Raw genomic sequence first — 283,808 nt, 5'->3', positions numbered from 1 at the left:
ACATGGTACAATCTCAAAAATACCATGTAAAGTGAAAAAGGCAAGGTGAAGATAAAAATTTTAAGAGATAAAAATCTGAAATAAAAACTTACATTCCATAGAAATAAAAAATTCTTTCTGGTAAATGCAGATTAGCAAGTACTATATTTCTTTTATCTGACATATAAACTTTTCCACGATTCCATTGAGTCTTTCAGGCTCCAGCAGTTTATTTGCCAATTCCTGCTCCACAGCCATTAGGGCCAAGCCACTAAGTTTCTCTTCTCCCGTGGTATGACATAAATATGTTTTAAGACGAGGCAGTACAGAGTATGAGTTTTCAACACTTGCTGAGGAAACCGGCCAAGACAAAGCAGTATATAATAGCTTTGATATGCAAGGAATATTATTATGAAGACCATGCTGAATAAACAAATGGCCGATACTGATGAAGTTGATATGATCATTATCTACGACAAAGTTGAGCTTTGCATATTGCCGATAAAATCTAAGTTCTGGGATGATGTCTGCATCAAATTTATAAAATTCTTGGACACGTCTGGCTGTTGCTTCATTTAATGGTTCATTCCACTTAAGTAACAGTTCTGAAATTTGCTTCACTTTGCAATAATCAAATTCTGAAAAACACAGTTTTAAATTCTGCAATATAGTATCTAATCCTTGGTAATAAATATTAATTTTATATTGTTCTTCTGTTGAGGTAGGAAAAAACACACTGTCTGAATTGCCAAGATCTATTGTTTTCTGAATTTTTCTTCTTTTATGAAAAGAAGGTCTTTCAACTTCAAAACCTTTAGAGGTTATTTTTTGACATATTTCTTCTGCTCCATCCCAGATAGTTTTGAAACAGACATCATTTCTTTCAGATGATAGACACTCCAAAATTGCTTCTATTTTTGAAGACAAAGAAAAAATGTTTATGGTTTCACTTTGAAGCTCCTTGGAAATAATTCCTGTAACACTTAATACTCGATAAAGAAACTTCAAACAAAAGATAAATTCAAATTTGGAAACCAGTGTCAACAAATCACTCAATTCATCAGCCAAACTTGTGTTAGAGGCATGGCTTGATACAACTTCCAATGTTTCGATAATCTCTGGAAGACCCTCAATCACAGATAGTAATGTATGATCATGGACTGTCCAACATGATTGTGATATATGTTTCTTGCAAGTTTTGTTTTGACTTAGTTTATAAATCTTTTCAAAGTCTGCAGACATTTCCCCAGACATATGAATGGTGTTGAACAACGAACCAAGAGTATTTAGAGCACTTCGGAGTTCTTTTACTTCTTTACAAAACCTAATTACTGCTAAATCCAAAAAATGGGCATAACAATGTACATATAAAGCCCTTGGCTCTTCCTTCTTGAATTCTGCTGCACTTTCATTGAATATTATCCTCAAATTACTGGCACTATCATAGGCCTGGCCTCGTATTTTATTCAAATCAATTCCAATTTGCTGCAGGTAAGTTGTGATAGACCTGTGTAAACTGGTCCCAGTCCTCTCTTCAACATCAATGAAACCCAAGAACCTTTCCTTAATTAAGATAGCCTTTGATGTTTTTTGTGGGTATCTTATACAAATTGAAAGCTGTTCTTTAGTGGCACTATAAGTTGCCTCATCACATATTAATGAAAAAGCTGAGGAGACATTGATCTCACTCACAATATCATGCAACATTTCAGTCTTTATTATTTCAATAATATCATTTTGTATCTGTGTACTATTATAGAAGTCAACTTGTGAACTCAGAAGTCTAAATATTTCTTCTCCTTTATCTTTTGCTCTAATTTCTAACAGTTCTAAAAAATGGCCTTTATTTGCAGATGAAATAGACTGGTCGTTTCCTCTTAAGGGTAAACACTGCTTTCCAAGAAATAAAATATTTTCAATTATAAGCTTTAGGTACTTTTTATTTCCTTCGATCTGTTTTGAATGAATAGGTAAATTGTCATTGACAGTGTCATTACAAAACTGGTATTCCCTCCAAAACTGCAATGACTTCAAATGCATTTTACTTTTTTCATGCTTTCTGAAATTTTTCAGAGTTCTTTTCCAATTAGAAATTCCTTGGGTTGCAAATGACTGTCCTCCATAGCTGTATTTTTTTTGGCAGAACAACTGGCATGAGTAACAGAATGTCGCATCTTTTTTAACATTGGTTTCTAGCTTCTGAAAATTTGAACACTGAAATTTTTTAAAACTTTTTGATTTACCTTTAACTTTCTGTACTTTAGATGTAAATTTTGGGTGATAGAGTCTATCACATATTTTCATAGATTTCTTATTGCTTGTAGCATCTTGGTTTGACAGTTGGTCTTTTTGTACTTCTATACCGGAGCCAACTGTATGCTGACTGAGTACTGATGAAGATGGCGAAAGGCTTGAGTGTTCCACACTACTGTTAGCAACACCATTACTTGACTCGCTGGGTGAACTCTTAGAAACCTTTAGGAGAAAGTGAGAAAACCATATTTGTTTTAACAGTTTCCAAATAATTAAAGTATCAAATGCACCTATTCTAATAATAAAAGTCACTGGGTGAGTTATAGTATGAGCTCCAGTGGGGGAAACATTAACAATTTATAATTTATCTATTTGCAATTAGATTCAACATTAACTGCTCAAGGGTCTTTTGGTATGTAATTATAATAAAAATACTAGAATACTTTTTATTGCTCAGGTGAGTAGAATTGCTTAATAAATATTAAGAAAAATAAGAACTCAAAGGAAAAAACTATGGCTAGTAATACTTCTGTTTAAATATTCTTATTAATAACAATGTCAAACTTGACATTTGAGAAACTGAACATAAATACCAAAAGGTGTTTATTGCTGTATTTTTTGAGCTCTAGGATCAAAATAGGAATAATATGCTGAGATACACACACACATTTAAAAAAGAAAAGCTTAAGAGCAAAAAAAAAAAAAAAATCTTACATCTGATAGGCCATTTCCTCTTTCTGAAGAAACTGTACCTGTTAAAGCATAAATTCAAGATCTTATATTATAATCTATTAAATAGCATCATAAAAGCATCATAAACTATAATTGGTTCTTTCATATCAGGCAACACAAAGAACATTTAGAATATAGATTGATCAATTATGGCAAAACAGTATATATGTCAAATGTCACATCAATTTTTACCTTGTAAGACATCAGAGTTCATGATGGGTGGGTCAGCAGGAGTATCTGCCAATGACACTATATTGCTAATAACTGGAGTTGTATCTTTCTTTGGAGAAATTTGCTTCTCTGGAGAAAGGTGTTCCATTGAAGTATCATGCACCATGGAATTATTTACTAATAAAAAGATTTCTTATAAATAAGGCAGAATCAATCAGAAAGCACTATTTAATAACAAGTGTTTTCAATGAACAATGCAAACTGTCTAATAACTTTAGGTATTGCTGGGTACTGGAGTGATTTTTTTAGGGCTTAGGTAAAGCCAGCTTCTTGAGTTTAACATCAGTAATAAGATTAAACCAATAATTTACATTTCCTATCATGTTGTATCTTTTACCTTTGCATACAATTTCTCAGCCTTTATACTAATCGCCTGAAATTTCAAGCAAATATCTGTGAAATGACCATGAAGAACAGAAAAGAGACTCCTATATAATCTGCTAACAGGCATCACTTCTAATTCTTTCAAGAATCACAAACCTCAGCACAAATGAAACTGGGTTGTTTAAGCTTGTTTTGTAGAGATTTCTATGAGCCAGTTTGCAAGATGTACAAGCCCCAAGGGCATCATGTACTGTACTGCACTTTGTATGTAAATAGCATCACTGGTCCTATAGGTGGATCTTTGAGGGAATGTATAGTTGTCCCTGGATTATCTGCTTTTCTATTAGTGAACTTCAAATTATTTCCGACCGGCTCTACTTTATGTGAAAATTGTAAAGCCTTGTTTTTTACAAAGCAGGACTAAGTACAAGATGCTATTCTAATACAACAATCTTTACAAACATTAAATGTCTGGTGGTGAAGCAGCCTGCCTTTTATACAAAAATACTGGAAATCATTTCTTTGCAACAAGTTTTTAATGGTTTTGACTTTTATTCTAAGTGGGAAATGAATCAAGGTTATGCATTAAAGGAGGCAGTAATATGCTTCAGGAGCTAACTAAACCTCTGATTACTAAGCCAGTATTACCTGTAGAAGATTCCAACTTGGCTTTACTGTAAGCAGAGAAACAATTAACAGAGCAGAAAAGCTCTGTCTTCCCCAAGTCATTAGTGATCTCAATCATTTCATCTGAGGGCTTCAATGATTTGCAAAGCCCAGACGTAAGTGTTCTGGCTGGTTTCTGCTAGAGAGTAAAATAATATATTGCAGATATATGACAAATTATTAACATAGTATCATAAAAATATACCCAATACCATTGCTCTACAACTAATGAGAGGGAAGCCACATTTTTACTTTTTTTTTTTTTTTAAATATGGAACGCTTCACAAATTTGCATGTCATCCTTGACACATGTGCAGGGGCCATGCTAATCTCTGTATCGTTCCAATTTTAGTATATGTGCTGCCGAAGGGAGCACCATTTTTACTTTCTTAAAAACCAGAAAAGGCACCATGAGTTACAAAGATTAAAATGCAGGAAATTGACCACTCCATTAGGTAACTATAGTATTTGTTGGATATATAATAGCAATTATAACACACATGCAAGCAACGAAGAAAGTGGTCATAAAATATGTTCACCACCCCAGGCAATCAAAGCCAATTTTACAAATGAAGAAAAGATTTATAACTGTAGGTTGTTCCTCAATGCCCAATTGGACATCAGCTCAGGAAAGCCTTTTGTTGGTGCTGAGGAGGGGCTAGAAAAGCGCTTAACATACTTTACAAGATGATGAGGGAGTCACTTTTTCTAGACCACCTTACATGGGAAAAACTGCAGGCACACTGAAAGGAAGCATACAAGCAGCAAGAGATACAGATGACAGTGTGTTCAATAAGCAGTGAGTGCACAAAAGAAAAGGATAAACTGTGAGGTTCTTCACCTAGTCTTTCTAGTGAAGAGGAACCATCATTCCTGGACTTAAGAAGTTAACCATGATGGCTTTTGGGGGCATAATGTACAAAGACAAATGAAAATAGTTTATACAAATTTTCTTTTTCTGTGAAAGAACAGGATATTAGCAAAGAAACGAGGAAACAAAAAGAGTATAATTTTGAAAATTTGTTATTTTTATCCTTTATTAGTATGAATTTTTTAAAAAAGATTTTATTTATTTATTTTTAGAGAGGGGAAGGGAGGGAAAAAGAGAGGGAGAGAAACATCAATGTGTGGCTGCCTCTCACGTGGCCCCCACTGGGGACCTGGCCCACAATCGGCATGTGCCCTGACTGGGAATTGAACTAGTGACCCTTTGGTTTGCAGCCCACGCTCAATCCACTGAGCCACACCAGCCAGGGATATTAGTATGAATTTTTATATTTTGAGAAACCACTAACAGTTCACCAGTATCTAACATTAACCAACAACAGTGGTATACTTTAAAATTATTTAGTCACATGGGAAAGCTAATACTTAATATACTCTATAAGAAGATGTAGCCAAGATCATTACATTTCAACCAAACAATCGCTTTTTAAAAAGCCACCTCACTTTTAGTTTCAGAGTTGAACATTTTCTAATTCTTGATCATAGCTCTCTAACAATTTGGGTTTTCTCCATTATCACTAACACTCAATATCTTAAATGCTGTGCATAGTATTAGGTGATGCTTTTTAAAAAATAATTTTGGAAAATTTTTGATTTTAGAGAGAGAAACATCAATTTGTTGTTCCACTTATTGATGCATTCATTGGCTGATTGTTTTATGTGACTTGACCAGGGATCTTATCCATAACCTTGGCATATTGGACGATGCTCTAACCAACTGAGCTAACTTGCCAGAACCTAGGTGTTTTTTGTTTTTTAAAAAATCCTCACTGCAGTATATGTTTATTGATTTATTTTTTGAGAGAGAGGAAATGGGTGGGAGAGAGAGAGAAACACCGATTGGTTGTCTCCCACAACATTTTGGTGAACAGGATGATGCTCCAATGAACCAAGTCCCCGGCCAGGGCTACCTAAGTGGTACTTTTTAACATATCTACCGAAATCAGCCCTGCCTCATCACACAGGCTGAATAAGTACTCAATACAAGTCCTTAAAAACAGAACAAGGCCTATTTAATGAATGTGAGGAATAAAGGAAAACCAGGAATGGCATTTCTTGCCTTTGGAAGAAGGCTTCCATGCCCTCCATTCTCCCATTTCTGGTCCCAAGACATGATACTCTCTGGTGTGGGCAGTTGCCATAAAAAAGATGTGGTTCACAAATGACTTATGTGAACTGTGGTTGGTTAAAACTCCCATCTTCAGTTGCTTGTTTTTAAGAAAGAACTTACAGGGATAGAGTTGCATCTCAAAGCATCATCTAAACAAGCAAGATACTGGGACAGTCCCACCTCATGAAAGGGGCTCAGACCACTGTGTTCATCTCAGTCCACCAAAGCAGGGCCAGCTTCTCTGCTCAGGATCACCCACCCAAGGCTCTCCTGTCAACAGATTATTTCTCATTGGTGTATTTCCTCCCTATGACTAATTCAGAAAAAATATGACATTCTTGATTTACCTAAACCTTGCTTAGGTATAAAGTGATAAATGGAATTAAAAACAAAAACGCTTTTGTGGCTGAGTCTTATCAGTAGACTACTGTTATTTTTGCTATATTTGTTGTTTATAGACAAGTTTCCATCTGCTTGTCTTTCTTCAAGGTAAAATGATCACCCTGAGATTCTTGAGGAAAATCTCCACATAGCACCTATCATGAATTACTATACTAGAAGGAACTATCAGGAGTCTTTTATTTCATCTCCTCCACCATCTTACCAACTAAAACTGTTGCCGATAGTATTAAAATCTATATCCCAACATTTTCCTAAAGTGAAACCATTCACAAACCAATTAATGGAAGGAACTCAATCTTCAATTTTTCATCTGAGTCCTATGCAGTCAATTTCAAATAGAGTGGTCCTCACTTTAGGCAACATTTCTTTATTCCTACCTGCTTACATGCCGAAATACTTTTTGAACTATTTAAGTAATGGAACTGTCCTTCCATCTGAAGTATATGGAACAGATCAGAGCTAGTGTAACAGTAAGTCCCACAGTTCTCACAACAGTTCATGATGAGGTTGTTAACGGAGTGAAACTTTGAGAAACAGGCATTACTGCAAAGAGTCTGTTTCACATTCTGGTATTTTACTTCATACTGAATCTAGGATAAAAAAATAAAAAAAGATTCAGTGAAAATTCTGGTATTTAAGCAGATCAGAGTCCCTAAAAGATAAAAAAAAAAATGCAACTTACGAGAGTAGTCTTCTGACACATGCTGCATTTAGTTGAAATGCTGTCGGTGTAGAGCGTAACGGAGAGTTTTCTTAGACAAGACTGGCTGCAAAAATTTTTGCTAGAGGTAGTATCTTCCAGCTGGACACTGATCACATCCTTTAGATTTAAGATGTCTCTAGCAAAAATAAATAACAAGGGCACCATTAACGTTTTACCAGGATTAAAGTTTCTCTTCATAAGCTAAAAATCACTCCCTCAAACAACCCTCTCCCCTGTTTCTTTCACCTGAAAAACTGTGAAATAGTAATAACATTAGCCTTGAAATAAGAAAGCCTGAATTTGGTATCCAGTTCTTTTACTTATGTCATTTATACTCCCTAAATGTTAATTTACTCATCTGTGAGGTAGGAATTATAAAACACATCTGATAGTACAGCTCTAAGGATTACCTAACCTGCATTAGTTGGTGCTAGTGATAATAATATGATGACAACTCACATATTCATACCCGACGAACTTTGAAATCTACAGGACAGAAGATTTCAAAGTGTGGTCTGCAAATCCCTGGGATCCCCCAGATACTTTCAGGGAATCCACAAGATCAAAACTATTTCACATTAAGATATTTTTTACTTTTTCACTGTACATTTTAATTCATGACCCAAAAGCAATAGTGGGTCCCTGTAATTCAATGTCTAGGGTTCTAAAAAAGTACATGTACATGCATGTTCGTAACAGCACTATTCACTACAGTTAGATTAAAAACAGCCCAAATGTTCATCAATGAATGAAAAGATGAACAAACTGGAGTGTATTCACACATTGGAATATTATTTAGCTATAAAAAATGAACAAAGTACTGATACACATGCTACAACATAGATGAACCTGAAAAACATGCTAAAGGAAAGAATCTAGGCACTTAAAAGATCACATGCAGGATTCCAAATATCCAGAACAGGTAAATCCACAGATAAAACACAGGTTGGTGGTTGCCAGGGGCTATGGGGAAAGGAGAGGGAAATGGGGAGAAACTACTTAATAAAGCACTTTAATTTGGTTGACAAATGTTTTGTAACTAGAGAGAGGGGGTACTTGTACAACACTATCGGTGTACTAAATCCTACTGAAATGGCCTTTTGTCATGTGAATTTCACCTCAGTAAGTTGGGAGGAAATTAAAAAAAAAAGCAATGGTGGGTAAAACTGCCAGAGCCTTAGCACAAACCAAGGCAGTGGCACAGCCGTGCTAGGACTAGTGTTATCACTGCCGAGCTTTCGCTGTAAAAATTATTCATTTATGAACTTGATCCTAGAATATATCACATCTTTTAAATACCCTGTGTGATGAAATGGGATATAGGCATAAAGTGTTATCCCTGTGCACCCAAGGATGATGGCTGTCTCAAGGAAAACCACATGTGGCAATGTTAAGAGTTACAACCTAAGTTAGCTACTTTTTCCATGAAACCCATTTTTACTTGAAAGAACAACTATTAGACAAACTATTATCAAGAAGTGTATACCTGGCAGATATTTTCTCAACAATGAATAAAGACTGTTACTTCAAAAAAAACCCCCAAAACCTGGCAGTATTCATTGCCAATGATAAAATTTGAGCTTTCACTGAAAATAAGAATTTTGGAAAACATATCTGCCACCTCCAGCTTTCTTGTTCCCTATCACTGAAGGCTTTCCTGATGAGATTAGTGATTTAAAAAAAAAAAAATTAAAAAAAAATATTGCATAATGAAATACATCAACATTTGGAATATCTACATAATACAGTGACCCAATATTTTCTGATGATATAGCAAAAATCATTTATGGGTAAAAAGAACCAAAGTACAAATAGAGGGTCCAGCAGAAGTAAGGCCTGTTTGAATGTGTTTGGTAGGGTAATAATATGGGTGTAATAATTTAGAGTTTTAATTTGAACATTTCACCTAAAATGCCATATGGTGTGCTTGAGTGTGATATTGTTAATAGAATTACATGCTTATGATTTTGTAATAAAAGATTTTTGTAATAAGAGTGGCGTTAGTCGTGCCGGACCCTATAGACCAATGTATTTTAGTTAACAGTACAAAAAATTCATTGCTATGGTTTCAGATTATGCATTACAACTAACACTTGTTTTCTGATGTTGCATCAAAAAAGCATCCACAATTATCTGAAAGCCTAGTAGAGGGGACTTCCCTTTTTTAATTATAGTTTAAGGCCAGATTTTTAGACTTCAGCCAAAATGGTATTTTACAACACACTGCATACAGAAGCAGATATGAAAACCTAGCCAGTTTTGTAAAACTGATAAAAACAATGGTCACTGAATTATTCTTAGAGTTTCTCTTCTCAATAAATTTTTTAAAAATGTGACTAATTTTCATAAAAATATGTCAATATGCATGCACTGAGTTTATTTTAAAGAATTAAACAGTTTTAAAATTTCTTGGTTTTAATTTCTAATACAATATATATTGGTAGATACATCCTGTCTAAAACTAAAACTCTTTGGGTCTTCATAATTTTCAAGTGTGTAAAGGGATCTGGAGACCAGAAAATCTGGGAACTGCCACTACATAAATACCAACATACCTCACCAGCTAGAACCTCCAGAATATCAGTATTTCAGGATAAAAATTTTTCAGATGAAATGCCCCTAAAATCAACACTATTTTCACACTTCAATACTTACAAAGTTTTAGTGTACTATGTATGATTTTTCTACCCTCTTCAACAGATGGTACCAAAAATAACAGGTTCATTTCATTATCACATCATCAGTTATTTTACTGGTTTAAAATATAGCTCTAAATGCAGTTTGAGTTGTACTATCCTTGTACTTCATGAGATAAAATTCTAGGATTCACTGTGTGCCGGGCAGTGTTTAGGCCTTGGGGATATAAAGATGACTATAATCCAGTCCTAATGTTAAGAAGTTCATCTTCTGAAATGGATAGTGTGGGAAGTATAAGGGGACTAAATGGTAATAGAAAAAAAAAAATTCTTTAAATTTTTTTAAATAAATAAAGTAATTGTTGCTAGGGGAAAAAAATAAACTGGGTAGTGTCAATTTTTAGATGAATGCTTTGGAAGTTATGAACACAATGAAAACACAGTATGGAGCAATTAATCTGGAGGGTTGTAGGAAAGTAAGAGAGGAAGGAATGATGTGAGAATAGCCCAAGAGATAAAGATATCTGAGGCAGGCTTTTAAGACACAAAATTAACCTGATGGGAAAGGAGGCAGAAGAAACTGCATTGATAGAAGTATGGAACTCTGGAAATGCTTACTGGTTTATGCTGCTAATAGTATATTAGATTGCTGACTTTAATCTAAGGCCTTATAAATAAAAACTCGAAAAGTAAATTCTGGCCCTGGCTAGTGTGGATGTTTGTTGGAGCATCATCCTGTAGACTGAAGCTTTGTGGGTTCGATTCCTGGCCAGGGCACATATCCAGGTTGCGAGTTCAAGCCCTGGCTGGCATGCATATAAGACGGCAATTGTTTCTTTCTCACACTGATATTTCTCTCTCCTCTCTTTCTCTCTCTCTCCTCCCCTAGTCCCTCCTTTCCTCTCTCTCTGGAAGTAATGAAAAACAAACTGTCCTCAGGTGGGGATTAAAAAGAAGTGAATTTTGTTACAAGTGACTAAAATTAGCTTAAACAAACTGAGCATAGGTCTGAACAGCTTTCCTATAAGTAAGTGTTATCAGCATTAGTGCAGGGGGTTATTTCAAACTTTATTGATTGCTCTCCAGATCTCTAACTGGTTCCAACTGGGACACTAAAGGGCAGAAATGACACTTCTTACATACATGGTTCTCAAAAAAAAGCCTTATCTTTCTAACATGATTTAAAATGTCATTTTCAAAGCTATTTTTCACCTCGTTCATGAATATAAGAATTTGATAAACTCAATATAGATTTTAAATCATTGCTACAAAACCTCAACAGTAACAATAATTAGCTAAAATCTTGAGAACTATATATTAATACAAGAGGTTAATGAATGTGGAATAAAAAAAGAGGTTTTGAAAATGGCATAGGATCCTCCAAACAATGGATGGCCTCTCCTAGCCTAGGCACTACTACCACCTATAAAATAGTATTTTATATCAAAAAATTTTATTCCAAAGGAAGCAGAGCTTGTTTCATATTTTTGCTCACACTCAATTCCTTTGCGCTAGAAAACAACTTATACCCTAAATCCTTCTTGCTTCATCTTTTTCAATTTGTTTGGGAAATCTGCTAAAGATGTATAATGGGTAAACTGCAAACATAGCAACATGATACCTTGACTTCTCAGGGCCTCTGTTTCCTCAAAATCAAAAGAAAATATTTGGACTGGTTGCTCTCCAGGGTCCCTTCCAGTTTTGTGATTCTGTAGAAGAAAGCAGGCTAAAAAGAGTGCCATACAGCCCATAGCAAAAAAGAAAAAAGACAAAGTATAGTATTAAAGGGTTGAAAAGGACAAGAGAAAGGTAAGTAAAGTTCCAGGGAGTAAGACTTGAAGCAATGGATAAGACCTGAAGCAGCAGCCAAATGAGGAACTGAAGCAACCATTAAAGAGTTTGTGAGTTTGTTAAGATAAAAATAGTGATAACTAACATTTATGAGTTCTTACGATATGCCAGTACTGTGCTGATCACGAAGTATATTATTTAATACTCATAATTCTTATATACATTTAACAAAACAGATGGGACTACTAACAAAGAAGTTCTTGATACTTTTGAAACTTCAGCATGTACAGCAGTCCCCCCTTATGTAAGGTTTTGCTTCCCACGGTTTCATTCATTACCCAGGGTCAGTGCATCATCACAAGTATGAGTACAGTGCAATAAGATATTTTGAGACATTTTTCATGAATTCATTATGAAATTACTACTATTTTCTTTCTCTGCATCTAAAATGACTTACGTATGTAAAAAAAATGAAACAACCAAGACCACAATAGCTCACAGAAATCTTGAAAGAATTATATCCACCCATCTATGTTTACCTATGACTATTCAATTTCTCAAAGTAATTAAATAACTTCATTTACCATTGCAAAAGAAACAATTTTTATACCCTGGAAGATCCAAAATAACTGTTGTATGATTCTTTTAGTAGGTCGCTCCATACACAGTTAAGTGATAAAATGGGTATACACTAATCCCATTGAAAAAACAGGAAAATAAGTTTTGGAGTAGAAGAGAAATAGAACTTATATTTTAAATTCTGCACATCTCTCAATGAACAACAAACTATTTCTAAAGAATTAGAGGAACTGAAAGTAGCAGCAGCTTCTTTTCCCTAAACCAAGGTGATACGTCTTCAGAGTAAGGATGAAAATGTAGAAAACTACAGCCAAGACGCTGCTCAAGATCTAGGTGGGAAAGTATGAAAGGAGGCATAATTTAGAATTATATACTTTGAGCAGTTTGCACAAGTTCTCTTGGGGAGAGCTGGTGAACTGGCAGATGAAATGTATTCAGTGATGCACAGTGTGGAGCAGAAAAGCTGAGTGGACCCTTTTCTTTGATAAGCAGTCTGTCCCTTCTGGAGAACTTTCTTACAACCAGAACAGGAAACCTGAACAGCTGTGGTTGAAACTGAAGGAAGCATTTTGTTCATGCCAGATGATGCCAGAGGAGGCCTAGTGTCTGTAGTCGACTGTGAAGCTATAAAAACAAAACAAGAAGAAAAAGAATCAGTATTTACATAAAATTAAGTATGCATTCTTTCATTTTATTTTAGAGGTTACTTTTGGACTTAAAAGTCAATACAATGCACTATTTAAGGGCATTCTAAAAAAATAGAATAAATTGGCTATCACAATGGTCAAAATAAATGTAATCAACTTAAGTAATTCTATTACCACTGTCTGAAAATGTTGTGTTTATTTTCTGTTCATTCTCCTTAGTTTGAGACTGTTGGGCTTGACAATACTCCTAAAAAAATAATAAAAAAATGATAATAAATACAATCTGTTTTAAACAACCACTTATTTGATTGAAAATGATAAATTATGCTTAAGTCTATTCAGTGAATTGTATAACAATTGAACCATAGTACATAGGTAAGCACTCCCCTTCTGGTGACATTTGGCTGATAATACCAATCAATTACCTCATTGTTTTCTATGTATCTAAATGTGACTTCAGCTACTTGCCTTTATAAAGGCGTTGAACACAAAAATTGTTAGATTGGGCTGAATGAGTTTTACAAGGGAGGATTTTTTTTCACAGCAGCAGGCAATCTATCTGAACTTGATTTATGTTTTTGAATGTGTATGGATTGAAAACGTAACAGATACTTCCTAGATGGACAACATTCTGCACTGTCACAAGTCAAGGGGAGTTAGATCCTTACTGGATACTGATTTACTTTAGGGTATTTCTAAGGAGGACACTAGAAATAAATTAAAACTGAATTTATTTTTTGATTCATTGAAAATTACAGCTAAATCATATGCAAATATTCCACAGAAATTTGGTCCTACTTAAAGAATACTCATACCTTGAATCAATTAAACCTTTATAGTTTTAGCATGCAATGTCTGAAAAAGTTTAAAAATAAAAATATGAAACTGATTTGGATTAAAAAATTATAAAGGAAGTAATTCTAAAATGTAAAATTTATTTATTCTACAACTTAATAGAGGCAGTAGCATAAAAACAAATTATTGCCCTGGCTGGTGTGGCTCAGTGGACTGTAAAACAGCCTGAGAACCAAGAAGTTGCTGGTTCAGGGCACATGCCTAGGTTGTAGGCCAGGGCCCCAGCTCGGGGCCTGTGAGAGGCAACCAATTGATGTTTCTCTCTCTCTGTCTCCCTCCCTTCCCATCTCTCTAAAAAATAAGTAAAATCTGGCCCTGGCTGGTGTGGCTCAGTGGTTGAATGCCAGCCTGCAAATCAAGAGGTCGCTGGTTCCATTCCCAGTCTCGGGCACATGCGTGGGTACAGGCCAGGTCCCTGGTAGGGGACACGCAAGAGGCAACCACACATTGATGTTTCTCTCTCTCTCCTTCTCCCTCCCTTCCCCTCTCTAAAAAAATAAAATAAAATCTTTAATAAATAAATAAAATACAATCTTAAAAAAAAACAATTAGTTATTGGTAGTATTGGAGAAGAGGGAGAAAGAAATGGAGGAAGAAAAACATTGATTTGTTGTTCTACTTATTTATGTATTCACTGGTTGATTCTTGTATGGGTCCCGACCAAGAATCAAACCTGTAACCTTAGTATAATGGGATGATGCCAGGGCCAAGGACAGAATCTTAAAGCAAGAGAAAAGTAATTAGTTACCTACAAGGAAGCTCCCTTAAGATTGTCAGCTGATTTCTCAACAGAAACTTTGCAGGCCAGAAAGAACTGGCAAGAAATATTCAAAGTGATGAAAAAGCAAGGACCTCTATCCAGCAAAGATATCACTTAGAATCAAAAGTCAGATTAAGAGTTTCCCAGACAAGAAAAAGCTAAAGGAATTCATCACCACCAAACCAGTATTATATGACATGTTAAAGGGTCTTCTTTAAGAAAAAGATAAAAACTATAAACAATAAAAATGGCAATAAATACATATCTATCAAAAATTGAATCTAAAAAACAAAATAAACAAGTAGAATAGAAATAGATTCATAGATACAGAGAGCATTTTGACAGTTGCCAGATGGAAGGGGGACTGGGGTGATGGGTGAAAAAGGTGAAGGGATTAAGAAGTACAATTGGTAATGAACAAAATAAACTAATGAGCAAAATAGAATAAGAGGCATACAGACCAACAGCTGTCAGAGGGGAGGACAAAGGGGGGTACATAATGAAAGAAGGTGAAGGGATTAGCCAAAGGATATATATGCATGACCCACTGACATGGGCAACATGGGGCTGAGGGAGGGGGGGACTGGGTAGAGGAGGGCAAAGGGGGAAAAAAGTGGGAAAACTGTGATAGTGTAAGCAAAATATAGTTAAAAAGAAGAATAAGAAGTACAATTGGTTGTTCAGAATAGTCATGGGGATGTAAAGTACAGCACAGGGGATATAGTCAATAATATTCTAATAACTATGTATGTTGTCAGAGGGGTGTGAGATTTACTGAGATGATCACTTAGTAAGTTATGTAATGTCTAATCACTGGGATGTAGACCTGAAAGTAATATAATAATGTATGTCAACTGTAATTAAAAAACAAAAATGATTTAAAAAAAAAAAGGAAAACAAAACCAAAAATGTGTTAACCTTAGCTAGGCCCATGATATCCTAGGCAATCCTTTTATCCATCCAAATACCCAATTCCAAACAGCTTATTTTTCTCTCAAATCACATTCTTCCATATACTTGGTTTTGGCACTGAACACCACTATACCTTGTATTATTTGATCAACTGCTTTGGTATTTAAGTTTTTAACAGGATTAAAAGCTTTCAACCAATAAACCATCATCTAAATACCGGTAACTAAAACTTATAATTCAATGATGCTGTAGAAAAAGGACAAGGTACCTGAGCATTGTCAGGTTCTGTCTTAATTCTGTCTGGCCGCAGCAACTGCGGTGCTGCTGCCTTGTCACATTCAGCCTCTGATGCTGAGTCTTTCATTTGAGTATTTGATGTAAAGGACTTCTCCAGTTCCAAACTAATGGTTTTCTTCTTGAGGAACAGTTTTCAGATACCTAAAATAAAATATAAATTGAAGACAAGTTCTGATTTTAAAATTAGTTCTCTTAAATACAGTAATTTTCTGCAAGTGTAGTAGGCAGTTAGCTAGGCATGAGCAGAGCAGGAAGTATGGGCCAGGTACAGAGGGTCTCCAGGGTGGAGAGCCCCAGGTGCCTAGCAATGGGCAAAACGACAAGCCCTGCATGACCACTCCCTTAAGCATTAATCCCAGGAGATGACATCTAGGACTCAGCTGCGTTTCAGCTCCAGTCCCAGAAAAGCAGCAAAAGCAGGCAGAGTGACACCATGCCTGACATCAAGACCAGCTGCAAGACTACTGACCCACTCCTTTAGTGCTGATAAATCAGTGCAGACCACGGCTCTGAGGATACACACAGGAAAGCTGATGAATACTGTATTACGTTCCTCCCAGGAGACCTCAGGTAAAAGCCCTCAGGAGGAAGGACCCAGCACTAACTAGGCTCTCTCCACTGAGCACACCAGAGCCTTTCTCCACCCCACTTCCTTTCCCAGGGGCTGGCAGCTGACTCTCTGTCTTTCAAATCAATAAATATTTTCTTTTTGAAAAAAAGGGATTTTTGCCTTGGCTGGTGTGGCTCAGTGGACTGAATGCCAGCCTGTGAACCCAAAGGTTGCCAGTTGGATTCCCAGTCAGGGCACATGCCTGGGTTGCGGGCCAGGTCCCCACTTGGGGGCACATGAGAGGCAACTACACATAGATGTTTCTCTTCCTCTTTTTCTCCCTGCCTTTCCCTCTGTCTAAAATTAAAAATTTTTTGAAAAATTTTAAAAAGAGGGTTTTATGGAAAGTAACTTCACAAGGTGATCTGATAATAGATTCCTAACTGGGCAGATCATGGTAGGTAGTCACACCCCAACCTACAACTGTTTATCTTTGTCTTAAGGAAGCCCTGTTCATTGTCTGTGTGCATCTAGTTTAACATACATTTGAAATGCGCCTATTTACTTATTAAAGATTATTTTTTTTAGAGATAGGGGAAGGGAGGGAGCAAGAAACATCTATGTGTAACAGAAACATCGGTGGGCTGTTGCCTCTCACACCCCCCAAACAGGGGACCTGGCCCACAACCCAGGCATGTGCCCTGACTAGGAATCAAAGCGGTGGTGACCTTTTGGTTTGTGGGTTGATGCCTAACCCGAGCTGGACCAGTCAGGGCTGAAATGCCCCCTTTTAGGCTCCTCTTCCTAAAATGTAACCACTCTCAAGACAGCTAATGATCTTAGCTATCCTTTAATCCAACCCCAGCTTTGCTTTCTCTGACCTTCATGTAATCTTTCTTGCATCCCCTCCTTGATTTCAAATGTATAAAAAGAAACTTCAAAACGGTTACTCTCTAGAGCATTTGATTTTTTTTTTTTTTTTTAAATCCTCACCCAAGGACATGCTCACTGATTTTAGAGGGAGGGGAAGGGAGAAAGAGAGAGGAGAGAAACATGGCTGCCTCCTTCAGGCACCCTGACTGGGATGAAACCTGCAACCCAGGCATATGCTCTAACCAGGAATTGAACCTGCAACCTTTCGGTTCATGGATGGTGCGCCAAACAACTGAGCCACACTGGCCAGGCCTCTCCAGAGCATTTGAGATCTTGTACCTCAACACATGCCATCAGTTTGGCTCATATAATACCTTACAAAAGTTCTCTATAGGTTTGGACACTTCTTGACACCCAGGGCTCTTCTCACTTGCTCTATGGGTACAACCTTGAATTCAACTAACACCTGTGGGCTAGTTTCCCCATACATCCCTGAACTCCAGCTAGTAAATACCTCCATTAGATTTTTCACAAGTTCATCAAATTTAAGAAATTAAAAATCATACTTTTATATTATCCCCATTGACCTGCTTTAGATATGATTCCTTTCTTGGTAAATGGACTATCATATATACCTAACTTCCCAAACCAGAAATCTAGGGGTAGGCCTAAATTCCCAAAGTCTCCACATTTTATCACCAAATTGGATCAAATTACCTTCTAAATATGTTTTGAATCTACTTTCCCATCACACCTCATGCCTGTGAAACACCCCTCCTAGATCAATGGATTCCTATTTGGTAAATAGCTAAAATCCAAACTCACATTCAGGGGTAGAAAATAATTCCATTTTGTAACATTTTAGGAACTTCAAGAGAAACTTTTGATTGCCCAGCCCCACACCTCTGCTTCAAGGACAGAATGGTCCCTTGCATTTTTTCCTTCATTGAGATCTACTTTCCACTTTTCTAGTAGCTGCTAACTCTGATTCTAAATCCTTTATAACTCTTTCCCTTCCTTCCACCCTTACTTGGCTTCAGAGTACAAGTCTGGATTCCCCTTTCTTGATCACCCCCAAGACAAACATACTCTTTTCTGAACAGGCTTTACATTTACAATTCATGATGATGGAGGGCAGGGGCTAACTAAAACAGATATGGATAGTCTTACAGGAGTAATTCCAGGTCTATGGCTTTATTCTGAGTCAGTACAAGAAAAACCTAAGGAATTTTTCCATTGTATTTTATTTTTGAGGTTGGGACTCAACCACTTACCCTACACCCTGATCTTTAATTCAGTTTCTACTCAAAGCTCCTATCCCAAGGTAGAAAATTAAAGTAAGATCTGGCTATGAAGTGCAATAAAAGCTCCTATGGCCACTGCCCAGCCTGCTTGAGAATTACACATAACCAGCAAAGCAAATGGCTTGGAAATTAATTACTAGATTGTCATTAAGTAGATTCCATTCACCTAAAAGTAAATATGCTATGCAAGTCTACACATCAATTAAAAATAAAGCATTAATAGAAAAACGTATTCACTTGAAAAAAAAATAAATAAAGCATTAGTGAGTTTTGGCAACTTGGAATCCCTTCAAATGTGGCAGTCATCTCACAAATAGGTCAATAATGGAGAGCACCCGAAAATGTAATTAATGAATATAAAATATATTCCTGAGGCATGGTAAAGTGTAATAAAACATTTCTTTAGCTATTAGGAAACGCAAAAAACATGTATGAATAACAAATCCATGACTTCCTTTTCCAGATGCACTGTAAAGTCAGTCCTAGGGATCTTTAGACAAAAGAGGGATAAATAAAAAAAGGGGGATATGTCATGGAGAAGAAAACAAAATTCACATTAATTTTTAAAGTTAAACATGAGGCCTCAAAGAAATTACAAGCTATTAGGAGTTACTTCCAGACACAAACAGACCTCCAGAGGGAATGTATACACTCCTGGAAAATTAGCACAGTATTGCTTATGTAAACCTGATGCTTCAAACTGCTTTACCTTAATCTTTTAATTCCTCCCCACTACACTTGTGCTCACACTGTTCTCCTACCTGCAAAGTCATTTTTGCCTATTCAAATCCTACTCAGTGGTTAAACCAACTCAGCTACAGATTTTATCAGATTGATAAAACTGATAAATTTAGGATTAACAGAGTAGCCTGGCACGCTAAACCTTCTCACTGAAAACAGTTATGTAATAGGCTTTACCCTTGAGGACACTTTTCAGGACAGAGTAGAGGAAAAAGCCCAAACTGAAAACAACAGCATAATGAGCTAAGGAGACAGGAGTTCTGGGTTGCCAAAGCAGTTGGAACTCCAGAGGCACAATCTGGGAGGTGAGGGAACCAGAGAAAGCCTCCAGGTTTGCATACAAATATCCCCCTCCTCCACTAATTAGCTGATTCCTAAACTGCATTTCTACTAATCCGAAAGACCTAGCAGAAAATAGCAGCTGGGAGGCTAAAGAGCTGAGAAGAGATTATAGTAGTTTTGCAGAGCTAAAAACAGAGTTGAATTAAGCCTAGTAAAGGGACCTTGGTAGAGACCTGGACTTTCAGTTGAGACACCAGGGGGCCATGCCCTAAGGAATGCCTCTTCCCCCAATAACAAATAGAAAAAAGAAAAAAAGCTACTAGAATTTAGCAGGATCATGTTAATACAATGTCAATGTATACAAGGTTTAAAAATTTTATCAGTTCTCTTCACCATTGTACCAGAGGTTCTATACAGGCCAATAATGCAAGGAAAAAAAAAAGATATAAATCTTGAAAAGGAATAAATAGCCCTGGCTAGTGTGGCTCAGTGGATTGAGTGCCAGCCAGCCTGCAAACCAAAGGATCGCTGTTGGATTCTTGGTCAGGGCACATGCCTGGGTTGCGGGCTGGGTCCCCAGCTGGGGGAGCGTGAGAGGCAACCACACACTGATGTCTCTCTCCCTGTTTCTCCCTCCCTTCCCATCTCTCTAAAAATAAATAAAATCTTTAAAAAAAATAACTATTTTCTATAGCACCATAAAATAATACAGGAATAAATCTAATCAAATACAGGAATAAACCTAATTAAATATGTCAAGACCTCTACACTAAAAACAAAATAATGCTGAGAGAAATTAAGGAAGATCTAAATAAATGGAGAGCGACAGCATGCTCATTGACTGACTGAATCTTATTAGTCCACTTTCCCTAAATTGAACTAATTACACATCCAAATACTAGCAGGAGATTTTTGTGGGACTTTCAAGATGCTACAGTATACAGAATGTATATAGAACCCAGAATAGCCAAGACGACCTCAAAAAAGAAAAAAGTTGAGTACTTACTATAAAGCTACAATAATTAAGGTACTGTCCTCTATGGACACAAGCAAAAATAAAATGACCAATGAGAGTCTTAGAAGCAGGTATGCCCCAACCTCTTATTTCTTTGCATTACAGCTACTTCTTTCTATGTCACACCTTGCAAAAATTTGTTTTATTCAGTTGAGTTATGCAAGCTCTTTTATTGGCTTGACAGGAAGGTCAGAGGCAGAAGACTAAATGGTCTTCAAATTATACTAAAATGTCCATGCTTAGTTTTGTAGGCAACAAGGGTCGCTATGAAGTGCCTCGGTACTGGGTTTAGGATGTCTCAACACTTGTAATGCTCTGGCTAGCACAGTATAAAAGTTGCAATAGTGTAAGTGCTAAGCGTATACAGGTACAAATCAGAAATGAGGAAAGAGAAGATGGTCAAAGAAGTCTTCTAGAAAGTGAATTTCAGTTAGGTTACAGAGCGGGTTTCTGTGAAGCAATAATGGGGGATATTCCAGGTTTAGGGGAGGCATGTGCAAAAGCACAAGTATATAGGAACTATAAGGAGGGGAGTTAGTGTTGGAGATAAAAATGCAAAAGTGGTAGTGGAAGGAAATGAAGTTGGAGAAGCAGATAGGTCATCAGGAAGGACTCTGGACAACAAAAATTTTGAAATTAATCTTGTAAATAGCTTTTGAGGTTCAGCAAACATTTCATTTATATCTCGTTTTTAAATAAAAATTTGCTTTAACAACACTAATAAAATCATAAGTACACTTAATATGTTATATACCAAATGTTAAGTATTTTTGAGGATATCCAAAGCATTAATTTGCGTAGATTAACAGAGATCTTCACGAGATAGATTTTCCTGCCATTTGGGTAAATATAGTTCAATTCCCTGTAGCTATGTCAGTGATGAGGAAGGCCACAGCTTTGCACAACCCCTTTGCACACAGAAAACCCTAGAAGCAAATCCACTATTTTAGCAAGGACATCTAATCCTCTAATGCTCTTGCCTCAACCTAGGAGTTAAATGGGCAGTGTTGTAATTTAGTTCTTGTTATCAATTTTAAGGGCTTCTTGTCTTGTAAATTTGCGATGAGGAATACAAGAAATCGTCAGATGTTATTGGTGATCCAACTCTTAAGAGAAAATTCTCCATTTATCTACTTTCCAGCTTTTGTTTTAATTGAAAAGTATGCCAATATTGCCTCCTGAGAAAGCTGAAAAAATTTTCGTTTGTAAACACTGGTCCATTGTAAACCAAGATACTCTCAATCCTGTACAATAAAGCAAAATACTGAAATAAAGTGATAAAGATTGCACCTGTATCTAATTCCATTTTAAGTCCGAATTCATCAAGAGTCAAACTTTCAATTACTTGGGTTTTTTTTTTTTTTTTAGTTGAGATCCCGTGTACAATTTAATTGACAAAAGGAATCCCAGGTTTTGAGGGTTGAAAAAAATCATTACTGAATGAAGCCACAAGTGTTATCACATAAACGTTTGAGAAACGGAAACCGCGGAGACTAAAGATTGAAAGCCCAGTTAGGACGCACAAGCCGTAGGAGGCGAGAAACGCTGGAAGTGGGGGGCAAGGAGGCCCTGACCCCGGATTAGGATAAAGGAGACTACAAACACAAACCGGGGCCCCGACCCCCGAATTCCCGACCCCCCTAACGGCTGAACCCGCCCGCGCGGCAGCGCCTCTAGAAACGCTGTCCTACGTGCCGCTCTCTCCTCCCTTCCACAAGCGAAACTCTCTGCCCAGCCCTAAGCCAGAAATAAGAACAAAACCAGAACCACGCACTAAGGCCTAGTAACTACTCTCCGGCATGCTTACCACGCGAGGTTTCTCGCAGGAACTTCGACGGGACGGCGAGGCTGCGCAGGCCCAGCCCCTTTCCCGCAGTGCTCTGCGGCCGAGCATGCGCAGCGCAGGCGGCCGCCGGGGCTCTGACTCCCTACGCTGGGAAAGGGCTACTTTGGGAAAAGAACAGAGGCGGGTGAGGGGGCGGGGAGTTAGGGCCTCCGGGGATCTTAACCGTCGAAGAGGTACCTAGATGGCAACCAGATTTGGACCCTTAGAGGCTGAGGCGTTGATTCAGACCTCAGGCAGGGCAGTTAGATTTCGTGGGTTCGAGAGTTGGCTCTGTTGGCAACTTATGTAAATCCCAGTCTCTTCATCCCTGAAATTGGGATAATTATAGTGCCTACTCATAAGCTTGTGAAGTGAAGTGCCAGGTACACAGTACATTCCCAGTAAAAGGAATTGTTCTCAGAGAGAGAGAGGGGGTTCAGGCTTCTTCCATTGTGGGGTGCTCTTAGTATTTTAAAAATTAAAATAATCCCAAACTGGTAAAAATTATGGTAGATTTTAAATGCTATTTAAGTATAGGGTCAAATAAATGTGCTATTAAGTCATAATAGGACTAAGATATATCAAGTTGAAGGATGAACTGATTGCAATCCTGTCTTTGACCCTACTAGAGATGCGATGAAAAGTCTAAATGTGAGGCCCATGTCAACGTGATGTCCACGCCAAAAGGACCGTCTGACCCTTACTGCTATGGTCCCTGAATATCCTCTGCAGTTAATTAAGCTCAAATTCAGACGCTTTGGTGATGTTGAATACATTTAGTCCTCAATTATCGTCAATGGGTTATGCAACTTTCCACGAAGTGAAGTATGATGAACTCAACTTTACCTTAGGCTAATTGTACAAGTGTTAAGTTGCTAAGGCCTGCCATCCGCTTTATAATGAAACAGTATTTAAGGACCCGTTGTACTGGACTGGTAACCGAGGTTAACTTCAACAGTTATCCTTACCTTCATAATGTGGTATGTAGACATTAGCCATACCATTTATTATCTGTTCTCTATTCCCTTTGTTCCCTTTTCTTGCTTCTTTTGGCTAATTTGAACACCTTTTAGTATTCCATTTCAATTTATCTATTGTGTTTCTGACCATTTCTCTTTGTATATTGTTTTTAGTGGTTGCTCTAGGGATTACAATAAACATAAGTAACTTTTCATAGTCCACCTAGAATCAATATTTGACCACTTCAAGTTCAATTTTTACTCCCATGTAAGTCCATTTATCTTCTACCTTTTATGTTATAGTTGTCATATGTATTCAAATTGTAAACCCCATCAAACAGTGTTATAATTTTTGTTGTCAACTATCAAATATTTTAAAAAGAACTCAGGAGGAGAGGAATAGTCTATGTTTACCCAGATATTTACCATTTCCGTCCTTCCCATATCATTTGCCGTCTATCTGATGAACTTCCTTTAGCAATTCTTTTAGAGCAAGTCTGTTGGCCACAAATTATTTTCATTTTCCTCCTCTAACAATGTTTTTATTTTACTTCCATTCCTATGGAAGGATATTTTCACTGGATATAGAAGTGTATTTCCTGGTGGTTTGGGGGTGGGGGGAAATCTCAGCAAGGTGCTAACTCCATCAAATGGCCATCACTGACCTAATTACAAGACCTGGGAGAAGGAGTACTCAGATTCCATTTAGTTATATAATGACAGTTTTGACACCTCCCCTCCTTGACCCAGCCATTTGTGATGTCCAACTCTTGAACTTCCAAATTATGTGAGCCGATAGATTCTCTAAATACTTCAAAGTATTTAGCCTACTTTGACTTGGTTTTCTGTCATTTGCAGCCAATAGTCCTGTCTAGTAAAGGTAGCTCCTCACACAAAAATACATATATATTTTCATTCATAGGTTAATGAAGTTGTCTCACTAAGCAAGACAAAGAGGTAAGCCTATGAAATGTGCAGGCTCCTGCTTCTAATAAATGAGTGGTCTCACAAGTTAAAAATATCTATGAGAGACAAGCCCTAGCTTTTGTGTAACAACTTCAGGAGAACCAGAGTGGTGGGTTCACATGGTTGCTTCTGGTAACAGGACTGGGGGGCGGGAGTCGGGGGTCGGGAACACTATTAAGAAAGATTAAATCCTGGTCTCAGTTATCTAGTTTTGGATACATTAATTTGTATTGTTTGCTATGTACTTTCCCCACCTTGCATCCTTGAATCAGGACCTTGGGTAGGAACAAAATCTTGGAAGTCAAGAGCTGGTCTTAAGTTCTGTAAAAATCAATCTAATTGAAAAAATTATGCAAGTATTCGAGAGAGTGCATATTCGTGTGTGTATGTGCTGTTTGAGGAGACAGGGAAGTGCCTTAGAGAAGACCAAGGAAGAAAAGATTTCAGAAGCTTAGGAAGATGTTGACGGTCTATTTACAGTTGTGTGATTTGCGGGACCTGCACCACATGTTCTTTGGTAGCACTGGGAGGAAAGGGCTTGACCCTGAGTGTAAGAAGTTGTGTCCTTGATTTCTGAGTGTCCAGGCATTTGCCTGCCCTCTCGCCACATCCTGGATGCCTGCCCCTCCCGCCGTGCGCCTCTCCTCTCCTGGCTGAAGAGCAAGAAGTGGGGACCCTGTTCCGACGCAAGCTGATGGCTCTCCACTACCTGCTGCCTTCAACTGCAAAGGCAGTATCTCACAGATGTTAACTGTCCTTTCAGGATTCAAGATGGACAAGAAGCAATTGACTGGCTTCTTGGTTTAGATGTTAGACTTGATTATGGAGATACCGCTGAAAAAATACAAGGACTCAGTATCTGATAATCAAAAAAAAAAAAAAAATGCTGACAGTGCAGCTGAAAATGCAGAGGCACTGATCAATTTGGATGTAAATCCTCATTTTAAGGCTGGTGTAATGGCTCTGGTTAACCTTCAGATACAGCGTCATGATGATTACCTGGTAATGTGCATTTGGTCCAGGAGTGCCTCACACAGGATATCTTGTTGTAAAACAGATATGTGACAGGAGGAAGTTGATTAGAGTTGAGGCCATTACTTAAAGTTATTTATGGGCTCTTTCTGTAAGCACTAGGGACTCCCTGGTAAAACAGATAGTGACCAGAGGTAGACAATTAACCAAAGGTGTTTTATGGGCTTTTCTATAGGGAACTGTCCCACACGTGGGAAATGTAGCCCAGTCCCCACTCGGAAAATCCAGTGGGGTGCGAGGTCTGCCACATAGGACCCATGCCCACGGACAGGTTCTCCCATGGGGAATCGGACCTCCATTGTACCTAGGCTGCTATGAGACTTGTTTTTGCTAAAATCCCTCATCCTGAATTGAGGCAGCAAATGTTTACTGCGTATCTTTAACTTCCTAAAGTCTGTGCTAAACCTCCCAAGTATGGAGGTAACCAGTTCAACCACTTTTCCCCTTGATCTGTAACATCCTTCTCTTTGAAGTAATTATCAACATTCTTTCCTTTGTTATCTGTAAAAGGTAATCACCTACCGTGAACCTGTGCATAGTAAATGAGGATGATGTTATGTACCCAGACAAGCAATAAAAGCCTGTCCAGGCAGGGGTCGGGCTTTCTCTGGCCCTCTCACATTCTCTCACTCAGAGAGTGGCCATGCCATCCCTTTTTCTCCACAGGATTTCTGTAGTCTGTGTGAATTTGTCCATTGCTGCCACAACACACGGATCCCATGGGCCGGGATCTGCATCACTTTTCCTTTGGGCACTGTGGACCCTCTCTTTTTCCCTCTCCTAGACCTAGGGATGAATACGTAATTTCAAAGGCTTTCTTTCCCAGATAGTGGAAACAATACATAGAATTTCAAGGTGTTAGTATGGTGTTTCTTGCGATGTTGGAACACCTGGCAGTATTACTGGACCAGGCTCAGGACTGCTGAGTTAGTGGGTGAGACATGTCTCCCTCCTCTTCCCTGCCTTGGTTCACTATCCTACCTAACAAGTATATCAGCTATCTCCCACGTAGTATAACGTTGATTGTTCTCAAATGATGTCTTGATTTGATTGGTACCAACTTCAACTGGCCTACCCAACTGTGGAGTATTGTCCAGCAAGAAATCTCCAGTTCAAAACTCCGCAAACTACTTTTGACATGTTCAATCAGTCACAGCACCTTCTCTATACATTGCAGAAATATTTTCTTGCATTTCAGTTGCATTTTTACCTTTTGAAATAATAAAGCATAATATGCCAAAAATGTTGTGTATTTCATCTTTACTATTTACATGGCTACACAAAAATTCACCAATTTTGATACTTTAAAAATGCATGCTGACATGACAGCTTTCACAATACAATCTAACAAACTTGTTGCAAATGAAATTAAAGACAACCAAGTGCTATCAGAGCCATCTTATGGAAAAAACCCAATGAACTTTTTGGCCAACCCAACAGGGGCAACCTTAGAAAACATATTTTAAGGTCATGACCTTGTAGTGCTGTTTTCTATTTTACCATGTTATGTTACTGAATCATACTTTTCTTAGACTATATGGTTCTACTGACCACTAACATTTTCCCATACATTGACAAATACTATCTTGTTCTATGAATTATTTGCTTTTCTGAGAGTGAGGGAGGCCCTTAGGACTCGGAGAGAGCTACTGCCCTCATTAGAAATCTCTGGACACCTCTCTGTATTTTTAGTTCTTGCATCCAAATCATAAACTATTAAAGCTAAAAAAAAAGCCCTTAAAGACTTCCTTGTTTAACCCACACAGATTGCAGATAGACTGGACACTTGTCATTTTTTGGCATCCAAGTCTCCCTGGTTTCTCAGCACCCTGATCCCCCTTTGAGGGAAATTCTTCCTTGTGAGGGCATTCCTCTGCTTACCTCCTACTGCCTCCTCTCACAATGGAAGTAAAGAAGGATAGATTCTTCCTGCATTTTCTTTCTGATATAGCCAGTAGGTTAGCATGCAACCTAAACTTGGCCAAGCAGGTGACCATTCTCAGAACTTTACATCTTGTTCAAGTGATGTTGCGACACAGACTGTCAAATGTTCACTAAAGCCCATTTTCTTATTTTCCAGGGCATACAGATTGACATTTTCCTTCTAGTTAGATGCAGCCATGCGACTTGGGTTCTGGACAATGCAGTGTCGATAAAATGAAGCCTAACATCTAGGCCTGATTTGTACAAACCTCTCACTTGTGATCTTTTCCCTCTTGTCCCACTACTAGCTGATTGGAGAGGACTCCACGGACATAGAAGAGGACAGAGACACAAGATGTAAGGAGTCTGGGTCCCTGAAACACTGCCTGAAGGAGAGCTGCCCAGGAAGGTCACAAGACCAGGAGCACCCATGATGGACGGAAATAAACTTTCATTGTGTGCCTCTGTGATTTGGGAGGTTATTCTGGCACTTAGCTGATGCAGACTGAAAGACAGAATGTTGGCACACGTTTATTTTAGCCACAGCAGTGACGTGGATCAAGCTATTCTGGCTGACAGATCTTGGGAGGTTCCTGGCTCTGCTCCTTATGAAAACCGTTTCTTTTAGTTCTCATCATTCTGCAAACCACCAATATCCTTACCACATATTTTCCCTTTTTTGGCTTAAAATAGCCAGACCTGGTTTCTGTTGCTTATAATCAAGAACCTAGACTCCTTCATCAGTTAAGAAATCGTGGCTTTAAGTGGTAAGTGATTTACCCTAGGGCACAACTCATAAGTTGCAGATCTGGGATTACCACCTCGACTTGTATCTCCTGATTCTAGCGTTCCTCCCACTAAATTATTGGGGGTTAAGGGGCTCCAATAATAACACTCTTCTTCCCCACTAACTTATAAACCAATTGAGAAATAAGACTCAAGAAAAGGTAAATAAATATATATCACCTTTGTTACTGGAAAAGGCCAGGTTGGAGGCTATAATTTCCCCTCATGGCAAGGCCTGCTGCTGTGGGACTTAAAGCAGAGAAGAACCAAAAAACCCTCCACCAAACCTCAAAAACCCAACTGGTGTTCCCTGTTAACAACTTGCTTCCAAGTAGAAACAAAAGAGAAAGAGGCTTAGACTGCACAGTTTCTCCTTTCTAACTCTTCACTGGGAGAAGCCACTACCTGGACTGAGGAAGAATGAGAGGGTGGACAGAAGTCAGTACTATAATGCTAATGCCAGACCCTTTCCATAAAAAATGGGAAATAGCATATATGTATCTTATCTATACATATACTTAGTTATTGCATCTGAATCATAAATTATTAAGGCTGGAAAAGCCTTTGGAGATTCTTTCTTGTTTAATACATACAGATTACAGATATACTGGGCATTTGTCATTTTGGCTGTTATTTAATATTTTACTTCTGATAATACATTATTATGTAAAACATTGAAACAAAGTCCTCTAATATTCTATCCATCAAAGATAAGTTTTGTTAATATAGTTTGTATCTTTCCTTAGGGACGAGGCTGAAGTTGAGAGTTGTGGTATTTAAAAATGAATTTGAGCCCCGGCTGGTGTGGTTCAGTGGTTTGAGTGCTGGCCTGCAAACTAAAGGGTCACTGGTTCGATTCCCAGTCAGGGCACATGCCTGGGTTGAAGGCTAGGTCCCCAATGGGGAGCACATGAGAGGCAACCACGCATTGACGTTTGTCTCCCTCCCTTTCTCCTTCCCTTCCCCTCTGTATAAAAATAAATAAAAATAAAATCTTAAAAAATAATAAAATAAATGAATTTGAAGCACCCAACACTGTTGTAGAGCCTGGCACAGTAGGAACTCATTTGCTTCATTCCTTTTTTCCTCCTTAGTGGCCTAGAACCTTGTCTAGTTTGAGAATCGATGACCAGTGTTGAGCTGGGCTGATGTGACCACAGAGTACTGACAGATGTGTATGCCTGCTTGGAATGTCAGTGTTAGAAGCCCAAGTCCATAGCAGGGGTCCATGAGGCAAGAGCTGTTCAGCCAGATCAGGCCCATCGCCTTTCTTTTTTTCCTCCATGGCCTTCCCTACTCTCTGGTCCAGGGGTCTGGACCCCACTAGAGCTAGAGGTCAGGACTGCCTCCTGGGCTAGCACACTGTTCTGTAAGCTCTCTTTGTGAGCTGGGACAAGGATTTCCAGCATTAGGGCCTGTCCCTTCCTCTGGGACTCTCCCACAGGGGAGTCAAGAATAGGTTTGGGCCCCTGAGGTAGTTGCCTGACTGCTGGGTTTAATGTGGTGGCACTTTCAGCTTTGCCAGTAACTCTGCCTGACCCTGCCCTGGCCTCAGGGATTTGTAAGCCTATTTTCTTCTCTGGATTTCTGGGTTTAGCAGAAGAGCCCAGAGCTAAGGACACAGCAAGAGAACATGTTGGGAGAGGATGTAGCACTGACTGCAGAGCTCCCTCTGCTTGACTTTGCCCTCTGATTTAGCTCAGGTGTCTTCCTACCTCCAGGAATCCTTTCCTGAAAGCCACCTCCCTTCCCCAGGCCAAGTTAATCACTCCCTCTTCTATTCTGGTTGATAATTTTTCCATGTCTGCCTTCTGTCTAAGTCATGAACTTTAAAAGCCAAAATTTACCTCATCCATCTGTGTGTCTCTACTGCCCAGTACTGGCTCTGGCTAAACAGTATTTGACAACTTTAGGTACAATGACTGATAAAACCCCAGAGCTGAATTACATACGTGAGGGTGAAGGCAGAAGAGGGAAAGAAGAGGAATACCTTTCTGTGGCTTGGCTTGTGATCAGAACCTTCCTGATGGCAGAAATGCCCACTGTGAAAGGAGCTGCCAGTGAGCTGCCAATTCCTTTTCTTTTTTCTTTTTTTTTTTGCATGCAAAATTTATTTTTACATATCAGATATGAAGCTGATTATATAAGCACTTACAACAATGTATGACCCATTCTCAATTATTTTTCCTTAGATCACATTTGAATTTAATATGTTATACATGCATTGCATTACTAACCAAATTCTAGAAGGCTGAAAATGTCTTCAGAAAAGATAATTTGTTGCTGATTAACATTTGTTAAGAAATGTATCTGCCTTGAAATAAAACAGGATTGCTGAAATAGTCTGACTTTTCTCCAGCCTGTGGTTTTGGAGGCAGCTTGTCTTTTAAAAGAGTTTTTTTATTTATTGATTTTTAAAGAGGGAGAGAGAAACATCAATTTGTTGTTCCACTTATTTATGCATTCATTGGTTCTTTTTTTTTTACATTTTCACCTGAGGATATGTATATTGATTTTAGAGAGAGAGAAAGGATGGTGGGGAGAGAGAGAGAGAGACTTTGATAGCTTGCCTATGTACCCTGACCAGAGACAGAACCCGCAACCTAGGTATGTACCCTGACTGGTAATCGAACTTGCAACCTTGGTGTATTGGGACGCCTCTCTAACCAACTGAGCTACTTGGCAGGGCAACTCCTTGTCTTGAAAGGTGCATAGAGAGAGACTGGAGAGGTGCATAAAGAGAAACGTCTTCTGGAATGTTGCACCAGGAACTCAAGCACTTCACAAGCCTCACATCATGTAACCATCAAAGTGCCTTTCAAGTCTAAAGTCTAAGATTGTGGGAAGGCATGAGGCTGGTCCCAGAGAGACACAGCATGCAGAAAGCCACCTATCTGTCTTATCATGGTCAAGGTTGCCTGAAACTACTGAGGATAATGTCACAGCCTAATTAATCCTCAACGCCTTATATCCCATACTTGTACATGCACACCCAATATTCACAGTAATTTAAATCACAGACAACTTACAGAAATGCCCGCCTATATATACACGTTGCTATGAATGTTTATCTTCATATATTCTTTGCAGATAAACATGTTCAAACCTAAATGCATCATTAAATAAAACTCACTGGCCCACATTTATACACACTGCTTCACCCTAATTAAAACTTCTTCCATTGCCCCCAGGCCCAGGTTAGCTATGGACTTCCTTGCTCTAGGGACTGGCCAGGCAGTCCTGAGAGGGGGAGAGGTAGAGAAGGCCTGGCCTGCTTTTGAGGGACAGATTAATCTACCAATCTGGAGAAATGAAATAATTAAATTCATAATCACTCCCCAAGTCATCCAGTCCAATATAGCCAAGGTAGGGAGGGGACTCTGAAGCCCAGAGCAATAATCTAGAGGTAGGGGTGATGGTGCTTAGGCAGGGAAGCACAGACAGACCCCTCTAGACCATGGAGGAACACTGATAGGTAGGTGGGCAGGCAGGTAAACAGACAAAGGGACAGACAGACATGCCTTTCCAGTACTACAGACTTTCTCTTTCCAAATAGAATTGGAATAGCTTTGGAAAGAGTCACCCCCTATCCACTAACACAGGGTGAGAAGAGGATCTGGGATCCTCCCACCCTCCCTGCTGCTCCCCCATGGAGTGTCCTGGGAGCTATGTGGGTGGCGAACAAGACTCACAAACTGCCTGCAACCTTGGCTTTCTTCAGCCATAGGATGAACCTTGGCCTCCTGGTATCCCCACCGCTTCCCACTCATGACAGGCCCATTTCCTGGCATGGGGCAGAATGGCAGGAGATGAGCCCTTCATACATGTTCTCTTGCTTCCCTCAAAAAGCAAAATAGTGAAAAATATTTGGGAGTAGAACTGACAGGACTAAATTGTGATTTAAAATGTGGACAACAGTGTGGTGATTGCTGGGGGTAGGGGGCGTAAGGGGACTAAATGGTAATGGAAAAAAAATACAATAAAGATTTAAAAAATATATATCCTTTTCCTAAAACTTAAACTGGCATTAGAGGAATAAAAACGGATACATACAAAGGGCAAAAAGAATGGGAAAGGAAATATTAAAGAACGGAAGAGTTTAGAAGCTTATGGAAGAGCGGTAACTTACATAGGGAGGAAAGTACTGTGTACATGCAGGGGTGAGGTATCCCTAGAATGAAGTCAATCCACTCCACAGGACTCCAGAGGGCTCAGAGTGTAGAAGCACCAGTCATCTCCGACGGTGTGTGGTGGCATAAGAATTGGTAGAAACTCTTAACTTAGAACACAGTTAGATCTCCCAGAGCTCTCCCCGTCATATACTACAGCCAGCCAACTACTCACATGTTCCCCTGCTCCTCCCCTACCTAATACACCTGATGATACAGAGACATCATGACTCCAATGGACATGCCTGTTCAAAAAGGGAAAGAACAGAAAGTACTGATCCATAGCAATTCACCACCTGGGCACCTGTTGTCAGATTCTCAAACTCTATGGACAGAGATGTTCTTTGTTTTCTTCTCGGAATGATTTCATAATCTCCCCACCCCCTTTTTTGGAAGCTTTTGCTTCTCCCCTCTGGGCTCATGACTTTGCCCCCCCTGAGAAACTTTTCTTTTCCATAAGAAATGGTTCATATTTGCAATTGAGTAGCTCTTCCAGCTTCTCTCTGGCCACAGAAAGTTGGGGACCCAGAGATCGTTTTAATTTCAAGCTGTTATTACTCCTTATGGGCCAAAATTTTGATTTTGCCAAAATATTTCCCCGAAAAGCTTTGTAGGTACTTTATGAATCTTACTGGGATTTACTCCATGCCCCCCAAATCACACATACTTCTTTCTGAGACACAGCTCTCTCCACTTTGGGTGTCAGATTGCTATGGGACAATTCCCTTATGTTTCTTAGAAACCCCTTTGTATAGACTAGAAGGTCTATGAGGCACTGTTTAACTCCTAATGTGGTCTTACAGCTGCACTCAAGTTGATCTTAACTTCAAGGCCAATGCCCTAGCTTTAATCTTTCTTCTGAGGCCATTTCTTCTTATCTATCTATCTATCTATCTATCTATCTATCTATCTATCATCTATTTTAGAGAGAGGAGAAGGGAGGGAGAAAGAGAAGGAAAGTGTGAGAGCGAAACATTGTTCAGTTGTTCCTCGCATGCGCCCTGACCTGCGATGCCCAACCAACTGAGCCACACGGGTCAGAGCCCATCTCTTATTTTTAAATAGGCGATATTTTCCTAGCAGGACAAATTGTCCTGGACCCTTTATATGTTCTCTAACTTCTGCTTGAAAATGAAACAGTTCCTTCTTTAGCTTATTTCTCTTTTGCAATACCTTATCATAGGTGTTTAAAATAAATCAATAAGCACTTTGAATATTCTTCCTGGAAACCTCCCAAGCCAGGTCCACAAGTTCATCAAGCACATTTTCTTTCTTCCAAGTTAGCACAGGAGGCAGTGCTGCCACACATTTTGCCACTACACAACACCCATTCTCCAGCCTCCAACAATTCCTCACGGTTCTTCCATTCTCTGCCAGTAGTCTCCTGGCTCTGCCTGCTGCCTAACCTCAAAGCCAATGTCACATTTTTAAAGCTTTAGTTATGGCAGTACTCCACTTCTAGATATCAATTCTGTAAGTTATCTATTGCGAAGTAACAAAGCACCCCAAAATTACTGGCTTAAAACAAGAACCATTTGTTAATTTATTAATTTTTCTACCATTTGGGCTTAGTTGGGCAGTTGTGCTGATCTTGCGTGGGCCCGCTCACGAGGCTGCAGTCATCTAACAACCTGGTGGATCTCAGCATGTTCCACTTGCGTGTATGGGCCCTTGGCTGGTGCTAGCCATGGGGCTGCTCTCTGTCTGTGATTGTACATTGCTCAGTCATTTAACCCATCTAACCCATCTAATGTGACACGGTCGTGGGAATGTTTCAAGAAAATAAAAGCAGAACCTGCGGGGACTATTGAGAACTATGCTTGGGAATTCACATGATATCACATCTGTCACATTATATTCGTCAAAATAATTCAAAGGCCAATCCAAAAACAATGGGTGGGAAATAGAATCTCCCTCTTTGCGGGTGGAGTTGCAAACAATGTATCATATGTAATCCCCCACAGGTAACTGCAAAAATTCTAAAGCAAATACAGGGGTGGGAAAACAGGTTTACAGTTGTGACTACCCAAAACAGAGTTTATTCTTACATTATTATTTATTTATTATTGTATTATTTATTATTACTAACCTACTTTTGCCTACCCCTGTATAAAAATGATTTTATTTTGAAAGCAATATAGTATAAAGAAGATACAGATACCCAACATCACCATTTCCATTTAACCCGTTACTAGAGGTTTAAGGCAATGTAATAGATTAAAAAAATGAAATAAAAGTTACATCCTTGAGAAGAAATAAATTTGTCATTATTCTCTATATAGTTGGAAACTTAGAAAATTTTAAAATGTGGGGTCTGGCACAAATAATGCCCCTTTTTATTACAAAATCATAAGCATGCAATTCTGTAATATAACAATATCACACTCAAGCACACCATATGACATTTTAGGTGAAATGTTCAAATTAAAACTATAAATCATTATACCCATATTATTACCCTACCAACCACACTCAAGTGGGCCTTACTTCTGCTGGACCCTGTATATGGATAAAAATATACATATATATGGATAAACTATTAGTATTAACAAGTGAAGTTAGCAAGAGTGCCAGCTTCGAGACCAACATACAAAGGTTAATTGTAATTCTATATTTATAATGAAAATTATTTAAAATATTAAATCTTACCATGTAAATTACCATAAAATATCAAAGATCTAGAATAAATATAAAAAAGATGTGAGATCCCTACATTTAAAAACTATAAAACATTAAGAGGAATTACAGACACCTAAATAAAGAGATATACCATTTCATGGATCGAAAGATTCAATCGTATATAATGCTATCTTAGTTTCCTAGGCCCGCTATAACAAGGTGCTACAAACAGAAATTTATTGTCTTACAGTTCTGGAGGCTAGAAGTACCAAATCAAGGTATCAGTGGAGCCTTGGTCTCTCTGAAACCTCTATGCAAGAATCCTTCCTTGCTTCTTTTAGTTTCTGATGTTTATCACCAATTCCTGGAATTCCTTGGCTTGCAGCTTCCACCTCTGCCTCAGTTGTCTCCTGGTGTTCTCCCACCAAGTGTTTCTACATCTCCTTTTTTTTATAAAGACTAGTCATATTGGGTTAAGGGCCAACCTGTATGATCTCACCCTAACTAATTACATCTGCAACAAAGTACTTCCAAATAAAGTCACATTCTGAGAATTAGGACTTCAACATATATTTTTGGAGGACATAATTCAATACAATGAATAACAAATGCCAATTCTCCAAAACACATATACAGCTTTAGTGCATTACTAAACAAAATCCTAGCTGTTTCTAAAGTTTATACGGAAAATTTTGTTGCATATGGCAAGCTGACTCTAAAATTTATACGAATATGCAAAGCACCAAGAAAAGCCAAGGCAAACTTGAAGAACATATTGGGACTTCTTATAAAGCTGTTATATAAATTAAGACAGTGTGATATTTCCACAAAGAGAGACAAAAAGAATAGATTACACAGTCGTGAAACAAACCCATACCTTCATAGACAACTTATATATGCAAAGGTGACAATACAGAGCATTAGGGAAAGGACAGACTTTTCAAAAATAGCATTTAGCCCTAGCTGGTGTGACTCAGTGGATTGAGTGCAGGCCCAAGAACCAAAGGGCTGCCAGTTCAATTCCCAGTCAGGGCACATACCTCGGTTGTGGGCCAGGACCCCAGTGGGGAGGCATATGAGAGGCAACCACACATTGACATTTCTCTCCCTCTCTTTCTCCCTCCCTTCCCCTCTCTCTGAAAATACATAAATAAAATCTTTTTAAAAATAGCGTTTAATCAGTTTAATTCACATGACAAAAATGAAATTTGACTTACCTCACACCTTACACAAATCCCAACTTTAGGTGGATTGTAGATCTAAATAAGACAATTAATAGTTCCAGAAATTGATAAGGACCTTTGGTAGGAAGATATTTCTTAACAGAATACAAGAACCACTGAGCATAAAGGTCTTTTATGTTCATCAAAAGGCACTAATAATACAGTGGAAAGGCTGCCCACTGAATGGGAGAAGATAATTGTAATACATATGTATATTCAACAAAGGACTCATATCCAGAATACATTATCTGTAAGAAAATGGTTGACAATCCTATACAAAAATGGGTAAGAGACTTGAATAGGCACTTCCTAAAAGAGGATATCCAGAGACTCAAAAATATGAAAATGGACTCAACTATTTGTAACCTGGGAAATCCAAATTAAGACCACTATACCCACATCAGAATGGTTAAAATTAAAGATATGTATGGTAGTAATTATCTTTAGTTTTAGGATGTGGGGCAACTGGAATTCTCATACATGGCCGGTGGAGTGCAAACTGAAACCACTATTCTCTAAAACTGTTTGATATTATCCAGTTAAGTTTGACAAATACATAACAAGAAACTTCACTGCTAGGTATAAACTTAGTATATACGCATGTGTGCTACAAAATACAGGAATACGCACAGCAGCATTATTCCAAAAATTGGAAACAAGTCAAACGTCCACCCATAGCAGCTGGTTAAATTGTAGCATACTTACAAAGTGGAATACTACATGGGAGTCAAAAATGAATCAACAACAGCCTCACAAATCATAGCTGTATCTCCAAAAAAACATTGAATGAAAAAATACCAAATCTTGACTTTGAACAATTTGATTAATCTCTTCACTTACACCTCGCAGATAAAAATTTGTACCTCTTGGGACTTTGGTGAGGACTAAGTGGTATGATGCGTCTTAAGTGCTTAGTAAGCTTTTGGCTTAATAAATATTAGCTATTACTTATTATTATGTTCTTTCTGGAAATGAGCATTAAAGAACATTGCAGAGCACTTATTGCGCCATCTAACGTCCCTAATATTCTCCCCCAAATCCTTTCCTCTGCCTTTTCACAATTTGGTCTTGGTTTCTTTAAGAAGTCAACCATAATTAAGGAAAGACGAATGCTGGGAAGAACCTCTCAGCTCACGACCAGAGCATGACGGGAAAGGGGGGGCGGAGCCTAAGGCAGCGCATGCGCGGTTGTTTGGGTGTTGCGCGTGATGGATCACGCGGAAAAATCCCGATAAAAGAAGATAATTCTGTTTTTAAGAACTGGGCGCGAGTTCTTGGGTCCTATTACTTCTTTTACAGCCGATACTGCCCGGCAGTACTGAGGCGACCAGAAGGTAAGCGCGTCCTGTGGCGGCGGGAGGCGCTGTGCGGGGCGGAGTCACACCACGTGATGGGGCGGGAACCGGCCGGGGGCGGTGCTGGACGGACTGCGCGGCTGAGGCGGTGCGGATTTCGCTACAGGCTATGACTGGCGTTTGCGGGTTGCCTCCTCTCTAACTGATGCATCGCTGCAGTGTTTATACTCGGTGACGCGCGTGGGAATTATTGGTGGGGCCAAGAGTTTCCGAGCGCATACGGCGCTCGAAGAAGAGATGAGCGCTCGTAGATTGTTACTACTGTGGCAGGTGGACCGAAGTTCCCATCTCGTATTCCTCACAGGCTTTTAAAACAATTGCACATTCCCAGCCTGGCTTGCCTACCTAAAGACAACTTAGCGGAGCTACCTTGTTGCGTCAGGTTTCCTCCGTCCCGTTTAGTATGTTTACTATTATAGGAAGGAAAGCTGCTGAATGGCAAATAGAATTTCTTGTTTACAGGTAGGCGAAGATGAATCAGAGCTCAGAGGGACTCATCCCTGGGTATGGCTCCCGTGGAGACCGTGAAAAGTGCAGGTGGTCCCCTTCTGAAAGGAGTACCTATTGTTCACCTATGATGGCATCTTAGGCTAAGAAATGGGGCCCTTATGGAGGCCTCCAGTAAAGGCCGAATGAGAGGTGGGGTGGGGAAGCTCAATGTGCTCCACTTTTGAGAAATAAAAAGCTGAGGTGGTCTCCAAGTACTAATTGTCTTGGAGTGAAAAACCATTTCTGATTCATTTTCTCTAAGGGCTGCTAACTTCCCCCCATGCCTTGGTCTGCAGGTCTCATTCCCTCTGTAACTTTCAAAATGTGAAAGACCAGAGTACTTGTCTATAAAGACATTATTAGGGAAGTGGGAGCTAATGCTAGAAAACAAGTTTTCTTATGTGAAGGTGGCTGCTAAAGGAGCGGAAAGCAGGAAGAAAGAATAGAGTTAGTCATGGCCCCAGAAAAGCTTTTTTTCAAATGCTCAACCTTAAAGCCTTCTGCTCAACACACATCTTTTAATATAGATAAACACTAAAAAAGAGAATAAACACGAGTACCAATCCTTTATGTTGTGTTTTAGGAGCCCAGCTATCCATTACCAAGAAGAAATCTATTAGTTTAGACTGGGGAATTCCTTTACTAAAAAGTTAGAATGAAAGAACCTTTGGATGGTGAGTGTGGCGAAGCAATGGCACCACAGCAGGGCCTTCTGGAGAAAATTAAAGAAGAACCTGACAATGCTCACGTAAGAATTTCATTTTACTTAAAATGTTTTATTCCTTCTTTTGTATCGGGTGAACTGAAATGTTTAGTTAGGTAATTTCTAGCTTGTAAGTTAAAACAACCCAAACTGATTATTTTTTCTTATTAGATGAGTAAGTCGTTTTTCTGCTCTTTGGATGAAAAAAATCTTGGTAACTATATGATATTTCATAAAAAGATCTTAGTAATTATATGATATTTCATTTTGTAAAAAGAAAGTATGTGTTATCATTGTTCCATGCTTGGTACCTTTTTTTTTAAATTCTCTTATATCTGACAGGAGTTTCCCTTTATTCTCTTAAGTATTGTGGTGTACTCCGTGCCAGGGGATCCAGGAAGTGACCAAAGTCACCTTGGTCCCTTCCCTCATAGAGCATACAGGTTAGTAGGGCAGATGGACATTACACAGGTAATTGGTCAAATAATATATGATTATAAACTATGACAAGTGCTCTGGAAGCAAAGTATAAAATGGGGAATCTGACCTAGTTTTGGTTGGGGACAGAGGCTGACTAGGAAAGGCCCGTGAGGGGAGGATTTGTGAGCAGCATTATGAAGAATGAATAGACTCGGCAAAGGCAAGGGAAGTGTACAGGTAGCAACCTGCGTGGAGGAAAGCCCTGAGTGGAGGGGTGCGTGGCTCTTTTGAAGAACTACAAGACCAGTGGGCCTGGAACAGAAAGGTGTGAAATGGTGAAGATGATGGTGATGACAGTTACAACAACAGTACTAATAGATGGCAGTAATATATCCATACGTAATATGTATTATATTTTGATGACATACTAACTTATTAATACTTATATGTGCTTAGATTGTATTAGCCACCATTCTCACAACCATGTCATTCCCATTTTACAGATGAAGAAACCAAAGCACAAAGAGGTCAAGCAGTTTAATCATAGATCACAGGTCATAAATGGAAAGACTGGATTCAAATCCAGGTAGTCAGATTTCAGAGCCTATGCTATCTTGCTTCTGGAATGAGGCTCTGCAGGTAATGTGAGGCCAGATTACACAGGATCTTATGAACCTTGTTATGAATTTCAGTCTTTTTCCCGAGAGCGATGGGAAGCCATTGTAGGGTTTTAAGTGGGAGAGTAAGTTAAACATGTTTGGGAACCTGGCTACCCTGTAGGGGACCCAGATTGAAAATTTATGGAGGTCGATGTGGAGAGATTAGTTAATTAGTTGTTTCGGCAAAAAAATTATTTATTTTTTCTTTTTGGACAGTTTTAGTTTACACTCTGTAGTTACTAATTTTATTTCATAAACAAGGCTGTATTACAAATATGAATAATAATATAAATAAAATAATAAATAATAATAATTTTATTTTTCATTCCATCTCAAAGCCAGTATTTTTCCAGGACAGGAATGCAAATTAGATTTTATCTCACTCTTCAACTTCACACTTGCCTAGAATGCTGTGCCGAGAAGAGGTCTGAGGAGCATCTACAGGAATGTGGGGTGGGGGATGATGGCATCTATGACACTTATTTTTCTCCATATGGTAGATTCTTCCTCCTTTTCTGTCAAAGTAACCATTTGTCAGGTTTTGTGGATTCTACTTTTAAAATATTTTTGACTTTGTCTCTTTCTTTTCCTTCCTATTTCATTATTTTCATTTGGACTTTTATAATAATTTCCTAGTTCATCCTTTTTTCCTTCAGTCACAGTCCTCATCAAAACACTGTGTAGTGATGACAGTGTAATCTATAGATCTGATGACATTAGTCTCTTTAAAGCCCTGTCTCCTCATGTATGATAAAGCATAAACTGTTTTCCGAAAGATTTCACTTATTTATTTTTTAGGGAGGGGAAGGGAAAGAGAAAGAGAAGGAGAGAAACATCAGTGTGTGGTTGCCTCTTGTGCGCCCCCTACTGGAGACCTGGCCCACAACACAGGCATGTGCCCTGACTGGGAATCAAACCGGGGACCCTTTGCTTCACAGACCAGTATTCAATCCACTGAGCCACACTAGCCAGGGCTGATAAAGCATAAAATTTTTAGTGTGATATCCAAACTATCCATGTTTAGGCCTTTGTTTCCCTCTTCAGTGTCATCACTCATCCTTCCCACTTTTCTAATCTATGCTCCTGCAGACTATTAGCATTTCACTCAAAAATACATTTTGTTGAGTTTTGTTTCCTTGCCTTTGCACTTGCTGTTTATTCTGCCTGTGCTATCCTAAACTAGATAGCCTGGCAAAAATTTTCTCCTCTTTTAAGATAGAGTCTCATTGTCACTCAGAGGTGAAATTAATTATTCTTTTTTTTTTCTATTGCATAGTGGGTTATATAATATCTATTTTATAGATAAGGAAATTGAAACTAAGAAAGATTAAATAACTTGTTTGAACCAAAATCACATCTACTTCTGTCTGCTGTCAGAACCCTTAGTGTCCTGTTGTGTTATGTTTGCTGTGCTGGTCCTTGAGTGTATAGATGTGGAAAAACAATTATGATCCCTATCTATGGTGGACATGGTCCTTCCACTCTAGTGTGTATGTGCAAGGGAAAAGGAAGGGTGTTAGACATTAAAGAGATTATCACCCAAATTGATATGAAATGATGTATTATCACAGGTGCTAGGAGTAAAAGGGAGATGTGAGACTTCAACAGAGGAACTTAATTTAAATTGGGGGTCAGGGTTTGAATTTATTATAGTAAATATGCTTTGTTGTATTGGTACATCTATGGGGGAGATAGCATGGGTTTTGGAACATAGATAGTTGTGTTTGATTCCCATCTGTGCACTTACTATCTTTCTGACCTTGCCCAAATTGCTGAACATCTCTAAGCTTCACTTTCCTCATCTGTAAAGAAGGTATCATATAGTTCCTACCATATAGGCAATAGATCATTAGGTACCAGAATGTGTATTATGGGAGGTGGTAAATTAATGCAGTGGTTCCTAGTTTTTGGCATATAATAGTTCAAAGGAATTTCAAAAGTAACTTTGGGACCTGCTGTATCAGTCATTTATTTTTGCTTTGTTTAGGTAGATTAAAAAATACAACTACCAGCCCTGGCCAGGTAGCTCAGTTGGTTAGAGTGCCCTACCAGTACTCTGATTCCATCCCACATACAAGAGACAACCAGTGAATGCATAGATGTGTGGAGCAATGAATTGATGTTCTCCCCCTTCATCCTTACTCCCCTCTTTTTGTCCCTCTTCCCGTTCCTCTCTCTCTCTCCAAATCAATAAAATAAAAGTTAAAAAAATACAACTACCATATTTTATCACCATTATTTCAGAAAATTCATACTATTTTTAGAAAGCTTTTTATTTTGAAATTTTTAACGCTATTTTGACATTCCCCCCAAAATAATTAGGATGGTTGTGATCTTGGAATACAGTTTTTTACAAGATAGGTATATGTATTTTAAAAATTTTGTTTCATGGTTATATTTTATTTTAAAGAATTTTAAAGAATATGTTATGGGTAAATCTGATTTGGACTGTGACGAGTTTATGTGTAATGAGCAGATTGCATTGAAACTCTTGTGTTTTTTCTGCTGTTAACAGATATGACAGCTTGTAAGTCTCTTGGCTAAAATTATTAATTTTACAAACTATAAATTATTCAGATTGAATTTAATTTATTTTTCCCTTATAAACACAGCCTTAAAAAGGGTAGTAGTGTTCAGCATCGAAAAGCTGTGTGTTACTCATATATGAAGATTACATTTCCCAAGTAGATATAACCATAATAAAAGATTTTCCAATTCTGAAAGATCCTTTCTGTAAAGATTAAATCTATTCTAATAACTTGTAAAATTTTGACTTGAGGTACTCATGAAGGTGATTACAATTAGAATGTAGAAGAGATGAATATGACAATTATTTTTTGCCTGAATTTCTAGTTTACTCAGATACTAACACTGTATTCATTTCTCTCTCTCTGTCTTTTTTCATTCAAGGAGTATGGACATGCCCCAAAGCCAAAAACTCAAGAAAGTGAACTGAAAATTAGTGCTGTGTTCTCAGTCAGTGACAGTCCTCTTGGTAAGAAATAGAACTGCAAAAGTTAATTTCGATGAATATTTGTTATATTCTGACCAGTAGAATTTAGGGAAGGCACCTCTTTGTGTAAATTTTTTCTTCCTATAGATAAAGCAGTGCTTTTCAAACTGGGTAGCTGGTCTTGACCAGCATTTTAAAAGTGGAACAAAATAAGATTATATCAGAGTGTGATGTGTGCAGTAAGGAAACATTATTTCATGAAACTTCTGTTTTAGGTATTAAGTTATATTCACACACGCACACACGTATGTACGTAAATGTTTCCTGGGTTATAATGTGAAATGTAGTTTTTACTATGGGTCTTGGTTTAAAAGTTTGAAATCCCCTGGAGTGCTTATTGCCTCATTCATGTTGGATTTTAAGATTGATGGAATTGTCTTAAAAATAGAGAATGTATATGTGTGTGTTGATATTAAAACTTTTTTTTTTTAATAGCCCAACAGTTGACCCCAGGCTTCCAGTTTCCTCTTGCATCACCTGGACCAAGTAGATTGCTTTCTTCAGTTCCAGCCATAGCTTTGCAGATTGTTTGTTTTGGTTGTAAGACAATGCTTTATAAAGGGCAAACTGCGTATCATAAGACAGGATCTTCTCAGCTCTTTTGCTCCATGCAGTGCATCACCAGATATTCTTCACCTGTCTGCCTACCATCTCCTCCCAAGAAAACCTGCATAAACTGCTCGAAGTATAAAATTCTTAATTACATCCCGTTTTTACTTTTTTAGTGTGTATATAATTCAGTTCAAATATGCTATTGCTACTTTAAATCTCTTTAGCATATTTCTATGGGAATAGCTTTTTAGCAAATTGAGGAGTTTGCAGATTCTAAAGTTTTGTAATATTAAATAAATGACTTGGTGTTAAAAGTATTGCTTAAACCGGTTTTCCTTATCTCTTTCAGTTTAAATTTTACAGTGGAAAGAAATAAATGATTTGTGGACATTGTAGGACCACTCATACATATGTTTTTAATCATAGACAACAACCATTAAAAATTATTTATCTTTAATGTTATTGAAGCATAGAATAAAATAATGCCACTCATAATAAAATAGTATATGAAAATTATTTAATTCTTAAGAAGGTAAAAACTAAATGGCCACAGATACAATGTGTGTATTTCTAAAAAGTCCTTGTGAGCTTCTCTTGGGGAATCATTGTTGGTTTAAATAATGTATAGACTCAGAAGGAGAAAGAAATAGCAGCAAAGTCACATAAACTTCCTTTTCTATGCTAGTACCTTTGCAGAATTTGGCATGTTTTGCCTATTCCTGTGGAAATATAATTCTAGGAATACAGTGTGTTGTCACTAGTCACTAATTCAGAGCAAGAAAAGTTAAGAGCTTGGTTTCAGATCTTGGCTCTATTACTTATTATCTGTATACCTTTGTGCTAGATATTTTATTTTTCTAAGCCTCAGTTTCTTCATCAGCAGATAGTATCTACTTCCTCAGATTTTAATGAGACAGTGTTAGTACAGGACCTAGCACATAGCAAATGGTTAGTAAGTGGGATCTTACTATTTTTAATAATAAAATTAATATTGTTGTGTATACTTACCGTAATTTATAAACCCCTGTTTTGTCTTTGGAGATACAGGACAGTTTCTTTATCTGTTTGGTGTGATGGCCTTAGATATATAAAAGTAGGTCCTATAAAAATGGAAATCTCCAATTGAAAGTAAAGAGGAATTTTAAAATATTTTACTTAGATATTCAAATTTTGTTCTAAAATGCCCTTTTAAAACCTTAGTTTAACTCTTCTGTGTCATTCTCATGAAGCTGACTTGGAAGAGTAAATTTAGTTTTCTGTTTCTAGATAGTCTCTTTCAACATGTCAAATATCAAATGAAAACAAATTAAAATTTAGAGGACATAACACAGTTTATACATCCAAATGTATATCTCTCTCTTTAACAATGTCATTTGTGTCAGGGACATTTTACCTGCACTTATTCAAAAACCTTTTAAATCTCTTGATTGGGCATTACCTTCACAGCCTATGAAACATTCCTTTAGACTAAGTTATGTGAAACATCTGTCTTTTTAGCATGGGTTTGATTTTTGCAAAATTTCCAAAGTTATTTGATGCCTTATCAGCTGACTATCATAGTTCAGCTGAATTATGCTGGTAAACATGCTATTTGGCTATAAAATTAAGAAATTCTTAGAGCTCTTATAAATTAAAAGAGAAACTAGAAAAAAATTTGAGCCATGTTGTTGGAAGATGTATGGTTTTTGTTAGATAAATATTATGGTGTAACATTCATTTGGATGCATAAGGTTTAGAATGCATTTATATTTATGTGCCCAGATTTTCATTAAAGACATTCTCATTGGTTTACTTTTATATACATTATGACACTGACAGATTCCCATCATTAAATAAAATTCTTTATTGCTCTGTTTTTAGAGAAAAATCACTTTTCAAAGTTAGTAAATGTATTATAAGCATATCCACTTGGTTTCTATGATTCACTGTTGCATTTTTAAGGGTAGGTGAGTTTTAGAAAATTAAAGTACTTTATTATTGTTGCTGTTCTTTCATAGTTCATGGTATAGTTCTGTATATTAAAGGTACAGGATGTGAAGCAGAATCGTGAGATGATTAATTCCATAGACTGTAGAATCTGACTGCTGGGATTTGTATTCTGACTTCACTGTTTACCAGCTGTGTGACTTTGACCTTTCTGATTTGGTCTCCTCATCTATAAAATGGCAATTATAATAATACCTCATAGAGTTCTTCTGACAATTAAATTGGATAATTTGAGTAAAGGGAACAATGTCTGGCCCATAGTAATTAGTACAGATTATTGTAATATATAATACTATTGCCATTAATTTTTGTTATTTTGTGGCCTGCACTAGTGTTTCTAATGATTGACTGTTTTCTTCAGTTTTTATACTTGTTAGAAGAGTAGCAATACTTAGCCTCCATTTTTACTGTCGGTGCTGATTGCAACAATGAACTCAACTCTAGGTTTCTCACAGAACAACTCAGTTATTTGTGTTCTTTTGTCTTATTTTTGATTCTGTCCTCTGATACCACACCTTAGTAGTCTTTTGCCATCTGTTTCTTTGCTGTCTTCAGTTATAGCTAAGTTTTATATATCATGTTAATATTTTTATACTACTCTTTGGTAGTTCACTGTTTCCCAAATCTTACATTTCAATTTATTAAAAAAAATTGTATTTCTTGTGTCATCCATATTTTTACTCCTGGCAGCCAGTGGCTAGTAGGAGGACAAGTGTTTCCTGGTCTGGAGTTGGGGGACGGCCACTCATTCTGTCAGCTCCGCGACTGAAATCTGGTTGGAGCTGTAAGCTTCACTGTTTTTGTCATGGGATTCTAGCTGGATATATTTTAAAAATAATTCTTTTTTCTACATCTATAAATTGGTCATTATAAACTCCATTTTGTACATGAGGAAACTGAGATAGTAATTGCCTCTCTCATTGCCACTCAGCTGATAAGTAACAGAACTAATCATTAAACCCAGGTCTCCAGATGCCCTATGTGGGGTCATCCATTTTCTACTACACAATAGCTGTCCTTCGTAAATGTAGTTATTTTAGCTCACAAAGAGGAAGAGATTATAGTTATGAGGAACACATTTCATTTTGCCTTTGTTATTTATTTTTAGAGACATTTTAAATCCAAAGATTGTGATCGCAACCGGATTTGAAAATTCCTCTCCTAGCAAAGATTTCTGCAGCCAGTCATGCCTTTCTTCTTATGAGCTAAAGAATAAACCTGTTGTCACCATATATACCAATAGCATTTCCACAAAGTGCAGTATGTGTCAGAAGAATGCTGACGTAAGTCACAATTTACCTTTACTGGGATCCTGCTCAAAGACCAGAGATTTTTAACTGGCTCTGCTTATTTTGTATGTGTATATGTTTTGATTTCCTAGATTCGATTTGAAGTGAAGTATCAAAATGTGGTACACGGTCTTTGTAGTGATGCCTGTTTTTCAAAATTTCATTCTGCCAACAACCTCACCATGAACTGTTGTGAGAACTGCGGGAGCTACTGCTATAGCAGCTCTGGTCCTTGCCAGTCCCAGAAGGTTTTTACCTCAACAAGCATCACGGCGTACAAGCAGGTATGAGGATCAGCCTCTTGCATGTGGCCAGGCCCACACCTTCAGAGGTGGCTATGCAGGGTGGAACGCACAAAGAAAAAGAGTGAGCTCTTCCCATCATTTGATGCCGTATGAGTTGATTGTGGCAGTGAGATGATATATGTGAACGAGGTCGTTTTTAGGGTTTCTTTCATGGCCGGGAATTTACACATGTAATTTCATGATTTGCTGTGTATGAGTCTGAAATCTGTTGTGACAGGTAGATAATAAAGAAACCCTCATATTACTGTAAATAAACTATGACTGAAAGTCACAAAATGATAAAATCGAATCTAAAGCATATCTTTTCCTTTTAGAAAATACATTTTTTAATGTGTTTTGGAATGAATTATAACTATTTTGGCAACAGTGGCTTATTAGAATACTTTATAGCTAATCTGTTACTTATTAAAATGAATAATGGATTCATTTGGTTACTGGGTCTATCAATTTGTGTCGATTTAATTATTGTTAAATGGTTTGGGGCCTTTAAAAAGTACATATTTAGTGGGGTGGAGGGATGGGGAGAAAATGCAGACAATTGTAACTGAATAAAAATAAATAAATAAATTTTAAAAAAAGTACATGTTTAAAAAAAGATGTAAGTTATAATTAAAATTTTTTTTAGTTAGCAAGTAGTTTGATTTATATTTAATTCCTCTGAGCAGTTGGTGATAGACATTCATCTTTGAAAAGTATTACTTTTCTAAGAGTTGCAACTTTTGGCAGTCTGTTTCCTACTGTCACAGAATCCACTTTTATATATATGATCCAAAAATCAGTTTCATTCCTAATTTTCTTATTGATATTGTACTCTAGCAACTGTAATCTATAAATGATGTTCTTCTTTTACCAGGAAGATTATGTAATGAAACTTCACAATCTGTATATTCTCGCCATTTACTTCACCATGTAATTTCTTACTGAGAGGCCTTATATTGTGTCAGCAACAATATTACTGTAGTGGTTGGGAGCCTGGGCTTTGGAGTCAGATGAAATAAGTTTAGTCTCTTACCTTTCTGTTTATTTGTTAATCTAATCTAATTAAAGATAATTTAAACTTTTTGTTAATTTTTAAAAGTATCTTACTGTGTTTAAAGAATTCTGTGATACAGCGCATATAAATTGCTTAACATAGGTCCTGGCTCATGGTAAGCACTCAATAAGTAATAATATTGGCAATTTATATAAATAGTAGCCATTATTATTATTGTTTCTTAAAACATGAGGAAACTTATGAGCAATTTTTATTTTAGAACTCAGCTTGTAAACAAGCAGTTCTGCAAGATGACCTAATATATGTTAAATATGATTTCTGTCTCCTCCTCCTGGAGGGTCTTACTAGTTAAGTGACCTTAAAGGTGGTAGACTCCTAGATTGATGTCCAAGTCTGCACTGAGATGGCCCTTTGGTTCATGGATTACCTGGTCTTCTCTGATCATTTGCAATGAGAAAAGTATGAGTATCTAATTCACTACTTTTAATGTGTTTTGTTGTTGCTAGTATATCTGAGTAGTTACTGATTTTCTTCCATTTACATTTTATTATTGTACGAAAGAACTTACTTTTCCCACATTCCAACTTTCAGAAAAGTCTATACTTGGTGTGGCCTCACTGTCATGCTCAAATGTTTCAACCAAAGGCAGTGGTTGTAGGTAGCTTTTCTTTTTGCTTTACTTGAACAAGATGTATATATGTACTGTATGCTTAGGCATGTGAATGTTATTTTATTTTCTTAACAGAATTCAGCCCGGATGCCTCCGTATGCCTTGGGAAAATCATTGAGGCCCTCAGCTGAAATGATCGAGACTACGAATGACTCAGGCAAAACTGAACTTTTCTGTTCTATTAATTGCTTATCTGCTTACAGAGTCAAGACAGTTATTTCTTCAGGTAATGTTTAAATTTGATACATTTATAGATTTAATAACTGTTGAAGTAGAATGTAATGGCTTTTCTTTCATTTTGTTGTAAAATAATTTATATGGTTAAATAAAGACACAAGATTGTTTTACTTTCAGAAAACTGATTTTTAAGTGAAAATAGTTTTTCACAGATTTCCCTGGTTGAGATTTTTTTTTTTAAGTTTCATATATGAAAAGAAAAAAAAACACATAAGTTTCAAGTTAGTTTTTGTGTAAATGGGATTTAATTGAGGAAGTTGTAGTTAACTTTACAGGATATTATAAAGTTCCTTGATTTTTGTTTTGGATATTATTATTTGTGTTTTTATTCTAACACATTTTTGGATTATTTGCCCATCTGTGTAACTTATTCATTGGTTTCTATTTTTGGTTACCAAGGTGTCCAGGTTTCGTGTCATAGTTGTAAAACCTCAGCAATCCCTCAGTATCACTTAGCTATGTCCAATGGAACTATATACAGCTTCTGCAGCTCCAGTTGTGTTGTGGCTTTCCAGGTATGGTCTAAGGTATTTTACTCCTGCAGTTCTCTTAGGCATTGGTCTGTGGCAAAATGTTCGCTGCTGAAGGTCCATACTTATAAAAGATTAAATTTAAGTTAGAAAAAATTCTGTTCAACTGTGGAAGCTAGGATATGGTTTGGATACGAGGTATGGTGATGTGTTCATGTGTGCCTTCCTCTCATCCTGGGCTAGACACATAATGCCTCCTGGCACGGAATTGTAAGCCTTCACTTGTCACATTTTCTCCTCACTCTCAGAGAAAGTGGAGTTTAGTGATCCTCCAGGGTGGGATGATGTCTGATGCAGTGTCCCTGGTAGGGAGAAAGACACTGCTGGTGGCCACTGTGCTCTTCGTAGCCATTAGAGGCTGGTTGTGATGGGGGTGTAGGTGGAGGGGTATCTTGGGGGAAAGGAGAGACCTGGTCTAATTTATTCGGGTCATATGTACTAGAGGTCTTTGTCTGGAAAGCCTACATTTCTCAGTCCTTCTCTTCTGGAAGTATGCCATTTAAACTCTTTCTGTGTACTACTTCATACATTTTAAAGAAATGTCTCATGGGAGTTAACTTATTAAAATGAGAAAGTGAAAATTACCAAATTCCATTATTTCTCAATTGTTAAAAATCTTTGCCTGATTTGTGTCCATTTAGAATGTATTTAACAAGCCAAAAGGAACAAACTCTTCAGCAGCGGCCCTGTCTCAGGGCCAAGTGAGCCCACTCTCCCGGTCAACAGCGTCAGTGGGAGGAGGTAACACATGTGGAGTTTCCCCCAGCCCCATCACTGGCTCTGCCGCAGCCGGTCTCCAGCCTCTTGCTGCACACTCCCAGCAAGTTGCTTCAACCCATGCAGTTGTTAAACTCAAGTGTCAGCATTGTAACCATCTGTTTGCCACAAAACCAGAGCTGCTTTTCTACAAGGTAAAGAGAGATCATGAAAGGGATTGAATAAAATCTTATCCAATAAAAGCATTTTTGTCTTTTCATCTTCGACAATCACTTAATTTGATTTGAAATGAGAAGGAAAAGGATTTCTTAAAGATAAAGCAACTGTTTAATTAGGTCTTAATTCTTTCTCTGCAGGGTAAAATGTTTCTGTTTTGTGGCAAGACTTGCTCTGATGACTACAAAAAGAAAAATAAAGTTATAGCAATGTGTGACTACTGTAAACTACAGAAAATTATAAAGGAAACAGTACGATTCTCAGGGGTTGATAAGCCATTCTGTAGTGAAGGTAAAGAAAAAAGTATAGTTTTATTCATAGGGCATGTGGTTGTTATGAAATAGTCATTATGAGGTGGGCTATTAATCCACAATTAATTTTCAAGATATTTTTGTTTTATGAAGTATAATTTGAAGCTTTTGAGTATATTTAATTCAGTTTAAAGTTTATCTTTTTAAATGTTACAATAATCTCAATAAAGAAAAACTTTTGAAATATTAGATTGATGATATTAGTATAGAGCAGGGGTTCCCAGCCCCTGGGATCCATGGCTCTTAGGAACTGGGCCACACAGCACAAGGTAAGATTTTATGTAATGTGATTAAATCACTCTGAAACTATCCTCCTCACCCCAGTCCTTGGAAAAATTGTCTTCCATGAAACCAGTCCCTGGTGCCAAAAAGTTTGGGAACCCCTGGTATAAAGTACAAAAAATCTCTTCATAAGTAGAGCTATGACTTCAGAGATCTTTTTCTTCTTCCACCTGTTTGTGAAGAAAGTACTTAAGCAGTTACGGCTTCTTGGCTTAAGAAACTTGCATACTGCGTGTGTTTCTGAATATAGATGGCCTAATATTTAGAATATATGTAAAAGGTGATATGAGTTTATTTTGTGAATATAGAGACTATTCTTTAACCTAGAGGCAAATAATTGTGTCCAGTATTTAGGAATTAACTTAAAGTTGGCATCTAAGACTGTAGAGTCTTACTTTACCTCCTTCAAGTTAATGTAAATTTGCTGTTTCTTCTTTTCATCCTTTCTGGTTCTTAGTTTGCAAATACCTCTCTGCTCGTGACTTCGGAGAACTGTGGGGAAACTACTGTAGGATGTGCAGTTACTGTTCACAGACGTCCCCTAATTTGATAGAAAACCGACTGGAGGGCAAGTTAGAAGAGTTTTGTTGTGAAGATTGCATGTCCAAATATACAGTTCTGTTTTATCAGGTAAATATACCTTCTGGCTTTCTGAAGTTTGTAAAAGTTATTTTCTGTTTGAAGTGTGTTCAGATTATGTGAATAAAATTTTGTGTATAGAATTGGATAAAATAAACTATGGATTCCTGAAGCAAGATTCAATTGATTATAAACTTGAACTCTTTGGGCTAAAGAATAAAGAATTTCTGGAGTCTTTGTTGTTATTCAAGGGTATGTTCCTTTTAAATTTTGCTTTCTTATAAGGAGTTTTTTCAAGTTAGAACTTTACATAGTTAAGTTGCCTTAAGACTGTCATACAGAAGGTTACTCTGAGGAATTTGAAGTCAGACCTTGTTCTTATTTCATAGGTCAAATGACTATGACTGGCCTCCTTTTTTAAAAAAATTACTTTTTTGAAAGGCTAACAATGAAAGCTATAGTTAATTGAACCACTAAAACCTATCCAGTGCTTCATAAGTGCTTAATCCCCACCAGAATCCCAAGAAGTAGGAATATTATTGCCAGTTTATAAATAAAGAAAAAGAGTAATTAACATGTCCTTCAAGAAGCTGGCGGATGAAACTAGACAGCACCTATAGCACTCCAGCAAAGCCATCTGTTTACTTGTCTCCTTAACCCCCAAGATAAAATCTTGAGGAGAGGTATGTCATTTTCATAGTTCTATCAAATATGACCACGACCTATCTTAGTGCTCAAGATACCGCATTAGATATTTGTTGAATGAATCAAAGTCTTTATGACTCCAAAGCCCATATTCTTCCTACTGCAATATGCTGTCTCTTAATCTTTTGAAGACAGAACCTAGTTTCAGATTTCTTCACTGGTAATTTTAGAAAACAGGAGATCAACTTTTACATTTTCTCCGTTGAGGTTATCTATATGAAACAATTAAAAATATATGTATATATATTTTCTTTTTTTAAAAGTGTATTTAATTGATTATGCTATTACAATTGTCTCAATTTTTCCCCCTTTGCTCCCCCTCTGCCCGGATCCCCCCTTCCCTCCAATGATCCCCCCTTAGTTCATGTCCATGGGTTGCACATGTAAGTTCTTTGGCTTCTTCATTGCCTTAGACTGTTTTTAACCTGCCCCTGTCTATTTTGTACCTACCCAATCATGCTTCTTATCCCCTGTACCTTTTCCCCCTTCCTCCTCATTCTGTTCCTCTTCTAGTTGTTTGTTTTTGTTTTTTAGGTTCAGTTGTGAGTTTGTTGTCATTTTAATGTTTGTAGGGTTTTTTTTTTTAAGATTTTATTTATTTGTTTTTAGAGAGAGGGGAAGGGAGAGAGAAAGAGTGGGAGAGAAACATCAGTTTGTGGTTGCCTCTTGCACGTCCCCAGCTGGGGACATGGCCCACAACCCAGGCATGTGTCCTGACTGGGAATCAAACCAGTGACCCTTTGGTTTGCAGGCCAGCACTCGATTCACTGAGCCACACCAGCCAGGGCTAATGTTCATAGTTTTGATCTTCTTTTTCCTAAGTAAGTGCCTTTAACATTTCATATAATAAAGGCTTGGTGATGATGAACTCCTTTAGCTTTACCTTGTGTGGGAAACACTTTATTTGCCCTTCAATTCTAAATAATAGCTTTGCTGGATAGAGTAATCTTGGTTGTAGGTCCTTACTTTTCATCACTTTGTATAGTTCTCACCATTTCCTTCTTGCCTGCAAAATTTCTTTTGAGAAATCAGCTGACAGTTTTATGGGAACTCCTTTGTAGGTAACTGTCTTCCTTTCTTTTGCTGCTTTTAAGATTCTCTGTCTTTAACCTTTGACATTTTAATTATCATGTGTCTTATTGTAGATCTCTTTGGGTCCAACTTGTTTGGGATTTTCTGTGCTTCCTGGACTTGTATGTCTATTTCCTTTGACAAATTAGGGAAGTTTTCTTTCACTATTTTTTCAAATAAGTTTTAAATATCTTGCACTTCCTCCTCTCCTGGCATCCCTATGATTTGGATATTGACCCTTTTGGAGATGTCCCAGAGTCTTCTTAAATTCATTGTTTTTTAAAATTCTTGTTTCTTCATTTTGTTCTGGTTGAATGTTCATTTCTTATGTTCCAAATCACTAATTTGAATCCTGGCTTCTTTCCCTTCCCTGTTGGTATCCTGTGGATTTTTCTTGATTTCTCTTAGTAGAGCCTTTATTTCTTCCCTTATGCTTTTGCTGAATTCAATGAGATCTTTGAGCATCCTGACCACTAATGTTTTGAGCTCTGCATCTGATAGGTTGTCTATCTCCTCATAGCTTAGTTCTTTTTCTGGGGGTTCTGTTCTCTTCCTTCATTTGGGCCATATTTATTTGTATCCTGATTTTGGCAGCCCCCCTGTGTCTGTGTGCTAGGTAGAGCCACTTTGATTCCCTTTCAGCGCACTTGTTCACTTGTATAGGGCAGAGCCTTGGGTATTCACCAGGGCAGGGCAACCATGGCTCTGTGTGTGTGGGGGGGGAGGGGTTGAAGAGGGGACAGTGCTACTGCAGGCTAACTTCTGGGGGCTTGCCTGGCCCTCACCCATGTGCCCAGTCACTTCACCCACTTCCCATATGCAATTGGTACCCCTCCAGCTGCTGTCCTGGTTGTGGTTCCTAGGGTGGGTGGGTTTGTGTATGTACCAGCAGTTTCTTCTGTTGCCCTAACCCCCACTGGGTTTATAGCCAGAAGTTATGCATCTTTATATTTCCCAGCACTGGAGCCCTGTTCTGCTCAGTCTGGCCTGGGGCAGAGCTCGCTGCTCATAAGATGTCTCCCTGATTTTTATCCACCACGTGTGAACGTGGGGCTCCCTGTCCTGCCAGCCACTGCCTTGCTGCCTCTCCGCCTCTCCTTCTCTGTCCCCAGCTGCCTGCCGCCACACCAAGTCCTCATTGCCTCAACTCTCCGTCTCTGCCCCTCCTACCCATCTGGATGAATATAGCCTCTTTAAATCCTTGGTTGCCTGACTTCCGTACAGTTCTGGGTGATTTTCTGGCCATTCTGGGTGTTTTTGTTTCTAAGTTAGTCGTAATCCTTACAGTTGTGTAATGAGGCAAGGCATGTCTACCTATGCCTCCATCATGACTGGGACCAAAAATACGTATTTTTAACTACAATATATATTTTTTATATTTTAATTGCAGTTTACATTTAATATTATTTTGTATCAGTTTCAGATGGATGGCATAGTCATTAGGCAATCATATGTTTTATAAAGTGTTCTCCTGATATTTCAAGTACCTACCTGGCACTGTGCAGAGTTATTACAGTATTATTGACTGTATTCCCTGTGCTGTACATTACATCTCCGTGACTGTTTTGTACTTCTTAATCATTGTGCCTTTTTCACCCAGTCCCCTAAAACCTTTCCCCTCTGGCTATCAGTCTGTTCTCTCTATATATGTGTCTGTTTCAATTTTGTTCATGTATTCTGTTCTTTAGATTCCATATGTAAGTGAAATCATATGATATTTGTCTTTCTCTGACTGAGTTATTTCACTTAACATAATATTCTCTAGGTCCATCCATGTTGTTGCAAATGGTACAGTTTCATTCTTTCTTTATGGCTGAGTAATATTCCATTGTATATATCTTACACAGCTTTTTTATCCACTCATCTGTTGATGGGTGTTTGGATTGCTTCCATAGCTTGGCTACTGTAAATAATGCCATAATGAATATAGGGGTGCATATATTTTTTCAAATTAGTATTTTGTGTTTCTTCAGGTAAATGCCCAGAAGTGGAATCACTGTGTTATAAGGCAGTTCCATTTATAATTTTCTGAGGAACTTCTATACTGTTTCCCATTTGCATTCCCACCAATAGTGCACAAGGGTTCCCTTTTCTCCATATCCTCACCAACACTTGAATGTTTTATTGATGATAGCTATTCTGACAGGTATGAGGTGATATCTTACTGATGGTTAGTGACATTGAGTATCTTTTCACATGTCTATTGTCCATCTGTATGTCCTCTTTGGAGAAGTGTCTACTCAGGTTCTTTGCCTACTTTTAAATTGGATTGTTTGCTTTTCTGGTGTTGAGTTCTTTATAAATTTTGGATATTAACCTCTTATTGGATGTATCATTGGTAGAAGTCTTATATGATCTCAACTGACTCATAATGTTATCTTTTTATTATTTTATTGTTTTAAGCCTATCCTCTCTTACATTTCTTTCTCAGATGGCCAAGTGTGATGCTTGTAAACGGCAGGGTAAGCTAAATGAGTCCATAAAATGGCGAGGAAACATCAAACATTTTTGTAATCTATTTTGTGTTTTGGAGTTTTGTCATCAGCAAACTACAAATGACCCTGATTCACAAAGTAAAGGTAAAATTAAACTTGGGTAATGGGATCTTTATGTCAGTGCTAGGATACAATATCAGCATACACAGTTGTAAATAATATAATAAAAACAAAATTTCACTGGATTCAAATAGCCTGAATGTCTTTAAATTTTCCTGTAAGAATCCTTGAAGATTGTCCTTGAGGGAAAATTAATCCTGATGCTTTTTGCTATGATAATCAAACACCAAGAATAATAAATGTAGAAGCACTAATTTTATAGGAAAATTAGATTTGATTGCTTTTGATTGACTTTATCTGTATATAAATAACCACGCTAGGGATAGATGCTATTCAGTTAATAAACTAAAAATAAAAATAGAAAATTAGGGCAGGCAAAGGGAAAGGATTTAAGTGTGTTAATATAGTTTCTGTGACTGGTAAGATTTGATCCAGAGCTTGTTTGTAGCCAAGGAAAAAAGAACAACACATTAATTATATCAGAAAATAAAGTAGACCAGTTCTTCATGGGTAGCAGTGTTTTTCTTGGCTAAGAATAAAATAATTTTGCAAGTAGGACAGCTAATGTGGTCAAAATATCCATATGAATAGATAGATAGATGGCATGTTTTTAAAGTAGTTCCCTGAAGTAGGACTTCTCTGAGTTAGATTAAAAACATTTGACATTATGTTCTCTGATCAGAGCCTGGAGTGCTGCTCAATTGACAGAGTCCATGTTCTTTGGCTCCTTATAGTCTGGCTCTTCTTTGCTTTTGCAGTCTTATTAATCATCATCCAGATATGCCTTCTAGCTAATCTTGTTTGTTATCATCCATTCCCTGAGATTAGTCAGGTAGGCGGTAGAATTTTCATTCTGTGATGTAGGTTAACAAAACTGGTGTTCTTATGTGGATGGACCAAAACTTATTTACACCTATGTCACCAACTTATTTATAAAAATTGTCATGTTAAATTTTTATTTGAAGCAACGTAGGTGTAGAAGTTTTAATATTCATGAATGGGAAAGCCCAGCTAACCCTGAAGGCAATACCTTATATTTTTACCTGTTAAATATCATATGAAGTTTATAATTTTAGAGAACCAGCCTCTCTTTTAAGTCCTAATGAACACTAATCTGACCAGTATCACCCAATCCAACATTATACAGAGTTAGATATTTGCAGTACGTCTTGAAAATTTAGTTGTTATATGGTTTTTCTGTGTGTGTGTGAGACCCTTTTGTTTATACTAGGTCTTACCTTTTTATTTTAAACAGTGACTATTTCTAAGGCACCAACTGCTTCAATGGAGCTCCCTTCTGCCAAGACAAATACAACACCGGTTATAACCTGTGTGGTGTCATTAGCAAAAGTATCTCCTGCCCAGTCCACAGGGAACACTAACAGTCGTTTAAAAGGTATGAGTTGGCATGAAGGCATTTGTTTAGACTGTGGAAATGAGGGTTGTCTAGTGTGTGTAGCTGTTATTGTAGCTGTTAGTGTTCACTTTTATTTACACTTATATGAGGAAACATGCTCCTCTGTCCTGGAGGGAAGTGGGTAGCAAGCTGGCTGGAATGGATAGGGAAGGAAGTGGCATGTATGGTTTATTTTTTTAACAACTCAAATAACTTTAATACAGCTGACTTTACCACCGGAGATTCTAATACAGTAGGAGGGGATTGCAGTTCAGGAATCCTTACCTTTGCCAAGAACTCCTGGTGATACTGAGGCTGAGTATTTTTGGACCATGTTTGAGAAGTTTTGGACTAGGCTCTAGATCACCTTAGTGAGAGGAAAGTAACTTCTTGCTTCTTGCTTTCAGTATATTCTGTGGATAATAATGTATGTTTTAATTTTTAACAGATGCAGTTACTACAGACGCAGCAAAGGTCATCAAAGATGTAAGTTTTATTGTTAATATTTGCCTGATAATGCCACTTTATTTTCATTTTGGATAGCCTTCTAATATATATCTGAGTACATTTCTATTTACAGCTTAGTCTTTAAAAAAGTGGAGTAATATATTATGCATTAATTTTTGTTTTCAAATCTTAACATTACATTATTAATAAGAATGCATTCCTGATTTATTATTTGTGTCTGGTGCCTTAATTTCTTTAAACACTTGTTAATTCCATCTGGTTACATATTTTTCTCTTTTACTACTTTCAAGTAATTTTCTCTTAGACTAGAAAGTCTCTTGAGAAAGTTCAGTGTAGTGTCATCGTATGCATCTTTGAATTATGCCAGGCTGAAAATAGTGCAAAGTAAAAAGATTTAAACCCCCACTTTATGTCTCAAATTTGAAATATTATAAAGCTCCCCCAAACTAGAAAAAAATTGAGGAAATGCATAATTTCAAATCTGGCAGGCTAAAAGGGTTACAAACTATGTCATTATTGTCTTATGTCAGCATCACTTAGCGGGAAAACAAAATTCCCGTCATTCTTTATCAATATCACATGCACCTAATGTCCTAGATCTTAGGTTAATGTGTTTTGGTGACTGTGGGCTGCTCTCTTAACATTGCTCTTGATATAATTCAAAATTATTTTTTATTACAAATAACTGTCATTCAGATTCATTAAATGGTGGTGCTAGTGTTAAAAAGTGTGTCCAGAATTTAATAAATTTGGAACAGAAGTTAAATATGATAAAACTCTGAAGATTGATTGCCAGACTACTGCTGCGATATCTTATCCTGTTAATTTAGGAGAGTGCATCCTGAAGAATATTAGAGATAATGTTCATAAAAACCAAAGCATCAGTAAAGCAGGTACACCCTTTAGTTCACAAAATGATTTTATAACAAGGCAAGGATAATGGAATAAATGGATAAAATCCTGGCAACATGGCTATAAGATCAGTGTTGACATAATGTAGTCCTAAGGTCAAGCTATCATCTATGCTAAGGCATGAAGTAGTTTTTTAAAGATACTATTTATTTATTTTTAGAGAGAGGGGGAATGAGGGAGTGAGGGAGAGAAACATCACTGTGCAAGAGAAACATCAATTGGTTGCCTCTCGCATGCCCCCTTATGGCGACCTGGCCTGCAACCCAGGTATGTGTCCTGACTGGAATTGAACTGGTGACCTTCACGTTTTCAGGACGATGCCCAATCTACTGAGCCACACCAGTCAGGGCATGAAGTATTTTTGATGATTTGAAAGGAGCTGGCAAGTGAAACAAAAAGGTTTACTACAAGTCATAGCTGGTTTTCTTTTTTTATTTTATTAAAAATATTTTATTGTTTATGCTATTACAGTTGTCCCAATTTTTCCCTCTTTACCCTTCTCCACCCAGCCTGCCCTGGTTTTCCAATTTTAAAGCCCACCAAGGTAAGATATAAACATGAGCAGGCAAGCTATACCTGCTAACTCCAAAGCTATCAAAACATTCTAACTTTACCATAAATTAAAGAGGCTTTAACTTGGAAGATAACCCCTGCTAATAAAGAGTGTGAAACTGGTAAAGAAAGTGGTAAGTTTGTACAAGGTTGTTGAAATGGATGTTGAAATTTTGCTTGGTTGGATCCCCATGAATTAATAAAGGAAGCCTTGCTAGAATTAGAAAAATAAATGTCCCTCGGAGTCAGATCTCTGATGGTGGCTGCAGGATTGGGGTGGTTGGCAAGTGGGCAATTGGGGCTGTGGTGGTAAAGGGATGGAAAAGATGGACCTCCTGGCAGGGCTGTGGGAGCAGGAAGGGCCACATACTGCATTGCATTGTGGGCCATTGCATTCCAGGCCCCCGGGCTGCGTGCCTGCCCAAGGACTGTGGCTCTGGCTGCCAGGTGTAGACCTTAAAGCACCTGTAGTCTTTTGAAGTGCTTTGACATCTCTCAAGTAGTGCTGTGTAAACTGAAGTGTTTGGTAATCGTGGAAACACATTGTGGGCTTGGAAACCTAACTGAAGCCTTTAGTAAATCTTGCAGCATTTTGACATTTCCAAAGTGTTTTGGCATCTCTGAAATCTAGAGAACTGTGATGGGCAGTGGAAAGAAGGGGGAAAGGTGCCAATGGTGTAGGAGCTGCCCAAGGTCAAGTACCTTTGGAGCAGCACCTCAAAAGGGTGTTCCTGCAAGCACAATGATGGGGCCCCCTCCAGATGGCCAGCCTATAGCTCTGTGTTGAGTTCTGGAGGGGCAAGCAGCCTCAAGCACCTAAAAACTTAGAAGGAGGATGATATGGCCTGCAGAGCGAGGTTTGTCTTGGGACTCATCTTACTGCAAAAATTCCTCCTCCTCATCCTTTTCCCATTCCTCTGGCACAGGTGTGGACGGGGCTGCTCCTAATGGTTGCCTGATTCAGAGCACACAATGGTTTCTTTTGTAAGGGTGATCCCCTGTGTGCCCTGCCAACTCCTCTCTAGAAGAAATGGCGTTGTAGAGGAGTTTAAAACCTGCAGCCTTAAGGTTAATTCCAAAGATAGTCTTTGTAATTCCGTGAACTCTTGAGCTCAAAATGATAAAATTGAGGAACCAAACAACATTCAGAAAAGGAAGAGGGAAAGTCTTTGAGACCAAGGCTCTATGATGATCTATCTGAAGGCTATCCAGGGCATTCTGGGAAATTCCATGCCAAAAAGGAAGGGAGATACTGCCCCTAGGGCAAAACCAAACACTGGAGAGCGTTCCAGCTGCAGGGAAGGACTGGCCAAAAGTATCACTGTGTCTGTTCCTTGGAAAGAGAAAGAGTCAGCCTCAGAGAACAGAGTAAAAGGAAAAAAAGGTTGTGCTGGAGAGGAGGAGCTTCTGTGACAGGAGAGTGGTGATGCGCTCTTTGGAGAAACCCAGCGAGAAGCCACTTGGTGTTGGAAGGACAGTTACTGATGCACATTCTCCACCCCCAGAGGTTTTGGATGACTCTGACTCTCATTTAGAAAGCCAAAAGCCTGGAGAAAGGGAGGTAGCGACAGAGCATACTTCTTCAGGAAGTGACCAGCCCAACAAGGATGAGGTCTCCACAGTCACTTTCTCCCAGGAGGAGCCCATCTCACTGAAACTTTCTTTTGTTTTTTAAAATTATATTTTATTTAAAAAATAAAGTAAATAATATTTTATTGATTATGCTATTACAGTTGTCCCATTTCCCCCCATTCACTCCATCTTGCTCACCCCCTCCCTCCCACATCTCCCCCTATAGTTCATGTCCATGGGTCATACATATAAGTTCTTGGGCTTCTCCATTTCCTATACTATTCTTACCCTCCCCCTGTCTGTTTTCTACCTACCATTTATGCTACTTACTCTCTGTACCTTTTCCCCCTCTCTCCCCCTCCCACTCCCCTGTTGGTAACCCTCCATGTGATCTCCATTTCTGTGGTTCTGTTCCTGTTCTAGTTGTTTGCTTAGTTTGCTTTTGTTTTTGTTTTAGGTGTGGTTGTTAATAACTGGGAGTTTGGTGTAATCTTTACTGTTCATATTTTTGATCTTCTTTTTCTTAGATAAATCCCTTTAACATTTCATATAATAAGGGCTTGGTGATGATGAACTCCTTTAACTTGACCTTATCTGAGAAGCCCTTTATTTGTCCTTCCATTCTAAATGATAGCTTTGCTGGATACAGTAATCTTGGATGTAGATCCTTGCCTTTCATGACTTCAGATACTTCTTTCCAGCCCCTTCTTGCCTGTAAGGTCTCTTTTGAGAAATCAGCTGACAGTCTTATGGGAACTCCTTTGTAGGTGACTGTGTCCTTTTCTCTTGCTGCTTCTAAGATTCTCTCCTTCTGTTTCATCTTAGGTAATGTAATTATGATGTGCCTTGGTGTGTTCCTCCTTGGGTCCAACGTCTTTGGGACTCTCTGAGCTTCCTGGACTTCCTGGAAGTCTATTTCCTTTGCCAGATTAGGGAAGTTCTCCTTCATTATTTGTTCAAATAAGTTTTCAATTTTTTGTTCTTTCTCTTCTCCGTCTGGTATGCCTATGATTAGGATGTTGGAACGTTTAAAGATGTCTTGGAGGTTCCTAAGCCTCTCCTCATTTTTTTTAATTCTTGTTTCTTCATTCTTTTCTGATTGGATGTTTCTTTCTTCCTTCTGGTCCACAGCGTTGATTTGAGTCCCAGTTTCCTTCCCATCACTATTGGTTCCCTGTACATTTTTCTTTGTTTCTCTTAGCATAGCCTTCATTTTTTCATCTAATTTGCAACCAAATTCAACCTTTTCTGTGAGCTTCCTGATTACCAGTGTTTTGAACTGTGCATCTGATAGGTTGGCTATCTCTTCGTTGCTTATTTGTATTTTTTCTGGAGCTTTGATCTGTTCTTTCTTTTGGGTCATTTTTTTTGTCTTGGTGTGCCTGTTATGTAAAGGGGCAGATCTGTAGGTGTTCACCAGGGTGGGGTAACGCTGGTCACTGTGCTTAAGGCTGTACATGGGGGAGGGGCCGAGAGGGAGCAGTGGTGCTTGCTCCACTCTCTGCCAGATTTCAGTCACTCCCTCTGCTACCTGCAATCAAATTGGGCCCCTCTGGTGCTGATTCCCGAGTGGGTGGGCTTGTGCATGCTCTAGGCCCCTGTGGGTCTCTCCAACAAACTCTCCTGTGAGGCTGGGAGTTTCTCCCGCTGCCACCTCAACCCCCAGGGGTGTTTTCAATCAGAGGTTTAAGGCTTTATTTCCCTGGGCTGGAGCCCTGGGTTGCGAGGTCTGCTTTGCTCCCCCACTCTTCCTCCCGGTCTATCTATGCGCGAATGTGGGGCTGAAGGGTCTACCTTGTGGAGTCTTCCAGCTGCAGCCTGGCCTGCCCTGTTCCACAATCCGCCACCTCGCTGGGTACGACAGCCGCTGCCTTGTGGCGAGTCCTCTCTGCCCCTCCTACTGGTCTGGATGAATGTTTCTTCTTTATCTCCTTGGTTGTTGGACTTGCATACAGTTCGATTTTCTGCCAGTTCTGGTTGTTTTTTATTTTAAATTGTTGTTGTCCTTCTTTTGGTTGTGCAAGGAGGCACACAGTGTGTCTACCTACACCTCCATCTTGGCCAGAAGCCAGATTCATTTTTTAGCAGAAGTTTTCCAGAAAATCAGACCACCCTTCATTATAATGTGGAAAGATAGCTTGTCCTAATTTGATACCGCTTAACTCTCCCATTATTCGTGTTATTGGAGGAAGATAATGATACCTTTTATTTAATTACTTTCAGGCAGTATACTACATTACAACTGTCATTAAGTTAACTTTGTAGTTATTTGTATATTATATATTATACATCAAATTATATTTTAAAATCACATTAAATTATATTTTACTAAATCACTGGTATAGAATTAATAATTTTGTTATTAACTACATCATATAAAGTTACGTTTTATATAATAAGTATTATTAATATATATTATGAAAATATTCTGTATTGATTAAAGATTTGTGTACTCTTCCATCCTCTATATGTATGGGGCAATTAGTCTTGAATTGTGTTAGTTTTGAATTATTCAGGGTTTTCAGGAACATATCTCTCATATTAAATGTGACTGCCCTATGTATGTTGGGAAAAAGTAGGTTTACAGTTCATATGGAAAATAATATAATAATTAATAAATCATCATAAATTCTGTGCTTCATGTACTCCCAACTGTAAACTTACTTTTCCCCCACCCTGTATGTGTTTTCCTGTGTGGAGTCCTATAATTCATTTTAACGAGTCATTTAAACTATGTTACAGAATAGCTCTGATCATAATTTTCAGTTTGGTCTAAAAAAGTATAAAAATAACAAATAGTGTAGTACTCTATGATTTTTGTTTGTTTTTTCTTTTTAAATCAGGAAATTTAAAAATTCTGTTGTTATTCAGTTACAGTTGTCTGCCTTTTCTTCCCATCCCTCCACCCCCCATGATTTAAAAAAAATGACAGTTTTAGAGTTTTTTCTTTGTTTCTCTGGGACTTCAGTGTGAATCTCCTTCAAGTTATTTAAATAGTCTTAAATTTGGGGGAATGGTAAGATATAGGAATGTACAAAGAAGAAAATCTGCAAAGGTTAGCAATTTTTTATATAAAGGTTTAGATAGTAAATATTTTAAGCTTTTCAGGCCACACAGTCTCTGTTGCAACCCTTTACCTCTGCCATTGCAGTGCAGTAGGTGGCTGTGTTCCATGAAAACTTTATTTACAAAAACAGGCGATGGGCTGGACTTGGCCCGGAGTCATATGCTTTGCCAGCTCCTGCCCTTCTGTGTTCCCACCATCCAGAATCAACCATTGACAGATTTGGCTTATTTGCTCAGGGGTTTTTTTGCTCAGTTTTTTTTTTCCTCCTACCTTTTCATTTTCTTCTTAAAAAATTCAATCACGTTTCATATTCTTAGATGTAATTGCTATTAGGAGTTTGGTGTGTGTCCTGTCAGACCATTTTTAATCTTTCGCATTCATATATACAAGTCCATGGAAAATACTTAATACTATTTTTAAAAATAGCCACGTGTACCTAATATATTTGGTACATTCCTATTGACTGCTCTAAAGTATTATATCGTATGTAGGTACCACATTTTATTTGTCCACTGCCCAATTAATAAACGTTACGTTGCTTCCAGTTTTTCACTACTAAAAATCTCTGCCACAATGAATATCCTTGTAGCTGTCTCCTTGGGCAGGTGTACAGGTGTCTGTCTAGTGTAGGTATGGAAGGGAGGAATTTTTGGGTCAAATCATATTTGTATTTTTAGTGTTTAAATTGCCCTGCCGAGAGGCCATGTCAATTTTTATTACCGCCAGCAGTTTATGATTGTACTTCTTTCCCACAGCCTCACTATCATTTAATGTGTCATATTTAAACATTTTCTGCCAATCTATTTAGTAATATCTTATTGTTCTATTTTGCATGTCACTGTTTACTAGTGAGTTTGCTTTAATTTCAGTTTTGAACATTTGAATTTTTTAATTTTCTATTTTTAATTTTCCCCCATTTTTGTGTTGAATTGTTTTTCTGAGTGATTTATAGGATTTCTTTATATATGCTGGATCTATCCCTCTTCCTACTCATCATTTTAATCAACACAAAAACATGCATTAATGCTTCTTGAAAAAAAATCCTTTTTTAACAACATAGCCCTCTAGCCAATGTCCCATTTCTCTGCTGTCATTTTGGAAAAACTCCTCTGAAGGTGGCCTCTACTTCTGCCTCCATTTTCTTGCGTTATCCTTCCTTAGCTCCCTCTAGTCAGGCTTTTGTCTGCATCACTTCACTGAAACTGCTCAATCAAGGTCACTGTCAGTTTCCATTCTTACCACATTCAGTGGTCAATTTTCAGTTTTCATTCTCCTCATCTTTTCAGTAACATTTGATACTGTTGATCTTTCCTTCCTTCTTGAAATACATTCTTCAACTTCCAGGTCATCATACTTGTCCCTTGTCTCAGTCTGCGTGCTTCCTACAGGACTCATATACATTCTTGTGGTTTTTTAATTTAATTTTATTTATTTATTATTATTTATTTGTTTATTTTTATTGTTACAATTGTCTGCATTTTCTCCCCATCCTTCCACCCTATCCCAGCCAGTCCCACCTCCCTCTCCCACCTCTACCCTCCCCCTTGATTTTGTCCTTGTGTCCTTTATAGTAGCTCCTATAGACCCCTCTCCCCACTGTCTCCTCCCCACTCCCCTCTGGCTGTTGTTACAATGTTCTTAATTTCAATGTCTCTGGTTATATTTTGTTTGCTTTTTTCTTTTGTTGACCTTTAACTGGAACATTCTTGTGGTTTTGAACACCACCTACGTGGTGGTTGATTCCCAGTTTTATTTCTTTTGTCCTGACCTCTGAGTTCCAGATTCATGCGTTCATCTGCCTACTGGACATTTAGATGATTAATAGCTCTCTCAAGCAGTATGTCTACACCAGGACCCTTTTATTCCTCCCAGACTTCCTCTCCGGTATTCCTTCCTTACTACCTCCTTAGTTTGAGCTACCATCATCTTTCATCTGGATTATTGCGATGACCTACCTGTCTTCTTGCTAACATTCTTGCTCTTTGCAGTTTTTTTCTTCATTCTGTTGCCAGAATGATCTTAAAACCAATCAGACTGTGTGACTCCACTGCTTAGACACCTTCATTGAAACTCTGAAAAAGAAGAATAAAGAAGAGGAATAGGTAGTTTCCAAAATGATAGGAAAACTACAAATTTTATAAAGTTGCATAGTTAAAAAAACTGATACTGAACCTGTGGATAGGTGGACAAACTCAGTAGAAAGGAAATTCAGAAATAGGTCTAAATATATATGGGAATTTAGAAATAATAAAAGTGGCATTTTTAGATCAGTAGAGGAAATCTGGATTACTCAATAAATAGTGTTGTGACAACTGAGTAGACTTAGGGAAAAGAATACGGTGGATTTCTACCTCACAAGTTAAACCTAAATGAACACCAAATGGAGAAAAGCCTTAAGTGCAAAAAACTACTAAAAATACTAGGACAATATAGGAAAGATTTTTAATACAGAAGTGGGGAAAATCTAGTCTGCAAAACCCAGAAGCCATAAAACACGTGTGAGGGAACTTCAACTACATTTCAAAGTCAAAAGACAAATGAAAACATGAAAAGGTTGCAATTCATGCCATTAAAGGCTAGTTTTTTCTTTTTATATGTAAAGAGTTTTTTATGAATCATTAAAGACCTATTTTCCATGGGGAAAATGAGGAGAAGTATCACTATAGACTAGGAAATAATAGTTTTTAGGCATTTGCAGAGATAATAATCCTCAAAATTATAAATGCCAGTTAGAACTACAGTTGTATCAGATTGGCAAAGGAAAATATGATCGATAACACTTGTTAAGGTATTTTTACATATTGCTAATAGCAGTTGGTAAAACTGCTACAGAGGACAATTTAGTTAAAACCTGTTAAAATTTAAAACGTAACTACCATTTTACTCAGGAACTCAATTTTTAGGAATTTATTTTTCATATATATTTCACATATTTATGAAATGGATTATGTGCACAGGTAATAGTTGCAGCATTGTTCATAGCAGAAACTTGAAAACAGCCTAATTATTTTATCAGTGATCAGGGCCATTGTGAGTTCATCCTGAGTTATTGTATAAAACTAATTACAAAAAGATAGCCCTACGTGGGTAGAGCCTAAAATGTACCCCTCTCCAACTCATACTTAGTCACATGTCACATGGCCTGGCAAGTGGAGTCCCTTGCACAAGCTTACACTATGGCTCTGTTGGGGCTGTAGTTAAATTAAACCTTATATCCATACAGTGTAATAGTATATACTTACCGTATTTTTTGGACTGTAAGACACACTGGACCATAAGATGCACCTAGGTTTTAGAGGAGGAAGATAGGAAAAAAAAATTTGAAGCAAAGCATGTGGTCCTGCTCCTGTCTTCTGTGACCCCACTTCCCCGCTGCCGCCCCCCCTTCCCCCCTGTGCGAGCCAGGTAAGCTACATTTGGACTATAAGATGTACCCCCATTTTCCTCCCAAATTTGGGGTGGGAAAGTGCATCTTATAGTCTGAAAAATACAGTAAAAAGGATGAAGCAGCTCTGTATGTACAGACATAGAGCGGTCTCCCATGAAGTGAAAAAAAGACACAAAACTATATCGCATACTGCCATTTCTATTTTAAAAACACAAAACTCATGCCTGTACAAATATATGAAATGACTCTGGAAGGCCCGCAATGAATAGATCATAGTGGTGCCTCTAGGAGAAAATAAACAACTGAGGGGGAGTTTTAAGAGGGAGAGTTATTTTTTCATTGTTTACAATTTGAATCTTTTGCTTTTATGTCACAAGTTACATTACCCATTCAAAAATATGCATAGAATTTTTTAAAAGATAAAGGATAAAGGAAAACAGGGCAAAAGATATGAGTAGACAGTTCACAAAAGAGGAAATACAAATAATACTTAACCATGAAAAATATCTAGTGACACTACTATTAAAATTTTTTAAAATCCTCACTTGATGATATGTTTATTGATTTTAGAGAGAGAGGAAGGGAGAGAGAAACATTGATGTGAGAGAGGAACACTGATCTGTTGCCTCTTGTACACGCCCCGATCCAGGACAGCACCCGCAACCCAGGCACATGCCCTGACCTTGAACCTAAGCTGCAACCTTCTGGTGCATGGACAACATTCCATCCAACCGAGCCACTTGGCTAGGGCATAATGACATGACTATTAGATAATTTTTCATTTATTGAGAAATAGCAAAAAGTCTGATAACACTGTATTGACTAGAACGTTGGGAAACAGGCTCACATACATTGCTGAAGGTCATTTAATTTGATGACTTCTATGGAAAGCAATTTGGCAGTACCATCATAATTGAAATGTGTAATGTACAGATTTTAATATACTTCTGATCCATCAAACAGTACTTACAAGACCTTATTATATAGATATAATAGCACATGTAGATTTACTTTGTAAGAATATTTATTGCAGCATTGTTTATAACAGCAAAAGATTTGTAACATTTAAATGTTCAGCTGCAGAGACACTTCAGATTACCTGACGTACATTTCAGTGTAAAAAGCCTTTAGGGGGCAGCTTTATACAAAGTTATGCAGTATATCTCCAAGGTAGCTTGTTAAGTGACAATGCAAGGTACAGCACCTTGCTAATAATATGATATCATTTGCAGTCAGAAGCAACTTATTTCATAGATCAGCAATTTTCAGCCATTTTTCCCTCATGGCACATGTAAACTGATCATTAAAATTTTGCAGCACCAAAAAATACACACTTTTTGCAGCTCTGACCACAAAAATTGGTGTAATTTTGATTCATTCTCACCGGTTGTCTGGTGTCATTTTTTAAAATTTTTATTTGACAATCTAAGGGAAAAGAAGTCAAGTGTACCTGGCTAAATAGTCAGGTATTAAGTGTTTTAAAAATTCTTGCAGCACACTTACTGAAAATCACTGACAGAGATCATCTCTGGAAGAATGTATAAGAAACTGGGAAGAGCGGTTGTGTTCAAGATACTGGATTGATGGCAGACAGGCATAGAAAACTTACTTCCTACATACATACTTTCATACCTTTGAATTATTACATAATTCAGAACTGTTGCATCTATTATCTGTTTTCAACATAACCTCCAGTGGCTTTTCATCACATTTAAAATACAGTCTTAATATTTTTTTAAACTCAGACCCTCCAGATCCTATACAGTGTGGCTTCTACCTACCTCTCCAAATATATCAGCCCCTGCTTACTTACTTCAGCCTTGTTCTTGCTGATGTTCCTAAGCCGGTCAAGCTCTTTCCCATTTCAGGGTTTTTGCACCTACAGTCCCTCTGCCTGGAATCCTTTGACCTCAGGCCTTTGCACAGCTTGCTCTTTTGAATGTTCAGAAGGTCTCTGCTCAAATATTTACTCCAAAATTACCCTTCCTCCACACCATCACTCTCCATTCCCTTGCCCTACTTTATTTCTTCCATAACCCTTGTCACTACCTAAAATTATACATTATAGATGTGTTTTACTTGTTTATATTCTGTGCCTCCCTCTAGAATGTAAGGCTTAGGAGAGCAGGACTTTGTCTTGTGTTCTGCTGTATCCCTAGGGCTTAGAACAGTGCCTGGCTTATAGTAAACATTCAGTAAATATTAACTAAATGAAAAAAACATGTTTTAAATACATTCTCCCACTCTGTTGCTTATCCTTCAACTTTGTGTTATAAAGACCTCTGTTCACAAAAATAATTTAACGTAGTCAAACGTGTCCTATCTTTTTCTGCTTTGTTTTTAACTCATGTTTTATTTAAGAATAAATCCTTCTTGTTCTGGTTATTTGAAAGTTCTCCAGTGATTTAAAGTTAATATTTTTCATGTTGAGGGCATTACTTGATGTGGAATATATTTTTGCACATGGTCTGAAGTTGGATCTAATTTTTCTGAATAGTCAGTTTTCCTAATCAGCAAAGATTGTTTTCATTGAATTGATTGTACTTAATACAGGTAGAGTAATTTTAAAAGTCAGTAAATGGAACTAGTGCTGATTAGAAGAATTAGGAATTAGTGTATATTTTCCATAGTCAATTTTTTATTGGATTCACACTTTCAGAGGAATTATATTTCTCTTGATATAGGCCACCTTTCAATTGGTAGCGATTATTGTCAATGACAAGATACTAAAAAAAAAAATATCTCTCTTTGTTTTCTGAATTTGTTTTTTACTAGGGAAGTACACAGACAGATGCCATGAAACCTCTTTCTTCCCAGCCCTCCAGGCTTTTAAAGAACAAAGCATTACTGTGCAAGCCTGTCACACAGACCAAGGCCATCTCTTGCAAGCCACATACCCAGCACAAGGAATGTCAGACAGGTATGTGCTCTTGTGCTTTCCATATGAAGAGATTCTTTTCTGTGCTTTTTTTTTAAGAAAGGAAAAGAAAGTTGTTAATGATTCCTTAAATGTGAAGGCATTCATTAATTCTTAGATCACATACTTTGAACATCTAATTTATTCCTATTATAATAATTTTCATTTATACATAACTAAATCGAATCCATGTTCACACAAAGCATTACGTGTAGAGTGGACAGACATCACCTACATGTGTGTGCTGCTGTTTTTCAAATGTATAGAGAAGCTATTATAATTACCAAAATACAAATTTTTAAAAAAGCATTAGTGATTTACCCTTAGTTCTTTCTTTCTTTCTTTTTTTTCTTAAACACTGTGTTGTCAGTTACTAAAGATATACTATATGTCTGAGGAATTGATGATTGGGAAAATATTTGAATTCATACTTGAAAAAGCTGTAAATTGTTGCTCCAATCCATGTTACAGCTTTTAATCCCACTACCTTTATATTTTTAGTTACTTTTATAGCTCTGCCCAAAGTACCTTTTTTTGTATTTATTTATTTTTTTAATTTTTATTGTTACTCAATTACAGTTGTATCAAAGCACTTTTTGATTTTTGTTTTTAATGATAGTTTTACTTCACTTAATAATATACTGTATTTGAAAGCTTAGTCTTTCAAAAAATAATCATGAGCTTTTATGAAGGGTGCCTTTCTTTTATTTCTTCAAAGCATTTTTTTAATTTAAAGAGTTTATTTATTTTTAGGGAAAGGGGAAGGGAGGGAGAAATAGGGAGAGAAGCATTGATTGATCGGTTGCCTCCTACATGCCCCCAACCTGGGACCCTGGCCCGCAATCCAGGCATGTACCCTGACCGGGAATTGAACTGGCAATTGACTAGCATTCAATCCACTGAGCCACACCAGACCAGCGCAAATTTTTTATATATGTTGCAAAATTGCTGTCCTGAAAAGTTACATCAGTTTATCCTCTAACTATCAGTGTTTTGAGAGCATCCATTTCTCTGCACCCTCACTAACACTGGGCATTAAAACTAGTAAGTAATCTTTTTTGCCCCAGCTTTAATTTGAAAAAATTTCAAAATTAAGAAATATTGAAAGTATAGCACAGTGAACACCAATACACCATTTATATTTACCAAATGTTAACTTTTTGCAACATTTGTTTTCTTTTTTCCTAAACTTTTTAAAAGTGAAGTAATTTATTCTTTTTTTTTAATCCTCACCTGAGGACATGTTTATTGATTTTAGAGAGAGAGGAAGGGAAAAAAAAAGAGACATTGATTGGGACCCATATGTACCCCCTAACCCCTGGGGATCAAACCCACAACCTAGGTATGTGTCCTGATGGGGAATCGAACCTGCAGCCTTTTGGTGTTCGAGACAACACTCCAAGCACCTGAGCCACCGGCCAGGGCAATCAGCCCTAATTCCAGCAATCTACTGAATATATTGCGTTGCTAGCTCATGTACCACAGTTTTACTTCAGTCAACGACCAAGTTTTGGCCAAAGGAGAAATTCTGTTTTCATTGGCATTATGAAAGTATTATGTTTGTGTTTAAACTTTTGTGTATTCCTTTGATAAATAGTAAAAAAGTATAAATTTTAAATGTGTGGGGAAAAAAATAATGTTGTTTATTCTTGAAAATAATGGAAATTAAAATTATGTCATTCAGATTTACCTGTGCCTAATGGGAAAAGTGATGTGGAACTTGATTCTCCACCTGCAAAGAAAAGAAAAATAGGTTTTTTACAGACTTACGATGCAGAATACCTAAAGGTTGGTTTCCTTATCTATCCGGGATCAAAAGCAAGTCCACCAAGGTCACAATGTGTTATTTGTGGAGAAATCTTATCTGCTGAAAACATGAAGCCAGCAAATCTTTCTCATCATTTAAAGACAAAACATTCAGAATTAGAAAACAAACCAGTAGATTTTTTTGAACAAAAATCTCTTGAAATGGATTGTCAAAACAGTTCTTTTAAAAAGTGTTTACTAGTTGAAAAGTCACTTGTGAAAGCTTCTTATTTAATTGCTTTCCAAATTGCTGCCAGCAAGAAGCCATTCTCCACTGCTGAAGAGTTAATTAAACCATATTTAGTAGAAATGTGTTCAGAAGTTGTGAGTTCAAGTGCTGGAGACAAAATGAAAACCATTCCTCTTTCTAATAACACGATTGGACACAGGATTGATGAACTGTCTGCAGACATTGAAGATCAGCTGATTCAAAAAGTCAGAGAGTCAAAGTGGTTTGCCCTTCAGATAGATGAGTCTTCAGAAATCTCAAATATCACCCTTCTTCTGTGCTATGTTCGTTTCATTGATAATGATTGTAGTGATATAAAAGAAGAATTATTATGTTGTATTGAAATGCCTTCTCAAATAACTGGTGTTGAAATATTTGAACTAATAAATAAATATATTGATAATAAATCTCTGAATTGGAAACACTGTGTCGGTCTCTGTACAGATGGGGCTGCAAGCATGACTGGCAGATACTCTGGTTTAAGGGCAAAAATTCAAGAAGTTGCTGTGAATACAGTGGCATTTACACATTGTTTTATTCACCGTGAACATTTAGCAGCAGAAAAGTTGTCTCCATGCTTACATGAAATTCTTCTGCAGTCAGCACAGATTTTAAGTTTTATAAAGACCAATGCATTGAATTCACGTATGTTAACAATTTTGTGTGAAGAGATGGAATCTGAGCGTGTAAATTTACCACTTCCTGCTGAAGTACGATGGATATCCAGAGGGAGAATTTTAACAAGATTATTTGAATTACGACATGAAATTGAAATTTTTTTAAATGAAAAGCATTCAGATTTGGCTCATTACTTTCTTGATGAGGAATGGGTTGCCAGGCTGGCCTATTTATCAGATATTTTTTCACTTATAAATGAACTAAATTTAAGTCTCCAAGGAACTATGACCACACTCTTCAATTTGTATAATAAAATGGATGTATTTAAGGAAAAATTAAAAATGTGGTTGAAGCGCACACAAGAGAATGATTATGATATGTTCCCTTCATTTTCCGAATTCTCCAACTCATCAAGCTTAAATATGAGAAGCATTGCAAGCATTGTTTTTGAGCACCTGGAAGGACTTTCTCGAATGTTCAATGACTGTTATCCACCAGAAGAAGACTTGCGTTCAGGAAATTTGTGGATAATTAATCCTTTTATGAATCACCAGAATAGTAATCTCAAGGATTTTGAAGAAGAAAAACTAGCAAATTTATCTTCAGATTTAGGATTACAATCAGTATTTAAATCAATGTCTGTAACTCAATTTTGGATAAAAGCAAAGACAAGTTACCCAGAACTCCATGAAAGAGCAATGACATTTTTATTGCCTTTTTCAACTGTTTATTTATGTGATGCTACATTTTCAGCTTTGACTGAGTCAAAACAAAGAAATCTGTTGGTTTCTGGCCCTGCTCTAAGACTTGCAGTCACATCTTTCATTCCAAGGATAGAAAAATTAGTAAAGGAGAAAGAATAGTGAATGTATATTGCTTATCAGATTCTACAATTGTGTTAAATTTTGTATGAGATAAGTATCCTAAAATATAATTTCTTAATGCGGATATGTGTTTTCAGTGATTAAATACTTTAATAATTTTTCTCTCTTGGTTGAGGAATTTAATCATTGCGCATTTATACATATTTGTGTATAATTTTAAGAGTGCACCATAGAGAATTTAGCTGTTTCACTGAATGATTGAATAATTTGGATTAGTGACCAAGATATAGTTAATGAAAGGCCCAATTTATAATGTAATAAATAGCACACCTGGATGTTGAAACTGCTTGGCCTTTAGAAGCACCTGGGACATGTTAGTCTTCAGCCAGCCTGCCTCCTACTACAGCAAGTTGAGGGCAGGTAGAAGAAAAAAGATTTAAGCAGCTTGCCTAACAGGAAATGAAAACAGCCTGAGAGTTTGACTCCTGTAGGAGGCCTTTCTGGCTCACTAGACCAGCATTTTGCAACCTTTTTTAGAAAGGGCCAGATAGCGAGTATTTTAGGCTTTGGGGACCATGGGTGACAACAACAGTCCTCAGTTCTGTGGTTTATAGTGAATATTTTAGGCTTTGCAGGCCATCAGTGGTAGCTACAGTTTTGTTCTGCAGTTGCAGCACAAAAACAACTGTAGACAATACACAGACAAATGAGTGTGGCCGTGTTTCAATAAAACTTTTTATTTGTGAACATTGAAATATGAATTAATATAATTTTCCTGTGTCCTGAAAGCTGCCTTTAAAATTTTTATCATTAAAAAATGTAAACAAACAAACATTGTTAGCTGTGGGAGGGAGAGGGAGTAAAAAAAAACCCAGATAGTTGACCGAGTCTGGCCCAGTTTGTCCATCCAGGTCTAGACAGACTTCCAGGGAAGATCAGATGGGCCAGGAGTGGTCAGTAGGTTTCGTTCTGTGAAAGCCTCTCTTCCCACAGCTGCAAGTGTTAACGGGGAGCAGCACCAGATGTTAGACCTTGGTCCTTCAATTTGTCTAAGAAGAGAATTCAGAGCCAAGGAACTCAAAGACATGCCAAAGTTTATTTAGAAAGTCACAGGGGTAGAAGAAGTGAGCCAGCTAGGCAGTGTGGACTCAGGAAGCAAGTTACAGAGGCAAAAGAAGGGCTCTTGGAGCTTAGAACAAAGAAAGGCAAAGGAAGTGTGCCTGGGGGAAAGGTGAGGTCATTCTAGAGAGAGAGAGAGAGAGGAGGGAGGGAAGGGAGAAGAGAGAGAGCACACTTGCTGGGTCCTTTGTCTTAAGGGCTTTTATCTGCAGGTCTCAGGGGAGGATCTTAACAATATATTCATCAGCTTTCCAAGTGTGTCTCCACTGATGGGTCCACCAAAGCAGGGGATCATTAGTCACTGTCAACCATGGTGTTGCCCTGTTTGTTACAAAACATGTTTGTTACCTGGCCTTGCTACTTTTCTGGGCCTGGTGCTGAAACACAATTGAGGCCTAGATGTTATCTGTAGTTTGACCAGAACTCTGCCTCTCTGGTCAACAGACTGTTGCTAAGCTTATCTGATACGAGTCAGAACCTCATTGTCTTGAAGGCTTACTTAAGGGAGTGGGAGTACAAGGGAGTCTAATGAGGCTGTTGTCCTCACCCCCATTCCTTCTCTAAGGGACTCTACTGCATGATCGGCTATATGCCAGGGGAGGAAAGGCTAGGGGAGGATCCAAACTTCAGAACAAGTCAGGGGGGCTAAATCTCATGACTAGTGATAAGCTAGGGGAGGAACTGTCATCCTGGGGCAAGGTCCCACCCTACAATTCTTGTGTTCCCAGTTTTGCCTGTTGCTAGGCATCTGGAGCTCCAGCCCTGGACCACTCGCCATGGTGACGTGTGCCTGGCCTATCTACTCTGCTCATACCTAACTGCCTACTACTACTCTATCACAAGTATCTGAATTTTCAAACACCTTTTATATTTTAATTCCAGATGAGAGAGATTAGAGGGAAAATAGGTTTCAGGCAAAGAAAAGGGCAATTTATGACTAGTTATTAATTTATCAGTAATAATTTCATAAATTAATTTGCAAATAACTTTCTGAGCTCATACATGTGCTAGGCATTGTGCTAGGCCTGTTACAGATTCAGGAGGGCTGATGCAGCATTAACCTCACTTACAGAAGCAGATAACTGAGTCCCACTGAGGTTAGGTGACAGCTCAGATCTCAAAGCTAGAGTGGCACAGGCAGGTATGAAGCCCCGGGTCTTTTGATCCTAAGGGAAAGCTGCTACAAGCCACGTCCAGATATCCATGTTTGACTCCGCCCTGACTGTATTGACTGGGAGATTTTCCCTTAATGTATTGGAACCCATTTAGTCAGTTAAGCGGGTCCCCGTGTTCTCATCTGCGGCAAATGCCCCTCCTATCCTCCCCGCCCCCTCACCCCCCCTCTCCGCAACGCGCGCTGGGACAAAAGGGAGGGTGGTAACATCCGTGATAGACGAGGAAAGGGAGGCCCTAGCTAGCGTCCTCTGGGAGCTTGGAGACGGGAGGAAGTGAATGGGGGCAGGGGCGGGTTTTTGGCGGGCCTGACCCAGGGCGAGTTAGCCCGCCCTCCCGGAGGGCCTGCGTGGTGATGGCGCTCCTGCTTGCTGCTCTGCGCGTCCTGCTGGGCGGCTTCTTCGCGCTCACGGGGGTGGCCAAGCTCTCGGAGCAGATCGCAGCTCCCGCGTCGCAGCAGATGGTGAGCGGCGTGGTGTGGGTAGTGGGCGGATGGGCCCCAGCGGTTACCCCGCCGTTACCCGAGCACCCGGCGCCCCGCCCCCGTCTGCCTGCACCTGTGCCCCGCCGACCCTCCTGCCTTCGGGTGAGATGGCGCTAGAGTTAGGGGAAGAGAGCACCGGACCTTGACATCGACGTTGACGCCTGCCTGGGTTGTTTCTCTGAGTTCTGTGGATCTTCCATAGACTGAAGGGGTTGGGCGCGTCTCCTTCCCGCTGAGCCCTGGTGGCCTAGGCAAAGCCAGAGCCGCAGGAAGAATGCTCCGGGACCCAGGGGGAGAAATATGGAGTGGGAAAAGGGACGCAGCTCCTTCCCTGCCCCTTTCCCCTCCTTCCTTTGCTTGAGTTCTTGGGAGCCTCCTGAGGCAGGGCTTTATTAATCCCCGCTTGCCAGGGCAGGAAACCTGCCCTGAGGGTGGAGAGGTTACACAGCTAGACAGGAAGTAGCACCCAAATTAGACATTCCTAATTTATAATCCTGAGAGCCCTTTTCCGGAGGATAGAGCGTGAGGGGGAGGCCTAGGAGTTGCCCTTAGGCCGTCTGTCTGGTTCTGGACTCTAGGGAAAGCTTTCTTGTTCTTGTGCCCACTGAACAAGCTTCTCAAACAAGCCAGACTTGGAGACCCTTGCCAGCTCCCTCTCCCAGGCCTGGATTCTCCTCTTCTGTCCTGGCATAAGGTGGTGGGTTTGAGCAAGTTCATCCCCAGAGTCAGACAGCTTAGAGCTTCCTGTCATTGCTGAGTAGGGGAGGTAGTGCTGAGGTGGGGGAGCAGGAAAAGGTAACCAACCAGAGGGATGGGGTGAAGTTGTGTCCCAGGATGGAGCCTGACTCAGCACGATGAGTTACTCTGATTGAGCCCCCTTAACTCCCCTTGTGTCTACTACAGTAGAATCTGGGCATCAGCATATGCTGTAGAAAGTGGAATCTGTTTAATGAGGAACAATGTGCCCTTTCATCCCCTCTCCCAGCTCCAAATATTCCTGCATAATACCTGAAGAGAAACCAGGCCAGGCAGAAAGAAAAGCTGTGGATTCCCAAGGCCTAGGCTCTAGATACGAAGGCCCAAGCCTTGCTTCCTCTTCCTGGAATTTGGGACTCATTAGAGTCCAATGAGAAACAGTCCATCTCTGTCTGCATCACCATCCAGCCCTTCTCCTTGGAGTGTGAAGCCTGTTAACTGATTCCAAAACTCAGCCCCGCAGGGAGGCTCCCTCCTTTCCCAGCTGACCTCAGCCAGGAGTACTAGCTCTTTATTGGGGAAGTTGATGTCGGCACCAAACACCCCTGTGGAGCACCTGGGCAGTGAGTGGATCCTTGGTGAGTGGCTGACAGGTGTTCCCTGCCGCCCCTAGAAAGCCCTGTTCGTGCAGTTTGCTGAGGTGTTCCCGTTGAAGGTGTTCGGCTATCAGCCAGATCCCATGAGCTACCAAGTGGCTGTGGGCTGGCTGGAACTGCTGGCTGGGTTGCTGCTGGCCCTGGGCCCACCGAAGCTGCAAGAGATCAGTAACTTTCTTTTGATTGTGCTCATGATGGGTAAGGGGGGTCCATCTGGGCAGGGGGAAGGGGGACTTCTCAGGGAGGATATGGAAAGACCTGGCTGTTCCTGTTTCCTTTTGCTGTTGCCTTCCTCCCTTTTCCTCTGGAACCAGGACCACGTCCTGCTGTGTTGCTGTTTCCATGGTCTTCAGACTAGGACAGGTGCTTTTCAAACCTCATATACTGTATAACACTATTTCATGCCAAATATACCTTCTACCTCGTCCATTCTATTAGCTGCATGGTATTCCATTATAAGGATGTATTGTAACCTAAAACTGCTCTCCCCCATCCCACCCCTGAGATGAGAGGACAGAGTAGCAGCTGCCGCTTGACCTACGTATCTGGCAGTTGGGAACAAGGAAGCTGAGCCCCCTGAACAGAAAGGCAGAGACTTTCCCTGAGGCAAGAAGTCCTGGAGGGCCCCCTCATAGCAGCTCTGCCCCCAGGTACTGCTGATGTACAAAGACAGCTGCTGCTTCAAAGGCCAGACATGTTCGGGCTCTTCTGTACCCCTGGCCTTAGGTCACCATTGCTGCCTCCACGGCTACCCCTCCCCTGCCTTGCTTTCCATCCCTGGAGCTTCCTTCATTTTCAGATCTTTCTTTCACTTCCTTTGTCAACCCCTGGTCCTCCTTCTCTCCAGTAGGATTAAGAAAGGTGTTGGAGCAGGGAGAATTTGTTCCAAAATGCCTGTCTAGCCACCTCCCTGCCCTATTTGGTTGTATTGTACCTGGTTTTTTCTTGCCCTCTGAGAGGGGTTACATTAGTTCAAGAAGCTTCTGATCTCTGGGAGGCCAGGGAGACAAGGGCAGCTAGTTTGGGGGGGGGGTGTAGGGGATGCTTAATGGGAAGACTTGAGCTGGAGTGGGTCAGCCTAGGCTGGAGAGCCCTGAGCTCCTGCCATCTCCTGGGTGCCCCCAGGGAACCTCTGAGACCTGACTTTCCATTCCAGGGGCCATCTTCACTTTGGTGTCTCTGAGAGAATCACTGAGCACCTGCATCCCGGCTGTCGTCTGCCTGGTGCTCCTGCTGGTGCTGGATATCTGCCAGGTCATAGTCAAAACTCAGAAGGTGGCCACACCCACTGGGAAGAAGACTCCAAGTACAGTCACGAAATCCTGAGAGTAGAGTGTCTCTTGCTCGTCACTATGACAGCAAGAACATGGAAGGGCATGGAATCTACCACCTTGTGACCAGTCTAATACATCCGGGGTCAAACTATGGCCAGGGTTGAAACAGACGTCTTGTCTACCTGGCCCTGCTTTTTCTCTTGAACATCTGTCTACTGGTCTTCTTTGGCATTTACTAGCATTCCTCTTTTCAATTCCTTTGTGTAACTGTACCCTTTAATTTTTTCTATGCCTTTACATGGATTTTTGAAAATGAAATTATTTTATTTACATTTTAAAAATAAATCTTTATGATTGCTTTTTAAAGCTAGTATACTGTAATGGCATTGCACGTGTGGTTTACCTTGTTGGTGTTAATGGCTGTGTAGTATTCCATTGCAAGGAGGTACTGTACTGTATTTACTGAAGCCCCCGCTGAGGAACATTTGGATTGTTCCCATTTTTTTTTACTGTTGCAAACCTCACAGTAAATCCCCTTTGCATACTTATTTTTCTTTCCTAGAAGTGACAGCACTGATTGAAAGGGCATGTGTGTTTTAAAGGTTTTATTACCTACACATTGAGCGTGGCAGAGTATAAGCACCTGCTTCTGCCTTTGCCTTTCTGAACCGAGCCCCATGAAACATTCCTTCCTATTTTTTTTTTTATCTCGGGCCTTTTAGATTTGCAAAGCTAACAAAGATGGGCATTGAGTCATCATCTCACAGGACCTGAAACTGCCAGCCTCTGGTGGTGAGGCAGGGCACGCTGGGCAGTGCTCCTTGGACCCCTACATGGAGGCAGGGGCAGGCACCTCTGAGGGATGCTCTCTGTGCGAGCAGTGCAGGAAGCTGGGATGAGTCCCAGGGGTCCTGGGGAGTCGGGAGGACGTGTGTGTGGCAGTTCTCAATGGACCATCACGTTACCACCCTTCTTCACCTCACACACACACATCCATCTACATCTGTTAGTACCTATATGTGTAGTAGTGCACACGTACTACATATATGGAGTGTCAAAACAATGAGGAAGCTTTCACGCACATAAGAGGTCCAGGGATAACAGCTTTAGGCTCAGTGTTGGGTGATTTGGCCACATTGCGATGACATCACGATCTGATGTTTTTTTCAACTTTGCTGCTTTCAATCTATTGGCTACTGCCCTCAGGGTCACCTAACACCCAAGGTGAGAAGAGAGAGGAAAGCTCTCCTAGAAGACCCCTAGATTTCCCCTCGCATCCCACTGCTCAGGGTTATGTCACATTTTCCATTCCTAGACCAGTCACTAGCAAGGAGAATGGAAATCCCATGATGGACTTAAACTGGCTAAGATTTACCCACACTGGTCAGGAAGAGAGGCGGGTAGAAAACAGTTTCTGCCATTTACTAGTTTAAGTGCAGAATGTTTAATGATGGTAAATACTTCTTAGAGTTCCTGTGAGGATTTAGTGGGTTCAAGTGCTTACAGTGGTGCCTGGCCCATAGTAAGTGTTCAGTAAATGCTATTAGTAAATACTGGTCTGTTCTACAGATGCGAAAATGGATTCGGGAAACTTAAATGCCTTTGTGTCAGACCTGAGACTAGAATGAAGGCCTGATTGACTCCAGAATGCACTTTCCACTCCATCAGCTGCCAAAGTCAGAAGTGGGCAGGCATGGCACCCCTGCTCTCTTCACGTTGACGGTACATGGGATGATCTGTCCAGTGTGACTCAGCCTGCCTTGCTTTCCAGAATTGCTCCTCTGCATGAAAATTTTGAAGCCCATGAAAGCAGAGCCTGGAACCCCTAGTATCCCAGCCTCTTAACATCTCTACCCCTTCCAGGACGCCAGGCTGTCTCCAGCCAGGACTTTGAGTAAAACCACTCACAGCTGGCATTAGATTGAAGGTTCCTGTTTACTAAGGCTTGGCCTGTAAGCTGGTTATTTGCTACAGGACTCCTCACCCCCTAAGCTTGGCTGGAGGGCCCACCCAGCAGCTGTGAGAAAGACAGGGTGTTAGGGGAGTGGGCTGGCCAGCTGGTGTGGAGGAGCAGTTGGGATTGACAGCAGCAGGAGTATCTTGAGCTCCAGCAGTGGCTCCTTAGCCCAAGGAGAAGCTAGGCCCCAGGAAATGTGCTCCCCAAACTGCAGCTGAAACCTGCGTCAGGTGAGCACAATGACATTCAGCTGCCAGGGCTTCCTTCTACTTTTCTATCTCCCTCCCCTTGACCTCTTGCCCTGAAATGGCACTCCGGTCCCTTAGGGCCCTGGCTGCACCCCACAAACCCAGCTTACAGCTGCCACGGGTGGGCCCCAGCCCCCTCAGAGTTGGGCCCAAGCTTCATGTCATGTCCTAGGATTAATCTGTTGGTGGGAGGGCGTGGCATGTGTGGGTGGGAGTGGATTTTGTTTTGTCTCAGCTCCTGAAAGCCAGGTCCCAGGGCTCCAGAGAGAGCTGCAGCAGCCAGAATAGCAAGAGGTAAGAGAGGACTGATCGGGTGCGATCGCAAGCGGAGGTTCAGGGTGGACAGCCGGGGACTAGAGCCATGGTGGACAGGGGTGAGAGGGAGGGCAAGAAAGGAATACACTCACTCAGGGTTCCACCAAGGATTGAAGCCTGAGAGGTTCAAAGGCAAAAGTATTGCAATACAAATTTTGGTATTGGAGGAACCGAATTTGGGGGCACCCTAGGCATTTGTCTACGTGTCCAAAATAGGAACAGGGCACTGGCTTGTGCATTTACCTGCCTCGGGGAGAGAAGAGAAATAGGCCCAGATGCCTCTGTGTTGTTTGTTTGCTCCGGGTGTCTGTGTCTCTAACGCTGTGTGGGTGTACACAGTTATCTGTGCGCTGCCTAGAGGGGAAGGGAGCTAATGGTTATGAAGTACCTCCCCACTGTCAGCCACAGTGCACAGAGTTTTACTTATGTTTCCTCATAATCCTCCCAACAACACTGAGGTAGGTATTTTAATCGCCATTTTACAGCAGAGAAGACAGGTTCAGTGAAGCCGAGTAATTTGCCCAAGGTCACATGGCAAGGAAATGTATGTATCTAGAATCTGCTTGATTCCAGGGCCTGTGTTCTTTTTTGTTCGTTTGCTTTTAATTTCCAGCTTTATTTATTTATTTTTCTGGTGTTATTGAACTTAGTGGGGTGACACTGGTTAACCAAACTATACCAGTTTCTCGTGCACGATTCTATAGCACGTCATCTGTGTATGGGGCCTGCGCTCTGTTTGCCTGGCTATCCAGTGTTTTGAGTCAGATCCAGGACTTCTTTGTGGTCAAAGCACAAAGCGGGGTAGGAAACAGGCTGGAAGCCCTGAGAGTTGTGAAACCTTTTCAGCTCTGTCCAAGGTATTCCAGGAAAGCCCCAGGGGAGGACCTTTACCAACACAAGTCCAAGATCACTGTACATTGGCCTGTCTTCTGGATCAGTGCATCATAAGACTGGTCCTCCATCCATGCCCTGCTGGCTCCCCCACTGATCTGGATGGTTTGGGCTCTTTCTGGGGAGGACTCTCTACGGTACTTCCGGTGGCTCAGCCTTGCTTGGGCTGACTGCACATGCCTGTGCCCCAACATATCTGAACCATACTCCCTCTGTGAGGGGCAGCTCTACCCTCCCAGGCATTAAGTTGGAAATTTCCAAGCTCTCTGGGACTTCTCCCTTTTCCTCACTTCCCACAGCTTGTCAACAATCCCACTCAACTTCAAATAACTCTGGAGTCCTTCCCTTCCTCTCCATCCTTCTCGGGTGCTGGGTGAGCTCAGTTATCATCCCCTTCACGTGCCCAGCAAGGACTGAGGAGGAGGGGACAGGGTTTGGGGGAAGGTGGTAAGCCTCTGCAGTGACCTCCTTTCCCTAGTTCAGGGTCCGAGATAAATAGCAGTATTGGGGACCTGGGTGGTGGCAGCTGCAGCCCGTGGGATGACGTTGCCCACTTAATTGTGGTGGCTACAGCTACACGTTGGCACTGGGCCCCGGGGCTGCCTGCCAGCATGGCCGCCCTGGCAGTGTTCATCCGTGGCTGCAGGCGCCTGGGCCAGGCCCTGCATCTCTACCTGCTCAACCTGGCCCTGACCGACGTGCTCTTCACACTCACACGGCCACTCTGGCTCACCTACCACCTGGAAGTAGCCAACTGGCCCTTGCCCAAGGCCACCTGCCGCGCCTGGGGTTTCCTACTACCTGTCCACCTACGCGGCGATGGCTTTCGCCACGGTCATCAGTGTGCGAGGCTGCAGCTCGGTCGGTACCCTGACTTCGGGCCTAGGGCAACCACCAGCCTCACGCCGGGCGGCCGGGGCCCCACCCATGCCCCTTGTGCCACTGCCTGGCTGACCTGCTCGCCTGCCCTGTGCCATGCTCTCGCTGCTTGTGAGCAGGGACAGCACAGTGTGGTCGCTGCTTCCTGCACGGCTGGGTGCACCAGCTTGTCCTACGCTACAGTGGCCTTTGTGTTTTCCTTCCTGCTGGTCCTCGCGGCCTGCGCAATCCTGGCGCAGACGCTCGCAGAGCCACCAGGCCCGGATGGGCTGGGCCGCACCGGTGAGTAGCCAGGAACATGATGCCGGGGCTTCTGCTGATCTTCGCTCTCTACCATCTGCTGCTGGCGCCTTGGGTAGCCAGGTAGGAGGGCGTCATGGGCGGTGGTTCCGTGCCACCTCCACGCTCGACGTTCTGCATACCCTCAGCCTGGCACTGCTGAACCTCAACAACAGCCTGGACCTGCTGATCTATTGCTTCTCCATGCGCTGCTCCCTCCAGAACTGCTGGGCACTGAGCTGCTCCCCTGGTGGTGGGGAGACCTGAGGGAGAGGGCAAGCGGCCTCCTTGGCCTGCTCCTGGAGAGGCCCAGCCTCCCTGGCTGCTTCATCCCCTGCCACCCTCCCAGTGGCATCTATGGATGGAGAAAACTCTTTGGAAGAGCCTATATTCCAATTCTTAAAAAAAAAAATTTGATTATGCTATTACAGTTGTCCCAGTTTTTCCCCTTTTGTCCTGCTCTGACTGGTACCCCCATTCCCTCTGGCCATCCCCTCCCCCACTTAGTTCATGTCCATGGGTCATGCACATAAGTTCTTTGGCTACTCCATTCCCTTTACTGTTCTTAACATCCCCCTGTCTATTTTCTACCTACCAATTTGTAGTTCTAAATCCCACCACCTTTTCACCCATTCTCCCCCTTCCCCTTCCCAGCTGATAAGCCTCCAAATGATCTCCATACCTATGATTCTGTTCCTGTCCTGCTTGTTTGCTTAGTTAGTTTGTTTTTTTTTTTTAGATTCAGTTGATGATAGTTGTGAATTTGTTGCCATTTTCATGTTTATAATTCTGATCTTCTTTTTCATAGATACGTCCCTTTAACATTTCCTATATTAATGGCTTGATGATGATGAACTCCTTTAGTTTCACCTTGTCTGGGAAGCAGTTTATCTGCCCTTCAATTCTAAATGAAAGCTTTGCTGGATAGAGTAATCTAGTTTGTAGGTCCTTGCTTTTCATCATTTTGAATACTTCTTGCCAGTCCCTACTTGCCTGCAAAGTTTCTTTTGAGAAATCAGCTGACAGTCTTATGGGAACTCCTTTGTAGGTAACTATCTGCTTTTCTCTTGCTACTTTTAAGATTTTTTCTTTATCTTTAATCTTTGACATTTTCATTATGATGTATTAGAGTGGGCCTCTTTGTATCCAACTTGTTTGGGACTCTCTGTGCTTTCTGGACTTGTATGTGTATTTTCTTCATCAAATTAGGGAACTTTTCTTTCATTATTTTTTCAAATAAGTTTTCAATTTCTTGTGCTTCCTCTTCCCCTTCTGGCACCCCTATGATTCAGCTGTTGGTATGTTTGGAGATGTCCCCGAGGCTCCTTATTCTATCCTTGTTTTTTTGAATTCTTTTTTCTTCTTGCAGTTCTGATTGAATGCTTTTTTCTTCCTTATGTTCCAAGTCATTGATTTGATTCCTGGCTTCATCCCTTCCACTGTTGGTTCCCGGTAGATTTTTCTTTATTTCACTTAATGCAACCTTCATTTCTGCTTGGGTCTTTTTTATGCTGTTGTAGTACCCAATGAATTCTTTGAGCATCCTGATAACCAGTGTTTTGAACTCTGCATCTGATAGGTTGCTTATCTCCATTTCATTTAGCTCTTTTTCTGGAGTTTTGATCTGTTCTTTCATTTGGGCCTTGTTTCTTTGTCTCTTCAGTTTTGCAGCCTCCCTGTGTTTGTTTCTATGTATTAGGTTGAGCTGCTTTGACTCCCTGCCTTACTAGTGTGGCCTATTGTAGAAAAGGCACCTGTAAATTCTGTGGGGCAGAGCCTTAGGTAATTGCCAGGGCAGGGCAACCTGTTTCACTGCTTTGTGGCTCTGTTAGGGTCGGGGGAGTGCTCAGAGAGGGGACAGTGCCATTGTCTGGCCTCTGGAGATTTGCCTGGGAGGAAGCTGTCTCCTGGCACTCACCCTGTTACCAGTCACTTCACTTTCTCCCTGCATGCCACTTGTGCCCTTCTAGCTGTTACCCTGGTGCTGGAATCCAGAGGGGGCAAGTCTGCATTAGTCCTGAGACCTTTGCGGGCCCTTTAAGAGGAGTCTCCTGAGAATCCTGCAGTTTCTTCTACCACCTCAACCCCCACTGGTTTTACAGATAGAAGTTATGAGGACTTATCTTCCTGGCACTGGAACCCTGGGCTGGGTGGTCTGGTCTGGGGCTGGGATCACTCTCTCCTGACGTATCCCTCTGGGCTTTTATCCACCACATGTGAGTGTGGGACCGCCCATTCCACCACCTCTCTATGCCACGCCACATCTCTGTGTCACGTCTCTGCCTCTCCTACCCATCTGGATGATGCAGCTTCTTTAAATCTTTGGTTGTTGGACTTCCATACAGCTCAATTTTCTGATGTATCTGAGTGATATTTGTTTTGTAGTTAGTTGTAATTTTTGCTGTAGTTGTGTGAGGAGGTGAAGTATTTTTACTATGCCTCCATCTTGACCGGAAGTCCAATATGTTCCTTTTTTTCCCCCAAATCCTAAAAGTAACTACTTGTATATCCAGCCCACTTAGAAAAATCAGTAGACAATACTAAAGCAGTGCTGGTTTAGAACTTCATGAAAATTCCCAAAATAAAAGTTTCATTCTCTGCAGTCTAACAACATATCCTTATAATTAATTTTTACCTTCAACTCAGGGCATTATATAGACATGTGTCCTATTTTCTTTATATTGCTAAAGATAAAAATAAGCTGAAAATTGTCTTATCATAGTTCCTTGGTTCTAGCAATGTTGTTTACTGTTTTTCATAGGGAAGTAGAGTAGAGTAGCACAAAGCCAGATGCCTGGCTCTCATCTCAGAGTCACTTTGTGCTGTCTGCATTTGATCTGCAATTCGGCAGCTCTAGAAACAAGCTTTCCCTGGCCTCTGTTAAATGACCATAAGGCTGAGTCTTCTCATTTTCATTCTTCTTCTCCTCCTCTTTCTCCTACTCTTCCTCTTCCCTCTTGCCTTCTCCCTCCCCTCCCCTCTTGCTTCTCCTCCTCCTCCACCTCCTTCTTCTCTATAATGGAGAAGACTACAGCAGCCTGGATGGGGAGATAGCAAAATCTTACTGAGATGATGAGTTGTGATTTGGGGGCAGAGGAAAGAGGATGGAGCTCTTATGGAGACCCTAGATTCCAATCCTTATTTTAATTTTTTTAATCCCTAGGACATGCCTATTGATTTTAGAGAGAGGGGTAGGGAGGGGGAGATTGGGGGAGAAAAACATACACTGGTTGCCCCTCAGATGCGCCCTGACAGGGGACCAAAGCAGCAACCTAGGCATGTGCCCTGGCTGGGAATCTAACGGAGCTTTTGGTTTATGGGAGGATGCTCCAACCAACTGAGCCACACTGGCCAGGACTAGATTTCCAATACTGATGCAAGTAGCCCCCTAGCTGTAGAGCATCAGTCTCGCCTGTAAAAGGGGATAGAAATTCTTTGTAACACAAAAGTTCCCTAGACTTTGGCAACTTTTGGATAAAAAAAAAAAAAGTGCCATTGTTTTTTATTTTTATTATTTTTTTAAAGATTGTTTTTTAAATCTCTTGGGATAAAACCCAAGTTCTCAAAATGGCCTGCAAAGTTCTGGCTCCTTCCCACCCAGCCTCAACCTTTTTCACTTCTGCCTCTCTCCATGGATTCAGTCATCTTTTCAGTCCCTGGAACAGGCCAGTTTCCTGACCTCCAAGGCTTTTGTACCTGACTGCCAGGAATGATGTCCCTCACTTTTCTTCACTAAATTATTTCCTCTTCATCCTCACTTCCTGAAAAGTAACTCTTTGTAGCTTTTTTTTTTTTTTTTGACTAGGAAACACATACACACACATGACTGGATTAGATCTGATTGCTTCTTCATAGTTATTTTCACAATTGTAATCTAGCAATTAATTGGGTAATTCATTGATTTTTTTTTTCTTTCTCTCTTGCCAGAATGTATTTATGTTGATCCAATTCAACTTAATAAATTCCATGCTTACCTTATTCATGGCTGTATCCCTGTGCTCACTACTCTACACAGTAAGACCTCAGGATATCAGATGAATGAAGGAAACCTGAATATCATTGGATTAAAATGCTGAAGGACTCACTCAGACATTGCAGTTTCTGGTAGATTTTCCTCAAGTGTTCTTGGATTCTCTAAACTTGTATTATCCGAGTGCCTTCCTGACCCAGTCCTGCTGATTGCTTCCTTCTGCTGTTGTTGGACACCACAACTCTGTCATCACCTCCACTGTGCCAAGACTGCTGTACCAAGACTTGGTGGTAACCAATTTGGAGATCTATCCTGCTATTGGCTGAGACTGGAATCCCCCAGACTTGCTGCTCTTTCCTTTAGCTGAGCAGGCACTCTGTCACTGGGTGCAAATCCCTCCAGTTGTTCTGGCCACCAGTGCTTTCCCTCTTAATGTGTTGATGACTCAGGAGATGGTTTCAAGAGGGAAAGAGAACCACTTTTCTCCTTAGTTATTGGGGGCCCCACAGCAAGACTACATGGGTCTCAAGGAGTGAGAGCTTGATGGATGAGAGCAGCATGTTCATGATGCCAAGCTGGCTAAAGGGCCCACCAGTCAGCCACCATGTCTTATTGACCTTCAGGTCCTATTGCTGAATTTGCTTTCTAATGATAAACTTGACAAATTCCCTCTTTTCTTTTTGATAAATTACCTTTCATTTGTCTCTTATTCTTTCTTTAACTTTTTCCCTTTACATTTAAAAAGTAATACATGTTCATGAAAATAAATTCAAAGCAGTAGAGAAAAATGTAAAATAGAAAATATAGGTTCCCCCAGCAGTAGCCACCGTTCAGTTTCTTGTTATATGTACCTTTCCAGATGTTTTCTATTCCAGTGCAAATATATGTATAGTCAGTTTTCTTCAAAAGTTCACAAATGATGTAGCATTAGAAGACTCTTTTGCATGGTTTTCATTTACTATATCTCATACATCTTTTTATATAGGCACATATAGATATCTATGTCATTCTTCTTAATAGGTACAGAATATTTATTTTGCCGAATTGGTTCCCTATTGATGGCATTTGTTTCTATTCTTTCACTGTGGTAAACCATGATGTAATGAACGTTCTTGTCCACAAATATTTGCTTACTTGAAAACCTGTAGAATAAAGTCCTGGCAATGAAATTGCTGTGTCAAGGAGTGTGTGTGCACACTTAAGTTGTTTAATTGCATCACCAAATTTCCTCCCAAAATGCTGCACCAATTACACACCCATCAGCAACGTGTAATGGTTTCTGTTTTACACTTCCTCACCAGGACTGGGTATTGTCACCTTCCTCCTTCTTGAATCTAGACTCCTGTTGGCATTCCAACTGCGAGCATGGTTAATTTGTTTTTCCTGAGGGCTTCTCAGTCTCCTTCATATCTATTTGAAACCTGGTGGGGGCAGGAGTGGGAAAAGAAAAGGTGTCATCTAAGACCTCACACCAACCAACTTAGCCTGTCTTGCTTGTTGGAGGAATTAAACAAAAGCCCACATACACACTGGTAGGTCCGCAGTAATTGTTAGTTCTCTCTCTGTTCCTGGGAATTAGGCTGGTTCATTCCATGCAATGCTGACCAACATCTCAGTCTCAGCAAGGCCAGGAGGCAGCTATGGCCCACAACATGAATTCACTTGCTCAGTTGTTGGGATGAATTGCTCAGCCCCAGGGACCATGCAAGGCTGGGTCTCTGAGAAATGATCTGGTGTCCACACTAGAGCCAGCTGAATCTCCTGAGGCTGAATTTGATTCTGTCCAGATAAAACATGATTCCCTGTGGCCTCATCCATCCCTGCGGTCTTGTACTATCTTACTTTCGATGTGACTTTTCTCTTAGTAAAGTAGTCAGTTTCCTTTGGGAAATGTGTAACTTAGCCTTCTGTGTCTGACCTGGAGAAAAAAAGAACTTGAGAGTTGATTGCCTCTGGGAGATCAGACACTGCAGAAGGAAGGCCTCTCTAGAGTTAGTGTTTGAGAACCACCCCCAACCTCCCTCCCTGTCACTCAGGAGAGCAGGGGTGAGGACCCAGAGGCAAAGACCCTGAGGGATGAGAGAGAGCAGGAAGTGTTTACCATCATCCTCTTGGACTCTTGGTCCCCTTACTTATTCCAAACCTTCAATAATTTGATGTAAGACTCTGCCTAATCCATAATGGAGAAAAGGGAGCCCAAGTTGGTCCTTGATTAGATGTCAGACACCCCTTTTTTCCAGGATCCAGGGGAAACTCATCTGCCAACTGTTTTCAGCAATCAGATAATATGCCTACACTCCCTCTCCTCTTTCAGGGCCAGGAATGCCCAATCCCTGGCCCAACCCATCTGGACCACACCCTATGGCAATTGGGTCCAAATTGGTGCAAGCAAGCTGCTCCTGGTGCAGAAAGAGCAAAGCTCTCCTGGACTGTATGTACTCTGCTATCTCTTCAGCTCAATCATAGTCCAGGTCTCTGAACCCAGCCCAACCCTGTTCAGAACTGGACTGGTCCAGGTCCTTGGCTCTGCAGAATACTGCCTGGGGTTCCTCATTCTTTGTTTTCCTGTTTGTTCCCGCCAAGTCTTCACCTCCAGACCAGGTCCCACTTGCTCCCTCAGCCTCATTTGAGGAGTCTGTCAGACTTCAGTTTGATTCTCTTTCTGTCTTCAGGCCCCTCTCTCTGCGGCTGATTATTTGCCTTGATGTCTTTTTCCCTCTCTTCCGGCCCTAGAAGGAGCATTGTGTTTCCCCCTGTTGCTGCAGCTATCCTACACTGACCCTGAAGCCACTTTCTTGTAGTCACTACATTCCAGCTACAGGGACTGTGACCCAGAGCAATCACTTTGAGGACTCCCCCAGGCCTGCCCTTTTTACTCATGCCACCACCTATCCCTCATAGAGATATTGCCATCAAATCATTCTTCCTCACCCCTAATTCTCAGTGAGCACCAGTCTAGTTTGGAGATATATTTGTGGTTGGGGTGCTGGGCACAGGCTGGTCCCTAGCATTTGTGGGATCCTGGGCAAGAGTACACATGGAGGCCCACACACTATATATCTAAATATTTAAATGTTTTAAGTCAAGCAAACACATTGTTAAATAAAATATATTCCATCCACCTACCCTGACAAATAAACCTTAATAATGGCAGAATAGAAATATATGTATAAAGTTGTGGTTTTCAGTACTGACAGTCAGCAAATTATCAAAGATGACTGAATTTAATTTTACATATTATGTTTATACATTGCATTTGGGTCATGTGTAATAAATTATTATCACAAAAATATAAAATATTTTTGTTTAACCAGACAAATCACCATCACTTATAATGTGAATTTTTTTTTTACCATTTGTTCAAGACATTTCTATATTCATATAGAATTTCATAAGTTCTTTTTTTCAAATTTTTCAGTGATGGACTATTATTTTAAAAGACAGAAAATGACAACTTGTTGCTAAATTTGTTCACATGTCTCTTCAATCAAGAGTACACCTCAATCACATCAAAGTTATAACTAAACTTTAGAAGAGTCACCATTGAGAACAGCCTGGAATCTGGCTGAATGGAAATCCTACAACCAGGGAATTAAAGAAGAAGCCTGGTAGGAAGGGCAAAGAAGTAGAATGAGCTGGTCCCACATCCACATGTGGCAGATAAAAATTGAGAGGAATATCTTGGTTTCAGATGTTTTCTGTGAGGAGTGAGGGGTCCCAGTGCCACACCAGTCCCCCCAGCCTAGGGTTCCAGTGCCAGGAAGAGAAGTCCCATGACTTTTGGCTGTAAAAACCAGTGGAGATTAAGGCTGAGGAAGAAAGAAGGCATGCAGTGACTTTCTGAGACTCACTCTTTCTGAGCTATAGCACTGGGCAGCAGCTTGAAAGGCACCAGAGACATTTGGGGAGGAACTGTATTGTCTGGCATCAGGGTGAGAGCTGGGAGGGGAGGGGACAGCTTTCTCCCAGACAGAAGTGCTGGCAGAGGTCATTGGTCTTTTGATGAGCTTTCCCCACAAAGAACTGGCAGATCTTAGACTATCAACCTTAGACTATCAAGGCTTACGTTGTTTGTCCACTCAGGTGATTCCCTAAGGCCCTAATTTTTAGGCCTGAGCTGTTCCCTTGGCTTTTCCATATGAATGGCTTGTCTTGGCTCATGCTTCCGATTTTCCTAAAATCTCTCAAACAAGCAGCCTCTGCAAGCCCCATACTTCTTGTTAAGTGACCCCAGGCCTAGGACTCACAGTAGCCTACCCTGGTTCACAGCTTGGCCTTGCCTGGGCACCTCCAAGCCCATCACAAGTAGCAGCCATTCACAGACTGCATTGCAGCTCATGTCAGTTGACCCAGGGAACAATACAGGCAGTGGATGACCTTTACCTGCAACTCCTGGGAGACCCCAGAACCAATGTACCCAATGGACAGCTTCGGACTACGTTGAAGCATCACCACCCAACCACCTCCATAAGTGACACACTCAAATGGTGGACTCAGCTGGTACCAGAGCCCCACGGAAGTAAGTCCTGCTCTGTGGGGTGAGCCCCTGCACAGCTGACCCTTTGTGATGGTTGAAGGTGAGTAGTCACAGCCAGTCCTTGTAGCTGATAGGCCTGGGGGTAAATCCCTCCCATTGACATATTAAGAGCAATCAAGGCTCAACTACAAGAGGAAGGTGTACACAGTGCACATGGGGGTCGCAGTTCAAGCGTCCAGCTTTGGTGATCAGGGAGGCTGTGCCACTGGACCCTACAGGACACCTACTGCATAAAGCTGCTCTACCAAGCTCAGGAGAGCAGCTCTACCTAATATATACAAACACAGGGAGGCTGCCAAAATGAGGAAACCAAAAACACTTCCCAAATGAAAGAACAGAACAAAACTCTAGCAAAAGAACTAAGCAAAATGGAGACAAGCAATCTACTAGATGCAGGATTCAAAACACTGGTTAGAGGATGCTTGATGAACTTAGTGAGTACTTCAAAGCATCAGTCAGAAAAAGGACCAGTCAGAAATGAAGAATACACAAACTGAAATGAAGAATAATTTATGGGAATCAGCAGTAGAGTAGATGAAGTCAAGAATCAGATCAGTGATTTGGAATATAAGGAAGCAAAAGACATTTAATCAAAGCAGCAAAAGGAAAAAAGAATCTACAAAATGAAGATAGTATAAGGACCCTCGAGGACAACTTCCAGTGTACCAACATTCATGTAATGGGGGTATTGGAAGGAGAGGAGAGGCAGCCATCAGAAATTGAAAACCTATCTGAAAAATGACTGAAAACGTCCCTAACTTGGTAAGGAAAGAGACATACAAGTTCAGGAAGCACAGAGAGTCTTGAACAAAATGAACCCAAAGAAGTCCACACCAAGACACATAATTAAAATGTAAAATGGTAAAAACAAAAACAGAATCCTCAACGAAGCAAGAGAAAAGCAGTTAGTTACTTACAAGGCCTCTCCCATAAGATTGTCAGCTGATACCTCAATAGAAACTTTGTGAGCCAGAAGGAATTGGCAAGAAATATTCCAAGTGATGAAAAGCAAGGACTTCTAACCATGATTACTTTATTAAAATGTTTAGGACATGAAGTCCAGCTAGAGAAATGTAGCCTGATGCAAAAACATAGCTGGTATTTCCCTCGATAAATTTTCCAGATCTTGAAGCTGGGTGAGGATAAAGAGGAGGCAGTAAAAAAGGTTAAAATGTCAAGTGCAGAACCTCCAAAGGGTAGAACTGAATCTCCTGCAGATCTTTCAAGACCAGGCAGAAAAGAGGAAAGAATGGGAGGTAGACTGAATCAAACTAACACTACAATCCAGCTTTGTCTCACTTAACCCCTGACTGGATTGAAGTGACTAGTCCTTTACCCTATCTGCCTAACAGAAGAAAGGTAGAACTTTCTCTAGGAGAAGATATCATACAGAGCCTCCAAATGTCCTTTATATACAATGTCCGGCATACATCAAAAAGTCACTACACATGCAAAAAGGCAGGAAAATGTGACTGAGCAGTAAGAGAATAAACAGACAATAGAGATGGACTTAAAAATGACCCAGATGTTGGAGTAATAAGACAAAGACTACATATAATTTTAATGAATTAAAATGATTCCAGAAAATAGAGGAAAATATGAATAAAAATGTTCCATTTTCAACATAGAATTCACAAAAAGAAATGAAATGATTGATTTGAGAATTATAGAGAAGGCAACCCTGACAGGACTTGTGATGCTTGTATAGCAGAATAAGCCAATAAGCAGCATTCACACATACAATTTCCCCTTGTCAAACACCTATATATAAAAGTAAAACAAATTAATTGACCTCTTGCTAGAAGCAAAACTATCAATAAACATGAGTAATTAATGCTACAGGGTAAATTTTTACCATGGTAATTTTTCTGGGAAGAAAGAATCATTAGCATTTCAATACTAATGGAAACAAAATAAGAAAAGTCTGTTATCAAATAGTTTATTGGCCTCAGGCTCTCAGGAGGATGAGTGGTCAAATAACCTTCTCAGGGGCAGCCTGCCAGGCTTCTGTCCTGAGGCATCAGAGGGAAGCAGAGGTGGGGGTGGTTACACTTGCAAATTCAAAGAACGGCAGCAGTTTTCATAGAGAAGGAAATAAGCCAGAGGAGCAAACTATTTTTGTAAAAATGTCAGCTGAGAGAAAACTTTATATCAGTATGTTTTGACTGAAAATGCACAGTTTAATATTCAAGTTTTTCAAATTCTTTTGCTTGGATTGTTAAATTCTGCTTGGAAATTAAGGCATGACAGAAACTTGGGATACGGAAGGGGAAAAAAATGGTGTCTGGAGTGAGAGATATCTAGGATGAAATCCCATTTTCACCAAGTTCCAAATACAGGGCCTTGGCAGAGTATAGCCCCTCCCCGTACTCAGTTTTACCCAGCTGTAAAGGGTGAGACAAGTGTTTTTGCAGTGGCCATTTCTAGCACTTCCCCCGCCCCCTTCATGTAAATCCATGTTTCCATCTAGTATCCTTTTTCTTGTTCCTTAAAAATTCCTTTATCTCTTCAAGTTCAAGTCTGGTGATTATGAATTGCCTTAGCTTTGTTGTTGTTGCTGTTGTTCTGAAAAATCTTTAGTTTCTTTTTATTTTCATAACAGATTTATTGAAGTATAATTTACCTACCATAAAATCCAGCCATTTGCCTTCATTTTAAAAGGATATTTTCTCTGCATATAATATTCTAGGTTGATACAGCATTTTTTTTCCTTTTAGAACTTTCAAAAAGTTTTACCATCATCTTCTGACTTGCATGGTTTCTGACCAGAAATTTGCTTCCCTTTTAATTTTTGCTTCTCTGATTGTACTGTGTATTTTTCATTTGCTGCTTTTAACATTTTCCTTATATTGTTGTTTTCAGAAATTTGTGTTTAATGTGCCATTGTGTGCTTTTCTTGTTTTTTCTTTTCTCCTGCTGGGAGTTCTTTCAGCTTTTTGGTTCAATGACTTTATAGTTGTCATCAAGTTTTGGTCATTGTTTCTTAAAATAGTTTTGTGTTCTCCTATTTTTCTGAGATTCCAATTACAGGCATATTCAACTACTTGAAATTGTTCCATTGAGTCTGTTCATTTTCTGTGTCTTTCCCCCCTCTGTGTTCTTTACTTTATATCATTTTTATTGTTTCCAACTTCACTGATTATTTTCTAGTGTCTAGTTTGCTATTAATCCTATCCAGTGACTTTCATGTTATATTTTTCATGTCTAGAAATTCCATTTAGTTATTTTTACATCTTCTATTTCTCTTATGTTTATATTTTTCTTCAAAATCTTTAATATATTCAACATATACCTAATTCCATCATTTTTCTCATTCTTGATTTTTGTTTCTATTTACTAATTTTTCTTTTGATTATGTGTCACGCTTTTCTTCTTTTTCATGTCTATTATTTTTGGATTGGATGTTGGGCATTGTAAAAGTTATGTTATTGAGTTTTGGTACCTTCTTCTTTGAACTTTGGACTTTGTCCTATGAGGCAGCTAAGTTACTTTCAGCTAATATTTAACCTTTTGAGAACTGGTTTTAAGTTTTATTGGGGCTAGTAGGGGTAATTTAGCCCTACTGCTAATGCATGATCCTCCTGAGATCTTCAGAAAATGTCATGGGTGTTCACGAGTACTCTTCACTCTGGCTGGCCAAAGCTCAGACGTCTCCCATCTGATTTTTTAGTTTACAACTCCTTACATGTTTTTATTGCCCTGTCTTGTGGTATTCACCCTTTTTATGCATGGCTTAGATGTCAAAATGCACTAATGGGGACCCCTAAGCAGATTTATAGGATGTTTTTATTTTCTACAAAGTTCATCTCATTTGTAACTTTGCCCTGCTACTTGAAGCTACCTCATTGGTAGGCTCATTGACCCCAACTTCTTTTCTCCTCAACTAAACAAGACTTCCTGCTCTGCTTGGGATCCTCTACTCTGCACAATGGCCCATACTGTATCTCCAGGCAGATAGCTGAGGAATCATAGGGCTCACTATGTTTGTTTTCCTTCTCTCAGGTTCATAGTTCTGCACTGTTTGTCTACTGTATTATGGGGAACCATTCCAAGCATGGGAAATGTGGCCCAGCCCCCACTCGGAAAAGCCAGTGGGGAGCGAGGTTGGCGGGCAGGACCCACGTCCATGTATAGGTTTTCCCGTGGGGAATCAGGCCTGCATTGTACCTAGGCTGCTATGAGACTTGCTCTTGCTAAAACTCCCTCACCCTGAATTGAGGCAGCAAATGTTTACTGAGTATCTTTGACTTCCTAAAGTCTGTTCTAAACCTCCCAAGTGTGGAGTGAAACCAGTTCAACCACTTTCCCCCTTAAGCTGTAACATCCTTCTCTTTGAAGTAATTAACAGTAATCTGCCCTTTTGTTGTCCATAGAAGGTAATCAATCACCTACAGTGAAACTGTGCATAGTAAATGAGGACCATCCTCCATGTAATGCATCCAGAAAAGAATAAAAGCCGGTCAAGGCAAGGGTCGGGGTACTCTCCTCTTGAGTAGTGGCCACGCCATCCCTTTTCCTCCGCAGGACTCGGTAGACCGTGTGTATTTGCCTATTGCAGCCACAACATGGATCCCGAGGGCCGGGATCCGCATCACTGTATGAACATACTTTTTTCATGTTTTGTTAATTTCCTAGTTATTTTGGTGGAAAGTTAAGCATTGGCCCAGTACACCATTATTTCCAGAAGCAGAGTCAAGACAGATGCTGCTTTAAGATAGTATGTAATTGGTCCAAGAATAGACAAATAGACCAATAGAGCAAAATAGAGGAGAAGAAACAAGTCCACACGTGTACAGTTTTCTGACTTATAACTTAAGTTCTACTGTGGTTCAGTGGGGGTAAAGGAAGATCTTTGAAATATTTGATATAGAAAAAAATTAACCTTGGTCCCTATTTCACACTGTGCCTAAACATTATTTGAAGATGGAGCATACACATATATGTGAAAAGTAAAATGCTAAGCTCCTAGAAGAAACCAAGGGTGAAAATATCATCATAATTTTCAGGTAGGCAAAAATTTCTTAAACAGGACATAAGAAAAAAAAGCTATGAAAGAAAGACTGGTAATTTTTTTCATTAAAATCATAACAAATGATAAAATTAAGAGAGTGTAAAGGTGAACCACAGACTTACAGATAATGTTTGCCATACATATTTTAAAAAATAACTCACAACTGGAATATGTAATGAACCCCTTGAAATCAATAATAAAAAAGAGACCAACAACCCAAGTCTTAAAAAGATAAAAGTATTAAATAGGCTGTTTACCAAAGAAGATACCCAAATGGCTAATACACATTTGTAACAGAATTCAATGTCACTATCTTTCAGGTGAAGTCAAATTAAGACCAGAAAGAATGAGATACCACCTCATACACATCTAATTTTAGAATGGCTAAAACTTTAAAAAGTAACAAGTTCAAGAGTGGGTGAAGATGTAGAGAAACTAAAAATCTTGTCCATTGCTTATGGGAGTATAAATTTACACAAATATTTAGAAAAAATTTTTTCAGCATGTGCTGAATCTCAACAAACATATGCTGTATGACTGGGCAACTTAGCTCCTGGGATATGCCCAAGAGAAACAAATGCACATGTCCAGTAAAAGACATGTATGAGCATAGCTATAGCAGCATTGTCCATAATAGTGCCACATTGGAGGCAAACCAAATGGTCATCAACAGTAGAATGGATAATAAATTATGGTATGGTCATATCTGGAATACTAAACAAAAGTTAAAAATAATTTACTGCGTGCAATAACATGGATGAATCTATAGTTATGAAATTGAGCAAAAGACCCAGACACAAAACATTATACTATGTACAATTATGTTTTTATATAAAGTGCAGGCAAAACTACTCTGTGGTGATAGACTTCAGAATATCGCCTGGGAGGTATTAAGTGGAATAGTGCATAAGGGAGCCTTTATGGGGTATTGTAAATGTCTATGTCTTCATCTCGATGGCAATTACACGTGTAACAATTCATGGATCCATACACTTTAGATTTGTGCAATTTAGTGTATATAAATTATATCCAAATAAAAAAGAAGATCTTGTACTTGTAACAACATGTATAAAGCTAACGATGTGATAATTATTTTTGACTTCCATATTTTCTGCTGGTAATTCACAATATATAAATAAAATTTGTTGTTTGGAGGGAGCATTAGGAAGGTGGCAGAGGAGAAAGCACCAGGAATCCACCTAGACAATTGCACTGGCAGAATCTGTCTGCTGCAACTACTTTGGAACTCTGGAGTCTGTTGAAAGTTCGCAACTTCCAGGGAAAACTTGGACAGTAAATTGCTGTTAATTTTGCTGTATTTCAGCTCTTAGCACAATAGCAGTGACCTAATTTCCACCTCTCCACCGTGTGGCAGACAGCTGTGCATGTGTTCCTGGTGCAGCTTATACACTGTGTATGGGAGATAGGGTGGGCAACAATGATCCCATCCTCCAAATATAGGGGGTCTTGATACGGTTGCTGCTTCTGATCACAGAGGTACAAACAAAAAGACAAGAATACGTTGCTGTTGTATCACCTCAATTGTTGAAAGATGCATCCCTTCTGGCTGAAGTGACTTGCAGGGGATTAAAGGGCCAGCACCCTTTCCTCCCTTCATTTGTATGCTTGTCCCCTTTGGGGAACCAAATATTAAAAACTAGAACACCTCAAAACAACTGTATGTGTGGAGAAAATTAGAAAGTGGCCCTCATTGCCTTGGGAAAGAAAACACTTAAGAAGACATTAAATTTACACTTCATTCTGATCCTTGTCACAAATACAGCCTAAAACAAATAAACAAAACACTCCCACGATAAACAAAACAATAACACAAATGAGCAAACCCTGGGGAAGGTGAGTAATCTGATTTCCAGAGTAATCACATTATTAGATTTAAATGTCCATTGTCTAACAAAACATCCCAAAGCATAGAAAGAAACCGGAAAAGTGTGTCCCAGTCAAAGGAAAAAAAAAATAAGCCACCAGAAGCTGTCCCTGAAAAAGACCTAATGACAGGTATATTAGACAAAGACTTTAAAACAACTGTCTTAACTATGCTCAAAGAACTAAAGAAATATGGGGGGGAATCATGAAAATAATGTATGAACAAATTGAAAACATCCACAAAGAGATAGAAAACCTAGAAGAAATGAAAAATATATTCTCAAGATAAAAAGTACAATACCTGAAATTAAAAATTCACTAGAGAAATTTAAAGGCAGATGTGAGCAGGTAGAAGAATCATCAAACTTGAAGATAAGACAATGGAAAATATTGCAGTTGAGGAACAGAAAAAAAGATGAAGGAAATGTGAACAGGGGCTCAGAGATTTGTGGGACCCCATCAAGTGAACCAACATATGCATTATGGGTGTCCCACAAGGAGCAGAGAGAGAAAGGAACAGAGAGAATATAGGAAGAAATATTGACTTAAAACTTTCCAAATTTTATGAGAGAAAGAAACAAATATCCAAGAACCTCAACAAATCTAAGTAAGATGAACTTAAAGAGACCCACACCGAGAAACAATAGATCATTCAGAAAACAAAGACAGTATCTTGAAAGCAGCAAGGGAGAAGCCCACCATTACACACAAGGGTTGTCAGTAAGATTCTCGACAGATTTCTCATGGGAAGGGTTGGAGGCCAGAAGAGGGTAGTCAATATATTCAAAGGGCTAAAAAAAAATACTGTCAACCAGGAATTCTATATTGATAAAATCGTCCTCAAAAGTAAGAAAAAGATTAAGACATTCTCAGATAAACAAAAGCTAAGGGTGTTGGTGACCACTAGACCTGCCCTACAAGAAGTGCTTGAGGGAGCGCTGCAAAGAAAAATGGAAGGTCACTGAACAGAAACTTGAAGTTGAATGGAGAGCTAAAGATGCCACTAAAGGTAGATACACGGGCAATTGTAAGAGCCAGTATTATTGTAACAGTGGTTTGTAGCTGGATTTTTTGTTTGTTTTCTATATGATTTAAGAGACTAATGCATTTAAAGATGAAAAAAAACAATTGTCAGAGTAAATGCTGGGATTACTGTACCTTTGGTTTGTGATTCCAAATCTTATTTTCTACATAATTTAGAACAAAACTGCATTTATTATTTTATGATTTTGGACACACAGTTTATAAAAATGTAGTTTTATGACATCAACAACTAAAAGGGATGGGGACAAAGCTGTAAAGGAGCAGAATTTTTTTGTGTTACTGAAGTTCTGTTGGTATAAATACAAATTAGCATGTTATAACTTTAGGATGTTAAATGTAAACCCCATGGTAACCACAAAAAATAGCTCCTGAATATACAGAAAAGGAAATAAAAAAGGAATCTAAACATTTGCTTTAAAAAATCAAGTAAATACAAAAGAAGACAGAAAAGTCCCTTCTTAGCAGTAATTGTTTTAAATGTAACTAGATTAAATTCTCCAATCAAAACACAAAAGCTTGGTAGAATAGATAAAAATACATGCCCAACTATATGCTGTCTAGAAGAGACTTACCTGAGATTCCGAAGACACAAACAGGTAGGAAGTGAAAGGACGGAAAAAGATTTTCCATGCAATGGTAACCAAAGGAGCAGGCGTGGCTCTATGAATATCAGACAAAATAGACTTTAAATTAAATAGTTTGCAAGAGACAAAGAAGGACATTATATATTAATAAATGGTTTAAAGATTTTATTTATTAATAAATGCTTTAATATAACAGTAAGATATACCATTATATATTTTATGTACCTAGTAACAATCAAAATATATGAAGCAAAAACTGACAGAATTGAAGGGAGAAATATTTCCACAACAATACTTAAAGACTTCAATACCCCTCTCTCGATAATGGATAGAACAACCAGATAAAAAATAATTAAGGAAATAGAAGACAACACAATAAACCCATAAACCACCTAGAATAACAGACGTATACAGAATGCTACCCAACAACAACATACATATTCTTAAGTGAACACGGGACATTTTCCAGGATAGACCATATATTAGGCCACAAATTAAGTCTCAGTAGATTTAAATGACTAGATTGCAATAAAGTAACTCTGACCCCAAGTGAATAAGGTTAGAAAGGTTAAATTGGAAAATTAACAAAATTATGAAAATTAAACAACACACTTTTAAACAACCAATGGATCAAAGAAGAAATCATGAGAGAAATTAGAAAATATTTAGAGATGACTGAAAATAAAACATACCAAAACTTATGAGACTTAGTAAAAGCAGTGTAAAGGAGGAAATTTATAGCTATAAATGCTTACGTTAAAAAACAAGAAAGATCTCAAAGCAACAACCTAACTTTACAACTTAAGGAACTAAGAAAAGAAGGACAAACTAAACCCAAAGCAAAAAGAAGGAAGAAAATAATAAAGATTAGGGAAGAGGCAGATGAAATAGAGAATAGAAAACAATAGAGAAAAATCAACAAAACCAAAAATTCAAAAAAAATTAACAAAATTGACGATCTTTAGTTACACACATTAAGAGAAAAGGAGAGAAACTCAAATTACTAAAATCAGAAATGATGCTCATCATCACTAATCATTAGGAGAACACAAATCAAAACTACAATGAGATACCACCTCACACCCATTAGGATGGCTACTATTAAAAAAGAGAAAAAATGTTGATAAGGATATGGTGAAATTGGAATCCTTGTATGTCACACCTCGGTACTCATCAGCTTCAGAACTCGTCAAACCCTGTACTGGTCACATGCTGATGAGAAAAAATGTTTCAGCACTTGACGCTTGCTTGGAACTCATTGGTTTTGGCACTCATCATGAGTTCTGAATGAACTAATGATGAATACTGGGGTACCACTATACACTGTTGGTGGGAATATAAAATGGTACAGCTGCTGTGAAAAACAGTATAGTTGTTCCTTAAAAAATTAAACATAGAAGTTCCATATTATTCAGCAATTCATCTGCTATGTATATACTCAAAAGAATTGAAAGCAGAGTCTTGAAAAGACATCCGTACACTTGTGTCCATATAGCAGTATTACTCATTATTGCCAAAACATGGAAGTAACTCCTGGGTCCATTTACCAATGAATAGCTAAGCAAAATGGTATATACCTATAACAGAATATTATTCACCCTTAAAAAAAAGGAAATTCTGCAATTTGTTACGATACGAATTAAACTTGAGGATATTTTGCTAAGTGAAGTATGTCAGTCACAAGAAGGCAGCGCTGTTCTACTTGTACGAGGAACTTCGAGCAGTCAAATGACAGGCAAAAGTGTAGTGGTGGCTGCCAGGGCTCCGGGCGAGGGGAGATTAGAGCCCCTGTTTAGGGGGTGTAGAGTTTATGTTTTACAAGATGAAAGGAGTTATGGGACAGAAGGTGGTTTCTCAGTAAGGTGAATATATTTAATACCACTGAAGTGTATGCTTAAAAGTGGTTAAGATGGTAAATTTTATGTTATGTGTATTTTACTATAATAAAATAGGGGGAAAGCTTTTTATTCAAAATGACTCTTGTTCCTGTATGCTCTAGCTGAATGGAGCAATATTTACTTTTTGAAATTTTATCAATATATATAATTTCTTCTTTTACTATATTGCCCATTAAATTACTAGTTTTATTTTCAACTCTCCATCTCAGATAGTGATTACTTATTTTATCATTATTTTTAAATCCATCTCACATGTTTGCCCATTCTATCCTCAAATTAACTCAAAATAAGTTCTACAGAAAATACTTCTTTTTGGAAATATTGTGGTTTTATTGGTTAAATATCAAAAGATAATATTCTTTTAAGAATATCATGCCAATGTTCTATATCAACCTTAATATTTATTTAGTACTATCAATGGTACTATTGTTTTTTAGACCTTTTTAAAAAAGATTTTATTTATTTATTTTTTAGAGAGGGGAAAGGAGAGAGAAAGAGGGGCAGAGAAACATCAATGTGTGGTTGCCCCTCACACACCCCCAAATGCAGACCTGGCCCACAACCCACGCATGTGCCCTGACCGGGAATCAAACCAGCGACCCTTTGGTTCGCAGGCTGGCACTTAATCCACTGAGCCACACCAGCCAGGGCACTAAAAAATGTCTTTTAAAAGCTGTTTTCAAATGCTATAAATCTTGGGTACAAACTAGGGCTCAGGAATTTCTGAGAGAAATTGGGCAAATCCTCCTCCATTTGTATCTACTGGTACATTTACATCTACTGATTTACTTAAAGTTTGAGGAAGCTCTGAAGAGAAGCCCTGCAATTTTCCTGACATACACAAGTATGACCGATGGACAGGGGTGACCACAACAGGAGCCTAGTGATAGGTAAGTAGACCAGAAGCCATTGAGGAAGAACTCCCTATAACTGGGAACATTTTTGAGTATATGAACCAGCTGTAGCAATAGGTCCTAAGTAATGGAGAAGAGCGCTGATTCCAGGTAAAAAACTGGCTGATAGAGGAAATTCCAACCCCGCCCCCTGGTGGCAGGTGTGTACCCTGGGAGACGTGGGCTATGAATAAGAGTTGGGAGAGGCGGAAGTTATTGATTTCTAAAACACCATGGGGCTGTCTCACTTCCACTAAACATTCTTCAGGAGAGTCTCTTTCTTACTTCCAAGAGGTGAAGACATGGACTTTCTGCCTCCAGTGCAATGCAGTGTCCAAGTTTCGTGGCCTTCAGTTTACAGTGGAATTTAAGCTCCACCAGAATGTGGCATGGCTGAGCCCTGCTTCCCTGGTTCCTAGGGGTGGTGGTAGTGATAACATCAATAGGAATGGAGTCTCAGCAGGAGTATGACTCTTGTGGAGTCATGAGGGCCTGAGGTTATGGAGTCCCTGCCTGGATGTCCATGGTAATGAGAAAAAGAATGATATAACTAACAGTTCAAGCAATTTCACTTCAGGACCTCTCCAACTGAGCCTAACATAGAAAAAGCATTCTCTCTATTTCACAAGAGATAACTTTAATCTCAAGCATCAAGCCAAAGCAGCAGCATTTCACTTTCACTAACAATGGCACATGGCAGTGATGGGAATCAGCTGCCAGTGTGGAGTGGCGCTTCCTCGAGCAGTTGGGTCCTGTGCCTGCCGATTCCTGGCTTGGCTAGCCGTGGCCTGCAGCCTCCACGTTTTACTTGCTTGCAAAAATTCTGGGTTTTAAGCTACCAAGATTTAGTTGTGCATGGTAATAGATGACATGTGTATTCACCTGCTGGCAAAGTTTGAGATTTCTCATGATCTTTCTGCGATTGTGTGTGTGTGTGTATAATCCAGTGTATATCTGTCCCGTTGTCAGAGTGCTGTTTCTCAAAACCAATCTGATCATGTCAGACACGCTTAAATGGAAACTCTTCACTGACTCCACATTGCTCAGGGGCCTACCTCCTCCGCTGGGCTCGCCAGACCCTCTGTCATTGATGTCATCTCCTGCCCCTCTCCCCACCGTCTAATTATCCTGAAACGGCACTTGGATTCTCAACTTTCACTGAGTGTCTCTTATTTCAATGTTTCTACAACTATTTGGATGTTTTATGCTCTGTTTTTATTCTTTTATTGATTACTCTAGAAATTTTAACATATATCCTTAACTTACCAAAGTTGGAAGTTAGTTAATCATTTATCCTCCTCCTCCTCTCCCCAATACGAGGATCTTAGACACTTTAATTCTGTTCTTTTCTTTCCTTTCCAGAGATATGTGCTACAGCCGCCATGTTTTAATCCTATCTTTGAAAAACCCAGCAGACCTTATTACTGTTTTATTCAGTCAAGGTTTGTTTGTAAGTATCCACGTATTTACCATTTTCTTTGTTCTTCATTACTTCTTGCATGCTAGACCTTCCACCCAAGATCACTTCTTACATGAGATCCTATTTTGTCTAAAGAACTTCCTTTAAATTTAATTTAGTGATGGTCTGCTGATGGCAATCTTTCCGTCTTTTCCTTTCTGAAATGTCTTGATTTCACCACGACCCTTGAGAAGTCTTTTTTACTGGGCATAGATTCCTAGGTTGGCCGTTTTGTTTCCTCAGCACAGCGAGAAGGCTGTCCCGCTGTCCCCTGGGTGTCTGTGGTTGCTCTATGTAGTCAATTGTCAGCGTATCTCTTGTTCTTTGATGGCAGCCTGCCTTTCCTCTGGCTGCTGGCTCCTTTTAAATTCTTTTTATCTTTGATTTTGCAGTTTTAATATGATGTTGTAGGTGTGGATTTCTTTCTATTTATCCCACTTAAAGTTTGTTGGTAATCTGTAGCTTGATATCTTTACCAGATCTGGAAAATCATTAGCCACTATCTCTCCACATACTGCCTCTGCCCCATTTTCTATTTTCTGGGAGGGGGCTTCTGATTAGATGTGTGTTAGGCCATTCCATGTCACCCTTCATGTTTCTTCTCCTCTCAGAGCTTTAGCTCTCTATGATGCTTTTTGCATAGATTTTTTTGGCCATGTCTTTCTCTTCACTGAAGCTATTAGTACCTGCATCCATTTGACTCTTAAACCCATTTACTGAGTTTCTAACTATAGTTACTATATTTTTCATTTCTAGAAGTTATATTTAGTTCCTTTCCTTATTGGCTTGGTCATTCTTTAAAATTCCTTATTCTTTGCTCATATTTCAAAATTGCCTTTTATTTTTTAATGAATCTGATATAGAACTGGATGAATCATAATCCTTGCTTCATGGTCACTGTCATTGTGGGAACTAGACCTCTTACTTGTGTACAAACATATGTGTGTATGTATGTATGTATGTATGTATGTATTTATAAAGGAATCTTCCCTGGCTGGTGTGGCTCAGTGGATTGAGTGCCAGCCTGTGAACCAAAGGGCCACCAGGTCAATTCCCAGGCAGGGCACGTGCCTGGGTTGTGGGCCAGATCCCCAACAAGGGGCACATGAGAGGCAACCACACACTGATGTTTCTCTGCCTCTTTTTCTCCCTCCCTTCCCCTCTCTAAAAAATAAATAAATAAAATCTTTAGAAAAAATAAAAAAGAATCTAATGAATACCTATAATCCCAGCACCTAACCCGAGAGCTAGAAGAGCTATGTGCCCCCCTCCACTCTTGGCTTCCCCTTGCCAGCTCCCCCTCACTCTTGCCAGATTTGTAAGTATCATTCCCTTCCTTTTTTGTTTTTATGGTTTTATCAAATATATATGTGACCTAAATATAGTGTTCAGTTTTAGTTATTTTTGAACTTTCTGATAAGAATTTTATGGTGTATATAATCTTCTGTGACTTTAAGAAAATCTGACTTCCTATTACTAAAGATTTATACACATTTTTGCATGCTCTATACAATATTCCATTGTGTGACTATTCCAAATTATTCATCCATTCTTCTATTAATGGGCATTTTGGTTGTTTCCAGTTTTTGCCCCCCAAGTGCAAATAGTCTTCCTATGCACGTTCTTGTATCTATCTCATGATAAACATGAGCAGAAGTTTCCACTGGATACATAACTAGGGCTGAACTGCTGGGTTGTAGGATATGCAGGGTCAGCCAGTACACACCAGTAGAACTACTGGCATCCAGTCCGGTTGGTCAGGCATCTGATTGGTCAGTACGCATGTGGTATTGGTTGTTGTTACTTTGAATATTATCCTTCAGAGTCTATGAATAACAAACTTTGTAAACTAATGCCAAATTATTAAAAATGGTTGTTCTAATTTATATCTGTGCCAGAAATATATGAGATCTTGTTGATACACATTCTCTCCAACACTGGGAATTGTCAGATATCTTAATTTTTGCCAATCAAATGGGTGTTAAATTTATGTCTCATTCTGGTCTTGATTTGCATTTTCAGTTTGCTAATGAGTTCGAGCATCTCTTTAAGTGTATATTACTTCTGGGTATGTCTGTGAAGGTGTTTCTGGATCCGATTAACATTTGAGTAAAGCAAATTACCCTCCCTGATGTGAGTGGGCATCATCAAATCCTTTGAGGCCTAAATAATGAAAAGGCTGAGTAAGAAAGCCTCTCTTTGCCTACCTGTCTTTGAGCTGGGACATGAGCCTTCTGCCTTTGGACTTGGTCTGTGACTGGAACTTATACCGTCTGCTCTCCTAGTTCTCAGGCCTTTGGACTTGGACTACACCTATATACCATTGGTTCTCTTGGGTATTTAGCTTGCCTACTGGAGATCTGGGACTTCTCAGCCTCCATAATCACATGAGCCAATTTTTTATAATGAATCCATATATACATTTAATAAATATCTAAAGTACATTATATTATTATAATTGTATATCATCACAGTTATGTATTACATTTATTAAAATATATAATTTATTAATCATAAAATTTACATATATTTATATATTTAAACTATATATTCACATATTTTTTAAAGTTTTAAAAAAGATTTTATTTATTTATTTTAGACATAGGGAAAGGGAGGGAGAAAGAGAGGGAGAGAAACATTAATGTGTGGTTGCCTCTCGCGCACCCCCTACTGGGGACCTGAACTGGCCCACAACCCGGGCATGTGCCCCAACTGGGAATCGAACCAGTGACCCTTTGGTTTTCAGGCCGGCACTCGATCCACTGAGCCACACCAGCCAGGGCAATACCCACGCATTTAAATATATGTATTTATGTATATTTAATAACTATAACTTATATCACATAAATGTGTGTATACATAGATATAGATATCTATTTACACACATACATATATTTCCTGTTGGTTCTGTTTCTCTGAAGAGCTCTAACACAACTTCTATTAAGAGTTTAGAATTAGACATTTAAGTTTTAAACCTAATTAGAATTGAGTTTTGTGTATTATGTGAAGTAGGAGTCCAATTAGTTATTTTTATAAATAGATAATTTCCCCTCCTTTTCCCCTTATCTGCCATGCCATCTGTGTTATATGCCTAAGTTCCATGTGTACCTGTTTTTGAGCTCTTGAGTCTCTGGTACTGATCACTTTGTCTCTGAATCAGCATCACATGGTCTTGATGCTATCTATAACTTCTTAATAACTCCTGATATCTGATAGGGCAAACTGCAACTCTCTATCCTCTTCTTCAGACGTGTTGAGGTTAATTAATGAGATCTCTTAGTACCCAGTTTGGAACTTTTACCATTTCAAATCAAACAGTCCCTGGATCCTTGGGAAAATGACTATTTTTCAGATTTGGACAGAAAATGTACAAAATGAGTTGAAACATTTTCTTCTGATCTGTAGTCACACGCATTATCCATTGTGCCACTGGCCCATACCTTTGAAACATTTTCTTATGTTAGAAAGTGAGGAAATTACTGATATTTCTGGGGTTGCAAAAGACCCAGCAGATGACTTAATGAGGCTCCCTTTGGTCCAAGATGGGAAAAATACAGCATAAATAGAATAATAACTTCAATAAATTAAAATACATAAAATATGTGTAAATCCATGAGTTTGTACTTATATTGAAAAAAACTCCCCCCCAAAATCCCCCTCTGGTTGCCTTTGGGATACATTAGTAAACAAAATCATTTCATTTGATCATCTTAATTTTGTATTGCGTTAAAAAGACATAATAAAGCGCATCTTAAATGTATAGATCTTAATATGTGTAATATAAAGTATAATCTTAAATGCACAGAGTGATGAAAATTTACATTTGTATACATGTAACTATTGATCAAAATAAGATATAAGATAGTGCTTCTCAAATCTTAATATGCATATGCATCAACTGGTGAATTTGTTAAAATTCAGATTCTGATTCAGTAAGGCTGTTGTGGGACCCCAGATCCTGCATTTTTAACAAGTTCCCAGGTGATGCTGATACTGCTAGTCTGTGGACCACACTCTGAGAGGCAAAAATATAAGTTTTATGTTGTAGTTTGTAGCATGAGTTTGTTCTTTTTAAAATTATTTTAGATTATTTATTTATTTATTTATTATTAGATAGAGGGGAAGGGAGAGAGAGAGGGAGAGAAATATCAATGTGTGGTTACCTCTTGCACACCCCCTACTGGGGACCTGGCCCACAACCTTGACTGGGAATCGAACCAGTGACCCTTTGCTTTACAAGCCCGTGCTCAATCCACTGAGCTACACCAACCAGGGCAGTTTGTTCTTTCCTATTGATTCATGATTGCCATTGTATTAATATTCCAACATTTATTCACTTATTTTATAATTGGTGGACATTTTTGTTGCTTCCATTTTGGGGTCATAATGAATTAAATTGCTACGAACATTCTTGTACATGTTTTTGGGTGGACATATGCACTCATTTGGGGGCAGTGTATATCTACGTTGGGAACCTCCCTGTCTGGTTTCAGAAGCTGCAATCCCCAATAGCTAAGGCTGAGTGAAAGACCTGGGGACCATATGCTGAAAGGTTTTCTTAGGCTCCGCCGAGGGAGAAATGCCAATCAGCCACAAAATCAGGCAGTACAGAGCTTTATTGGGGTTTGTGCACCCGGGCGAGGTTCCCTGGTCCGCAGAGCGGGGCTGGGGAAGTCGCGCCCAAGCAGGGGATATGGCGGGGTTTTATGCACCAAATTCTGGTTGGCTCTGTTCATGGGGGCTAGGATTGTTCTCCTTGAACAAAGCGGCAATCTGTCATTGGTGGTTCCCTGGTTTGATGTCAGCCGTCTCCTCCGAGTAGTTCGGCTGCCATTTTGTCCTACCCCGCCCATCCTGAAATAAGCCACTAAGAAGGCAAAGCTTATCTCCCTGGCAGGGGCGCTGCCTCTGCCCCCTTCTACTTCACCCTCTTGGCCCTGAGCGGATGATCAGTTAGCCAACGGTGGGTAAGACTCCTCAAGGGCGGGAAGACCTAAGACAGGCATGGTCTTGAAGGGGCCCTCAGGGAAGGACTTGGGGGGCTATAGAAAAAGGGGGTAATGGACCCTCACCCCTCAGCTTTGACATAGTCCGAATCCTCATTCTGTCTGCAAGAAGTCTCCTAATCTCTTGGCTGCCTTACTTCCCCTGCCTGACTTAAGCCTGAAACAATGACAAAGGGCAGGACAGCTCTGGGCAGGAACTGGCGGTTCCACCGAGGGTGATCAGCCTAAGAAAGAATGCATAAAATCCTGTGAAACTTGCTTTGCCAAGAATGTCCTCAGTTTTCTGATAAGGGTCCAAGCATGAAATGAGTTTGTTTCCCAAAGTTTTATAGCCCTTTAGCTAACTGACCCTGACTCAGAAGCCCTCAGAGTTTTTTGTATGTCATCTATTGTTTGATCCTTACTGCCTGACAATGATTGATGAGCTTTACCTGTATGCCTGTGCAAATTGAACCCAATAAAGGCCCATTGAGGAAAAGGTTCCTGGCCCTTCTCCTTTGAGAGATCGGCCACCTTTCCTCCCCAAGCAGATCATGTCTTGGTAGACTTATTCTCATCCGTGGTGGATGGGGGGGGGGGGCCCTCTGCGGGCACCCCCCCCCACATATCTAGTAGTAGAATTGTTGGGTAATTAGGGTAGGTATATACTTAGCTTTAGGAGATACTGTGAAACAGCTTATCAAAATGGTTGTGCCATTACACTCTTACCAGCATTGTATCAGAATTCTAGTTGCTCCACATTTCACCAATACTTGGTATTGTTCTTTTTAAAATATAGCCATTCTGTTGGTGTGTGGTGGTATTTAATTGAGGTTTTTTGGCCACTAGGAGATCCTCTTTTGAGAAATGATTACTCAAGTTTTTTCTTGGCTTTTTTTCTTCACATTGGTTTGTAGGGATTCCTCATATATTCTGAATATGGGTTCTTTACTGTATACATGTATTGCAAATATTTTCCCCAGACTGTGATTTTCATTGTTACTCTCTTAATAGTGTATTTTGATGAACATAAGTTAATGTTAACAAAATTCAATTTGTCAGTAGTTTTCTTCAATGTTTAAAAATCATGTTAAAATATACCTTACATAAAATTTCAATTTTGAATGTATAATTCAGTGGTATTAAATACACTCTTATTCTTGTATAACCATCATTACCATCCATATCCAGAACTCTTTTCCTCTTGCAAAACTAAAACTCTATTCCCATTTAAAAATCACTTCCAGTTCCTTTCCTCCCCACAGTCACTGGCTACCACCATTCTACTTTCTGTTTTTATGATTTGGACTACTCCAAGTTCCTCATATAAGCGGAACCATACAGTATTTGTATTCTTGTGGCTGGCTTTTCACTTATCGTAATTTTTCTTCATCTCTAGCAATGTTTTTCAATCTAAAATATATTTTGTCTGAAATTATGCACTGGACAATGTGGCTCAGTGGATTGGGTGACAGCCTGTGAAGTGAAAGGTCACAGGTTGATTCCCAGTCAGGGCACATGCCTGTTTTGCAGGCCAGAACCTCAGCTGGGGGTGTGCATGAGGCAACCAATTAATCTCACACATCGATGTTTCTCTTCCTCTCTTTCTCCCTCCCTCCCCCTCTCTCTAAAAATAAATAAATAAAATCTTTTAAAAAATAAAAAATAAAATTTATTTTTTCTGTTATCAGTATAACCACTCTTGCTCTCACATTGCTGTCTTCTCTTGTGTTTGGTTGTTTTATTGCAAAGCATTTAATTTTTTTTCTCATTTCCTTTTGTGTATATTCTAGAGATTTTTTTTTGTGGTTACCATGGGGATTTAATTAAAATCCTAAATTTATAGCACTCTGTTTTGAATTTATACCAGCTTAACTTCAGTAACATAAGAAAACCTCTGTCTCTACCCCTTTTTGTTATTGATCACAAAATTGCATCTTTATCCATAGTGTGTCCTAAAACATAAACTAATAATTCTTTAAAATGCATTAGTATCCTAAATTATGTAGAAAACAAGATCTGGAGTTACAAACCAAAATTATAGTAAGACTAGCTTTTACATGAATTGTTTTTTTTTTTCTTTAAATGTATTAAGTCTCTTAAATCATTCAGAAAACAAACAAAAACACAACCACAAATCATTGTTAACATAATACTAGCTTTTGTAACTGCTCTTGTATTTGTCTGATTTGATAGCTTTATTTCCCCATGCAGCTTTGAGTTACTGTCTAGTGCCCTTTCACTTCAACCTGTAGGGCTCCCTTGAGCATTTCTTGCAGTGCAGGTCTGATGGTATAGGATTTTTGGTGGAGTTTTTCTTTTCTTCTAACATTTTAAATATATATATTGGCCACTCTCTTTTGGCCTCTAAAGCTTCTGATAAGAAATATGCTTACAATCTTGTTGATGATTCCTTGTATGTGACAATCTCTAACTGCTTTCAAAATTCTCTCTTTGTTTTTGAAAGTTTGATTATAATGTGTCTTAGTGGGGGTCTTTTTGAGTTTATCCTATTTGGAGTTTGTTGAGCTTCTCGGATGTTTATATTCTTGTCTATCATCAAATTTGGGAAAATTTCAGCCAGTATTTCTTCAAATATTCTCTCTGCCTCTTTCTCTTTCTTGTCTCTTTCTGGGACTCTCACAATACATTGGACCCCTTGGTGACATCTTGTGAGATGTACATAAAATAGCTTGTCAAGAATAATTTATATTAAAAAAGAAGAAGAGTTAAAAATTAAAAAACTAAGTTTCCAATGTAAGCAGTAAGTTAAAGAATGAGTAAACCCAAAGAAATTAGAAGGAAATAGATAATAAAAATAAGAGCAAAAATCAAGAGATTGGACAAAATACTATAGAGAATTTCAAAAAAACTAAGACATTGATTGTTAAAATGATTAAAATATGGACAAATTTCTGGTAGTGAGAATCAAGAAAAAGAAAGAAGGCACAAATAAATATTGTAAAGGGGGCACAATTACAAAGGAAGCAAAGATGAAAATGCTAATAGAAAAATTTTATCAACAACTTTATGGCAATACCTTTGAAAACTTGGAAAAAGATAAATATATTCTTAGAAAATATATAACTTATTAGAATTTACTCAAAAAGAAATAGAAAGCCTAAAATAGTCCTGTTAAAGAAACAGAAGCATTAGTAAAACAAAACAAAACAAAAAAACTTCCCATAAAGAAAACACCAGTTCTAGATGGTTTTACAGATATTTCACCAAACTGACAAGTATCAGATTATTCCAACCTTATACCAACTTTTACAGAGAAAAGAAAAAGAGATAATATTTCCCCAACTTATTCTATCAAGTAGAATAACTTAGATACCAAAATATAGGAAAATACCAAGCTTGTTTTATTTATTAATATAGATGAAAAAAATCTAAAACAAAATATTAGCAGATCAAATCCAATGGTATCTGTAAAACAAATAATAAACCTCCTTGAGTAAGTTGGGTTTATCTCAGGAAAGTAAAATTTAATATTAAGAAACTCTCTAAATGTAATTGATCAAAACAGATCAAAAGAGAAAACCATATAATCATGTCCAAAGATACACAAAAAGTCATTGATAAAATTCAACATATGTTTGATTAAAACTCTTAGTTAGTGAGATATAAAATAGAATTCTCTATAGCTGATCAACAGAGGTCTACAAAAATCTTGTAAGTATCATCCTAAAGAGGGAATGTCAGAGCATTAAAGTTATGAACAAGACAAACACACCCATCCTCACCACTTCTGTCTAGTGTTGTTCTCTTGGACCTGGCCAGAGACAAGGAGAAGAAGCCAAAGGCAACAGGATTATGTTATTTCTCTAAATGTATGTATGCATACATATATTTATACACACAGTTATTTTATAGTACTTCATAATTCTAACAGTTGAATTCTTGCAGATGTGTTTCTGCTGTTTGTTGTTTTTGCTGGTTCTTTTTCTTGGTGCCATGTTTCCTTGTGTGTTTGATGATATTTGCCTGTGTGCTGTTCATTTTCTTTGGAACTTTATCTGTGGAAATTATTTGAGATGAAGGTGAATTGTTCTAACAAAGATTTACATTTCCTTCTGCCAGGCATGTGGGGCACTATCAATCTGGGACCATTTTATGCTAAATTTTTGATTTGAGGTTTTTCATATCACTTAGGTAGAGTGAGTTTGATTGCATGCAGTGTGAGGTCTACCTTGTAGTTATGGATTCTCAGGGGGAGATTCTTCCTCCCTACACTCATTGCTATTGTCAAGGTTTAAAACAGGTAATTTTCCTTGCAATTTCCTAGGTATGGGGATGGGGTGAGTTTTTTTTTAGTTTACCTGTACATTAGAGTAGAGAGGTCCTATTTGGCTTCTAAGTTTTTGCAGGGAGTATTTTGTCAACTTGTACAGATCCAGTGCTTTATCTTCTTTTCCACATGTCCTGAGATCATGAAAACCGAAGTTCAATTTCATCTGTTAGCAATATATTTGTATCATTTACTTATATTGTGATACAGCACACCATTCAAAAATTCAGTAGTTTAAATTAATAAGCATTTATTACTGCTCAAGAGTCCTCAAATTGGCTGGATGGTTCTCATTCAGCTGGTCTCACTTAAGTGTCTGCAGTCAGCCATGGTCAGGTAGACAAGGTCTGTCTAGAAAGAGTCCAGTCATTGTTAATATAATGAGACTGGTTTGCAGGACATCAATGCAACCTGGCAGGCAAGGACAGTGGACTGGAATGTGCATGTGTGAACAATGATGACTTCACTATACTAGTCAGTGAGGATGGTAGACGCCATCGAATGAGCATGTGTACTGTGTGGCTGTCTCATTTTAAATGACTGAGTGAGTAGAGTTACAAATCTGCATCAGATTTTGTGTTAAGTTTGAACATTCCTCTACGGACACTATTTGGATCATTCAGAAGGCTGCAGCTATGGGCAGCTGGTGACTGGCAGCTTCATCACAACAATGTGCCCGCTCCTGCATCATGTCTTGTGCAGAGTTTTTCTGTAAAACATCAAATCACCCAGGTGACTCAGCCCTCCTACAGCCCAGACTTAGTGCCCTGCAACTTCTGGCTTTTCCCAAAACTTAAATCACCTTTGAAAGGGAAGAGGTTTCAGACCGTCAATGAGATTCAGGAAAATATGACAGGGCAGCTGATGGCGACTGGGAGAACTGTGTGAGGTCCCAAAGTGCCTACTTTGAAGGGGACTGAGGTGTCATTATCCTATGTACAATATTTCTTGTATCTTTAATAAATGCCTTTATTTTTCATATTACATAGCTGGATACCTACTGGACAGACCTGGCATATCTCTGTTGCTCTTGGCTGGCCTCTATCACATGTTTGGGGTCAGGTATAAGATGGTCTAAGATGGTCTTGGCTGGAATAGCATGGCTCTCTTGCTCCTTGTCTCTCATCCTCCAGCAAGCTATTCCAGGCTTGTTCCCACAGTGGAAGCAGAAGACCAAGAAAAGAAGTGGAAGTACACAAGCCTCTTACAGTTTAGGCTTAGAACTGGCACACCATGACTTCTTCCATATTCTATTGGCCAAAGCAAGTCACAGTTCATTTGGATTCAAGAGGGGGTGGGATAGAGAGTCCACCTCTTGATAAAAGGAGTTGCAAAGTCATGTGGTAAAGGACATGGGTTCGAGGAGAAGTGAATTGGTGCCATTTTTGCAACCAATGTATCACAGCCCCCAGGCTAAATAAAGTTGGCTTCAGTTTTCTGCTTACCTCTCTGGTTCTGCTTTCACTTAAATTTTGGCTGGAATAATTTTTTTCCAGCCCATTGATGCATTTAAGAAGATTTTAAAATATATTTTATCTATCATTAAAAAAATTATTTATCATGTTTTCAGTGAGAGGATCAACCAAGCACCTAGTCTGCTATACTGCTTGATTGACATTTTGATGAGATTCTGTATCTGCATATGTGTGCTCTCTACTCTAATTCTCTCTCCGATCTTTGAGGCTCTATTCAAATGTCTCTTTAATGCTTCTTTACCTCTTTCATTGCCCCTCTTCATCTAGACAGAGCTGTTGTAGACTCTAAAAGTATTTTGTGCCCATCTCTATTAAGTCATGGAATTCCTAATACAGCTATCATAATTTGTAGAGAGTAGGGCTGCTTGCTAAAAAATTATTATGAATTTCAAGACAATGCCAGCAGAGCATTAAACCAAGAGTGGGGACCTTTTAAAGTGTGGGCTCTGTGTGACTGCATAGCACACACTCCTATGAAGCTGGCTCTGATAGTAATTATTGTTTTACATCTCCATCTCCCTTATACATCCCTGGAGGGGCGTGAGAGAACACTTTCCAAACACTAACCTGTCTGCTTAACGGTTATGCGCCAACAGACTAGCAGAGTGGCAGGTACAATCAGTAAATGATTGTTGCATGAACAAATAAAAACTAGACCGTGATCTCAAACACATCAACTCTTTGATAACAGCTTTATGAAAAAAGTAGAAAATCATATTAAATGTCCCTTTCCAGTTTAAGATGCTTCCCCATTTCAGTTAACAAAATTTACACCTTAGAAAGGAGAAAGCGTGGGGGTGCCTCTTGGCACCCTTCATGATAGCTGTTCTTACGCTTCATGGAAAATGAGATGCTTCTGTCAGTTCTAAAGTGGATTCCTAGGACCAACTTTCTGTCTTATTTTCTCCTATATCTGCTCTTGGCTGATCCCTGGGTTGGGAATTATTTGTGACCTTAGCTCATGACTGAAAAGCCTTGGTTGAACTGGTTTGTTAGGCAGCAAGATAGGTGGATGACCAGTTTGCCAGGCTCGCACCAGACTGCAAGGTTTCCTTGGGGAAGGGCTCTGCAAACTCCGTCCTGCCATTTAAGTCATGCGTGATCTTTAAACATCTCCTTGGGAAAAGGAGAGCGTTAAAACTCTTTTGGGCCTGTGACTTCTACTTTCGGTGCCTCGATTTCCCCCTTTATACCAGGAGGAGAGCCGGTGTCCACAGAGTGGCACACAGAGAAAGGAATTGCTGGGCGAATGTTAAATCAGAACTACTTCAAGGTCTGTTTCTCGAGAGGAAGACAGTCTCCCAAACCCACACTTCACCACCCCAAAGCTTTCAAGATCAGAAAAGGTGAAGGAAGGAGAGAGGAACAGGGCTTCAAGGACGCACGTTATTCTCCACCCCAACTTTGGGTGCCTGAGGTAGTGTTCCCTCACACCCACCGTGGGAAATCAGAATCCAGAACCAAACCCTTCCCCACAGCTTCAGCGCCTCCCCCTGCGGCGTCCCCGGTGCGGCCCCCTCCCCCCCATTACAGCATCGCTCTGGGCGCCAAGACGGATTCAAGCCAGGGACTGCTGCAGTCAGCTTTCCTCCTCCTCTCCTGGCTCCCGCAGCCTGTGTCCAGGCTCTGCAGCCTCCGCCTGTGTTTCGGACAGTCCCCTTTCCCTCCCCCACCCCGCCCCCGCCTTGACACAACCCCTGGCTCAGGGCTTAGAGGTGGGCGGACACCGTGGGCACAGGTGGGGCCCCAGCAAAGTCGGCAGGTATAGCGGGGTTCTCCCTCCACACTGGGGATGCCTCGGCTGTGCGGGCTGTGGGTGGGGGGACGCCTGTCAGCGGCGCTGAGGCCAGGCACAGCGCCCCGCACCGGCAGGGGCTGGGGCAGAGGAAGGGGCTCCTTGAACCGAGGCCAGCTACTGAAGTCGGGCAGCTGGCTGGGAAAAGCTGAGGGACAGACTCTTAGGGGCTGTGCGTGGGGGGCTGTGCGTGACATTCAGGGTGTGACTGCCTCGATGGGGCGCGAGACCGTGTCTTTGAGACTGGGCGACTGTCTCCCCAACAGCCCCGCCACTGGGTTTCAGTCCCTGAGCCTAGGTCGACCGTGCCTGGCCGTGACACTGTGCACCTGGTTCTGCGCCCCCGGCAGACACAACCCCGGCTGTGTCCCAGCTGGGCCTCCCCAGTGTTGTCGCTGAGCGAGGCTTGCACTCCGCGGAGACCCCGGCGGCCGCCGGCTGCGACCTCGTCCCCCTAGGGTCCGGTGCGGGGGCGGGGAGCTCGGTACCCCTCCTTCTCCCGGCTCCAGGCTCCGGGCTCCGCTGCCCTGCGTGGGGGCGGGGGCGGGGGCGGAGCGCGCGGGCGGGATCCCCCCGCCTCCCCTTCCTGGTCCCCGGGAAATCCAGCCTCCGTGGCTTGGCCGCCTCCCGCTCCCGCGCCCGCTGCCGCTCGGCGCTCGCTCGGGCTCCGCAGTGCCGGGGCCCGTCCCTGACCGCCTGCCCACCGCCGCAGCGCCCCCAGCCCGGGCCGCCGGCACCATGTAACCCGGCCGGAGCCCGAGCCGGGCCAGGTAAGCGGCGGGGAGGGGTGGGGACGGGCCGCGCTCGCCGCGCCCTCTGCAGCGCCCCCCATCCTCGGCCTGGCTGCCGCCCCGGCACCGCCCACGCCCCGGGCTCTGGCGGCCTCGGCTCCCAGCCCCGAGAGGGGCGAGGGCCCGGCCTCTTCCGCTGCCCCTGCCCCCGCCCTCGCCACGGCCTGGCCCCCGCGGGCCTGACCCGAGGGTCGGGCGGAGGGACCACGCGGAGCGAGGACCAGCTCTCCCAGGTAGCCCCGCGGGGGTTGGCCGAACCCGGGCCGACCCGGCCCGGCAGGAGGCTTGGGTCTGGGAGCGAGTAGCCAGCTGGGTTGTGGGGGGAAGTGGCGGTGTTGGGGAGATCCGGAGAAGTTTCCTCTGCAGGTGTGTGAGTGTGAGTATGTGTCACCGTGTGGGTCTGTGGGTGATCGTGTGGGCCAGTGAGTGTATGCAGTGAGTGTGTGTCATTGTGGGCGAGTGTGTGTGCATGCCAGTGGGTGTATGCAGTGTGAGAGTGGAGGGTGTTGCTGTGCGTGTTATCTGTGGACATGTGTGTGAGTGTGTGCATGTGTGTGTGTGTGCAGGTGTGACTGTGTCTCTGAGTGGATACAGATATCTGTGGCCTGTATGAGAGAGTGTGTGTGTGTGGTGTGTGTGTGTGTGTTGGGTGTACGAGAATATGTCTGAGCAGGGTTCACTCTGAGTCACCCACATCTGGCCTTCAATCCCTCCCCACTCCCCAGGGAATTCATGGTGGTTGGGGGACATGGGACAGGGAGATCAGACTTTTCAGAGGTCAGATCATCCCCTCTCACCAAGGACTCCCCGCTCCCCACCGCCCCCTCCCCCCTCAGGCAAGAGCGGCATTGCACTCCCCACCTTAGTCCCCACCTTCACCTACCTCAGGGACTACTTTCTGAGAAGCTCCGGTTGTGTCCTTGCTGCACGCCGGGGCCCCTGGTGGCGGTGAGGCTTCAGGTGAGCTGTAGAGTGTGCACTTCTTCTTGGGGCCTGAGAACTTGTGTCATCTCAGTAATGTTTCACGGAGGGACCTTCAGAACCAGGAACTGAGGAGGCCAGGGGGAAGCTTCTGCCCAGCTCTTAGTCATCAGAGCAGGTGGACTTTCAAGCCCTACATTTCCAAGTTCTGGGTCATTGGTTCAGCCTACTGGCTCTAGGTGGGTCTGTACTGAAGCTCTTTGAAATAATAATAATAATAATAATAATAATAATAATAATAATAATAAAACAGTGCCTTTTTATCAGTCCAGGGCTTTTGAAAAATGCCGCCTTTCAACTCTTTCCTCTTATTTCACCAACAGCTCTGGGAAGCAGGCAGGGCAGGTTAAGCCATATGAAATTGCTCATATTCAACTGTTTCTGTTTTTTACCTACAAAAACAGCAATTTCATGTGGTTCAGCCTATTATAATACCAATTTATAGATGAGGATGTTGAGGCTCAGAGTTGAATTGCGTTTGCCATTAATCCCACACTGCTAGTCAGTGGTACAGAAAGGCTCCAGCCGAGGTCTTTTGGTGACTCAAGGAGCTGTTCTGGGCCAAGGTTAGAGGTTCGTACTCCCTGCTGTGCTCTCTCTGACCCTGGGGGCATTGCCCTCCACCTCTGCCCAGCATTCTCTGAGTGCTGGGGCTACTTCTGAATCCAGCTACTGAGGCCTAAAAAGAAGAGAGGGGGAGAGGAGAGGAGGGAGGGGAGAGAGAGGCTTCGTGAGTTGGCAGTGAATCAGGGTCTAAAAAGGGAGCTGGGAGGGCTAGGGTGGCAGGTGTTTCTAAAAGGAACATGAACATCCTCAGATACCCTCCCCACAAGCCCGGCTCCTATGGCCCCACTGATCTGACAGGCAGTGCCCACTGCACTTTATGCCAGGGGGCTCATGTCCAAGAAGTGAGCTTGTATGTAGTTGTAAAATGATGTTAGGGGAGGAACCTTAGAATTAACTTGGTCCAACCTCTTAATTATAAAGTGAAGACGCTGAAGCCCAGAGAAGGGTGGGGACTTGCCCAAGGTCACAGAACAAGTTTGTGGGATCCTAGTTAGTCCTAGCTCAGAAACTTTATAAACCTCCATGTTGCTTTCTATTCCTGGAAACCCCTTCCCTCTCCCTATGCCCAACAGAACTGAGCAGAGATTTGGGGAGAAGAGTTAAAGACTCAATAAACCCAAGACTATAGATCCTTCAAGTTGGGACCCCTTTCCAAAGAGAGGGCGCTACAGATGTTTCTGGAGGTAGGGATTCCTAGCCATGTCCACCACCAATGTAGGCCATGGGCTTGTCTTGATTCCTGCTGGTGAGGGGCTTGAGCTGCTGCAAGCCAGACTCCCAGACTTTCTTCCATGGCAGCGCCTGCTTTTTGCTGCTTTCATCTCTCCAGCTGATGTTGGGGCTTGAGCTGGCTAAGTTCCATTTTCTTTCATCCCACCAGTTTCTGATGCATTTTGCCTCTAGCTGGCCTGACAATTCCTTACTTTATGGGTTCTTGTTGAGTAAAGAAACTTCTGGGGCTTATCTTATTTTGGAAAGGTCTGTAGTTACCTTCAAACCCTTTCTAATTAAACCTTCCAGGAGTCTAGAGTGAGTGATAATGATAATTGTTCCCATTTTACAGATGGGAAGACTGAAATTTAGAGAGGGGCCTCTTGTTTGGTTGCTTTTCTCTTAATCTACTAAGATCAGTTAGAAGAGGTTCTTGGAGTGAGGGGACAAAGGGAGTGAATGACAATAGAAGCTTTTGTGTAGAGGAGCTTGCGCAGACCCCTTCTAGTTTCTTTACCATCTCCATGGTCAGGAAACCTTTCCAGAGTCTGATTTCATTCCCACCTGGTGGGTTCAAAGCTTTGTTTTTCAGTGGGGGTTGGAAGAACAGCTGTGTACCCTCCACTACACAAGCATTTGTCTTGATTCCCTCTTTACTCACCCTCCTTCCAGTCTGAAGGCTGCTGGCTCAGCGGGCCTCCTGCTGTCTGGGGAGTCTGGGTTTGAGCTGGGGTGAGGCAGTGACACCATCGTTATGGTAACGGGTTGCCAGCTCATTGTTGCTAATAACTTGTCAAGTCCCTGGGCTCAAATGCTGCATGCCTTCCCACCAGCCCTTCTCCCCATGTCACAGAAAGAAAAAGTGAGGCTGTGCGGGAGGGGCTTGTGAATAAGGGAGTCTGGGGAGGTGGGTGGCCTTACCCTTGGGGTTGTAGCTGAAGATCCAGGGGAGAGCACTTGGGGGCTGGTTCACACATTTGATTACATAATTTGCATATGATTGTCTAGGCTGTTACATGTCATTACGCTCAGAACATGCTTGATTAAACCTGTACATGATAGATGACACCTGCATGTGCTTTTACACAGCAGCCCACATGCACACGTGCTTTCAAGCATCAGAACATGCTTGTGTATGAATATTGCTTCTACCATCTGCACATAAGGCACTCAAGAAATCTGGGTTTGTGGGGGTGTCCAGGTATGTGGGTTGGGATCTCATCTTTTTCTGATGCAGCTTCAAAGTGTCTTGTTAACAAAGGGACAGAATAGTCCCAGGGTTCCTTCTTCCTTCCTTCTAGTCAAGAACTCATAATGGGAGAGGGCTGGGGATGGTGTGGGGTCCCCAAGCTCCCAGATCCCAAAGGCCCCAGCCTTTATGCCCTTTGAGCTCAGGTATCCTCTGCCCCCCTCACTTTATTCTTTCTCATCCTCTCCTCTTCCTGTGTGTAAATATTAAAAAGCTGAGCCTGCAGGGCTGATGTAGGCATGGGAAGAGAATGGAATTAAAAAGGATTCCCTCACCCCCATCCCAACACCCCCACCCTTCAGTCCCCTGCTCCTGCCTCCTTCCCTCTCCTTTCTCCCCTCCCCATCACTCAGTGCTTCCACATGTCTCTCCTCCCCCCCCACCCCAGTTCAGATGGGAGCTGGTTTCTTCAGAAAAGGGGCTCGCAACAGGGTGTGGGGAGCTATCTCTCTTTGCCTCCCCTCACTACATCTGCCTACAGGGCTGGGAGCCCCCACGTGAGTATTTCTTTTATTTTGGGGGTGGTGGTTAGGAAGGCAAGTGGTGTTTAGAACCAGCTGTGAGTGGCGTTGAGAGGCTCAGGGCTGAAAGGAGGTGGGTGGGGTCCTGTCTCTAGGCTCCCTCCGGGAAGCCTCCTGTCTGGGTTTCTTTTCTCTCTTTGGGCAGAGACTAAAGGGAGGGGTACCAGATGCCTCCGGTGGATGGGAGTGAGTATGGGAGGAGCAGGGGAGAGGGGCTTCTGTCGTAAAGAGGGTTGTGGTAGGGTAAGCTGGCTCCTTTCTGGCGTGCTGGGTTTATGTCAACACAGCCTTCAATCCCTGGGAGCTGTCCCGAGTGCTGAAAGGGACTCCGGGAGGATTTGTTCCTTGGGAACTGTCCAGGGTCCTGAAAGGGGCTGCCTTGGGGCCGATGATGGAAAGGCGATTGGACAGTGCTGAAGGCTCACTAGAAAAATTCTCCCAGGTAACCCACTTTCCAAGAACAGAATCCCTGATGGAAACGTAGATTTTGGGGTCCTTCCTCTGGCTTTAGGCCTCACAGTTATTCGTGGTACTTGAAAAAGGACTTCTCTTTCCCTGTTTTAGTTCCCCCTCCCCTTTCCAAAACCACCCTTCGTGTTGAGGTAGGGATGGAGGGTGATATTGTGACTGTGAGCTCTCTTCTCACATAGTTTTTAGTACAATGAGCTTGGGGTACTACCACCAGCCTTTCTCCTACTGGGTCCCAAAAGTTCGGGCTCCAGGCAGTTCTGGATTTGGAGAAGTTAGGTTTTGCTGGTTAGGCCTGGGTGGAGAGACTTGAAAGTTCAAGGTAATTTCATTGACTGTGTGGCATCCCCCTACCTACCATACTCTGGAATTTTGGACAGGATACAGTGAAATAGCCTGCAAGCCTGTCTTATGTTCTGCCCACCCCAAGCACAGCTCAGAGCAGCATTTGGGAGAGGCTTTTATTGGAAAGGAAGATTTCCAAGCAAAGGATTCGAGGAGTGGGTGGGGTTGTTCAATGCCATAGAGCAGAGAAGGAGGAGGCTACTGGAGATGGGGCAATGGGAAAAGAAGAAGAGCTGGCAGGGGGAAAAATTCAAATTGGGGGATAGGGTCTGGGTTTTGATTCTCAGTTCCCTCAGAAATCTTTTCCCCACCAACCTAGGGTCAGGGTCATCTCATTTTTTTGGGTACTTATACTGCCTTTGTAACTCTGAAGGGAATAGAGCAAGGAGTTATTTCTCCAGGCCCCTTCCCTTGTCATCCCAGGGGGACAAGAGCCAAATGTCAGGACATGCAGATGAGACTGTGGGGGAACAACAGGCAGGAAGGGTTGATGGCAGATTTGCCTCCCATCCTCAAGAGCACAATCAAATATTCAAATAGGATCCTTCTTGAGGGGAGAGGAAGGAGAGGGTTTCCTGACGATGCTGGGCAAAATTAGGTGTGGCAGGAATTTTAGGAAAAGAGAGTGGGTATCTAGGGACCCCAAACTGTACCAGTTCATGTCTTCCCAGATGTGACTGCTAGTTAATAAGGAACCCCTCACCCATCATGTTTTTGATGTAACTCAAGTTGATTCCTCCCATTCCCTAGCAGCTTGGGAGGAGCTGAGTTTTCCTGTGCTGTGGGTGCTGGGTGTGGGTGTAGGTGCCTGTTTGGGGAGGGGAGGTGTTTGTGCTCCACTCAGCTCCCTTGGTTACATAACAGCTTTGATAAGACTTTACTTTGGAGCTACTGCCACTGCCTGAAGCAGTCACCCCTCCACCCCCAGGTGCAATGCTGGGTGTCCACCCCCTTCTCCCTGGCCTCTTGGAGAGCCCTGCTATTCATGATCCAGTGTTCTAGTGGCAGCTTTCCTGCTGGGAGGTGTCTTCAGCTTGCCTCCTTGCTCCCTACCCAGCTCCTGTATTTTAAATACTTGCTGCCTTTGTTATATTGAGCTCAGGTTACCCCCTTTACATTTTTAGGCCTCCAGATCTACCATCTTCTTGTCAGGGCCTTTGGGCTGGGATAGGAGGGGTTCACTGAACATCATGAAGCTGCTTTCTAGGGAAGAAAAAAACAATCTTAGGAGGTTTTAGGGCTTAGAGATAATTTTCTTATTGTTTCTTTCTTTGCTCCAATAACTGTTTTGGAGCCTTGGAACAATGGACAATACTCAGAGGTATTGGTAGGAAGAACTCTGGCCTTGATATTTTCTCTTTGTTTCCCTTTTAGAATTAAAGACTTGTATATATAGGAGGTGGGGACTGCCTCTTTGGCATATTGTATTGATATTAGAAACAACTTTCTAAATGGAGAAGTGGGAGACTGTCAAGCGTAGAGAGCAAATGCAAACTTGTGATGCCCCTTGGAAAGAATATGGACTTCTGGCTTTGTGCACAGGATAGAAGCCAGAGGAGGGGTTGGGTATTTCTGCTATTCCAGTGCATGTGCAAGTGTATTTCTGTCTGTGTATGAGGATGCTCTGTAAATATGCACAAACATATTTATGTGTTTGTATATAACTTTGGACACATATACATCTATATATGTATTATGACTTATGTATGCATCCATGTATATATGTGACTGTGAAGGCAACTACTTAATTAAGCCTATGTGTGTGTGTGTATGGTGCTCACCCAGTGATGCATATATGTGAGTATAAGTGTGTATGTGAACATATATGTAGGAGTACATATATGGGAGTACAAATAGTCATAATAGCATATGAATATCTGTACATAAATTTAGTCTTACATATGAATAAATGTGGCAGAGAGAAAGAATGAGAAAGAGAGAAATTGATTTATTCTGACTAAACATTGAGGTTGTCCAAAAGTTGTTTCTCCACAAGCTTAAACTTGATCCACTCTGATGCCTGTGGTTCTTCTTCAGAAAGCAGGTTCCTTGAGGTCTCTCAAATTCTCATGTCATGGGGACCCAATTGTTACCCACCACCATTCCTATGAAGGGAGTTTGCTGCAAAGAAACTTACTGCCTTGGGGACAGTTGGGTAAGGGAGCCGAGACTAAGGCTGATTAGGTGCTTTGGAGCTCAGGGGTGTATGTGGGGAAAGAATTTGAGAGCTTGAGCAGTCACATTGCTACAGAGTCAAGACTCAAGCAGAACTAGTTGGGTTTAGTGGATGAAAGGGGGCAGGGATAGTAGGTAGGCCCAAGTGTATGCATAATCCTCACACATATGGGGCATGTGGCAATATGTGCATAATGTATATGTGTATATTACTTTTCTATGCCTTAATATGCAAATCTCAAGATAAATGTACTTTCTAACATGCACACACATAAAAAAATCTATGGGAATGATATCAACACAGGGGTTTGCCAACATGTACATATATACTAATGCACATATATTTTATATATGAACAGAGTATGCAGAAATATGTGGGCATATGCTAACACTGGCCTGATTGCAACACATGACTGCATCCATGAGCATCTCACTCACCTGGGTTAATAATAGCCTGTATCCATCACATGTGGCTCACCCAGTACATCCATTCATTCAACCAATGTTTCCTTTATGCCTGTGATGTGCCACATTCTGTGCTGGACACTGGGGATGGTTCTTGACTTCAGGTAACTTACAACCTAGAGAAGGTCAAAAACCTGGAACCAAGTAAGGAAAGTATTAAGGAAGGTAGGAGAACATAAGTGTTCATTAGGGGGAGTGGGGACCAAAGAGGGGTTGGTCAGTTCTGGAGTAGGGAAGGGAGGGGTTTGGCAAAGGATCTAGAGGAGAGGAGGCCTTCGAGCCAAGGCTTGATTGAACAGGCCTTGTGTTAAACAGGTGAGCAACTAACTGGAGGAAAAGGTGTTTCAGTGACAGGAAATGTCCCAACTGGTCTCCCCACTTCTACCCTTGCTAGCCCCTTCTCCATAGATTCTACCCCAAAGAGCAACCAGAGAAAGATGAGGCCATGCCTTTCCATTGGCTTTCCATCTCACTCGGAGTGAAATGCAAAGTGCCTTGTGGGGCCTGAATGGCTTAAGTGCTGTGTGTAAAAGCCCCCAGTGACCTCCCTGGTCTCAGGTGCTGTCCTTACACAGGCTTCCTTTTGGTTCCACAAAGATGCTGAGCACAGTCCCACCGTGAGGCCCTTGTAGTGGCTTTCCCCTCAGCCTGAAATGCTCTTCCCCCAGATACCCACATGACTCGCTCCCTTACCTCATTCAAGTTTTTGCTCAAAAGTCACTTTTTTGGAGAGGCCAAAGTCTATCTTAAATAGTCCCTTGTCATTCTATTCCCTCACCCCACTTTTTTTTTCTAGTTTTAGCACCTACCACCTCCATTATTTCACATATATGTTTATCATCTCTCTTCTTCCACCAGAACATCAACTCGATGAGAATGGAAGCTTCATTTGTTTTGTGTACTGTTGTATCCACTGTGTCCAGAGGAGTCCCTGGCTTAGAGTAGGCACTCAATACATAATTGTTAAATAAATACATTTGAGGTAGATCACACTGGTAGCCAGTGAGGAGACTGGATGGAGCTGGGCCAAGATGTGAAGCAGGGGGACCAGTTAGGGACCTATTGTAGTAGCTTTGGCGAGACCTTAGGATGAGAGTGGCCTGGTGTTGAACACTGGCAATGGAGGTGGACAAGAGCAAATGCGATGCATAACAACACACATGCATGCACACATGTACACAAGGTGCAAGTATATATTTCAGGCAGCCAGATCTGTCTTAGTCAGTAGGGGAAGGGTTAGGAAGACAGTAGAAGTGTCTTTATGTGTATATGTGGTATATATTTCACACATGACACCCTCTAGCTAAGCCCCCTCCAAGCCCCCCGCTGGCCACGTATACTTCCCCCTGTCAGCCAGGTGCAGAAGGCTGCCATAGTCAGGTCCTTCTGGTTCTATTCAGTTAATGATACACTTAGGGAACAGGGAGAGGTAGAGAGCAGGGTCCTGAACAATGGGAAGGGTCTTGGGAAGTCAGAGCCACAGAGGCTTACAGACATGTGGAGAGAGGCATGCAGACCCTGAGAACAGTGCTCAGAGTTAAGGGAGCTCAGGCCTGGCCCAGGCTTCCTGTGGCCAGACAGGGTGGGAGGCAGGACAGCATCCTCAGGCAGCATCTGCAGTTGAGCCCGCACCTCCTTTGCTCTTCTCTTCCTCTCCCTGCTCCACTCCGGCTCCTCTCTCCTCATGGGGTGGGTGCCTTGACTGACTATGGGCTTAGTAAGGAGTGAGTGTTCCTCCAGTCTGTGATGTGAATTCAAGTATGGGCGACACTCAGGGAAAGGGGCCCCAATTTCTAGAGGACAGGCTGGGGGTTTGGTGATAGGGCAGGAAGCTCTCTAAGACTCAACTTTGGCTGTTTTCCTCTCTCCCGGGAGAGCTTGGAGCATTGAGCTTGTGTTTCAGAAACGAGGAATTGAGTTTAGAATCAGCTGCTAGCATGAGGGGACTGAGACTTAGAACATGGGGAGTGCTGGGAGGAAGGTTGATAAGACATGAAGGTAGAAATGGGAGTTGAGAGTCAGCCCCTCCCCGCCATTCGCTGACCTCTGGGAGGAAAGAGGGGCGTCAAAACGTAAGATCCTTTTTGGGAGTTCCTTTCCCAGACCTCCAGCGCCTGGGTTGCCTCATTCCCAAGAGGCTGGCGCTAGAGCCCCTCGCAGGTTCTGGGGTATATGGGGGCCTTGTGCCAATCTCCTCTCTCACTGGACTAGGGGCGGGGGCGCTGCAGTCGCTCCCCTCCCACCTGGCTCTGAGCGTGGGGGTTGGGACTAAACAGCCGCCAGAGCCGCCCACCTGCCCGCAGTGTCATGGCAACGACTCTGCTCACGTGGACGATGAGGAAAGGGAGGAGAAGAGAGGAGAGAAGACATCACGACAGACGTGAGGGTGGGGGGGGCTCCTCAGTGTCCTGCGTGCGGGAGCCCCCACCCCTCCAGCTTGGCCTGGCCCTAGCTGCTTTCACTCCAGGACCCCCAAGGCATGGTGGGGCTTGTGCTCCAGTCCTAGCCTCAGAGTGTGCATGTCCTTGGGTGTCCTGAGTTTGATGACCTTGGCCTCCTGTGCTGGCGGCCCGCAGGGTTCTGGGGGAGATGGGGCTTTGACATGTGAAGAACTCTCCTTCTCTCCCCACCCTGCAAGTCCAGGACGGTGCCTGGGGCTGAGGGGATGAGAGCCCGACCTACTTCTCCATTTTCTCACTATTTTCAAAAGGAAAATGACCCACTTTTCAGCCAATCGGACTGGAGCCTGTTCCCAGGCTGATTGCCTTAGCCCCCCTGCCCGGGCCTCTACCCCATCCTCAGCCTATTAGCCACGTGCTGGACCCACTTCCTGAGGGAAGCAGGTGCACTTGTGCGGAGGGGTCCTTTTCTGCCATGTGTGCCAGCCTGGGAGGGGTCTGCTTGATTGGGATGGGGTGGGCTGGGGTCTGACTGATCCTACCCTTAGCTCCACTTTGGGCAGACCCTTTGATGGCCAAAGTCCTGGGCACTTTGGGTGTTACGTCCGCCATCTCCATACTCCCCCAGGACTCACCTTGTGGAGGGGCAGGTTGGGCTCTGGGTGGGGTGGAGGGACGGTGCTCCTCCTCTCACTCTGTATTAGTGGATAGTGGTGGGTGTCATCTCAACCTGCTCCGTTGTCACGTGGAAAAGGAGAGCCTGGGGGCACTGAAGACTCATGTCTGTCTGTCTGTGCCAAAGAACCCTCCTAGAGGTTTCTGTCTGTGCCTCTCTTTCCAAGCCCCTCCCCCCTCTCTAGTATATTGGTCTGGGCCTCAGAGCCCCCTCCCTCCCTCAGCTATATTGGCCTGGCTGGCTTGGGGGGTGATTAGGGATTTAATTATTTAGTTTCTCCAGCTCAGTAGATTAATTCCATCCATCACAGGCAGGCTGAGTCTTCTACCCCTCTCAGGGCTGCCTGGTCAATCCCAGAGGGAAGGAGAATCATTGCTCACCTGGGCCTAGTATGGATCGGGGAACAATGGATAAAGTTCTTGTTGGGGGAGGGTTTGGTGTATGCTGTTGAAGAGATGTGAGTGCTTGAGTGATGTGAAGTGAAAATGTTTATCTGGTGTATGGGTGGACATGCATGTAAGGTTCTATGTATGTGGACATGCATGTAAGGTTCTATGCCTGTGAACCTTCTGTGTACACAAGTATCAGTGTCCGTTGGATAAAAATGCACATGCATATGAACGCTGTAGGAACATCTGTGCACATTATGTGACGATGACTATGCATGTGGGAACAAACGCCATGTGAGTTGTATTGGATGACTCTGCATGGCTGTGTAATTGCCTCTGGATGAACACGTATGTCCAATTGTGAATAAGAAGTCTTGGGAATATGTATGCCCGAGGGTGAGGAAGGGATGGCAGAGGAGGAGGTTTCTGGAGGCTGAGTGATGAGTCAAAGTTCGCTGGGGGCCACCTGGCCCCGTTACACCAGTTTGGTCAGAGAGATACACTGCATTAGACCTGCCAGCACCTGGTCTCTTAGTGGTTGGGAGTGTTGGGTCTGGACTGAGACCCACATTCAAATTGCTCTTGGGAAATTTTCTTTACATTTCTAAGCCTCAATTTTCTCATCTGCAAAGTGGGAGTGATAGTGGTATCTAATGATAGTTGCAAAGACTACAGGAAAGAAGTATATCTAAAGCATTGAGCATAATGTTTGCTCACATGTAGCCATTCTGAGCCTTAGATGTCAGAGGTTGTCTGGTCTGAAATGTGTTCAGTTCCTGAATCCATCCTTTACCAGCCTCCAAGGTGGCCCTCCCACCTCTGATTGTATACCTCCCCGGACAGGACACTGCCAGCTCCTCAGGGAACCCACATCACCCCTGGACCGGCTCTGCCTGCTGAGGAGTTCTGTCTCAGCTGCAGCAAGTCATTTCCCTCCTGCCTTCCCCTGTTTCTCCCTTCTCCCTGTGCCCCAGCTTGGGGTTACTACTTCATGGCTCAATCACTGATCCTGAACTTACTGAGCACCTACTGTATGCCAGGTCTTATCCATACAGAGATAGATCAGGTAATAAGTATTTTCAAAGAGCTCGCAGCCTGCCAATATTTACTCTACTGTGTTGAGGTATGGGCCCCAAGATGAGGTAGCAATGGCTGTGCCCTGGGGTTGATGGGGAGGACACTCTTAGAGAAGCTTTTTTAGAACAGAGGCTACCTGAACTCATCAGAAGGCAAAGTTGGGAAGACAGGCTTTCCATATGGAAGTATCTCTCAGTTTGTGTTGCCTCCTCTCCCCATGCTGTCTCCCACTGTGGTTCTGACTACTGCTAAGCCCAGAGCCCAGAGATGAGAGCAGGGACTAAGATATCCTGGAGATGGGGGCAGGATCAGGCAGAGCTGAGGGGTAGAAGGTGCCACCACATGAAGCTGGCAGTCAGCCAACTAACTAGCTGTGAGGGGCTCAGTCCTGTGCTTGACTCCTCTATGAGAGAGGCCCAGAGGAGGAGACAGGCCCTGGTGTAGGCAGCCCCTGTCCCCGCTCACAGAGAGAGGGCTTACAGGACACTGTGGTAACCCAGGAGGCAATCCCTAAGCTCTGGACTCCATAGGGAAACCAGACATTTGGGCCAGAAGATAGGAAAGGCCATGGGCCTAGTCTAGATGAGAAGCTGCTACCCAATGGACCTTGACATTGACTTGGGATCCTACCTGTTACTCCCTGATGGCCCTGGCTGGCTCAGGTCTGGCAGCATCCCGGAAGCCAGGGCAGCACCATCCCAAATCTTATCAAATACCGTACACACAAATAGAAGGCACGAGGGCGCTCAAGTCAGGAGAAGCAAATATTTGGAGATATGTGTGCCAGTGGCCTTGGGTAGATCAGTTTCTTTACCCATTGCCACAACTTTTAGGAGGTAGGTGTTGTTATCTCTATTTTACAGATGTGAAGGTTGAGGTTAGGACAGGTTAAACAGATTGTTCATGGTCATGCAGATAAGCTGCAATATAATGGTTGGAGGCCGATGATTGTCTTTCCAACAAGGTTGCTAGGCCTTCTGTTCCAGATCCCTGGAGTTGCAAGAGGGACCCCAGCCCTGGCTGAAGAGGTCTGCAAATCAAGGGCCTCTCGTTCTCTCAGATGCCACTGTCTTTGGCCACCAGGGCTGCTGGGCTGTCTCTGGCCTGCTTGGTGTGTGTGTGTGGTGTGTGTGTATGTGTCGGGGCGGGGGCGGGGGGAGGTCTTCAAAAGGAGTCCAGGCAAACAGAAATCCAGGTTGGATTTCTAATACGGAATCCTCCAGGGACTCCCTGAAGCCTCTGGAGGAAAAGGAGTGGAGGTCCTTTCTATGGGCTGTTGAGCACAGGAGTAGAGTGGATGAGCACAGCAAGTGAAGACTTTCCTTCATGCAGTAGATATTTTTTGAGCATCTGTTAGTGCCAGGCATTGTTTTAGATACTGAGAACACTGCAGCACACAAGGCAGACACAGTCCCTCCCCTCCTGGGGCTTATATTCTGCTATAGGGAGACATACTATAAACATGTAATAGATAATGAAAATAATTGCAAAGAGCAGTAAGTGTTATGAAGGCAATGAAACAGGTGATGTAGAGCATATGTGGAGGATAGGGCTCGACTTTAGTGAGTGGTCAGGGAAGGCCTCTCTGAGCTGAGACCCAGAAGATGAGACAGACAAAGCCATGGGAGTATCTGGGGCAGAGCGTTCCAGCAGAGAGAACATCAAGTGCAAAGCCCCCTGAAGAGGGATTTTCAAAGAGATTACCGGTACAGTGGGTTAGTCACAGGCTGAGCACTGTCCAGTGGGTTCAGGAGATGGATTTAGATTGGGGTCTGCCTAAATATCTTGAGTGTTTTGGAGCAGTAAGTCGATTTTCTGTGAAATTCTTACCTTAACCCCCAGGAAGAATTGATCAAATAAGCTAATAAAGGTGTATGAAAAAGACTCTCAGCCTCCCTCCTTCTATTTTGTTTCTCCTTCCTTCTCCATTTTCTGGGGCAGTGAGAGTAGGAGAAGGAGGTTTCCCCTCCGGTCCTAAGGGCTGGGGTTGGGTGCAAGTCATATTGAGTCTTCAGCAACAGGGTTGGGTGAGGGGGTTGACAGAGGCTAGGGGCAAGGTCACCAGCCCAGCGACAGAGATCCTGCCAAAGGCAGCTGAGCAAAGCCAGTGTTGAAATGGTCAAGGGGGCTCAGGCAAAGCTGGATGCAGGAGGAAGTGGGGGGCTAAGGGAGGAGTGCTTCTCCACAGGCTCAGGAGTGTGGGCTACAGGTCAGAGGCTCTGTGTTAAGGCTTCCCAGTGCTACACCCTTCACAGTGGGCACACAGCCCCAGCCACCCAAAGTGCTGTTAGGACAGGGGTGGAGGGGGAGTGGAGGACTGGGCAGAGAAACTGAGACAGAATCCTGGCCGTTTTGATTAAGTCAACACAGGAAAAGGGGATGGCTAGGCAAAGCCTGAAACTTTGGGGTCCCAAGGGCACACACGGTGCATCCACAGGCATGGAAGAGCCCAGGCCTGCAGCAGCCAAATGAGTTCCAGGCCTCACCTGCTGTAAGTTCTGCTGTGTTGGAACTGGTATGGGGATGACCTCATAGGCTCCAGTGTGAAGGGACTAGATGGGCTGATCCCCAGCAAGGGAGCAACTGTACCCCTTTGCTGCCATCTGGACCATCATGTCCAGCTTACAGCTCTCTCTCCCAGACAGCCTTGTGAGGAAGGAGTGAGTCAGTTAATACTTGATGTTTGAAATCTTTATCTCTGCCCAAGGCATTGCTTTGTGTCAACCTCTGAAACACTGTCAGACACTCCTGGTGCCTGGGTGTGGATAATCTTGAGTAAGAACTGTTTTTCCTCAGCAGAATACCTTTGGTTTCAGATGGCTGCCCCACAGAGATTAAGTGACCTACCCAAGGACACACTCTAAACCAACGGAAGTCGTGAGAATGAAAGTGTATGTAATGAGCCCTACCTTTATTGCGCATTCAGCCTGACACAATGCTAAGGGATTTATATGCTTTACCTTGTTAAGCATCATATCATTAGTACCTTTCAGATGGCTCTATTATCATCCCCATTTTACAGATGAGAAAATAAGCTAAGGGAGTGAATCACTGGCCCAAGTACACAGAGCCAGTAAGTGAGGGCAAAGAGACGTGAACCCAGAGAGTCTTCACCAATAACTGCTTTGATCCAGAGAGTCTGAGAGTTGCCTAGGTCGCAAGAAAGGAAAGTCAACCGATCTGGCTGGACAGGGCCCTGGGGGAGAGGAAAACGCCCTGACTCCTTGCTTGCAGTCCTTTCCTTCCCTATTTTCCATTCTTTTTCTGAAAGGTAATTGCTTGGGGCAGTGACAACCTCCTGGTGAATTACACAGCTGGTTTCCCAGTGAGATTTGTAACAACAACCCCGCCAGCCTGGCAGCCCCCAGCAAGTTCCGGTTTAAGAAACTAATTGCTGGATTGTGTAGCTGGTGCTAAATTGGGTAATTTCTTGGTGACGGCATGTGTGCCACTGCTTCCATTCCCAGATAGATTTGAGCTGCATCAGAGAATTCATCACACACACCACTCTCCCAGACTCCTTCACTCCCCCCTTGCCAGCCACACAGGCAATTACAAAAGTGACCGCTTCCCTGGGTCCAGAGGTTCACCATGTGGGCAGCTCTCTGTGCCCTGGGATTACAGAAAGATGACTTGGAGCAGGAAAATGGAGAACATAACACCAGCACCCAGAGTTGTCACAGGGCTGCAGGGAGCTTCCTTTATTCTCTACTTCTCTGACCTCAGACTTGGAACAAACTCGGTACTCAGCACACAGGGGAAAAGGCTAAACCACACTCTAGTTAGCTACAGAGTATGTGGTATGTGTGAGGCTGTTTCATTTGTTTCCTCTTTAAAAAATTTCATTTTCATTACTGTGTTTACTTCGGAATGGCGTTGAATAAGTTTGGCTTCTCCGGGCTGGCATCACAGGCAGGAGGAAAGCTAAGGCACTAGAGTGAGGCCACACGGGGGTTGACTTCTGGCTCTGCCACAACTCTGTGACCGTAGGCAGGTCAGTTAGCCTCTTTAAGCCTCAGTTTCTTCCTCTGTACATTGGGAAGGGGGGTAATATCTATCCTTTGGGATAGTTGTGGGACTTAAATAAAATGTCATAAGCGAAAGGATCTTGTTCTTTGTAGGCTCACACTCGCTCAGGAAACACCTGTCGTTTGCCGAGCATTGTTCTAAAGGCTGGGGACAATGCAGTGGGTAAGATGGATGAAATTCCTGCACTTACATGGAGTTTACTTCCTAGCGGGAGAGACAGCCAGTCTCTGAGTCACTCAAATTGAGAATGGTAATGATTTAAGAGCTATCCAGGTCCACAGTGCCTTGAGAGCAAACAGCAGGGGGATCTGACCTAGTCAGGGAGGCCAGAGAAAGCTTCCCCCAGCAAGCAACAACTGGGCTGAGATCTGAAGGGTGTGTAGGAGTTAGCAAGGCAGGGGTGAGCAGGCAAAGCTTTCTGGACAGGGGCATCAGGCCCCGTGATGGGAGGGATCCTGGGACTGCAAAAAGACTGGCCTGGCTGGAGCAGAGGAAGTAAGGGGAACATGTTGTGAGAGGAGGTGGGAAAACTAGGAAGGGCCAGACCCTGCAGGCCTTGTTGCACAGGTTAAGGTGTTTTATCTTAAGAACATCAGTGAGTCAGTGAAGAGTTTTAAGCAGACAAGCGACATCATCAGATTTGTGTTTTCAAATGACCATTTGGATTTCATTAGGGTAAGAACAGAAGCAGGGAGAGCAGTTCGGAGCTTTTGCAGATGTCTAAGCAGGAGGTGATGTTTTTGAGGTGGTTGGATTAGTTAGCAGTGCTTTCTGCTGCAAATACAGAAAATCTGGCCAACAGTGATTTAAATACAGAGTCTATTTCTTACCACATTTAGGCCTGGAGGAAGGCAACTGCTTGTGTTAGTTCCATGGCTCACTGGCTCCAAGACTAGCATTTCTGCAATTCTCTAGGCTTTTCTCTCATGGTGGCAAGACAGCTGCCTTAGCTCCGGCATCATGGTTGTATTCAGGCTGAGAAGAAAGGTGGGGGTGGGGTGGGGAAAAGGATGGTATTAGCAAGCCTCACTGCTTTTTATCACAAAGATAAAAATCTTCCCTAAAAACCCTTACCCAATTTCTATGTATATATCGTTAGCCAAAAGTGCACGATGTGTCCTCTAGTTCCAAGGGAAGCTGGGAAAGGGGAAAGGAGGACAGCAATGAGTTTCAACTAGTCAGCTAACAATGATTTGGTGGATATGGAAATAAGTGGGCAGATCTGTCGTTAGGAAGCAAAATCCAGAGGACTTGGAGATGAATCAAATTGTTAGTCTCCTCTTGTTTTTCCTTCTTATTAATTATGTTTAGTACTAAGATGGTGTCAGGAGGAATGTGATCATAAAACACGATACAAAGGAGAAAGCCTGTATAATTAAATCAGTATCAATTAAATCTTTTCTTTAGTAAATCCATAAATTGGGTATCTTCTTCCCCCAGTAACTAGGATTTGATTGTCTTGCTTACTATTTGGACATTGGATATTTTGGAAATCCAAAATAAAGGCTTTTACATAGGGATTACACTGTATAATCTTTTAGAGTTTATAAAGTGGTTTCACATAGATAGTATAATTTGAGATTAAAAATGCTGGGAGAAGGTGAGCAGGTATCATTAGGCTTAAGAGGGTAGGTCACTTGGCTAGTGTCACACATCTTCTGGTCTCAGAGCTTGTGTCTTTTCCAGTAGACAGTGCTGCCCTATCAGACATGGATAAGGGAATTGGGGGTGGACTTTCTGGACAGGAGAAATTCCAGGGACCCATCTCCCCTGAGGCTAGAGCTGGGAGGATGTGGATTGATGCTAAGGAGACTGATCTTTGATAAGGTGTTGATGAGGGCTCAGTACCTTGACAGCAGCACCCATGTGGGATGGGAGTGAGGTGAGGGGGATTCTGGGAATGCCCCCTGCTGGGAAACTCAGTATCAGGCTCCAGCTTCATGTGACCACAAGCAAAGCAAATAAGATAACCTTGGTTTCTGTCAAAGTGGCCTTTCATGCTGTGAGTCTCAGACATAGGTCCTGGGGCAGAAAGGGGAGGACCATGCCATGGATGAAGGGCCAGGCTCTCCAAGCTTCTTTCTAAAGCAGGGAGATGCTGCCAGGTGCTTTGCAGATACTAGCTTACGAGACTGTCTTGGTCTAAAGTCACCTCTGCTTTCCCAGAGATGAGAAATGGAGGAGAATTGTCACCTAGAGCCAGGCAGTTGATATCTTTGAAGTCACCCAGTTTCCCTCCAGGCAAGAAAAAACAATGGCTTCTCCAGCCCAGGCCACAGGTTGGACTAGGGTTTGGGTGTGTCTCACCTTCTCCTTTATGGAAGATTCCCAGGAGACTCCACAGTCTTCTTCACTGTCTCATCCGTCGGGGTCAGGAAGTTCTTCCTGATGTTTGACTGCACCTTTTCCACTACTATTAATCATGCCCGCAAAGCTAGCTCTTCTTCCTGATATCCCCGTGTCTGATAATGGCATCATTAGTCTTCCAGTCACGGCTGTTGCAAATGTTAGAGTTGTCTTCCTTTCTGACTCTCTCTCTCCCACATCTTGACAGCATTTACCAAACCCTAAACGTCCTCTGAAACTCTCCTACCCCACCCCTCAGAATTCCTTCTTTGCCCACCTTTCCTGCCTTTGTGCCTCCTGTCTCCACCACTGGGAATTCTGTCTCCCCCACCTCCTTTGTTTGTGGAACACACAGCCATCTTGTCCCCATCTCAAACATACTCTTCTTTGGGAAGACTTCCTCAGTTTCCCTCTATTGCATCTGGTCTTGCTCTCATCTGAATTAGCCTAATGTCTTGGTACCTCTTTCTAACACAGTCATTTATTCATCTACTTAGTGAACATTTATGAAGGACCTGCTCTGGGAAAATCCCTGAGTTAGGTGCTGGAGATCCAGAGATAAATAGGATTTGGTTCCTGCCCTGCAGAAGACCACATTCTAGTTGGGGAGGCAGAAACTGAAGCAGACAATTTCAATGCAGTATGATAGCTACTTTCATGGGAAACCCAGGGTGTTATAAAAGCCCAATAGAGAGGCATAACCCAGAATAAGAGTACAGAAAGTCTTTGAGGGAAGGTGGGGCTCAATATGAGCAAGTGGGAAAGGGAAAGGGTTGGGGGAGGGAGGTGGATGAAAGGAGATTCTAGGAGGAGGGACCAGTTTGTGTAAAAATACAGGGACCTAAAATAACCCTATTATGTAAGAGGTTGTTCCCTGTTAGACTATAAGCCCCTCAATAACAGGGATCACACTTACAGCACCTCTATACACTTCTCATTCAGAGTCTTGTTTATGGTAGCTGCTGAACAAATTTTTGTGGAACAGAATCATATTTGAGGGCAATGAAAATGCAGTGGCTCAGCACCATGGACAGATCTCTAAGACACCTGCAGTTGGAGGTAGTCCAACCAGGAAGCTCATTTCCATGTATTTGCATAATGAAGCCCAACCTCATTTCCCTGGGGGTCCAAAGGCTCTGCATCATGGGGGATACAATCAATCCTGGTTTAGGGGGTTGGGAAGAAAACTGGTCAAGGCCAGGGGCTGGTTCTCTGAGGACTCTGGGAGGATCTTTCCCCTTTGCTCTCTTCACTATCCTTTTCTTTTCCATCAGGAGCCAGTGGTCCTGAGCCTTCTGAAGTTAGGATTCTGCCTGGTGGTGGCGATCCTGATACCAAGGATGGGACACTCAGGATGGTGAGTGATAGGAGAGTCTGGGAGATGGGATTAGATTGAGGTTCTAAAATCAGAGTAACTTGGGTTTGAATCTTGATTTAAAGTGACTCATCCACTTATTGGCTTTGTGACTGCACCTTCTGAGCTCATTTTTCTCATGGGTAAATGGGGATAATATATACACACAGGATTTCAGCGGGATTAGAGAATATTAGTTATGCGCAGTACCTGGTACACATAGCAAGTGCTTGGGAAATAGGAGATGGGCCGTGAGTAGGATCTGGAGGAAGCCTGAAACATGGTGGGTATTGGGAGGTGGTGGTGGGGAGCAAGGGAGGATGAGTCTTGAAGGGGCTGTTGTCTGGAGTCTTTGAGGCTGTTATCCCCTCCTAGTCAGCAGATGGCCCAGGAGCCTGGTCTGGGATGAGGGAGGGCGCCGTCTGCCAGCATCTCAGTCCCTGTTCCTCCTGCTGTCACCCCCTCCTGCCACAGCTCCTGTCCTGGCAGCTCTGGAGTCCTGATTGGAGGCAGTTCTTGCTGAGAGCTGACCTCTCTGTCCTGTAGCGTTGGCAAGCCTGGGATGGGGGCCAGGGACACTGCTTCCAATGTTTTCTCTCCATCACCTCTCTGCCCTGCAAGCCCACTGTTCCTGGGAAGGGGGACTCCTGGGTTCCAGCCCCAGTTTAGGGTTCAGATGCTGCCTTGCACATTCCTCCCAATTATAATTTCTCCTCCCTTCATGATTCCCCTCTAGTGGAATGGGGGCGGCAGGTGGGGGTGAAAGGCCAAAGGGGACATTTCATTGGAGAATAGTCGAAACCCGGAAGAGGAAAGGAATCATCTCAGGTTATTGCTTCCTACCTCAGTCCTGGTGAGGAGGGAGAATGAGCCTGCAGTCAGATGGAAGGAACAGTGTGTGGAAAGAAGGGGAGGGGTTTTCCTGCATAATCAAGCTGGATATATAGACTTGGGTCAGTGTTCCTTTTGGTTATTGCTGCTGGGAGCTGTGACCCTGAGGCCTGGCTCTTCACCGCAGTGCAAGAGGGTAGGGATGGGTCAGAGGTGTGGCTCTGGATCAATTTGCCTAAAGTCAGCTTATTAAAAGCCAGTTCACCTAATGACTGGTTTCTCTGAATATGTTGTACATCAGTTTGGGTATGCATTTATTTTTGATAACCCTGGGATTTAAAAAAACTCACTTGGCTGAGGGCATTTCCTCTTGTGAATAAGTATCAAATTTGCAGCACTTGACGAATGATGGTATTATTTTGTGCCCTTGTGAGTGTCTTTGTCTAGTATGACTCTTTTAAGGACTTTAAGCCCATTGGTGGAAAGACAGTACATTTAATCACCATATATTGATAGGCATTACCTAAAAGGATACCAGAATACCTAATAAAAGGTAGTTTTAGGTAAAGTGGCCTATTGTTCAATCTGAATCCCTTTTCTCCCTGTTTTCCCAGGAGGTTCCTGGGGCCTGGCCCCCAACACTATGAAGAGCCCTTGCTGAGGCCATGAGGGGTTACCATGGCGACCGAGGCAGCCATCCCCGCCCAGCCCGCTTTGCTGACCAGCAGCATATGGACGTGGGCCCAGCTGCCAGGGCCCCGTACCTGCTGGGCTCCGGGGAGGCCTTCTCCACCGAGCCCCGCTTCTGTGCCCCGAGAGCTGGCCTGGGACACCTTTCTCCCGAAGGGCCCCTGAGCCTGAGTGAGGGGCCATCGGTAGGCCCCGAGGTAGGGCCAGGGGGGACTGGAGTTGGGGGGGGTAGCAGCACCTTCCCCAGGATGTACCCCGGCCAGGGCCCCTTTGACACCTGTGAAGACTGTGTGGGCCACCCACAGGGCAAGGGTGCCCCCCGCCTGCCTCCCACACTCCTGGACCAGTTTGAAAAGCAGTTGCCAGTTCAGCAGGATGGCTTCCACACACTACCATACCAGCGAGGTCCGGCAGGCTCTGGGCCCGGGCCAGGGCCAGGGTCGGGCTCTGCCCCCGAGGCCCGCAGTGAGAGCCCCAGCCGCATCCGACATCTGGTTCACTCTGTGCAGAAGCTCTTTGCCAAGTCCCACTCTCTGGAGGCCCCAGGAAAGCGGGACTATAATGGGCCCAAGGCTGATGGAAGAGGTGGCTCTGGGGGAGACAGCTACTCTGGCCCAGGCTCTGGAGGACCCCACACCTCCCACCACCACCATCACCATCACCACCACCACCACCACCAGTCCCGGCATGGCAAGAGGAGCAAGAGCAAGGACCGCAAGGGGGATGGGCGGCACCCGGCCAAGGCTGCGGGCTGGTGGAGCTCGGATGACAACTTGGACAGTGATAGTGGCTTCCTGGCGGGTGGGCGGCCTCCTGGGGAGCCAGGTGGCCCCTTCTGCCTGGAGGCCCCAGATGGGTCCTACCGGGACTTGAGCTTCAAGGGGCGCTCGGGTGGGTCAGAAGGCCGCTGTCTTGCCTGCACTGGCATGTCCATGTCTCTGGATGGACAATCGGTCAAGCGAAGTGCCTGGCATACCATGATGGTTGGCCAGGGCCGGGATGGATACCCAGGGGCCGGGCCAGGCAAGGGGCTCCTGGGTCCAGAGGCCAAGGCCAAAACCAGGACTTATCACTATCTGCAGGTGAGGCTTTGGTGGGGGTGGGGAACAGGGTCATCAGCCCCCATGGTGTGGTCACCCGGTAAGCCATAGGAAGGGTCAGATGGGAGCTAGCTGTTGCCATGGTAGAGGGTGTGGATGCAGGGTGGTTCTGCCCTGCTTTATTCTGTAAGACCTTGAGCCCCCTATTGGACCTCAGTTTCCCCACTTGCACAATGAAAGGGCCCTCCTATTCCTATGCTGGGTTTCAGTGCCAGGAAAACTTCCCCTTGACTGGCTGTTTTGGACAAGCTGTGCTGGCCACTGTCTTGTGAGGCTGGAAGCAGAATGGGGTTGAGGGTGGGCCATGGACCAGACAGTGTGGTGCTTGCTGGCTCTAGCTTCCCTTGAGACTTGGGGTCAGCAGTTGGAGAGCAGCTCTCCTGCCCACCCCACCCACCCAGGCCTTCTCCAGACCTCTTTTCTTCTCAAATCTGGGTGGTCCAGCTATTGTTTGAGTATGAAGGTCAGTTCCAGAGCGTGCCTCTGCTGAGGTTTGTCATTCTGGGTATCTGTGGTAGGACACCCATGAGGCTGTGGAAGAGCCCTGGAGCCTGTTCTGTGGGTTTCCCTAGGCTGGGGGTCACACTGAAGTCTGAGCAAGGCCTCCTGGGATTCCATTGTGCAGCTGATAGCTGGCATGCTGTCTCTATCCTGACTCACCATGCCCATGGTCTCTGCAGAAGAGGCTAGAAGCTCTGCCTCCTCCTTTGGGAGCCTTCCTTCATCCATCCCACGTGTCCACTCTCCACCTTCTTACTGAGATGGGCTCAGGGGCTCACCTCACCATTACCCTTCTCTTCTCTGTCTCAGGCACCTCTCCCATACCCCCTGAAATGTTTTCTTGAGCCCTCTCATAGTTTTAGGAGGACAACTCAATACAAATTCTAGAAGTCCAGCAGATTTAGGGTTATCCCCCAAACCCATATTCCACATAGTTAATCCACAGTTGTTCATTCAGTGAGTATTTCCTGGGTGCTGTGGACACCAAGATGCAGACACAGATGCTGCTTGCAAGGAGCTCAGTTTAGAGGTGGGACAGGTAAGGAAGCAGATAGAATTCAGTGTGATAAGGCTGGGATAGGAGAGAGTGGTGGGCACCATGGGGGCAGACAGGAGGCATCTCACCTACCCTGGGGGGATGGTGGCCAGAGCAGCTTCTGGGAAGAATGTCGTGTGAACTGAATCTCAGTGCAGACGGGGATTAAGGATTAGAGCACCAGGAAGGAGCCACAGCATGTTCAAATGTGCAGGAATTGAGCTTGCATGTGTCTTTTGGGCGTCACTGGTTTTACTGGTAAGTCGTTCACACGTGAGGACTCTCCTGGTAGGGAACTCACAAAGCTCAAGGGAACAAGTGGGTCACAGTGGAAGCAGGAAGGGGTGGGAGGCCGAAGGGGAGGTTGGAGACTGCTAGGATTCAGGACTTCTGGGTTGGCCTTGGATTGCCCCCTCCCTGGATACAGAGGTTGTCTAAGCTGGCAGTCGAAGGGTCCAACAAAAATGGCTGAGGTGGGAGTACTGACCCTTCTGCCGTAACCGAGCCCTCGTCATTTCTCGAGCCTCGCTGCCACTCCGCTGCTCCCTGCTGCTACTCCAGGGCTGCCCTGACCTCCCTGGGGGCTTCCTTGTTAATATGCACCTCACAATGTCCTGCAGAGGAGCCAGGAGCTCCGCAGTGGCTATGGAGTGGGAAGCCTGCAGTGTGGTAGAGCATGCCCTGGCTGTCCCATCTGCTAGCCTGCCTCTCTCCGCCTGCCTGTGGCTCCTCTCTGTGCAGTACGGGGAAGGGGAATGATCCATCAGAGTCTGGGGTTCTAGGGCATCTTAAGCCTGGGAGGTCTGAACCCATTTGGGGGAGAACAAGGGGCTGTAGGGATTTTCCAGACAGCCTGGTGCCCCCCTGGCACAAAAGCAGGGGAAGCTGACCCAATCAGACGAGGTGTTGTAGGTCCCCAAACCTTTTATGGAGACTGCTCCTCTCACTGGACCCCAGCTCTCCCTCAGCCCTGTCCCTTCCTGTGGGTTCCTTCAGGGCACCCCATCCCATCCCTGGGTCCCTATGTGCACACTCGTCTCTGTCCCCTCACCTAGTCTCATCCCCAGAGTCTCTTTCCCTCTCCTAACCCCTGACCCCTCTCAGACCTCCAGTCCCACCCCAATTTAACTTTTTTTTAAAATAACAGGTGTTTTAAATCTTCCCTCCCTGCCCTGGCCCCTCCCCCACACCGTCATTTACAGTGTAAGCTAACCATCCTGGGCTCCCTCACTTTTCCATCAGCCCACTGATTGACTTATGTAGAGCCCCGGCCACCCTCATCCCCCTCCTTCTTGGCTCAGGAGATGCCAGGACCACCAACCCCAGGCTAATGCCTATAGCAGGGCTCAACCTACTTCTCCAGGGTCCTCTCCACCCCTGAACTGTCTGTACTCCTCCCTCCCATCTGAAGACTATTTTTACTAGCTCTCTTCCTCACCCTGAAAACATACCCAAGTTTCTCATCCTGAAAAAAAAAACTTTCCTCAAACCCATTCCCCCTTCCATCTCCTATCTTCCCTTCATAACCAAGTTCTTAGACCAGAGACCCCACTTCTTCCCTTCCTTTCACTCTCCCCTTTACTACAGTCTGACTTCCACACCCATCCTCTAAAATGTCCTGGCAGTGGTCTCTTGAGAGCCTTCTTTGAAAGGTACCCTTCAAAGCCAATACTAATAATAGTTAGCATTTATTGAGCACTTACTATGTGCTGGCACTCTATATTGGCACATTTATCCTTCCCACCAACCCTGGGGTGTAGGCATAATTATCATTATCGATTCACAGATGAGGAAACTGAGGCTTGGAGATTAGTCAGTTTTGCTCAAGTTCCCCTCATTAGCAAGTAATGGGGCCAGAATTTGAACATATATCTGTCTAACTCCTGAGCTTGAATTACTAAACTCTGAATGCACTTGACATTTGACATTATCAACTCCTTTTATTCTTGAAATGTCTCCTGCTTCCATGACATGTCATTCTCCCGACTTCCCTCCTACCCCTCGGCCCACTCCTTCTCAGGTGACCTCACAGGCTCCTCTTCCCTTCTTTGCAGTCCCTTTCTAAATGTCAGTAGATCCCTCCCCATCTCTTTCTTTTTTCTCCCCTGGGCTCTTTCATTCAGTCCAATGGATTCAGCTGCCGCCCATGACTCCCACATGTCTGCCTCCAGCCCAGATCTCTCCACTGAACTGCAGAACCAAGTATCTAACCACCTGCTCCACAGTCCTCTGCCAAACTGAAGATGCTCAACCCTGAGCCCACCACCTTCCCCCAAACCTGTTTCCCTGGAATCCTGTAGCTCAGTGAGCGACAGCACCATCCCCCAGGTCCTCAGCCAGCAGCCTCCCAGTCATCCTCCACTCTCCCCGCCCCCTCACCCCCCACATCTAATCAGGCTCACTGATGCTCCTTAACACCTCTCATTTCCATCTTCTCTTCCTCCTCATTGTCATTGTCTTAATTTAGGCCTCATCATCTCTTGCCTGGATAACAGCATCAGCCTCCTAATTGGTTTCTCTCCTGCCACTTGAGCCTTGCCCTCCTCCTGGTCCTCCACAATCCGTCCACTGTTTGGACTGTTGGGTCGCTCTTTCTGAGACACAAACCTGCTTAAAACCCTCTATGGCTCCTCACAGCAGAAAGGCAGGAGAGAAGATTTGGGGGTAGAAGCAGGTTATGAGGATGAAGGACAAGGAAAGGTGATAGGTGACTGAGATCAGGTGATACTTCACTGCTGGGGGTAGGTTGACAGGTCACTTTGGCCTCTGATCTTCAACCTTTTGGCACCTAGCATGTCATTGCCCACCCAGACTCTCTAGGTGGCCCTGAATCAAGTGGCAAAAGGTTTCTGCAGGGTGGTGAGGCATCTCCTGTAAGGGAGGGGATGGCCCGAGATGTGCCTCCTGCTCTGAGCCTGTAGGCTCCTGAGTGTGGCCAGCCCAGGTCTGGGTAGAGCACCTCTCACTGGCAGTGGGGGAAGAGGGTCCTGGCTTGCAGATTCAGCAGGGATGTGTCTGAGAGACAGAGGCCCCTGTCCCTGCAGGTGCCGCAAGATGATTGGGGGGGTTACCCAACCGGGGGCAAGGATGGGGAGATCCCCTGCCGCAGGATGCGGAGTGGCAGCTACATCAAAGCCATGGGGGATGAGGAGAGCGGAGACTCAGATGGCAGCCCCAAGACATCTCCCAAAGCAGTGGCTCGGCGCTTCACTTCCCGCCGCTCCTCCAGTGTGGACCAGGCCCGGATCAAGTAAGGACTGGGAGGGCCCAGGTCGGGTGGGCGGGCAGAGGGAGTGGGAAGCAGATACTGGGTCCCTGCAGAAGATGTGTGTAGAGTGAGTACCAGTCTGTTCCCTGCTTAAGGTTCAGCTGGGGAGTTGGGATAGCCTCTGCCCCTTTGGGAGAGTCCCCTTACCCAGGAGTCTTCTGTGGCATCTCTGTCTGGGGGTTTCTGAGGGACAGGACCTGCTCAGGGGCCCTGGTGCTCTTGTCCACCTCCCTTGCCTCCTCACTGACCCCCATTCTCAATCTGAAATTTTGACCTTTCCCAGCTGCTGCGTGCCACCCCGGATCCATCCCCGGAGCTCCATCCCTGGCTACAGCCGGTCCCTCACCACTGGACAGGTACGGAGAGGCCCAGCATGCCTGAAGGAAAGGGTGGGAAGGGGATTCAGTCTTGTGCTTGGTCTAGGCCTTAAAATCAAAGGTCTGGCCAGGCAGAAAGCATAGGTCTGATTCTGGGGAGCTAGAAAGCCTGCCTTGGGACTCCTGGGCCTGATTTGGATTGGGGAATCTAATCTCAGAGTCACATCCTTAAAAACCAAGTGTCCTCAAAGTGATGAGGGTGTAAGGGCAACCTTAGTTCTCTTGGGTTCCCCAGCCTGTCTTGGCCTGATTGCTCCCGGCCCTCCCGACCCAAAAGGCAGGATTGGTTGCACAGATGGGGCAGGCAGAGCTGCAGTCTCAGATAATCTGTCCCTGATTTCTTTCCCCACCGCCTGCACCTGTGGGACCACCCACAAGACATCTCTCACTGCCTCTGTTTTCCCATCTTTAAAATGACAGTGGTAGTGGTATTTATCTCACAGGGGTTTTGTGATCGTTCTGTGAGAAAATGTATGCAAACACAAGCTACCTGGCCCCAAATTCGTACTTCACCATTGTGAGTTCCGTATCTAAGTGTAGACTTCCCCTTAACGAAAGGGAAGCGGGCAGTTTAGTAATTAAATGCATGAGATGGGTTTGAATTCCAGCTCAGCTACTTACCAGCTGAGTGACCAGGGGCAAGTTACTAGACTTCTTGAGGCCTACTTTTCCTATTTAAAAATAGGCTTTGTAATAGTGTTCTTGGCACATAGCCAGCAGTCCATAAAGGTTGGCTATTTTTACTGTTTGCTGGGGGGAAAGCAATGCAAAAACCAATGCAAAAGGCTGCCTGCATTGGCTCCTACTGTTTGCTGCCGCAGTCTCTCAGCATTTCTCTGTTACATTTCCTGAGTCAGGGAGTCTGATCGGCAGATCTGTCTTTCACGTCAGATAAACGTACTAGTTAATACGCGTTTCCTGTTTTACCTGACCCATCGGCAGCACCTAGCACGGGTGATGAAACTTTTCTTCCTGAAATACCTTGCTCAGTTGGCTTTGAGGACACCATCCCTTTTAGGCTCTTCTAGATTCTGTGTGTGGCTGTTTACTCTCAGTCTGTGCTTGCAACTCTCCAGGATCTGAACACTGAAGTTTTTCAGGGCTTAGTTTCCTGGAACTCTGTCCACACTTACTTCTTCGGTGAGCTCATCTCATCCAGGCTCATGACTGATAATTTTGAGAGCCTGATGAGTCCCAAATGTCTATTTCTGGCCCCAACTTTCCCATAAATGCCAGGCATACTTATCTAATGGTAAATATCACTTAGATGTTTAGTAGACACCTCACACTTAAGATGTCTAAAACTAAACTGCTGATACCCTTTCCCCCAAATTCCCTGCTCCATCAATGTCTTCTCCATATCAGGTAATGGCCACTTTATCCTTCGAGGAGCTCTGGTCTAAAAGCTTGGGTCAGCCTTGGCTTCCTTGTCTCTCTCCCATCCCACATCCAATCCTTCAGCAAATCCTGTTTGGTCTCCTGCACTTGCCCTTGTTCACTTCATTCTCTCGCAATATAGTCAGAGTGACCGTTTAAAATTAGAATTATATTCGCTCAAAACCCTCTGCTTAGAAGAAAAGTCAAGGGCTTTACTGTGACATATAAGGCCCTGCATAGTCTGGCCCTTGCTGCCCCAAGTTCCTCTCCTCACACTGTTCCCTCCTGTCACCCACTCCAGCCATGCTGGCCCCTTTGCTGCTCCAAGGACACCACAGCTGTGTTCCAGTCTTGGACCTTTGCATTTGTTGCTCTCTCCGCCTGGACCACTCCTTCCCAGACACTCCCATGGATCACTCCCTCAATTCTTTCGAGTCTTTCCCCAAATACTGTAAAATGTAAATTTTAGTCCTCCCCCATCCCAACATGCCCTATTCCTCTTCTCTGTTTTCTTCTTCTTCTTCTTAGCCTGTTGCGAATACATTACATATCTCTCCTCAGAGGTATAGCTTATCATCTTTGCTTCGCAGAAGAGGATGTGGGATAACGCACTAGAGGTGTCATTCTGTCGTCTACAGTAAAGCCTTGTGCCCCTAAGTCTATGCTCCAGTTTAGCATTTCCTCAGCACATCTTTTTCCATCTTTCGAAAGAATTTTGTCTCCTTATGTTTTATGTATATCTTGTGTAAATAGTTTATAGCTAGATTTTTAAATATACATTCCAACAATTGTTTGAGAGTCTAGTACATTTATAGTTATTATGATTTAATGATATACTTAGATTTCTTTCTGTCGTCTTACCTTGTGCCTTTTGTATGTCCTGCCTTTTGGGTGATGCTTCTTTACTTCTTTGCTGCCTTCTTTTGGGTCAATTGAGTTTTCTACATTTTTTCTCCCCACCAGATATCACGCTGGCTTGGCAGTTATTATCCTGGTTTCATTCTTTAGGGTTAGTCTTATAATTTTAATATGTATATTTGAGTTAACAAAGTCTGAAGTTGACAATTCCTTCTACCCTTCTCCTGAATGAGGGAAAGGCCCTAGGACACTTTAATTCTCCTCAAAATTCCATTCTTTTGCTGCTGCCCAGTATTTTAGTTCCATCTTCTTTTTGCCGCTCCAAATCAGTCTTTATTGTCGTCGTTACACTAGCTGCTCGACTATACATACTTATATCTTTACCTCCCGCCACTATATCTTCTTACACTTCATTCCTTCCTTTGTAATTTGTCAGTACTATTAAGTAGTAAACTTAACATAATCTACTTTATTATATTCTAGATCTACATTTATTTTTCTCTCAGTGTTTTTGATGATATTCTTTTGTCAACTGTCTTCTGTTGTTGCTGTTGAGAAGTCTGCTATTCATAAAATTGCCTTTGTAGGTAATCTTTATTTCTCTCTGATTGCTGTTGAGATCTTGTCTTTGATTTTGGTATTCTGAAGTTTCCTTATGATGTGTGTGTGTGTTCCCTGAGTCTGAGGATTCACATCTTTTATCAAATCTGGAAAATCCTCTCACAGTTACTGTTTGCTGGTGCATCTTTCTCCATCCTTTTACTTGCAACCTACTTGCTGTTATATTCAGTCTCACAGTCCCTGCCTTTTGAATAGGTAAGTCTTGTCCATTCACATTTAATGTGCTTATGGATGTAACTGAATTGTGTGGTGTAATTGCTGTCCCTCTGTTCTTCCTTTACTACATTCTTTGGCATTAAATTAAAAATACTTTTAGTGTAACATTTTAATTTCTTTATTGTTAATTCCTTTTACAATATTATTCAGATTGTTAGGTGGTTGTGCTGGGAATTACAATGTGTATCTTAACTTATTAAAATCTAATTAATTCTGGTAAATTATAGAAACACTGTTCTAATATAGCCTCTTCTTCTCTCCCCTCTTTGTGTTATTATTATATACCTTATTTTATATATGTTAGAAACCCAGCAACTATTGTAAACCAATGATGACATTATAAATTGCCTTCTACAATCTTATTTCTTTTAAAGAAGTGAGAAAAATATATTTATGGAGTCTTTTATGTTTATTCACATATATACTATTTCTGGTGCTCTTCATTTCTTCCTGTGATTTTGAGTCACCCATTGGGTATTGCTTCCATTTAGTCTGAAGAACTTCCACTGGTATTTCTTGTAAGATAGGTCTGCTGCCAATAAATTCTTCAGTCTATATTTATTTGAAAATATGTTTTTATTTCATTTTATTTCATTTTTTAGTTATTTAAACAATTTTTAAAGTTTTTTGTTTTTTTTAGAAAGAAGGGAAGGGATGGAGAAAGAGAGGGAGAGAAACATCAATTGGTTGCCTCTCACATGCCCCCAACTGGGGACCTGGTCCACAACCCAGTCACGTGCTATGACTGGGAATTGAACCCATGACCTTTTAGTTCACAGGCTCATGCTCAGTCCACTGAGCCACACCAGCCAGAGCTATTGTTACTTCATTTTTGAAAGATAGTCTGCTGGATATAGAATTTCTGGTTGACCCTTTTTTCTTTCAGCACTTTGTATGATTCTAGTGCCTTTAGAGGTTATCATTTCTAATAAAAAGCCAGTTGTGAATCATACGGTTGTTTCTCTGTGTGTGATGGATTGTTTGTTCTCTTGCTTTTATTAATGCCTTCAACTTGAGACATTTTGAATGTAATGTGTCTGGATATAGATCTCTTTATGTTTAATCCACTTGGGTTCATTGAGCCTCTTTGATCTATAGATTGATGTTTTTCATCACATTTGGAAAGTTTTGGGCCATTATTTCTTCAAATATTTTTCCTTCCCCTTTTTCTCTCTCTCTTCTGAAATTCCCATTATATGTATACTTGTATACTTGATATTGTCCCATAGGTCTCTGAGGCTCTGTTAATTTCTAGTCTTTTTTCCTTCTATTCTTCAGGGTGGATAATTTGTACTGATCTAGCTTCAAGTTTACTGGTCATTTCTTATTCTGAGCCCTTCTAGTGAACTGTTTTATTTCAGTTATAAACAATAACTGAATTAATAACTTTGCAGCTTCTGAATTTTCATTTGGTTCTTTTTAAAAAATATAATTTATATCTTTTTGTTATCATTTTCTATTCCTTAAGTCATTGTTGCAATGCTTTTCTTTAAATCTTCAAACATGATTTCCTTTACTTTTTTGAACATATTTATAATAACTGCTTGGTAGTCTTTGGTAAATCAGACATTTGGGAACATTTGCATTTTCTTATTTATTTGAATGTATCATAATTTTTTGTTGAATACTGAGCATTTTTAGCTAATATACTGTAGCAACTCTGGATTCTTACTTTACCTCTTGAAGGTTGCTATTGCTTTGTTTATTTGTTATTCTTAGGACTATATCTGTAAAATCCATCTTTCCTGCCAAATGTAAACTCTTGTTTTTATTTTTAAGCCTGGTTTTCTAGGGGTTGCTCTTCGTCTGCATAGCTTACTGTTCAACCAAAGATTGGTGAGAGGTTATGCTCAAAATCCACAAGCCAGTAAGATTTTTCCTCTCTGCTTATGCTTCTCTATGTGTGCGAGGGAGTACAGCCTTCAGGGTGTTTTCAGGCCTGCCCTGGCTTTTACTTTTCACCCCTGTATTTCTTCTGTACATGTGCATGGACTTTATTGGCTCAGGGCCTCTCTGGCTTCTCTTGTGCATGCACCCAGCCTCTAGTTAATTCCGGATATGTGGAGAGCTTATAAAACTGCTTATGGCTATCTCACTCCCCCGGGACTCCCCCATTCAATTCTTGCTTAGTCTGCCAGTCCATAGCTTTCCTCAAACAGTGCCAAAACCTCAGCCTCTCAGTGCTGCTGGCTCTTCCTGTTCTTGACACTCTAACTGATGATGCTCTAAATTAAGTGAGCCCCTCCTTTTTAAAGATTATATTTATTTATTTTTAGACAGAGGGGAAGGAAGGGAGAAAGAGAGGGAGAGAAACGTCATTGTGTGGTTGCCTCTCATGTGCTCCTTACTGGGAATCTGGTCCACAATCCAAGCATGTGCCCTGACTGGGAATTGAACCAGCGACCCTTTGGTTTGCAGGCTGGCACTCAATCTATTGAACCACACCAGCCAGGGCATAAGTGAGGCCTGTTTACCATCATCGGCAGTGAAGCAGCTGATTTTCACAGCCTGCCCCACCCTTTTTGAATTATTGGGAGCTCAGGTAATGAGAGCAACCCCAGGCAAAAATACCATAGACTCATGCTGTTCTTACCAAAAGTTCAGTAGTTTTCACTAATAAATGTTTTTGATATTCAGAGTGAAGATATGGTTGCTTTGGGCAGTTTTGTCCAGCTTTATAGTTGTCTTGATGGAATAGGATTTTGTGTCCTCCTTTCTTTGTCATGCCTGATGGTAGAAGTATAGACATTTCTCAGCCGCCATCATTATGTCTTCAAGTATTGCCCCTTCCATATTCTATCTAGACCCCCTCTGAAGCTCCTGTTAGTTGTATGTAGGACTTTCTTGTTCTTTTACACATGTGTCTTAGCCTCTCCTTCATGTTTTCCATCTCCTTTTCTCACTGCTCCCTTCTGGTTAGTTTCTCAGACGTATCTTCTGGTTCACCATTTTTTTCTTCAACTGTGTCTCATCTACAATTTAACTGATTGTGTTTTTAATTTCACTGACTTTTTTTTCATTTCTAGAAATCTGATTTTGTTCCTTTTCAAATCTTTGTAGTCTTTTTCAAAACTTTTATTTTCTTCTTATAGTTTCAGCTTTATCTTTTAAGTTTTAGAAATTTTAAGCACTTTAGTTTGAAAGCTAATCTGCTTTAGCTTTTTTAAACACATTAGTTTGAAAGTTAATCTGTTTTAACTAAGGTAACACTAGCTGCTGTTACAGGTGACCCTTAAATTCTCAATGGCTTAACTCTATAACAGTTTAGTTCTGGTTTATGTCGTAGTTTGTATTGGTTATATATTGCTACAGAATAAATTACCCCAAACATAGTGTCTTAGAATGACAAATAGTTATTATCTCACAATTTCTGTGGGTCAGAAATCTGAGCACAACCCAGCTGGGTGCCCCCTGGATCAGCGTCTCACAAGACTTCAGTCAATGTGTCAGCCAGGGCTGCAGTCCTCTCCAGGCTGCACTGGGGGAAGCTCTGCCTCCCTGCTGGCCTCAGATCCTTGCTGGCTGTTGGCCAGAGGCATCAGTTTCTTGACATGTGGGACTTCCCTTAGGGCTCCTCAAACATAACAGCCTACTTCCCCCAGAGCAAAGACTCTGAGAGAGAGTAAGCGTAGATATCCAACATGAAAGCCACAGCCTTTTGGTAGTCAAATATCAGAAGTGACAGTCCATTGTACCGGCCATATGCCATTAATTGGACGTGGACTGATAAGTCTGGCCCACGCTCAGTGGGAGTGGACTGCACAAAGGTGTGGATGCCAGGAGTTCGAAATCATTAGGGTCCATGTCAGATTGTCTACCTGTTGGGTTAAAATGAGCTGATCTTTGATGGAGCTTTATCTGTGAGAATCCTGGGCAGCCTGGGTTAGGAGTAGGTCTGCAGAAAACATTTTGCAGTCACTTCTATTAGACTATTCTTGGTCTGGTTTTAGCGTTTCATGTTAATTTTTAATTTAGGTGGCTCTGGCTCATGCAGGCCCATGCAGGCACACAGAATCCTGTGTCTGTGTGAACATTACCTTGTGGGTACAAATTCCTAGAAGATTTGTTCCCTTTTTATTCCCCACAGTGCCTAGACTATAGGCTAGCTTCCTTATCATCAGTCTGTCTAATAATATTTCTTCCTAGTCTACGTTTTCACCAAAGGTTTCCCCTTTCCTACTTTTATGCAAGTTCTCATTCCAATACCATGCTTTACATGCACACAAAACCTTACAGCTGCCCCAAAGTGAATGTCAAAACCTAAGCCCTTTGGTTACTGAGACCAGCAACCCCTCCCCTCACCTTCCACCTCCACTGGGCTGTTTGAAGCCTTGGCTCACACAGTTAATATTCTGATATCCCAGCTCCTCTCCGCTTTTGTCCTCTGGGGATTTATCTTGCTTTCTTGTGAGCTCAGCTATGCATATAAAATAATGTTTGTTATATTTCATCCAGTGTTTTAGAGTGTTTTGAGATGGGAAGGTTTTTTAAGGTTATCTAAACTGAATGACATACATAAGATATATGGCCTGTTGGCTGACCCCCAATTGGACCCACCAACTCTACCATGGACAATTTTCAGTTAGTCCCAAACAAAGTATTTTCTTCTAAATATCCTACACCCTTGGAAATATTTATGGATTCTGAGTCTGGTTTGGAAAAAAGCTAAGGTTTCTATTTCCCAAGAGGATTCTTTTGACTTTGTCTCTCCTGAAGGTGGGAGCTGGGGGAGCAGGGTGGAAGGCAGTCCAGGAATAATAGAAGAATCCTCAGTATAATGTTACCATGTCATAATCATAATCATAATCCAGCAAAGATCAACTCAAGTGCAATGTTCCTCCGAGAGACTATATGATTTTGTATTTCCCTTGGATCCTGGTCTTTTGTTGGAACTCCAGAAGCTTCTCTTGGCTTGGAGCGATGGGAGGTGTGTGGCCCCAGGGAACTTCTCACCCACCTCCACCCCACCCCCACCTCGTATGGAGTTAGTTATGGGAATAGCATATGGTTGGGATTTCAAGAGCTTCAGAACCCCTGAGAAAGAGAGGTCTCTCGGAGGCATTCTCACTGTGACTTAAGAACCTCCTGCTACTAATAATAGTAGCTGATGTTCACTGAGCATCTGCTGCATGCCAGATAGTCTGCCTCGTGCTTTACACACAGAAGAGGGCTGGAGGTACACAGATAAGCTGCAGAGCGAGAGTCCTTCCATCCCTGGTATCCTGTCTTGAGACCAGAATGCTGCTGCTAGGGTTAGGTCAGCTCTTCTGTGTTCCACGAGGGACCCTCTGGGCCAGATTGGTTCCACTGGGGGAGTACCCTAAGCCCAGCCTAGAAGTAGTAGGAGTTACATCAGCTCCTGAGCTCTAGGAAATACCCTGCCATTGCTGGTCCTTGGTGCCCCCGAGGTCCACAGATAGAAAACTGAGAGGGAGACTCGCAAGAGCCATGGTGAAGCCACAGCTGCCACAGGAATGTGGCTTGTGCCAGTCAAATGTGGGTGAACTTAACTTCCACAGGATCTTGGATTGATTTTTCCACAGCCTATGACTTCTGTACACCTGTAATAAAGTTCCTTTAGAAAAAGCTGCCAAAAGAAATCCAGACAGTCCTTTTTTAAATTACGGGCTCCATATTGGAACCACTGAGTCTGATTCTCCAGCAAAGTTGTCTCTGAGCTTCAAAGGAGCCTAAGCAAAGAGAGGTATATAGTTAAATAGCCCTGGGTTCAGATCCTTGAGGTGGGACTTTAGTTAATGTCGGTTTAACAAGCTCCCTGGGAGATTATGATGGTCAGTAAGCCTGTCATGAGAGCCAGGAAACCTGGCTTTTAACTGGTTTTACCACTTACACGCTGGGCATCCTTAGACAATTCATTGGCCCTCTCTGGGCCTTAGTTTGCCCACTGATAGAATGGAATGGCGATTTCTTCTCAAATTGATGTAGAATCTCATGATACCATATTATGCTTTGGAGGCTCAGGTATGGAGACACTGAACTGCATTTCACGTATGAATCATGCCGCTCCTTTGGGCCTCTGTGGCCTGCACATAAATATGATGCCATGAGTCTCTCCTGAGAGATGACATGAGATGCAGCTATGGCAGGCTTGCTGTCACATTCGTCATGTGGATGCTACTGAGGCTCTTGTCCATGACTTCATTCCATGGCTGCTATAAATCACTCATGGGGGAGTTTCTCCTGGGCTCAGTGATGGGAGTGCTGGACTGTGTTCCCCAGGTAGTCCCGGGGACTCTCAAATGCTACAGACTGAGCATTCTCTCTGTGCCGGTATCTGTACCAAGTATCTCACAGGTTTCTTTTTTTTTTTTTGAGTCCTTCAAATAGAGCATGAAGATGGTACCATTATCATTCCCATTTGACAGATGATTAAACTGAGGCCCCCAAACCTTAAGTAACTTTCTCAGGCCCCACTCCAAGGAAGTAGTGGAGCCAGCACTTGAGTTTATGTGGGTCTTACTTCATAACCATGCAGGCAACTTATAGGCTGTACTCCTTGACGCTCTGGCTGCTCTGAATCTCAGGGTCAAATGTGCACCCATCTTCTTTCCCTACCTTTATTTTTTTCTTTGCGCACTTTTCTCATACAACACAAACGAAGCTGCAGCTTCTGCAGTATATTCAGTCTCAGGGCAGTGTTGTGTGACACGGTTCTGTGAATAAAAGTTTTGTTTTTTTTCTTAGTCGCTTTAATTTTTTAAAACACTATGATTCTGCACCACAAAATATCAGAAACAAAAATGAGAAGCTTGTCCAACAATGGCTGGGCTTTCCTTAGAGGTGGAGGGCAGGGAAGGAACCAGTGTGGGCCAAAGGTGGGAAGGGGGCTGGAACACTTGAAGGTTAATAATTTTTGCTCCATCACTTGCCTGTTTATGTCTATCCTGTTGCCATATCTATATCTATATCTACATATATATTGCTTTCAATCAGCAACGTAGTGGATCATGAATAATAAAAGGTGGTCTTCCCTGCAGCCCCCCACCGCCATGCTGGGCAGGAGGGTGCCTCTCAGGTCCCTGGTCCTGTCCCTTAGGATCAGGTTAGAGAAACGTGAGGGGCTGGGACTAGGGGGAGAAGAACATAGGGTGGTCCGGAGGCTAAGGTACAGCCACCTGGGAGAGGCATAGATGGGGTGGAGGGAGGAGTATTTAGAGGAAAGACTGGACCCCTAAGTCTGGTTTCAAGGCATTTTGGGGAGCAGCACAGGGCAAAGGTGCCTCCATCTTTCTTTGCAGAGAGTGAGGGTTTCTTATAGTCCCAAGGCAAAAGAGTTGGCACAGAGACACAGCCTCTGCAGATCTAGACATACTCTTGAGGTAGAATGCCTCAGAGACATCCTCCAACCCCAGTAACTATCTTCTTGGCCCCTGTCCCCCAGCTCAGCGAGGAGCTGAACCAGCAACTGGAGGCTGTGTGCGGGTCTGTGTTTGGGGAGCTCGAATCCCAAGCCGTGGACGCCCTGGACCTGCCCGGCTGTTTCCGCATGCGGAGCCACAGCTACCTCCGGGCCATCCAGGCCGGCTGCTCTCAAGACGACGACTGCCTGCCCCTCCTTGCTGCCCCCGCCTCTGTCTCAGGGAGGCCCGGCTCCTGTGAGTAAGCCGAGTTTGCCCTCGGCCAGGCCCAAGGTTGGAGAGGTCCTTGGGTTCTGGTTCAGGCCCCTGCCACAGCTGTGCTGTGTGACCTTGGGCAGATCGCTTGCCCCTCTGGAGTGGATGGATGATGGGGAGAACAACCCTCGGCTCTGTATGTGGCAGCACGTGGAGATCTGGGCACTGTGTAGGGGTGGGGGGTGGTCGGCCCCAGACACTGGCGGGACGGGTTTCTCACCCGCTGCATCTTTGCGTTCCTGGCCGCAGCCTTCAACTTCAGAAAGGCCCCGCCCCCCATCCCGGGAAGCCAGGCCCCGCCCCGCATCTCCATCACCGCCCAGAGCAGCACGGACTCCGCCCACGAGAGCTTCCCTACGGCTGAGGGCCCCGCCCGGCGCTGCAGCTCCGCCGACGGGTTGGACGGCCCCGCCGTGGGTGCGCGCACTCTGGAGTTGGCGCCGGTGCCACCTCGGGCCAGCCCCAAGCCCCCCACGCTCATCATCAAGACTATTCCTGGCAGGGAGGAGCTGCGGAGCCTGGCGCGGCAGCGGAAGTGGCGGCCGTCCATTGGGGTGCAGGTGCGGAAGGAGGCGGGCAGACGAAAACTCGGGTCCTGGCCTGTTGGGGACCGGTTGAGTGGGTCATTGGGACCTTCTGGGTACATAGACGTTCTTCTTCTGAGCTGCAGGTAGCCCCTGTGCCTAGTCATCAACAAGGCTGCTTCAACCAGCCCTAGCCCATTCCCTTGTCCCTCTCCCAGGCATGGTCATCCCTACTGGCGAGTGGTAGTGCGCAAAGGTTGCCACCTGGATGCCACTAACTTCCTGGGTCTCTCATCTTGTTCAGGCCGTTTGTCTTTATAGGATCTGCCAGCTGGCTTGGGACTCAAGCATTGCTGGCCTTTCTCCCCGGGAAGGGCTGGCATCCTTGGTCTAGCCCCCACCACTGACTCGCCAAACTTGCCACCAGGTGGAGACTATCTCAGACTCAGACACGGAGAACAGGAGTCGAAGAGAGTTCCACTCCATAGGCGTCCAGGTGGAAGAGGACAAGAGGTAGGTCTGAGTGGGGCCATATCAAGTTCCTCGGGGAGAAGAGGAGAGAGGGCTGCATATCCACCTCAGTGGCCTGGTCTCCCTGGGCACCCTCTCTTCCTGCATGAGACCAAGCCCTTTTAATTGGGAGCAGTTAGAGCAGCCACAAGGGTTATCTGCAGAGATGGGCAGGCACCAAATCTAAAGTGAGTTCTCCTTGTACCCCTGCCTGTCCCAGGTGCTCGGAGGTGGACAGGAGATATACAGTGGTGGAGGGGAGGGAGGGGTAATAGGTAGGTGTTGAGCAGGCCTCCAACAATTGTCCTTTAAAGGAGATGACAGGATTTTGCCAGTGTCTTGTAACTGGTGTACAAAGTATGTGGGCTCAAAGAGAAATAAACAAAAATGAAGACTGCCTCTCAGGGGCCCCTGGCCAATATTAACACTCCTCCTCACTTGGCTCACACAGTGTTTAACCAGTTGGGGGTATTATATGCTTGAGTCTGTGGTGTGCCCATGATGGTAGAATTACCAGCAGCCATCATTCTGGCATTAGGTGGCCTCAGAAACATTGCTTCCTTAATTTCCAATGGGAGCATTACCTTGTGAGCTCTGGAGATCATACTGGGAGAAGTTCCTGTGTTGTTGAGTTCCTGTGGGAAGATGCTTTCTCTGATGACTATGTGGCCCATCTGCCCTCTGGGCTGCAGTACCACCAGGCCAGTGGCCCTAAGTGTGGTGTCCTGGAACCTGCCTGGGGCTGGTTGCAAGATTTACATGGCAACCTGCATCTCCCAGGCTGTACCCACTGGAGGAATAGAACCAGAGTCCCAGTAGCAGTCCCTTGCAGCTCTGTTCCCAGTTGCCACTGTTGGGCCTCCCTTAAAGTTCCCCCAACTATTCCTGGGAACCCCTAGGGTGTCTTGCATGTGTGTGCCTGATCAAATCTTCTTGGGGTTCCTGTGGGAGTCACCATTTTCTCCACTTACTCCAGCTCTCTGCAGCTCCACATACTCCTGAGCCTGTAAATGCCTCCATCAAGGGTGGCAAAAGTTTGCTCTTGTTGCTCCTACCACTCCTGAAAGCTACTGTCCTGCAAACTCTTATTATTCCACAAAGATCCCAGCTAAGCAGCACTTTATGGCCAACCCAATTCCTCAAGTCCATGACTTGCGTTTCTTGAGAGGTGGGTTAAGAGTTATGGATGGATGCAGCTCTGCGTTCAGAACCCGGCAGCTCCCCCCACCCCCCACCCCAACACACACATACTCCAATGCTGCCCCATAGATCATAAACCAAGCCCATGTGATCCCACTCACTCCCACATGAGGCTTCGTGGTCCCTCATCCAGATACGCCTCTGGCGTCCCCCCATGACTACTAACAAGCCTGAGTCCTGGAAAGAGTGCAGTAGGCATTGAACTGAGACTTTGGCTAAATCAGCAAACTGTCCTTCATTCATTGAGTCATTCATTCAGAAAATAGTTATTAAGCATCTTTTATATGACAGTTCCTGTTAAATGCTCAGGGAAACATCAAAGACATGACTCTTGCCCTCATAGAAGTTATGGTCTAGAGGTGAATCAAGGCAATGAATAAATCATCTATGAATAAAAATATGATTACTCAGTACAGTATAACATATAATGGGATATTATTACACATTATGGTGGGAGTATGAAAGAAAAAAGCAGGAGCTAAGAGAGAAGGGACCTTATTTAGGCTAAGCAGATGACATTTAAGCTGAGACTTGAGGATTGACTAGAAACACTCAGGTGATGATTGCGGTGTGGGGGTGGAGAGTGTTACTTTCCAGGAAGAGGAAAGAGCATATGGAAGGTGCTGGGGCAGGAAAAGTTTGACCTGCATGGGGAACTGAAGGAAGGTTCCTGTGTCTGGTGTGGAATGGGATGGGGCAGTGGCAGGGGCCAGGTCATGCTGAGCATGGGCTTGATGAAGTAGATTTAGTTATAACTAATGAGTGGCCCTTAAAAGGTTAAAGCAGTGTGACATGATCTAATTTAAGTTTACAAAAGATCACTAGCTGCTGAGTGGGGAATGAATTTGAGGGAAGTAAGAGTGGATATGGGGAAGAAAGGCAATGGTCTTCTACATTTTGGAAGGTCTTGTGTAAGGGATCTTTTTTGTCTATTGTATTTTATAATGGGGCACTGCTGGTATATGGGGACATGTAAGTTTTATGTATTGGTTTTATATTCAGCAACTTTGCTGCTCTCTTTTATTAGGGCTCCTAGTTTATCCGAAAATCAGAATGGGCTTTCTATATAGTCAGTTATTTTTTTCTACAAATGAGGATATTTTCTTTAAATCTGTTTTCTTTTAATTTTTCTTTTGCAACAGTGCATTGAATAGGACTTTGAGTTTGCTGTTGAGTGTACCATGCTTGTCCCAGTCCTGATGTTAGTGGGTATCTTCTCAGTGCCCACTCATAAGTGTGATGATGCTTGGTACAGATTTTGATGAATGCTATCTATCCAGTTGAGGAAATTCCCTTTTATTTCTAGTTGGCTAAGAATTTTTATTTTATTTTTTTACATAGAAAATCAGAGTGGAATTTTATTGAACTTTTTTTCAGAATCTATTTGGATGATGATAGATTTTCTCCTTTCATTTGTAATGTGGTGAATTATACAATATTAATGGATTTCCCACATTGACCCCTTCTTTCATTCCTGGGATAAACCATGATTGATACTATTATCAATTGGGATTAAGTTTGCCTGTGAGTAGTGGGGCCTCAATAGTGTCTTACTGTTTTTCCCTCTCATTAAAAATAAAAATAAAAATTAAAAAAAGCCTGGTTGTAGAAGTGAAGTGTCAGGAACCAAGGCTCCTGTCTTGCTGCATTTCCACCTTTGTGTATCATTTCACACCCAAGGAGCTGAAGGGCAAGCTATAGGCATTCTGTGCCTACTGAGCAATAGGAGGGAAGAAGAGAGAAGGAGAGGTGCAGCCTTCCTTTGAAAAAAGATTTTCACCTACAGCACATTGGCTGAAACCTCCTCACATGGTGGTATTTAGCTGCAAGGGAGGCTGTGGAATAGACAAAGAGAAAAATGGATATATTGAACTCTAGCAGTTTTAGTCACCAACTTGCTGTATAATTTTTATACACCTTGCTGGATTTTTGAATAGCCGTTACTTTATTTAAGATTTTTATATCTGTGTTCGTAGATGATATTGGCCTACTATTTTGTTTTTATTGTTATTCAGTTTGGATGTGAAGGTTATGCAAGACTCCTAAGATGAGTTTGATAACATTCTCTGTGTTTTGTTCTCTGGAACAATTTGTGTAAAGTAGGAATTATCTATTTCTTAAAGGTTTGGTACAGGTTGCCTATAAAACTATCTCAGCCTGATGCCTTTTGGGGATAGGAGAAACTTTCTGAATTACAGCTTCAGTTTTTTTAGTGGCTATTGATCTATTCTGGTTTTAGTTTTCTTCTTGAGTTAATTTTGGTGATATGTATTCTTCTAAAAAATAGACCAGTTTACAAAAATTGACAATTTTTGAAAATTTTGGCAAAATATTCTGTTATAGTATTATACTTTTATAAACTTTTATCGTATCTATTGGTTATGCCTCTTTTCATTCCTTCCCCCTTTTGTTGATCAGTCTTGCCTGAGGTTTGTATATTTTACCATTGAAATATATTTTTAAATTAGATTTTATTAGTCTTAAAAAAACCAGCTTTTGGTTTCGGTGAGCATCTCTCTTATTTATTTCTCTTTTATCATTAATATTTTCTTCCATCTACTACTTTTGTGTTATCATATTCTTTTTCTCTACCATATTTGCCCTTTTTTCAGCCTCTTGAACACAATTTCTTATTTTCTAACATGTGCTTTTAAGGCTATAAATTTCCTTCTAACTAAGTTGCTATAGCTGCATCTCATTTTGAGATGCTCTGTTTTATTGTTTAGTTTGAAATGGTTTTTAACTTTTATCATAATTTCCTTTTTGACTCATGAATTATTAAAACTTTTTTTTTAGTTTTCAGATGTGTTTCGGGGAAGTCTGGCTTTTCACTATTGAATCTAAATTTGCTATCTGTGGTCATAGTATGCCTTCTGCATGATATTCATTCCTCAGAGTTTGTCAGGCTTCCTTCCTCATACATACACATGTATGATCAGACATATCAGTTGTATTTTTCAAATGGTTATCTTTGATTTTTTGGATGTTTGATCTCCAATTTTTAAGAAAGGTGTGTTGAAAGGTCTCACCATGTTTGTGAATGTGTCATTTTTCCTGGTAATTTTATTCTTATTATTAGTTTTAGTTTGAGAAGGTGCTATTTAGAAGGATTCAGTCTTATGATTGTTGTTATCTTCTTGGTAGGTTGGCCGTTTTATCATTAAAGAGCCTGCTTTTAGTCTTTACAAATGGTTTTTGCCTGGTAGTCTGTTTTGTCTGATTTTATTGCTATGGCTGCTTTCTTTGGGTTAATTTTCCAATTTATCTTTTTCCATCTTCTATTTTCAATCTTCCTATGTCCTCCTGTTTAGATGTGTTGCTTGTAAGCAGTATGGGGCTAGAGTTTGGTAGATATATTTCATCCACTAATAATGTATTTTGATTACTGACTTATTTGGATTTATTTCTATCATCTCTTTAAACATTTACCATTTGATATGCTTTTCTTTGCGGTACTCCTCCCCTACTTTTCTGCCTTCTATTGAACTGCTCAAATTTACTTTATATCTCTTTTTTTCCTCCACTGGTTTGGAAGTTTACATTTTAGTAACGATTTTTCTCAAGTTTTTAACAAATACACTTAGTTTTATATTTTTCTTTTCTAAAATTTATTTATTGACTTGAGAGAGAGACACAGACAGACAGACAGACAGACAGACATTGATTTGTTGTCCCACTCACTTATGCAATCATCGGTTGATTCTTGTATGTGCCTCTGACCGGGAATCGAAACTGCAACCTGATGTATCAGGACAATGCTCTAACTGAGCTACCAGGCCAGGGCTCAGTTTTATATTTTTCGAATGAAGTCTAAAATTAGTCCTTTTTAGGCATAAAACAGGTATCTTGGAACACTTTAATTTCCTTCTTAATGCCCTCCTCCCATCTTCCATGTTATATTTATCTAATAGTATTTTGATTATACCTCTTTAAAAAACTCTTCTGAATCAGTTGTTGTTCTATCTTTTATGGTTTCACAGTTCAGTTTTACAAACAGTTTGAACAATTTATGTGTTCACTATTGTTTGTTACTGCCCACACCTTCCTCATGGGTTCAATTTCCTTTGTGCCAAAGTACTTCTTGAGCTTGGGGCCAGTTTTAGAGTTAATATCTTAGCTTGAGATTTCTGTATTTCACTGGTAGTACTCATGTGAACCCCACACCCACACAGAGAGCAGCCTTAATGTTTTGTTTTCTCAACATCTTGCTTCCTGGCCACTTTCCTGAATCATGACGTGAATTTTCTAGTTCAAGGTTGTAAATGAAATGACCCTTCTTGGCTGCTGGCTTTATGCATGGGCTCTCCTTCCAGCTCCCCAGGATACACAGGTTTGGGGTCTCTTCTCTTGTTCTCTCTGGCTGTTACCATCTAGCCTCTAGCATATGTCTAGCCTGATATTCCTCTGGTTCATTTGGCTTAGATTCCCTCTCACTACTCATGCTTCGAATTTCTTTTTTGTTTCTGGTTACCTGAAGATTTCTCTTTTTTATTTCAAGCTTGGCATTATAGCCCATCCATCTTTTTCACTTCATTTTACCCAGCATTTCTATATGTTTAAGGGGTGGGTGGGAGCTTCCTAAGTTGGTTCAGTCTACAATATTGATCAGTTGTCTGGACTAGGCTGATAGCAGAAGAATCAGAGAGAAGAGGACCGATTTGGGAAGCATTTGGAGTGAAGTCAGGAAGGGCAGGGACAGACAGTGAGGTCTTCCTTGCTCTGTGTAGGTGCTCAGGGGGGTCCTGGTGGGCTGGGCTGGTGAGATGCTGTTGAGTAAATGTCTAAAGAACTGAATTACTTGGGACAGGTGATCACACTGGAAATCCAGAGGGGGTGACAGGTGGGGAGAGAAGAAATCTGGCACATCTTTTTGGCCGGGCTCCCTTGCTTGTCTGCTGAAGGCATCCTTAGTGATACACCTGCACTGTCCTTTCTGTCCCTTGTGTCCCTGGCACTTTCAGTCTGACTGACCACACACCATGCCCCAATTGGTACATAAACACGAGCCATGAATACCAGCAGCCTTTCCAGGCAAGTGTCCAGGACTGGCCCCCCCTACCCGCTGTCACCCCCATTTTCTTGGACCTCTTGTCCTTGCTCCTATCTCACTGGTCCTAGTATCTGTCTTTTTCTCTATACTTTGGTTTTTAAACTTGCCAGGGAGGAAGGGTCTCTTTTTTCTGCCTTTCAGGGTATTCCTTGCTAACCTATTAGGTGAGGAGTTCAGATTTATTGCCTCTGATACCTGGGAGTCACCTCTGGGTCCTTCTAGTTGTTCATCTCCAGTGGTGACTTGGCGTAGAAATACACAGGGGTGGGAGTTCGTGCCCCTTCAGTTCCAACTCCACTACACCCCCACCCAAGATTTGTTGGTCCACAGATACTTATTGCATCCCTATTATTTGTCAACTACTCTGCTGGGCACTGAGGATACAAGGGTGAGCGGAACCAGATGTTGCCTCTGCCCTGTGAAGCTTATGACCACGTTCATCTAAGAACCTCATATATGTGAAGTAGAAGTTACAGTGATGAAAGGTGCCACAAAGGAGAGGTGTGTAGATGAGGAGAGTGTACAACAGGGGGCTTTGCCACAGGGGTCGGGCATGGTTGCCCCGAGGAAGCGACATTTGAGTGGAGATCTGAAAGATGAACAAAAATTAACTGTGAAAATGAGGGATAAGAGTGTTCTGGGCAGAAGGACCAGCATGCACTAAGGCCCTGTGGTGAGAGGGAGCATAATTAAGGAACAGTTTCCAGCCCTGTATCAGGGCACCCTACCTTCTTCCCAGACCCAGCACACCCTGGGCCATGAGAAAAGAATATTTCAAATGTCCTTGCTGAATGTCAGTAGAATGTTCCCGAGGCCCTTTGAGAACGCAGAAACCATGCGATTTTTGCCTCCCACTCTCTCTAACCAGGAGGATCCTCTATATCTTCCATTTGTAGATCCCTCCACACCAAGACCTTCTCTTAAATTCCAGGTTCAGCAAGAAGAAAACAAAACAAAGTAAACAACCCCCCCCAAAACCTCTAATTAAGTGTGATTATCTGATAAATTATGAAGAATCCTTAGTGTGTTTCCCAAACAGTACATGAGACATACTTACACTTAAAACTTCTGTTATTTATTTGAAGTTAGAATTTAACTGGAGTCCCATATTTTATCCGATAACCGTACTTTTGCCCGCTTGTGCCCAGTGAGGGCCGCCTGGAGAGCCCTGTGGAGGAAGGCCATCCTACTCCCAATACCCCTTCCTTAGCATCATGGGCATTTCTGGCTTTGGGACCTTGGGAAGGGAGTGTGCTAAAAGAACAGAGCTCCCTGAGCCCTGGAGAAGGAGGCCGCTTCCATCCTCGTGAAGTTATATGCCAAGAACAGTCCTACAAAAGGAGTGAGTTGCTGGCTGACCACAAGCCCTGGGCGTGGCCACTGCCTCCGTTTGTCAGCCATCGACTCCAAGATGGCTCCTGACTGACCGTCACTTCTCTCCTTAAATCTCCCACCCCACCCCCACCTCGGCATCACTGCCATAGCCCCCAGGCTGGGGTGCTGGTCTCGGGGACCCTGATTGGTTACATATTTAAGCTCTTAGATGCTTTCTCAAGGTGGGAGCCAGCACAATGGCTGAGCATTGCGTAAGTGTCCCTGCCCTTACTCCTCTCTGCCCGCTCCGCCTCACACTCCACGCCAGCCGCCTGCCAGGTACTCCTGGTACAACCTCTTGACAACTCCTGGATGGCGAGCATTCCTTGGACCCTGTGTCTCTTGGGATGGGCCAGTTTGTTACTTCCCAGAGCCTCTTGTGTTATCCCTTAGAGAATCACAGTAGAAATGTCTCTGTAAAGAGACCATGATAACAACTTCCAGAATCATCAGAAATGTCATCATTGTCACCCTAAAGACCTCAAGGGGAAGAGGCCTCTTCAACCTTATCAAAAGGCTCAGGGAGAAAATACTGTAAAATGCAATGTTATGAATTTGTGACAGTTTGTGACTGAAGCCAGTTTCTATCTGTGTTTACAGCTATTGGTGAAGACCACAGCAAATACTGCCAAATGCAAAACTAAATAGGAACATAAGCCCTGGACTTCACTACTCTGAAAAGGCGTCTGTTATAGTGAGGATTAGATTTAGCTGTGCATTACAGAAAACCGCCAAGTGACAGCGGCTTAAGTATGATAGAAGTTTATTTCTTGCTCGGAAGTCCAGAGAGAGTCAGCTGAGGGCTGGTAGGTGCTCTAAAGTGTTAGGACCCAGGTCCTGCTATCTTATTGCTCCCTCATCTTTAGCATTTGGTTTCTATCTCATGTCCCAAGGTGGCTGCTTGAGGTCCAGCCATCATGTGCATTCTGGCCAGCAGGGAGGAGGAAGGAACGAAGAAGGGCATCTCTCCTTTTAAGAACATTTCCTGGAAGTTGCACATAACACTTCTGCTTATATCCTGTGAGCTAGAACGTAGCCATATGGCTATATCTAGCTGCAAGGGAGATTGGGAAATGAATCTTTATTTGAAGTGGACACGTGTCCAGCTCAGAATTGTGGGATTCTGTTACTAAGGAAGAATGGATGTTGGGGATGATTAGTGGTCTCTACCATCCTTTCTTCCAGCCAACCATTCAACTAACATTTAAGGATAAGCAACTGCCCTATTTAGCAAGAGAGATAGATAAATGCAAATAACTAACTATAATACAATGTGATATGGAGTATAAAAGAGGTTTTATTCAGAGTGCTGCGGGGGAACAGATGGAAACAATCAACAGCAATCACAATAATTAATAACTACAATGCCTAGCTGGGTTCTCAGTACTATATTCCCATTCTTTTGTTTGTCCAGCTTCCTTTCTTTTCAGCAAGAGCTACAATCCTTCCTGCCTCTCCCTGTAACAGCTAACATTTACGACGAGCAGACCAGGTGCTCTTCTAAGTTTCATACATTTATTGTCTCATCACAATCCTATGAGCAGGTGCTATTATCATTCTCCTTTATAGACGAGGAAGCTGAGGCACAAGCTGTAGTGCTGGGTGTTGGACCCCGGAAGTCTGGCTCCAGAGTACATGTATTTAACCACTCTGCTAGGCTGCCCCTCCGAAGCCCTCATTTTCATTTCTTCCCCTGTAAATATCCACCCCCCAAATATCCAGCAGACAACCTCCCTGTTCACTTCATTGTAATGGCTGAGGTTTTCTGGTGGGTCCTCTCTCCACTTGTGGACCAAGCCCTAAGTTACTTGCACCTCTTTCCTTGCCTCCTCCAGCAGTCCTGCCTCAGGGGTGATGCATCTGTTCCTGATTAAAACCGCTCCTCTCTGGCAATCCTAGGGGGCCAGTGGACAGTAGAGGTTTAAGAGCTGGCCTCTGCAACCAGACTGTACTAATTTCTAATTGTGTGATTTTAGGAAGTCACTTAACCTCTCCAAGCCTCAGTTTTCTCATCTTTAAGTGGGACTGTTGTGGGGATCGAGCATGTTTATTCATGTACAGTGCTTGACACATGCTAGTTCTCAAGGGTGTTAGTTATTATTTATCTTCCTTATTTCTGGTTCCTTGGACTACTGGTTCTCTCTTTTCTATCTTCAATTGACTTCTCTTTACAGGTTGTGTGAATTTCTTATTGCTGCTGTAATAAATTACCACTAATTTAGCGGCATCCAATAGAACATATTTATTATTTTATATTTCTAGAGATTGGAAGTCTGAACTGGGTTTCACAGGGCTAAAATCAAGGACTGATCCCTTCCAGAGGCACAGGGAAGACTCCGCTTTGTCACCTTTTCCAGTTTATAGACCGTTTGCATTCCTTGGCCTGTAGCCCGCTCCTGTCTTCAAAGCCAGCAATGGCAGGTCGAGTCCTCACATGGCATCACTCCAACCTGGAGCCCATCATCTTAACTTTTTCTGTGGCTTTCCTCTCCCCCTTTTCACTTACGAACACCTTTGTGATTAACTTAGACACACTTGGATAATCCAGGCTCTTCTCAAGGTCTTTAAAGTAATCATATCTGCAAAGTCCTTTTTGCCATGGAAGGTACCATCCACTGGTCCTGGGAATTAGGACATGGACCTCTTTGGGCAGTCATTATTCTGCTTACCCCCTGGACTCTCCCCCGCCTTGGGATATGGCTTGTGAGAACCATCCTAAACAAAATATCCCTCCCTCCCCCGCCCCCCCAGATTTATTGAGATGTAATTGACAAACCATAAAAATATCTTTCCCTTGAAGGTACACTGTCTTCTTTCTTCCTCCCTTCTCAACAAGCTCTCTTCAAGGGTTGTCTCACCTAGTTTTATCCACCTCCTGACAACTCCTGCCTTCTTCCATATTGCCAGATCAGTGGACACCTTTCCTTCTTATCTGGCTGCATTTTCCATGTCGGCTGCTCATCCCTTCTTGAGACCATATGTCCCCTATCTGCCTCTAGGTGTCTTGTCTTGGTTTTCTTCCTTATCCTCTCTGGCTTAGGCACTTTGGGGGCTATACTATCTCCACCCCCTGAGATGTTCATATTCCCTAGGACTTTGCATCTTTGTTCCATTGCTCTTTGCTTGGGCAATCTTGTCCCACACTTCTGGTTGTAAATGCCATTTGCACAAGGATGACCAACCCAAGCTTGTGTTGGGCAAATCTCTGGCCGACAAGTGAGAGTGCTGGTGAAGACTGTGCTTTCAGTAATCCCGTTAACTCAACTTCTTTGGTCTTCCTTGAAGTAGACCCAGTGAGAGAGCTCCTTGAGGTACTGACTTGTTTCCCCAGTATGATCTACTTGGGGAACGAGGAGAATGCATTGGGTAGATGCTGGCAGAGGAAGCTTGACTTATATCTGGTTGGCAATGGGAAGCTATGGAAGAGATATGAGCAGGGGAATGAATTGAGCAGAGGTCAACTTGAGGAAGACTACTCTGGTTCCAGGTGGATTAGTGAGGGAGTGTTTGGTCCCAGATCTATGCCAGGTGTAATTTTAGAGAGAGGAGGGGCCTTGGCAATTCCTGGTACATTCATATTATTTTATATATAATGTGTAATCATATGTTTTATACACACACACACATACATATAATTAGATGGCATAGCTGGAGGGTGTGACTTCCTTAAAGCACATGGCAACAAGATCAGCCTTAGTACTCAGGTCTGACTCCTAATCCAGTGCTCTTCTGTGCTGTACTGAGTAGAGGCAGGGATGTCTGAAAAGGGGTTGATCCAATGGTCAAGACAGAGGGTGATGCAAGTCTGGACCAGGGCAGGACAGGGCACACCAAGGTGAAGACCATGTGGAAGGCAATGTGATATATTCTCGCGTTCTCTTTCTCTGGGTGGGGGTTGGGACACAGGGCTTGTTGGAGACTGCACATGAGTGCATCTCTTTTTCCTGGGTCCTGCAGCATCCTTCTGGGCCTGGTTTCTATGGCAACAGGCTCCCAGCAGGCAGCCCGCCAGCTGGAGGGAACCAGGCAGGCAAGACAGGCAGGCAGGGAGGGAGGGAGAGAAGGCCTGGGCAGCAAGAGGAAGGCTGGAGTTGTGGGGGTTGGGGGATCTTCCGGGGAAGCTGGAAGGGCCCCAAGAGCTGGCCCTCAAGCCCCTTTCTCCTGATCATACAAGGTTGGAGGTTGCTTAGGACACGTGAGACTTTCTCTGATGATCCTTGAATCTCCAGACTTCAAACTTCTATTCACCTCTCCACTTACCCCTGCATCTCCTGACTCCCACTTCAAGTATGACACCCCCAACCTTATGCACCTCAGGGGTCCACTGACTTCTTCATAGAACCCAGAGGTGGGGGGAAGAACAAGGCCAATTGACTTTGTTTTGCATATGATTTGCATATTATTAACTCAAAGACAAGAAATTTCCAGGTCTATGTCTTTCCTGCCAACAACTTAATTCAACTCCACTGGCACCAGCTGACTGTGTCTGGCCAGGCTCTGGGCTGAGCCTGGGGGTCCCTAGAGAAGTCCTCCCAGCTGCTGCCACCTCCCTTCCCCCCTGCTGTTCCAAGGCAGTTCTTCCTGATGTCCTAGCAGCTGGTGCCTTGGGAAGTGCTTGGGCTGTGGACTGAACAGCAGCCCTGGGTCCAAATCCTGGCTCTGCTATTAATACTTTGTATCCAGGGGCCCATGGGCCTCTCTGGGCCTTAATTTATTCATCTCTCTGCAGGGCCAAGGACAAACCTGTACAGCTGATGTAAATTAGCAAAGACATAGCATTTGTTAAAATGCTGAAATACTTCTGTATTCATTGGTAAAGAGCCACAACCCTGGCCCCTCCCTAGCCCCTCTATTACCACCCCAGAATTCAGATTCTAAGGGCATTGCTCTAGCACTTTAGCTGTGTCTCTTCTCATTGGTGTACGCCAGCAGCTTGTTCTGTACAGGTTAAATATTTTATGTATCACCCTGTCCAGACCAAACAGGTGGGTATAATATATACCCACCTGTTGCAAGGATTAATATAGCTAATGGTCGTGGATCAGTTTGTAGGCTTCTTTTCTCATCCCTTTTCCTTTTAGTCTGGGGTGGGGGTGAAGGCTGGGATAATACTCCGCAAGGGCAGAGATGACGGCCACCTCTCTCACCAGGCGGGCGAGGTTCAAGCGCTCCAACAGTGTGACGGCTGGCGTACAGGCAGACCTGGAGCTGGAGGGCCTGGCTGGCCTGGCCACGGTGGCCACAGAAGACAAGGCCCTACAGTTCGGACGCTCCTTCCAGAGGCACGCCTCTGAACCCCAGCCCGGACCCCGGGCCCCCACCTACTCAGTCTTCCGCACGGTCCACACGCAGGGCCAGTGGGCCTACCGCGAGGGCTACCCACTGCCGTATGAGCCGCCGGCCACCGATGGGTCGCCAGGCCCTGCCCCTGCCCCCACCCCCGGCCCTGGGGCCGGCCGCCGTGACTCCTGGATGGAGCGTGGCTCACGTAGCCTCCCCGACTCAGGCCGCACGTCCCCCTGCCCGCGGGACGGCGAGTGGTTCATCAAGATGCTGAGGGCGGAAGTGGAGAAGCTGGAGCATTGGTGCCAACAGATGGAGCGCGAGGCGGAGGACTACGAGCTGCCGGAGGAGAGTGAGTGAGAGGACTCTGCGTGGAAGTATCACGGCTGGGGGTGGAGGGCGTCAGCACAGTGAGAGCGCTCTGTTGGATGTGAGGTTGCTGTCCTACCGGTTGGTTCTCTGGCACCAGACCCTGATGAGTCCCTATTGGCAGCAGGGCATTCTGGGAACTCTTGGAAGGAAACAGGGAGCAGCTTCAGAGGCTAGGTTTTGGACTGGGGAAAGTGACTTGGCTAAGCTGCCAGAGCCCCAAGGGTGGCAGCAGCCACCCTGACCTTGGGCTAACTGCAGTTTGAGGGAACAGGCCTCCTAGGAGATGGCTCCCAGTCCACGTCACCAAGTCCATAGGGACCAAGGAAACTTCCGATCTGCACTGGTGTGGGCATCTGGGCCAGATCCAGGTGGTGGGACCAGGACTTACAGCAGAGGGGCAGGCAGCGCATAATGTCAGATCATGATTGAGGCATAAATGACGATTAAGCCAGGAAGATGGGCCCCTTCCCTGCAAGTTCAATCCGAGGGGAGACACAGTCTTACCCCAGAGTCTCCAATTGTTGGGATGGTGACTCGGAAGACAGGAGTCATATGCGTGAAATTAGTAATTCTTAACAAGTTGAGGAGCTCTACACTGGTGAGTGGCACAGTTCAGCCAGTAGGTGGTTGTGGAGCTAGTGCCTGCTTAGCCATAGGGCTAGGCTGGGGCTGGTGTCTTCTGTTCTCTGACATGAGAGGATAAGCACTCAAGAAATGTGGGTTGTATGAAGGAAGAAACATCGGTGTCTGAGGATACAATCTCTTTGGTGAAGTGGAATAGGAGCTGCTTGTTAGGAAGCTGAGGATGGGACGGGGAAGGGGCAGGAGGAGACACAGAAAGTGTCAGGTAATGGAAGGGTAAGAGTCAGTCAGGGCAGCCTTCCCAGAGGCTACGGAAGGAAGTGCCTCATCCCTCCCTTCTGCTCCTGCTCCCCAGTCCTGGAGAAGATCCGCAGTGCTGTGGGCAGCACACAACTTCTCCTGTCCCAGAAGGTTCAGCAGTTCTTCCGGCTGTGTCAGCAAAGCATGGTGAGTGCCCCTCGGTGAGAAGCCTATCAGATGTGTGTACCTGCTGTGACCCAGTGTGTGTGTGTGTGCCTAGAGGGGAGACCAGGTGTTTGTACCCAAGAGGGAGAAACCTGGGCTTGCTTGATTCCCAGTCTCCTAGTCCCCACCCTATTTTCCCACTTGAGCTCCCTGACAGTGAGGGTGGGTAGGGCTTCCTCTGGTCCTGGCTGGGGCTCAGACTTGCCTGACTGGCTGCCTCTCCTCTGTTTCCTTTCTCTGCAGGACCCCACTGCGTTCCCTGTGCCCACCTTCCAGGACCTGGCGGGTTTCTGGGACCTCCTGCAGCTCTCTATTGAGGATGTGACCCTCAAGTTCCTGGAGCTACAGCAACTCAAGGCCAACAGCTGGAAACTCCTGGAGCCTAAGGTTGGGGGAGGTCCCTTCAATCCCAGTCCAGACTGTGGAAAATGCCCTTCCCCATGGAGGCATGTGGAGGTGGGGTGGGGGGGAGACAGGAGAAGAGACCCATGGGCAGCAAAGGCAGCGCATGCCTTTGGAAGAAGATGGTGACCATCTTCTTCCAAAATGACCACACTCTTGGTCACAGCTGTCTGCTTGACCCCAGTGCTTATCACTGACTAAGCTGCCAGAACCCCAAGGTGGCAGCAACCTCCTTGACCTTGGGCTAGCTGCAGTTTGAGGGAGTAGACCTAGAGCTTCCCGAAGGGCAAACTGCCCTCAGCTCGGACCTTGGAGGGTCCCCTAAGCCGTTGTCTCACTAGACCTTGTCTGTGATGGTGCCCAGAAGCCTGGGATATGACCCCCATTGCCTTGCCTGGTCTCTCGACCTGGAGTGAAAACATTTACTTCCCCGAGGGAGCGAACCCTTCGATTTTGGTTGTCAAGAACAGCGCCACCAAGGGGCATTCGAATCAATCAGTTTTTTTTAAAAAAAATGTGGGTTTTGACCTTGTGGGAGCAGGTACACCTGGGGCTTCAGGTGCTGGCACAAAAAGCAGCTTCTCACTGCTTGCTCTCCCGCGGCGGAGCCGCAGGAGGTTAATCCTTCTGGGCGCTGTGGGTGTGCATCGCGAAGTCAGGTGGGACTCCGCTCCCAAACTGAGCCACTGCCCTTCTCCCGGCAGGAGGAGAAGGTCCCTCCACCGATACCAAAGAAGCCCTCGCGGGGCCGGGGCGTGCCGGTGAAGGAGCGCTCCCTGGACTCGGTGGACCGGCAGCGGCAGGAAGCGCGCAAGCGGCTCCTGGCGGCCAAGCGCGCCGCCTCCTTCCGCCACAGCTCGGCAACCGAGAGCGCCGACAGCATCGAGATCTACATCCCTGAGGCCCAGACCAGGCTGTGACCCGCCCGGCCCGCCCAGCCCAGGCCCGGGCCCGCGGTTTTCTACCCGTACTGTACACCCAGCGTCGAGGTCACTGTGAACACGGGCCGCCCTGTGCGCCCGCCCCGCCGGCACCGCACGCCCCGGCCCCTCCTGCCCGTCACACTCTCGTGGGTTTTTTACCTTCCTGACCCCACGCGAAGGCGCCCGGGCTGGGCTGGGGGCCGTGCCTCTCCGCCCTGCACCCCCAACTGGACCCCCCTTCCTCCTGGTCCGACGCTTCGTCCCCACCTCCTACCCATGGGCACCATCTCTGCCATTACACCCCCCACGGGCCAGGCCGGGCCGGGTCCCCCATCTGGGCTCTGCGTCACCCTCCACCACCCCGCGGGGCTGGGCTTCGTGGGGATCAGCTTCGTGGCTTTTTATGAAGAATCCCGAACCCCGCCTACGAGCCCGCCCCACCCTTCCAGAGGCTCAGCCCTCAGCCCTCAGCCCACTGGGCCCAGGGACCACAGTGGCTGGACCAACCCAGGACCAGGGCGCCTGGGCCTCTCTCCTTTCCCAGCTGCTGGGGAGGAGAGATGGGGGCTTCCCCTCACCACACCTGTGGCTGTTCCCACATCCCCTTGAGTATCCCAGGAAAAATAAAACGGCAGAACTGCACTCAAGCCAGCTGCTCTCTCCTGAAGAAGCCATCTCTGCACTGTGCATGGGGGACTGGGGATAGAGGGAGGAGGGTCAGGGAGCCTAAGCTCTTGTTTTGGGGAGAGTTGGGGTTGTGTGAACCATCTGGGGAAAGATTCAGCCCTCTGGGTGGCCACAGAAAGACCTGAGTCCTGGAGGGGTTCCATTTCTCCACTCCTTTCCCTTTCTGCCTCCCAGTCCTCCAGGGCTCTCCCAGAGAGGGGAGCCCAGAGCCAGCCCAATGCCTTGCACACAGCATGTGCTCAATAAACGGGGAGTGTGGTGGTTATTTGCTATGGACAAATATTGGTTTCCCTTCCCCTGAAGGCCCAATGTTCCAGTCATTCCTGGTCATCAGCAGAAAAATTCTGTTCAGTTTGGTGCTACCATATTTTCTGATGCCTCCTATGGCTGGGCACTTTGGTGGGGGCAGAGAACAGAACTTTCCTGGGAAGCTAAATAGCAATCCAAACATGGTGATGGCTAGCTAATATTTATTGAATCCTTACTGTGGGTCAGGCAAAGGGGGAGTACATTATGTGAATGTGGCTCATCTTTCTGGCAGATAAGAAAGCGGAAGCTCAGTGACCTGTCCAAAGTCACAGGGCTAAGGGTGGTGGACTCAGGTCTGACAAACCATGAACTTTTAGCTCTACTGCCTTGCGAGCCCAAAAGAGTTTGATGGCAGGTCTACCCAGAAAGCCACTTTTCCTTAAATAGTCCCTGGGGTTGATGTGTTGCCCTGAAGCAAGAGGAAAAGCTTTCCAGGGGGTTGCCTGCTCTTCTGAGCCACCCTGGACTAGCCAGTTCTCATTCATTTACTCAGCAAACGTCAAGAATCACTGTCGTCATCCAACACCAGGGAGATGGCCCTGAACAACTGTAGTTTCTACCCTTATGAAGCTTGCAGTCTTATGGAAAAAACTGGTGAACAAGCAGATAAAATAATGCTGAGTGCAGGGAAGATGTTAAGGTATTGGCCACTGAAGGAGGGCTGGGGCTAGGAAGAATGTTCCAAGATCAGACAACAACTGTGCAAGGACCTGGAGGAGAAAGAGGCATTGGGAATGCAGAAGCTTGGTCATACTGAGCAACTGGAGGAGGGTAGGCCTGGATCCTGAAGGCCCAGGGACCACAGGGGCTAGAGCAACCCATGGAAGGGCTTTGAACAGAAGAGTGGCATGAACAGATATTTTACAGACTGGTTTGGGAGACAGCCTGAAAAGCAAGAGTTTATACACACTCATATGGGACCACTGGAAGGTGGAGAGGGCCCCCATGTGATCCAAATTCCCCAAAATGCATCAGCTTCAGTCTGATCTCAAACAGATTCCGGGACCCTGTTCCAAGACTTAGTGAGTAGACGCTCTGCCCTCAAACGAGTTTTAAACAAGTGCTCCAGGTGACTCTGCTGGGCATCTAGGTCTGGGAACACTTAGGTTGGATGACTGTCCAGAAGATTCCACTAGACGGGTTCATCTATCCATTTCCTGTAGGCTTGCCAAGTGAGGCTTTGAGTGGGTCACTTTACCTCTCTGAGATTGTTTCTCATCTCTAATATTGGGCCATGGTGAGTTTTTAAAAAAATATATTTTATTGATTATGCTGTTACAGTTGTCCCATTTCCCACCCCCCATTTATTCCTCTGCCCTGCACACCCCCTCCCACTCACATTCTCCCCATTTAGTTCATGTCCATGGGTCATACATGTAAGTTCTTTGGCTTCTACATTTCCTATATTACTCTTAACCTCCCCCTGTCTATTTTCTACCTACCATTTATGCTACTTACTCTCTGTACCTTTTCCCCCTCTCTCCTCCTACTCCCCCACTGATAACCTTCCATGTGATCTCCATTTCTGTGATCTGTTCCTGTTCTAGTTGTTTGCTTAGTTTGTTTTTGTTTTAGGTGTGGTTGTTAATAACTGTGAGTTTGTTGTCATTTTACTGTTCATATCTTTGATCTTTTTCTTAGATAAATCCTTTCAACATTTCATATAATAAGGGCTTGGTGATGATGAACTCCTTTAACTTGACCTTATCTGGGAAGCACTTTATCTGCCCTTCCATTCTAAATGAAATCTTGCTGGATAGAGTAATCTTGGATGTAGGGCCTTGCCTTTCATGACTTGGAATACTTCCTTCCAGCCCCTTCTTGCCTGCAAGGTTTGTTTCGAGAAATCAGCTGACAGTCTTACAGACACTCCTTTGTAGTAACTCCTTTTCTCTTGTGGCTTTTAAGATTCTCTCTTTATCTTTAATCTTGGCTAATGTAATTATGATGTGCCTTGGTGTGTTCCTCCTAGGGTCCAACTTCTTTGGGACTCTCTGAGCTTCCCGGACTTCCTGGAAGTCTATTTCACTTGCCAGATTGGGGAAGTTCTCCTTCATTATTTGTTCAAATAACTTTTCAATTTCTTGCTGTTCCTCTTCTCCTTCTGGTACCCCAATGATTCAGATGTTGGGACGTTTAAAGATGTCCTGGAGGTTCCTAAGCCTCTCCTCATTGTTTTGAATTCTTGTTTCTTCATTCTTTTCTGGTTGGATGTTCATTTCTTCCTTCTGGTCTACAGTGTCGAGTCCCAGTTTTCTTCCTGTCACTGCTGGTTCCCTGTACATTTTCCTTTGTTTCTCTTAGCATAGCCTTCATTTTTTCATCTAATTTGTGACCAAATTCAACCAATTCTGTGAGCTTCCTGATTACCAGTGTTTTGAACTGTGCATCTGATAAGGTTGGCTATCTCTTTGTCACTTAGTCGTATTTTTTCTGGCGCTTTGATCTGTTCTTTCATTTGGGTCATTTTGTTTTTGTCTGGTCAGGCTTGTTATGTAGTAAGGGGTGGAGCCTGAGGTGTTCACTAGGGTGGGGCAACCTACGTCTGGGCGTTGTGATGCTGTATGTGGGGGAGGGGTCTTAGAGGGAACTATGTCGCTTGCTCCACTCTGTGGGTTTTCACTGACTTCCCCCGCTACCCACAATCAAATTGGGCCCCTCTGGTGCTGATTCCCGGGTGGGTGGGTTTGTGTACATTCTAGGCCCCTGTGGGTCTCTCCAACAAAGTCTCCTGTGAGGCTGGGAGTTTCTCCAGCTGCTGCCTCAACCCCCACAGGTGTTTTCAGTCAGAGGTTTTGAGGCTTTATTTCCCCGTGCTGGAACTCTGGGTTGCATGGTTTGTCTTGCTCCCTAGGTGTTCCTCCTGGTTTATCTGCACACAAAGGTGGGACCGCAGTCCGCCAGCCACCACCTTGCCACATGTCCTCTGCGCCCAGTTGCCTGTCTCTGCCCCTCCTACTGGTCTGGATGAATATTTCTTGTTTAACTCCTTGGTTGTCGGACTTCATACAGTTTGATTTTCTGTCAGTTCTGGTGGTTTTTTGTTTTTAAATTTGTTGTTGTCCTTCTTTTGGTAGTGCGAGGAGGCACAGTGTGTCTACCTACACCTCCGTCTTGGCCGGAAGTCCCATGGGTGAGTTTTGAACCAGATAATCCTTAGAACAATCCTATGAAGCAGGTATTGTTATCACCACCATTTTACAGATGAGAAAACTGAGGCTTGGAGAGGCTAAACAATTCACCCCAAATCACAAAGCTGGGAAGTGGCTGAGTCTGAGTTTAACCGTCTACATTATATGGTTATTTTTATGGGTCTATGTCTTTTCCCAGAAACTGGGCCAGCTTTCCTGGGACCTTGAAGTATATATATGGGAGTGGACAGGGTGAAACAGGTCAGCATCTGCAACAGTGTGGGCAGCCTTCTACAGACATGGTTTCTAAAATCTCCACACATGGGGGTGGGGGGGGTAGTCTCCTTTGGGTACTGTGGCCTGGGTAGTTGTGCTGGATAAGTGAAGGATTAGATCCATTCCCTGTGCTTGAGTTCCTCCTAGTCTGGCCCTAGCCAGGCACATAAACAGAAAGGTACAGTATAAAGGGAGGCCTGCTCTCTCAGAGCAGGTGAAGAGACTGGGGAGCATCCAGGAAGTCTGGGAAAACTTTCTGTAAGAGGGGCCTTTTGGACTGAGTCTTGCAGGGTGACCTAGAGTTTTGTAATGAAGAAAGAGAAGGGAGGACATTTACTGAAGGTAAAAGGGCCAGCGTGGGCAAATGACAGGGAGAGCAGAGACTGAAGAGAACAGGGGAGGAGATGTGACTGAAAGGGACCCATGGCTGGGAGGAGGGTTAAGCTGGAGATGTCATTTTAAATTTTAAGTGTTTGAAAGGCCCTTTGGCCAACAGAATGGAAATGCACTAAAAGGGGGAATGGAAGGCAGGGAGACCACTGAGGGAGTTGCTAAGGTGGTTCAGACAAGAGATGATGATGATTAATTTGAGAGACATTCAGGAGGCATGGGTGCTATGCATAAACTGGATCTTGGGAATAATGCAAAAATGAAGAGACCTTGCAGATGTCACTTAGGTTTTTGGCTTAGTGACTAAGTACTGCCATAAATGGACATAGGATATTACAGGAGGAGAAGTAGATTTGGAGTATATTGAACATACCAGTGACTATTTACTGAGCACTTAGGAGATGCTGAGTACCATGCCAAGCACTTTATACACATTAGGTGATTTAGTACTCAGAACAACCCCAGAGAGTGGGTGCTGTTTTTGTCTTTTTATTTTTAAAAGATTTTATTTATTTATTTTTAGAGAGAGGGGAAGAAAGGGAGAGAGGGAGAGAAACATAAATGTGTGGCTGCCTCTCATGCACCCCCTACTGGGGACCTGGCCTGCAACCCAGGCATGTGCCCTGACTGGGAATCCTACCGGTGACCCTTTGGTTGGTAGGCTGGAGCTCAATCAACTGAGCCACACCAGCCAGGGCTATTATTGTCTTTTTAAAAACATAAATAGCTTGTCTGAGATTCTCAGGCAGCAGAGCCAGGATTTGAACCCATGTCTATCTGATTCCTAAGTCTTGAGCCCCACTCATTTCTGCCTGACGGGACTGCTAGCCATCACTAGGTACTCAGATCAAGGGCAGGTTCCCCTGTGGAGCCTTCCCTAATTCTTTCTGGACTCCTCCTCTGTGCCACTTGTGCATACTTCTTTTGACACATTTCTCACACTGTATTGACATTTTGAAGACCAGTCTGCTTGCCTATCAGTCATAGAATTGAGGGCAGGGATGGTCCCAGTCATTTTTTGCATCCCTGTGATGCCTAACACATGTTAATTGGCTGACTGGATGCTGGTTGTTCTAGGTAATTTATACCTATTCTAGGTATTCTGTTCCTTTCTCCTCTCTACCTATTCAATTAGTGAACAAGTTCTCCTAATGACAGTTTCCTGCATATTTCTTTAGATTGTTCCTTTCTCTCCATTTCCACTGCCAGAGTTTAGCATTGAGCTCTTTGAGATGACAGAGGGAGGGTAATAATGCAGTTCATGAGACTTCTACAGTGGTATTCCTAAAGCTTGAACAATGAGCCAGAGATACTTGGTAAAAAAGGGTGGGAAGGGCACTCCAGGTAGATTAAAAAGCATAAATAAAGGTACAGAAGTGTGAACAATTTGGTCTGCATGGAGGAATAGGAGGATTTAGCGTGTGTTACCAACAATAGATAAATATTCCTGGTTGAGACTAATGGAATAAGAGTGGAAAGGCAGGGCTAGGTGGGAGCATTATGGAGCCTGAGCTTTGGTGTGTTTCCCCCCCCCCCCCCCATATGCAATAGACGTCTGAACAGGGAGCTGCGGTGACACAGGAGTGAACACTTGTACCTAAAAGGTCAGGTAAAACTTAGGTTTCACTGTACTATTTCTATTATTTGTAGATTAACAATAGTACCATTTATTTCTCTGCTTGCTCTGTACCGGGTATAGCACTTTACATACATTAATCTTATCTAACCTCACAACATCCTGTGAAGTAGGTGTTATTACATTTACATATAAGAGGGAAAGGAGGCTAAAACAGATTAATACTATTCCCAAGGTCACAGTTAGAAAGCTAGCCCAGATCCGAAGAGTTCTTAAGCACTAGACTATATTCAGCTACTGAGAGATCCTTGAGGTCAGGGATCATGCGTTTTTCTGTGTGTGTGCTCAGACCTAGGTCTTAGGAGACGCCTAGTAAACAGCAGTTGAATAAATGAATGGATGACCTTTTACTTCCACTGGAAAAGCACGTGATTACGTCACCGGTAAACCTCCGAACCTCCAGGGGGCGTATGTCCAACTCAGAGTAGCGGGAGTCTGTTGCGGATGCCCGGCTTGTTCCAGTCCTCGAACTGGAGCTCAGCCAATCCCTGCGCTCTGATAGAGCCTGCGTTCAGTGGGCGGTGTCCCAGGCGTGGCCCCGTGGGCCGCTGGGAAGGGCGACAAAGGTGTTCCTGGCCAGCGGACAAAGGGCGGGGACTGGCCAGAAGAGTGCGCTTGCGGCTCAGGTGAGCGCGCGGTCTCCGCTAACAGTTTTCTTCTCCGGGGCGGCTGCCGTGGCTGCCCGTTACCTTGGCGATGGCTGCTGGCTTAGACCTCTGAGTTACAGGCCTGGTGGCTCCCACTCTTTCCGAGGCTCAGGGGTCGAGTCTGGCCGCCCAGCTGGCCCTCTGCAGCCAGGACTTCTAGGCCTCAGGCACGTGGGTGAGGAAGGACGCTGCTGACAAGGCCATGACCGAGGTGGGGTAGGGGCAGGGGACAGGGAGTGTCTATTGTCTCCCTCCTTCCAGCGGAGGGAGGCGAGTAGACACTTGGACCCAGACCTCACTTGCGCTCGCATCCCTGGACCGGGCTCGAGTGTCGGTCAGGATTAATCTTCTGCCTTCTTAGGTCATCTTTGCCTTTGTTAGCAGTTCTCAAATCTCGGACTGCGGATTTGAGTCTCATGGGGCCTCCGGGACCCCGGAACAAGGACAGGTTTGCCGGCAGCCCAGTTGGCCTTTACCGGACGCTCAGGCTCCCTTCAAGCTCGGCTGGAAATAGGCGTCATAGTATTTACGAGTCACTTTTGCCATTTTAATGTCACTACCCTGGAGATGACTTGTTAGAGCATCTAGTTTCTTGTAATCAGCAACAGCCCCTGCTGTGTCCCTGCTACCTTTTGAAGGCGGGTGGGTGGATGACTGCTGTGGTTTTACATTAGTGTGTTGCTTAAGATGTCGTTCTTTCATTCAACACATTTTTTGGACCATTTTGTTCCGGGCCAGGTGGGAGGGATGGGGGAATGGATGGGGCACAATGGGCCACAGACATCGTCCTTTCCCTCTTGGAGCTTAACGTGTTTTGAGGAATGCAGACAAGTAGGGTGGGCCAACACATTGCATGACACAGAGGGAGTTGTGTTAAATAATGAATTAATTGACTTACTTGTAAATGACTAGAATGTGAGTAGGACGACAGAGAGACCTTGTACTGCACGTGACAGGTAATAGTTGTAGACTTGATAGTGTTTTAAGGAAAATTGGAAATCTGAATGGAGAGTTTCTGTTTAGGGAAAGTGTTTACTTAGAACTCTCTCAAAAGGTGGGGAAGAAGTTGGAGAAGTATTAGGTTTGAGATTCTTCAGTGGTACCTCTTAACAACTTCTAAATTTTGTAATTGCGCAAATCTCTGAGTATAACCTTAGAGTTTGCAGAAAAGGGAGGTCTCCTGGGCAGTGAAATGCCCAGCTAATGGGAAAAAATCCTGTAGAAACTCTCCCCAAATTCAGGATTTGCACAGAAACCATACACCTTTTGGTAGTGTGTTCTTTCCACTAGGAAGAGCACAGCATTTAAAGTTGGAGGGCCTGGGTTCGAAATCAGTGGCTGTGTCATTTCTCGTGATTTGGGGCACATTACCGTCATGTCTCAGAGCCTTTGTGGCCTTAGACAGAAGTCTGGCTCATACCTCATAGAGGTGTTGTGAGGATCAGCTGGTGACCGGGGTGTGAATTGTCTGTCCATGTGCTTGGTGCTAAGACAGAGGACCCAGAGGGAAATCTTGGAGCTGCTGCCATTTTTTCCCCTGCTGATGGCCCATTACAGGCTTAGGGCCACAGAATGCTGAGATCCCTCCAAAGAGAATTAGACCCAAAGAGAGAAAGGGAGAGAGTCATCCTAACCTTGGTGAGGTTTTGATTGTTCGCTTTAGACAGGAAGTAGCCACATTGCAGAATATCTACAGGAGCACAGACGGGATGGTCTTTTAGTTGAGACTTGGGCAAGTTACTTAACCCTCTGATAATGCCATCCACCCGGGAGGTGGACGTGAGAGAGAGACTTCTTTCCCATTCTTGAAAAGTTGGCAAACTGTGGAGGGAAGGCCTGGGGTCAAGAACAGGCTTGAAGCTTTATTAGTTAAGGCCCAGAGGTCCCCTCATGGGGAACTCTGCCATATTGGTTGTGTAATTGTCAAAAATTATAGTACATACAAGTAAGATGGAGAGTCTTCGCCCCTTCTCTAACAATTGAAACTTTTGAAATTTTCTAGATTGTTTTAGGGATCCAACTCTTGCATAAAGCAAGGTACCCTCTTGCATTACTCTGCATGGGGGTAAATTGCTCTGCTCAGTAAATTGTGTCAGGCTGCCTGGTAAGTGTGGAGCCGTGGCAGGTGATCCATGTGGTGGGGAGGGGGTGCTGGTGTCTCCCTAATGCTGCCTTGTGCTCTTCTGCAGATGTCATGTGGCCTGTGCTTTGGACCGTGGTGCGCACTTACGCTCCTTATGTCACATTTCCTGTGGCCTTCGTGGTTGGGGCTGTGGGCTACCACCTGGAATGGTTCATCAGGGGAAAGGATCCCCAGCCTGTGGAGGAGGAGAAGAGCATCTCAGAACGTCGGGAGGAGCGCAAATTGGATGAGCTGCTAGGCAAGGACCACACCCAGGTGGTGAGCCTTAAGGACAAGCTCGAATTTGCCCCTAAAGCTGTCCTGAACAGAAACCGCCCAGAGAAGAATTAATAGAGGACACAAGGACATATAGGTCTTTCTGTAGGCTGTGACTGGTCCTGCCACCATGTTGACTCAGCTCCAGAACCCACATCTGATTTGCTTTGTTACTTACTCTGGCCCCTGTGGCACAACCCAGCCACACATAGACTGGCTGCTCTTCTGTGGTCAGGAAGATACACTAGCAGCTGAAGGGCCAGGTGAAGAGGAAGGCCCTGGAGGGGTCTGGCCTGCAGGCTGCATCTGTTGTATGCTGGCCACAACTGCCCGGGCTCCTGGGCTTCTGGGCGCACTGCTGGAAGTAGAGTTATGGAATGAACGTTGGCTGTCTGTCTCTGCGGGGAGGCAAAGTCCTGTCCTGCCAGCTCAGGAAGGGGGTTCCCTTGGGAAGGAGAGCACCTTTCTGTTCGTGGCAGCCCGGGCTCTTCACCTCCAAGCGGGTGAATTTGCCTGAACATCACCGTTGTTCGCCTCCCATCACTGTGTAGTGCAAAACATGATTAAAGTGGCATCTGAGAACCATGGTAATCTAATCTGATCTTCCAGGTGGTGTTTGGGGTCTTCTTAGGAGCTATGCAAATGCAGGCATTTCAGGGTAGGATAACACTGGCCCATAACTACGGACTCCAGGGGCCTGGGAGCTGTGTTTTACTAGTGTGGTTGCTCTGGGTTCTGGGGGTGGTGAGTTCTGGAGGTGCAGGTTCCCAGGAGCTTTTCTATCATGTTAAGAGGCTTATTGGACCTTTCAAAATATTAAGACTAGATCGGGGAGCTGAACAGTTGCTATCAAATTTTCCAATTTCACAAATATGCAGTCATACACTTTTCCCTATAAAAGTAATGTATGTACCTTAAAGAGCATTTGGTAGGGATTTTTTTAAAAGGGCTTTAGTACAACTCCTAGAGCTCTTTCTTTTTTTTAAATATATTTTATTGATTATGCTGTTACAGTTGTCCCATTTCCCACCCCCCATTTATTCCTCTGCCCTGCACACCCCCTCCCACTCACATTCTCCCCATTTAGTTCATGTCCATGGGTCATACATGTAAGTTCTTTGGCTTCTACATTTCCTATATTACTCTTAACCTCCCCCTGTCTATTTTCTACCTACCATTTATGCTACTTACTCTCTGTACCTTTTCCCCCTCTCTCCTCCTACTCCCCCACTGATAACCTTCCATGTGATCTCCATTTCTGTGATCTGTTCCTGTTCTAGTTGTTTGCTTAGTTTGTTTTTGTTTTAGGTGTGGTTGTTAATAACTGTGAGTTTGTTGTCATTTTACTGTTCATATCTTTGATCTTTTTCTTAGATAAATCCTTTCAACATTTCATATAATAAGGGCTTGGTGATGATGAACTCCTTTAACTTGACCTTATCTGGGAAGCACTTTATCTGCCCTTCCATTCTAAATGAAATCTTGCTGGATAGAGTAATCTTGGATGTAGGGCCTTGCCTTTCATGACTTGGAATACTTCCTTCCAGCCCCTTCTTGCCTGCAAGGTTTGTTTCGAGAAATCAGCTGACAGTCTTACAGACACTCCTTTGTAGTAACTCCTTTTCTCTTGTGGCTTTTAAGATTCTCTCTTTATCTTTAATCTTGGCTAATGTAATTATGATGTGCCTTGGTGTGTTCCTCCTTGGGTCCTGCTTCTTTGGGATTCTGAGCTTCCTGGACTTCCTGGAAGACTATTTCACTTGCCAGATTGGGGAAGTTCTCCTTCATTATTTGTTCAAATAACTTTTCAATTTCTTGCTCTTTCTCTTCTTCTGGTATCCCTATGATTCGGATGTTGGGACGTTTACAGATGTCCTGGAGGTTCCTAACCCTCTCCTCATTGTTTTGAATTCTTGTTTCTTCATTCTTTTCTGGTTGAATGTTCATTTCTTCCTTCTGGTCCACACCGTTGATTTGAGTCCCAGTTTTCTTCCTGTCACTGCTGGTTCCCTGTACATTTTCCTTTGTTTCTCTTAGCATAGCCTTCATTTTTTCATCTAATTTGTGACCAAACTTAACCAGTTCTGTGAGCTTCCTGATTATCAGTGTTTTGAGCTATGCATCTGATAAGGTTGGCTATCTCTTTGTCACTTAGTTGTATTTTTTCTGGCGCTTTGATCTGTTCTTTCATTTGGGTCATTTTGTTTTTGTCTGGTCAGGCTTGTTTTGTAGTAAGGGGCGGAGCCTGAGGTGTTCACTAGGGTGGGGCAACCTACGTCTGCGCGTTGTGATGCTGTATGTGGGGGAGGGGTCTTAGAGGGAACTATGTCGCTTGCTCCACTCTGTGGGTTTTCACTGACTTCCCCCGCTACCCACAATCAAATTGGGCCCCTCTGGTGCTGATTCCCGGGTGGGTGGGTTTGTGTACATTCTAGGCCCCTGTGGGTCTCTCCAACAAAGTCTCCTGTGAGTCTGGGAGTTTCTCCAGCTGCTGCCTCAACCCCCACAGGTGTTTTCAGTCAGAGGTTTTGAGGCTTTATTTCCCCATGCTGGAACGCTGGGTTGCATGGTTTGTCTTGCTTCCTAGGTGTTCCTCCCAGTTTATCTGCAGGCAAATGTGGGACCGCCCAGTCTGCATGCCGCTGCCTTGCTGGGTCTACCAGCTGCAGCCTTGTGGTCAGTCCTCTCTGCCCTGGCTGCCTGTCTCCACCCCTCCTACTGGTCTGGATGAATGGTTCTTGTTTAACTCCTTGGTTGCCGGACTTCCATACAGTTTGATTTTCTGTCAGTTCTGGTGGTTTTTTGTTTTTAAATTTGTTGTCCTTTTTGTAGTGGGAGGAGGCATAATGTGTCTACCTATGCCTCCATCTTGGCTAGAAGTCCCTCCAGATCTCTTTAAGAAAAAAGCTAGCATTTTGTTAAGCTTTTAACAATTTCCCTTTTGCTGGTGGACATTTGGGTTGTTTCTGGTTGTTCACTAGCATAAGTAGTGCAGTGAGTATCTTCTATGGCTGTAAGGATTTCCTGCAATTTGGACTAAGTGGTAGGAACAGAAAGTGGCATTTTCGGTGAAATGGCATGAGCAGTTTTAAGAGTCTCAACACATTGTACCAAATGTCTTTCCTAGAGGCTGTAGAAGTTTATACTAGAAGCTACCACTTAAGATGCTGCTGGTGAGATTGGAAGGGGAGTGAGAGCAGAGGGCAGGTAGAGGCAGAAGAACCTATTGCCTCATGAAGTGAACTGACTTTAACCTAAATGAGCTTTCAAAGGCAAGTAATGCGCATTTGATGAAGAACGAGCTGCTTTTGAAAAGGGAAAGGGCTTTGAAAAGGGAAAGGACGCTTACCTGCTTCCTATCTCAGGATCTGAGGCCTGATGGTGTTAACATGTGATGAAGGTAGAATTCCTGACCAGGTTGAGATACTAGCTGTGGAGTGAGGAGCTGGGAGGACATGGGAGGTGGTGGCCAGAGGGGAGGAGGAGCAAGTCAGGTCGCCCAGGCCTAGTGGGAATGTTAACATGAGCTGCTGTTGCTTCTCAGGAACAAATCTGATAGGGACTATGGGGGAGAAGTGTCTGCTACTAAAGCAAGGATGGGGTTTTGGTTCTGAAAAGATACGCCAAGCTGAGCTTGGTTACAGGCTCCAGCCGATGGCATTGGCAGGCCAGTGCTGCCCTCCTGTGGCAGTCCCGAGCATGACCAAGCCTGGGATCCCTTCCCTGGGCTTGACTAGGAGTAGCAAACCGGGTGCTTACAGGAGTCAGTCAGGTGGCATAAATGATTGTGCCAGGCCAGGAACTGCAAAGCACAGGTCTGCCTAGAGGGGGCAGTCACTACTCAGCATCCTCTGATTTCTGCTGCTGCTTCCAGAATTTTTCAGGTTTTTGTGCATGTGTTTGTGTGTGTGTATGTAATCTTCTGATTTTTAAATGTTGACAATTCACTTACTTTTTTTTAATCCTTACCCAAGGATATGTTTTTATTATTATTTTTATTGATTTTTAGAGAGAGAGGAAAGGGGGGAGAGAAAGAAACATCAATGTGAGAAACACTGATTGGTTGCCTCTCTTACATGCCCTGACTGGGGATTGAACCCACAGCCTTTTGCTGCCCAGGACAGTGCTCCAACCCGCTGAGCCACCCGGCTGTGGCGACAGTTCGTTGTTTTTTTTTTTTAAGTTCTAAGCATGCTAGCACACCCATGTGGTTAATTTGACCTAATGGCTGCCAATTTGCAACCTCTCATCTGTCCCTCTCCTTTTAATTGATTGATTGATTAATTATTTGGCAACCTAACAATTTGTGGCAGACATTGGATCCCAGTAGTGGTTTCCCTTGAAATGGTTTTGAGCATACTGCACCTATGTAGGGTAATTTCAACCTAAGCAAAACGTTAGTAGACAGGAAGGCTACAGAAACAAACACCAAAAGTTTTTTCTGTAGATAGACTAAGACATTTTGGGTTTTCAGACATTTTAGAATAATCCTGTCACTGCTGGTGCACCTCCCCCCAGTGCCTGACCCAGGGAGCCCTCTCTTGGGAAATCCAAGTTGCTCCCTCCTTCCAGGCTCACTTTAATTGTGCCCCCTTCTAAATAATTTCATTTCCTGGGGCTTGCCCTCACTGAATTTCTGCCTTCACCAAGTCTATTAATATGCTCGGTGGGTTTTCTTTCCCACGGCTCTCTGGGAGCTGCCGCGGGGCTGCTGCAAAGTCGTGCGTGCTCTCTTGCATGCCAGGTGACTTTAAGGAGCAGGGTGGAAGTGGATGTGAGCAAAGGCAGGCCAGGGTTGCACCAGGTGCTGGGATGCACCAGGGCATGAACTGGTTTCTTCCATGCCTGCTGATTCACTTGGGAGGCATGTGACTGTCTCTTGGGCTGGCCCAACAGCCACAATCACTGAAACACTAGGAAGTGGATGTGCTTGGGGCTTTCTCTTTGCCCTGCCTTGGGTCTCTTCCCAGCCCAGAGATGGTGGTGGCTTCAGAGCAGGGTCACCCTACCTGAGCACGGCAGGAATCACTTCTCTCCTGCCAGCGGCCCAGTGTCTGGTGCTTTTCCATTCTCTCTGGAGCCTTTCCTGTGCCTGTGGCTGTGTTAGCACAAGTCCGCTGGGCAGCTGCCAGGACAGGCCCTTAGACTCCTGTTGGCTTCCCAGGGGCTGCTGGGGGGTGGAACACCGTGGGATTCCCTAGAATCGCCTGGGAGCCAGACAGCAGCCATGGAAAAGCTCTTTTCCACTTTGGCCTGCGCCTCTAGGCACTTGTGGAGTGGGGAACCAGGGCAATGTGGCAGACTCAAAATAAAGTGGGACCCGGAGTCTGACAGACCCGGGTTGTGAGTGCTGCCGCAACAACCAGCTGATTGCCTGGGCAAGTCATTTGGCCTTTCTGAACCGTAGTGGCCTCATCTGTAAGTGGGGATAAGAAGGCCTAGTTTCACTGGGTGGTGTGAGGGGAAGGTAGCATGTGAAGTTCCTCAGAGTCCCTGGCAACCAGTGGGTGCTCAATGTGCAAGGGAGGAAGACCCCCCAAAACCCAGGATTTATTTGTTGAAAATGGTGTATTTATTCTTACATGTTTAAACTTCAGTCACCTTCCAAGTACTCTCCATTCGATGCGGTACACCCATCAAGATGTTCTTTCCACTGCTCAGAATGGTTTCTGAACTTGTCGATGTTGACTCTTTTTAATGCTTCTGCCATTTTTTGTTTCATCTCCGCATCGGGAAAACGCTTCCCTTTGAGGACTTTTTTCACCTGGGGAAACAAAAAAATGTCACTTGGGGTGAGATAGGATGATTATGGAGGGTGGGGCACAGGGGTCATGCTAGTTTTGGTCAAAAACTGCTGAACACTCAGCACAGTGGGCAGGTGCGCTCGTAAACTGCCCATCATGACATGGGCAAACACATTGAAAGAGCCTTCAAAAAAATCCACTGAAGCCAAACACAACCTCTCACAACAACACCAGTGGGTACACTGATATAGATGGGCTCCTAGAACACTCATGTAGTGGGGGAAGCCTACATGGGACTCACCCTCCAGAAGATGATTCCGTTTTTTTGGGGGGGTCCCCCCTTGTAGATTAGCTGCAATAGTTGCACATGTCCTTGTGATCCCCGTGAAGCAGGGGCGGAGGCGAGAGTGGCCTTGGCTGGGAGAGTGGTCAGAGGGGCCTTCGCAGCTCAGGCCTGGTGGTTGAGGGCTTCGTAAGGATATTTACAGAAAGGACCGCCTCACATAAGGACCAAGCTGGCGGGGGGATTGCCAGCTCCAGACCTGTGTTGTAAGGACTAGTGCCTTGGTGTCTTCAGGGCAAAATGGGGACACTACCGTGTTCTCTGCTGCTAGTGTAAAAAAGAGAGAAAGCAGTTTAGAAGGTGCTTTGAAAAACATGCGAGTGCTGTGTTACATCCCAGTAAAACCCCAGTTACATCCCAGTTACACCTTGCTTCACTGACTCGGAATGGCAGCCAGTCTGACCAATGACTAGAAATAAATGCTCTTTCAATCCCTTTCTGTACGCACTCTCTCCCAGTGTTTGCTAAATAGAAGTCTTTGGGACTTCAGCTTTTAGAGGAAAGAGGAGTAATTAGTCAGTAGTGTCTGAGTTCCAGTGGTGCCTGCGATATACCTAAAAAGTTCGTTCATTTTGAATTAAATTTGTTAACATTAGTTTTCTGTTTATCACATCCTCTTTACATGATGCAAAGGCAAACCCTGGCTTTATTTTTGTTTAAAAATGCCAAATGGGTCCTCCAGCTATTTGAGATTTTCAGAGAGCTTTACTGGCGCCCCAGCAGGGGCAGCTCTTCTGTCTGGGAGGGTCCAGAGTCCTGTGTACCCTCATGCCCCCACCACGGCCCCTGTCCCCTCGCTTCCACCCCAGGCTCCGCTGTCCATTTCTGTTTGCTTCCAGGCCTGCGCTGCCAAGTGCAGCTGGAAATATTTGCATAACCCTGTTGCCTGGTGCTCTCCATTTATAGCTTGTGGATGCAATCTTCAAGATGTTTTTTTTTTTTTTTAAACCAAGCTCCTTGAGTCCACCACCCCATCCCTGGACTCCTCCTTGCCCTTTCCTGCTTGCTCCCCACCTCTACGTCAGCAAAGCCTTTTTGGCTAAAAGCCTTGGTAGTTTCAAATCTCATATCCTCATTTTGGGCCTAGTCATTCGGTGGCTGCTTGCAGTGTCCAGCCCTCTGTGTGGGACTCTCCCTTGCATCAGCCCCATGCGGTGTCCGGTCACAGCTCTCCCCACTCCTAAGTGTGGTCCTTGACTTTTTTCTTGCCGGACAGTTTTAGCCTCATCTGTGGCTTCAGCCACTACCTGTATGTAACTCGGTGACTCCTAAATGTCTGTCTCTAGCAGTGAATGTCCTCCTAAACTCTAGATCATTCTCTGCAATAGCTTACTGCACATCTCTGTCTCCATTTCCCCAATAGTCTGATGGTTAAAAGAGTTGGTCTGGGTTTGAAGCTTAACCCGGATCTAGTGTGGCTAGAAAAGTCACTTCACTTCTCTAAGCATCCTCTGTAAAATGCGGGTAATTCTACCTGCCTCACAGAGTGATGAGGTTTGGGAGGGTGTTTGTGAACCACCCAGCATGGAGTTTGGCATAGGGACTGTCTCCTCTGTCCTGTTGCTCAGGTGGTTTCTGACTCTTCCCCGCCACCCCCTCCCCTGGGTTCTGTCACCAACCTGTGGCAACCCACTTCTCTATCTGGAATTCCCCTCTTCTCCCTCTCCTGTCCTTGCTTCAGGCCCTCATCCTCTCTTGCCTGAAGTTTTGATCTCTTCCTGAGAATTCTCCCCGTTTCTGCCAGCATTTTCTTTCTCAAACACATCTCTGATAAGGTCACCCCTTAAAGACCCCCGTGGCTCCTTTCACCAAAGCGCCTTACCAGCCCTGCAAGATCCTTCCCTGCCTTCCAGCCTCGTCCATCACCTCCAGGAGACCTAGTTTTTGCCATTTCCTGAGTGTGTCCTGCTTGTTCAAACCCCCACCCGTCTGTGTGCACTGTGCCTTGGTCTCCTTGGCTATCCGGTGAACTCCTGGTACATGCTCCGCGAGGATGAGCATGTGTGGGTCCGTACACACTCCTGGAAGCGGAGCTTGTCATTCCCGCCCCGCCTCTCCTGCCCTGTGTTCGTTCTACCGAGGCACTGACTCCGAGGCACTGTGATGGACGTGCATCTGTTCCCCTCAGGCTGTGAGTTCCTTAAGGGCAGGGGACCAGATCTCACTCGCCTGTCTGCTTCTCACAGAAGGTTCACAGAGCCATTTTCCAGTAAGTGTCGAATGAATGAAGATGCCCCTGAGGGTGATTCTGGGATGGAGCAGGTACTGGGGCTGGGTGTGGAGACCAGCCCCATTGGAAGACAGGACCACCAGGTGTGGACTTTGAGGGCGCAGCAGCCGCGAGCTCAGGGCAGCAGTATTTTGCTACAGCTTTGCCTCCCCCGGGGCTGGTAAAGAACTAAACCCAAAGAAGTGGCTGCCTCACTTTTCCCAGGGGAAGCAGGGCTCGGGCAGTGGGCTGGCTTTCCCCACTGGGTGGGACCTGGACCAGCATAGCCCATGATGAATTTGACCCTGATGACTCTGCAGTGGGGAACAATGTCCTCAGGAAAGCATTCAGGAAACCCTTCGTGTACTAGTGATCAAAGCTCAGCCGCAGCTCAGCAGGGTGGGTGGGAACGCTCCAAGGAATCCGGCAAGGCCCTGGGTCACTTGAAGCCCCTACCAGGTGGGGCTCCCCCTGAGCCTCAGCACACCCCTGCTGACCTGAGAAGGCGTGGGAACCCCCGGGGGGCCTGAGGGACCGCGAGCGTCTCTGCTCTGTCTCCTTGTCCCCTTAGCACCTCTCCTCTGGCTGAGGCCTGGGAGGGGAGGGGAGGCCGGTAGGGTGAGGTAGAAGGGACCCTTGCAAACATGCCAGGCTTTGCTTTCCTCATTTCATCAAGAAGCTGATGTAAATGTCTTGCATTTGCATGAAGTCCTTTTTTCATGTGCCCCTTGTCCCCATGGAGTTCAAATAGAAGGTAGAAGGGCGCTGGTTCTCCTTAGGCTAACAATGGGGATCTGAGGCCGAGAGCAGGAAATGGCTCACCCAAGATAACGGAATTCTTGGCAGAGCTGGGCTTGCAGCCACCCTGTGCCCGCTCCCCTTCCCAGTTTACATCTTGTCATCACAGCAAACAAAGGTCGGCTGGCCTGCAGACAAGCTGACTTGACAAGGGGAAACACTGTCGAGTGCCAGCGTGCCCTCGGGCACAGAGTGGGCATAGCTACAGCTCCAACGACCTGAGCCTGTGCTGGAGGTGGCAGCCTGCTCCTCCTGCCCCTTTCCCGGTTTCATTTTCCCAGGGCGCAGACCAAAGGTAAACCTGTGGGGTAGCTCTGCCCCTTTGAAGCTCTCCAAGCTGTTTTCCCCACATGTGGGAGGGTAGGAGGTCACAGTCTTTCCCACAGATGGCATCCTGTGCCTTTATGATCCGGTCAATTGATGACAAGGTGGATCATCGTTCAGCTGCTGTCTTCCCTAAAGGCCTGTCCTCGGCTGGCTTTTGCTGACACATGCTGGGGCCTCGCCGGGCTCAGGTCAAAGCTCTCCCGTGGCCCCTCCAAGAAACCGGTTCTGGAGTTAGACTGCTGGGGTCAAAGCCCAGCACTGCCACTTGCAGCTGTGTGGCCTTTGCCAAGCTACTTCTCAGTGTCAATGTCAGGTGCCAGGTGGGGCTAATGTGTTACTTATCTCTTAGGGTTAGAGTGAGGATTCAAAGAAAACATGCAAGGCTTTTGGAGCAGAGACAAATATAATCAGCACTGAGGAAGAATTGGTTATTTTGATCAGTAGTATTTTTCCATCCCATGGATTTACCCACACTTCCAAACTAATGTCTCTCTGGGCACTGTGAAGGGTTGCCCTGTGTAGAGGGGAAACCGAGGCCCACAGGAACGCTGTGGCAGAGGCTGGGGAGAGGTGAGGTGCCCTGATGCTCAGCCCAGAGGCCCTACGGCTCTGCCATTTGATGCTTCTCTGCCTCCTGTTGGCCCCCTACCACCCAGGCCGTCCTGCACCACTCTGGAATCTTGTGGCATCCCCAGCCCCAGGTGGGTCCTATGCAGCCGTAGATGCGAATAAAACCAACTCCATCTTTGTCCCCTGGACAAAGGTCCCCTGGGACCTTTGGCCAACTGTAATGTCCTGAGCAAAGCATACCAAAGCCTTCTAAGTGATTACCTGTGCTGCTTAAGTATGTAGCCATAAATGTTTTTGTTAGTGCTAGCTGGAAGGGTACCACAGCCGAGCTAACTATCACACTGGTGAGAGTTTCTATTGGTTATGCGTGGTCCTCTATCACAGACCACCAGGAGGCACGGGCCCTGCGCTCTTGGTCTTGTCATTCGTTAGTACCTGAGTCACACTCTGCAAATAGTACTGCCACAGGGGCCTGTTAGCAGAAAACCATTTTCACAGAACTGGTCACCTGTCCACACTGACCCCACATCCCTGTGAGTAAATTGCCTACAATAAATTTGTTATATTATGTGGAGTTGCCTGCTTTACTTGTCAGTCTTAAGATACCTTTCGTTACGGTGGCCCCTACACCTTTGTCCCACTGTCAGGTCCCCAGCACCCACACAGCCCTACCTTGGTTGGATCACTGATTGGCCTGCAGACAAAGGGAGGTTTTGGAAGGAGGCTGTAGAAGCTGGGCTGAAGGGGTCCTGCCTGGTTATTGTGGCTCTCGGAGCGCCAACCCATGGTGAGTGAGGTTCAGCTGGGAGTGGGTGAGGAGGACGTCCCCCAGGCCCCGCCTCATGATCCCCCAGATGAAGCAGGGGAGGTGCTGCAACAAAATAACACAGGTGGGGCTGCTTAAACAACAGACATTTATTTTCTCACAGTTCTGGAGATTGGAAGTCTGAGATCAAGGCCTGGCAGGGTGGGTTTCCTCTGAGGCCTCTGTCCTTGACTTGCAGATGGCTGCCTTCTTGCTGTGCCCTCCCACGGTGTCCCTCTGTGCACAGGAGGCCCTGGTATATCTCTTGTGTCCAAATCCCCTTGTAGAGGCACCAGTGAGATTGGGTTAGGGCCCACCCTAATGGCCTCATTTAACGTAATCACCTCATCAAAGGTCTTATCTCCAAATAGTCACATTCTGAGTGAGGTACAGGGGTGGGGGCTTCAACATAGGATTTTGGGGGGTGGGGAGGATGACTCAGCCTATAACTGGAGTCTAGACAGGACAGAGGCATGGAAGGGACTGTGTCTGGGGAAATCAGGGGAGCGTGGCAGCAGCTAGAGCCTGGGACATGGGGTGCCCAGCCTCTCGAGGCGAGTTTCCACTGGTTTCTGGCCGCTTGTCTGGCCCTGGGCTGAGGCTGGGGCTGGCTCCTCCTCCTGTCCCCAAGAGACCTTAGGGTGGAACCTAAACTCCCAAGGCCGGAAGGCCCTGGGAGCTGATTGTCCCTGTGGTCTCTGGGGTGAAGGAACAGACAGGGTCCCCAGGCTCGGGTCCTGTTCTTCCCCTGCCTTATCACAGCCTGGATGCCCTTCCTCTACACAACTGTGAGTAGGCTGGCCACGGCCCCAGGCTCTCCCAGTGGGGGCACACTGACTTTGAAGGGGACGCCCTTGTCTTGGCTCCACTCAGTACCCTCTGTACCCTGTACCTCCGCACCTCTGCACCCTGCCTCTCTCTTCCATGTAGGGAGTGATAGAAACAGCACTGAGAATCCAAACATCACTTTCATTGTTTTTTTCAGAAGACTGACCTACCCGGTTGGGTTGGTTCAGGCTGATGATATTCCTGTAAAGCCTTTCCCCCCTGAGCTCACATAAGCAGAATGCAGGGTGGGGAAGTGGCTCAGAAGTCGTTTTCTGGGGCTCTTGCACTGGTCACAGATAACAAGTGAACACCTGTACTTGACCTGGAATCTCCCCTCCCTGTCACTTTCATGTGGCCTCAGTGGGTGGGCTAGACAGCATTTCAGGCTTCTGATGGCACATTGTTCTTCCCCAGCTCTCAGTGTTTCCCTCTGAGGTCAGCAGCCTGGGTCTCTCATGGCTGCTGGTTCCCCAGGGTCCAGGAGCCAGCAGTGGAGGCAGGAAGATGGGTGCTTTTGGTTGGAGTGTCAGGGAGGAGGAGCCAGCAGTTCTATAAATCCCAGGATTCCCTGCTGCTTGGAAAGAGCCAGGGGGCAGCCACCCTCTTTCTCTCATGGACCTTGTTAGTCTTGGAAGACTGAGGCAGACCAATCCCAGAAAAAAAAGAGGAGAACCTGCTTGCTCACTAAGCTTCAGCCTGAGTGTCGGACCGAGTGCTTCACAATATTTCATTTAACCATCCCCAGATCCCTTCAAGGCAGGGCATGAGGTCTCTGTTCCTGTGGATGAGGGAGACCTGGAGCCTGTCACCCTCTCAGCCACAGGGGGAGAAGTCAAGCCCAGCTCAGCTGTCCCTCCTGGTCTCTTTCTTCTTTTTAGGGATTAAAATTTATTTTTATTTTATTTTATTTTTAAGTATATTTTATTGAGTATCCTATTACAGTTGCCCCAATTTTCCCCTTTTCCCCCCCTCTGCCCAGTACCCTCCTTCCCTCCAGCAATCCCCCCACTTAGTTCATGTCCGTGGGTCGTACATATAAGTTCTTTGGCTTTTCCCTTTCCTATACTATTCTTAACATCCCCGTGCCTATTTTGTACCTACCAATTATGCTTCTTATTCCCAGTAACTTTCCCCCCTATTCTCCCCCTTTCTCCTGCCAGCTGATAACCCTCCAAATGATGTGCGTATCTATGATTCTGTTCTTATTCTGGTTGTTTGCTTAGTTTGTTTTTGTTTTTTAGATTTAGTTGTTGATAGTTGTGAATTTGTTGTCATTTTAATGTTCATAGTTTTGATCTTCCTTTTCTTACATAAGTCCCTTTAACATTTCATGTAATAATGGCTTGGTGATGATGAATTCCTTTAGCTTTACCTTGTCTGGAAAGCACTTTATCTGCCCTTCCATTTTAAATGATATCTTTGCTGGGTAGAGTAATCTAGGTTGTAGGTCCTTGCTTTTCATCACTTTGAATACTTCTTGCCAGTCCCTTCTTGCCTGCAAAGTTTCTTTTGAGAAATCAGCTGATAGTCTTATGGGAGCCCCTTTGTAGGTAACTCTCAGCTTTTGATGCTATTAAGATTCTCTCTTTATCTTTAACCTTTAGCACATAAATTATAAGGTGTCTTAGTGTGGTCCTCTTTGGGTCCAACTTATTTGGGATTCTCTGTGCTTGCTGGACTTGTATGTCTATTTCCTTCACCAAATTAGGGAAGTTTTCTTTCATTATTTTGTCAAATAAACTTTTAATTTCTTGCTCTTCCTCTTCTCCTTTTGACACTCCTATGATGGCACTTCGGATGTTGGAGTGTTTAAAGTTGTCCCAGAGGTTCCTAAGCCTCTCCTCATTTTTTTGAATTCTTGTTTCTACTTTGTGTTCTGGTTGAATGTTTATTTCTTCCTTTTGTTTCAAATTGTTGATTTGAACACCATCTTCCTTCCCCTCACTGTTGGTTCCCTGCATATTTTTCTTTATTTTACTTAGTGGAAACTTCATTTCTTCCTTTATTTTGTTGCTATAATCGATGAGTTCTCTAAGCATCCTTATTACGAGTGATTTGAATTCTGTATCTCCGTTTCATTTAGTTCTTTTTCTGGGGTTTTGTTCTGTTTTTTTCATTTGGGCCATATTTCTTTGCTTCCTCAATTTGGCAGCTTCCCTGCGTTTGTTTCTGTGTATTAGGTTGAGCTGCTTTGACTCCCGGTCTCAGTGCATGGCATGTGTAGAAAAGGCACCCGTCTGGATGAATGTGGCTTCTTTAAATCCTTGGCTGTTGGGCTGTTATATAGCTTGATTTTCTGATGGTTCTGGATATTGTTTTGAGATCTGGTTGTAATTATTTCTATGATTGTGCGAGGGGGTGAAGTGTGTCTATCTATGCTTCCATCTTGATTGGAAGTCTCCTTCTGGAAGCTGGGAAGTCTAAGACCAAGATGTCAACCGATCAGGTTTCTGGTGAGGTCGTCTCCCTGGCTTGCAGAATGTGTCCTCCCAATTTCACTGTGCTCTTTGTCTTTCTTCCCCTGTGACAGTGGTGGGAGGAGGGTGGGAAAAGCAATGAGGGCTTCCTCCCCTCCTCCTTCCTCCCATTTCCAGAGACCTCTTTGTTAGATTCCTGGACACTCGGGACTTGGGGCTCCAAACTGGCTGAATTGCAGCTCAGAGGTCTCCACTGGCTAGGAGGGATGAATAGGTTGTTACCTCTTGACCCGTCCCTGTCTTCCTCACCAGCCCCCACCCCCTCAGCAGACCACAATGGCCTGAGGCTGATTCAGTGCCTGCTCTATTGAAAGTGGAGAACAATACTCCCCTCCCCAGGCAGGCTGCTGGAAGGGTGGATGCAGCCCCATGCCCCTGTGCAGGGTTGCTCCTCCAGTGCCAGGAAATTGGGGGAAGATGCTTGATGTCTGGGATATGGAGTGGAGATCCTAAGGGGGTGTGAGAGAATGGTGCAAGCGGTATCCTCCCCTTTCCCATAAACCTAAACTTGTTCTCCCAGTGCCAAGCACCACTCAGGGTAGTAGGGCTCCGCCTCTCATTAGCTGGGTGACCCTGGGCCAGTGAATTGACTTCTCTGTGTCCTTGTCTTTAATAAGGATTTACTGCCTATGTCACCACCTACCTCACTGGGGAAGCTTAGTGCCCGACTCCACAGAGACACTCAGTACAGTAGCTCCCCTCTTGCCCCTGCTGGTAGGCAGTCTTGATCTCTTTGAGCAGCTTCTGCAGGCAGGCAAGGTGTGTGGGAAAGACTTCCCTGTGTCCAGCTGGAGCCCTGAGAGAGAGAAGGCTCCTGGTGTCACAGAACCGAGAGCCTGTCCACTGGCACTAGCAGAGACGAACACTAAACACCAGGAAATGCAGCAGGGGAATATTGGCTATTTTACTATGAATGGCACCACCCAGGGCAACAGGAAGCTAATGCTCAAAAGCCGGAACTCCTGGATGGCGTGTAGGTTACAGATTATATAGGGTAAAAATCATAAGACACAGTGGGTTAGGGGTTTGGGATCATTCTGGGAGCTGATAGGTCAGAGGTGAGGTAATAATAATGGATCATATCTTCTGGTCTTAATGACAGCTCTGAGGTCTTTTCTCACGGGAAAGTAACCAGGGGGTCATTCCACCTTGGAGCTGAAGAACTGAAACATACCTTAGGTCAAGAGGTTAGGTCACCCTGCCAGAGGTCCTGACCTTGTGACCACTAGTCAGGTCCAGGCTGCTGTCTTCTGCTGCCTCCGGGGTGTGTACAGGGTGGGCACAAGTAGGTTCATAGTTGTGAGTATGTGAAACAGAGTTGATTCCTGTATTTAGTTACTAATTATTGCTTTATTTTCCACACTACCTATAGAGATATGATTTCTAGAGCTAGGCTTTACAACTAAATTTAATCAGTCATAAGGCCCCTCAGTTCCACCTGCCTCCTTGCCATCTCGCTGCGCTTAGCTTTTTGTGACAGGGAGGAAGCTGGAGGACTTGTGATTGTTCGCTCTGCGAAGAAAAGGTGGAAGGGGCGACTCAGTATGTGTTTGTAAGCCTATCGAAGGTTATCACTCAGAGAGCAGCGAGCTGTGGGCGCCAGGAAGTGTGCTTCATGTACACTGGAGATTGGTGCACGTGGACATGGGGCAGGCTTCCCAGCAGAAAGCCTGAGATCCTGGAATGGGCGGGGAAGGGGGTGCTGAGGAAGGTGGTGGGACCTTTAACAACACATTGCTCTATCTGACTGGGCTTGGGGAGGGTTTGGCCATGAGGCAGAGGGGCTAGTAGGAGGCCAGCAGGGAATTCACCCTTGAATTAGAGATCAGGTGAGGCATGGCTTCCCTGGGGGTCATGGATGTAGGAATACCGTAGGAGAGCCTGGCCGGGGGGTGCGGGGTAGACACGGAAGCCCTGCTCTGCCCCTGCCCCCAGCTCTGCTTTGCTATATTTTCGGAGACAGCACAGGAAGTGGGCCTTTACAATGTCAGGATACAGGAAGCTATCGGACTATTGAAGGCCACTTCCCGTGAGCTCACATACGTTTGTCACCGGCTATCAGGGCTTTTGGGCTCTGCCATTGTCTGGAGGGGCTGCAAAAGGCTGGGGGCCGCCAGCAGAGGCTCTTGGACACAGCAGGCACTATTGTGCTGAGCTGGCAGCACCCCATGGGGCGGGGAGGAAAGTGGTGGGTAAGAAGGGGACGCCTGCCTCTCATTGTCAATGATTGCACAATGGGGCTGGGGGTGGGGGTCCTCTCCGGCTCCTGGGAGCCTGAACTTCTGGGAGAATGGGAGAAGGGAAGGCTGCAGCAGGGGCCTGGCTGTAGGCGTGATGCCAGATAGAGCTGGAAAGGAGTTCAGGACTTCTTTTAGCGATGCTGGGGTTTCTAGATCTCTGCCGAGAGTCAGTGTGATAGAATATGGGCTTGGAGTCAGGCCGGCCATATTCCACCACTGTCAACTATGCGTGTGCCTTTATGCAAGTCGCCTCCCCTCTCTGAGCTTCAGAGCCGTGCAAACAATAGTCAGAGCTACCTCCCAGGGGTGATCATCACTTGCGATGATCTGTTGAACTTCTCAGCTTGGCACCTGGCACATAGCAGATATCGAAGGAATGTTAGGTTCCTTCTCCACCCTCATCTCCTTCCCTTCCAGCTCACTTCTGACCCCGCTGTCCGGTCCTCCACTGAGTGACCGAATCAGCATGTGTAAGAGGCGTTTTAATATCAGCCCAAACAAAGCAGAGCTCTGCCTTCCTTTATGCCAAGAATATCAAATCAACTGTTAATTATCCTCACTAATGGACGGCCTAGAAGCAGATAATTTTTCTTTGGCCATGTGCCTTTGGCCTTATGTGTGAATCTGATTGTATCTGAGTCTAGTAATAGAACTCACTTTAAGCCAAATAATGAAGTTGTGACGGGGCAAACCCAGCTCAGGAAGGGGCAAGTTAGAGAACTGTCTGATAGCCCGTGGCCTGGCCCCGTGCAGCCCACTGGTGCCAGGAAGGGGCACTTTCTTCCCCAGCTGTGTGATAAGGTGGAAAAACATGGGCTTTGGAGTCAGGCACTCAGGTTCAAACTTTGACTCTGTCTCTAACTGACTGTGTGACTCTCGGCACGGTATGAGACTTCTTTTGGAAGGTGGGGATGATCGTATTCACTTTGCGAGGGTTTCTGCGAAGGTGAAATAAGGCCATGCATACGCCCGCCGCCTGCGTGTGTTTTCCTCTCCTCTCTCTTCTTTTCTCCCTCTTGTCTCTGTCCCTTCAGCCCTACCCTGAAGACAGAGCCCTCTCTCATCGAGGCTGGCATATGCATATGGTTAAGTGTTTGGACCCCAGAGGATTTTACTGCCCCGCCCACCATGTGGAAGAGCCAGGACTGAGCTGTCCAATATGGTAGCTGCTAGCTACCTGTAATGATTAAAAGTAAAACTGAGCTGAAATTAAAAACTCAGTGTCCAATAGCCACATGTGGCTGGTGGTTACTGTATCAGACAGTGGGGAGAGAACACATGCATCACTGCAGAGTGTTCTGTTGGGCAGCGCTGAGCTGGAGGATGTGCTCAGCCATGGAACCTGGTGCGCGTAAATTAATGGAAGAGAGGCTTTGGGTAACCGAGAGCTGAGACAAATAGGGGCCCTCTGCTGCTTGGAGTGTCTGTAGGGTTTGGATTCTTTATGTGGCTCCCTTCCTCCATCAGTGGAATTGATCCAGAGGGCACTTGGGCCAACACTCAAATGCCAGGAACTCTGAGGCAGGGCTGAGAAAGCCGCCCAAGTAGACCCTGTGCTCCAGAGTTGGGTCCCCTCCAGCCCTTACAGACAAATACAACTTGCCTGTGTTCCATGCCTCCGTACAGTTGTGAATTGTAGCTGCGGGAGCCACAACTGCCATAAGACTCTTTATTCCCAAGGCTACTGCTCTAGACTGTCTCCCCGCCTTGTCTCCCATCCGTGGCCTGGAAACTAGAGCCATTCACACGGCCTTGCCCTGATGTAAATTGTACCACCTCCTTCCAAGTGTAGACTGTAGTTCTTGCCTGTGACTCCAAGTCTCTCCTTCATCCCCAAGCTAAGCCACAGGGGCCGATCCTACTGCTCAGCCTGGCCTGGTCCCCAAGCCTTGGCAGGTGGCTGGACCCTGGAATTAGCTTTGCTGCTGACAGTCTGGTGTGCATGAGACCTGGGCACTCCTGGACCTTAGCTATCTAACTGCAGCTGCATTTCCGCAGTTTATACAGTTTGCAGGCTCTGCTTTGCTCACAGGTACCTTGACCAGCCTCATTAGTGTCCTCTCCCCTCTCTCTCTGTCCTCCCAACCCCCCAGAGGGGCTGGGCTAGGTTTCTGAGCTCCTAAGATGTGGACCGTGGTTCTGCTCTGAATCCACCCATCTCCTGAAACTCCAGTTCTGAAATCTGTCTGCTCTGAACATCAAACTGGCCTACAGACAGTACTGGGCCGGATCTTGCCTTTGGAGTGGCTAACCGTCCCTGTCTATTTAGAGTTCCAGCTTCCTGTCCTTGCCCATCAGTTAGCACAACAGTGAAGTTCTAGCACACCTGGCATCTGAGGCCACTGGTGTTGACCCCATCAGTGTGCCCATCTTGCTTGGGCAGGTACCCAGACAATCAAATTACAGCAGTTAGAGTGTTGAGCAGCTTGGAGGTACTAAGATTAGGAGTGGGTCTGGGATCTCACGTGAGGCCAAGTTGTCCCCAAACTTGAGAGAGATCAGAGTTCTCTAGCTCAGAACCTGTTGCTTCCTTCACAGTTGGGGACCCTGAAGGAAAGTAAAGATAAATGGCTGATTCAAGGTCACAGTGAAGGTCTGAGTAAGGTCAAGCATCCCTCTTGCTTCTGCTGGCCAGAGGTCACCCAGCCCCTTTCCCCACCCAAGCCTGGGGTCACTCCCTTCTTTCTTAGCACAGAACAAGTTGTTTTCTTGCCTCCCATCTGACGTCTTCTCTTTCCATTCCTGCCTGTGTGAATTGTGGTCAGAGGTGGGCCCCAGGCATCAAAGGTTTCCAAAGGTACTAGCAACTGGCCCTGCCACCCATTCCTGTTGCTGCCTCGACTGCCAGGTGAGGGGTGGGGGTGTCCGGGGATGTGTCTTGACCCAGAAATACACAATGTGCTGCCCACGCCATTGTTGGGAGAAACCCAAGGGACACCCGACTGGTTCCCACCACCATTCCCCTCCTCCCCACTCCAGCTTTTCTTTTCCCTAGAGCTGCTGCTCTTTGTCCTGCCTATTCTGGGATGGATGGAAAAGGGCATGTGGGGGATGGGCAGAGCCTTAGGCAAGTGGCCAAAATTCCAACTTACACTTTTCAGGCAAAAAGACCTTAGTTCACAGAGCAGCTTTGGTGGTGGACAGGAGGGTCTCCACTACACCAGTACTCTGCCTCTCACCTCTGTCTCTCTCTACAGAGGCTCCAGCCTCTCACTGCAGACCTGTTTCTTCCACAGAGGTTCTGTCACAGGACCAATTTCAATCCTTGGTTTCCTGTTCCAAAAATAGAACACGGCCGCTTCTGTAGTGGCCAGTGTGTAGGGCCCAGTTCCCAGACAAGGCAGACAGTTTCTTAGATGACTAGGGGAACAGTTGTGACGTCTCTTGGGCAGGGCAGGGATTTGCCATGTGGGTTCAGTCCTCTCTGCTGTGGTGACTTCTTCCTGGAAGCACAGTGGCTTTAGAAACGGAACTGAGCCCTGGCTGCTGAGGCTCAGTGGATTGAGTGCCGGCCTGTGAACCAAAGGGTTGCTGGTTCGATTACCAGTCAGGGCACATGCCTGGGTTGTGGGCCAGGTGTCCAGGAGGGGGCATGCAAGACGCAACCACACATTGATGTTTCTCTCCCTGTTTTTCTCCCTCCCTTCCCCTCTCTAAAAATAAAATCTTAAAAAAAAGAAAAGAAATGGAAACGAGATGGGAGTCACCAAGAGGATTCCTGGATCCTTGGCATTGGCCTTGGTAGACTAGTATTTTGGAAAGAGCATGGCTGTGGAGCCAGAGACCAAGGGAGTAGTTCCACAACCTCCACCCCTGACTTGGCCTCTTTGAACTTGATCTCCTTCTAAAACTGCATGAGATGTGACTTTTTCTGGCCTCATCAACCCCTGTCTATGAATGAAATCCCATTGACCTTAGTGCCTCACTTTTTCTGCCTTGTAGCCTCCATCTCTAGGACCCAGATTTCTACCTACTCAGACAGTCCCCAGGCTATCTCACAGGTGCTAGTAGCCTGCTAATTCATGACTGGCCCTGGTATGGAAGCCACAGAAGGTCTTCGGGGCCACAAAAGAGCCCTTACTCCATGCCCAATGCCATCCCAGAGCCCCCAAGCCCGCAGACAGACTGGGAGCCAGGTCCCTTCCTGTTTCCCTCAGTCCTCTCTAAACTGCACCACTTGGAGTTCTGAGAAGAAGTGGGGAGAAGGTGCCTCTCACCAAGTGCAGATCACACCTTGCCCCCATGCTTCAGAGCAGTGTGGCCTGTGAGCCTTCTCTCACATAATCCCCAGGAAGGAAATCTCATTGCCAGCAGCCTCCCCGCCCCCTTTCTCCCCGAGGTTCTGACGCAGTCCTGGGAGCTGGCCTGGGGAAATCTTGCCTTGCTCTGGCCTCTCTTTCTCTAGGATCCTGCATCCTGTATGCCCCACCTCCAAGTCCTATATGACCCTCCCCTTGTGAAGGGATGCTGGGAGGAGGGGGCACTATCCTGTCCATGAGTCAGACATAACCCGACCCTGAATGCTGACTTAGCATCATCTGGAACACTCTTCTTCACCAGGATAAGCAATACCCTTTTAAAAGGGTTGGTGTGTCAGGTGAAGGAGATACATGATAGGTACTCAACAAATGTTACTTCCCTTTCCTTAATCCAGGAATGTGTTGGTCTCCCTTTGGGAAGGCAGGAATGGTGGCACTTCTGATTTGTGTGGCTGCTTGGGTGCCAGGGGATTGGGCCCAGTGAGGGCCAGGAGGGCCTGGCATGGCCCAGCCAGATAAAGCCAGTGGAATTCCAGCCTAGCAACCCTTGTATGGCCGCCTGGGGTGAGCTCCATGGGTTCCAATATAGTGGGACCAAGGATCCTGGCTGGTGGTTAGGTGTGTCAGGGTTTGAGTGAAAAGGTTGTGGAAAGGTAACCTGGCTGAGACCTCAGACTATAGGGAACCTGTTTGCGTGACATCGAGAATGTAGCCCAGCCTGATTCGGAAAACTGATGGGAGTGAGGTCGGCACACAGGAAGCCAAACCCACGGATTGGTTCTCCTGTGGGGAATCAGGCCTGCATTGTACCTAGGCTGCTATGAGACTTGTTTTTGCTAAAACTCCCTCACCCTGAATTGAGGCAGCAGATGTTTACTGAGTATCTTTAACTTACTAAAGTCTGAGCTAAACCTCCCAAGTATGGAGTGTAACCAGTTCAACCACTTTTCCCTTTGATCTGCAACATCCTTCTCTTTGAAGTAATTATCGACATTCTTTCCTTAGTTATCTGTAAAAGGTAATCACCTACAGTGAACCTGTGTATAGTAAATGAGGATCATCCTGATGTAATGTACCCAGAAAAGCAATAAAATCCTGCCCAGGCAGGGGTCGGGGACCTCTCTCTCACTTAGAGAGCGGCCATGCCACCCCTTTTTCTCCAAAGGACTTCTGTAGTCTGTGTGAATTTGTTTGTTGCGGCCACAACACATGGACCCCGTGGGCCAGAGTCTGCATCATCAGACTTAGATGGAGGGTGGAGGGAACATAAACCCATTTCACCTGGAATACCTCCTGCAGTGTGCATGTTGTCTACCTGGCTGAAATGGAAGCCCAGCCTTCCTCCTGGGCAGGAATTCCCTGGGTCCTTCTGTGGCAGCCCCACAGGGGTACACTCAGTCTCTGCTAGAATGTTGCTGGAAGGAGGTCCATCAATGGGAAAAAGGCATGCCCTAGATCTGAAGATAAAAATCTAGTCGGGATAGAGGGATAAAGACAGGATGGGGAGAGCCGGTTTGATCTCAAGAACAATCTTGAGGATGGTGGGGACAGGAACTGGTGGGGAGGTTGGGGAAGGGGCTGGTGGAAGGCGCGGAGAAGTCACTGGGGGACATTTGGGATCTCCTTGGGAGGAGGAGATCTTCCCCAATTAGATGTTCTGGGTTCTGGGAGCCAGGCCCAACTATCCCCAACCTCTCCCCCTTTTCCCTGGGAAGGGTGCTCAGAGAAGGCTCTGGCTAGATCACTCAGTCCCCAGCAAAAGTTGGGACCAGATCACTAGCCTGTGAAGGCAGCATGCCAAGGTGGTGTCCTGGGGGACCAGCTCGGAGAAAGAGGCTACTGGAACCTGCTCCACAGCACTGAAACTGGCTGCTTGCCAGAGGAGACGACTTGTACACTTAGAAAGGCTCTCAGAGCTAGGGAGGTGGCCAGCTCTGTGTCCATCTAGCCTTTATTTTTCATGAAGAGACACAGAGTCCTAGGCTTAGCCACGTGCCCATGTCAGGTACATCACCCCCACCCTAGACACCCTCATGTACACACGCCCATACACGTACAAGAACTCTGACATGTGCTTGCCACTTCCTTCCCATCTTCAGTCACTCTAGTCCTGGAGAATTCATCCAGGCCCAGGGCTCCTTGACCTCCTTCGCCGCCCTCACTGCCCGCAGCCAGCCCCACCCCTGAGAAAGTACAGCTCAGGGGTCCCCAGGGCTACACAGGAAATGCTTTGCACACTATGGGTCAGCCAGGCTATTTTCTGTCCCGGAGCAGGAGGAAGGTCAGGTCAGAAGCAGTAGTCACGACACAGTCAGCCGTGTTCTGCCTCTTTCTCTGTGTTTACAATTTGCAGTCAGTTTTTCTCTGTTTCTCAGTGTCTCAGCCTGTCTCTGTATTTCTCGTTCAGTCTTCAGGGGCTCTTTGACTTGATGTCCTTTGCTACCTTCCACTCTATGACTGCCTGCCCACATGCCCTTCAAAACTTGGCTCAGTGCCCCCTCTTCCAGAAAGCTTTCCCTGTCCCCCCCTGTCCCATCTGGACACTCTTCCCCTTTGCGCCCAGAGCTCCATGCAGGGTGCTCTTGGAGGACCATCTGTGTGGATGCATTGTGTCTCTGCTTCCTGATTGGGCTGTGAGAAACTTGAGCACGGGTACCCTGCCTTCCTTGTTTCTCAGCATCTGTAGCCACAGGCCTACATCCCCACACACATCCCTGTACATGTGCCTCACTGATTCATTTGCCTGAGTACTGGGAGACAGGACACTGCAGTGGTTAACAACCAAGACTCTGGGGTCAGGTTGACTGAATTGGAATCTCAGCTATGTGACCCTGGGCGAGTGACTTAGTCTTTATCTCAGTTCTCTTGACTGTGGAATGGGCCTGAGACTAGCACCTGCCTCAGGGAGCTGTTGGGAGGATGACATGAGTTCATACACATAAAGCACTAGGAATACTGCCTGGCCCATAGAAAGGGCTCCCGAATGTTCTCTCTATTATTTTTACTCGTGGTAGTGCTGAACGAACTCAAAAAGTAGCTTAAGAGAAAAGGTTTCTTTATATATGTCTGGAAAACAAGAGATTAAAGAACCAGTAATATTTCAAATAAAAAGTTATAAAAATTATAATTATCCTCATAAGTTTATTCAGTCCCATGTTTTAATTTTTACTGGTGTTAATCTTTTTTTAAGTTTTATTTATTTTTAGAGATTGGGGAAGGGAGGGAGAAAGAGAGGGAGAGAAACTTTGTTACAGAAGAGGCACATCCATCAGTTGCCTCTCACGTACCCCCAACCAGGGACTTGGCCCACATCCCAGGCATGGGCCCTGACTGGGAATCAAAGTAGTAACCTTTTGGTTCACAGGCCAGTGCTCAATCCACTGAGCCACACCAGCCATTGCTGATCTTAATTTATTTTGTTAGCAGTTTTATGAATCCAATTTTTCCTAGAGTTCAGCAAACCTCACCCAGTTCAAGGTATAATCTGAAAGTTTATCAGAAACCTATATTTTAGAGTGAGTGTCAGAGACCTCACTCTGAATCTTTGTGAAGATAAAACATATTTGCAAAAAGTATCAAAATAATGACTTAATAACAAAGACTTAAAATGACAGGGTTAAAGATCTGATTATAGTGCAATTGACTAAGAAATCTACTTTTTCCTGCAATACTCAGCATTTTAAGATTACATCTAGAATTACATATAAAAACATTATATCAGGACATTTTAGATTCTTAGAAATTTTGTATAATTTCTAGAACATTTATTGTTAACAACAATAATATATGCATACAAATAAAATTTAATTATTATTTCTTGTTTGACAATGCTTTCCATGTAATTTTAGCATATCAATAGGCCTAATTAATTTAATTTTGCCCTTTCATAAAGCAAGAGAGCTGTCCTTTGAAATGTTTTAGGGGTCGGCCTTAAAATTTTTAAAGTTATTTTCAGGTTAAGAAAAAGATGATTTAATTTTGGAGAAGTTTGTCAGACATATTAAAAGTTTTAAAGCCCTCAGTCAAATGGGATCATAAATCACTGTGAAACAATATTTAGTTATTTATTTAATCATAGTGACAAAGACTTCACGGGCAAATATAGAATGTTAAATAGGTATAAGCAAAATCTAGCCCTTTTAATATTAAAAAGACTTGGTTTACCTAGGCAATCAAAGACTAGTGAAACATCACAGGAAATAATTTTAATAAAACACAAAATTTTTGCCTTTTAAAAATAATTCCTTCTTAAGAGCATACCAATAGTACAGGAAAACTTTGTCCTTTTAACAGAGAAAGAACCAAACTCTAATTTTGAAATGGCTTACTTTTAACTTTTCAAGTCACTTATTTAATTAAATTCATTTTAATCTTATGTAGCTTGCCCACACATAAAATTCCTTTCTCAGGGTTTCTTTTTCACAAACCTTCTACAATTTTCCTGTCCCTTTTAGTTTGTCTCATTCAGAAATAACCAACTTATTTTAGGATAAACAATTTTTTTTTAATTCAACAGAACTGAATTTTCATTCCTTTATCTTCTTTTACTGAATTGTTTCCTTCCATATTAGTCAGAATTCTTAATCCTTAAAAACCTAATTTCTAAAGACAACTAAAAAGTAAGCAATCAACTTTCTTTAGATTGTCAAATGTATGAGTACATTTCATGACTTCTGGAAACATAGATTTTTTTACTGGTAAATATATTTCATAATTTTTTAGAAACATAACCTTCCTCAACAGAGCTCAAAACGTATTTATTGACAGATCCCAATTCATCTCTTAGTTTCTCTGTAAGAAATCAAAGGCAGATAGACTTATTTAACAGTTCATGTTTTAATGTATCATCTTATTTGGAAATGATCTAGGTAGTTAATCTAACTTGACTCATAATTTAACTTAGCAAAACACTAAGGTTTGACGTTACCAAAAGATTCTGGGAAACTACTTTTCAGTACATCTGTCATACACTCACTGCTAGAAAGGTTTACCTAAAAATTCCTCTTATCCTACTTACATCTTTTTAGTTCATTAGTTGTCACCCCCATCCTAGGGACTTTACATGACTTTATTATAATAGTTTATTAGTTCTTAAAATTGTGTTCAGATTACTCATGAAAGCTCCAAGAGATGTCCGACAATAATTATAACTGAGTATTATCCCAAGGCATTTTTCCTGCTGACAAATTTTGTAACAGAGATGATACAAACTTATTTTTGTAATCCCAGGTGAAATAAAGAATACTATACTTACTGCTGATACTCTAAAGACATGCCTGTTTAATCAAACCAACCTCACACTAGTTTTGCTATCAGGTATTTTCTTGGATCCCAAAAAACATTTGGATTAGTTTCTGTTACATTTTAAAGAATATTTTATATAAGTGGTTAATTCCTTTAAGCCAATTAAGTAGAGCTCTTTACAAACCAAGTCTAGCAATCCCGTCTAGAGGTAGACACCCATACACATATATAGACAGACATAACCAGAGACCTGATAGTTTTGCTTTAAAATTTTAGGCATGAGCCAGGTACAATAAGGCATCCCCTCCGCTACAAACTTACAACAGTTGCAGTAAGTTAAGTTTATTCATTCAGATGGCTAAGGCTTTTTCTCTTTAACACGTGTGACAAATTGTGGAGCAGACAATTAAGATTTGTATTTGTCCTTGGCAAGGAGCCTTGGAACCAGAGCAGCGGTTTGTGTTTTTTACATAAATACTTGTTTCCTATTTCTTTTCTTCAGCCCCGAGCAATGGAGGTTGTCAGCAAAGGCAGATGATGACTTTGAACTTCTAAGGTTGCATTTCTGGTTTTGCAAATGTTTCTTTCTTTCTTTTTTTTCTTTCATATAATCTGTTTCAAACAGATGCTATTTGTTTTTGTTTTTAATTATTTTATTGTTGTTCAATTACAGTTGTCTGCAAATGTTCCTAAGCTAAGGATGTTGCTCTCTGTCTCCGAAGAACTTCCTTGACGCACAGGTGGGTCTACGCATCCATCTTCCTACTTTGTTTCGTTCTCTCTGGGTGCAGTTTCATTTTAGCCTGGGAGAGGAAGCTTTAAAAAGAATTCTTACCAGACTCTGAATATTTACCTTCCAATGGGCCAAATTTCTGATTAAAAATTATTAAATCCTTCCCTATATCTTGTCAGGTTTCAGGTGAGAGAAAACAGGAAGAAAATTTTAAATGTCTGCTCAGATGGGCAAAGTTTCATTTAGGATCCTTGTAGAGGTGTTTTGTTTGTTTGTTTGTTTGTTTGTTTTTTAAAGTCAATTTGTCTATTAGAAGCTTCTGCATGTCAATCAAAGAATGGATTCCACTGTCCAGGAGAGGTTTGAAATTCTCTCTTCAAGGGAGGGCCCTTGAGGTGGACTTCAAACAAAGTTTCTCCTTAATGGTCATTAGAGTTTTAAATTATTCTGACTCATTTGGTTCATTTTATTATAAAGACACAAGGGAAGGGACAAAAATGTCTGTTACACAAGCAGCTAGAGTTTCTGAGGAAGGAACTTTTTGGCAACTTGTAGAGGGTGAAGGTCCCTTGGCAACGGTAAATTCCCCTGAAAGGTGTCCCGGCCAGACAGAAAGAGAGGTTTCACGTTTCTAAGAGTCTGTAATTGTGCCTGTGAGTGCACTAATTTCAGAATCTCAGAGGATCCCCAGGGTGGCCACTGTGACTCCAGACTGGCCTTTTCAGAAGTCCAGTGAGACAAACACTTAGCAGGGGACTCGCCGTCTATCCAGCTAGCCTTCCAGAATGGGGTTGTCTCTCTATAACCAGCAGAGAGAGAGAGATCCCTGTTACAGAAACTGGTATCAGAGGACCCAAGAGTGAAAGCTCTGACCTTCAATGGGAAGAGGGAGGTTCGGAACAGAGAGAACTCAACACTGCAGTCCCAGAGTCGTCGGGGAGATGACAGAGAGCAAAGGGCTCTGTTTGGAAGGAATATTTTGACTCGTTGCTAGGTTGTGAGCCCTCTTATCAAGGGATGCATCCTTGCATAACAACGGATGACTGCTAAACTGCCTTTTTAGGAGGGTGGGATTCCCGACTGTGGGGCTGATGGGGACTCTTGCAAGTTTGGGGCTACGGTGGAACTGCTTGAGACGGGCAGCCTGGGCATGGTAAGAGTCAAGGGTAAGAGGATGTGGTGGTGTCCTATTGCTGCTGTAACAAATTCCCACAAATGCAGGGGTTTAAAGCATCACAAATGTGTTCCTACAGTTCCGGATGTCAGAAGTCTAGAATGGGTCTCATCGGTCCAAATCAAGGTGTCCTTGGGCTGCATTCTTTCCTGGAGGCTCCAAGGGAGAATTGGTTTCCTTGCCTTTTCCAGCTTCTAGAGGCCACCTCAGTTCCTTGGCACATGCCCCCCTTCCTCCTTTCCCCATCTTATGGCCAGCCTGAGTCCTCACATGTCAGCACTTTCTCCTTCCTCCTTTACTTTTTAATGACCTCCTTGATAATCTAGGATAATCTTCCTATCTTAATGTCAGATGGTTAGTGATCTTTTTTAATTTTCTTTACCTTCACCTGAGGGGGACAATTTTTTTTCTTTTTTTTTTGTTTTTTTTTGTTTTTAGAAAGAGAGGAAGAGAGATAGAGATGATAGAGATACAGAGAGAGACAGAGACAGAGATAGAGACAGAGAGATAGACAGAGATAGAGATAGAGACAGAGACAGAGATAGAGATAGAGACAGAGATAGAGATAGAGATAGAGACAGAGAATGAGAAAAACATCATTGGTTGCCTCTGATAGGATTCCCAACGGGGATCAAACTGCAGCCTAGGCAAGTGTCCTGATTGGGAATTGAACCCACCACCCTTCAGCTTGCAGGATGACGCCCAGCCAACTGAACCACACAAGTCAGGGCTGACTAGCAACCTTAATTCCATATGCAACTTTAATTCCCCTTTGCCATGTAACCTGACACATTCACAGGCCCTGGGTTTTAGGACATGGCCATCTTGCAGGGAGCAGCCTTCGGCCCACCAATGAGAACTGCTGGTGGTGAGAAGGAGACTGGGGACAACATGTCTGAGGGGCATCTGGGGGATCTTGCTGTGGGGTGTGCATGTCCTCTGTCTTCCTCACAAAGTCTCCAGTGTGCAATGCTTTCTGGAATGCATTTTCTTTGGGGCAGATGTGAAGACACGTGGACTCTGGCTTCAAGGGTTGGTATGAGGAAACCCCCAGAATTCCCACAATAGAAAGAACTGGATGCTGGGTTACAAGTTTATTCACTCAACCTGTGTAGGCCCATAGCCTTCTCATCACTCACAGTGTACGGTGGGAGACAGGTGTAGGAACAGGTCAGATTACTCTGGGATAGGAAGATTGGTGATGAGGGTCTGTGCAGACAGAGCACAGAGGAGGCGCCCAACTTATCCTGGAGGGAGGACAGGCCAGGAGGACCTGAGGAGGTGGCACCTCACCTGAGTTTGGGAGGATGAGTACACATTTACCAGGTGAAGGTGGGAAAGCCCACGGTAGGCGGCTGGGCTGTCAGATTGAGGGCGTGGTAGAGAAGTGGTGTGTGTTAGTGTGGGACACGGAGCCCGATTCCTGGCACTCAGGGAATACATTTGGAATGCGTATGTCAGTGTTAATGCTCTTATGTCTGCCCCATAAAACCAAAGAGGAGACACTGCCTTTTGGGGAGTCCCCCCAGCATTTCATAGCTGATCTCCAATGTAACAATAAACTCTTCATATCTGAAGAATGCTTCATACTTTACTGAATCATTTAGATTTCAATTGATCTTTTCTTCAGCTAAAGAAACGAAGGCTGAGAGAATTAAGTAACCTTTCCCCAGGTGCCTCAGCCATGTGACAGAGCTGGGGCTGGACTCTGGCATACCTGCTCCCCGCCAGGCCCTGAGCTCCTGCTAACAGCTGGGTGTGCTGCCCTCTTACCTCCCGTGCTGAGGCAGCTGGGGGCTGGGCCGTAGCTGCCTAGTGCTGCCTGTGACTGGCCAGCTTCCCCCTCTTCCCCAGAGGGGGTTTCCGGAGAGTGGAAGTGGGCGCTGCAGGCCTAAAGGGGTGCATTCTTCAGTTGTACCTGGAGGGTGAGCTCATGCTGGTGGTGCCAGACAGGAGGGCCTTGGGGATCCCCGTGCCCCAGGTTCCTGTCTTACGTTAGTCTCGTCTTCCTTGGAATGAGTCTGTCCCCCAAGTCCTGGGCTGACAGTCAGGAGGCCAGGGGCCCAGTGAGGCCAGGAAAGTCCCTCAGTTTCCCTGTCTGAAACTGAGGGTTGAGCGGGATCGGGGCTTCCCTAAGTGTGGTCTGTTGAACGTCAGTCCAACAAGAAGAGGGTTGCATGGTCAAATAAGGGCAGAGTGGAGGACCTCTTCCAGTCCTGGACGTCGCCCTGCATGCTGGCATAGCAAAGGCGCTGCAAAGTCCTGAAATAAAGGAATCTAAGTTAGCCGGTGTCGCTCCTTTAACCTTTCTCCTCCTGTCCTCATAGTGTTCCCCTGAGAACGCTCTGGGAAATGTTGCAGTGATGATCTCTAAGGTCCTTCCTCACTCTGCTTCCAAAATGTAAGCTCCTCCTGATGAGTCCCCTCGCTCCTACCTGCCCTCACCTCTTGGATTCCTGGTGGTTCTCTGAACATTGTTTCTAAATCTTCCTGTTGCTACTCTATATCTAAAATCATCCTTCAATAATTTTTTCCAGGTATATTAGTCAGCGTTGTTACTACTATTTACAACCAAGGATCCTGACTGAGCACATAGTAGGTGCTCAATAAATATTGGTTGACTGAATCTATACAACCAATCTCTGTCTTGTGACTGAGCCCACCTCCTATTTTCAGCAATCCAATCCAGTTCATTTCGTCTGGTTCCACAGCTGCTGAGCGCAGACCATCAGTGGGAGGCAGTCAGGGAACCCAGAGAGGGGCCAGGCTCAGTCTTTGTCTGCGAGGACCCCTAAGTCTACTGAGGAGACAGTGCGAGGGGAACACTGGCAAGTGGAGCTAGCTGAGGAGGAGACTTCCTGGAGAAGGTGCCCCTAAGCTGGGGCTTGAGGAATGGGTAGGGCAGGATATGAGGGAGAACAACCTGAACTAAGGAAATAGCACAAGCCAAGGGAGGTGGGCAAATTGGACTGTGGTGGCCTGGTATGAGCATAGCAACAGATGAGGCTCCAAAGTCCATGCTAAAGAGATGGGAGTTGCTAAACTTTTGAGAAGGCGAGCGACATGACAACAGCTTGGAAGGCAGTTAGGTGCCCTAGGAAGAGCCCGAGTTTCAGGACCAACAACCAGATATCGCCACTTATTATGAGCTATGCCTTGGGTGAGTCCCTTGAACTCCCTGATCCTGAGTTTCCTCACCTGTAAAAATGGATACAATAAAACTCAGTAGAATTATTGGAAGGACTTGAGATATTTTACGATATAAAGTACTTGGTATAGGTGCTCTCCCCACCAGGAGCACGCTCTTGCCTTTCATTTCCCCCTCTTCTTCCCCCACAGGTGTGCATCTCCTAAACTCTAAGGGACCCTGCGAGACTTGCAACCAGGGGAGCAATGGACAATGGAAGCTTGTCCCAGGTAACACGCTGAGCCTGTCCCCAAGGCCCCCTTTTCTCTGACTCTCCAGTGAGCTGACAGCAGCCCCACCTTGGCTCACTTCTTCCCCACCGCCTAGGCTCTCCCCTATTACTTCTTCTGTCCTAAGCCCTTCCTTGTTTCATGTCTCCACCTTTTAAAAAATGTACTCTCAAAATTAAAAAAAAAGTGCTTGGTATATAATAGGAATCCAATAAAAGATAATATTATCATCAGATCCCTGTGCTAGAAAGGTGAGTCCCGTCACTTAATGAACCTCTTGGGAATAAAGCTTGTGACTTTGATTCCATTATCTTTAGCACAGTTCCTAGGACAGAGTAGGTGCAAGGTAACATTCTTTGCATGAAAGATCCATGCATGGGGTAGCGTAGCTGGTGTGTGGGAAGAAATGGAGGGCTGAGACTCGCTATTGGCAGGGAGGCAGCCATTGGAGGGATCTGGGTCAGAGAGATGAGGCCAGTACTGGAGAGTGATGTGTGACTCTGAGGAAATAGAATCTTCATGACTTGGCAACCATTTCCATGTAGGGGGTGAGGAAGAGCAATACTTCAGAGATTCCCCATGCAAAACAGAGAGAGGAAGAGGAGGCTTTTCATTTTGGACATGCTGGCTTTGAAGTGGTTGGACGACTTCCACATGAGCATGCAGATGGGCCCAGGAGAGACTGGGCCACTTTCGTGTGGATCTTAAGAATTTTTTTCAAGGGTTGAAGGACATGGGGAGGGATTTGAGTCCAAAAATATGAAAAGATTTTGGGACTAGGCTGCCTTTGAGGGTAATCAGATTCCTGTTGATGGCGGCGTGTGAGCAGAAGCTGGTCAGCCCTGGATAGAAGGGCTGGGGCGCAGGGATCCAGTACCTGGTTGGGTAGTATATCAGCCAGTTTCTTCTGCATAATAACCATAACATCTCAGTGGCATACACAATAAGAATTCATGGCTTTCAGGCTGGGAGCAAACTGGGGGACTGGCTAGGCCCCCCACACCTGCTGATCTTGGATGGGCTCACACACATGTGCGGGAGTTGGTCAGCTGTCGGTGAATCTAAGCTGCCTTGGATGGGGTGACTGGTGGCTCTGCTCTGCTCTGTTCCACATGGCTCCTCCTAGCTTACGCTAGCCCGGGGATGTTCTCCTGAAGTGGTGAAGATGCAGGAGAGCAGAGGCCTTGGGAGCCTAGGCTCAGAATGGGCCCAGTGTCGCATCTGTTGCTTTTTTTTTTTTTTTTTTGGTTAAAGCAGGCCACAAGGCCAGCCCAAATTCAAAGGGTAGGAAAGTAGATCCATATCTGCAGTGAGAAAAACTAGGAAATCAAATGACAAAGGCTGTGGGTTCGGGGAGGGGTGAAGAATTCGCGTCATCAATGCAGTGCCGAATGGGCTGCGGTTAGACCGCTGCTGCTCAGCCTGAGTCCTGTGCAGACCTAAGTCTCGAACACTTTCATCCCTGTAAGGGGCGGGGGAGGCTGAGTGGGCTGCACTTTCTCCTCTGGACTACCGTAAAGGCCTCTTACCTTGATCTTCATTAATGATGTGTTATTAATAATGTGTTGTTAGCTCGGGGGTAATGCTCGCTGTGGTGCTAACTGGAGCAGGGCCTGTCAGCGCCCCACTCCTGTCCCCTTGGTGTGGACCTTTCCTGCTCCAGCTGTGGCATCAACTAGCATTTTCCTGCCTAGGGACATGCTCGGTCTTCAGCAATGTGCTCAGCCCCTCAGAGCGCAGTCTGGGAGCTCGACAGTCAGGCAGCCAGGATCAGCCCTTCACTAAGAGTCGGTGGGAGTGGCGGGTCAGTATTTCAGCTTCCTTGCATCTCAGGGGACCGTTCTGTTCTACGTGGGGTCCCAGAGGTCCCCGTGGGACTGAGCCCCAGATGCCCATAGCGGTCCTGGCCCACTGATGCGCCCTGTATTAGTTTCTTCCCTTTCTCTCTCTCCCCAGTGGGAGCTTCCACAGTGTGCAGGACCTTGCTCGCTGTCCCTATCGTGACTTTGAACCTGGCTTTCTGGCCTGAGTGACCTCCAGGGTGGTCTTGGCTGGGTCCCTGCCTCTGCAGCCCCATTTGGCGGCCTGGTAGCTAGGCCTGTCCAGGCTTATCAGCTCCGTGTTTGCTCAGGATGGGTACGGCTCCCTCCTCCCCCTCAGAAAACAAGAAAACATGTTTTGCCAGTGGTGGGGTGGAGTAGGGTGGCCTCTCTGGCTCCAAGCTGGCCCCCCAGCAAGGCCGCCATCAGGCGGGCAGCCTGTTGTTGTTGGAGGGGAGAGCTGGCTCTCCCACCGCCTGTTTCCTCCAGCTGTCCAAGCACGGCTGGCTGGGGAGGAAGCCCTCGGTCCATGCCAGAGCAAGCCGAACCCCCTGTCACAACATGGGAACAATGGCCTGGATGGGCTGGGGGTGGGGTGGGTGGAAGGGCAGCCCCCTCTGTTTGCAGGCTCCCACCAGCGACAGGGACAGGTTGCTGGGAGGTCTGCTCCCCCTCACCTCCCCCACCCTGTCTTGTTTTCCACCTTGCTGGGCACACTGTCTCCCACGGCAGGGCCAAGGAAAACAGAGGCCTCAGGAAATGTCTCTGGGCTGTTGCTGGGGTTCCGCAGCTCTGGGAGGTAGGGAGCTGGGGGAGGGGACCAGAGAAGGACCTGCACTGCACAGGCTGCATTCTTCCTGGGACTGTCGCTAAGGAGTCACGGGTCTGTTTCCCCAACAGCACCTTGAGGACTTTGTCTCCCTGCATCTTGGTGTCTTCAGACCCAGCAGATAGGGCCTGCCAGAGAGCAGGTGGCAGAAATAATTTGTTGACTAAATCAATAAAAAATCAAACATATGGATAGGTTTAATTTCTAGCTCTGCTACCTGGTGGCTGTGTGGTTTTCAGCAGGTTACTTAATCTCTCTGAACCTTACTTCAGAATAGAAAGTGCTTAGTACTTCAGACTGTTCAGAGTAAGAAGGATAAGGACAGAGCAATATTGTATACGGATCTACATATATATGGGCTTATATAGGTACAAAATGGGGCAAGAGTAGGTTTAGAGTTGTTTGTTTATAAGAATAAACTCTGTTTTGTGCACTCACAACTGTAAACCTACTTTTCCCTCACCCTGGTCATGAATATTGGATCAGTCAGTTAGGCTGATGCTGTAACAACAATAGAAACTCACTCCACCGTTTGTGGCCTAATACAATGAAGATTTATTTCTTGCTTATTTCACAGTCCAACCGGGCTCCTTCCATATTGTGGTTCCATCATCGTCTAGGGTCTCAGAGTCCTCCGCTGGATCCTCTCCAACCTCCAGCACGCAGAGAGAGCATGGAGCAGGTGACGCGCCCTTAACAGCCTCGTCCAGAGGTAACTCATCACTTTCATTCACATTCCATATGAGAAGTTGGCTGTGTGGTCCTACCTAGAGGCAAGGAGGCTTGAAGTGGGGTCCACAGTGTGTCCGAATGAAGTGGACAACGTGATATGGGGGAGCCCTAGCAGGCTCTGCCACAAATATATCAATGATTTAAAAATACATAGTTACCACTTATGGAACTCTTTCCACATGCAGGACGCTGTGCTAATATCCCTGCAGAGGCTGTCTCATTGCATTCTTGCAGCAGCCCTGTAAGGAAGGTGCTGATGGAGACGACTCCCCACTTTACAGCTCAGAGAACTGGCCACCCTCCGTCTGCCTTCCCTCACTCAACTTCATGCAAATGGAATCATGTATAATATTATCTTTTAGGTCTGTTTTTTTTTCATTTAGCATGTTTTTGAGATTCATCCATGCTGTTTGTGTGATTGGCCTTTTTCCTTTTAGCCTTTCAAGTGTTTTTTTTTTTTTTTTGTAGTGGAATTTTACTATGGTTTCAATTTGCACTTCCTTAATCACTAATATTATTGAGTATTTCAGTTACTACTTTTGATAAAGTCCCAGTTATCAGTTTTTCCCTCAATGGCTTGTGCTTTTTGTGTTCTATCTAAGAAATCTTTACCATACCTAAGTGCACAAATCTTTATCCAACCCAAGCAGTTCTCTCTTTCTCTCTCTCTTTTTTGTTACTTCTAGAAGTTTTATGTTATTAATTCTCATGTTTAGGTTTTTGACCTATTTTGGTTAATTTTTGTGAATGATGGTGTGAGAATAGGGTTCAGGCTCCTTTTTCTCCTCTCCACAGCCAATTGTCCCAGCACCATCTGAAGAAAAAAATACCCTTTCCCCACTTGTTTACCTTGGCATCTTTGTCAAAAATCAACTTGCCACATATATGTGAGTCTATTCCCGGACTTTCTATTTTGTTCCATCTATCCTTGTGGAACAAAATAGAATATGAATATGGAAGGAGCCTGGTTGGGCTGTGAAATAAGCAAAAAATAAATCTTTCTTATATTAGGCCCTGAAAGGTGGAGTGAGTTTTTGTTGTTGTTACAGCATTGGCCTACCTGAGTGACCCGAAATTCATATCCAGGGTAAGGGGAAAGTAGGTTTGCAGTTGTGAGTGCGCAGACAGTTTGTTCTTGTGTACCGATACCATTATGGTATCATACAAAACGGTTTAATTGCCCCCAGATCGCCTGTGCTCTGCCTCTTCATTCTTCTCTCCTGCCTAACCCCTGGCAACCATTGATTGTTCTGTACTCTCTCTACCATTTTGCCTTTTCTAGAATGTCATGTAGTTGGTATCATATACTATGTAACCTTTTTATGTTGGTTTCTTTTACTACATAACATGCATTTAAGATTCCTTCCTGTCTTTTTGTGGCTTTATAGCTTTATTCTTTTTAGTGCTGATTAATAATCCATTGTCTGGATGTGCCACAGTTTATTTACCCATTTGTTTACCGAAGGACATCTCAGTTGTCTCCGTGAGTAAAGCTGCTATAAACGCTTGTGTGCAGGTTTTTCTGTGGCCTTAATTTTCAACTCCTTTCAGTACAACAAAGGAGAAGTGAGAGGGGACATCCTTGCCTTGTTCCTAATCTCAATGGGAAATCTACTTTCTCACCATTAATTCTGTTGTAAACTGGGTTTTTCTTTTCTTTCTTTCTTTTTTTTTTTTGTAGATATTCTTTGTGAAGTTGAGGAAATTCCTCACTATTCTGAGTTTACTGAGAGTTTTTATTGTGCATGGATGTTGGATTTTGTCAAATGCTTTTCTGCATCTATTGATAAGATTATGAGAGAAAATGGGCCAAAAAGTACACAGAAGAAATACAAGTGCTGAGGAAGTATATGCTAACCTGCTGGCCTCACTAACAATCAATGCTTATGCATTGGATGGTGATACTATATATTTTGCCTGTGTAATACTTACTAAACAAAGAAATTCAAATTTCTTTTAAAGATTTTATTTATTTATTTTTAGAAAGAGGGGAAGGGAAGGAGAAAAAAAGGGAGAGAAGCATCAGTGTGTGGTTGCCTCTTGTGTGCACCCTACTGGGGACCTGGCCCACAACCCAGGCATGTGCCCTGACTGGGAATCGAACTGGCAACCCTTTGCTTTGCAGTCCAACACTCAATCCACTGAGCCACAAGCAGCCAGGGCAGGAGTTAAAATTTTTTAATAAAGCTGTTATGGGTAACTTGAAATGGGCACTTTCATACAAAGCTATTGAACACATAAGTGATTTTTTTCTGGAAAGCATCTTGTAGTTCATATCAAAAATAATCCTGAGCGATGAGTTTATTGAGCCTCTTCCTTCTTCTTCAGAGCCTTGGAGAATGCTGTTCTCTCACAACTGTCAACCTACTTTCCCCTCACCCTGGATATGAATATTGGATCAGTCAGGTAGGCTAATGCTGTAACAACAGTAAAAATAAAAACTCACTCCATCCTTTGTGGCCTAATACAATAAAGATTTATTTCTTGCTTATTTCACAGTCCAATCAGGCTCCTTCCATATTGTGGTTCCAGCATCGTCTAGGGATACTCTTCCCATCTCTTTCCTGGATCATATCCCTCACCTTTCATGTGCTGAAGCTCACCTCCTCCAGGCAGCCTCCCACAAACTATAGTCTAGATCAGGTCCTCTTTTTATAGCCTTAACTATCAACCTGCATTCCAGGAGCCAGTTGGGGGAGAAGGCTGAGGGTCTCACCATTCAGTATGTGAACTTCCACTTCATTACTCTGTGTTCTTTATGGTATCCCCACCGTCCACTGTGCACCGTGTTTCCCAGAGAATAAGCTTCCAGCCCCCTCAGCGTGGGGGAAGGGAGATTGCCTGGCTGTGTGGAGTGGAGGAGGGGAGCCATGGGCTGCTGTCAGTCAGCTCTTCTGTTCTCACCTCCACCTTCTCCCCTACCCTCCATGTAGTCGGTGCCTTCACTTGTAATTTGCTAGTGCTTTTCTATATTTCTGAATCATCCACAATGAGTGACTTTCACAATCAGAAAAAAAGCCCCTAACTTTTTAAATTTAAATTTCATACCTTTTGACCCAGTAATTTTACTTCTTGGAATGTCTTTCTTTTAAGTAAATAGCCAGTTCGGAAAACACTGAAGTACAAGCACAGTACAATTTATCATAGATAAAGGATAATTAGTTGCAAACAATCCAGAAATCCAATATCAGGATCAAGATACTTAATGGTAGTATCTTTGAAAAGGCTTATAATTTAATGTAAAATGAAAAAAGCAGAATATGAAATTATAGATATACCTTTACTCAGATTTTATTTTAAAATATGCATGGAAGAGGCTGGAAGGAGTTACTTCTTAATATTAACAGTTGTTACTCCTGGATGGTGGGATCTCATTGTCTACAATGATCATGCATTACCTCTATAATCCAAATAAAAATTTGTATATACATGTAAAAAAGAAGAAAATAGAAAAGTTAATGTAATCCTAGGTTGCATTAATAAAGGCAGAAGTTTTTAAATATAAATGGATTAAATGCTCAAATCAAAAGGTATGGGTAACCGAAGGGATAAGAAAACATGACCCATATACATGCTGTAGAGGAGACCCACTTCAGAACAAAAGATACAGACCGAAAGTGAAAGGATGGGAAAAAAAAATTCCATGCAAATGGAAATGAAAAAAAGAAAAGCTGAGGTAGTGATACTTTTATTGGACAAAACAGACTTCAGAACAAAGGCCGTGAGAAGAGACAAAGAAGGTCACTACGCAACACTACAGGGAGCAACAAGGGAAGGATGACCCCTGTACACACACATGCACCCAACATAGCAGTGCCTGATATGCAGAGAGAATCCTGGCGGACATTAAGGGAGAAATCAACAGCATTACAGCCACAGGAGGGGATTTTAACACCCCGCTGACATCAATGGTTAGATCTTCCAGACAAGATATCAACAGGACAACAGCAACCTTAAACAGCACCCTGGGTTGGATGGATTTAACTGACATTTACAGAACATTTCATCCCAAAGCAGCCGGATATACACTTATTCTCAAGTGCACGTGGAACATTCTCAAAGATAGACCACACGTTAGGACACAAAATAAGACTTAGCAAATTCAAGAAGATTGAAATCATATCAAGCATCTTCTCTGACCACAATGGTATGAAAGTTGAAATCAACTATTATTAAAAAACTGAAAAACACTCAAATACATGGAGGCTAAATAGCATGTTATTTAACAATGAATGGGCTAACAAGATATAGAAAGAAATAAAAAGTTACCTGAAAACAAATGAAAGTGAACACACAACAAACCAAAACCTGTGGGACACAGTGAAAGCAGTCCAGAGAGGGAAGTTCATAGCATTAGAGGCTTACTTCAGGAGGCAAGAAAAATCTCAAACATTCTAACCCCACACCTAAAAGAATTAGGAAAAAAAAACCCAACAAAGCCCAGACTAAGTAGAAGGAAGGAAATAATAAAGAACAGAGTAGAAATACATGACATAGAGACTAAAAAAACAATACAAAAAAAACACTGAAAGCAAAAGCTGGTTCTTCAAATACGTAAACAAGATTGATGAAACTTGAAGCAGACTCATCAAGAAAAGAAAAAGAGGACCCAAATAAATAAAATCAGTTATGAAAGAGAAGCAAACACTGACATCACCAAAATATGAAGGATTGTAAGAAAATACTATGAACAACTATGTGCCAACAAATTGGACAACCTGGGTGAAACAGATAAATTTCTGGAAACATATTGTCTTCTAAAACTGAACCAGGAAGAATCAGAAACCTGAATAGACTGATTACAACTAATAAAATTGAAGCAGAAGAGTAGTCAAAAAAGTCCAGCAAACCAAAGTCCTGGACCGGATGTCTTCACAGGCAAACTTTACCAAATATTTAGAGAACTAACACCTATCCTTCCCAAACTATTCCAAAAATTTCAAGAGGCAGGAAGACTTCCAAGCTCTTTTTATGAGGCCAGCATTATCCTAATTCCAAAACCAAATAAAGACAATACAAAGAAAGAAAATTATAGGCCAATATTCCTGGTGCACATAGATGCTAAAATCTACAACAAAATATTAGTAAACTGGATCCAGCAATACATTAAAATGATTATACATCATGATCAAGTGGGATTTATTCCAGGGATGCAAGTTTGGTACAGTATTTGCAAGTCAATAAATGTGATACATCACATAAACAAAATGAAGGATAAAAATCACATGATCATATCAATAGATGCAGAAAAAGCATTTAATAAAATCCAGCACCCATTTATGATAAAAACTCCAAGCAACATGGGAATAGAGGGATCATAGCTCAATATAATAAAGGCCATATATGACAAACCTACAGCTAACATCACACTCAATGGGCAAAAACTAAAAGTGTTTCCCTTAAGATCAGGAACAAGGCAGGAATGTCTACTTTCACCACTCTTATTGGAAGTCTTAGCCACAGCAATTGGACAAGAAGAAAAAATAAAAGGCAACCAAATTGGAAAGGGGGAAGTAAAACTCAATATTTGCAGACGACATGATATTGTACATAGAAAACCCTAAAGACGCTACCAAAAAATGACTAGATTCAATAAATGAATTTGGCAAAGTAGCAGGATACAAAATTAATATTCAGAAATCAGTGGCATTTTTATATACCAGTAATGAACTATCAGAAAGAGAAATTAAGAAAACAATCACATGTACTATTGGAACAAAAAATAAGGTACCTAGAAATAAGTTGAACCAAGATTTGTACTCAGAAAATTATAGGATATTGAAGAAATAAATTGAGGAAGATACAAATAACTGATGGAAGCATATACCATGTTCATGAATTGGAAGAATTAACATCATTAAAATGTTCATATTACCCAGATGGCCAATAGACATATGAAAACATGCTCAATGTCACTAATGATAGAGAGATGCAAGTTAAAACCACAATGAGATATTGCCTCACACCTGCCAGAATGGCTCCCATCAATAAATCAACAAACAAGTGCCGGTGAGGATGTGAAGGAAAGGGAACCCTGGTGTACTATTGGTGGGAATGAAGATTGGTACAGCCACTGTGGAAACAGTATGGGAATTCCTCAGAAAATTAAAAATGGAACTGCCTTTTGATACAGCGATCCCACTCTGGGAATATACCCTAAGAAACCTGAAACACTAATTTGAAAGAATACGAGGGGAAACACCCCCCCCAAAAAAGCCTGGAATTTATTTATTAAAAATTGTGTATTTATTCTTACATGGTTAAACCTCACTCACCTCCAAAGAACTCTCCATTTGATGCAATACACCTATTGAGATGTTTTTTCTGCTGCTCAGAAGGGTTTTTGAACTTGTCGATTCTGATGGCTTTTAGTGCTTCTGCCCTGTTTTGTTTCATCTTTTCCACATTGGCAAAATATTTCCCTTTAAGGTCTTTTTTCATCCAGGGAAACAAAAAAAAAGTCATTTGGGGTGAGATTGGGTGAATAGGGAGGGTGGGACATGAAGGTCATGCTGGTTTTGGTCAAAAGCTGCTGAACACAGCACGGTGTGGGCAGGTGCACTTGTAAATCACCCACGATGAAATGGGCAAACGTGTTGAAAGAGCCTTCAAAAAAAATTCACTGAAGCCGAACACAGCCTCTTGTAACCCCACCAGTTGGTACACTGATACAGACAGGTTCCTAGAACACTTACCTTGTGGGGGAAGCCTGTACTACAACGGGCCTGCCCTCTAGAAGATAATCCCATTTTGGGGTCCCCCTTGTATATGCACCCCTATGTTCATTGCAGCATTGTTTACAATGGTCAAGATATGGAAACAGGCCCTGTGTGTCTCAGTGGATTGAGTGCTGGCCTGTGAACCAAAACGTCACTGGTTTGATTCCCAGTCAGGCCACAAGCCTGGGTTGTGGGCCAGGTCTCCAGTTGAGGGAACATGAGAGGCAACCACACATTGATGTTTCTCCTCCTCTCTTTCTCCCTCCCTTCTCCTCTCTCTAGAAAGAAATAAATCAAATCTTAAACAAAAAAAAGATATGGAAACTGCCCAAGTGTCCATCACTATATGGGCAGATAAAAAACTGTGGTACATTTATGCAATGGAATATTATATGGTCATAAAAAGAAGGAAATCTTACTTTTGTGACAGCATGGATGGACCTGAAGATTATTATGCTAAGTGAAATAAGCCAGTCAGAGAAAGACAAATACCATATGATTTCACTGATATGTGGAATCTAATGAACAAAATAAACTGACAAACAAAATAGAAACAGAGGCATGAATATATGGAACAGCCTGACAGCTATGGAGGGAGGGGAGTTAGGGAACTGGATATAAGAAGGTGAAGGGATTAACCAAAAAAACAGGTATACCTAACACAAAAACAGGCAACGGTGTGGTGATAGCCAGAGGGAATAGGGGCTGGGCAAAGCGGGGGGAGGATGGGGACAGAAAGAGACTTTGCTTGGGGTGATGGGCACATGATGCTGTGTGCAGATGATGTTTTACTGAGTTGTAAACTTAAAAGCTGAATAGTTTCACAAACAAATGTCACCTCAATAAATTCAATTAAAAAATAAGGTAGAAGTTTTGAGGCAAGAGAGGTGATAATCTGGATTCTGATTACTTGGAGTATTATGTCTAGCAGCACCCAGGGGAGGGTGACATGTGTGGAGAGGAAAGTAGACAAACTGTAGTTTTGTCAGAGACTTCTGGAGCTCAAGGGTCAGCTGGAGGAGTAGAAGAGCAGGCTCAGGATGGGCCTGGTGGCTGTAGGTCGCAGCGCTTTATATGAAAAGAGCAGAATAGCTGAGCCTCGTGTGGCCCTTGAGGTTGGAGCCAGGGCTAGTGGGAAAAGCTGGAAGGAGGAGACACAAGTTCCAACAGTTCTGTGATGGATTCCTTTTCCTGCAAAGGTCAGTGGTCATGCTGAGCTTACTGTAAAAAGGAAATGAAGAACCCCCAGTCGAGGCTCTGGAGGTCACTGGGAGAATCATGAAGTCAGCACCCTCGTGGTCAGTGAACCAGCATGTTCAATTGGAAAAAAGTTTTTTTTTTAAAAGATTTTATTTACTTTTTAGAGAGAGGGGAAGGGAGGGAGAAAGAGAGGGAGAGAAACATCAATCGGTTGCTTCTTGCATGCTCTCAACTGGGGACCTCCTGGCCCTCAACCCAGGCATGTGCCCTGACCGGGTATTGGTGACCTCTTGGTTCACAGGCCACTGCTCAATCTACTGAGCTACACCAGCCAGGGCTGGAAAGAAGTTTTGTCGTCACTCAGCCCAGCTGCTCCCTGCTTTGTTTGTGCACAGCCCATGACGCTCACGTGCTCCCTTGGGCCCCAGATAAGACGGCCTGGGGTTCTGCAGAATTCCCAGTGCACTCCACATGACCCTACCCCTTTTTTCTTACTCAGGAAGGCAATGTGAGTTCAAGTGACCGGGATTTGTCCTATTATAGAAGTAATCTTGAATCTATTCTAAGTCAATCACCTGTGAGCTTCAGATCAATGATTAGTAACACGTACTCATGCAATGCTCCCATACCTAACTGCCGCATACCTGCTTCTCATCCAACCCTTTAATTTCACAATGGGGAAAACGAGGCCCAGAGAGGGAGAAGGACCGTAGTCAAGTAGCTGTGAAGGATGGGAGCCAGGAGCCAAGCCTCCTATGGCACTTTCTGTGACTGAGCATCAAAGTTGCCTGTCCCCAACTTAGATTTTGGTGGTGTGAGGGATAGGCTGGTGGAAGGACAAAGGAGGTGAAGGAAGAAGTGAGGTGTGAATCTGCTATGTTCCATCCAGGCCACGTCACCAGGAGATGCCTGAGTTCAACATATATTTAATGTTCTCCTTGGCCATCCCCGCCAAGGCTTGGAGGTGAGCTGGCGCTGGTAGGGTGGTGGTGTAGGTTGAAATGGGTACTTCCACAAAGGTGTGCTGAAGTCCCAACAACCAGTAGCTCAGAATGACCTTATTTAGAAATAGGATCTTTACAGAGGGGATCAACTTACAATGAAGTCATTAGGGTGGCTCTAATCCAAAATGTTTGTGACTTTATAAAGAGAAGTTTGGACACAGAGACAGACACTTGCACAGGGTCAAGGCCACGCGAAGATGAAGGCAGGTGATGTTCCTATAGGCCAGGGAGCGTCAGGTTGACAGCGACCCACCAGAAGCTAGGGTTGAGGCATGGGACAGATTCTCCCTCCCAGCTCTCAGAAGGAACCAGTCCTGCCCACACCTTGATCTTGAGCTTCCAGCCTCCAGAACCGTGAGAAAATAAGTGTCTATCATTGAAGCCCCTAGTCTGTGGTACTTTGTTATAACAGCTCTAGGAAATAAACACAGATGCAATGAAGCTTACAGTCACTCTTCAAGGGTGTCTTCACCCTACAGCACTGTCACCACCCCGCTCTGTGTAGTCCTCTATCCCCGGTACACTGTCCGCACCCTTAACCCCCCAGCCCAGTTGCCATTGTGTTTGCATCGCCATCAGTTTAGGAGCCAGCCCCAGCCTTGCTGAAGGTCCAAATACCTGGGCCCTGGACTGACGGCAGCCCCAATACCAAGCTCAGAGCTGACGAGCTTTGAGGGAGAGGAAGGATGCCCTCCTCACCTAAACCTGTCTTCTTCTACCTTTATGAGCCAGAACAGGTAGGGAATATCAGAAACACAGGCTCCCACGGCCTTCAGGATGGGCTGGCTCTAACAGACCAAGATTTAACTGGCAGATCTGGCCTCTCACCCTGACTGGGGGTGCATCCTGAGAAGTGAACAGCAGCCTCCTGAATCACACCCTTCCAATGCACGAACAGCCTACTTTCTGCCTACTCTAACTCAATCCCTTCTCATAGTCAAAGTGAGTGCAGGGTAGGCACATGGGGGAGAGAACTGTCTCCCTGGCTAGTCTTAGAGACTCACTGGGGAGCTGAAACAGACTCATACTAAACAGTGGTCCAGATTCCTGAGAGGTACAGATCATCACTGGAGATGGGCTGGAGAAGTCAGGGAGGGCTTCCTGGACAAAGGACTTATGATGACCTTGCTGGAGAGGGTGGGCTGAATCTTTTTGCATGAGCCCTAGGAGACAGGCATACTCATATACTTTCTTTTATTTTTATTTCTTGTCACTTCTGAGGTTGGTGATGTTATCTAGATTTTGTAGATGAGAAAATGGAGACCCCCGAGAAGTGAAATGATTCACCTAAGACTACATGGCCTTGTACATGTCAGAGGCATCACTGACATTGAGGACCTTCTGGTGTCACAGCTCATCATACTCCTCCTTCTGCACCCAGGCTCTGCCTGTTCCAGGGTAGAGTAGTGTTTAAAGGACTGATGGAATTCAGGAAGTGCGCGGGAAGAGGTACTCCAGGTTGGCAAAGGAGCCGGGTGGGAACATACTGGGTGAGTTTGGGGAGCCAGGAGAAGGCTGGTCTATTGGATCTCAGGGATTCAGAGGGAACAATGGGGACCAAAGCTGGAAGACCAAGAGGGCTGGTAATTTATCAGGCTGAGTGTTCAGACTCTATGGGTAAGTAAGTGAGGGAATGAGCTCTGGCGTGAGGGATACAGAGCTGGTCTTTTGGAGATCTGTCTGGATGAGATATGGGCCAAGTTGCCAACCTGATGGAAAAGCTCTCAAAGAGAAGCACGTGGCTGTGTAAGGTGGACCCCATCCCTTTCTCCAATCCCAGCCCCGTATCTCCCTGTGTAGGGGAGGATGGCCAGCTTGCCTCCAAGGGCTACTACCTGAGTGCTCCTTCTACCTGGGTCGTCTTCCACACACATGGAAGGTCAGCTCTACCAATACTGGGCTCATCCTCAGCATTCCTCCTGTTTCCTAGAGGGCTCATCAGGCCCTAAGCACCTCCCACAACTGCCTGGCCCTTCCCTTCCTCTATGCCTTTGCACACACTGTTTTCTCTGCCCGAATACTCAGGGTCTTCTTCCCCTCTCCAGGGAGCTCCTGTTCACTGGTTAAGATCCAGGCCAATTGTTCATTTTCTTTCCTGCAACTTTTGTGACTCAGAGGCAAAGATTCAGTCCCACCACAGTCCCTTCTTCCTCTCTATACTGCCACTGTCTGTTCTTACTGAGTGAGTTTTAGGTGCATGGTGGGGAGATAGGATGTAGGTCCTTGCGTTGCTCATTCTGGTGGGCAGAAAAGGCCAAGGTAGGAGGGGGCAAGTGATTAAAGCTGCCTCCCAAATACCAAGGGGTCAAGATGAGGTGGGATGGGGTGTAGGGCCCATTGGAGCTGAACTGTGAAGGGCTCAGCTGGTGGTCTGGCTTCAGGAACAGTGTGTCCAGCAAGGGAGCACACTGCAGGGCCAGAGTGGCTGGGGCACTGGATGGCCATGGGACGGGATGGGAACAGACACTGCTTTGGCCACCGATTAAAGGGCAGTTTGAGGGGGCTGGGGCAGTGGGGATGGAAAAGGAATGGTGCCCAAGGCATTTCAAAAGGTAGAATGTTTAGGACTCCGGACTGCTGAGAGGCAGGATGTGTGGGTTTGAGGGTTAAAGGTGCTAGCTGGAGTTGGGGTTGCAGAGGCCAAAGACAGGTGATGCAGGATGGAAAAGAAAGCCTGGGGAAAGCAACGGCTCCCTTGTCTCCCACCCGGATGCACATCACAGCAGCATCAATATACACACCTCGCTTGTGATCAAGTCCTGTTTATTTTAGAAGCATAAACAGCGCAACTAGGAAGGAATGATGAGAACAAGACACCAGTCCCCTGACAGCGCCAGATCCCGCACAGGCTCTGTGTGTGTAATCAAGGCCGACCCAGCAGCCTCGGCCAGCCTTTGCCTGTGAGGAGAGGGTGTGAGGGCAACCTGTGTGGAGGAGAGTCTTCCGTGACTCTGGGGGTGGAGTAACATGGCTCCAGTTTCCTCCAAACTAAGTGAAAGAGGCCAGAGGGCCCACACCTTCGGCCAGGAGTACCCCAAGCTGGCTGTGTCTGTGCCTGGGGCAAAGCCAGTTTCTGGAGAGAAAACCATGGTTCCTCTGGTCACCAGGAAGGCCCCAGGTGTTCAAGAAGAGCCTACAATGAGGCCCTATGGCCAGCAAGCACCCACTTCCCCCTGCCCTAGTCATCTCTGCAGCGCCTTCAAGGAGGAGGCAGCCAAGACAGCCAGACTTCCCAGGCCCTGCTGCTGGCTCACTTAAGCCCCAGGTTCCTACAAATACTGCTTCTTGGAAGCATTGCTGATGCAGCTATTAGGGGATTTCTGGCTACTCTGGGGGTACGGGTCCACGAAAGGGGGAGGCCTGGACGAAGCCAGCCTCTCCATAGACAGGTTGGCCCAATTCTGCTCACTGAATGGGGGCCCGCTGTAGGTGGGGCATGGCTCGGATGCGGGCTCCTGGTCCATGGGGAGGTAGAAGATCTGGTCAGCATGAGGCCCCGAGGGGCTGTCCTGAGCTGGAGGGGCAGCCTGGCCCTGCCGGGCCCTCAGTTTCCGGATGAGGTAGCGACACAGCAGGTGAGCCAGCTCCAGCAGGTTGAGGAACAGGGAGATGAATCCAACCACCTGCATGAAGATGATAAAGATAGTTTTCTCCGTGGGGCGAGAGACGAAGCAGTCCACACGGTGGGGGCAAGGTGGGCGCTGGCACACAAACACGGGCTTCATGGTCCAGCCGTAGAGATGCCACTGCCCATACAGGAAGCCCGCCTCTAGCAAGCTCTTGCAGATCACACTGATCACATAGGTGCCCATCAGCGACCCCTGGATTCTCATGCGACCATCTTCCGCCACTGAAATCTTGGCCATCTGACGCTCCACAACCGCCAGCGCCTGCTCCACGCCTGGGTCCTTGCCCACCAGTAACCGCAGCTCTGCCTCCTTCTGCCGCAGCCGCTCCTCACGCCGAGACAGGTAAATGACATGGCCCAGGTAGATGAGGGTGGGCGTGCTGACGAAGAGGAACTGCAGCACCCAGTAGCGGATGTGGGAGATGGGGAAGGCCTTGTCGTAACAGACGTTGGTGCAGCCCGGCTGGGCTGTATTGCACTGGAAATCCGACTGCTCGTCGCCCCACACCGACTCGCCGGCCAGGCCCAGGATGAGGATGCGGAAGATGAAGAGCACCGACAGCCAGATCTTGCCGACCACAGTGGAGTGCTCCTGGACTTGGTCCAGCAGCTTTTCGAGGAAGCCCCAGTCGCCCATGGCTCCTGGGCCTCCGTCTGCAGGGAAATAGGGGACACCTCAGCATGGCATCCTTCTCGGCGCCCCCTAGCAATGATCCACCTTGCCCTCTGCACCGACAAGGAAACTGAGGCTCAGGGTGGGGAAGGGACTGGCCTGGGGGCTCACACCCAGCAGGGTGGTCAGGGCTAAAGGCAGATCTTTGGATGATGGCTGCTAAGCTCCGGCAAGGGTACAGCTAGGTTCCTGTCTAGTCACACATCTGTGTCCCTCTTGTTCCCAGCCGAGTCCCAGGATGTCCACAGCCCCAAAAAGATTCAGATCAAGTTGAGGCTCCTGAGCCTATGGGAACAGAGAATTTGAGGTACTTATCCAAGGTCTCACAGCTGTGCCACGTCCCTCCCCCATTTTGTCTAGGACATGCTGTCCCCAGACAGTGGAAGGGGGTGGTGATGCTATGCTCAGCTTCTCAGGGGGCCGAAAGCTTTAGGTCCCTACTCCCTTCCTCATATCTCATTCTAACCTTTGAGTCTGGGTAGGAGGGGTGTTGGATCCTAAAGGCAGCATCCCGCATTAGCTCCACCTGCCAGCAATAGCGACCTGCACTTAAGTATGGATGCCTGATCCAGTCCCCTTTCTGCATCCCTCTTAACCAACACCCCGTCCACCCTACCACCTGCCCCAGCCAAGCTGTTGCTGCCAAATTCTAGACTGTTGAATTGTCATAGCAGGGTGGAGGTACAGCTCACAAAGTTCCCAGAACATCTTAGGGGAGGGGCGGGGGTGTGAGGAGGGAAGGGGAAGAAGGAGCAAAGATGTTCAGAGCCAGCCTCTGGAACCAGACCTGGGTTCCCATCCCCACGCCCTCTTACAAACTGGGACCTTGCTTAAGTGACGATCTCTTAGCGCCCCAGTCTCCTCTCTTGTAAAATGTAAATCATAATATTCCTACCTCCCGGGGTTGTAAGGATACAATGAAAGAAGGTGGGAACCTTGTTAGCACAAAGCCTGGCTACAGGCAGACTGAAAGGTGCCGCTGCGGTGGTTGGCTCCCGCCCGGCCTCTTGAACCCCCCTCTGAGCAGTAACCCTCAGCTCTAGCCAGGTGGCAGGTGGCGCCCCGGCCCCCCACCCCCAAGCACAACTCACCGCCTGCCTGCCAGGCGGCCCAGGTGGCAGTGGGGACTCTCGGAGGCCAGAGAAGCCCTGCAGGACCGCGCCTGGAGCCTAGGGCTCCTTAAATAGCGCGGAGGGGCGGGGCGGGGGCAGGAAGCGGGGCGGGATCCCGGGCAAAGCTTTTCAGAGCTGGGGGATGGGAGGCGAGGTGCCGACTACTTCTGGCGACTCTCAAGGGAAGCGGCTGCGGTGGTGGCCCTGGGGGCCGGGAGTTGCAGGGGCCTCTCTCCTTTTCTACCCACTGGTATTCCAGGCGGCCAACTCTCCGAGCCGCAGCGGTTCTTGGGTGATGGAACAGGAGTTCGCCAAGGCCAAGTTTCTCAGGGCGGGGTGTTGGGGTGGGGGCGTAGAATTTGAAGGGATTACAACAAGAATTTGCTGATCCAAGCAACTGGCCTGAGGGGCTGTGAGGGTGGGCAGATGGGGATGAGGGGGAGGAGTGTGGAGGAGACTGTCCTCCAGTAGCTAGATGCTGCCCCAACGGAGACTGCTTCTCCTAAATCCCCTCGGAGACTCTGATGGACCCCTCCCCTACGCTCCACGCTCCGCTCCACGTGTCTGGTTCCACAAACAGCTGTTGCCCTGCCCTCGCTGACTCGGAAGGCACTTCCCCACACCTGGGGCGGGCCTTGCCCCAGCACCCCCTCCATCCTGACCTGTCCTGCACGATACTTTAGCCCCTGGCCAGAGACGGAGGATGTCCACGTTATCTTTCCCCACAAGCTGTCCCTCCTCCTCCTATGTAAGTTCCATGAATAAACTCTTGATGTAATTAATGCTGAGGTCTCCGAACGTAACAGGGCCTCTGGGGAAGGGCCTTCCCTTGACCCTGGGGGCCTGTCTTCGTGGTGCGAAGAAGGGAGACCACTGTGTGTTAGGCTGGCAATAAAGGCTCCTTAGGACTTGGGTAACCACAGTGCCCCCCCCACCCCGCTCCCTCCCCCCTGCTCCCCGCAGAGTCTGTGGCGGAGCCCGGGTCTCAACCCAGCCTGCGTCCTTGCAGGCTGCTCAAACACCCCTGGTCCTGGGTGGCCATTGAGCAACTCCCACAGGCCACTTGGCACTGGGGAGGGGGACTCTCTCCACCTTTAGCTGGATCCCATTTTCATGCCTCTAAGTGGGGGTGGGGTGGGGCAGAGCCCACCACCACTCATTCAGGCTTCACCCCGTTGATGAACATTCGGGAGGGTCTGCGGTGCTGCAGGCCTGGGCTCTGGCCACCAGCTGTCACCGGCTGGAGCGGGAGGTGGGAACGGAGCTTCTCAGCCCTCTGGTCACAGTAAAGTGGTAAATGTGGAAGGTTCTCCTGAGAAGGACAGGGTAACTTACAGAGCACTTGGTTAAGAATGTTTCCTGGAAGCGGATGTGAGGGTGATCTGTCTGTGACATCTGTCACCCCATGGATTGCCAAGGTTGATTTGGCTGATCTGGCTGGCTAGGCGGGTGTCCCCTTCCTCCCTCACCGACCCATGTGCGTCCCTCCCGAAGCTATGCATTCGGTCGAAGAGGACAACCTTCCCAACTAGAGGAAAGGACTGGTCTTGGGTCAAGGGTATACGAGTAGCTGCGCTCCCTGCTAGAACCTCCAAACAAGCTCTCAAGAATGTTTCCTGGAAGAGATTGCATTAGGTGGGTTGGGGGTGGGGATGAAGCGAGGGAAGGGCATTCCAGGCAGAAGCAATAGAAAGCGCAAAGGCCCAAGGACCTGGGGCTGCCAGGTCCTGAGACCTTGGCCGCTGCCTCCAGGGTGCTGAGCCTTCGCTGCCTTGGTGGGTGGAAGCAGTAGAGCTGAAGCTGAGACTTTGCTGTTGACCCCCGTGCCCTTGGGCAAGTTGCATAAACCCCAGTGCCTCAGTTTCTTCCTCTGCAGAGTGGGGATAAGCAATAACATTGTGTAGGGTTGGTAGGAGATCCTACACAGAAAACAACTTTCAAGTGAGTGCTGGCCAAAAACATGTGACAAAAGGTCTGTGACAAAAAGCGTTTGTGATTTGGTCTTGGTGGGAACTGTGGATTAAAAAAGGGGGGAGTTCTATGGAAAGTAACCTCCCAGGGCGATTTGATCATAAATTCCCAACTAGGCAGGACAAGGTGAGTAGCCACATCCCAGGCCCACTGCTTCTTTAGTTAAAGGCTTATCTTTGCTTTCCGTAAGCCCTGTCCATTGTTTCTGTGAATCAAGGTTGATGCCTCTTCAAATGCCTCTCCCAAGGGTGATCACTCTCAAGAGAGTTAAGAGCTCATTAACTATGCTGTAATCCCATACTTACCTTGCTTGGTTTTCTCCCACCTTTGTTTCTTAGGTTCTCTCCTTAATTCCAAATGCATAAAAAAAAAAAAAGCTGAAATTGTCACTTCTTGGAAGCATTTATCTTATAGTCTGTTGAGATCTTGTTTCCAGGTGTATCCTTTGTTTGACTCAAACTCATAAAAATTCTTTATGGGTTGGACCTTTCTTCTGTCAACAGAGCAGATGGGGGCGGGGTGTTGGGGTGAGGATGAGAGAGAAGCTCAGGGACTGGGTGGTGGTGGCAGGGATGGCTCAGGTGGGGGACGAGGCCTGGGGCAGAAAGGTCCTTGTTGCTCTGTGATAGGGTTTAGTCACTGGGCTCCTAGTGCCCCAGGGTCCAGCAGGGTCGTGCCTTCAGCCCTAGCAGGACTTTTGGGGCAGAAAGTGGGGTGGGCTCAGCTCAGACCTCAGAACTTCAGGATCAGTCTGAGCTGAGTCTTCCGGTTCCACAAAGCTGACAACTGCACCCACTTGGTTCTGACCCCTGAGGTCGTGAGAACAGAGGTCCCTCGAGGAGACTTCTTGTCACGTCCCATTGCAGCCTCTGCTCCCAGAGCCCCTTTCCTGTGGCTGGGCCCAGGGTCTCCCAAAGCCTTTTGGATCCAGCTACTGGGAAGGAGGGAGGAGCAGGTGGGGGTGTCAAGGCTGCCCGGACCTTGCTCTTCTGCTTCTTCAGGTGCTCTGAAAGTCAGGGTTTGAATGACCTAGTCCCTTCCCAGGGAAAGAAGGATCAGCCAAGAGAGCAATCCCCATAACCTGGCCATTGCCCCTGGAAAACATCCCTAGAACTGCACCTCTCCCTCTGTTCCCACTGCCCTGACCCTGCTCAGGGCACCTTCTCAGCAGCCTCCCAATAGGGTGGAGGCTGGAGGTCTTCCAGCCTCCAGCTCCACCCCTTCCAGCCCAGCCTCCACTCTTCCCTGACCAGAACACTGCCCTGCTAAACCTTCTGTGGCTCCCTGTTGCCTCCGGGCCTCGGCCACTTCTCCAGCCTCATCCCTCTGCCCTTTTACTTGGTGATCCAGCCAGACTTTACTGTGGATCTCTGGGCTCTCGTCTGCGTCCATGCTCTTCCCTCTGCCTGGAGCACCCTCATATGCAGAGCCCTACAAGTTCTCCAGGCCTTTGCTTTGGTTGCCTACCCTCAGCAGCCCCCTGCCTGTCCTGTGCTGGGTTAGGTGTTCCTTTGTGCTCTCAGGGGCTCAGGTACTGCCCCTGGATACACTGAAAAACTTTTCCTTGTGTTAAGAAACGGACTATTTACCATCTTAACCATTTAAGAGCGTGAATTACGTTCACATTGCCCTGCGGCAGACCTCTGCCACTTGCACGACTGGGCAAGTCCAGCTCTGCACCCCACTGAGCAGCTCCCCGCTCCCCCTCCCCCAGCCTGGTGCAGTGTTTACTTCTGTTTACCCCCCTCCCCCCACTCCATCAGAGGGCGAGCCCCTTGAGGGTAGGCAGGGTCTTTTTTTTTTTTTTTAAAGATTTTATTTATTTACTTTTAGATAGACAGGAAGGGAGTGAGAAAGAGAGGGGGAGAAACATGTGAGAGCTACTTCGATAGGTTGCCTCTCCCACGCCCCAACTGGGGACCTGGTCTGCAACCCAGACATGTGCCCTGACTGGGAATCGAACCGGTTACCTTTCAATTCACAGGCCAGGGCTCAGTCCACTGAGCTACACTGGCCAGGGCAGGGCAGGGTCTTGTTCACATCTCCAGTCCCTAGCAGGTCACCAGGCCCATGTATGAATTTATTAATTCAACAAATATTTATTGCCCTGGTGCTGTGGCACTGTCCTGGGCACTGAAGAGCAACCAGGGAACAAAAATCTCCGTCCTAGTGGATTTTAGATTCCAGCTGGGGGAGACAGATGAAATAAAATGTGGAAGCTGTTAGATGGTAATAAATGCCATGCGGAATGCACAGTAGGAGGAGAAGGTTGAGGGTGCAGGGGCTGGCAGTTTCTGTTTCAAATAGAAGGGAGGAGACATTCTCAGCAAGAGGCTGACAGCTGACGTCCCTTTGATGAAAGCCCTGAAGGGAGGGGAGCCCTGTGGCCCTCTGGGGAAAAGAACATTCCAGGCTAAGGGAGCCTGCAGTGCTGAGCCCACAAGCCCACAAGGCAGGAGCCTGCCTGGCGTTTCCTACTTGGGGAACTGCAAGGACGTCAGTGTGGCTGGAGTGAGGTGAGTGAAGAGGAGGAATGAGTTCTGGAAGGGAAAACCCGGGTGTGTGCTGGGGCAGAGCCTGCAGGCTCCTAAAGCCCTGGGTGAGAGGCTTGGGGTGGGGGGCTTGGGGCGCAGGCATGACACAGCCTGACTTCGGGTTTGACAGGATCACCCTGGGTACTGTGCTGCCACAGGCTATGGGGTGGGTGGTGAACAGTGGATGCCCCCCTTGCATATAGGTCTTGCTGCCCCGCTGTGTGGAGTCTGGTCAGCTGACAGCCTCCTGCTACTAATGATGGGGGAACTCAAAAGTTAAAGATTTTAGGCCTTGGTTGGTAAGCTTAAGTGATTAATGCATGCGGAAGGCTGTTATTCCAGGAACTGGAATGCATGCCTTCCAGAAGGTGACAAGCAATTCGGCCATTGTGCCCCAGGGGTCTGCACCCCACACAGATGGCGTCTGAGCCATTGTGTTCCAGGGAGGGAGCACCAGTGATGCAGATAAATGATTGTCGATCAACAAGTAAAGAAGTGCTAGGAAAATCACCTCCAGACTGCAACTCTAATCCAATCAACCCAGACTCCTCACCTACCCTTTCTTCTCCTTATGAAAAGGTCAGCTTGAAATGACATATTGAGACTGTTTATGAAGGTACATAACCCGCTTTCTTCTCAGGTCACCAGCCATCTGAATAGAGTGCCCATAAAGGCTCAATCCTTGTCTCTACTTACTGGTTCTGGTGGTGACAGGCAGCATGAACACCGGCTTTTCCCATCTCATTCACACGCTCAGGTCTGCTTCAGCTGTGCAGGTGGCCAGGCTCTGCTTGGCGTGGCCCCCGGCAATGAGTGAGCCCAACCATTTCCGTTGAATGCAGACTTCTCCAAGAGACCATCTTGGTCCAGACACAGAGCTCCCTGACACAGGTCTTGTTGCTCTGTCTACCTTGTCCCCTTTCCATTCATGGGTCTTAATCCCCAGAACATCCTTTGTGCTCCTAACTCTTCCTTGATGTCTACTTCCCAGGGTTTGCTTCCCAGTAAGGCAGGAGGGAGATTGTGGCAGTAATCCAGGTGAGAGATGATGGGGGAGTCACAGTCAGCCTAGGCTGCAGTAACAGAGTACTACAGACCGAGGGAAAGAGATTCTCACTGTTCTGGAGGCTGGAAGTCTGAGATCAGCGTGCCTGCGTGGTTGGGTTCTTGGTGACTGCCCTCTTCCTGGTTTACACAGGGCTGTCTTCACAATCTGTCCACATGGTGGAGAGAGAAAGATCATCCTTCTCATGTCTGTCTCTTTTTTTTTTAAGATTTTTTTTTTAGCCCTGGCTGGTGTAACTCCATGGATTGAGCACAGGCTAGCCAGTGGGTAGCCAGTTTGATTTCCAGTCAGGGCACATGCCTGGGTTGTGGGCCAGGTCCCCAGGGGGGGCCATGTGAGAGGCAACCACACATTGATGTTTCTCTCCCTCTCTTCCTCCCTCTCTTCCCCTCTCTCTAAAAATAAATAAATAAAATCTTTAAAAAAAATTTTTTATGGGGAAGGGAGGGAGAAAGAGAGGGAGAGAAACATCAGTTGGTCGTCTGTTGCACACCCCCCAAACAGGGACCTGACTCACAACCCAGGCATGTGCCCTGACTGGGAATTGAATTGGTAACCTTTTGGTTCACAGGTAGGAGCTTAATCCACTGAGCCTTACCAGCCAGGGCTCATGCCTATTCTCATATAAGGGCACCGATCCTAGTCATGACAGCTCCACCCTGCATGACCTAATCACCTCCCAAAGGTGCTACCTCCTAATACCAACACATTGAGGGTTAGGATTTCAACATGAATTTTTGGGGAACACAAACGGTTAGTTCATAATGAGTCTTGGACCAAGGTGATGAATACAAAACCACCTGCTGTTTACCTAGGGCTGCACGGTGGCTGTTACATCATGCAGTAGGTGTGGACTTGAAGGGTGTGTATATGAAGTTGAAATCTATCATAGGCACGACTGAAGGAAGCTTGCAAGTGAATTCTCATGCAGTAGGGGAGGAGGAAATAGAGGTGTGTACCCTGAGCAGAGAAGGCTGAGGGGCCATGAGTGCTATCTTGTGGTGACAGTGATGTGTGCTGGGGGCTCTGGGTGATGAATATGAGCCCAACACTTACTGGATGAGCATAGTAAGCTGTGATGCTCAAAATAGCTCTCAGGCCAAAGGCAGGACGTCCAGGGCTGGAACATCCTCCTCCATGGACCTGGCCTGCAGCCTGGAGAAGCAGGGTCAGGCTGGAAGCTCAATCCAGGCTGGGATAGCCAATGATGTTCTCTGATTGCTCTGATCGCTAAGCCACCCTTGGCCAGGCAGCTGAAATGTCCTGGAAGATGCTGGAATGCACGGTGGCAATTAGACAGAGATGGTCTGTCCCTGCGACCTTTGCAACCATCAGTTCAAGCTGGGCCCGAGATACCACAGGGTCTGGGCCGCAGGCAGACTTTCCTAAGCACAACTGAACCTGGATACTTACTGAATATGTTAGCTCTGCACTCATGTTTTACCAACAGTGTCTCCTTTTATTGCTACAATAATCCTAGGTTCTGTCCCCAGTGCTGGCACAGGTATGTCCCCTTTGCCCCTCTGCTCTACGCTTCCCCCTTCTCCACCCTGCTCTGTGCCCTGGGAGGCTGACCGCCTCAGTAGGTGTCTTTATCCTCTGGCTTCTGGTTGCGCTGGATCCCTGGGAGCCACCGGTGTGTGAGCAGGAGATGGGAGAGTGAAGTTGGGGTATTTATTTGGTTGCGACCCACAGCTCCTGTGCGGCAGTCCTGTCCACTGCTACCCTGGTAGCAGCCCCAGGATACTGCAGGTGCCTGTTGTGGGTTTCCTCAAAAATGCCCAGACCTTCTAAAACAGCCCCCATCCCGGAAAGTCTTTCAAGTTATTTGGTTTGAACGCACCACCTGTTTCCTGCCAGGACCCTGATTGATGAGGCCCCCATTGTAGTGGTGACAAGACTAAGGTTCTGAGAGCTTGTCGAGCTGTAGCATGGTGAAGCTGTGATCATGATGTTGTTGTGCTATGATTCAGACCTGGGGGGGGGCGGTCTGCCCAACCCTGGGCCCTTGAACTTGGCTGGCATATTCATCTCACGGACGGCCACACTTGAGAGCGAAGGTGAACCGCAGCCTGTTCCCTCTGCATGGTGACCCGACCTCTCCCTGCCTGCACCGGCTCTTGGCAGACTGCCTCCTGGATTTCTGGCTCCTGGCCCTGGCCTTAATAGTCACTGAACGTCCCTCCCGGTCAGTACGGACTTTGCACCTCTTTTTCTTCGTATTCAGGTCTGGACATGGATGTTGGTGTCCCCTAAATTTCAGGGCATCACGCAGCACTGGGGGTGGGGCTGTGAGCCGCCCCAGAGGGCTGTTAATGCAGATGAGTGTGCTTCCGGCTCTCCCAGGCTTTCTGGGCTCCGCTCCTACTCCCCATGCAGTCCCAGCATCCTGCCAGGGGCCGGCAAGGAAAAAACACTCAGGAAAAATGAAAAGAGCTGAATAATGCTTGGGTGAGGCTGGGACTACATGCTTTCAGAGGAGACAGCTGGCCTGTTGGGAGAGTGTCCAAGGAGCTGGAGTATGACTAACAGGGGTTTTGTGTACACAAGGTGGGAATGCGGTTGTGATGATAGTGACTGGGTTACACAGGAGCAGCGACTGTGATTTGTCTGTAATGAGAAGGCAGTGATTGTGCGTGTGCCAGGACGGTCTCCCTCCTAAAGTCTAGAAGCCTGGTTGTAGTGGGAGCATGGCGCCCTCTTGTGCCCACATGTCTAATCACAGTAGGTTCCACCCCAGCTCCCACTTGTCAACCCCAGCCCTGGCCTACCTCTATCCCATGCCCTGGCTTCCCCCCAGCTCAGAGGGCCACCTTTCCTGCCCTCAGGGTCTTCTGGGAGGGAGTTTGGGAGAACAGAGGATGGAGCCAACCTGTATAAAACACAGCCTTTATTGATTTTAAGGAAACTGCTGCGGGGATGTTCCCATCAGGACATCCACCCGAGCCCCACAGAGCAGGCTCTGAAAGGCTGGCGCCAGACTGAGCACATTTGTGGAGAAAGATGGGAGCAAAGCTTCCCGAGGCTGAGAGAGTGGAGTCTAGGGGAGGGGACTTTCTCTGAGAGCAGTGGTGACTCAGAGGATCCCTGGGTGGCTCGAGGAGGGGTTGGTGTCACCAGAGCCTCTTCCTCAATCAGTTTTCAGGACTCCAGACCTCCTGCTGCTGGGAGAATTCTTCCTCTGCACTGCAGGGATCTGGGTGCGTCTTCTGAGGGAAGGAAAATTCTTTTTGGTCTGGTGCATCCAGCCCAGGGCAAGCCTCTCCCTTCTTGTGGCCTCCAGACCACTGCACCTGCCATTCTCTCTTCTTGGAAGCACTTCTCACCCCTCAAACATTACCACCTCAGGGAAGCCTGGCCTGATCACCCCCTCCTGGGTTAGGTGGAAGCCCTGCTATGAGTGCCCTAAGCATCCCCTTGGGCAGTAGTTAATGTGCTTGTTTCAAGCGCATTCAATGTCTGTCTCCCCCCGAGGGTGGGCACTGGGCCTGTGGTGTGACCTATACCCAGGAATTCAGCACAGTGCCCAGCACTCAAAAAGTATCTGCCTACAACAAAATTGGATAGCTTGGTGAATTCAGAGTGGGGGCACCCAGCACCTGTTGGACCCCTCCACAGGTGTGGTACCTCCTGACCTGTCCCCATTGGCAGACCTGGTATTGCTTCCCAGCCTGTGGTCAGATGGGGGTCAGGGCGGGTGCCGAAGCATGCAGCTTGTCACCGTGGGGGTCTGGGACCAACTCCCCAGCCTCCACCAGCTTCCCGTGGCAACGGCAGGTGGAGGCCCGGCTGGCTGAGGATCTGGGGTTGCGGCCGCCCGGGGGCCTGTTCTTGCGCATGCCTCTGAGGACCCTGTGGAAGATCAGGTAGCAGATCTCGCTGATGGTGAGCACGATGCAGATGGCAGAGGCGCTCACCATGAAGTAGGTGAAGACCTTCTTCTCCGTGGGCCGGGCAATGTAGCAGTCCACGATATTGGGGCAGGGCACCACGGAGCACTGCACCAGGCGCGGTATGCTGAAGCCATACCAGAGAGTGTGCAGCACGTAGAGGAAGAGGAATTCGATGGTGAGCTTGAAGATGAGGCTGAGCAGGTAGGTCCACCACAGCCCGCCGTGCTTCTTGCCTGCATTGTCATACAGCTTGGTGCAGTGGTCCCCATGCTTCTGGCGGTGCCGCCGCTCCCGCTCCTCACGGTAGGCCACGTGCAGGATGACCAGCAGCGAGGGGCACGTGACAAAGATGAGCTGCAGGGCCCAGAGGCGGATGTTGGAGATGGGGAAGAAGTGGTCATAGCAGACGTTGGAGCAGCCCGGCTGCTTGGTGTTGCAGTCGAAGTCCTTCTGTTCATCCCCCCACACGCGCTCTGCAGCCACCACATACACCAGCACGCGGAAGACGAACACCACCGACAGCCAGATGCGCCCGAATGCCGTGGAGTACTTGTTCACGCCACTCAGCAGGTTCTGGAGTGTCTTCCAGTCCATGGTGCCGGGTGGGGGCGCCGGGGGCTGTGCACGACTGATGGAATAACAGGAAAAACCATGTCAACGAATAGGTGACATTTATCAAGCTTTTACTATGTACAGGGCACGGTTCTAAGCTTTTCATGTGGGTAGACTCATTAGATCATTGCAAAGGCCCTATGAGATCAGAAATATTTTCCTTCCTAAAGTACAGAAAAATAGGCAGAGAGGGTAAGCAGCCTTCCCAAAGTCGCAGGGCCAGTATACCAGGAGCAAGGGAATGTGCACTTGCTGATAATGACAGTTACCATTTATTATTTACTAGGAGCCAAGCACAGAGCTAAACACTGTGCGCAGGATTTCATTTAATCCTTATAATGACCCCAGGAGGTAGATACTACTATGCTCCTCATTTACAGTTGAGATAAGGGTTGCAAAACACTTAGTACATAGTAAGTGCTCAGTACACGCTGGCCCCTTGTGAAATGCAGAGAGGTCAAGTCACTGATTTAAAACCAGAGTTGGATGCCCTGGCCAAGTTGCTCAGTTAGTCAGAGCATTGTCCTGATACACCGAGGTTGTGGGTTCGATCCCCGGTCAGGGAACGTACACACACACAAGAATCAACCAGTGAATTCATAAATACGTGTAACAACAAATTGATGTTTCTCTCTCTCTCTCTCAAATCATTAAATAAAAAAAAATTAAAAGAAACCTAGAGTTGGATTCAAGGCTGGACTGTGGGTGTCAAGGCTGTGCTGTCCACCACCTTCTCGCCCCTCCTCTGCTGGAGGCCTGCCTCAGTCCAGCTTCTTGTAACTTACCTTGCTGATGCCTCGCTACCGTCCTGTGAGGCTGGGGTTGACTCTTATTCTCCAGAGAGGACACAGAGGCTGGGGGAGGGGAAACAACCTCCCTAAGACCTCACAGTAGCAGGTGGTGAAGGTGGGAGCCCATTTCATGTTGGGGGGTGCGTGAAGGTGGGTAATGGTCTGGCTCTGGGGGAATACCAGATCCAGAGAAAGAGCTAGGTACAGCTCCCTGCTCCCTGTGCCAGGCCCCGGGGGAGCCCAGCCACCCTGGCCATGCTGGATGCCAGGGCTTTGTGGTGCGGAAATATGCTTCGTTCACGCCTCCCGATCACACGTCTTCCTCAGTCCTGGAGTGACTCAGAGGGTGCGGATAGGTGGGTCTGCCGGAGAGTACCTTGAGTCTGTGTGCTGCCATGGGTGTGACGGCATGTGGCCCTGTGTGTGTGTGTGTGTGTGCATGGGTCTGCACACACATGGGAGAGCTCCTGGATCTGGGTCTGTGACTCTGAACATGTCTGGTGTCTGCCGGTCCACTCCCTGCCCAGCCGCTTCTCACCCCTCCACTGCCACCAGCCTGGTCCAAGCCACCATCAAGTCTTGCTGGTGTAATTGCCACGGATTCCTCACTGGCTTTCACTGTGGCTCCTGCACCCCAAGAGCCCATGAAATTGGACCCTGTCACTCCCTTGTTTAAAACTCTCTACTAGCTTCTCATTACACTTAGAAGGGCCCCCAGAGTATACATTCTCACCCTTCTCGCCTACACTGTCACCCTGCCTCTCTCCGCTCCAGCCATCCTGGGGACCTCGAGAGCTTTGTACTTTTTCCTGGTGCCTGGAATGCTCTCCCTCCAGAACCTTGCGTGGCTGGATCCTTCCCATCACGGAGGCCTCTGCTCAGGCATCTCCTTAGAGCAGCGATTTTCAACCTTTCCATCTCACAGCACATGTAAACTAATTCCTGCAATTCTGCGGCACACCAAAATATACATTGTATTTTTTTGCCAGTTCAACAAAAAAGTAGGTATAATTTTGATTCATTCACACCAGACAGCTAGTGTTGTGTTGGCTGTTGTCATTTCTTATTTGACAATCTGAGGGAAGAGAGGTCAGTGCCCCTGACTAACTAGCCAGGGATTGCATGTGTTAAAAATTCTTGTGGCACACCGCTCGAAATCGCTGCCTTAGAGGCCTCCCCAGGTAACCCCGAGTCTGGGAGCCCATTCCCTCCCAGTCACCCTGCTCCTACCCGCTTCCTTTTCTTTACAGCATTTACTCACCACTCGAAGTGAAAGTATTTACATTAAAAGAATTATTTATTGTATTGTCTCCTGCACTAGAAAGGCAGCTCTGTCTAGCTCATGGCTTCATTAGCGCCTAGTGCTTGGCATATAGTAGATACTCAGTACGAGTTGAACAAACAAACAAATGACTGCTGAATTGTTAGGGAGGCCGCTTGGAGGGAGGGGCTGGGCGGTGCTGGCAGGAGCCCTGAGGGGCAGTCTGGACCGGGTGTCTTGGGGGAAAGACCTCCCTTCGCAGGAGAGAAGGCGCAGTTCCCTCTGCACTTCTGCCCCCACTGACGCGTCTTCTCTGGGAATCTCGGACAGGATGGGGTGACTGCGGAAGACCCCATCCCGGGACACCCTCCTAGTCTCGCCTTCTCTGCTCCTTCCAACACCTGGCCTCCGGGGAGGGGCAGTGGGATGTGCGTGGGGTGTGGAGTCCCATCTGGACTCAAGCCTCAGCTCTGCAGCTTACTGCAGGGTGACTTCCAAGAATTCCCAAACCTCCTTGACTCCACATCCGCATCTCTAAAGGGAAACAAGTCCTGCTTTCTTGGGCTGTTGAAGCACAAAACCAATTCCTCCCCAGCCCACCGCTCACCTGGTGGAAGTTGGAGAAAACTGAGGCGGAGGTTGGAGCCCTGTGTGCCAGCCCTGGGAGGAGAGGGCGGCTGCCACGTGCTTCCACTTGACCCCCTGCCCAGGGCAGCCCGCCCAGGGTGGCCCACGCGGCGCAGCCCCCACACTCCGCCGCCCGCTCCGCACCCCCTCCCCCCCCCCCGCCCCCCGTCCCGTCTGCCCAGTCCTGCCTGACACACCCCACGGACGGACTCACCCGCAAAGAATTTCCCTCCGAGCCCTGGCCCGGGACTGGTGGAGCCGGTTCTGGTTCCCCACCGCCCGCGGCTCCCCAATACCAGCTCCCAGCCACCCGCTTTTCCCCAGCGCCTGGACGGAGCAGCGCCCAGTGTGTGCCCACTCTGTCACGCCCGCGCCCCCCACCACCCCGAGGACAGAATTACGGTTGAACATTGTGAACAAGCGCCAACCCGCGCAGCCGAAAATCCGCGTATAACCGAAGTTGGTCCTTCACTTTCGCGGATTTCCAACAAAATCTAAAATACTACACTTCTTCCCTTTGGCGACCCGCCTCCCACATTTTTTTCTGTCATTTCAGGCAGCTCGGGAGCCTGCAGGTATAGGTAGGAAGGGTGTCTGGGAACCTCGCAGCAGCTGGAGCCCCCACTCCCGCCCGGAATCGAGGGGCGCGAAGGCAGCGGAGAGGACGGGGTGCGGAGGTCCCTCCATCACCCCGCTTCCCCGCGCCCCCATCCTCAGCCTGGCGGGGCGGGCAGGATCAGGCCGCCGCGGGTCGCGCAGGGCGCTCAGCGTCCTGGGGGCGCTGCTCACACTCGGCACCTACCTGCAGCAGCGCGGCCAGCGCAGGGCCGGGACCCCACGTCGTCGAGCCCCGCAGCAGAGGCTCCGCAGTGGCGACGAGGCGCTGGAGGAGGCAGGCACACCCTAGGACGGTGGAGGAGGGAGGGTCGGGGGAGGAGCCCAGCGCCTGCCGGGCTGAGAGGGTCAGGTTCTAGCCCCCTCGCGGCCGCGAGTTCCGGGGCAACCTGGGCAGGAGGGAGCCTCGGCCTTTTCTTGTGAGCGGGGGCATCGGCGGCCATGGGCAGGGCTGTTGCAAAGTCTCCAATGAGATTAGGGGCGTGAAGCACTATAAACTGTCCAGTGCTGTGGCTCGGGGACGGGCTGCAATCAGGGCTCACCCACGCGCGTTACCACGGAGACTGCCCCGCGCCCTGCAGGTCACCGTCCTCGCCCGGCCTGGACCCCGCGTGGGGGCACCCGTGGGGACCTGCCTTGCCAGCACGACGGGTCCTCCACGGCCTGCTGCCTCAGGCGGTGTCCCGCTCCGAGGCAGCACGTGCACTTCGGAGAACCCCGGCGGGAAGGGGCGAAGCGAATCCTGTCGTTGCCTGGAGTTCCGACGGCGGGCAGATCCTGCGGGAGGAGGGTGGGGTGGGTGGGTGCCCCTGCCGAGGGAGGCAGGCCTGCAGCTGGCTGGGCTCTGCGGACTGGGTCGCTTTGTCTCGTTTACTAGCGTGCCCTAATTAGGGAACCGAGAGCCCCTGGTGCCCCAGCCTTGTCGGAGGAAACCCTAGGGTCCCTGGTCTCCCCGAGGAGTCCCGGGACCTTAGTCACCTAGGGCTTCAGCCCTCGCAGGCTCCACAGTGATGATGCTGCGGGCCCAAGGGTGACTCATTTTCCCCAGGACGGCTCACAAACGCCTGTGGCTCTGGTGTAACGAGCGGCACACCCCTTTACTCTCAGAAGTACCCCCAAAGATTAATTACACCGTTCCCCTACTCGTTGTGGTAGAGCAGCGATTTTCAACCCATGTGCCGCAAGAATTTTTAAAACATGTGATGCCCGACTAGTTAGTCCCAGGCACTGACCTCTTATGCCTTAGTCAAAAAAAAAAAAAAGAAGAAGAAGAAGAAGAAGACAATAGCCAACACAACAATAGCTGTCCAGTGTTAGTGAATCAAAATTATACCTATTTTTGTCAGATTGGCAAAAAAAAAATTTTTTTTTGGTGTGCTGCGGCATTCTAGTAATTAGTTTATGCGTGCGGCCAGACGAAAATGTTGGAAGTTGCTGTGACAGGGAACTAACACAGCATCTGGAGCTCTGAGACGTCTTCGCGCCAGGCAAGGTCCTGCGGGCTTTATTTCACCTTCACAGCGCCAGCTGACGATGGTGATCCTTCCCACTTTTATAAAGGAGAAAACCGAGGCGCAGAGAGGTCAGGTGACTTGCCCAGGGTCACACAGATGATCAGAGCAGAGCTGGCACCAGAGGCTTCCCCACACACTAGGTCATGGCCTTGAAAATCATCCTGAGACTCAGCAGTGCTGGGTGGTCCAGGTGGTTCTGTGCACACGCTGGTGTGGGGACATGAGTGTGACGGGGTCCAGGACTCCGCCACCTGCTCCCGGCCACCTGCTGCTCTGCTGCATTTCAGAGCAAAACCAGATAGATCCCCACATCCTTCCCTCCCGGTCACTCTTCAGCCCATTTGAACAATGTTTCTGTCCTACCCTGTCACGAAAGACAGCCCCGTCAAGGTCACCATGGAGCTCCATGATGATAAATCTAATTGTCACCTCTGTGCTCCCATCCTCCTGGACCTTTAGAAGCATCTACACAGCTGACCACCCCTTGCTTCTCAAGACACTTTCTTCCTTTGGCTTCCTCGATACCCTATTTTCTCTCTCCTTGTACCTTGGAGGCCTGCCATCCTGGTCTCGTGTGGGCACATCCCAGGGCTCAGCTTCCTGTCTCCTGGGTCAGCTCACCCAATCCTGGGGCTTCCCCAATACCATCCATTCAGTGATGAACCCTACATTTGGGGCACGACTCCTGACTTCTCCCCAAGCATCAGACTATGGAGCCAGGGCTGCTGCTCGACCACCAGGTTTCCAGTTACTTGTTTTTCCTTCCTGAGATCAACTGTGCATCTCCGACTACAAAGATATTCTCCTCCATACATTTACCTGGTGGAGGTATGCTATGCATGCTGAACTTCGCTGTTTGTTTAACAAAGTATAACACATTGTTCTCAGTAGCTACTGAACTAGCTCATTCTTTTTTTAAAATAGTTGAATAGTGTTCCATTTTCCCTTATCAGTAGAGATAGAGCTGCCTAAAAACAAAACAAAACAAACCCTTCCCAAACCAAAACAACCACCACCAAAACACCAACTGAATAGTGTATGTACCATGATATATGTAACCAATTCTATATTAATGGAAAGTAAGGCTGTTTCCGATCCTGTATTTACTTCTATTATAAACACCTTTTCACTAAATATCCTTGGACAAAGTATGATGATCAGATTTTTAAATTATGTCCATTAGATGTATTTCTAGAAGTGAAAATTTTTAGTTAAAGTTATAGACTCATTTAACATTTTGTTAAATATCGCTAAATCCCTTCCACAGATGTATCAGTTTACACTGCCAGTGGATACAAGAGGGCTTGTTTTTTCATGTTCTTGCCAACATAGAACATTGTAAAACAGAATGATCCTTGCCAGTGGTATCTCATTATAGTTTTCATTTGCATTTCTCTTCTGAGTGAAAATGAACATCTTCTCATATACTTAAAAGCCACCTGTGTTTCTTTTCCTGTGAACTGTCCTTTGCCTTTGCTCAGTTTTTAATTGGATGATTGACTTTTTTATTATTTATTTCTTAGAAGCTCTTTACATATTAAAGAAATAAGCCTTCTGTCTGTGGTACAAATAGAAAGGATTCCTATCTCCCAGTTTGACACTTATATTTTGATGTTGTATAGAATTAAACTTTTTATCGATGTAGTCAAATGTATCAATCTTATCTTTTATGGTTTCTTGGTTTGCTCATAACTAGAAATGCCTTCCCCATTCTGAGAATTAAAAAAGAGTGTTTTCTCCCATGGTTTCTTCTAGCTAAGTAGTGCTTCAATAATACAAGCCACATCGTGCTATTCCCCTATTAAAATCTTGTGGTAACTTACCATTACCTCTACACTAACACCCACTCTCCTGACACTGGCCCGCGAAGCCCCAGTCGTGACGGGTGGCGGTGTTTCTGTGTGCGGCGGGGTTGTTCTGCTCTGGTGACCCAGTGATTTTGTTGCCTAGGTCCGATCGTTCAGACCCTTCTGGATGCTACCCCCTTATTCCTGACTTCTGTCAGTGACCCCAACAGCCGGCCTTTGCGTGTTCTGGAGGGAGCTGGGAGAGTCTCCATTCCAGGAAGGGGATCTACGGCCCTGATCCCCACATCAAAGCCCTACTTCCCGATCAGGGTGACTGCTGCGTGGGAGGCCATCTAGGCCATCCCCCAGCCGCAGGGGAAGGCTGCTCTCTACCTGGGCCTTGGCAGCTGCCCCTGCCACCCCCACTTCCCTCAGGGCTGACACGCACCTGCTCTCTGGGGTGGCAGGTCCTCAGCCTGTCACTGTACTTCTTCCAGCCCAGGCTGTGGCCCAGGCTCGTCTTGCTCTCAGACCTGTGTCTGCAAGTCTGCCCCAGCCTCAGGCAGGGGCTTCCTGGGAATGGGCAGAGCCTTGTCTCTCTGGCTGGGGTTGTCCCTGTGTTTGTGCCTGTGCAGCAGGGGCCTAGGCCCTCTGTTCCATTGCGCAGAGAGGAGGAGCAGGTAGAACCCACTGGAAAGCAGGCCAGGTGGAGGGCTGGGGACTTCCAGCCCTGCTCCAGCAGGTCTGGGGCTGTGGCTAGGGAGGAAGAGATGTCCCAGGCTCAGGCTATAATGTTGCTTTCCTTCCGAGACACCCCAAGTCACATGCAACTTCTGCCTGCACATCTCTATCCTCGAATAAAGGAGGTAATGTGTGACTTGTCTAAGTTGCTGTCAGGATTCAACCATTCTACTGGTATGCTGGATCCCACCCCTCCTCACCCACCCGGGACCTCCCTCTACCGCCTGTCTTGCTCCTCCATCACTGCTCTTTTGCTCTTCATTGAATCTTTCCCATTACATGGGAAACATGCTGGTACTTCTCCATCTTAAGAACAAACAAATAAACAAGCCCCCCTTGGCCCCACTTTTTCTAGCATTTGCCCCATTTTTTTCCATTCCTTTATAGCAAAACTCCTCAAAAGAGTTGTCTTGATTCATTATCTCCATTTTTTTTTTTTGCCTTTCTCTGCTCTCTTGAATTTACTCTAATCAGACTTTTGCTCCTCATACATCACCCAAACTGCTCTCGCCAAGGTTCCCACAGCTAATCCCATGGTCAAGTTTCAACCCTCATCTTTCCCTGCACTCCCAGCAGCTTTTGGCCACCAGAACATCATACTTTCCTGATTTTTCTTCTTTCCTTCTGGGCTTTCTTTCTCAGTCTCCTTTGCTGCTTCCTCCAGATCTCCCTGACTTCTAAATACTGGGGTGCCCCGGGCCAAGGGCCTAGGACTCTCTGTCTCCATTCAGTCTCTTGGTAATGTCGTCCAGTCTCAGGCTTGAAATATCGAAATTAGGCTGACAACTCTTACTTACCTATCTTTAGCCCAGACACTGCCCTGAACTCCAGGCCACTGTACGCATCTGCTTCTCAGCCTTCCCTCTGGATATCTGGTAGACATCACAAACTTACCCTGTCCCAAATTCAACTCCTTCCTTCTCAGGGTTGCCAGATTTAGGAACAAATTAAAAAACAAAAAACCAAAACAAAACAAAACCCAAAAACCCAAGCCAGATGCTCAGTTAAATTTGAATTTCAGATAGAGCATGGGACATATGTACGCTAAAATAGTTATTTATTTTTAATCTGGAATTCACACTTAATTAGGTAGCCTGTATTTTATCTGGCAACCTACTCCTAATTCTCCTCTCCAACCTTCTCTTCTCCCTTACACTTTGAATGGCAGTTTTTCTCACCTACTAGTTCAGGCCCCAAATCTCAGAGTCATTGTTGACTCTCATTTCTCATACCTGGCATTCAGGGCCAGTGAATCAGTTCAATGGTACTTTCAAAATATTTTCAGAATCTGGCCACTTCGCACAGACTCCATTCATTGGACTCCTGTTAACATTTAAGCCATGAATCATTTCCCCCCGCATTATTGCATAGCCTGGAACTGGTCCCCCTGCTTTATCCCTTGCCCCCATTCATCTGTTACTAACACAGCCACCGAGGAGACCACACCCCTTTCTGTTCAAAATGCACCATTGGCTTCCTGCTTATTCAAAGTGACAGCCAAAGGCATCAGGATGGCCTGAAGGAACCTATGTGAGCTTGTCCTTCTTAGGCCTCAAACGAAAGTTGTGGCTTCATTTTCTGTGCCTCTTGGCTCTCCTGCAGCCCCGCCTCATTGGTTTCCTTGCTCTCCGGTGTGTACATGGGGTCATCCCCAGCCTCAGTGCCTATGGGCTTGCCCTTCCTTCTGTCTGGTGCGCTTTCCCCCAGATCTCCGCCTGGCTTGCTCTTGGCCTTCCCTGGCCTCCCCACCTCAAACAGCAGTTCCCCTCACAACACAACACTCCTTACCCCCTCCCTGCTTTATTTTTTCCCTTAGCTTTATAATCACGTAACATATTTTACATTTTGCTTATTCTTCTTGTTAATTGTCTTCTCCATTGCTAGAATCTACGAGGACAGTGATTTTTGTCTGTTGTGTCCATGGGTGTCCTCCCAGTGCCTGGCGCCTTGTAGACAAAAGTACTTGCAGAATGAGTGACTGAAACCCACCAAGCACACCAAGCTCCTGCCCCAGGCCAGCACACAGCAGCTGTTTTCTGTTTCATCAGTTCCCTTCTAGCTTAGCTTCCCATCCTCGTACCTTCCAGAAGTTCCTCCCTGGCCACCTTCCCTCCTCTGGGAAGTCTTTACTGACCAAGCCTCATCTGTTTCCCCTTCTTGCCTGCAGGCTGAAACCAGTGGTACCAAAGGATTGGCTGTCTGGCCTCACCCAGGCTTTGCTCTCTCCTGGATGGGAGGAGGCTACTTTCTTGGGCTGTCCTTTGAGCTGCGGGGGTGTGGGGTATCGGGGTGGCTGGGGAAGCCAGCTGGGGGTGAGGTATGTGCAATGTGCCTGAAATCAGCCTGCCATCTGCAGTGTGGGAGCTTCTGGAGCCTTGACCCTGGGCCGAGGAGGTGACAGGCACTGGACATTGGTGAACAGAGCCTAGACTGGGTCTGGGCTCTAGGGCTGTGGTCCCTGAACTCTCCATTCTTGTCATTTGGAGAGGTCTTGACATAGGCACCTGAGTGGAGGGTTTGCCACAAGCTGAACTGGGGGCATAAGGACAGGAGCAGGTTGGAGCAGCGCAAGAAAATGATGGGGTCATTGTGTCTGGAGCTGGCTAAATGACATGTGTGTTCATAAATGATAGTCCAATCCAGCCATTAGGACAAGGCCACTGGGGCTTTCCGACACGACCTAAAAACCCTTTCTGATGATGTAAGTGCACAATAGGCAGTTTCGTCCCATCCCACACTCCATCCCTGGGCCTCACCTAAGGCCTGACACCTAGCCTCCCAGAGCCTCAGATGTCAGGTGTGGTTCAGGACTGGTTGTTTTCACAAGCCAAGTTCTCTCTGCATCCAAATGCCTGTCTGTGGTGGTTGGAGGGTGTACAGGGGCATCTGGATGCAGGGCACTGGGCCTCAGGAAAGAGAACAATGGGTACCCTTGTGCATTGTGGGTGCAAATGCAAAATGGTGCAGCTGCTGCGGAAAGTTTGGTGGTTCCTCAGAAAGTTAAATGTGGAATTACCATATGACCCTGCAAATCACGTCTAGGTATATACCTGAAAGATCTGGAAACAGGGATTCAAACCAATACTTGTGTATGAATGTTCATAATAGCACTGTTCACAATAGCCAAGACAATGTCCACAAAGGAGGAATGGGTATACAAAATGTGGTGAATCCATACAATAGAGTATTATTCAATCATAAAAGATAATCAAGTTCTGATACATGCTACAGTATGGACAAATCTTGAAAATATTGTGCCAAGTGAAATAAGTCAGACACAAAGTATAGGTAGTGTATGATTTCACTTATATGAAATATCTGCAACAGGCAAATTCATAGAGACAGTGAGTTGTTAGAGGTTACCAGGGGCTACGTGGAAGGGTGGGCAGGGGTTATTGTTTAAAGGGTACAGAGTATTTGTTCAGGGTGATGAAAAAGTTCTGGAAATAGTGGTGAGGGCTGCACAACATTGTTAGTGCAATTGATGCTACTGAATCGTACACTTAAAAATGGTGAAAATGGTAACTTCATGTTATGTATATTTAACATAATTGTTTATGTGTATGTTATGTATATGTATGTATGTTATGTATAACATATTATGTATATTTGGTCACAATACAAACATTTTTTAAAGGACAGAAGAGGGAGATTTGGGTGTCAGCAGTGCCGGGATGGTAATGAAGACCACGGGAGAGGACAGACTCACCCAGGGAGGGTGTGGAGACCAAGGAGAGAGGACAGCCTGGGACAGAGCCCTGAGGACCTCCCCAGGGAAGGGTGGGCATGGGGGCATTGAAGGAGATTGAGGAGAGGAAGTTGAATGACAGGAACCTAGAAGAGTGGTGTTTGGGAAGCCTGGGTGTGTTAATCAGTGCTCTTGAATGCAAACGACAGACATCCAGCTTGGATGAGTTTGGGCACAAAGGGGAATTGATTGGTTTGTAGAATCGTGGGAAGGGCAGGAATGCCTCAGGGCTCTGGAAGGACCTGGCTGGAGTCAGGTCTGGATGTGTCTGGATGTATCTAGGACCTCTCTCCTGTTTGCCTCACCTATTGGGTTCTCTCTCTCCAAGTACTGATGGGCTTTTGCAAAAGGCTTTGCTCATGGTCACCAGCAGCTCTGAGCTCACACCTTCCCAAGTTCTGCGGCTATGTGCTTTCCTTAGTAATGACTCAAGTAGCCTGGGGAAGAACACTGAGCAGCCTCACCTGGAGCACATATCCACCCTGAGGTCGAGGGGCCAGGACGCATGACCGGCAGTTGCCTTTGGCAGTCCTGGTTAGAGGGAAGGAGAAGTGCTGGGTGGACAGAATGCATGAAGTGTTGATGGCACTTGGAAGAGGTTCAAGAAGGAAGGCCATCTACTCTGTTAAATGGCTCATTGCACAAGACAAGGACTGGAAGCACCCACTGGGCTTAGTGACAAAGGAATCGTAGGTGCACTGGGCAAGGGCAGGGTGGTTCAGGTGGGGTGGTGGGGCAGAGACTGGACCATAGCTGGTGGGGTGGGTGGGAGGCGAGGAAGTTGAGATAGTAAGTACAGACCTCTGTTTCAGAGGGCACAGTGGTGAAAGTCAAGAGAGATAAGGAGGGAGGTGTGGAACATATGAGGTCAGGAAGGTCTTTTTATTTCTTGTTTGGATGGGAGGCATGTAAGCATGCTTGAATGCTGAAGAGAGTTTGGGGTTGAAAAAATAGGAGAGTATACAGAGGTGGGGAGAGAGGAGACCAGGAGCACAGGTGGGGAGATTAGAGCATTAATAGGAGTAGGCTCAGCACTTTCTACTGTGTGAGGGAAAGGAGGGAGCACTGGTGTGGGCACTGATTGGTCTGTGGGTCTGGTGGCCATTGACGGGAGAGCATTCTTCTCACATAGCTTCTGCTTCCTTGGAGAAGTGGGGCAAAATCAAGAGGGAACTGTCTAGAAGGTTTGAGGGGAGTGCAGAAGGTTGAGAAGGCTAGCTCTGTGAAAAACAGCAGAGATCAAAGCAGGGAAGGATGAGGATGGTCAGACTGTGCTGGAGAACAGCAATCTGCAGGGGCCTCACTCTGCTTGTGTGATTCACTCTACAGAACCTAGCACAGGGTGTAGACATGGGAAAGCACAGTTGGATTGATCTGGGCCTGGAATTTTGCTAAGCAGGAGGGACAGAAGGACAATGGGGATATTGGTTGGATGGCAATTCATTGCAGTCATTATATCCCAGCAGTTATTTATGACCCTTTTACTGCATGCCCAGCATAGTGTAGGGTCTGAAGGTGCTGGTCCTGTCCTCATAGAGCTTGCAGTCTGGTGGGGAGGGCAGACATCAGTTCAGAAGCTCTCACGTGAAATGGGAACATCTCCCAACCTGGTGGGAGATGGTGGAGCCCAGGTTCAGGCTGGATACAGAAGGAAGCAAATGGAGGGCTCTGGCAGACTGGGAGAAGGTTGCAGGGTGGAGTCTGGAGGTGTCTGTATAGGAGGTCGCCTGTTGATCTGCTGAACAAACATGAGCAGATGTTGAGGAAAGGGCTAAGTGGGAGGGAAGCTGTGGTTAAGAGTGGGATGACCTGCACCTGTCTCACCATTTCTTCCTTCCCTCCTGTTCGGATAGCCCCCCTGTGGTTTTCCTGTTGCAGCCTGAGCCTCCATCTGGGCTCTGCATCTCATTCCCTCTGGCTCTCCTGGAGCCCTTAACCTTCTTTCCCGTCTACTGAATGTATCTCACCACCATTTAAATATTGCCAATTCTCTCTCAGTGTAAAAAAACATTTTTCTTGACTGCCCCCATTCCCTCGCAACGAACACCCTTTCATTTTTTCTGCTTCTTGCAGCCACTGTTGTCCAATCAGTTGTCCACAGTTGCTGTCACTGCTTGCTTGGCCCTCCCTGTCCCCTCTTTTCATTGGCACCTGGTTCTCTATGATGACAGTCCTGCCATGGATATCAATGAGCACTCTGTTCACCTGGTGAATGCTTTTCAGCCCATCTGATTGGACCCATGGCAGTCTGGCCCTCACGATCCCTTTCTGCTTCTCCAGAGATGCCTCTTCTAGAACCTCCTAGCTTTAAAACTTCTCCAGAACACTTGTCTCTTGGCTTCTGTGACATCATATTCCTCTGCTGTGACATCATATTCTCTTGGTGTCTATGATATCAGTTTACCCCATAGTCCCCTTTCTGCTGGCTTGTGTCCACTCTAACCAGCCTTTAAGGCTACACCCTAGAGCATCATCTCATCTCTCCCCCAAAGTCCCTGTTCAGTACCCGCCACTTTCAAGCCTTAGGGAACCACCCACCATAGAAGCCCAAATCTAAGATGTCTCCAAATAAAAAGCAACCCCTATATTCCCTCCAATGAGGAGACCCTCCAAAAAGTTTGGGGGCTAATTGGAACACATAAATTTTAGCATGGTTGAAATAATTTATTAACTTAGTTTGCTGTGCATTAAAAACATCACATTATCTAAACAGTGTAGTAAGACATATTATTTTGTCTCCACTCATAGTTCATGAAGCAATTTTATTTAAGCTTTTAATATTTTTCTTAACACCTGCGTCAATGTCATTAGAGTTTCATTTGTCAAAATTAACCTTTTACAGAACACACAAACTTTATTTTTGCCCAAATATTTGTGGCATAACACTTTTTCAAACTGGGTGTGATGCTGGGAACTTTATTTGCCACAAAAGCCTCGTTGCATAACGTTAGGTTTGCATAAGTTAAAAACAAATCATCTGGTAGGTGTGTATTTATCATCTCCACAACATAATCACTTCCTTTATTGTTCAAGTAATTTTTTTAATGGGCTTGCTGAAAAAGACAATACTTGCAACACCCCCAGGAATAATGATTGAATCTATGCGTAGTGTGTTTGCTTCCACTTTTTTTTTATTCAGCCAAGAGACCTCCACGGAAATCCAAAGCCTCATTGATTGAAGTTATTTCAGGCTAATGAGTTTTCCCCAAAGAGAGTTTTATTGTTCAAAAGGCAGTAATTGAGAGCTGTATCATAATGTTGACTTTATAAGGACTTGAATATAAGACAAATCCTTCCCACCTGAGGGGTAATTTTAGAGCAAAATCTTATCTTATATTCAGGCATTTTGCTGACAACTCCCAAATCCATATCTCCTGACCAGTCCTTTTCTGCCGTCTACGCAACAGCCTCCTATACATTTCCACCTGGGTGTCAATCACTCAGTCAGTTGACACATTTTTATTGAGTGCCTACTATGCTGTATGTCTAGCACTGTTCTATATGCTGGTGGGTAAAGGAGGAACATGACAGAGTCCCTTTTCTCAAGGAGCTCATCCTACTGCGATGACACAGAATAAACATGTAAACAAACCAGAACATTTCGTATACTAGTAAATGCTACAAAGAAGATAAAATGGGGCCACGTGGTAGAGTGATGGTGTGTGGTGCGTGCTTCGTCTGGGGAGGGTGGGTCAGTAACGGCCTCCTGGATGAGAGGGTGTCTGAATTGAGACGTGAATGCAGAGGAGATAGTTGTGTGAAGGTCTAGGGCAAGAGTGTTGCCAGCAGAAGCCAGTGCTAAGACCCTGAGACGCCAGTGTGGGCAGGGCCCGCGGGAAGGGGAGAGTCCAGGGAGATGAGTTTGGAGAGGTAGCCAAGGCCTAACCATGTAGGGACCTGCAGGCTGTGGAAGGGAGTTTGGTTTTTTCCATTCTTATAGCCATGATGAGAAGACACTTGGAAGGTTTATGCAAGGAGTGAATTGATTGATCTGATTTACATGATAGAAAGATGTCTCAGGCTGCCATATGGAACAAGAATTGCAGAGGACCGAGAATGGAGGCAGGGAGCCAGCTGAGGCTGGTATCCAGGTGTTCAATGAGGTGGCTTGGTCTGGGATAGAAGCACTCAGAGATGGTAGGAAAGGAGTGGACTTTGAACATATTCTGGAATTATATGTAGCGTGACTTGCTAATTAATGGTGGATGTAGTTAGGAGGAAAGAGACACATAAGTTTTTGAATTGAGCAGCTGGGTGGAGGGGGATGTCATCTTCCAAGGTGGGGAGGGCAGGGAGGCAACATAAATCTTTGAGGGGGGATTAGGAGTTCTATTCTGGATGACCAGTAGGAATTTGGATACATGAGTCTAAAACTCATGGGAGTGGCTGGGTCTCAACATGTACATGTGGGAGTCATCATTTTATAGGTGGTTTTGTAGATGGTGCCAGATGAGATCACAGAGGGGTAAATATACAGAGGAGAAAAGAGGGTAGAGAACTGGGTCCTGGGGCATCCTGCATTTAGAGATCAGCAAGGGAAAGGAGAGGCATTCGATGGGGATCAAGAAAGACTCATCGGTGAGGTGGGGAAAAGGCCAAGAGAGGGTGCTGCCTGGGAGCCAAGGGAAGTCGCTGTTCTGGAGGGAGCTCTCTACGGCCAAACGTTGCTGAGGGAGCAAGATGAGGGTGAAGAACTGACCATTTTGATTTGGCAGCTTGTTGGCCACTGGTGACCTCGACAAGAGTGGTCCTGACTACAATGGGGAACAGTGATGAGGAAGTGGAAACAGCAAGTACAGGCGGGGTTTGGAGGATTTTGTTTTCTGTAAAAGGGCCAGTAGCTGGAGAAGGATGTCATGTTAAGAGGGGATTAAGTAAAGGGAGAGAGGAAAACATTGAAGCACATTTACAGAAAGGGGATTGTGAGGCAACAACTGTGGAACCCAGGCCAGAGCAAATGAGAGGTGAGGGCCCAGTGTCCCAGCAGAGGGGATGTACTCAGAGAGGGACACCTCGCCCATGTTACAGGGGGGAAGGCAGAGTGAATGGGCACTCATACTAGGAGGCTGGCAGACTTGGGGTGGGTGGACAAATTAGTGCTTGCCTGTTGCGTCTATTTCCCAGAAGCATATAATGCCTGACTGTCAGCTGAAACGGACGATTTGGAGAAGGGTGCCAGAGGTCTAGGGAAAGAGGAAAAGGCACGACATAGTCATCTTTGAAAATGGTGTTAAAGTGTTAGGAAAATTAAGAATTTTTTAGAAGTGCTGAGTGCCCACTTGAGCTTTGTGGTCAGAAGTTTCCATTGAAATCTTTCAGTCCTGTTGTATTATTTTCCAGGTGCTCTGGAACAGGTGCTTGGGCTTAACTAGAGTTAGGGTCCTGCCTGGCATGTAATTACAGAAGCACCAAAAGGCAAAGGAGTGGAGGATATCTACAAGTCAGCAATTACCTGTGGGCCTGTGGAATCCAAGATGGAAATGGAAAGGAGGGTATGAAGGGGTGACGGATGGTGAAATAGTGACGGTCAGTAGATGGGGCAGAAGGATTGCTAGAGTGTGAAACCGAGTGAGTGGGCTGGATACATAGGAGATGATGCAGCTTTTGGTGCAGAAAAGGTCTAGGGTGTGAGCACTCATGTAGGTCAGTTCAATGGGTGGAGAAAAATATTGTTAGAAGCAAGGAAGTCAAGGAACTAAGAGGTCAAGGAATTGGATGTGAAGGCATCAAGAATGATAATAAGCATAATAGTAAAGAGACACAAGGAGCTGAGTGCTGAGATGGTCCACAAATGAGAGGAGATGTAGAGGATGATAGCTTATTTGAATCTCAGACTCAACCCTGTCTGAAACCTGCTCCTCCCCTGGGTAGATGCTCCACCACCCAGAGCCAGAAACTTGGGTGTCTTTATTTCCTGTCTCTGATCCCCACACCCAATCAACTCACCAGGTCTTTTTGATTTTATCTTGCAAACATTTCTTAAATCCAGCTACTTCTTTCCATCCCCACGGTGCACACCCTAGTTTAGGCTACTGTGACTTCTCACTTGGATTATTAGTGTCAGATTCCAAATAGGCAACCCTGCTCGGGCTCCTTTCTCTGCACTGTAACCACAGATACTGCAAATCACATCACATCACTTCGTGCTAAATCTCTCTGGTGACTTTGCATTGTCCTTCGGATCAAGTCCAGAAGCATTAACAGGGCTTTACAAAGAAAGCACTGTGTGACCTAGCCTCTGTCTACTTCATCCTGACCCCTCACCTGGGTCTACTCTCCCTTTGTAGGCCTTTCATGGGCTATCCCTTCTGCCTGGAGGCTCCTTCCCACTTTGCTTGGCAAAATCCTCCTCTTTCTCTAGGTGTCAGCTTAAGAAGTCTCAGGGAACCTTTTCCTGGATGCCTGGTGTTGGATCCACCTTCCCTGTCTCCCGGCACCCTCGTGCTTCCCAGCACACCATGAGTTTAACAGCTTTTCTGTTCATGGAATGGAAGCTCCATGAAGTCAGGGACTGTGTCTGATTCTTCTCAGATGAATCCTCGGCATGTAGTAGGGGGCTTATCACATAAAAGTGAACTATCAATATTTGTTGATTTGAAGTCAATGGAAGATTCTAGAGGTAGAGCAGTTCTGGGTGAAGACAAAATCCAGGGCGTGGCCCTGTGAGTGGGCAGCTAAATGGAGTGGAGGAGGAGCTCATGAAGGAATAGGAGTACATGGAATGAAAAGGACAGAGTGGCACACAGGCAGCCCCCATGGCCCTGAGAATACCAGGAGACCCTGAGTCATGTGCTCAAGTCTTTAAGGAATGAGAAGTAGGTGGCAGCAGTGTGGGCCGGCAGAAGGTGGAAGAGAAAGATGGCAGGGGCCTAAGCTAAGCCAAGAGTTTTCAAGAAGGTGGAGGTAGAAAGGTCTGAGAGTGGTACTGAGGGCAGGGTGGGGGTCTGAGAGTGTGGGCAGGACCGAGGATAAGAGTGGAGTAACTGAAGTGTTTTCTAGAGGGTTATCCAGTTGTCTCCAGGGCCTTCAGGCTGGTCACAGTGTTCAGTCTTCGTCTGGCTTAATGGCTCAGGACTCCAGGCCTCTGGGGACAGTACACACGAAGAGGACTGCCTTGAGAGTAGTCGGGTCCTGGATGCCCTTGCCCTGGAGTGGGGAATCCAGGATCTCAGAGGGAGCTGACTCTGGCTGGCCCACGGGCCTGCACGTGGGAGCTGCCTTGGTCTGAGCAGTGTGGGGTCATCTGGTTCTGGACTGGTTGTTCTCCAGGATTGGATGCAGAGTTGCCCTTGATTCTTGGAGTTCAGTAGATGGCATTGGTGCCCTGTCCACATCCCCTTTTCTGGGGGACACCTATTCCCCAGTAGCTGTGAATGTCGGTCACTCATGGCTTACAGTTGCCCCTGGAGAATTGATCATGAGTGGGTGGGAACTGCCAACTCCTTCCTGCCTGCCCTGTTCTTCAAGTGGCCTGAAACCAATGACTGACTGATTTGGGATTTCAGAGCCTGATTCCCTTGTGTCCAGAGGGACAACTCTATGGTGAGGTTTATGACCCAAGGGCCCCTCATCCCGTGGGGCTCAGGCCAAGGCTAAGTTTCCCCAAGCCCACACCCTGGTCAGCTCTGCCTCTTCCCTATCCTGCTTCCCTTGCTCCTTCCTTCACACGCACACACACACACATTCCTGCTGCTGGCTCTGCTTCCAGGGACCCAGACCTATGGACAGGTGACTCTCTGATCTTGAACATGGAGGCTCTCCATAGACCACAGAGGACACAGTCCCCACAGACTCAGCACATCAGTGTGGAGTTAGAAGGTCCCTTCCTCTTCTTAGGCCAAAGTTTCCTCATCTATAAACAAGACCTTTAGGCTGGACTTTTTAAATGAAACAACAAAACACACCTACAAACAAAGAGAAAACACTTTGTGCCCTGGCTGGTGTGGCCCAATGGATTGAGTGCTGGCCTGTGAGCCAAGGGGTTGCTGGTTCGATTTCCAGTCAGGGCACATGCCTGGATTTCGGGCTAGGTCCCCAGTGGGGGGTGTGCAGGAGGTGGCCACGCAATGATGTTTCTCTTCCTCTCTTTCTACCTTCCTTTCCCTCTCTCTAAAAATAAATAAATAAAATCTTTAAAACAAATTAAAAACAAACAAAAAAATCCCACTTTGCTGAACTCCCTGGGCTAGGTGTGGTGGACAATTCAGATCAGCGACCCAGTCCCTTCCGCCAAGCAGCTCACAGCCCATTTACTCAGTCAAGAAACATTTATTGAAGGCAGCCGGCCCAGATGACTCAGCGTTCTGCCCTGCCCTGCCCTGCCCTGCCCTGCCCGTGAAGCGCTCACAGACTGATGGGGAGAAATGGCCACTCCAATTTGGGGGGAATAACAGAGGCATGAGCAAGGCTGGTACATGGAGAAGGTAGTTAATGTCCCTGGGGTTCTAGGGAGGGCCCCAGAGGAGGGAGGAAGGGCGTTTCAGGCAGAGGGAACAGCATGTCTGTAGGCACGAGGCACCGCATAGCAAGATGTGTCTGATTGGGGAACCACGAGCCCTTTGGTATTATTGGTGGGTACAAGGAGGGAGGAAGCAGGTCAGGTTGGGGAGGTCAGTGGGGTCCAGGTTTGGGCAATGGAGGGTGGTCCTGGTAGAAGAATTTTTAATGAAGAAGGAACAATGTGGTCAGATTCATATACAGAAAAACCATCCTGTCCTTATAGTAGAGGGCGGATGGGAGGGCCCCGGGAGATGTTAAGGCTGTGGGGTGGGAGGGGAGGGGCAGATTCAGGAGGCACTTGAGGGGCTGGGATCAGTGGGATTTGCTGCTGCACTGGGATGAGGGGTGTGAGGGGCTGGGAGAAGAGGATGTCAGGCCAGCTCCTGGCTTGGACAACTGGGTGGATGGCGGTGCCACTTATGGGGTGGGGAGTGACCTGTGAGGAGGGCAGGTTTGGGAGCTGCTGAGTGGGAGATGCCCGGGGGCCCCTGGAGGGTTGTCCCATGGACAGCCGGTGGGGGCTCTGGGACGCAGGCAGGTCCAGGCTGGAGGTGTGATTTTGGGACTCGCCAAGGTCTGAGTAGTGGGGTGGGGGTGGGGAGAATGAGGGGATGTGTATTCAGGAAAGAGAAGGAAAGTTCTTGAAACTTGAGGACCCATGAGGGACCCTTCAGCATAGGTCCCTGGCCTGTGGGGACATGCCTCCTCGCCACCCTGGACTTGTGCTCAGCACCATCCCACCTCCTCTGGGCCCTTGCCTCCCACCCTCAGAGGGCATTCACCCACCTTCGACCTCTGCTGCGCAGGGTTAGAGAGGCCCGGATGGGGGAGGCAGGGGCCTCCTAAGCATGTTGCTTCCTAAGCAGCACTCTCTGAGAACTGACGTGCTGAGCACAGGGTCTCTCAGGGTTCCTCTCCTGCCCTGGCCAGCTGGTTTTAGAGAGTCTAGAAACCCCCTAGAGCAGCTTCTGCCTTTTGGTATTCCCCACCATGTCCTGGGGGCACACTGTGTGTGTGAGTATGAGAGTGTGTGTGTGTGTGTGGTGTGTGATGGGTGTAACAGGATCTGACGTTCTGGGGCTCAAGTGCCCAGAGTGGTCCACTGTACATCCCCTGCTTTCCTACCCATTATTCCCCACCTTGACTGCAAAGTACTGAGAAAATCATATTTATTAAGGCTTTTTGACATACCCTATTACCACCTATAAAATCCTTGCCATTAAGCCACCTTCCCCTGGGGCTCAGAACCCTGAGACAGAACTGTTCCCCAGTACTGGCCCCCGAATAGGCTTCCTGAGCCCCATAACCACTTTCCTTACATGCCCTGCTGCAGAAAGTGCCACTGCCCTGCTGTGGCCTTCGGGAGCAGGTGGGGGACATGGTGGTCCAGTTGCCAGCCTCGCAGGTTATGGATACCCATCTGCATCCACTGAGGCCGAGCTGGCCTTCATTAGGACAGAGTTCCCATCTTGGGGGTGCTCTGCCTGGGAGAGGGCATATGGTGGGCACGAATCATGCAGGCGACTCTGGTGCCGAGACCACCGGCGCTTGGAGCCGAAAATCTCCAGGCACCTCTTGCTCACCAGGTAGATGACCTCACTGAGGTTGAGCAGGATGCAGAGCACAGCAGTGGCCACCATAAAGTAGGTGAAGACCTTCTTCTCCGTGGGTCGGGAGATGAAGCAGTCCACTGTGTGGGGGCAGGGCGACTGGGAGCAGGCCACCACGCGGGGCATGTCGTAATGCCCCTGGTAGAGGATGTGGAAGGCGTAGAGAAAGCCAGAGTCCACGGCAGCCTTAAAGATGAGGGTCAGCAAGTATGTCCACCAGAGCCCGCCCCGCTTCTTGTTTGGGTTGTCGTACAAGGCGGGGGCGTTGGGTCCATGTTTCCGGCGGTACCTCCGCTCTCGCTCCTCGCGGTAGGCCACGTGCATGACCACCAGCAGCGAGGGGCACGTGACCAGGATGAGCTGCAGGGCCCAGAGGCGCACGTGGGACACAGGGAAGAACTCGTCATAGCAGACGTTGGGGCAGCCTGGCTGCTTGGTGTTGCAGACAAAGTCCTTCTGTTCATCATCCCACACATCCTCCGCCGCGACCACGAACACCAGCACCCGGAAGATGAACACCACGGACAGCCAGATGCGGCCCAGCGCCGTGGAGTACTTGTTGACGCCACTCAGGAGGCCCTGCAGGGAGGCCCAATTCATGGTGCCGGCTTCTCACGTGGACAGTGTACACCTGTGCACGCCCACTCAGGCCTGGGGGCCACAAGGCCTGGGAGAACCTGGAAATGGGTGTCCTTTATTAAAGGTGTGATTGGCAAAACTGTTTCACAACCACTGTGTCCTCAGGCCTTTACCCCCAACGACTTGGTGGGGCAGGGGTTGCCATTATCCCCAGTTCATGGGGGAGTGAGCTAAGGCCCCTACAGGCACCTGCCCAAGGCCCCACAGCTGGAAGTGGCGGAGCTGGTCTTGAACTTCCGTCTTCCAGTTCCAAAATCAGGGAATAGTTTATTCTATAAAGTGATAGACACACATGAAGAATTGTCCTGCTTGGATGTGACTGCCAACCTCTTTGACCCTAAGATTCAGCCCTGTGGGTCACTGACTTCTAAAGAAGTAGTAAGAAGGTGTGAATTGGCTGATCCACTCTCCTACTGGCCGCCAGGGCTGGGCCAGGGTAGGAGGGGAGGGGAGAGTGTCTTTATCCTCCAGTTTCCCCAACTTTTACTGAGCACCAACATGAGCCAGGACCTGAATTGGGCGTGTTTGTATCAGCTCTGAGGCAGATGCCTGAGTGATATGCATTCTCCTCCTTCCTCTCTGGCCCAGGCCATCCCCTTCTTGACTTTCCTTTCCAAACCGGACAGGCTCTCTCTTTGGAACCATGGTGGCTGGTATCTTCTTGCCTGTGCCCCTCCACCCACCCTGGCGACACCTCCGTCATGGTTGCTGGTTATGGTCACTGACTGTCCTGACCACAGTGGGTTCCTCTGGAATTCCAAACATTCTGGCTTTAGGGAGGGACTGGGGCAGTGACAGAGGCAGAATTCTGGCTCTGGCAGTGTCCTCCGCCCATTTACCTTTTCTCTCAGGCGCATCCCTTTCTCTGTTTGCTGGCCAAATCTATCATTTCCATTCAGGCCCCTGGCCTGCGTGTTCTACCCACCACACTCCCTACCTGGAGTGCCTTCCTGTGCCATCTCTGACTCTGACCCCTCCTCTGTCCCTGACTCAGATCTCAGCATCTTCAGACCTCGTGCCCTTGGGACATTTTTCGGAGCAACCTCCTCCGTCTTTCATGCATCATTGATATTCCAGTCGTCTTGGCTTCTGTGCCAGACTGCTGGCATCCGGAGGGCAGCCCCCTTGTCTCATCACCTCTATTTCCCCGGCACTCAGCACTGGGCGTGGCCCAGAGAGCGCACCATAGATGTTTGCTAAACCAGATCGAAACCTCACATCTCCTGACCCCCCCTCTTTCTATCTGTCCTCTGGTCCTCTGTCTTCCCTTCAGTCTGGAAGGACTTTCCTTTCCCTCTTTGGGACTTCCCTGGGTTTTTCCCAGTGATCTGCAATGGGGATTCTCAGCCTCACTGGTACCTGCTTCCCAGTCCAGCCTCATGCCCAATTTGATCCTTACCTTTCTTCCGTCCAGCAGCCTCTGTCTCGTCCCTGGTCTGGTCTGTCTGTTTGATGGCCTCCCAAAGGCAGCTTTTGTTTTTTACTTCCCTGCTGGGTGGGGCTTCATGAGCCAATGAGCCAGGGAGAGTGAGCAGGTGGGCAGGCTGGCGGGCGGACTTCCCCGGGCACATATTCAGAGCAAACACCCGAGGCTCTTCTCTCCTGGCCTACGCCTTCTCTCCAGGCTGGCTGGGCATGGCCAGGTCTGGCTCCTTGGTCTGGCAGGTATGTGGGTGAAACTGCAGTGCGGGGGGCAGGAGCCTGGAATCCTCATTCCCCAGGCCCCGGTCATCAACAATGGCATTGACTCTGTCCTCTTCCCGTCACCTTATTGCCCTCTGTCCCCCTGTCCCAGGTGTCTCTCCTGCCCTTTTCTCGGAAAGCCTGGTTCTGAAGCCCTCAGCAGCTGACATCTATGGAAAGGGGCAATCTTGATTCAGCCCAGGGTCACTTCCCACCTGGTGGGGACATTTCTGGGGACTTGAGCTTGGGCTGCTGGTGAGCTGTATAGGGGATGGGAGGGACTGACTTGGTTCTTCTATACAAGGGAACCCCACTTCCCTGGCGGAGACAAGGTCGGCAGCATGAAATGCCCCAGTTGTCAGGGGGCCAGGCACAGCCTCTTGTTCATTCCTGTGGGCCTGGCTCTCTGGGGCAGGCCTCCAGGGAAGTTGGAATGTGACTCAGGGGGTGCTGCCTAGGGACCTTGGGGCAGTGAAGGTTAATGTGTAGCCAGGGAGGGGCTCCTCTTCCTTATTTCCCCCAGCATTTCTCTAGCACTTCCTAATACCAGTGATTAACATTTATGTGGCCTTTCACAGCCAGCTAACCCCATCCACAACCATGAGCTCACCAGGTCCTTGCTACAACCCCACAGACTCAGTAGTATTAACCCATTTCAGAGAGGGGCTGACATCACTTTCCCAGAGACCCAGGGGAACTTGGGCTTGAATGCAAGAGTTCTGACTCAAAGTTCATGGACTTTCTACTGCCAAATGCCACTCCCCATTACTAAGATCCATTCTTTTTGCAGATAACCCATAGGCCTAAAATTTCAACTGAGAAGAAAGGCATGAGAAGGCAGCATGACCCCAGGAGTGCTGGGGACCCTTTTTGGAGGAGAGGATGGCCCCTCACCTGGCTGGACAAAGTATAATCCTCTGCAGGGGCAGAGAGAGTGACCCAATGACCTGATAAGGGTCACAAAAGTCAAAGGACCAAAGGACCACTGATACCTTGAATCAGTGGAGGAGTTAACTTTTGGTTTTTTAATCCTCACCTGAGAACATTTAAAATATATATTTATTTAGAGAGAGGGGAAGGCAGGGAGAAAGGGAGGGAGAGGAACACCAATGTGCTAGAGATACATCAATTGGTTGCCTCTTGCACACCTCCAACTGGGGGCCTGGCCTGCAACCCAGGCAAGTGCCCCGACTGACCGGGAATTGAACTGGCAACATTTTGGTTTCCAGGCCGGCATTCAATCCACTAAGCCACACAAGCCAGGGTCTGAGAACATTTTTTCATTGCTCTTAGAGAGGACAGGAGGGAGGAAGAGAGAGAAACATCAGTGCGACAGAGAAGCATTGAAAAGAGAGAAGCATTGGTTTCCTCCCATGTGTGCCTGGACCAGGGACCATAAGTGCTGGGACTGGGGATCAAACCCACAAACTAGGTATGTGCCCTGACTGGGAACCAAACCCTTCAGATGTGGGACAATGCTCCAACAAACCAAGCTACACCAGCCAGGGCTGGAGGAGTTGATTTTTATTAAGCCCTGACTGTGGGTCCCACACATAAAGTTGCTTGCACATCTGTTCTCTAATTAAACTCCTTCTCATAGCAACAATCTTATGAGGTAGGCCTCACCATCCACATTTTACACAAAAGGAAACTGAGGTACCCAAGGCCACACAGCTGGGGCAGGTGGCAGGAGCCTCCTACCCTTAAGACTGTACCCATCAGAGATGCCGGGCCCTCCCAACCCAGGCCTGTCCCGCCCAGTGAAGGCAGCCCCTCACACGATGGTTTTCTTCATGTAGTTTCGAGGGCAGTCTGGTAAGAGAGGAGGGTGAGTGTCTGAGCCCAGAAAAATGAGGTCGCCTGAGAGGAGGTCATCCTGTTTGCAGGAAGACGTGCTGGTGTCCCTGGCTTTCCTCACTGCCAGGCACTCACGGCACCTCTTGCTCACCAGGTAAGCCAGCTCCACGAGGTTGAGCAGGATGCAAATGGCGGCTGTGATGACCATAAAGAGAGTGAAGATGTTCTTCTCTGAGGGCTTGGAGATGAAGCAGTCCACTGTGTTGGGGCATGGAGCCGCGTGGCACTTGACCACAGGGGGCAGGGTATATTTGGGGTAGAATGAGTGGAATACATAAAGGAAGATGACGTCTACACCAGCCTTAAACACCAGGCTGCAGACGTACGTCCACCAGAGCCCACCCCGCTTCTTGCCAGGGTTCAGGTAGAGGCGCCTACCACCCTCCCCCACTGCCTCTTGGTGCTTTTTCTCCCGTGCCTCCCGGTAGGCCACGTGCATGACCACCAGCAGCGAGGGGCATGTGACCAGGATGAGCTGCAGGGCCCAGAGGCGCACATGGGACACGGGGAAGAACTCATCGAAGCAGACGTTGGAGCAGCCCGGCTGGCGGGTGTTGCAGTCAAAATCCTTGTGGTCGTCACTCCACACACGCTCAGCCGTCACCAGGTACACCAGCACTCGGAAGATAAAGACCAGAGACAGCCAGATGCGCCCGAAGGCTGTGGAGTACTTGTTGACCCCGCTTAGGAGCCCCTCGAAGATCCCCCAGTTCATGGTGGACCCAGGTGTTGGCTGCTGCTGCAGGGGAGTGATAATAATGTCCTACATTTATAGAGTACTCACTCAACATTTTACAGAAACATGTCATCATATCTAATCCTCACAGCTACAGAGGAGCTAGGTTCTGTTGTTGACCCATTTTACAGATGGAGGTGTAGAGGGGTTTTACAAGGTTACACAACTATTACATGCAGAGCTGGAATTTGAGCCTAAGCAGTTAAGTCCAGAACCCAACCAACTCTTACCCATAAAGTGGGTGAAGGTGGGTCCAGGGACCCACCCATTCCCACCAGGGCTCTGGTCTTTCAGTCTTGTAGAGTGAAGCCTTAAGGAGGTTGAACATCCTGCCTTCTGCCTCTGTTTCAACCCTGGCCCTCCTCCTCAGGGGGCTGAGCCTTGGGAAGACTTATCCTTTCCTTTCTGCGCACTGCTTTTCCCCCTTAGACAGTTTCTCCCAAGAGGAACCTGCTCTTTGCCTTGTTCCTGACTTGGAGGATGAGGTTGGAGAGGCTAGAAACTTATCCCCAAACTCCCACCTGGTCTAACACTCAGTTAAATTATCTAGGCAGTGTCCTGCTCGGGTGCAACTTGCTTGAAGCAAGGCCAGTGGCAATCCAGCTGAAAGATAACATAGGGGTCAATGGTTCTCTTTCTACAATAAACTTCCTAGAGTAGCCTGGTAATACAGTGGTTCCCAAACTGGTGTTCCATGGAATCCTGTTCCGTAGGCTGGCTACAGTAGTGAGAGAAAAGGAATCTGTGTTTGAAAAAGGTAGGCAAACGTTGCCTTTGGCAAAGGTAAATAGGTCCCTTTACTTGACCATGCTAATGACTTTGCCTTGTGAGTCTCCAAAAGGGAGACAGAATATGTAGTATTATCCAAACTCCTTTGACCACAGAACCCATTGTCATCATCGTGTGGAACAGCTTTGTCAAGACACCAAGATGGAAACGCTGCTTTCGTTACTTCTGCTGGTGAGTGAGTTTGGTGTGCTAGACACACAGGGGTCAGATTTACCTCCGTTTAAGGAATGTGACTGCTGTTCAGAGTGAGGGGTGTCACTTCCTCTCTTGGAATTCTCTGGCTGGTTCTTGGGGGAACCCATTCACTAGTCCCACCCTGCTGGGCCCCCAGGATCTCAGGGAGTCTCTCTGCACAGCCTTTTGCATTAAGGTGTCCCTGATGCCCTTCTGACTTTGGTCCAGGCTGAAGGTCACCACGCTGTCCTGAACCCCTGCAGCAGTTGAGCAGGGCAAAGGTAAGCCAATATTTGTTGGGTGTCTATGCAGCGCCAGGTGCTGTTCTGAGCACTTTGCATGAATCGATACAGCAACAACTGTAGGAAAGGGTGTGATATTTTTTATTCCCAATTTACAGGTGAGGAAAGTAGAACACAAAGGGGTTAATTAATTTGCTCACTGTTATACAGCTGATAAACAGCAGAGGCAGGCTGGCTCCAGAACCACACTCTGGTCCTGGGCCCCTTTCCTGGAAAGCTGCCTGGGCACCTGTTCTGTGCCCACTCCATCCTACACCAGGTGGGCCCTGGCTAAGGGAGCCTAGGGTGTCTCTGCTCCCTACCCTGTCTCCTCATTGTTCTGTCTATAACACCCTTCACTTGGATGTGGGTGCCCTGCTGTGAATCATCAGCTTGTCTTTGCTCAGTCCTGCCTAAGGTGGGTGGACTCCTGGCAGCTTCTCAAGGAACAATTGGGGAGGCTCCAGCCCTTAGCTCCCAGGGGTCTAGGCCCAGCCCACCTGGGGTGGGGCAGGGTAGGGCTGAGCAGGCCCAGGCAGAGCAGCTCCGCCTGCCCTACTCTGCCTGGCCAGCTCCGCATTGTCCTGTGAGTGCCTGGCTTCCACCTCTGCTCAGCTGGGGAGAGTGGGAGAAACTCAGAGCAGAGGCGAGAGGAGCCCTTTTTCCTCCACCATCAGGTGGTAGATGCATCCAAGCTTCCTCCTTCCACTTCCCACCAGAGAAGTTTCCCTCTCTCATATACCAAGGGACAGAGTACATTTGGATACAGATGACCTTACCTGAGTGGCTACTCCTCAGGGCTCTCGAGGTACTGGCTCCCGACAGCTGGCAGTAGACTCAGCAGGCACCTGGAAATCATGTCAGGACCAGAGAAGGTGTTTGGGGAGGCCCGTTCCTGGGACAGAGCCTGCGAGTGAGCCTCAGCCTGGGCGTGTCGCTGGCCTAGGAAGAGGAGGAGCTGCACCCACTATGGCCATTGGCTGGGCCCCAGCCTTCCCAGACAGCCTCTGATGTGGCCCAGGAAGCTTAGGAGTTCCCTCCTCTCAGGGGTGCTGAGCCCAGAATCATGACATCCTCTCAGGGAAGAACCACAGGTCCACCCTGACCCCTGCTTGTCCTCCCATCTCTGGCCTTGTGTGAGAGGAAACCCAATTCCTGAAATTCCAGAAACTCCCCACTGCTGCCTCTGGGGACTGTCTGCTCTCTAGGCTCTCCTCTCTCTCTGGTCCCTTCTAGTGGCCTTTCATTCCCATGGCTTCCATTACCTTTGGAAATGCGAGACTCCCAAACTCTGTTTCCAGCCTAAATGCCTTTGCTTCATCAATTGCCCCCACTTGAATGCCCTTCTCTTACCTTTCTCCTCACTTGGTCTACTCCTCCAAGAAGCCTTCCCTGATTGTGCCACTCCAGATGGCTTGGGGCCCCATCTCTGGGCTTCCACAGCCCTGAGCTTCCACATCATTGTCAGATTGTATTGGAATAGCTGATCTTAACTGAGCTTGTCCCAGGTAGGACCCTTCTTCTGTTGAATGAACAAGTCAATCCACACCAATAGACTTTTTTTAGGGGATTGTTGTGAGCACAAAGTGGATCAGCCCCTGACCCCCAGGAACTTACCAACATAGTCTTGATTACCAGCTAATAACTCTAATACCAGCTGCACAGCCCCTCATGGCGGCAAAGAGGTCATGGAGCAGCCAACCCATTCGCCACCATCCTGTTGCTGCTGGGCTCTACTTCCGACTTTGCACCCCAACACTGAATGCACGGTGAGTGGCACGGAGAGCTTCCCTCTCCCCTGCATACACAGCCCCACCCCTCCCCAAAATATGCACACCAAACCCCTCCCCAAACCCCTCATGGATGACCACCCTTCCCCACTACGGGGCTGCTCTTTATTTCCAACAGCACATACATCGGTCTTTCCATTAACCCTTGTTTTAAATTCAAGAGTCATCTCTGGGACACTGCTATGTGCCAGGTGCTGTGTTTGGTTCCAGGCTACACAGATAAAGAGAGGGACAGAAGAGGCTGGGCAGGGTCCCCCAGGTACACAGATGAGGGGTGCAAAGACACACTGATGAAGTAAGAAAGGGCTTTAAGGTGAGCTCCAGAGGGAAGAGGCTGAACTGCACAAGGCTTGCCCAGAAAAGGTGCTTCCTGTTTGATGCAGATGGCATTTTAGGGGACTTCCTTAAGGCAAAGGACCTCTGCATTTGGGCCCCAAACCCCTGCATCTAGAGTCTCATTCTGCTGGATTTGAATCTTGCCTCTGTTACTTTTAGATCTGGGCAATCCCCATTTCTCTGCTGTGGATGAGACCTGTTGTGCCATGAGGGGTGTCCTGAGAAGGCATAGAGGTGCAACCTCATCAGGTTAGCATCCTTATCGCCCCAGCCAGCAGAGGGACTGTGTGAGGACAGTGCCTGGCACAGAGGAGGGCCTTCCTACCACTGCCTCTGATACAGGTAAACTGTCCACACACACCTGACACACGGTGGGTACCCACAAAACCTGACTTTCTCCCCATTTCCCTAGTCCTATGCCTTTTCTCACTGAGACATAGGGTGGCAGAGAAGCAGGGGGAGACAGATGTACTCACCAGAGAAAATCTCATGTGGATGGATGCTGTCTTTGGGTTAAAAAGGCAAAACCCAGGCTAGAAATTGACTGTTGGAGAGCTGGGGAGGGCAGGTAGGGAGTGCCTGGGGAGGGTTAATGCACAGACACAGCCTGTTGGCCTAATGAACTCTCAGATGTCCTTTATCTGCAGGTTGCACAGGGCCAGAATTCAATGGACAGTGTGTCTAAGAGCCACAAACACTGCAGGTCCACAGCAGGTGCAACAGTCCCACATGTGCACACTCCTCCTAGACACAGGCCACGCTACAGGCACGGTGTTGCACACATGGGGGGGGCTGTGCTTTGTGCTGTTCACCGCTGTGACCCTGGTGCCTGGAAGGGTGCCTGGCAGCAAGCGAGGTCTCCAGTTGGGTTTACTGAATGAAATATGTATGAAATGCATACACCCTACAAAGAGAGTCACACACATCTATCCGCCTTCCACACTCTTCCCCCAAAACTGTTGCCAAGTACAGGAGAGAGGAGACACACGAATGGATCAGGCACAGCATTGTGAGAAGTGCTATAAGGGACATATAACAGAGAAGGGAATGTCAACGTCTGCAGGAGGGAGGCCCAGACAAGGTGACGTTGAAGCTGTGTCTTGAAGGCTGTGTAGGCCATCACCAGGAGGAGGGGAGGAGGAGAGGCCTTTGAGGTGGAAGGCACAGAGTATGCAGAGGGCCTCTGTGAGAGACAGTCAAAGAGCTTTTGAGGGGAGCTGGCTGGGGACTGGTGGGGGCACCAAAAGGCAAGGCACCTGGAAAGTCAGCAAGGACCTTCTCAACCCTGAAGACGTGGAACTCTATGCTAAGGAGTTTGAATTTATCTTGTGTGCAGAGGGAGGCCTGGGGGAACGGTCAGACTGGCACAGTCGATTCCATTATTCATGGTAGTTAGGTTGTGTAAAGTCACAACAAACACTGAATCGGGAAATCCTGAAGCTTTGCCAGTGGGAGAAATACAGGGCTAGGTTCTTACGAGCCTCTAGTTGGAACACTTTCATCAATGAAACAGGACACAACCTTGTTTTATGTGCGTTTCTATGCCATGACACCTTCCTTAATATACAGTGTCCTGTCGAATCATTAACCCCAAACTCACAGCACCGCGACTCGCGCCTGAACCAAGCTCATCTCATGCACGCATCTTCTCCCTAAGGCATATCATGGCCTTCCTGCATGGAGAGCCGCCAGACAGGACTGCCTCACTGTGCTCAGGGGCCAGGTTAAACCGCAACGTCACTTTCTAAAGGCGCAAGAAGGTGAAAAAGTTGACCTGGAGTAGAATGTGTGTTTACAGTAGAAGAGCTGAGACAAGAAGGCAGAGTGTCATCTTGTTCATCCTTAGCTGGGAACTTGCACATCAGGTGACTCGAATTTTTCACGGTGTTGTGCATGCCCATGAGTGACTGGGAAAGCACTGTGGCTATGGGTTTAGGGGTTAGGCAAATACATTTTAGTGAGTGTGCAAACACACTAATATGGAAACCACGAATGAGGATCACTGTATGTTTAGAAAGCTCCCTCTGTTTGAGAGAGGAGGTTACTGCAATGATTCAGGCTGGAGGCGAGCCAGAGGGATGGGTGTGGAACAGTTGGTAACTGCAACTGGTGGTATTTGGGATATGACTGGATGCAGGGGTATAGAGGGTGGTAGGAGGAAGCCCAGGATGGTTCCCAGGTTGCTCTATGGGTGAACTGGCAGGTGGTGGGTATACTGATACAAGTAAGGACTACAGGAGGAAAAGCAGGCTTCTGAGGGGCGAGGGTGAGGTGATGCATAGGTTCCTTCCAGATGTTTGGGAGTTAGTGAGTTCAGTGTCTCATGTGCTAAGTGGGAGAGTGTGGAGGATGGCCACGTGGACTGTCCACAGCCAGTAGATGGCAGCAATGGCTGGAGGCCTCAGCCCCGAGGGGGTGGTGGGAGCCACTGGAGGGGATGAGGCAGCCTTGGGAGAATGTGCTGAGTGAGAAGAGAAGAGGGTCCAGGCAGAGGTCTGGCAGGCACTGACATTTCAGGAAGCTGGCAAGAAAGAGTTGCCTGTGGAGAACAGCTGGTGATAGAGAAACCTGGTGGGCAACCCACCTGCAGAGAGGCCTGCTGAGGTCTCTGGTGACTTGCCAGCATGATTCAGGAGAGTGGTGGGGGCAGAAGCTAGAGGGCAATGGGCAGAGGAGGTGCAGCTGCACCTTGCTAGGGAGGGAGAAAGGCAGGGCAGTGGAAAGAAGGGTCAGGGTGTTTCTGGACAGGCACCAGCCCGGAGTGGGTCAGCCTCAGGCCGGCTTGTCATGTGTGGGTTCCTGACCTTGTGTGGGAAAGATTTCACAACACGAGTCCAGGTGATTTTGAGACTATGTTTATTAAGGCTGGGGATGGTGGCCTGGGCTGGTGTAGCTCAATGGACTGAGCGTGAGCCTGCAAACCAAAAGGCTGGGGATGGTGAAGGGAAAGGCGTAGGGTGGACGGAGTAATGGGAGAGAGCCTAGGCGGGGCTGCTGTGGCTCCCTAGAAAGTTATGGGAAAGAAGTAAGTCAAGGTGGGGCTGCTGTCAGCTCACCTGGAAGTCAGAGAAAACGGGGCCCTGGAGACAGGGTCAGGGGATAAGCCCAGGTTGAGCTGCTCACTGCTCCCCTGGCTGCAAGTCTCCTTGGGGCCCTTGGAGTTTAGGAGGAAACAAAAAGTTCATGCCCGAGAAGGGGCAGGGGCGTGCTCTAGGGGGAGCTCATGACGCGTCTTTGTCCTGAGGGCTTTTTGTATTTTCATCAGCTTTCCAGGTACAACGTTAACATGCTGATGTGTCAAAATGAGTGCATTGGGGCTGGTGGGTGGTGGGAATGTTCTTTGGTCCTCTGTACTATTTTACTTTTATCTTGAGCCTGTCTGGCTTTTAATAGGGTTTTTGTTATTTGTTCCCCTGACTTCATCTGTCCTTGGGTTTAGCTGGCACAAATGACATTAATTGGGCCTCTGTTCTCTATGTCCCAGACCAGGGAGATTTAAGCTAGGTATTCTTTGGTGAGAGAGGAGAGGTGTAAACCATTCACTCTCACGTGTCCTTGGTTAGGGGAGGTAAGCTCTTGCAATTCACCAGCTGGCTGTAAGTTGCTCAAACTGTTTGGCCTCGTTTGATCTTCTTGTTTCAGTTTCCCCATTCCCCTTGCCCAGGAATTTTCCTAGCTTCTTACTATCCTGCCTCTAGGGCTGCAGAAGACTTTCCTGCTTCCGCTCATCTAAGTGTGCTGAGATGGAAGGGAAGGAGCCGTGGACAGCCGTCTGTGCTCTGTCTGTCCCCCAGTTCTCAGCCCAGGCATCTCTCCTTGTGTGTGTGTGTGTGTGTGTGTGGTGTGTGTGTGCATTTTAATTTTTTTATTGTTGTTCAATCACAGTTGTCCCCATTTCCCCCCCATTACTCTCCCTGCCCTACCCACTCCCCGCCCTGTTGTCGATGTCCATGGGTCCTTTATACATGTTCCTTGACTCGACCCTTCCCCTTCTTTCCCCCGTTAGCCTCCCCTCTCCCTCTGGCCACTGTGAGTTTGTTCTTTCTTTCCATGTGTCTGGTTTTACTTTGCTTGCTTGTTTGCTTTGTGGATTAGGTTCCACTTACAGGTGACATCATTTGTCTTTTACGGCCTTCTGCCCAGGCATTTCTGACTCTTACTGTCATCTTCAACACGTTCTGGCTCAGACTGGCTCTTGCCTCAGCCCCAACTTCAGAGGACGGTCCTGGCCTCCCTACCTCCTGCTTGTTAATTCTGTTAATGGGTGGGGGTTGGACTCTCTCTGGACACCAGGCCTCCCTCCAGGCTCCCTTCTGAATGCAGCAGGCCCAGGGCGATGGAGGCACTGCGGCTTGGTACCCCACCAGTGAACCATCAAAACTACTGTCCCCAAAGGAGGGACAACTTAGATAAGCTGGCCTGTGGGGCCAAAGTGGTTTCCATTCACACCACTCAGGAGAGGTAGAAGAGTGAATCGATGCTCCACAGGGAACAGCTCTCAACCAATGACTGACTGAAGTTAGGGCGTAAATCCTGCAGCCTCCTCACCCTTCAGCTGAGACAACTGAGGCCCACGTCCTACTCTTTCCCAGAGGTCCCCAGCAGGATGCAGCTCAGTGGCCCATGGAGGTAGCTCACTCCATTACACAGCCTTTATCAACTTCCTTCCCTTCCCTGCCTCATTTCCCATCCCCATGCTGCTCTTTCCTGGGATCACCTCCCAAGTAAACAGCTGGCATGCAAATCCATGTCTCACACTTGGCTTTTGTAGATTGATTGATCAATCAAATGATTGAATATATTGAGGTGACATTAGTTAATAAAATTATATAGGTTTCAGGCGTACCATTCTATAACATGTCATCTGTATATGTACTGTATTTTCACCACCCCAAGTCAAGTCTCCTTCCATAACTATTTATCCACCCTTCCTCTTCCTTCCCTCACTCCCCTTCACACTTGGCTTTTGGAGGAGCCCGAACTGAGACATCTTTTGTTGGAACAGACAGCAGTCTCATTTCCTGCAGAATTCTCCCATCCTTCAACCAGAGGTCTCACAGAGCTTGCTCTCTTGTTGACTGTTGATTGGCCCAGAGTGGGAATGGCTCCAAAATGAGCTACCATATTTTTTGGACTATAAGATGCACCCCCCAATTTGGGAGGAAAATGGGGGTGCGTCTTATAGTCCGAATGTAGCTTACCTGGCTTGCTACAGGATTTCTGCTTTAAAGGATGTTATTAAATATTTTACCACATTCTTTGCTTCAAAATTTATTTTTCTATTTTCCATCTCTAAAACCTAGGTGTGTCTTATGGTCCGAAAATCACGGTAATCAGTTATACTTCCCTCGCTCATTGATCAGCCCCGTGTGACAATGCAACCCACAGCGGTCTACTAAGGGGGCTTCCCCGGGACCTTTGCACATGGAGCAGAGAGTGTCCGTCTCATGACAAACACAGTGAGAAGGGAGGCTCCGGGCCTGCTGGTGGCCTGCTGTCGGACACGCTGCTCTGCTGCATGAGACAAGTCCTCCTGGGACAGAAGGGAAGCAGCAACGAGAGAGGAATGTGTGAGTGCTCAGAAGACATTTGTCCCCAGCTCTGTCTAGCTTTGGAGACCAGTGACATTGTTTTCCCTCCCACATGCAGGTAAACCCCTGCACGGTCCCTTTAACTGAGCCTGTTGGATTTAGCATCTGTCACTTGCAACCAAGGATGTTCTGTGTAACCTTGGGTGTATCATTTAACAGAGCCTGGTGCACAGTAGGTGTTTAATAAGTATTTGTTGACTGCCCTCTGCCCTCTGGACCCTACTTCCCTCCTTTGGGTGTTGGGTCAATAATAACGACCTAATAGGTTGTTAAAAAGATAAACGTGAAAATGAAAGAGAGAAGGCTTTGTCAAGGATGAAGCGTCAGGCCCAAACCAGGAGCACTATCCTGCCCAGTCAGCCGGGGAGGAGGGTGAGGCGCCTTGGCTGAGGGGCTCAGCACTCTGCCTGAGTTTGTGGGTGGCCAGGGACTGATGGCTGGTGTCCAGGGAGGATTGCATGAAGGTGACAAGGGTGGGGGTGGCATGGGAGGGATGGCTTGGAGAGACTCTTCTTTTTTTCCTTTTGAAGGAATCAATAAGAAGGGCAGAGAAAGGAATTAAATTTATTGACTGTTTTGTGCATGAACTAGTCCGACTCCTCATATACATCAGAGCACAAACTGGGGACCTGGAGGCAAACATTTTGTTCAGAATTCATGATGCTAAAGAAACATTTCAATTAATTGCCAACACATACAAATCTGGAGATTCCACATGAAAAACATGGATGAGGGCAGCACTTGAAAAAACGGAAAGTTCTGGCAACACAGGACCCATACTCCCTGTGGCATCGATAGCTGGAGTGACGAACGGCTACCCCCTTTGGGTGGGGCATCCGCTCTCCAGTTCACTACAGACCCCACCAGGCCCCTTCACACATGTACGTTACTAGCCTGCCCTTAGTCATTTGAAATTATAATCCCGGACATTCTCAACGTTCTCAACCTTCCCAACGGCCTTGCAAGGTGCGTACCCTTAGCCCCATTGTATAGATGATAAAACTGAGGGTCAGGTCACACAGTTAGGGAATAATGGAGCTGGGGTGGTAGCTCAGTTCTTCCTGACCTCAAAGCCCATTCTCTCATCACAGTGTGGGGACTGTGTGGCTGCATGTGGGGGGAGTAGGAAGAGGTGGAGAGGTTTTATCAGCGATGGGAAGTGGGGGGTGCCGAGGATAGAGGCAGGGAGATTTGAGGGGAAGATAATCTAGTCAGACTGGGATGTTGCCAGTTTGAAGGGAACATAGGCTGTCCAGGTGAAGGGGTCCACTCCCGGATAACTTTTAGGACATGGAAGCTGGGTCTGGTGGACTGAGGTAGACAGAAAAACGAATGGTTGTGGCTGATTAGCAAGGAGAGAGAGGCAAGAGTGACGTGTGTGTCTCACTGAGAGCCTGGGTGCAGGTGCTTCAGGAGATCAGGATGGGGGGGGGAGGAGGAGGGCAGGGTTGGGGGAAGCAGGTCTGGTGGCAGGGATGGTGTGTCCAGGTTTGGAGGTACTGGGTTTGAGGGCCTGTGGGATGTACAGGGTGGTGTCCCAGGGACAGCTGGCTGAACAAGACTGGAGCACCCACGTGAGAGCACCTGGCTGGAGACAATGGTCTAGAGATGCAGCTGTGATGTCTGAGACAGACGAAAGAACTCAGCCCGGGGGGATCAGGGCCCTAGCACTGGACGGAGGCCAGGGAGATGCCTCCTACTCATTCGCTCTGACCTTCTACAAGGTAATGAGGATGTCCACCCCTCCTCACCCAGCGGCCCCTCCATAATCGGCTTCGCTGGGGATGTTTGAACGAAATGGATGAGAGTGAGGCAGGCAGGGAAGGAGGGAGGGAGAACTGATTATCGCTTCCCTATGGCTCCAAGTGGGTAATTACACAGCCCTCTCAGTCCCAGGACTGGGCTGGGCGGCACTCCATAAAGACAGCCTCTCAAAATTAATGGGACTCCAAGGGGTTTGGGATGGGGGAGAGTCATGGCTGAGGGAGGCTGAGGCGAGATGAACTAGAGACAGGAAGACACTGTGTCTGATGGAAAGAGCCTGAGACGCAGGGTCTGAAACTGAGATGGAGGGAGATGGAGGGAAAGAGCAAGGAAACATAAGCCCAGAAAGGTTAAGTCACCTGCTCAGACTGGTTAACTCACCTGGTAAAGCTGGCGTTTGGTCCCGCCTACCTCTGGAGCACGTGGGCTTAACTCACTCACTGGTTTGGCCTTTGTCCTCACTGTCAGGGGGAGGTGGGCCCGCAGGAAACCCTGGGCTGGTGTCCTGGGGAAGAGTAGTGACTTCTGGAGGTGGTGCAGGAGGAAGAAGGACCAAGCACTACTTGTCCTTCAAGGCTCAGTCCAAACTAGGACCCCTCCCCCACTGGAACCGAGGGCTTCCCCTCTGCTCCACCAGCAGGCCTTCCTTCCTTTATTCAGACCTTGTGGAATGGTAATTATTTTACTCTCATATCTGTTCTCCCCCAGACCATGAGCCCTCGAGGGCAAGGCTGGGCCTGCAACATCTCTATTCTGGCACAAAAGCTGAGCAAATTTAAAAATCCAGCGGAAAAGGGACATCAGTGGAGTTGCAGTTGGAATGCTTCTGGAGTTGGGTTTAAAGTGCTGTGCCCATGTTAATTCCTTGGTTTTGATAAATGTACCACCGTTAGGTAAGATGCTAACTGCAGGGGAAGCTGGGTTAAGGGCATATGGGAGCTCTCTGAACTGTATTTGTAATTTTGCGTGATCCCAAAGTAAGTTTATTGAAGAAAAACAGCAGAGCAGATTTCAGCTGTTGTTCGGGGTAGGGAAGGGGGTTGACAAGGGCTGGGCAGAGGTCAGGTCCCTAGAGGGAAGCTGCGGTGTGGAAAGTTGACTCAGGGGCCCGCCAGCAGCCTTTTCATGGACATGGGGGCACACAGGGGCTCGTGGCACGAGGGTTGCCCCATCAGGGTGGCACCACTCACCCAGGGCCCCTCTGCTCTAGTGTCTCCAGGGCTGCAGCCTGAGTCTAAACTGTGTTCACCCAGGACTCAGTTCAGCAGGAGTGTGGGGATGGGAGAAAAGCATCGGAAATATTCTATTAAAATCTACCACTGAATTCACACCTAAGCTGCTTCACATACAAAATGTATTTGAATTCTCACAAAAGTCCATTACGTGGAGCAGTAGCCTGAGGCTCAGAGAGGTTAGGTAACTTGTCTAAGGTCACACAGCATGCTCTAGCCAAAGCTATTCTGATAGGGAGACAGTTTTTCACGCTCACGCCATACAGGGGACTTATTGTAGATGCAGCAGGGTCCAGATCTCTGAGGGCAGGAGCGGCTAGACCGCCAGGCCTCTAGCAGCTTGGGACTGGAGAGATGGCAGGATCGAGGCTATCTCCAGGCCCCTTCCTGGTAGCTTCTTGGTCATCTTATCTTGGTTCTTGTCTGTATTGCTGCTCTGTCCTCTCTGACATCTGGCCCTGAAGGCTGTCCTTTGCCCGGTACCTCATGGTGACACTTAGCTTCTTTTGGCCTCTGAGTCCATCGTTCCCCATCCAGATGAAGGAACAAATGACTGACCCAGGTCCTCTTCCTGTGGACTGGCCACCCTTGGACCCGGGTGACTGTGGCCTGGATGGGCAGGGCACACTGGCTGGCATGGCTCAGTCTGCTCTGCTGATGGATCGAATTCTACGTCCTCCCTGTGTGACCCTGGGCAAGTCACTTCACCTGCCTGTGCTTTCGATTCATCCTTGGAGGTAAAGTGGCGCACACCCACTGCTGTGAGGATCGGTCTTAGGATAGTGTCTGGCATAGGGGAGGCACTTACCCCCTACTGATCAGTGGCATTATTGTCATTCCATTACAGTGTGTCTATTGGGCGGGGCTGCTTGAGTGCCCTCAGGACATGGCAGCTGGCTTCCCCGAGAGAGAGCGATCCATAAGAGAGACGGCGAGTCAGGAGGAATCCACGATGCCTTCTATGTGCCATCTTGAAGTCACACATGGTCAACATACCATGCTTCCGCCATATTGTTTTTGTTAGAAGTGAGCCACTAAGTACAGCCTGCACTAAGGGGTTTATGGGGAGAGACACTAAATTCTACTTTTAGAAGGCAGTGGACATATTTTAAAAGAACTTGTGGATATATTTAAAAACTATCACACCTGGCTTCAGATAGGCCGTCTCTAACCACCAGTTTCTCTCCCCACTGCCATCTTCCCAGGGCTCTCCAACACAATACTTAGTGTATCACCATCTGACATCACTTGTTCATTTATTTATCTGATGTTTGTCCACTCAACTAGAAGTGTGCTCCCTGAGATGGGGATCTTGTCTCTCTGTTCACTCTGTTACCCCAGGGTCCAGCATAGAGCCAGGTACTTATGAGTCTCCCTGTAAGTATTTGATGAATGAATGAATGAATGAATGAAGGAGTGAATGAACAAATGTGGTGGTGATGGTGGGTGAAGCAGGAACCACTTCAAGCAGGGGGTAGAGAGGGGGTATGTGGAGAGGCTGCAGCTCTCCTGGAGGTGGTTGTCTTGGGATGGGTCCCCAGAACCCAGAGGTTTGGGAAGAGGAGAGGGGAGTGGTAGGGGGATGAGGCTGCAGAGCCTGTCTGACCAGAGGGCATGGGATTACTCTGTGGGCAGGAACCTCGGATTATAGGGTCTGGCAGGGGGGTCAGACACAGGAACAGGTAAATTACAAAGTATTAAGACAGATGCATAATAGAAGGGTGTTTAGGACTTATTAGGCTGGATCCTGACACTGTCACCTCAGCCAGAGGCCCTTGCTTTTGGCCCCACCTTTGACTGGACCTTGCTCACCACCAATGAGTCCTGAGGAGATGCCCTCTGCTCCTGAGTTGCTGCAAAACTAGCTCACCTGCCTGTGCCACTCCATTTAGCCTCTAGGGGGCAGCAGAGGCCCAGGTTTGGTTGTAGCCCCCAGGCTCCCGTCGCCTCCGCCTTCAGTGCGGACAAGCATTCTCTGCTGCCAGCTCCAGCTCTGCTGGGTTGGGTGGAGGGGTGCTCTGCCTCAAGATTTGGGGTGTCTACAAGTCTTCTTTCTGGAAGATGAGAATGGGGGAAAGGCTTGGGGAGATGCAGAACTTGTCTGACTTTTATAAGGGAACTTGGATTTTACCCTAGGAGCAAAGGGGTTTACTGAAGTGTTGGAAGCAGGGAAGCAATACCATCAGGTTTGTGGTTTTAGAAAGGTCACTCTGGCTACAGGAGGGAGGATGATGGGAGCCAAAAGTTTAGACAGAAATCTGTGGCAATAGTCCAGGAGGGCAAAGACCAGGGTCTGTGAGGTATCACCTAGGCCTCTAGGCAGGTAGTGGGAGGCTTCCTGGGGAACAGCATAATGGGGGTGGTGCCAGACCCCGGGATGGGCTCCCCTCTGCCGTGGTGGCAGGGGGCTCAGGACATGGGAGGGGGGCAGCCTCCAGTCACACAGCGACTGGCTTGCCAGGAAGGGTGTCACATCAGGACCAGAGGCCAGGGACCCACAGCTGGAGCACAGGGGAGGTACTGACCTTGGCACCAGGTAGAATCTCTGACCAGACCTGGCTCAGAAGGGCAGCTGGCATTGTGGTACCTAAAGGCCCTTTCCCCTGCCCATCCATGCACCCCAAAGTGCTGTTGCCAGACATCAGGGGAGGTGTGGGGAAACCCTAGAAGGTTCACTGGGCGTGGCCCTGATCTAGAGTTGACTGCAGTCCTAAGATTTCCCACCTGGCTCTGAATCCATAGGTCCCACCAGCCCTCACCCTACTTGGCTCCAGGTTCTTCTGGGCTGGTGCTGAGCTGGAGGCTGGCTGTATGATCACAGGTGGTCTTGTGCCGGGAGACTGCAGTTGGGCTGCATCTGGCAGAGCACCTGGCTGCCTCCGGGGGTTCAGGGAGGGGGCTGCTCCTGCTTCCAGCCTGCCAGCTCTTGCTGTGGAGGATGAAGGATTCATCTCTGAGCCTGTCGAAAGGTTTGGGGTTTGTCTACTTTCTCTCCTCACACGGGCTATTACCTATATCTGGAACATTCTCCCACTTTTACCTGGCCAACTCCTATTTATCTTTTATGTCTCAGTTTAAATGTCGCTTCCTTGAAAGCGATTTTAGTTCCCCAATTGTTCTTGCTCAGTGCACCCTTTGCTTTTCCTATAGTGCAAGTTAATATACTTTTATTTGTGTGTGTGTGTATCTATGTGTGTTAACATCTTGATCCCCTGAGTAGACTGTGAGGTCCCTGGAGGGAGGGAACATTTGTCTTTTACTTGTTGTGATATCCCCCGATTCTGGCCCCATGCCTGGGACACTGTAGGCCCTCCAAAAATATTTGCTGAATGAGCGAATGAAAGAAGGACGGAAAGAATGCACTGTGGGTGCCCCTGCAGGACACCCTATGTGTGTCCATGGAGTAAACCTAGCATCTCCCTGGGTCCTCAAATTTACTTGAAGCTTAATAATTACTTATGAATTGAATATTTTACATTACAAAAATTAATACATTTTCCTTGTCAAAATTCAATCAATAGGCATTTTTTTTTTTTTAAATTGAAACAAACCCTGACACATTAGGGAGTAGAATGCAAAGTTCACCTGGCTTTTAAAGAGAAGATATGAGGCTTCAGAGACATTTTGAGCTTAAGGAGGCCTGTGGCCCAGGCCCTGCAGGTCTGGGGCCGCTGGCGTGCTCCAGGCACTGCCGTGCTGCAGTCTGAGAAACTGCTGTCGGGCGACTGTGCTGCTGTGGGTGTTGTGGCTGCAAAGCACCACGTGCTGACTCTCGCGGTGAGCCTGCGCCTGTCTGGATGCCAGAAAGCAAACTCTGGTCTTACGTAATGTGGAATGTGCAGGCCACATTCCGGGCAGGGCCTGGGGATGAGTGTTCACCTGAGGTGGGGATGTAGGGAGGCACCCTGGGGGATTAGGAAGGGAACCTCCCTGGTGGGGAAATAAATATCTTGCAAGCAGCCCAAGGAAGAGAGTTCACTTACCGGGAAGGCTCCTGTGACAGGTCACCTGTTTCTGAGGTGCAGAGCTGGCTGCTCAGGCTGGGGCCCTCAGAACTGCAGAGAACTGGGATGGAGTGTGTTTGGGGGCGTGCCACTGGGTTGGCTGGAGTGGGCAACATAGGGCCAGTCTGGGGGACCAGGAGCGAATGACAGGGGTTGCATGCGAAATGCATAGTCCGGAGTGGAATAAAGAACGTGGACCAGAGCTCCGGGCTCCACTCCTGTCTGTGTCACTTTTAGTTCTGTGACTTTGGTCAAGCACTTTCCCTCTCTGAGCTTTAGTTTCTCCACCTGTAAAAGGAGGAATCCTGATCTCCATCTGCAAGGGGTTTTGAGGGCTACATTGGGGCCTGCTCTAGTCGCATTAGAATCACCCAGGCAGTATTTTAAAAATAGTGATGGCTGGGCTTCAGCCCAGATCAACTGAATCACGACCTCTGGGAGTATTTTCTGGCAGGTAGGGTGCTTTGAAAGGGCCCAGGTGATTCTCCGTGCAACCAGAGGGGACAGCCCTCTAACAGGTGATCTGACTGTAGCCTCGTGATGTCTCCCGCAGAGGAAGCAGTGAATGTTTCCCAGTTAACCCACAGCAGCCCTTGTGGTCAGTAAACAAGCTGCTTTGTGCCTCTAATAGGGCAGCTCTCCTCTTAGCTGTCCTCTCTGTGTTTGCGTCGGAGCTGTTGGGGACAAGGAGCAGCAAATGAGGTACTGTCATGGGGTTGCAGCTGCTTCCAGTC

The 283,808-nt window shown here is 45.3% G+C and overlaps 10 protein-coding genes, 2 long non-coding RNA genes and 1 other non-coding gene across 39 annotated transcripts in view; 6 read left to right on the top strand and 7 right to left on the bottom strand.

Moving 5' to 3' along the window:
- Window positions 1-22,869, bottom strand: part of ZMYM1 (zinc finger MYM-type containing 1) — a 23,351-nt gene extending 482 nt beyond the window's left edge. Inside the window, exons 1-10 of one of the 6 annotated variants that reach the window (XM_045190813.2) lie at window positions 22,456-22,869; window positions 15,855-16,024; window positions 13,234-13,306; window positions 12,787-13,036; window positions 7,386-7,542; window positions 7,081-7,293; window positions 4,168-4,324; window positions 3,157-3,312; window positions 2,947-2,984; window positions 1-2,454 (exon numbers count right to left, since the gene is read on the bottom strand). The exon at window positions 1-2,454 is cut by the window's left edge and continues 482 nt beyond it. In XM_045190813.2, coding sequence (XP_045046748.2) covers window positions 142-2,454; window positions 2,947-2,984; window positions 3,157-3,312; window positions 4,168-4,324; window positions 7,081-7,293; window positions 7,386-7,542; window positions 12,787-13,036; window positions 13,234-13,306; window positions 15,855-15,950 — 3,453 coding nt within the window. In that variant the 5' untranslated portion in view covers window positions 15,951-16,024; window positions 22,456-22,869 and the 3' untranslated portion in view covers window positions 1-141. The other 5 variants (XM_024554548.3, XM_045190814.2, XM_045190815.3 and 2 more) reach the window with 5 other exon arrangements.
- Window positions 1-32,076, top strand: part of SFPQ (splicing factor proline and glutamine rich) — a 296,926-nt gene extending 264,850 nt beyond the window's left edge. Inside the window, exon 13 of the mRNA XM_053920544.1 lies at window positions 27,662-32,076. The gene's annotated coding sequence lies outside the window, so the exon portion shown is untranslated. The remainder of the gene's footprint in view (window positions 1-27,661) is intronic.
- On the bottom strand, window positions 4,451-4,561 carry LOC112299694 (U6 spliceosomal RNA). Its single transcript, XR_002974286.2, has one exon. It is a non-coding gene; the product is annotated as a U6 spliceosomal RNA (small nuclear RNA).
- A 5,284-nt stretch (window positions 32,077-37,360) lies between the features above and the next one.
- ZMYM6 (zinc finger MYM-type containing 6) lies at window positions 37,361-73,701 on the top strand. Of its 8 annotated transcripts, none has more exons than XM_045190807.2 (16): window positions 37,361-37,484; window positions 38,578-38,742; window positions 42,687-42,771; window positions 43,225-43,474; window positions 46,436-46,610; window positions 46,709-46,900; window positions 48,661-48,811; window positions 49,222-49,337; window positions 49,994-50,263; window positions 50,426-50,576; window positions 51,336-51,508; window positions 55,665-55,812; window positions 57,044-57,184; window positions 57,633-57,670; window positions 69,919-70,063; window positions 71,745-73,701. In XM_045190807.2, the coding sequence occupies exons 2-16, from the start codon at window positions 38,650-38,652 to the stop codon at window positions 73,574-73,576; spliced, it is 3,960 nt and encodes a 1,319-aa protein (XP_045046742.2). In that variant the 5' UTR covers window positions 37,361-37,484; window positions 38,578-38,649; the 3' UTR covers window positions 73,577-73,701. The 8 variants fall into 8 exon arrangements, with proteins under 8 accessions (XP_045046742.2, XP_045046740.2, XP_024410314.2 ...); XM_045190805.2 differs by lacking the exon at window positions 37,361-37,484 and adding an exon at window positions 37,561-37,775; XM_024554546.3 differs by lacking the exon at window positions 37,361-37,484 and adding an exon at window positions 37,561-37,967.
- On the bottom strand, window positions 50,100-69,077 carry LOC123479141 (uncharacterized). Of its 2 annotated transcripts, XR_006654672.3 has the most exons (6): window positions 68,957-69,077; window positions 66,998-67,040; window positions 65,711-65,827; window positions 57,470-57,597; window positions 57,027-57,085; window positions 50,100-50,256 (listed from the first exon to the last, which is right to left on the bottom strand). It is a non-coding gene; the product is annotated as an uncharacterized lncRNA (long non-coding RNA). The 2 variants fall into 2 exon arrangements; XR_008426436.2 differs by lacking the exon at window positions 57,027-57,085.
- A 2,336-nt stretch (window positions 73,702-76,037) lies between the features above and the next one.
- On the top strand, window positions 76,038-79,309 carry TMEM35B (transmembrane protein 35B). Of its 2 annotated transcripts, none has more exons than XM_024554793.3 (3): window positions 76,038-76,292; window positions 77,683-77,833; window positions 78,822-79,309. In XM_024554793.3, exons 1-3 carry the CDS (start codon window positions 76,185-76,187, stop codon window positions 78,989-78,991), a joined length of 429 nt encoding a protein of 142 aa, XP_024410561.2. In that variant the 5' UTR covers window positions 76,038-76,184; the 3' UTR covers window positions 78,992-79,309. The 2 variants fall into 2 exon arrangements, with proteins under 2 accessions (XP_024410561.2, XP_024410560.2); XM_024554792.3 differs by having other exon boundaries at window positions 76,041-76,292; window positions 77,683-77,863.
- A 38,691-nt stretch (window positions 79,310-118,000) lies between these two features.
- Window positions 118,001-173,214, top strand: DLGAP3 (DLG associated protein 3). Its single transcript, XM_053921566.1, has 12 exons — window positions 118,001-118,104; window positions 137,798-137,880; window positions 139,323-140,480; window positions 144,579-144,784; window positions 145,086-145,158; window positions 155,654-155,867; window positions 156,135-156,445; window positions 156,837-156,922; window positions 169,694-170,178; window positions 171,136-171,227; window positions 171,489-171,632; window positions 172,352-173,214. Exons 3-12 carry the CDS (start codon window positions 139,374-139,376, stop codon window positions 172,565-172,567), a joined length of 2,934 nt encoding a protein of 977 aa, XP_053777541.1. The 5' UTR covers window positions 118,001-118,104; window positions 137,798-137,880; window positions 139,323-139,373; the 3' UTR covers window positions 172,568-173,214.
- A 6,272-nt stretch (window positions 173,215-179,486) lies between these two features.
- On the top strand, window positions 179,487-182,629 carry SMIM12 (small integral membrane protein 12). Of its 4 annotated transcripts, none has more exons than XM_024554790.4 (2): window positions 179,487-179,625; window positions 181,836-182,629. In XM_024554790.4, the coding sequence occupies exon 2, from the start codon at window positions 181,841-181,843 to the stop codon at window positions 182,117-182,119; it is 279 nt and encodes a 92-aa protein (XP_024410558.1). In that variant the 5' UTR covers window positions 179,487-179,625; window positions 181,836-181,840; the 3' UTR covers window positions 182,120-182,629. The 4 variants fall into 4 exon arrangements, with proteins under 4 accessions (XP_024410558.1, XP_045046829.1, XP_024410559.1 ...); XM_045190894.3 differs by lacking the exon at window positions 179,487-179,625 and adding an exon at window positions 179,632-179,813; XM_024554791.4 differs by lacking the exon at window positions 179,487-179,625 and adding an exon at window positions 179,632-179,821.
- A 10,660-nt stretch (window positions 182,630-193,289) lies between these two features.
- On the top strand, window positions 193,290-221,793 carry LOC123479145 (uncharacterized). 4 transcript variants are annotated; one of them, XR_008426448.1, is made up of 6 exons: window positions 193,290-193,628; window positions 208,562-208,628; window positions 212,123-212,196; window positions 213,135-213,212; window positions 216,439-216,573; window positions 218,922-221,793. It is a non-coding gene; the product is annotated as an uncharacterized lncRNA (long non-coding RNA). The 4 variants fall into 4 exon arrangements; XR_006654677.2 differs by lacking the exon at window positions 218,922-221,793 and adding an exon at window positions 216,779-217,601; XR_006654679.2 differs by lacking the exons at window positions 193,290-193,628; window positions 218,922-221,793 and adding exons at window positions 208,393-208,444; window positions 216,779-217,601.
- Window positions 221,794-228,270: 6,477 nt separating this feature from the next.
- GJA4 (gap junction protein alpha 4) lies at window positions 228,271-230,969 on the bottom strand. Of its 2 annotated transcripts, none has more exons than XM_024554789.3 (2): window positions 230,909-230,969; window positions 228,271-229,798 (listed from the first exon to the last, which is right to left on the bottom strand). In XM_024554789.3, the coding sequence occupies exon 2, from the start codon at window positions 229,779-229,781 to the stop codon at window positions 228,786-228,788; it is 996 nt and encodes a 331-aa protein (XP_024410557.1). In that variant the 5' UTR covers window positions 229,782-229,798; window positions 230,909-230,969; the 3' UTR covers window positions 228,271-228,785. The 2 variants fall into 2 exon arrangements, with proteins under 2 accessions (XP_024410557.1, XP_053777687.1); XM_053921712.2 differs by lacking the exon at window positions 230,909-230,969 and adding an exon at window positions 230,713-230,831.
- An 8,406-nt stretch (window positions 230,970-239,375) lies between these two features.
- GJB3 (gap junction protein beta 3) lies at window positions 239,376-245,068 on the bottom strand. 5 transcript variants are annotated; one of them, XM_071220873.1, is made up of 3 exons: window positions 244,935-245,068; window positions 244,487-244,587; window positions 239,376-241,021 (listed from the first exon to the last, which is right to left on the bottom strand). In XM_071220873.1, exon 3 carries the CDS (start codon window positions 240,985-240,987, stop codon window positions 240,178-240,180), a length of 810 nt encoding a protein of 269 aa, XP_071076974.1. In that variant the 5' UTR covers window positions 240,988-241,021; window positions 244,487-244,587; window positions 244,935-245,068; the 3' UTR covers window positions 239,376-240,177. The 5 variants fall into 5 exon arrangements, with proteins under 5 accessions (XP_071076974.1, XP_053777759.1, XP_053777756.1 ...); XM_053921784.2 differs by having other exon boundaries at window positions 239,376-239,709; window positions 240,154-241,021; window positions 244,487-245,018; XM_053921781.1 differs by having other exon boundaries at window positions 244,487-245,017.
- Window positions 245,069-261,740: 16,672 nt separating this feature from the next.
- GJB4 (gap junction protein beta 4) lies at window positions 261,741-264,615 on the bottom strand. Its single transcript, XM_024554839.3, has 2 exons — window positions 264,237-264,615; window positions 261,741-262,875 (listed from the first exon to the last, which is right to left on the bottom strand). Exon 2 carries the CDS (start codon window positions 262,796-262,798, stop codon window positions 261,995-261,997), a length of 804 nt encoding a protein of 267 aa, XP_024410607.2. The 5' UTR covers window positions 262,799-262,875; window positions 264,237-264,615; the 3' UTR covers window positions 261,741-261,994.
- Window positions 264,616-265,589: 974 nt separating this feature from the next.
- GJB5 (gap junction protein beta 5) lies at window positions 265,590-269,277 on the bottom strand. 2 transcript variants are annotated; one of them, XM_045190390.3, is made up of 2 exons: window positions 269,137-269,277; window positions 265,590-267,116 (listed from the first exon to the last, which is right to left on the bottom strand). In XM_045190390.3, exon 2 carries the CDS (start codon window positions 267,090-267,092, stop codon window positions 266,295-266,297), a length of 798 nt encoding a protein of 265 aa, XP_045046325.2. In that variant the 5' UTR covers window positions 267,093-267,116; window positions 269,137-269,277; the 3' UTR covers window positions 265,590-266,294. The 2 variants fall into 2 exon arrangements, with proteins under 2 accessions (XP_045046325.2, XP_024410609.2); XM_024554841.4 differs by having other exon boundaries at window positions 265,590-267,113.
- Window positions 269,278-283,808: the final 14,531 nt, after the last annotated feature.

Source organism: Desmodus rotundus, chromosome 3 (assembly GCF_022682495.2).
Source record: "Desmodus rotundus isolate HL8 chromosome 3, HLdesRot8A.1, whole genome shotgun sequence".
In the NCBI taxonomy this organism is placed as follows: Eukaryota; Metazoa; Chordata; class Mammalia; order Chiroptera; family Phyllostomidae; genus Desmodus; species Desmodus rotundus.
The sequence above is the reverse complement of the archived record's forward strand: the minus strand, read 5'-3'. Positions and strand labels throughout refer to the sequence as shown.

Bases quoted from the DNA above. Each gene is read 5' to 3' on its own strand.
- GJB4 (XM_024554839.3), bottom strand. From the start codon at position 262,798: ATGAATTGGGCCTCCCTGCAGGGCCTCCTGAGTGGCGTCAACAAGTAC.
- TMEM35B (XM_024554792.3), top strand. From the start codon at position 76,185: ATGGCGCTCCTGCTTGCTGCTCTGCGCGTCCTGCTGGGCGGCTTCTTC. The intron at 76,293-77,682 runs GTGAGCGGCGTG...TGCCGCCCCTAG, and splicing joins CTCCCGCGTCGCAGCAGATG to AAAGCCCTGTTCGTGCAGTT. The intron at 77,864-78,821 runs GTAAGGGGGGTC...TTTCCATTCCAG, and splicing joins TTTGATTGTGCTCATGATGG to GGGCCATCTTCACTTTGGTG.
- GJB5 (XM_045190390.3), bottom strand. From the start codon at position 267,092: ATGAACTGGGGGATCTTCGAGGGGCTCCTAAGCGGGGTCAACAAGTAC.
- SMIM12 (XM_024554790.4), top strand. From the start codon at position 181,841: ATGTGGCCTGTGCTTTGGACCGTGGTGCGCACTTACGCTCCTTATGTC.
- ZMYM6 (XM_045190807.2), top strand. From the start codon at position 38,650: ATGAAAGAACCTTTGGATGGTGAGTGTGGCGAAGCAATGGCACCACAG. The intron at 46,611-46,708 runs GTAAGTCACAAT...TTGATTTCCTAG, and splicing joins TGTGTCAGAAGAATGCTGAC to ATTCGATTTGAAGTGAAGTA. The intron at 48,812-49,221 runs GTAATGTTTAAA...TTGGTTACCAAG, and splicing joins CAAGACAGTTATTTCTTCAG to GTGTCCAGGTTTCGTGTCAT.
- GJB3 (XM_071220873.1), bottom strand. From the start codon at position 240,987: ATGGACTGGAAGACACTCCAGAACCTGCTGAGTGGCGTGAACAAGTAC.
- DLGAP3 (XM_053921566.1), top strand. From the start codon at position 139,374: ATGAGGGGTTACCATGGCGACCGAGGCAGCCATCCCCGCCCAGCCCGC. The intron at 145,159-155,653 runs GTACGGAGAGGC...CCTGTCCCCCAG, and splicing joins GGTCCCTCACCACTGGACAG to CTCAGCGAGGAGCTGAACCA. The intron at 170,179-171,135 runs GTGAGTGAGAGG...CCTGCTCCCCAG, and splicing joins CTACGAGCTGCCGGAGGAGA to TCCTGGAGAAGATCCGCAGT.
- GJA4 (XM_024554789.3), bottom strand. From the start codon at position 229,781: ATGGGCGACTGGGGCTTCCTCGAAAAGCTGCTGGACCAAGTCCAGGAG.